Source organism: Triturus cristatus, chromosome 6 (assembly GCF_964204655.1).
Source record: "Triturus cristatus chromosome 6, aTriCri1.1, whole genome shotgun sequence".
In the NCBI taxonomy this organism is placed as follows: Eukaryota; Metazoa; Chordata; class Amphibia; order Caudata; family Salamandridae; genus Triturus; species Triturus cristatus.
The window spans coordinates 1,156,059,494-1,156,347,851 of record NC_140589.1 but is presented as its reverse complement, the minus strand read 5'-3'; positions in this window follow the sequence as shown (position 1 = coordinate 1,156,347,851).

The following is a 288,358-nucleotide window of genomic DNA, read 5'->3' as shown; positions in this document are numbered from 1 at the left end:
CTTTGTCAGCCCAAGCAGCAGAACTTATTGCTCTAACGCAAGCCTGTATTCAAGCCACAAATAAGAAAGTTAATGTATACACTGACTCACGTTATGCATTCGGAGTTGTACACGACTTCGGCGTGCTGTGGCGAGAGAGAGGTTATTTAACCTCCCATGGTGCCCACATTCAGCACGGACCCCTCATTCATGCCTTGTTAGACGCAATACATCTACCCACTGCTATATCGATTATGAAATGTAAAGCACACACGAAGGTTACTGATATCATTTCTCAAGGCAATGATTTAGCTGACAGAACAGCTAAACAGACTGCTCAGAATCGCACATTAGATATGACAAAGCCAATAGTTCAGGCACCAACACAATGTATGACAATTAAGGATCCCGCACTTGACGTAATTGACATACAGACACATGCTACTGCAGAAGAATTAAAGAAATGGACTGAACTAGGAGGGATCCAGACAGATCAGGGATGGATGACGAAGGAGAAATCTGTATGGTTTCTTCCTGACTCTATGGTCCAAGCCATTATAGCTACAATTCACAGCCCGGCGCATTTAGGAGAAAAAGCTATGCTAGATAGTATTCAACACATTTGGTTCAATAAACATTTACGAGCAGCAGCTAAACAAAAGGTCCGTACCTGTATAATATGTTGTCAGTTCAACCCGGGAAAAAGTGTTCCCGTAGAACAGGGTGCATTCCAGACTCCTGATCATCCTTTTGAAGTGCTCCAAATGGATTATATCCAGATGGAACGATGTCGAGGATTCAAATATGTTCTTGTAGTTGTCTGCGCCCTCTCCCGATGGACTGAGGCGTACCCCGTATCAGATTACACGGCCCCGACTACTGCCAAACAGTTAGTTCGAGAATTCTTCCCACGGTACGGGCTACCACGTGTTGTATATTCAGATAACGGCCAGCCTTTCTCATCCGAATTAATGAAACATGTCTCACTTTTGTTGGGATATCAGTGGAAATTCCACTGTGTCCGACACCCCGAGGCAGCAGGTCTCGTGGAACGACATAATCAAATTTTGAAAATCAGATTGTCTAAAATATGTAAGGAGAAAGGTGTTGACTGGATAGTAGCCTTACCAGTTGCACTATTTTACATGAGAATGGTAGCACACTCTCGAACAGGGCTATCCCCGTATGAGGTGATCTTCGGAAGGCCACCAAATATGTGGGGGACGCCTGTACCACGTAAAATAACTGATGTAAATTGTAATATGCTGACAGATTACCTGGCTTCCTTGATGTCTGCACTACAATCTTGTCGTTCACAGGTAGCTGCAGCTTTTCCTGACAACACTGAGGTGAAACCCCATGACGTTGCTCCGGGGGATCTGGTGTTTGTGAGGAATTTCGATCGGAAAACCCAATTGGAGCCCAGGTGGAAAGAACCGAAGCTAGTCCTGCTGACCACAAGAACAGCCGTGAAAGTTGAGGGGCGCAAGGGATGGGTACACTCCAGCCACGTTAAGAAATTTCATGGACTATCCTCGGATATACCCACTGTGTCCTGCACTCCCTCACAGACTGATTCAAAACTTCCCTTTGTTGAAATGAATGATTCTCAGAACTATAAATTAAAACTTAGGCCCAAACAGTCGAGCAATTTGATTGTTTAAGTCCTCTCCAAGGTGAAGCGGTTGAATTGTCTCTGACATGTATCCCTTGGACCTAAGTAGAGAAAATACCAGAGAAATGTTGAAACGACAGGCGTATTGTAAATCACTGCGTAGCTACTGTGTGAGGACATTATTAATTCTGTTTTTATTGAGTGTTTTAATAATCATTACGAGTGTGATTTTGCACATATATCATCCTATTTCTAGACATGTTTATAATATTACTGCTGAACATTCTTTTAGTGACCTACCGCCACATGAATTATCTTATAGACTTGCGCTGCGCAATAACACCTTCATTAGTATGTTACATCATTCCCATCAGACTAGTAATGCCACCAATTGTTGGGTGTGTGGCCGACTCCCTCCCTATCAGAATAACAAAGGAGTTCTGCCTTTCTTTCCACATCCATTCACACACAATGGCTCCTGTGGAGCATGGTTTAGTTTATTAAATTCCATAGACCCAGACACAGCCGTTTATCAACAACATTGGATATGGGGAAATCTGAATCTAGTTCTATTCAAAGTCTGTCACCCTAATGAGGAGGGTCACCCCAGTAGAACAGGAACTGATTTAGAAAATGAAGTGTATAAATTAGGTAATTTTACGCCTAATCTTATGATTTTGAATGTCAAATCCGAAGTTGAACTAATTCTGCCCACTATGTCTGTATTTCCAGTTAAGGGTGAATTATGTGTGAGAAAAGTTGGTTCCATACATATGGGCCATAGCCAATGCGTTACTACAGTAGAATATAGTGATCAAGGTAAATCTTCATTTAGAGCTTCTCGCCATTCTTACTTTATATGTGGTCAGACGGCATATATGCGTCTGCCTCTAGATTGGGATGGTACCTGTTACATAGCATTCCTTTTGCCACCTGTTTTCCTAGCTCCCCCTGATTATTATCGAAATGTTCATTTAGTACACAAAAGAGAGCGTAGAGATCTCCCAGTTGTCGATTATACTGAGACGGCATGGGACAAGTATGTAGATTTCAATAAAGGTATCTTTCCCTATATAGGTACCATATCAAATAGTAAGCTGATACGCAGACTCACCTGGGGGCATATGTATCAAACTCCCCTTTAGCGAATCTCAAATTGCGAGAATTTGCGATTCGCAAAATCAGATTCGCTAAACGGGATGTATAAAATAAATCGCTAATCATTTGCGATTCCTTAAAAATCGCAAATATTTCGCAGAATCCCGTATTGCGATTTCTTAATAGCGAAATTCGCTAAATAAGAAATCGCAAAAACGGGAATCTGCAAGCCTGGTGCAGGCTGATGACATCACAAACAGGAAACTGTACTGATTGCCTGCACCTGCTCACCTGAGCCACACCCAGAGGCTGCTTGTGGAGTGTGAGGAGGCTTTCCTGGAGACAGCAACCAGCAATGGATCCCAAACAAAACCAGCAGGGCAAAGATGCAGAAAAAAGAAAGAGAAAACACAAGTTTTCAGAAAAGGAGCAGGAGGTCCTCATTGAGGAGATGGTCTGCAGCCATGAGCTCCTGTTTGGGAAGAAGGCACTCAAAGTCCCAGAGGCCAGGAAGAGGAAAATCTGGCTGGAAATACAGAGCAAGGTGAATGCTGTTGGAGTCACCACACGCACCATCGAGGAGCTGCGCAAGCGGTGGTATGATATGCGCCAGAGGTCCAAGGAGAGGGTGGCAGCCAGACTCAAGGATGCCAGTCAGACTGGAGGAGGACCATCCACTGCAGAGCAGCCAACCCCCCATGAGGAGCTTGTGGAGTCAACCCTCCTGCCTGAGAGCGTTGGTGGTGTGGCTGCAATCGACAGCTCCGACCCCTCATCCAGCAGACAAGGTAAGATGCATGCCAAATCACCCTGCACTCCTCCCCATCCCTTGCACACTCCCCCAAATGCGCATAGTTAACTCCCAACATGCCAATCCAGCCCAGGTCTTACAGCACACCCAGCAATGCATCATGGTACTCGTAGTACTGTGTCTGACTGTGTGTCCATGACACCATCACAAGTAAATGCAACATATGTGTTTTGGGGATCATTGAATAGAAATGTGTCAGAGATTAGCCGTCAAAGATTTGTAACTTTATTGAGTGCCACATGCAGACAGTAACACAAACTCATATAGTCCCCTTTACATCCACAGCACACTCCATGCCACAAGAAGACAGCGCTGAGGGAGAGGAGCCTGCAGACCCTGCGGACTCCAGCGATGAGACAGAGCAGCAGCCAATTCAGCGCAGGAAGCGCGCACATGTGCCCCCACTGCCTCCATTTGAGGATGAAGTCCCAGCAACAGGAGATGACACCGACAGGAGAGAGGGGAGTCAGGGTGTGACAGACATGCCCCGTCATGACGCACCAACACCAAGGCAAAGGGAACAGGCCATTTCCAGGTCAAGGCCCAGGAGCAGCACTGCAACAGAAGGAGAAGGCACCGTGTTCTCCGGCCTGGAACAGAGCATGTTGCAGGAACAGCGCCTGCAAAGCAAGGCAATGCGGTCAATAAATCGCCAGCTAGGCCGCCTACATCAGGACAATCGCAGCATGGTAGCGGCAATACGAGAGCTCTGTGCCACTTTGAGGGACACCCAAGCTGCCAATGACAGGGCTGGACGACGTGCCAATGCACGGCTACACAATTACACCAAGGCAGTCAACCGCCTCTGCACCACCACCAGCGCACTCACACGCAGAAGCGTAACCATGCAGGTGGACATGGCACATTGCTGCCAGGACATAGCGCGAGGGCTGGCGCAGGTGACCACTGCTGTGGAACAGCTGCAGACAGCCAATGCAGGTGGCAGCGCACTAATGGCCTCTGCTGACAGTGAGGACACATCGAGTCGCAGCAGCATCACTCCAACCTTGCCAGGTGAAAGACGCCGCAGTGGCAGACAGGTAGCAGGCCAAGGGCGCACCATGGGGGTCAACCACCCTGGACGGCACCGACGGAGGTGATCATCTGCGGGGACACTGACTGCAACACGGGTGCATTAACCCGCAAAAGGCTGTTTGCCCTATTTCTTGTGCCTTCTCTGCACTGTGTGTACAACATGTGCTGGGGACAATTACAATTTCTTTCATGTTAAGTGTGATTAAACACTTGACACATCATCAGGCTTTGTAGTCTCATTTCCTCAACACTCACCTAAAAGTAGTTTTGTGTGATCTCAGTCCGTCTCTGGCGTCCAGCAGCTGCCCCAACTCCTGGTGCTGGTCTGGCAGGGGGAGCAGGGCGCTCGTCATCCGATGTGTCTGTATCGCTCACATCAATTGTGGTGCCTTTCCTCATTGCCATGTTGTGTAGCATTGCACAGCTTGCCACGATTTTACAGCAGGTCTCAGGGCTGTATTGCAGTGCGCCTCCACTCTTATGCAGGCACCGGAAGCGGCTCTTCAGGATTCCGAAGGTTCGCTCAATGACACAGCGTGTAGATCTGTGTGCCCTGTTGTAGCTCCTCTCACTTGCATTTGCAGGATCCAGGTATGGGGTCAGGATGAAGTCGCGCACTGCATATGCACTGTCACCTGCATGGAAAAAAACACAATAGGTGAGTCAATGTCCCCCCCCTCAAGTGATGTAGTGGATGTATTGATGTGTGCAATGTATTTACCGAGCAGGTACCCCTCCCCAAACTCTCCAGCACTCAGACGTCTGTGTATTCCACTGTGTCGGAAGATGAAGGAGTCATGTGTACTGCCGGGGTATTTGGCTACGATGTCGGTGATGTGATACTTAGCGTTGCACACAATCTGTATGTTGAGGGAATGGTAGCATTTCCGATTCCTGTAGACATATTCAGTTTCTGCTGGGGGTGTGATGGCCACATGGGTCCCGTCAATGCAGCCGATGACGTGGGGGAAACGTGCAATCTGGTAGAAGTCCAGTATCGTTTGTTGTAATGCCTGTTGGGTGGTGGGGAAGTAAATGTGATGTGGGAGCCTCAGTAGCATTGCATCTAGGAAGGCATGGAAGAAGCGCGAAAGTGCACTCTGTGACACACCACCAACCTCCGCTATGACCCGTTGAAAACTCCCTGACGCGAGGAGGTGCAGGGAGCACAGGACCTGCACATGTGTGGGAATTGTTTGTGTCCTGCGAGTAGGGTGCTCCAAGTGGGGTTTCAGCTCCTCAATCAGGTCCATTATGGTCTGTGGGTGCAGTCTGTACTTGTCATAGATCTCCTCTTCAGTGTTCTGGAACAGGGTGATGCGCAGCCTGAAGATACGTTCCTGTCTCATTCTCCTGTGTGCTAGGGCCCGAATACGCAGCCTCCTGGCTATCACGTACATTGCAGCCATTGTGGGTGTGTTTGTTGCATTGTGGGCTGGTTTTTGTACCTTGCACCAGTTTACCACCTGCAAGCAATTGGTGTTAATAGCGATTTCTTAATTAGCGAATTTCGTGAAATCGCAATTTGCGATTTTTTCATACATGTGTTTGCGATTTCTTAGCTAGCGATTTCTTGTTAGCGATATTCGCAACGCTAAGGAATCGCAAAATAGGTATTCGCTAGGAAATTCGCAGTTTTCTTGTTTCGCAGCCTAAGAAATCGCTAATTTAGCGATTTCTTATTTTTCAGTTTGGAAATGTGTCATACATATGAAATAGCGAAAAATCAGTCGCAAACGCTGTTTTTTGCGATTCGCAGCGTTTGCGACTAATTTTTGCTTTCATACATATGCCCCCAAGACTCTTGAAGCTGTAGTAAACGAGACTATAGCCGCCCTAGGCAATCTGACAGAGGAACAATCAGTGATGAGAATTGTTGTTCTCCAGAATCGTCTTGTCCTTGACGTCATCCTGGCCGATAGGGGCGGAGCTTGCAGGGTCATCGGATCCAGCTGCTGCATATTCATACCAGAAAATTCGCCATCTGTATATAAAGCTATAACACGCCTTCATAAGATTGTAAGCCAGATACACGAAAATCCAGGCACTTGGACGTGGTCCGGGTGGTTTTGGAGTGTGATATCAGCCTGGGGATGGAGAGTTCTATCCTTCCTAGGTATTGGCCTTCTTATGCTCTTCAGTTGTTGTTTATGCCTACAATGTGGACCAGCGATTTGTGGTCTGTGTGCCACATCATGCATTCCATATCACAGTTCTCGTTCAAAATGCCGGAAGAAGAAGGAAGAAGAAATGATGCTCCATGAGCAAATCGATGGAATGATGAAGATTGATATCTCTTGAAGGGCAAGTAGGGGACAAGGAGGGAATGTGGAAATGTGGATTTTCCTGATCAGTTATGTCCCCTATCTTGGACCCCAACGGTTCTATATGCATGTTACAAATGCATGTGTGTCCCCTCCAGTTCCAGTTTCTAAGACGCAAACATATGTGTGTCTACCGTTGATATGCTCTCTGTCAGATCCGCCATCAATGGGCTGGATATTCGATTTCTAAATATGAAAGACCACCGACTTTATATGGCTAAGTTACTCCATTTTTACAGTCCAGGCAAGTAGGCCCGATTCTGTCCTCAAAGCCTTTCCCTGCTCTCTGTCTCTGACAGTTTCAGCTTGAGCTCGCATCTGTATCCATGAACTTTGTCCTACTCTCTGTGCAGCTAACGGTGCCTGCCTCGGCCAGTTTTCGCCTGCCTGCCAAGAAGCTGTATTTCACCTTCGAATTATCTATTTTGCTCTCCAGCCGATGCATTCCTGTCTAGTGATTTAGGTAAACATTTCCTTTAGCTCACAAGCAAAGGACTCAGCCTTTCCGTCCTTCTGCAAGTGATTCATAGCCCTGTTGCCATGGAAAGTTTTCTGCCCCTCGCATCTCATATAGGCACTTAAGACGCTTGTACACGCACATACAGTTAGTATAGAATAGATTCTGTCCGAGAGTCCTTCCTTGTGGATAACATAGTTCTCTAAACATAGGATGTTAGATATGATTTGGGATTAGGTTGACTTGACCCCCCAGACTTCTCGTCTCCACATGTAGAGCTAAATGTCAAGTCCCCTTCACCCCCTAGTTGCACGTCAATCACACGTCATACTGCTGCGCGCGCATCTATGTTAAGTATTATCGTATAGATCCACCTATGTAAGATAACCAGAGCCAATCATGTTTCTTTTTGCTCCTTATTACGCCTAGTTTCAATTACGTATCACTATGTTAATTTATCTTATCAATTGTTACGCCTTTTTTTGCATTTGTTTCATTGTAAGTGTATGACCTATAAAAGTTACTTCTTGTCAATAAAGTATTGTACTTCACTTCCTGAACCCTCGTGGTGACGGAACCTGAAGGCCGCGACTCGAGTCGGCCATTTTTGATGGAATAAAGCCCATTTAGAAAACCTCTTATACCACGGATTCTGCCTCTTGTTATTCTGAGCTATTTTACTTTATTTTAAAGATTCCGTATGAAATTCAGTTTAGGTAAAAAAAGAATATTTACCACATGTCTATTCAATGAAGTGCCGCTTATGGAACGGAAAAAAGTCTGTTGATGCGGATGGCCATTCAGCCAGCCCAAATCTAAATTTGGTGGGCATATTACCATCAGCTTGGTGGAGTACTTCTATAGTCTGCTTCAGAGGGAGGAGAGACTCCTGCCAAGATCTAAATCAGGCCCTAAGTCTGAAAGTAGAAATCATCACCAGGGGAAGGCGTCCGAAGCATTTGCCCATGAGAGAGCTTACTTGGGTCCCAAATTTTGAATTTCTCACCAAAAGTCAATGTCTTCATTGGAACCTCATCCAATGACTATCCAACCTCATGGAGCCCTTCTCGGCCAAAGCCTGCTGCCTAGTCCCACTAAGGATTTTTTACTTCTATTTCAGAGGCTAGGTCAAAAGGTAAAACGTCTGACCTGGACGAACCTGATTTCTGTATCCAACCGATGCTCCATCAAAGCTGCCCTGAAATCATGTCTAGGTCCCAGTCAAGTGCAACCAGATAACCGTGATTGGCGCTTAACACTCTTTGGTGTTATTTTTAAATTTGAATTTTAAAAATTCAGGTTTCTGTTTCCCCCTAATGCATTTTTGTCATCTTGGTGCCATTTTGTTCATTAAATTATTCTCTATTTTTATATATTGGAGCAGGATTTGTATTGTGCTGTGTATTGACTTCTTAAACAGTTTTGGCACTTCTAAATGCTTTACACATTTTCTTAAATTAAGATTGTCTGCTCTCTGCCATAGCTACCAGGATTTGAGCTCACATTTACATTACTGAAGCCTTCACTGGTCCTAACAAGAATAGTGACATCATTACTTGTAGTAGGCTACCGTCCACCCCAACCAATAATCTACTTTCTCACATGTGCTAACATTGCACAGGAGCAAGGAAGAGCTTTGTACGTGGTGAATGTTCAGTTGCTACTTAGTTGTTGGTTGGTAGAAAAGAAGGACCAGATGAACAGGAGTCAAGTTCTGTCATCATCTACGTTGTTAACTGGGACTTAAAGCCTGTTTTTATACTGGTGCTTGTCTTTCCTTTGCATTTATTTTTCAGTTCACTTTGTTCAGGGTAATGGAATACACGTAATAGAATTTTTTTTCAATAATGCCCTTATTAAATATAAGTAGAGTTGTTCCGTGTTTTTGATTACCTTGTACATTTGAATGACTCATTCAATTTGGGATCCACTTAAATATAATTTGATAAATGAAGCAAATTAATTGCAATGTGTAATTTTCTGGAAATGCAAATGTTAAATACAATTAAACAATATAAAGCTAGGAAGTGGAATCTATTTCAGTGCTTGAAAAACAATCTAATTTGTGTTATGCTCTGTATGCTAAAACAAAGTGGTCCTTTTCAAATGTCATCTCATTTGGTGTTAGGAGCAAAGAGTTTGATGTAAAGAATGTGCATCACCATACATTGGCATTCACTACAGACAATAGGAAAATTGCTTCTAGGTGAAGTTGGAAGCACATTATTAGTAGAAATTGAAGCATACACAGAATAGTCCAGCAGTAATGACATTCTAGTGGACTATCATCTGGAACTGCAGGTGAACATTTTCAAACAATCTCCACCATGAAATAAAAATAACACAAAGGTATTTTGAACATAACTGATTTCCACACAATATATTGTACCACACAGCAAAGCACATACTTCAGGCTGGACCCGAGTTTTAGTTGCAGAGTTTAAGCAGCACAGATAAACAAAAAAAGACTAGCATATTAGCGGGATCTCTCTCTCTCATCCCCAGTTCAATCTCAAAAGCTTCAGCATGTCCTTTCATTTAAAGAATCATAATGTTACAGAAATCAGCACAAATATGTAATTGCTCGCAATAATTTGGAACAGCAAAGAGCTGACACATTCATACATTTTTAGAATGTTGAAAGAGTGATTGTGTGGGCTATATGTATCAAAATCGGAATTTGTGATTACCAAATAGCAAATTTTACCAAATCGCTATTTGGTAATTACCATTTCCAATGTAACATAGGAACAGGCAATGATTTGGTGATTTCTTAAAATTCGCAATCGCATTTTGTGATTAACAAATAGCGATTAACTGAACAAGTAATCACAATTAGGTAATCACAAAATTGTTACTGTCGCATTTCGTAGCAGCTTCATGACATCACAATCAGGAAGTGAGTCAATCCCTGCTGTCTGCAGGACCCAGAGCAGTAGGAAGACCATTGGAGCTGAGTACTAGGGAGCCAGTTTGGAGTGTCATTTATGACCCAAAATACATCATGGCCTCAGATAAGAAAGGCAAGGAGGCTGGAAGGCGCAAAAGAAAATTCGAATTTAGTGAGTATGAACTGGAGGTGCTCACTGAGGCAGTTGTGAAGAGCCATGATGAGCTCTTTGGAAAGAGCTCACTCCAGTTCCCAGAGACAGAAAAACGTAAACTCTGGATTGACGTCCAGGCGGAGGTGAGCGCAGTTGGTGTCACGTAGTGATGGGTCGGGGAGATCAGAAATCGCTGGTACAACCTACAAACACGGGCCACAAAGAAGATAGCAAGCAGTCTAGATGAGGCAAGGCAAACTGGTGGAGGAATACCCGCCCACCTAGCCACCATCCATATCTTGGAGGAAATGGTAGAGGCAACTTTGCAGCCCAAAGCCATTGTTGGTGTCACGGACATTGACAACTCAGCCACACTTACTACCAGAAAAGTTAAGATGTACACATTGCAAAAATATAAAAGTTTATTGTTAAAAGATTACTAATTAGGAAATCAGTTTTAAACTTCAATCAAAAACAATTCCAGGCCACATTTTATTTGCAACCCACCAATGCATTATGGGAGTATTAGTTAGCAATGCAACAGTGAACTTATGGCAAAGAATGCTGCACTGTGCAGCCCCATGCCAATTGACACACCAAATGACTAGTAGAGACACCATGTTAGGGATTGTTTTTCATTCCAAACAATGTAAACTGAGACACACAAGTACTTTCTTGAACTAAACTATGTCTTATTTATGTGACAGAAATACCTGCACCACATGCTGCCGAAACTGAAATTGTGGAAACTGAGGTGACTCTACCACTTTCAGATGGTAACAACATCAAGCCCACACCACCCACAACACCTGCACCAAGCATTTGCAGTACAACAGTGGCTCCACTCCCCGATTTTTATGTAGAGGCTGATGATAATCCAACAGACATGCCTACACCACCATCTGAGGATAGACCCTTCCACAGACATCAGTCTCTTGTCTAGCGCCAATTCAATGCCCTCCTGAGGAGTAGAGGGGCTGTAATATGGCCATCAGAGGAAGGTGATGACTCAGCTGTATTTGAAGGTCTGGCGGCATCAATGTTAAAGCTGCAGCGCCTATAATGTAAGCATTGTGTGATATCAAACATGGTATCAGGAAGCTGAATACAACAGTGGAAGAGGGGCAAAAAGCCACAGGAAATGACAAATGCCACCAAGGAACTTTGCACAGTACTGCAGCAGGACCATGTCACATACCGTAGGTGTCATCACCATCTAATGGGCAGATTGGATGGGTTTACCAGATCTGTCCATCACCCGAAAAATGCAACTGCATTGCTGCCATGAGGTGCTGTGACCATGCAAGTGGACATGGCACATTGTAGTGGAGACATTGCAAGAGTTTTGGTGCAAGTCACAAACGCAATTGGGAACCTGTGGACCACTAGGATTGCAGAAAACAGTGAGTTAGGTGTAGGGGACTGTGAGTAGATCTCCAGCCTCAGTAGCGCAACTGCCCCTGTGATGGAAAATAGGCCTCACAGTTCAAGACATATTGCAGCTTCAGGGCCTCACCAAGAGATAGTACAACGCCCACTGAAGGGCCTAGTGCGTAGAAGGAAAAAGTGATACAGACATGCATTTGTCTATGTATTTTTTGGACATTACCTTACATTTCTATTGACTGCAATCACACATTTGATTTTGCACAAATTGAGCATTATGGCAAAACATTTATCCTGGAGTTAAGGTAATAAATGTGAAAATTAGCAGAAAGATCATATAATCCATTTTCTCATCATTACTTACTTTAAATATATTTGCATGTTAGTTCAGCACGTTTTTGTCTGCCTTCTGCTACCCTTGATCCATCTAACGGGTTGACAGGGTGGACATGGCTTATCATCAGAATCTGAATCAGACAGGTCCAGGGGTATGCTTCTTGTTGTAGCTATGTTGTGTAACATGGCACGTGTAGCCACAATTTTACAGCTTGTTCCAGGACTCTACTGTAGTGCTCCGTCGCTCTTGAGTTGACATCTAAAGTGAATCTTAAGCAGGCCAAAGGTATCTCTATCACATTATGTGTGCTTCTGTGCGGTGCATTGTAACAGTGCTCACTTGTAGTGGATGGATTTCAATGGTTGGTTCCCCTTCTGGCTGCTGAATGAAATCACTTTGTTCTGAGTTGATTCTTGCTTCTTTTACTTTGTTACCATCCCTCGTTAACCTTTCCACCCAGGATAACTCTATTAGCTGGCCCTCAGTGGCAATTGATGTATTAAGCCGGCGTGGACCTGGGCAGATAGTAGATCCGTCCTTCTTGGTGTGGGCCTTAAAGGGGGGAATTCCCCTACCCTTGTCCTCAGGGGCTATCTCCCCACTGGTGATTACCTCCATTTTATCTTTTTTGAAGGTTTCTTGGGGGATTTGTCCTGGCAGTGTTCATCAGGTTCCTAATGTCACTCACCAGATTCCCCATTGCTGCAGGGAGTGGGGACAGTTTGTCCACTATGGTGTAGCAGGTACAGTGTGCTTGTGTTAATTGTGTTCCCTCCTGCACCCTGTGTATCATTTCAGCCATGTTTGTAAGTCTGTGGTGAATATTAGCAACATGATTAGCAACTGAATTAAGAATAGTTAATTGTATATCCTTTTTGTCCAAGTGAAATTGCATTGCCTTGATGGAAAAGTGCATAGTATCCAGTAGGGATGACCACAGCCTACCTGTTACTAGGCCGTCCGATACCTTGGGACGGATTTGGTGCCCACTTTGGGCCTCTGGGTGCCTAATACAAGAAGTTTTTAATGAGTCATGCCGCTCTTGTTCTGGCCACATATCAGGCCCACTGGTATCGGGCTCATAGTGTGGCAGTTCTTGGGTCAAGATGTTTCCAGTTGGATTTTCGGGAGATCTGTTAGACACAATGCCTGAAGATGAAATTATAGTGTTACTTTTAGCATCTGGCCCGTAGTACTGAGTTCCTCTTTATTCCTCACCTTGTCCTTCCCCCTTTCCTCCGAGACTGCTTGAGAACCACAGGGCAACCAAATCAGACTCCAATAAGGAGGAGGTTTGTTCTGAGGTTCCCTGAACACCTGGCGTGGAAGGAGGCTCTTCGGTCATTGATAATTGTTCATTTCGTGTCATAGTTCGCTGTACTGTAGTCTCTTGTGCAGTATCGATGACCTCCGTAGTTGAAATTAAAGAAGAAATGTCCGTAGCAATAGTCGTTAGCCCCTCCTTCAGATTTTGCGGATCCTTTGAATTTGAATCTTCTCTGTCATTACTGCGACCAAGGGTTCAAGTGGTTGGCCTGTTCTTGATTCAGGTGGTGCGCCAGGAGCTCTTTGCGGTGCCTGGATTAAACCGACCAGTGTTCCTCTCACGATGGAATTTGTAGGAGTCAAAACTAGGACTTTGTTGAGTGAGGCTGCCTTGAGTGTATTTAAAGTTGGCCCTTCTTCTTGGGGGCCCTCCAGGCGTGGGGCAGCCCATTCTCCTTTCTTACCCTCGCTCTCTCCCTCTTCATCTTCTCTTTTTACTGTATGCTGTTGATTCGAGTAAGGTACTGTCTCTGGGCAGAGGGGGGAAGGAAGGTTGCTCTGGCTTTCATTATTGAGAGTTAACATTTCCCCTGCGTCCTTCAGAAATGAAAACTTCGAATAGATCTTGGGCTGAAAGCCGCCCCTACGCATATCATGGTTCTGCGTCGATTGTCATCCAGGGCCACCAGACTGCAGTGTGATGTATTCTCCTCCATAGCCTCCTTCTCGTTGCAGGAGATCTCACTGAGGCCTTTGCTCTTCCTTTTTCTCTTGCTGAGTATAGATGTAACTGACCGTCTCTCTTTCCCTGACCTCATTGCTATTGTACTCCTTAAATCTTTTTAGGTCTCCCAAGGTCTCCCTGATTTTTAATTTCGGTAGCCTTGAGGTGGCCTTAAATGCTTAGTCCAGGTGGCGCCCTGACCTCCTGGGGGCTGGTGGCTACAGTGACTACAGTGGCCTGTTCTGTTAGTGTTACAAAGCCTTGTGATGGTCTTATAACGGTGATGGTAGATGGTAGAAGGTAGAAGGGGATGATAAGCAGTAAGCAGTGGATAGATTTAAATATGGGGTGAGGGTAATTGAGCGCACGGCATATGCCTTGTCTCCTACAATGACAAAACTACATATTGATTCACTGTGATGAGTTACTGATTCTATACTATGTGCTACATAGTGTAAAAGTGATTTACCTAGTAGATATCCTTTTCTAAATTCACCAACAATTAGCCGTGTGTAGATTCCACTATGGCAAAAAATAAAGGAATCATGTGTGCTGCTAGGGAGTCTGGCCACTATATTAGTTATGATATTTGAGGCATTGCATATAACTTGAATGTTTAATGATTGTCTACATTTCCTAATTCTGAAGACATACTCATTTACAGAGGGAGGACATATTGCAATGGGTCTCATCAATGCAGCCTGTGGCATGTGGAAATTGTGCTATCTGGAAATATTTCAATGCAAGTCCTGTGGTGTGTTATGGAATCTGATGTATTGATTGATTATCTTCAGCATTGCATCCAGAAATGCATTAAAAAGCATGACAGCGTACTTTGGGACACCCCTCCTGCTGCAGATTTTACCCCCTGGTAGCTTCCTTAGGCTAAGAGGTGCAAGGAACATAAAACCTGCACATGGGAGGAAATAGCATTGGTCCTGCGAGTGTGAGGTTACAGTTGTGGGTGCAGTTCAGCAATTAAGTCTAATATTATTGCAGAGTTTAATCTATACTCCTCATAGATTCCCTCCTCAGTCTGATCAAACAATGTAATACGCATTCTGAAATTGTGCTCTTGTCTCCACCTTCTCTGCAAACCTGTCAGGGTCCTCATCCTCCTTGTCATGACGTGGAGTGCAGCCATTGTGGAAAATGCATATGCACTCTTGGCCTGTTTATATAGGTTGCACCTGGTTACCACCTGATTTGAGTTGGTGGTAAACTGCATATGCAAAATCCCCCTTTTGCAACCATGCCCAATTTGCGAATGTTTCATACAAGGAATTTGCGATTACCTACTTGCTACTCGCTAATTTTTGAGTCGTAATTCGGTATCACAGTTTTAGGGAATTCTAAAATTTGCGATTACCTAATACTGGGCTGCAATTGCCTTCCATACCTATAGAAAGGCTATTTTGCATTTGCAAACTGTCTAATTTAGCGATTCACACCATGTGTGAATGCAAAATCAGTTGATAAGGTTGAAAAATAGGAATCGTGATTTCCTAATTGCGATTCTTACTGAATCGCAATTGGGAAATCACAATTCCTAATGTCCATAAGAATGAAATCTTAAAAAGCGAATCCTAATGGGTTCGCAAATTGACCTACCTCATGAATATTAATGAAATCTCCCTCTGGTAGGATAGCTAGAGAGTGGTTTCCAGAGCCAGCCATCACAGGGATGGTGGCTTGCTGAGGTCAGCAGACCACCATGTGAGTGATTGCTTTTTAATAAAGCAATGATTTTTTGAATTGCATGCCCTTGATTGTCATCCAGGGCCACCAGACTGCAGTGTGATGTATTCTCCTCCATAGCCTCCTTCTCGTTGCAGGAGATCTCACTGAGGCCTTTGCTCTTCCTTTTTCTCTTGCTGAGTATAGATGTAACTGACCGTCTCTCTTTCCCTGACCTCATTGCTATTGTACTCCTTAAATCTTTTTAGGTCTCCCAAGGTCTCCCTGATTTTTAATTTCGGTAGCCTTGAGGTGGCCTTAAATGCTTAGTCCAGGTGGCGCCCTGACCTCCTGGGGGCTGGTGGCTACAGTGACTACAGTGGCCTGTTCTGTTAGTGTTACAAAGCCTTGTGATGGTCTTATAACGGTGATGGTAGAAGGGGATGATAAGCAGTAAGCAGTGGATAGATTTAAATATGGGGTGAGGGTAATTGAGCGCACGGCATATGCCTTGTCTCCTACAATGACAAAACTAAATATTGATTCACTGTGATGAGTTACTGATTCTATACTATGTGCTACATAGTGTAAAAGTGATTTACCTAGTAGATATCCTTTTCTAAATTCACCAACAATTAGCCGTGTGTAGATTCCACTATGGCAAAAAATAAAGGAATCATGTGTGCTGCTAGGGAGTCTGGCCACTATATTAGTTATGATATTTGAGGCATTGCATATAACTTGAATGTTTAATGATTGTCTACATTTCCTAATTCTGAAGACATACTCATTTACAGAGGGAGGACATATTGCAATGGGTCTCATCAATGCAGCCTGTGGCATGTGGAAATTGTGCTATCTGGAAATATTTCAATGCAAGTCCTGTGGTGTGTTATGGAATCTGATGTATTGATTGATTATCTTCAGCATTGCATCCAGAAATGCATTAAAAAGCATGACAGCGTACTTTGGGACACCCCTCCTGCTGCAGATTTTACCCCCTGGTAGCTTCCTTAGGCTAAGAGGTGCAAGGAACATAAAACCTGCACATGGGAGGAAATAGCATTGGTCCTGCGAGTGTGAGGTTACAGTTGTGGGTGCAGTTCAGCAATTAAGTCTAATATTATTGCAGAGTTTAATCTATACTCCTCATAGATTCCCTCCTCAGTCTGATCAAACAATGTAATACGCATTCTGAAATTGTGCTCTTGTCTCCACCTTCTCTGCAAACCTGTCAGGGTCCTCATCCTCCTTGTCATGACGTGGAGTGCAGCCATTGTGGAAAATGCATATGCACTCTTGGCCTGTTTATATAGGTTGCACCTGGTTACCACCTGATTTGAGTTGGTGGTAAACTGCATATGCAAAATCCCCCTTTTGCAACCATGCCCAATTTGCGAATGTTTCATACAAGGAATTTGCGATTACCTACTTGCTACTCGCTAATTTTTGAGTCGTAATTCGGTATCACAGTTTTAGGGAATTCTAAAATTTGCGATTACCTAATACTGGGCTGCAATTGCCTTCCATACCTATAGAAAGGCTATTTTGCATTTGCAAACTGTCTAATTTAGCGATTCACACCATGTGTGAATGCAAAATCAGTTGATAAGGTTGAAAAATAGGAATCGTGATTTCCTAATTGCGATTCTTACTGAATCGCAATTGGGAAATCACAATTCCTAATGTCCATAAGAATGAAATCTTAAAAAGCGAATCCTAATGGGTTCGCAAATTGACCTACCTCATGAATATTAATGAAATCTCCCTCTGGTAGGATAGCTAGAGAGTGGTTTCCAGAGCCAGCCATCACAGGGATGGTGGCTTGCTGAGGTCAGCAGACCACCATGTGAGTGATTGCTTTTTAATAAAGCAATGATTTTTTGAATTGCATGCCCTTGTTTTATTTTAAAGAAAAATGGGATGCATTTAAATAGAAGAAAATTAAACTCTGAAGTTTCATTTTGTAAGAGTAGGCAGGGGTCCCACAATAGTTGGCAGTTGTCCCACAAGAGTTTTAAGTGGTCCATGCTACCACTGCTTACTCTTAAAACATATTGTTTTTTATTCTCAAAGGGGAAGGAGTCTCCTGGAGCTCCTTCCCATTTACAAATAGGTTACCACCTGCTCTAAGGAGTTGGTAAAGTATTAATATTTTGCAACCAGAGTTCGATCGCCATCAATTAATACAACTGCGATTTGGTATTTAAAAGGGACACCCTAAAAATGCTCCTTTCAAATACCGAATCGCAAACACAAATTTTAATTTGGTATTGTGTTACTGAATTTCAGTTTATGTTTTGTGCATATGAAAAAGCATTTTTTCTGTAGTTAATGGGCTGAAATGCTTTTTACATATGGGCCAATAATCCTAATATTAATACCTAACTAGTGGTCGCTTGAATGTTTTAACGCAGCCTGCTGTAGCCCTTAACATGTGTTCCATACTACAGTATTAACCAGTTTTGAAATGTCTCTGTTAGAAAGTAGTTTCCTGGGAAAACGAAGACCCATGACCTATTTGAGTGCTCTCGTTCTCTCTTGGTAGACTAATACATTAAGCAGAACTCTGAATCTAAAATATTGACAATTGACTGAATTGTTGAGAGCTGGACATATTGCGCATTATTATATTTGGAACAACTGCAATACCCTATCAGAACCTAGTGAATGAGTTTTAGCCACAATTAATAGTTGAGTAAAAATGTGTATATTGGACATGCGCAAGCATGAATGTAGCATCTTGACATATAATGATATCAAGTTTGAGAGTATTTTATTTGTTAGTATATTAACATTTATGTTGTAATAAATAGCACATCAGAAGCGAGGGGCAGGATGTGCAGATCAAATATTAAAAAATTGTATTCTTTCTACTGCCATTGGGATTTTAATTCCCATTCTTTACAGTGGGTCAAGGCTTCACGTTTAGCATAAATAGATGTGCCTGGTACTAGGAATTGAGGTCGACTCTAAATTATAAGATTATTTCTTTAGTTTTCTGCAGAAAAATTCCCTGCACAAGGAGCATGAGCTTGGCCTTTAAAGCTTAAACTCTTGGATTTTGTAGTTGGGTTTTCTCATGCTTTGTACACAACTTAGGGGCATATTTACAAACGAAGTGACGGAGCATGGCGTTAGTCCCAAGGAGGAAGGGTGAGTGTTTCTGCTCCGGTGGGGTGGGAGGGCCAGATCCACACACCTTGAGTCATCGGGGGAGAGGAAACAGCGTTTCCTCTCCCCTGATGTCTCAATGCAGGGCATTTCTGCTGCACGATCGCCCACAGCGTCGTGGTCGTGCAGCAGGAATGCCCCCACTAGACACCAGGGATGTCTTTTGTCATAGGGGAAGGGTCGCTTCCCTAGAGAAATATTTAATTTAAATATTTTTCTGCCCCCACTTTTTGGGCGTTTCTGGCCCCAGGGGGGGCAGAAAAGCCCACTAGAGCCAGGGATTGTTTTTTAATTGAATTGGAATCGACCCCTTGGTTAAGGGTCGCTCCCAGGGGCCTTATTTAAAAAAAAAGTATATTCTTCCCCCCCTGGGGGCCGATCGGTTTGTTTATGTGGCCTTTCTGCCCCCAGGGGGGGGGCAGAAAGGCCTGTTTGTTTGGCCTTTATCCCCCAAAGGGGGGGGGCAGAAAATCCACTAGGCGCCAGGGATTTTGTTTTGTGTGTAATGGAAGTGACATGGTTGCTTCCAAGGGGGTAAAATTTGGTTAATGTTTTTTCTGCCCCTCCTGGGGACAGATCTGCCCCTTTTTTGGCCTTTTTTGCCCTAGGCAGGAGGGGGGAGACAGAAAACCCTACTAGGCACCAGGGATTTATTTCTTTAGCAAGGGGGGCACATTTCTGTCTGCTGTTTTCTGCCCCACCTAGGGGACAGCTCAGCCTGGCAGACAACCTCACCCGATCCCATGGTAAAGATCACCCCCCATTTTTCTCTGCCCTATTTGAAGGCCTATCTGGCAGATTGACCATTTGGGTAGAGACATAGCGTGTTATAATGTTAATTGTTTTATTTCATGTGACTTGCAATTGTAATGCTTTATTTCTCCCTTTTTGTTTTAGTTCAAGGCTTTTGCTCTTTAGACTGTTCCAAGTTGCGGTTTCGTTACTGGTGGTTCTGCTGTTTGTGTAGTTGCATCTGGTAAGAGAATTTTTTTGTACAATGTAAATGTTTTTCATTTCTCTGCATGAATGTGTTTTTTGCAAATAGTGTAATAATAGCAGTATGTTTAGTATGAGTGTCAAAAACATTTTGCATTTGTGCTCGATGTGTATTTTGTTGTCTTGTGAGTAATTGGTTTTGGTTTTTTCTTTCTAGTGGGATATCGTTGGTTTTTGCTGTCTCTCTGCAGTGTCGGTGCTGGTGAGTGTAGCTGTCTCTTGCAAGTGAATCGTATAGTGTTTGAGCCTAGCCCGGGGCTAAAATCTCAAGGTGCCCCCCCCCTCAAAAACCATAGGTAGTCTCCACAGTACGATTTGGGCCCTTTCCTGTTGCAGCCATTATGCCTACCTGCACAAGTGAGGTACCATTATTATCGGGAGACCTGGGGGAACGCTGGGTGGGAGGAAATTTGTGGATCCACGCAGATTCCAGAACTTTCCCACACAGAAATTTGAGAAAAAAGTGATTTTTTCAGTGAAATTTGTGGTTTGCAGGGGATTCTGTGTAGGGGAATGTTGGGGGACCCACGCAAGCCATACCTCTCTGGACTCCCACGAGTGTCTAGTTTCCAGAAATGTGTGGGTTTGGTAGGTTTCCCTAGATGGCCGCCGAGCCCCGGGCCAAAAACTCATGGGACCCCCCATGTAAAACCAGATTGGTTTGTGATAGGTCATTTTGATGTCACCTTGATAGGTTTTGGGCCCTTCCCTGTCGCGGGTCCTTGACCCACCCACGCGAGTGAGGTACCATTTTTATCGGTAGACCTGGGGGAATTCTGGGTGGGAGGAAATTTGTTGATCCACGCAGATTCCAGAACTTTCCCACACAGAAATTTGAGAAAAAAGTGATTTTTCAGCGAAATTTGTGGTTTGCAGGGGATTCTGGGTAAGAGAATGTTGGGGGACCCACGCAAGCCATACCTCGTTGGACTCCCCTGGGTGTCTAGTTTCCAAAAATGTGTGGGTTTGGTTCGTTTCCCTAGATGGCCGCCGAGCCCTGGGCCATAGACTCTTGGGACCCCTCCTTGCAAAACCAGGTTGGTTTGTGATGGTCAATTTTGATGTCGCCTCAATAGGTGTTGGGCCCTTCCCTGTCACGGTTCCTTGACCCACCCACGTGAGTGAGGTACCATTTTTTTCGGAAGACTTTGGGGAATGTGGGGCAGGTGGAAATTTGTGGATCCACGCAGATTCTAGGACTTTCCACCACAGAAATGTAAGGAAAATGTGTTTTTTTGGACAATTTTTTAGGTTTGCAAGGGATTCTGGGTAGCAGAACCTGGTGCAAGCCAGTCTAGTCACTTCAAAATACAGAAAGTGAACCCCTATTAAGAGGATGATATCTCTAATACCGCAGAAGAAATCAAAACTTTTTATATAGCATTTTCTTCATTTTTATTATAAAAATATAACGTTTTTTCAATCAATTTTTCTGTTTTTAGATACATGAAAAATAATTTTTGGTTATTCAAAGATATTCCTTAATAGCCAGCTATTCGTCAGGCTACAGTCAACGAGGCAATACAATTTACAAACAGACAAACAGCAGGGCATATAAAAAATGACAATCAGTGCAATAAATCAAAACAACGTACCATACAAATGTGTAAACAATACAATGAATAAACAAAAAAAGAGAGAGAGACAAGCAAGCAAATTCGCCAATCAACAGGTACGCCGATGCGCGTTTCAGAGCCTTCCTTCCTCAGGGCGTTGATGGCATTTCAGAGAACAAAATGTTTTTTAGCTAATAATAAATAAACAATAATTCATAGGTAACAAGAAAGAATAAACTTTCTGTGCCTCGAAAGTATAATTTGTAAATATCAGAAAACAGATCGTGATCAAGATGACAAGGGAATGGAGTTGGCGATGAGTAAATCGTTATCACGGTAAACTCCAGAGCTAATAAATCCCAGAATAGTTTGCCAGTTCGACAGTATGTGTCCAGGGAATGGAACAATATAGTGGTTCAGGGGAAAGTGAAAGCCTCAGTTAATCAAGTCCAGATATAACTGACATGGTTTGAAGCCGTCTTGCTCTAGTAGGAATCGCGGGTCAACATTAGTTCAAGGTAATTTAGCATTTTTTTCGAAAAGCGGATCGTATGCGACGGATTACAGGGCGACGCCCTCTCGGCAGCCGAGATTTCTTCTGTGGTATTAGAGATATCATCCTCTTAATAGGGGTTCACTTTCTGTATTTTGAACTGTTTAATCCCTGCTTATTTACCCCTCTATAATGTAGTACAGGGACCCTCTGTAGTTTATATAGCCAGTAAAGTCGCCCCATCCTGGATTTTCCTGGGCTACTAGTTTTCAAAAATGTATAGGTTTGATAGGTTTCCATAGGTCCCGGAAGAGCTAGGGTTAAAAAACTACAGCTAGGCTCTTAGCAAAAAAAGGGTAATTTTTTACTGTGAAATTGTGGTGTGTCCACGTTGCGTTTTGTGCCGTTTCCTGTCGCGAGCACTTGGCCTACCCACACAATCGAGGTACAAATTTTCTCAGAAGACTTTGGGGAACGCAGGGTGGGTGGAAATTTGTGGATCCACGCAGATTCAAGAACTTTCCACCACAGAAATGTGAGGAAAATGTGTTTTTTTGCCATTTTTTTAGGTTTGCATGGGATTCTGGGTAACAGAACCTGGTGAAAGCCAGTCAAGTAACCCCACCCTGGATTCCCCTGGGTGTCTAGTTTTAAAAAATGTATAGGTTTTCTAGGTTCCCCTTGGTGCCGGCACAGCTAGGGTTCATAAAATACAGCGAGGCACTTTGCAAAAAAAGGGTAATTTTTCACTGTGAAATTGTGGTGTGTCCATGTTGCGTTTTGCGTCTTTTCCTGTCACGGGCACTAGGCCTAAACCCACAAGTGAGGTACCATTTTTCTTGGAAGTCTTTGGGGAACGCGGGGTGGGTGGAAAATGTGTTTTTTGGACAATTGTTTAGGCTTGCAAGGGATTCTGGGTAACAGAACCTGGTGAGAGCCAGTCAAGCCACCCCATTATGGATTCTCCTGGGTGACTAGTTTTTGAAAAATATATAGGTTTGTTAGGTTTCCCTTGGTGCCGGCTTAGCAAGGGATCAAAATCCATAGCTGGGCACTTTGCAAAAAAAGGGTCATTTTTCATTGTGAAATGTGTTCATGTTGCGTTTTGAGCCATTTCCTGCCGTGGGCACTAGGCCTACCCACACAAGTGAGGTACCATTTTTATTGGGAGACTTAGGGTAATTCAGATTTGTAGAGCAACTGTATTACCTATTGACTTTTGATGCATTTCTGTCTTCCAAATGAAAGACAATGTGTAAAAAAGAAGTCATTTTGAAAAATGACTGCTAATTCTCATGCTAGTATGAGTATTCCCAATTTCGGAAATGTGCAAATATCTTCTGTTTCTAAACTCTATATTTTGCTCCCATTTCACAAATACATAGGTGTCTTTCATATCGATTTTTCCATGTAGACATTTTCCCAGAATAATTGCTATATACCCGCTACATAATAAAAAACCATTGCAAGTCGCTGCTCAGTTTTTGGCTCTGGGTTCATCGGGTTCTTGGTGAACCTACAAGTTCTATATATCCCCATAACCAGCATGGTGCAGCGGATGTAACAGCATATTTCTTTCAAAGAGCTGTCATAATTAGAAGATTTTACAGGTGAAAACATTGACACAAATGGCTGTTTTTTTCAACTAATTTTCAATTTTTCCTACATTTAACTGTTAGTTTCTATAAAGAAACCTTGAAGGATCTACACAAGTGACCCCTTGCTAAATTCAGAATTTTGTCTACTTTTCTAAAAATATATAGCTTTCTAGGATCCATTATTGATTTCATACCCATTTCTACCATTAACTGGAAGGAGATTGAAAGCACTAAAAATAGCAAAAATAGGCTATGTCCCAGAAAAATGCCAAAACTGGGTAAAATATTTAGGTTTTCTGACAAAAGTCTGTCATTGCCTAAAAGATAGGAAAATGGTGATTTCAGCCCCACAAACCCTTTTTTGATACCATTTGCAGGGAAAAACCCAGACGCTTTCATTTGCATCACTTTTTTCCATTTTTCCCAAAAAAAACAAAATTTATCTGTATTTAGGCTAATTTCTGGGTCCCCTCTAGTGGGAGTTTACAAACCCTGGGTACCTTTAGAATTCCCATGATGTTGGAAGAAAAGGACGCAAATTTGGCATGGATACCTTATGTGGTCAAAAAGTTACAGGGGCCTAAACGCGAACTACCCCAAATAGCCAAAAAAAGGCTTAGCACAGGGTGGGAAAAGTCCAAGCAGCGAAGGGGTTAAGACCCATGGAGCAGGCGCTCAGAAACCACATCTGGGAATACCTTTCCCACTTGAGGAAACTCATTTGCACAGCACACAATGCATTGGGTTGGGTTTTTCATTAATCTCTGGCCCCCGATAATTAATCATAATAATAATCAAATTACTCAATGCATTAGAGTTTAGTTTTTCTTGGCCATTACAGACAACAACAAACCAAATGTAAATCAGATTTCACCCGGCCCAAAACGAATAGCTCAGGCTGAACTCCTTCCGTGGAATGCAGATAACATAGCATGGGGGAACGGTTATTACATGCTGAGATCTGCAGCCTTTCTATAATTCATCAGATGTTAATGAAAGAAAGCACACCTGGGTGAACATGGGTAGCAACAGCCAGTTTACATCATTATTGAAGTGTCTGACCCGCACGATTGTCAGTGTCTTACCTGAGTCCTCCCAGGTAGAGGTGAGGAACAGGGAATATAGCATCGGTATTCCAAAATTGAGGGACCATTATCTGGGACTCTGACACTGAAAAACTGGAGCATTTATTAAAAATGAAAGGATAACATTTAGTTACGAAATAATGCTTTATTAGAAAGTTGTTTTTCGGGACACAATGAATGTACTTCCATCGAATGGCTAGGATTTATTTAGGAGGTAGAAATGTAATTGACCTAAACTGAAGAGAGGTAATTTGGGAGCACAATGAGTGTACTTCGAGATGCAAACAACATTTTGGACTCAGGGTACTCTCACACCGGGCTGTCGAAGGCCCGCAATGCTCACCAGCCTGACTGTTGGTTTCTTTGTTTTCAGCCCTGCTGGGGTGGGACTTGCCCCCCCAGCGTTCACCGTGACAGAGGAGGAGGAGCAGCCAGGCACTGACACTTAAAAAGCACCAGGGGACTCTTGCAACACGGAACTCTCACACTGGGCCGTCTGAGGCCTGGAATGTTCACCTGCCTGACTGGTGGTTTCTTTGTTTGGGGACCTGCTGGGGTGAGACTCAGTCTCCCAGCGTTCACCCTGACAGCAGAGGAAGGGGCAGGCGCTGACGCTACCAAATTGGCAGGGTACTCCCGCAGTGTGAGACTCTCACACGGGCTGTCTAGGGCCCGCAAGGCTCACCTACCTGACTGGTGGTTACTTTGTTTGCAGCCCTGCTGGGGTGGGACTTGGTCCCCCAGCATTCACTCTGACAGCAGAGGAGGGGCCAGGCTCTGACACCACAAAATCACCAGGGGACTCCCGCAGCGCAGGACTCTCACACTGAGCCGTTTGAGGCCCGTAACACTCACCTGCCTGACTGGTGGTTTCTTTGTTTGTGACCCTGCTGGGGTGGGACTTGGTCCTCCTGCTTTCATCCTGACAGCAGAGGAGGGGCCAGGCGCTGATGCTACAAAAGCGCCAGGGGACTCCTGCAGCGTGGTACTCTCAGACTGGGCCGTCTGAGGCCCGCAATGCTCACCTGCCTGACTGCTGGTTTCTTTGTGTGCGACCCTGCAGGGGTGGGACTCGATCCCTCAGCGTTCACTCTGACAACAGGGGAGGGGCCAGGCGCTGATGCTACAAAAGCACCAGGGGACTCCTGCAGCACTGGACATGTGTGGGTGTGCCTGGGCTAAGGGTGTACCTGTCTGTGCCCATCTGAGCCTAAAAGAGGCTGGGTTGGGCCACTCCCCTTGATTTGTTAATCCACCACACCTGAGGCCTGCACTTTGACTGAACTTGTGCAAAAAGTGAGAAGATAGATAAGAGGAAATTGCGAAGGGGCTTAAATAAGGCGCAATCCCCTTCCGACCAATTTCATTGATAGACACTGACGTGCAAGTTTTGGGCAGGTTCCTGCTTAATTGATTGAAGGAATGGGCAAATAGCAAGAAAATCATTTTGGAAACTCAATATGGTTTTAGACCAGGAAGAGGAGCAGTAGAACAAAATGTGAACCTATACCTTTTAATTACCAAATACACAGTTGCTAGAAAGGAAAGCATTCATTTGGCCTTCATGGTACTCAGCACAGCGTTCAACATAGTGGTTAGATCAAACCTGTAGGCAGTTCTGAGGAACATGGGAGTGGATGATACCCTTTTGGCCTTTTTGCATGATTTGCATACAGGTTCCCATGCTTTTTATTCTGTACATCAAACTGCTATATCAGGGGGGGCATGGCTTAGCTGGCTGAAAGATGGCCGCACCTTGAGTGGGCTCTGCCGGCCAAGCCGATAATCCGTCTGCATCCTGCGGACTGGGGGCTACCCAGGCCCCATATTCTGAAGCTGGGTGATGCCTGCACCCTAGAGACTGCGACGTTTGCTCCATTTCCCTACTTTTCACGCTGCTACATAGGCACGCTCCACGAGGGCTACTGTCCAGGAGATTCAACATGGCAGACCCAGCATCGGAGACAGTGGCCTCTGCGGCACAAGAGTGATGTGTGGCAGCATTGATACCTGCATTGCTGGGAGGAGATCCGGTGGTATAGAATGTCACTGCGGCTGCTGTGACGCCTGAAAGCGGCATCAGTGGGAGCTGCAGGATGCGCTGGACCCCTGGACGCGCTGTGAGGCCCAAGTGAGTGGTGCTGCTGGTGGCAGCTGGGGACTGCGGGTGAGGTAGGGAAGTGGGCATTGCATCGCGGGTCCGCGCGGGTGGGACTTGGAGGGGAGAGGGAGCTTTCCCCCCGACTGCAGGTGTGTCTGCGCAGGCCCTGCGACGGGAGCACTGCACCTCTTTGGCCTTCTTGCTTGGGGTGCACCCGCCACGGGCGCTCATCACATAGAGCTCCTGGGGCTAACACGGCCCATGCATGGGCCTGAGTCATGCCTGAGTCACGAGGAGTGGGCGCCAGCTACAATTTACAGCTCTGCATCCCCCCTTGCTTGATAACACATTTGCCTTATTTTGACACTGGCTGGGTCATCGGCCCGGAGGACCTTACGTATCGGGCATTACACGAGAGGCACCTGATATCTGCTGCAGTGATCTGCCCGCACCGTGCCTTTTGGGAGCTGGCCATGACTGGTGGCAAAGCAGGCCTGCAACACTCGGTTGCCCCACCAAACGCAGCCTGCGTGTCCCCACGCTCAGGGCTGAGTTGAAGGCACCTTGGCAATCCAGGTGGAGCCTGCCGGAGCGGCGAGTTGACACTAAACCACGTTGAAAAGTGCCTGCCATCGTCTTCTGGGTGCTGGCACCAGGTCACTTCCCTTCTCCTCTCCATTATGTTAGACAACTCCTTGTTGGGTGCATGGCGGCACGTGTACCCTGATAGGCACGAGGGAACTTGTGTCACTGGTTCGCAGGGCTCATGGTCTCGCCTTGACCTTTGGATCACTACCCATGACATCTCCTCCTGGACCACATCAGTGGATCATATGGCTCACACCCTCTCTGATAACGCCCCTGCACGACTGCACATACGGCTCCCGCTCATGTTACATTGTATGTTCGTGTTACGATTGACCCCTAATGCTCTTTAAGACGCTGCTTTCTGTGATGAAATTTGCTGCGCCATACTCGCCTACTTTGAACACAATGTCGGCTCGGTGGAGTCACCTTCAACCCTCTGCGAGGGCTTTAAGGTTGTAATTTGGGGGGAGTGTATTCCCAAGCAATCTGGAGTGTTAAATCCATCCAGGGCACCCTCGTGCATCTGGAGAATGAAGATTAAAACTTTAGATCTCCAGCAGTCTTGAGACCCCAGCCCCGTCACCCTTGCGCTGATCAGAGACAAAATTACTGACTTCCACGAGGAGGCGGCTAGGGAGATCACATTTCTGGGTAGAGAGGCGTGCGCTTGTCGGTATAGCGAGGGCGATCGCCCCGGCAAAGATCTTCCTAATCTCTTCAGGCAAACGCATGCCTCCTCCTATATTGCAGCAATGCAGGATGAGTCCACTGGCAGAACAACTTCCCCTACGTAAATCATCGCTAGAATCTCGACCTTTTACTCCTAGTTATACACTGCAGGTGAGGCGGCTCCACGCGAGGCTATGGATCAATATTTTTACACTATCGAACTCCTATGACTTAATAATAGCCACCGGGAGTACTTGGATGAACCATTCACTCAGGAGGAGATCTCTACTGTCATAGCTAGGCTCCTGGGTGACAAGTCTCCTGGGTCAGATGACCTCACCCCTGCATTCTATAAACAATACGCACCTCTCCTAGTCCCGCACTTAGCCGTCATGTATAACGTTTCTCTCAAATGCAGAAGCTTCCCCCATTTCTTCGCAAGGCCTTGCTCACCCTTCTTTTGAAACCGGATAAATCCCCTGAGTGCTGTGATTCATATCACCCTCTGTCCCTCATAAACACTGAAAATAAAATCTACGCCAAATTGCTGGCTACCCGCCTCCTCCCACTTATGTCATTAATCGCTCGCCCGGATCAATCCAGTTTTATTCCGGGGCACGTGTCCTCCCACCATCTTCTCAGTCCTCCACCAGATTAATACCTCTCTCCCAGCTGTGGCTGCCCTGTAAGACGCTACTATAGTCTTTGACGCTCTGGAATGGCCCTTCTTCTTCTACCTCCTCCTGCGCCGGGGTTGAAGCCTAGATTTTGTCCGTAAGATACAATATTATACACGCTTCCCACAGCTCGCATCAGAATAAATGGGCAGGTCACTGACCCCATTGCTATCTTGAGGGGCACCATACAGTGGTCTCCCCTCTCCCCTATGCTTTTCGCCATCGCCATGGAACCCCTGGCAGCTCATCTATGCCAACATCACACCCATTGGTTTCTCGGCCCGTGCCCTTGTCACTTCCATGTACGCGGATGGTGTCTCGATGTACGTCCGAGATCCTCAGAAAAATCTTGCGCCCATGACAAGGGAGGTGGTGCGGTTTGGTTGTTTATCTGGAGTCCAAGTCAATTGGAGCAAGTTGGCCCTTTTTCCCCTCATGGGAGTGGGGATATGGAGTCCTTCACTTCTGATTAACCTTTTGTTTGGGTGTCGGGCCCCACTAGATACCTCGGCATCTGGCTGAGCAGGGACGTGGACGAACTTTGGAAGTCCAATTTCAGCCGGGCGATGGACTGGCAGGTGACCAAGACGGCATGTGGCAAAAACTCCCCCTATCATTTGCCGGGCGCATTGCCATTGCTAAAATGGTGGTGCTCCCAAAGTTCTTGTACCTCTTTTTAAACATTCCCATCCCTTTCACGTCGCATTTTCCCCGCAAATTACGTTCCAACATTATCACTCTGGTCTGGGCGGGACGCCACGCTAGAATTGCTTATGATATTCTTACACTACCCTGGTCCGGGCGGTATGGGAGTCCAAGACTTTAAACTCTATGCGTTGTGTGCCCAAGCCAGTTTCCTCAACTTTTGGCTACATTCCACGCCCTTCCAACCACATGTGGCAGTAGAGACGGACCTTGCTGTCCCCAGGCCGCCTCAGACCGCACTTTTACTTCCACCTAAACCCCACGAGGTGAGATTAAAACGGTTGAATGCCTGCGTTGGGCTTGGGATGGGCTGCGTAAATACACCGGCGCCGGTACACTGTCTGCTCCTTCCATGAAACTTGCCAGCAACCCAACATTCCCCCCATTGTAGACAGCAGGCATGACCCGCCGTGCAGCCCGCATAGGACTTAACATTATAGCGGACGTCCACCCTGACAATCCGTTTTTTACCCTTCACGACAATGCTGCTCCAATGGACAAGTGATTGTATTACCAGATTAGAGCAACCTGCAGAGAAGAGAAGCCCGCATTCCCTCAGGCCCCCAGACCAATGCTGCCCTTGAATTTGTCCATTCCTCCAGCTCCCCGCGTTAGCTGGTCACTAGACTGTATGCTCTCACACTGGCCGCCTCTTCAACTAACACTGAGTGCGCCCGCAATGCATGGAGTGTTGGTTTAGATAGGGACCTTCCTCCTGAGCACTGGCTTTACTGCTGCAACCAGATCAAGCAGTTATCTCCCAACTATCACCTGAGCAATGCATTCGGTCTCGCCTTTGGGACCTTATATGTATTTAGCTATTCAGCATATTAGCCTGGGAGCTGAAACTTCTACTGTTCTTTAACATGGAGGGAAAGTGAGCACCAAACTGTGTGACACGCCAGGTTTGGGAACACATGGAGAGAAATCTTGCCTTTCAGTGGGAAATGGTATAGTTCAAAGCTCTGTTTCTAATATAAAAGCAGGGCCTTCTGTGGCCATATCATTGAACATACATTTGAAAAAAATATTATTGTCTACGGGTTCTCATGGAAGACAATTTCTATGGACTGAAACCTAGAGAATGCTAAAGTGATCCTGGTATATTACTAATGTCTTCTGGTAGTTTTCTATCAAGAAAGTTAAATAAAGGCAGTTGCCAGAAAAAAAAAGAAAGTCTCTCAGCAGAAACAATTCTAGTATTTTACTGACCTCTGCTGGTCATTTTCTATCAGGACAGTTAAATAGAGGCAGTTGCAGAGAAAAAAAAGTTCCTAAGTGGAAGCAGACAAGTCCTAGGGCTGATCTCCAGAGCCCACAAAGTACATACAAATTTAAGTATATACTAAAGTATATACTAAAGTATATATACTAAAGTATATACAAGAGGTCGCGAATGCTCCACCTAAAAATGAGAAGGGAGGCATACGGATTTGGTGCTTTCCCTGGTTTACTTCACTATATAAATATGGGGCAGCATCAAATTCCATGGGTATTGCGTGGAAAAATCCACTGCAGCACCAATGGAACAGGCGACACATCGATTTTCACTGCGTCACCTTAATCATGATTTACGAGGCCATTCATAGCCACGCAGGGTGGCTTAGCGTGGCTTCATAAATATTTAGGAAAGCCCTCAAATACCACTTTACGTGGTGCAAACATTATGAAGGGCTCTCATAAATAAGCCCCCTAGTTTGTTCTCATATCATTGTGGCAGATGATCTTCCTATGAGATGTGATGTTACTGTGTTTTAAATAGGAATAACTTTTTAGCTTAATGTACACCGTAGGGCTTATTTACAAGCCCCTTGCGCCACTGGAGTGTCACTTTTTATGACGCTCCAGCGGCTCAGAGTGCATACCCATATCTAAGAGGCTATGCGAAGCCACTTTGCATGACTTTTCATGGCCTCGTAGATATGGTGTAAGGCAACACAGTCCAAGTCACTGCGTTGCCTTACACTGCATCGAGGGGACATTCAATGGGCATTGCGGTGTGTTTCCCCACATAACACCCATGAATTTTGATGCTGCCCCAGATTTAGTCAGGGCCGGACTGGCTACCGGGCGTTTGGGTGGGCTGCGAAGCTGGGGGTCGATTTCACTCCGGTAGGGGCTGATTTTGTGGATGGGGATGTGTATGTACTTCTAACTAAAGAAAGTAAAACAAATGGTTTTAAAGCATACTTTAAAACCATTTGGTTTTGCATTGTTTACTTAAAAATGCCCGGTAGCCATTTCGGCCCTGGATTTACTTACTCAATAAACCTGGGGCAGCGCCAAAACCTAACGCCTCCCCAGAGCAGGCGCAACGTGAAGAAATATTTTTATTTTCCCTTGTTTGTTTCTCTTTCCATGTGTGCTGCATACTGCAGCACACATAGAAACAGGAAAACTCCTCTCAGGATTGTTTTTGTGCAGGAAGGTGCCCATTCTTGCACAAACGCAATCCTGCCTCCAACTGATGCGATTGTGCAAAGTTGCCTGCATTGTACTTCATAAATGCAGTGCATTCCTGCCCTTTCACATTGGTGTATGACAGAGCAGCAAGAAGACTTGCGGTGCTTCCCCACGCCATTTCCTCATAAATGAGGCCCTTAAACTTGAACAGCCATCAGCTCACAACATGTGATCCAACCTCCAGCTGTTTTTAGCCTCTTATATGAGGAGACATTTTGGGGCTGATCTAGAGTTGGCTGGTACATGAGAATCCATTGATTTGTGGTGGAAATGGCAGGTTCTCTGCTCTGTGGGTATACTTCACTTGAGGAAATGTGCTTGCGGAATTGTGGTCCACATTAGGGGTGGGCGGACTTTGCGAAAGCGACTTTCGCAAATTATCGCGAAAATGTTACAAATCTCCGCAAACACGCGGAAATATCGCGAAGATGCGGAAGTTTTTTTCCCGCCCGTTCGCGGTATTTTCTGCGTGGTCGCGGCTCGCCAACTTACCCATGCGGTTGCTCGCGGGCGCGGCCATCTAGTTTTCACTCTTCTCGTGGTGCATGATCGCGAGAAGAAAGACGTGATCGCGAGACGCATGACGTTACTGCGGGCGCGAACTGTCGCGAGACAGCGCAAATGGCTACCAACAATCCAACATCTCGTGGAGAACGCGACCGGATCGGGAAAACTTGTCGGCGAACGCGGGGATTCAGGTAAGCCGATCGCACGCGCGCGAGAATGTATTATTTTACAGCGCGAGCAAGAAACAAATTATCGCTAAGCTGCGGAATGCAGAAATGTTGACATTTTCACGCTCTCCGCGGAACGCAAAAATGTCAAATTATCGCAATTTCCAAGAGCGGAACGGAAATTTAGCCCAGGCCTAGTCCACATAAAATATGTTGTGTTGCGGTACTTCCTCCACCGGCAGAAGCAAATTCCTCAGAGGGATTCATCTGAGGCAGAGAATCCTCAAACAGACGGTTTACCACCTCTCCGCAAATTAGCGGATTTACAGTTACCACCGCCCAATCAGCCTTTTCACATTTTAAAAATTTGCCTCAGCCCCGTCACTTTTTAGGAACGCACTTACATTCCTCAGCTCCTCCACAAAATGCACTTACATACCGAAAGAATCCTCTTCACATTTTAAGAACGCACTTACGTGCTTTCCATGCGTAATGCATTTCTCTATCGTCTTCGGAACCAATTGCTTGCTTTCTGAAGGCCGCACAGGGTTTCTTTCCCTAGGGCTAACAACACATTTCCATTTTGTAATTAAGGGCTCTCGCGGAAACACTGACTGCACAGCCACCCCATTGATAGCCTTCAGCAATGATTTACGATCTCCATAATTTCCAAAGAGCAGAGGTTAAAAGAGGCGCGGAGTTTCTAGTAAAGGAGCGATGATATATGGCAAATGTAAAATGACTTACTCCAGCACTTGCAGCCAGTGTTTCCTCTGGAAAGTCCCCATAAATTATTCAGTAATTCAACGCACAGCATTCGGAGCTAGTATCAATGAGAAACAAGCGTTCATGCGGAATCCCCTACAGCATGTTCAAGGTTACAGCACATCCTTAAACCAACTCATCAGACAGATGGCAGCTTCGTGTGCAGAGAAAGAAAAACACTGACTCAGCATGGAAGGGCGCAGGCAATGTTTCCTCTGAGTGTGCACATGTAACCCGAAGCATCCAGGCCAGTTAAGGTTGGAGGGAACATGGAATTATGCAAATAAACTGATACATGTCAAGTCTACCTCCACGGGCCTGTGAGACACAGTGATCGAAAAAAATACTTTGAAAAACTGGGGCGCTTTAATTTTGAACAAATTTGATTTTGACGTGTACATACTTAAAATGGAACTTTACGGTGGCATTAATAAAATAATATATTGCATCCCGTTATACGTCTACCTCGGTTTTGCAGAACAGGCTTGCACCTTTTCATGTTGTAATAACATTAATTTGGACCGATCTGAGGATATAAGGGGGCGAGTTTCTTAAGTGTGCAATTTTATATTGAAATTTTAACAAGTATGTTGCATGCTACACAGATGGCAATGGTACAAAAGAAAAGTACAATTAAATGGTGTGTATTTTTGTAGTAAAACAACATATCTGGTTATATTTGTCTACTAATCTGTACATCCTTTCTTGATATTTAGTATTCTCACGCTTTATCATATTCATATTCTGAGACCTCCTTCTCCAGTTTTAAACATATATTTGATATTTTACTGATACTGTAGTTCAGATCGTCATAGGTGTCCCCACTCCTTTTTTCTTAACTTTTGACAATTGTCAGGTTAAGGAATCTAATTGGAAAGATGTCTTTCATTGGCATTTAATTTTGTCGTTCTCGACAATTTCTTAGCTTGTTTGTCAAGACGCAGACAATAACTAAAGCACTTTATAATCTGTATCATAATTCCTACAACTGGATTGCAGTTTGGACAGCTATGAATTTAAAGAGATTATTTCTGAAGCTTGATCTAGCTATTGTGCACATTGAAAAGTCAAGGCGCACTATATGTAATAGCACCCCAGCCCGACAGCTTTGCATTATTGCTAGCAAATTCTTAAAATTACGTTTCTACAGACCAATTTTGATATATAATGTCATTTGTGTGTTCTAAATTGCAAATGGGCTGCACTGGTCGGCGTGGAAGTAGCAGTGACAAATTGCTGAACAATAAATGTAAATTGCAACATTCCTCCACGAGTGGCAGCGGTGATAGCCACCCACACACAAGACATGTATTAAAGAAACAACATTCAAAACTGAAGAAATTTAGGCCCTGATATACTCATATTTAGTTCGTGAAAAGCGCTCACAAATTTTGCATTGACTTGCAAATGGAATAGTATTTTGGGAACTGACGTTTGTACTAATAGGCAAGTTCACAGGCTGAATTGCATGATGTCTTAGAACGATCTGCCTCATTAATATTCATTACCCAGGGTGCAATTTGCAATGGCCTTTAATTAGCTGCAATCACAGGGATGATGGCCTCCAATGGACAACAGACCACCATCCTGAAGACTGGATTACTATAATGGAAAACATTTTTAAAGCAGCCATTGTTCCTTAAAGGAACCTGTGCAGCTTTTAAATAAAAACAAGATTCTGTTTTGAAAAACTTCAGAGGGAGCAGGCAGTGTTCTCCTGGAACCCTGCCTACTTCTCCCAAGGCTGCCTGAAGAGGAATGGGCCTTAAGAGGACCTCTTTACCAATAAGTTACCACCTAACTTAAGAGTCTGGTAACTCATCAATAGTTTACAAGCTCAATTACGATCACAAACCATTGATACATTCCTTTCTGAATCAGAAATGGGGAGTAGATGTCCCCTTCTGTTTTTGATTTGAAAAGTCATTTTATGAATCAGAAAGAATTTTATGACTCATAAAAGTAATTTTGTGCATAGAGAAGGCATAGTTTGCAATCTCAAAAGGACTTTGTAAATGAGGCCATAATTCTCTTACTAATGGGTTGGAAATGGTGCATGATGTTTCCATAGTGCCTAGTTTGCGCAGGTGGGTGCAGGTGTCGGCCTTCTCCTTCCTTTTTGGAAACTGGCCTTTACTTTTTATCTTTAGACTGTGGCCTCCAGAAGGAGAAAAAAAAGTGAGAAAAGTGAGAAGAGAAAGCTAGGAAATAGTCATAAAGGATGAAAAAGAGCCTAGAGGAGTGAGATAAAGAGATAGGAAGTGAAGGGCTCTGAAAGAAAGAGGGATGAGGTGGAATCTAGTCTAGGCAGCTAGGCACTTGCAGAGCCTGTATTAGGCACCTAAGAAACATTTTGGGCACATGTATTTATTTATTTTGTTATGCAAATTAAACACTGTCCCTCCGTTTGAACTATTAGAACGATTGGGCATTATTAGTGCATTTAGAATATATCCTACCTCTCCTTTGTTAGACTTCATGTCTATTAGTTCTTAAGAAATATACAATAACTACAGAGAGGGAGAGTGGGGTTTTGACAGCATTGTTCCCACACCATTCAGCCCTTGGTTTTCATGTATGCTTCAAGGTTTACCATTGCTTGGATGGATGGTCCATTCAGACAATTGCTATTTGCAGCCCATGTGTGTTGGCATTAGGTTTTGAAGATGGGACTCAAATTGTTCTTCAGTTGGACTAGAACCAATGTGTGCCCTCTGAAGTGTGTGCCCGCTTTGCTGCCACAATGTAATTCTCAATGCTGGCTACTGGTTTTATCTGACATTCTTGTCGTTTTGATGCCTCAAACTTTCATAGAGAAACAATAACCCTTGCACATTAATATGCTTTACTTTGATATTATGTTAGCATATTGGATTTTCCACTTTTTGTTCACAAAGTAAAGGTGTGAGCGCACATGGCCTTTTAAAAAAACACAATGAAAAGTCAATGTCAAAAGTTTGTATTGTGTAATATTTTTCTGCTTATGCCATTGACATTCACCACTCACATGACAAACTTCAATATTCTGGGTCCTTTTGATAACCCTCTTCATTAAGGGTACAGCTTATCTTTATTATTGCAGGCTGTTTCCATTTTGTTGTAGCTCAAGAGGCTTCTTTAATATACAGATTTTCTTGGTAGGACAACTTGTGGCACCACGCACAGTCGCCTAGCTATTGCCAAATACTTCCTCAACCAAACAGCCTGGCCTATTGGCTTTTCCAACACTTGTTGGCTCGGCTTTAACAGCATATTCATGTCAAACATTAAAAATCACTCATCATGCATGCTCTTAGAAATGCCAATTAAATATTTTTCTTAAGATTCTATTACCTGCAGGCTCTATTATTGGTGTGAGTGGAGGTGGCACTGCTGCTCTGTATTGACATACACCGCATAAAATAATGCCTATTCTAAATGTAATATGGCACAGGATTGCTATAATAATTACACCCATTAAGAAAGGCATGCGTGTTTGAGGGAGTCAGCCCTATTTAAGGTAAAAGCTTCTATTTAATCAAATTGCTCATTTATTCAAGCAGTACTGTTTTGTTAAAGAACTTCCAGAGTTTGTTCAAATTGTGTGCAGCATGGCACAGTTTTCTCAAAGTAGTGTGGCATTGTAAACCACTGTCACTGCTAGAAAATATAAAGCCATGCTAAATAAAGACAGTTTAACTCCTCATAATTAGTTTGCATCTGATCAATATATGTTTTTATTTGAGCAAGGGAGTACTCTATCAACTTCACATAGAGATCGAGTTCAAATAATCAGTCACATCTTATAATGCGGACACAGTGTATACAAACTAAACTATGTTTTGGCTAAAATGATTGTTGTATTTCTTAAGGAAAGATCATGCACTTTATGAAAATAGGTGTATCCTGCACCCTTAACTGCTTATCATATGTGATTATGTTAAAAATTAGGTTATTTGCATACCAGAATCCCTACTGTTTCCTGCTGTAGTGTAGATGCTGACACTCTTTTCCGGTACAAAATAGTTTATTGACATTTTTAAACAAAAAGACAGTACAAAAAAGAACACCAAAAAGATACATCGAAAATAGATTATTGAAATATATAATGTAATGAGGAAAGGACCTGTACAAGTTAACTATAGAACATACTAATGGTTGAAAGAACTTAAGCGTAAAGATGCAAACTAGAGCTACTAATCTGCACTGAAGAATATTAAATGTAACATACTAATTTAAATCTATGAATAGTAGATATGATAAACATAATGCAATATGATTATCAAATGGCTTCTAAAATAGTTGGGAAACAGTAACACCCTAAGAGTTAAATTACCTCCATTTATAGTTAAAATAATCCAAGACCACCAAGTGTGTACTGATAATAAAGAAGCATTTTTCCAGTTTGTTTGAATTGATTTGAGAGCAGAGGACAGCAAAAAAACAAATAAAAAGCAATTCCAACAATGTGGCGGATAATAAGACTGGTCTACAAATAAGCATTACAATAACAAAATGAGAACAGGTCTTTTATAAGTATCACTATTATACCTATAACCACATATAGGTGAGTATTAATGGTAAGTATACTGCTTAGGAACCCATAGAGTTTTTTAAAAGAACCCTCACTCACCTACCTAGTAGGTGACATGCTTCATGATAGCGTTCCCACCCTGGTCACCAAATGTTTTCAGGGTGTTCTACAAAGCCTGATCAGAGCGGAGCTGGTTTTATTTTCGAGGGTGAAGTTTCGATGGTGAGTTAACTGGTGATTGGTGAAACATGTCTACTGTTTTGAGGATAAGTTGGATCAAATTATTATCCTACATATATCTTCCACCATCAACTTTTTACTATAGACCAATACTCCTGTAATTAAAAGTTATGTCCAATTGACTGGGAGTATTGAGCCAATTTTAAACACTGCACTTAATCACCAATTAACTCACCATCACCACTTTACCTCAAAAATAAAACCAGCTCTGCTGTAATCAGGCTTTGTAGCACATTCTGTAAACATTCGGTGACCAGGGTGGAAACCCTATGATGAAGCATGTCACCTACTAGGTAGGTGAGTGAGGGTTCTTTTAAAAAACTCCATAGGTTCCTAGGCAGTATACTTACCAATCATAACCACCTATATGGGGTTATAGGTATAATAGTGATACTTATTAATGACCCGTTCTTATTTTGTTATTAGTACTGATTACTTGGGAAGAGGAACAGGCTTGTCTCCTGACTTCTCACTCTCATATTGTTATTGAGACTTACAAATAAGCATGTCATAAGAAAGGATTATCAGAACTATTTAGGATTTTCATAATAACATCCCAAACATCTCTCCAACATTTTGAAAGAATCGGACAATGCAACAAAACATATCTTAAAGAGCTAGTACTCAGTTTACAATGCTGGCAAATTGGATGTAAATAGTTTCAAAAAGACCCATAAACAATCAAATTGGATAAGAAAGTTAGTTTGATATAAAGTGACAGAAAGTCAACCAGAAATGTTCGTCAGCTATATGTTTCTCAAGGTATCCTAAGAAACAGGGTTGGTGAGTTCATCATTTCAAAAACTACTGAGAAAAATTATATTGTATTGCTTTTAATGATTTAATCAGTGGATGATAAAAGAAGATTTTTGCAATTCAGGAAAAGTTATTAAAATATTTTTGTGGTAAAGATCCCTCAAATAGAAATTACCTTCTTTAATCAACGATTACCAGAATTTGTGGCATGATTTAACTTTATCAATGAGTTATACCACAAAGAAAGTTTTATAGTAGGTAAAATAGTGATTTAAATAATGAATTGAAATCTTGCAAAACTAATTTGGTGGACTTGAGAGTGTTAAAGAATTTTACTACAGTAGCAGAATTAGACATGGTTAATAACACAGGTAAAGGACAGGGTGAAACCAATCTTTGTTCAATATGGAGCCCCATGGGTGAATTTGATGAATCCATTTGACTAAACCATAGAGAACCTTGTTTTAAAATAAAAGCCTTATGAAATTTGAAAAATTCTGGCAAACCAAGAACAACATTCACGTTTGCAATTTGTGTTTTTTTGTAGCTTAAACAAGGAGGTTTGATCTTCCAAATAAATTTAGATATATGTTTATTTACATTTTTATAAAACTAAAAAAGTATTTAAAGTGGCAGCACAGATACAAAGATAAAACATTTGAGTGGCAATAACCATTTTGATAGATTCAAATTTCTCCACCTAGAAAACTATAAGAAAGACCATTTCTGAAACGTGTCTTTGATTTTAGTGAGAATATGAAATTGATTGTTTAATGGAGTGAAACAATGAAATATCTAAAGATTTAATTTTTTCTGTTTGTCATATTTTATCATTATTTTTTAGCATAACCGGGGTGCAGTGGACATTTAAAAGGAACAACCCATTTCATTTACTGTTTAATGTGTATCATGAAACTAGGGAACAGTTATGTATGACAGTTGGTAAATGAAAAATGGAGGATTCTGGGTTACTAAAATATAAAAGAAAATCATCTGCTTAAGAAGATGCTTTAATGGTGACACTGTTAAGAGTAAGACCTTGTATTTAATTAGAAAGTTTGATGACTGAAAATAATGGTTCAGTAGCCAATAAATTAAAAAGGTGATAAAGGACAGCCTTGTCTAGTGCCTCTAAAAAGTTAAAAAGCATTGTAAAACTGGCCATTGATAAATAGTCTGGTAGAGGGGCAAGAGTAGAGCGTTAATATCATCCGTATAAATGAATTGCCACAATTAAGTGCATAACAAATTTGAAATAAGTATTGCCAATGGATGTATTCGAAAGCTTTCTCAGCATCAAGTGCAAAAAAACTGGAGGGGAGATATAAAGATGGATTAGCTTCAATTGCATGAAACAAAAGTCTAGTGTTACTAACAGAGTTTCTGTTTTTCAAAAAAACAGTTTGTTCTACATGAATATTACTAGAACAAATGCTAGTGAGTCTTGCAGCAAGAGTTTTTGCATATACGTCACAATTTCGATTAATTAAAGATATGGGCTGGTAGTTGGAAACTTTGGTGTGATGTTTATCTGGTTTTGGGAGAACAATGATCAATGCATCAGTGAAGAAGCCTGAAGCCAGTCGTACTAAAGTGAGTAAATAATTGGAAAAAATGAGGTAAAAGGTGAGGTGAACATTTCTTGCTAAATTCTGCTGGGATGCCATCCAGTCCTGTGCTTTAAGTGGTGTCAGGGATTTTCTGGCCAACATAAATTTAGTGCAGATTTAAGTAATTTATTAATTACAGATAAATGACAAGAATTCAAAACATTGCCAATATTATGATTGTCAATAGAAGTAAGTTTAATGTAAAGGAAGGAGTAAAATTTTAAACATTTATCAACATTTTCAGTATGGGTGAATGTAATTTTCTCATTAGGTCCAAGAATAGCATTTATTGATTTTGTCTCTTTAAATGCAAATGTAATTGCCAGAAGCCTCACAGATCCATAAGCATTGAAACTGAATTTAGCCTTATTATTTGAAACCTTTACGCCTACTCTTTTTTTAAAGTGAATTAAATTCATAGCAAAGTTTATGTAATAATATTATTAGAAGTAATAAATTGCGTTCAAATTGAGCTATTTGTTTTTCCAACTCTTTAAGGTTCAAAATTAGTGATTTATTTCCAGGTGTCATTAGATCTCTTATATATGCCTTAAATGCTTCCCGACTGTTGCCGTTAGAAGTAATGCCTTTAGGATTAAATGAAATATAATCATTAATAGCAGATAACATTTTAAACATATTTTCTTCACTGAGAGCAAAATCAACATTCATAAACTATTTAGGTTGAGAAGTCTGAGTTGTATCCAATTGTAAAACCAAACAAATGAGAGCATGGTCAGAAACATCAATATTGATAATATTAGGATCTGAAATTGAATTAACTAAGTTACTTGAGGTCAGTAAATAATAAATTCAGGAGTATGAATTATGAGGATTATAAAAAAGTAAAATCTTTAAGTTAGTTGGTGTAAGCACCAAATATCCACACATTTTTTAGTTTGAAAGAATGTTTTAAGTGCATGAAAAAGCTTGGGGAGGGCGATATGTGGTAGAAGAAACTCTGTTTAACACAGGATCAGGAGTGGCCCATGCAAGTAGGGGTGGTCGGCAGGGGTGGGGGGTGAATCGACAGACGACGATGAGGGAAAATACAATTAAAAAAAAGAAAACCACTTACCTTGCGCTCACCGCATCACCGACTCGGCAATGCGGCAAGCACAAGGTAAGTGTTTTTTTTTTATTTTCCCTCATCGTCGTCTGTCGGCTCACCCCCAGTCCACCCCACTGCTCTTACCTGTACGGGCCACTCCTGCACCGGATCACATTTCAGGGTAATGTCACCTCCAACAATAAGGGGGACATTACCTAATTTGAGAACATTAGAAGTGAAAAAGTTCCAAAATGTTGGATCATCTGCTGTTGACACATAAGTACTAATTAAATGTAAAATTGTATTTTCAATTTTGCTTTTGACTATTAGAAATCAACCCTCAGTATCAGAAGGTTTATCTATATTTGGAGCTGAAGTTTAGTTTTTTAGAGAAAAGAATAGCAAATCAATTTATTTTGTGTATACCAGGGGAGGAAAGTATTGGACCTACCCATTGCTCATTCATATAAGATAAAAGTTTATTGTCTATATGTGTTTTTGCAGCAAAGGGATATCAACTCTAGTCTACAATTTCCATGCATTTAACAGGGTGCTGTAAACCTTTAACATTAAGAAAAACAATTTGAATCCTGTTGAATTTATCCAAAACCGTGAATGATAGGAAAGAGAAGTATTTGAGAGATAATCATAAACAATGTAAAAATACAATAAAAATGATCATGAAAGAAATGAAGTGGCTCTCAGAGAAAATGAAAGAAGGAAGAGGAACAAGAACAACAAAGATGCACAGATGCACATATAAAAGACAACATGAAAACATTAATAAAGTAATGGAATCACACACAAGCATGCACCAGAGTAGCCAGAGGAAACGATGCCGTGAATACCAATATCATACTAATGGCTAGTCGAAAATAGAGAAGAAATAGAAAATACAATAATCTCAGGTGGAGGCCTCATTGGTATTCATAAGCAGAGGAGAATGATGCTCTGGGAAAGTGTGGAGGTCATACAGGCATTGGGAGGATTTAGAGATACCATCTTTCCATAGCAGAGGGATCAAAAAGACAATATTTAAATCCAGAGCTTCGCAGTCTTGGTCGTAGCGCTGTGAAGTTTTTCTTAATATGAATTGCTTCTTTGACACATTATTGATGAATGAATATTTTGGTGCCATTAACCAGAAGATAGGGAATATTTGTTGCAGCTTTCCTTATCATCTGTAAATGGTGATGTCACAGAACTTTGAAGATCACTTGACAAGTGAAGGAACTGGCACATTCTGGTCGGCAGAGGTGAGGCCTTAACCAGGCAGAACCTACCACACCCAACAGGGATGGTTGATTACATTCCCAGTATAACCTGTGGTCACCCTTGGGTAGCTTGGCACAGAGCAGTCAGGCTTATCACAGAGGTAATGTGTAAAGCATTGGCACAGCACTCTCACACAATAAATACACTGAGCCTCACAAAAGAGAGTTCACGCGTGGTGTATGTAAATAAAGTTTGTATTCGACAAACACATTGACTAATGCAACATGAACATCCTGTATTTCTGGGCATAAATCAGATTTGGAAATATCACTAGTGGCACTAGGCCCAATCACGTTAAAATGATATCAGTAATATGCACACTTAGGAAAGATCCTATTTTACCCCCAGCACCATTATGCGGTTCACAATTATGTCAGAACAAGGCCCACCCTGGTAATTATTATAATTCAATACCACACAGCTATATGGTGCACCCAAGATCACAACAATTTCAGAAATGTGCATACACAGATAATTACAATACTTTTAAGCAGCACAGTGGGCCGAGATCAAAAGTAGCATTCTTTTGACATGGAATCAACATGTAAAGCAACACCGCCATGTGGTGTAATCATCGGCAGAGACTCCCACACGCTCACTCAGCAACAATACAAAGCGTCACGGATATTAGGCAGGTCTGCATGGAGCACAATCACAAGTAAAGTAATGTGGTGCAACTGATACACGGCATGTCAGTTGATAATGTACATGCAGACCATGTGGCCCCAAACCTGTCACCACCCTCCAGCTAACCCCGACTACCCGTGGGCTGGAGATGAAGAAAACCTTCCCCAGATACTAGGCCGATTGCAGCTGGAGTCATACATAGTGAGGGTCCCAAGGAAGAAGTAAGGGGTAGGCAGTAGGAATAATTAGGTGCCAATCAACAAATGGGGTTTTGGCCACTACTCCCGAAGTTCACTCACGGTATGCAGAGCAGAAGCAGACTGAGGGAAATAGATGTTCAATCAAATGATTCCACACTGTGCCTTCTGGCACCAGCCCATTTCTGTGAAGCACAGGGGGGGTGACACAGTCTCTTGACCTCCTTCCGATGGGAAACATCCTGAACAATGGCTCCAGAACAACGAGTTCTGGAGTCACGAAAGCGGAACAATGACTTGCCCGAACAATGGCTTGGGCTTAACCAAGCATGTGCGTGGTTAAGACTGAGTCGGTCTAGTGTTCGGGCAGGGCGGAGTTCGGAGGAGCATCGCAGTCGCAGAGGAACAGGTAAGAGGAGTTGATTTTTATGGGGTGGGGGTTAGGGGTTAGTTATAGGGGTTGGGGTTTAGTATTTAGGGGGTATGGGTGATCGTAATTGTTTAGATGGTGTGAGAGGGATTAGTATGAAGGAGTAGAATAGGTAAATAGGAGGTGGGGTTTTACGTGATTAGTAAAAGGGAGAGGGGAATTCGTTTTATTGGGGTTGAGTTAGTATTTAGGAGGAGGGGGTTTCGTGAATATTTAAAGGAAGATTGGAATTAATTTTATGGGGGTTGAGTTCGAATTTAGGAGGAGGGGGGTTTCGTGATTATTTAAAGGAAGAGGGGAAATAGATTTAAAGGGGTTGAGTTCGTATTTAGGAGGAGGGGGTTTCGTAATTATTTAAAGGGAGAGGGGAATTTATGGGGGTTGCGTTCGTATTTTAGGGGGTGTGAGTGATGGAGTTTTTGTTTTTGGGTGGGGGGAATTCATATTTAAGGCGTGGGGGATCGGGGTACTATTTGGAAAGCATTTTTTTTAACACGCATTCCTTTAAAAAGAAAAATCGTGATAAAGGTATGTGTGGTAAAAAAATTTTGGTTTAGACGAGGTCGTGGTTGCGACCTCAGACTTAAGGAAGTCGTGGTTGGGGAACTTGTTGTTCCAACATACAACCGCTTCCGATCGGTCTCAGAAGGGTTTTCTGGCCAGTCAATTACTCTCACCACCCAGGCAATACTGCTTGGCAACACAAACTCATTGGGCCAGGTGAAGAGACAGCCGTTGGTCCACAGCAATGAGGGCACAAAAAGGAGCAATTGATGAATGAGGGATGAAGCATTAGAGCTTATCGGAAGAACAACGCACCCCGAAAGACACATGTCGATCAAAGTATCGCCCAGGTAATCTGGGCACCCCGGAGCACAAATCTGCTCTTCAGCGCCTCCCTGAAAATGTGGCACAATGTCTGGTGTGCATTCGTACTAGTCTCACCAGACAGCTCCTGTCATACACAATGCAGAGTCGCAAACTCAGCACCTCCCTAGAAATGAGAAACAACATCTGGTGAGTGTTGACTTGAGTTGCACCAGACAATTCTGGTCGCACACAACGTACAGTTGCAAATTCCATGTCACCCTGGAAATGAGGCACAGCATCTGGTGCATATTGATCTGAGTGGCACCAGACAATTCCCGTCACACACACAGGTGCAAGTTTGACAGTGCCACACTAGGTAGAATGAGGTATTACTATGGGTGCATCTTCACATCCGTTGGTGTTGTCCCATGAGAAGGTTGGAAAAACACACGTATGGGTTCTTCAGTACCTGGGCAGGGAACACCCATGTGTTCCTGCCCTGCCTTGTACCTACCATTTGCTCCACTCCTCAGGGCTTACCCTAGAATGGTAGTGCAAGGCCAACTCAGGTGTAGCTAATGAATTTGAAATGTCAACCTGAGCATAGGGGCAAGTGCGCACTCACAGGCCTCCAAGCATACTTTATACATGTTTGAAAGGCAATTCTGGTGGGTGGCACAATTAGTACTGCATCCCACCATGAGCCAGTGCTGTACCTGCCCTGGGCATGTGGTGTATATTGTTACAGTGCACACAAAGGTACAACACCTAAACCAATCAAGTAAGCACCACTTCCTATCATGGGTAGAAAGTGTGTGTGCACTTTCACATTGCATTACCCCCTTGCCCTGGGGACCGACTCCTCCCCAGGACAAATGTTATATAAATGGGGGCATCACTCTGCAAACGCAACTACTAGTAAAACACACACACACACACACACATATATATATATATATATATATATATATATATACAAATATATAATGTTGTATCCGCTGGAGGATTCCTTGCTTTCCCCAAGGTAACGGACACGGACCCAGATTGGTGCTTAGTTAATTTTTTATTCCACCGTCGCCATTATGCGTTTCAGCTCCGTAGAGCCTTGATCACATGACATGGTAGCCACCAATCATGTCTTATTTAACAACAGCACAACAATCTCTAAACGTTACATAGTCCTAGACATAGACATAGAAGATAGAAGGTAAAACGTCATTGCATATACTAAATCATTGTAAGACCTGATGTATAAAATTTCACATTTGACGTTAATAGAATGGAATGCCACAATGGGCAATAAATATATTTTACCTTAACTGTAGTGGTAAATACATGGTATAATACCTCGTGTTGTTTACCAAGTTGAAATGTGTCGGGTTAAATCCCTATAACTATACACAGTAAGGTAAAAATATTCTAGACCACCATGTAGTGCTAAGTGCAATGAGAGTTTGGGCATAATTACAATAACTGGTAACATCTAAAATCACTATAACTAAATCAAACATATTTCCAAATTTTTATCTCAGTATTTTTTGTCTAAATTTCCAATACATAACGTTGGATAAAAGTTATGGCTAAAAAATTGTAGTTATAAAATTATAGTTATAGAATTAGTGAGGAGTGGGTATTCCATTTAAGAGTATTAAAGTGCCCTATGCAGACTCCAACATAGTAAGTATACAAATATGAAATAAATATATCATCATTTATATAAATATATAAATATATATACATAACCATATAATTATATAAATAAATACTAAAATATATACATTCAAAAGCCTATACACCTATTTCTGAAGGAATCTTATGTGAGCACTAATTTACCTAGTTTCAAAATTTTATACGTTAACTGTGGTATTCCCCAGGAAGTGGCAGTGTAATTTCAACCATTTCCTGTTACAAATTAGTAGACATAGAAAACACATTGCATATATTACTAGCCTGCCTCGTAGTTTGAAAGACAGACTTGCCAAAACATTATCAATGTGAATTAAACAAAGTTTTTCAAAAAATTCATTGTGGCAATGAGTGACAATGCAAAAAACAAAATGTTTTGAAAAATGAATGAAAAACGCCAAGTGGCGGTGAACACTGCTATCGTTCTGTGCTCAGTTTTAATGCAAGCCCGATTTAGTCTCTACAACACGAAGTTTATATTAGGGGCACAGGAAATAAATTAATAAATGAAAGTTTATGCAGTGATTGGCCAGTGCCTACGGTTGCATGTCCTGTTGATGCCACAGTAGGTGCAAGTGGATGAAACACTGGGTTAAGTCCACTCCTGGTTCCATAAAAAGAATCAAAAGTTAACATCGGTTTCTGCTGAGGTGAATTGGCGTGAATTGGAGTGGCCGGGTGGCAGGGGAGCAATTAGGGGAGAAGGAGACAAGAATGGGTAATGCCAGTAAGTACATTGTGAGTAATTTCTGGTACATAGAAGGGGAAGGCCCACTAATGAGACAGAGGAAGGAGAGAGATGGAGGGGGGATCTGCCGTATTACTGTAGAGTAATATGAGGCACTGGTTATTCTCAGTTCAGCCTAAGTGGACGTGGAGGTCCTCCTCATGGTTGAGGCCTTCTTGGGTCTTACTTTGCAGCTTCACTATATATTCAGATTCCAGGCGTCGCAGATGACGTTCCCGATCTCCCCCTCTTGCTGATGCAGGAACCCTGTCAATGCCAAAGTAAGAGATTTTAGAGCTGATATCTTTGACATCTGGGTGTACCAAATCACAATGTTTAGTAATGGCGTAGGACATGTCGCTGTTTTTGATTGTGCGCAAATGCTCAAGTACACGTTTCTTCACCGGGAAGATGGTGCTCCCCACATAGCGAAGACCACAAATGCAAACCAAAACATGTACAACAAAATCAGTGTTACAGTTTATAAAAACATTGATCCTTCCCAATTTGCCATTAGGAAGGTTGAAAGTTTTCACATTTGTGCTGTTGTTGCATGCCTTGCACCGCCCACACTTGTGAAAACCTGGAAGTTCCCTCAACCAGGTCCCTCGTGTCCTGGTTTTTACGGAAAGGTGACTGTGTACCAGCATATCTTTTAAAAACTGACACTGGTCTTTGTATGACTTATTGACAAAGACCGTGCTGTCGAAACGCGTCGAGTCATTTAATAGAATCTCCTAAAACAAAAGAAAACCTGTGTGCAACTCCTTTTTCCTGCGACCTGAACAGCGTGAGAAATACTTTCTAATATTTCAGCGGGTCCAGCGCCCCCCGTCTGCACCAACCCCACCAGGTGGAAGTAATTGGATGTAAGGCTGGAGACTGTCTTTGATATATATATATATATATATATATATATATATATATATATATATATATATCTATCACCAACAAAATCCTTTCCAGGAAGATTAGAACGCACTCACAGATCCTTTGTTAATATTAAAAATCTTCTTTATTAAGCCATCAAATCCCAAACATTACCGGGAGATAACCAACGCGTTTCGCTATCAGCCGATAGCTTGTTCACGGTCAGTTTTTCACATTCAAAAACAACAAATAAAAACATCTTGATGCCATGACATGTGACTCGTGATGTCACTTACTTTGGCCATAAGGCTTATGGTCATTGTAGTTCTCATGTTGTACAGCCATTTCATCAACCCCAATATTAAGACTTTTTTGATAGGCCATTTGCGGCAAATAGATATAATACACAAGGAAGTGCATACAATATCCCTCGACTCATTTTATGTGTGTCCACCCTTTTATGTTAGCGGTATTCACAACTGTTCATTTACATATATATTTATGGCGGAAATTCGTTATTCCCTCATTTTAAATGTATATGTCTATCTGTATGTGAAGCAGATTTAGCCTTCTTATAAAGGTTTGTCGCCGGGAATTATGTATATCATGCCCCATTATGGTTGCAGCATTATTGGCCTCAGAGAACGCTCAATTAACGTTACTGTTAGTAATCGAATTTAAAACTGTGCTCTGATAGGTCCCCTCAAATTAGAAAAGGACTCCGGATTGTGTTAACTCAGTCCTGGTATCAAGGTTGACACAGGATGATAGGATATATATATATGTATATATATATATGAAAGTAAATTATTACTTAGTGCCCTCCAGTGGGCTTATAATTAACAGATATACAATGGTGTGTATCTGTGGGGATGTTGTTTTCCCAAAGCTGTGTCAATTTCCCAAACCTAACGTCACCAGGATGTAACTGTGTGGAGTGTCCTAGCTGCAGGGTGTTCCTACCTTAATGAATAGGTATCTTTGGGTCAGATGGCTGGCTTGTAAGTAATTATGTGTGTGTAGTTACTGTTTATCAATTCCCTCCTCAACTTCCTCTCTTGGGGTATCTCTCGCAGCTATTTTTCTTATGTCATCACGTGGTCCTATAAGTGTATATATAATTATTCGCTTTGATTAAGACCCCATGGTATGTAAGTCCTGAAGTTCAAAATTTGTCGCGATTCTCTGCGTCTCAGGTGTTTTTTCCCGGTCCCCTCCTCTTTCATGTGCTGGAATTGTCTCTAGAGCATAGAAGCTTAGAGATTTCCAATCTCCTCCATGGTGGCTTTCCATATGTTTGGCAACCGCGTTGCTCCGGTCTTTGTTGACCGTTGCTCGTACATGTTCGAGGATTCTCTTTTTCAGTTCACATTTGGTGCTGCCAATATCCAAAATCTTTGTTGGAGAACCAATCTCATGTCCCCTAAAAAATTCCTTGTGGATTGTTCTTCGCTGGATTCTCCATCTATATCACTTGCTCCCGTCGATGTTAGTGATGTTAGATGTGGGTGTCCTCTGTACCCATTTTCGCTCTCTGCCTCTTCCTCTTGATGCTTGAGATTGGTTTTGATTTTGTTCCCAAAATCTTTGTTGGAGAACCAATCTCATGTCCCATAAAAAATTCCTTGTGGATTGTTCTTCGTTGGATTCTCCATCTATATCACTTGCTCCCGTCGATGTTAGTGATGTTAGACTGGTAGAGCTTTGTGCTCCTCTCCCCATTTGTCCCTGTTCTTTGAAGATATCAAACTTTTTTGCATATGTGAATATGCGGCCCTGTGTATAGTCTTCTTTATCCCTCTGGAATTTCGAATGTTTTCTCATTTTGACCACTTCTTCATGTTTATCAACAAATTTCTCTAAGTCTTCTTTTAATTTAGTCATTTCAGGATTTAATTCCATTGCAGCTAATTCTTTTTCCAGATTTTGTAGTTCATCTTTTATTTTCATTAGCGCTATTTCTATACATGAGAAAATATTCGAAGAACAATCCACAAGGAATTTTTTAGGGGACATGAGATTGGTTCTCCAACAAAGATTTTGGGAACAAAATCAAAACCAATCTCAAACATCAAGAGGAAGAGGCAGAGGGCGAAAATGGGTACAGAGGACACCCACATCAACATCAAGAAACCAACAAGAAGAGGTAAAAGAAAAAAGTGGACCCGAGGAGACAGGTACCAAGACAAGGAGCATGTGTCAGAAAACCTCGAAATAAACTGGACTGACACTCCGGATGATAAGGAACAACTAGTAATAATGAACCTATCCAAGCATGTCCTGTCTAACAACGCCATATCCCTATTAAAACATGGGATTCATTTCTGCCCAACAGAATCAATGGATCTAGCACAAGCACGAATTGACATCTATAAATATATTAGGAAGATCAAACTTGCGAAAATCTACAAAGAAAATGAAGAAAAAACCAAATTGTTTAACATACAAAAAAATAAAGAGACAGTTGTAGAAGAACCTACCCTTAGAACGACTGATATGCCAGCCCTCCTGACCCTTATCAACTTGGATATAATGGAGGACCAAAATGCCATTGAGGAATCGATAGCATGCCCACAGATGGGAGCAGGTTTAAGTGGAAAAAAAACCCCTTCGCGCTTTTATCCTCAACTGCCTCCTGGCAATAAAATTGACATCTTCCAAGAGGCGGTGGTACAAGAGATCTACAAAATAAGGGGAAGCAAATACCAGGACAATTTAAAAAGAGAAGAAAGAACAGCCCTTAAGGAATTGATGGATGATAAAACATTAACAATCAAAATGGCGGATAAGGGTGGTAATATTGTTATCTTAGACACCCAAGATTATGTGGCAGAAGCACATCTCCAATTGAAAAATAAGGAATATTACAAAAAACTGGAGATGAATCCAACAAAATGCTTCAATGAAAATCTAGACAAAGAAATCCGGAGATGGCAACAATCCAACTTAATTGATGATGATGAAAGGAAATTCTTAACCACTGAACATCCCATCACAGCCACAATATATTTCCTACCCAAAATGCACAAAAATCCGTTAAAACCACCTTGCCGACCGATAGTATCCGCAAAAGGATCACTTTTGGAACCTATAGCCAGTTATATTGACTACTTTTTGATGCCTTTTGTACTCAACTTTTTCATACTTGAAAGACACAACGGACCTTTTAAGACACCTACAGGAACTACCTTGGCAAACATCATACATGTTAATCACAGTGGACGTGACATCGCTTTATACAAATATTGAAAACGATATTGGCTTATTGGCATGCAGCTATTTCCTCAAGGAAAGAGACATCAAATTTAAACATCATAACCAAATGCTGATGGATATGATCCACATGTGCCTCACCCAAAATTTGTTCCTTTTCGGAGATGAAATCTACATTCAAACCAAGGGATGTGCAATGGGTTTCTCTTTCAGTCCAGGATATGCATGCCTCACCATGGGTTGGTGGGAGCAACAAGTGGCATGGCATCCAAACAACGACAAATTTGTCAATAAGATCATGAAGTGGCTAAGATTCATTGACGACCTCCTAATAGTGTGGGATGGGTCGATGCAGGAATTTGAGGAATATTTCAAGATCCTGAATTCAACAGATGCAAACTTAAAATTCACGTACAATATCAGCAGTGAAAGGATAATTTTCCTTGATACAGTGATCTATGTTGCCAATAACAAACTGGAAACAACGTTACACAGAAAGGAAACCTCTAGAAATTCAACCTTACACGCAAACAGCTTCCACAAAACATCGGTGAAGGACAATATCCCTTACGGGGAATTCCTGAGACTGCAAAGAATTTGTTCAGAACAACAGGAATGGGTGGAACACAGCAAAAACACAGCAAAAAGATTCAAACATCGTAGATACAAAAAAGGTATCATTCAAAAATGCTGGAAACGTGCCAATGAGAAAAAAAGAGAAATCATTTTGGATGCAAATTACAAAGGTGATAAGAGCCGAACAACCAACCAACAGACCCCGACAGTAAGACTAATCTTGGATCATTCCAAAGAAGCCAAACAAATAGGGGACATCCTTCGTAAAAATTTGAAACTCCTACAACTGGACCCAATTGTAAGCAAAATTATGGGCAAACATCCCCAGATCACGTTCCGACGTGCCAAGAACCTACGAGACAAACTAGTCCATAGCCACCATCAAGATCACAATAGAAAAAAGGGAACACAATAGCTATCAACTAAGGGCTTCAAAAATTGCTATGCATGCAAAGTTTGTCAAATTTCAAAAAACATCACTGAGGTTAATTTGCCGGATGACAGAAAATGGCAAATCAAAGACTTTATCACATGTAAAAGCCAATATGTGGTATATGTAATTGAATGTCCCTGCCTGAAGAAATATATTGGCAGCACCAAATGTGAACTGAAAAAGAGAATCCTCGAACATGTACGAGCAACGGTCAACAAAGACAGGAGCAACGCGGTTGCCAAACATATGGAAAGCCACCATGGAGGAGATTGGAAATCTCTACGCTTCTATGCTCTAGAGACAATTCCAACACATGAAAGAGGAGGGGACTGGGAAAAAAATCTGAGACGCAGAGAATCGCGACAAATTTTGAACTTCAAGACTTACATACCATGGGGTCTTAATCAAAGCGAAGAATTATATATACACTTATAGGACCACGTGATGACATAAGAAAAATAGCTGCGAGAGATACCCCAAGAGAGGAAGTTGAGGAGGAAATTGATAAACAGTAACTACACACACATAATTACTTACAAGCCAGCCATCTTACCCAAAGATACCTATTTAATAACGTAGGAACACCCTGCAGCTAGGACACTCCACACAGTTACATCCTGGTGACGTTAGGTTTGGGAAATTGACACAGCTTTGGGAAAACAACATCCCCACAGATACACACCATTGTATATCTGTTAATTATAAGCCCACTGGAGGGCACTAAGTAATAATTTACTTTCATATATATATACATATATATATATCCTATCATCCTGTGTCAACCTTGATACCAGGACTGAGTTAACACAATCCGGAGTCCTTTTCTAATTTGAGGGGACCTATCAGAGCACAGTTTTAAATTCGATTACTAACAGTAACGTTAATTGAGCGTTCTCTGAGGCCAATAATGCTGCAACCATAATGGGGCATGATATACATAATTCCCGGCGACAAACCTTTATAAGAAGGCTAAATCTGCTTCACATACAGATAGACATATACATTTAAAATAAGGGAATAACGAATTTCTGCCATAAATATATATGTAAATGGACAGTTGTGAATACCGCTAACATAAAAGGGTGGACACACATAAAATGAGTCGAGGGATATTGTATGCACTTCCTTGTGTATTATATCTATTTGCCGCAAATGGCCTATCAAAAAAGTCTTAATATTGGGGTTGAGGAAATGGCTGTACAACATGAGAACTACAATGACCATAAGCCTTATGGCCAAAGTAAGTGACATCTCGAGTCACATGTCATGGCATCAAGATGTTTTTATTGGTTGTTTTTGAATGTGAAAAACTGACCGTGAACAAGCTATCGGCTGATAGCGAAACGCGTTGGTTATCTCCCGGTAATGTTTGGGATTTGATGGCTTAATAAAGAAGATTTTGAATATTAACAAAGGATCTGTGAGTGCATTCCAATCTTCCTGGAAAGGATTTTGTTGGTGATATTGTGATGGCTTTGGCTCTGCTGGGGATCGCACCGAAAACAGAAGCGCCAGGGGTCCACAGAACGGAGCTAATTTCGAGCGGATATATATATATATATATATATATATATATATATATATATATATATATATATATATATATATATATATATATATATATATATATATATATTCACAGAAAAACCATAGGTTTCAGAGACGTTATAGTTAGAAATTAGCATTCAAATTTAAAAAACCTTAGAAATTCACAGAAAAGACCGTAGGTTTGAGGGGTGTTATAGTTAGCTGGACATTTCACTCGTACAAAACAATAGAAATTCCACCGTTATAGTTAGTTCTGCTAACTATAACTTGCGCGCCCGCAATAATAATGACCGCAACGGCAACCATTCAGTGCCTACAATAATTGAGAGGATGAGACAATCTTTTGTCTTGAAAAAGATGGACAATTAGATTAAACCATCGAAACGCGTCGACGCAACACTACAACATAATCTGTGGGAACAGCTTTTCTGATAGACACTGTATCTACATATTGTGTATAGGAAAAGCTCTGTTGAGATTCATTAGCAGATGTGTTATTTAATGACAAATTGTACTGTCTATTTTTGTCTCTCCACTTCCGGTTTATGAGTTTGTTAATCGATGGGCACAGTCATTGTGTACTGCCGGGTCTGTAAAACTACACCCAAGTAAGACGTATTTGTTGTGCTCTTTGATTCAGCTGAACTTATCTGTTTATTGGCAATAGGCACAATTCTTGACAGGATCAAAAACTGTTTTTGTATTATGTGTTTTTAACTGGTTTTTATTAAAATATGATGTCTTTTTAAATTGCATAATGGTATGAATTATATCAATCAGACATATCCTAACACATGGGCTTATGTTTGTGCTTCTGTTTAGAACAACTCAGTTAATTTCTATACTATTTTGCACCACGGGAAATCTCTTTCTACCCTAAAGTAGCACCCTATTCCCCTGGTTGGTCAAAGGGGTCACTCTCACTTCTACTTTAAACAAAAGAGAAATCATCCTGCACTGGAAATCGAGAGTTGGTCCAAGCTTTGCGAGATTGAGAGCGACTTTCACCAAATGGACATGTAGTGAGGGCACGTCCAGGCTACAGTTAGCACTGCGGGGGAACGATGAAAAGGCGCTGGACATGGCACGTGCATGGGAGGCACTAGTGGTTGAGCTCCAAGGGTGGGTAACGGATGAAGTAGGGGACGATGATACAGTGGAGCAGCCTGCGGAAGCGCAGTAATAGAGATGTACCAGGTAGAACACAAGCGATGGAACGAGTACACCACTTTTACTTCCAGAACTGAGCCTGACTATTGAAGTGGGGAGTAGCCCACAACCAACAACACAGCACCTTAAAAAGAGAGAATCATCCTTATACCTTGTATTATGGCACACTGACATGGGGGGGAGGGTGAATATGCATATAGGAGTGCTGATGGGTACAGAACATCTGGATGACAGCGAATTAGATCATATAACACATTGATTTCCGGAAGTCGGATATGTCCATCAGCATGAGGGTAATTAATGAAAGGTAATTGTAACTGAAAATATGCAATAAAAATTGTTTTTGCAAAAAAAAAATGATGAATGACACTTTTACAAACTTTTCTTGAAAGACAAGCCAGAGAATGCCCATACTTCTCAGTATATTTTCTTACATTGCATGGATCTAGTCCCTGTAACAACTTAATCTTCTGTTTTATACTTTTCTGAGTATATTCTCGTAGCAAATTTCTCATTATATCAATGGATTCCTGTCGAATACTACAAATGCTACTACAACTCCACTTATACACAGGAGCTTGTGGACATTTCCCTTGCACTTCTTCAGCTATTAATTCTTATGCACTTTTACCAACCATTTCCTCCTTTGGAAGAGGAACACCATCCTGAACCTCGTAGCAACGACCTCCAGTATCAACTGCAAATGAAAAACTATTTTCCTGGAAGTAACTTTCCTCATTAAAAAAAGGCTCAGTACTAGAAGTATGTTTCCAATTTCCACTAAAGATTTTACAAAAGTTGGTTCTGTTCACAAGTCTTTTTTTCCTACTTTTGTCTTTCAATACTTTCACTATTTTATACAATACTTTCAATCTCTTTAAAATCAAAATGAACAACTTCTGTTTCAAATTGAAAGCAGTATCCACTATACTTTATATACGCTGCTTCTCTTTGAATTGGAACATTCTTCTTTTATATTTGCAGCATGTTTCCAATAAATTCTGAATCACTCTACATCAAAAAAGTCTCTGACGAATTTCTTGAAATAGTTTTTGTTGCCGAGACCCAGATACTATTTCTTTTTCATCTTTCCTTTTCCTCGTATTTGAAATTGAACTCTGCTTCACCTTACTTGAAAGATTCTTCTTTTTGCTTTGTGTGATGTTTTTCTCATTAAATGTTTGTAATATTTTTCTCAAAAATTGTTTCTTGCTTTTACTCAAACAGCTTCTCTACTACTCGCATTTTTTTCTACTTCAAGATCTTTCTTTTTTGTCACATATATATTTTTCTTCTCTTTTCGTTTTTTACACTTCTAGGCATTTCCAAATTTCAATCCAAACGAAATAATTTTCTGAAAAACAAAAAATAGATTCAATTATTTTTCACATTTCTTCACTATGTTAAAATAATAACATACAATTGCAAAACTTCCACTAACAACTTCCAGAACCAGTGCTGCAACGTGATGGGGCACAACAGATGAGCACTAGGATGACAAGTAGTGCCATAGAACATACAGCAAGTATTTATTTAATTATTTACATACTCCTTTACAATTTATATATAACTGCACTACCTCATTCTTTTCACCTCTCCGCCACACCACACCACCCCGCACCACTTTCGCTGCAACCCACCGCACACAACTTTATAAATAGTATTTTTTTTAATTTTAATCTATGTACTTAGAATGATATTATCAACCAAACAGCTCACATAAAAATTTCCATTATTACCTAACAATTTTATCAACAACTTCGCAAACATAACACTTCACCCAGGGCTTTAACTGGAGGGGGTGTCTATGGGGATGTGACCACCAGCACTTTATTTTTGGGAGCCTCGAAACGGGTCTATTTTCCGACCTCACAAACGTAATCCATTTTTTTTCCTTTATTGCACTGCAGTGACACTGTGAGAGCATGCACATTGCTCACTACTTAGAAGTGCAGACATCATTCCAAGCGACTCGCATTGTAGGAGAAGGGAAATCCTTTAAAGAGAGCCATTTTCTCTCAATATTTCCCTTCTCTTTTTGCAATGCACCAGCAACATCATCATGGGGTGATTAGCAGACAGACCACCAGGCACGCAACGCCCATTGCCCCGGACTCTCTGACACAGCTCCCGGGAGCACACACAGAGCCGCACCCTAGTACTTCACCGGTCTTCAAAACATCATTTTTTTGTAAAGGAGACTCTGTTCTTTTTCACCCCTTTTTACAACCCCTACATGCCCACTCTGCCTATTGTTGAAAGAATTAGGCTCCCCAAAATTGCCCTCTGATTGTGCCTCTGCAAATGACCACAACAAGGCAACTCCAGCACGAACCTGCTCTCACCTTACACATGGTCTTGTTTTAGTGCTACGAAAACACACACTTTGCCTGCCTCACTAAGTTCTCACGCCCCCTCTTTAATATGAACATAAAAGCTTCCCAATTACTTTTATATTCCTATACTGTACTTCACATGGAAATATAGAACTCAAGGTTCTCACCACCCCAAATTAGCTCTCTGGTATACTTTCTCAAATATAAGAAGTACAGGTATTCAGTATCTGTCAGTCACAGCCACTTTAAAACAGTGTACCTATAAACAACTCGACAAAACGTTATGTTTCTAAATTAACGTATTACACTTAAAAGCTCCTTTACATTTCTTTCGCTAGATGTACCTTTGTTTAAAACACCACCAGAGAAGGGTGTTGAAGTATGCTCCACAAAGAGTAACTCAAAGCTTTGTTATTCTTTATTAAAAAATCTGCCTGTCAATGCTTTTCGCAAGCCTTTTCAACGCCTTAAGAGGGTAGCTGGATGAGTATAATACGTCGTATTTAAGATCGGGGGTGGACTAATAAAGGGCGAGTGGATGCATGGCCAGATGCATCAATGGATAGATACAAAGATAAATGTATCAATGTGTGGATGGATGGAAGTATGAATGAATGCAAAGACCAGTACTTACGATAGACGGGTGGGCTGATAAATGCTTAGGATTGATTCTGGGACAGATATATCTATGCATATATAGGCGTATCGCTGCATGAATGGCACAGTGCTTACTACAGGTGAGTACGCTCATAGATGCTTAAGATAAGTGGATGAACAGATTTATGTATATATATAACTAGGAATATTTGCATTAATTAAAAGATGGTTGAATGGCACAGTGCTTAGGATGCATAGTTACTGTGCTTTAATTGGGCCGGGTCTGGGGACTGGCACTTATTTTCAGGCAGCCTCCAAACGACTCTCTACCAGGCTCTATTTACGGCCCTCTCAAAGACAGTCATTTTTTTATTTTTTATTACACTGCAGTGATAGCATGCGCATCGATGTACGCATGCTTATTTTGCTCACTACTGAGAACTGGAGACATCACGCTAGGTTACCCACGTTGTAGAAGAAAGAGAAACCCTTTTAGAGCACCATCACTTTTTTTACTCCCACTTAGAACCCTAACTACACCATAGTAACAAACAAACAGTGTAAGCTACCATTAAAATCTACAATGGCACCAAGTTTCATAATTTTCCATCAATGCTATCAGCCTTCTACCACAGTACAAGAGTGTCTATCAGCACGAAGATGTCTTATTCACAGAAATGTTGTGTAATTTCAGTACCTGTCTGCTGGAACAGTCATCACCAAAACGTATTAAAGCATGGGAATTTGCCAGAAAAACATATACCATACCATAGACCAATTCATAAATGGGCAGACTGCCACTGCACCACCCTCTTCCCCATCCTTCCTTAACTTCACAAAATTAAAGAAAGAGCCACACCAAACCTAGTAAACACACTATACCAATACAAGAACTTAATTTCAACAACCGTCTACCGGAACACTCATGAGCAAAGCGTATTAAAACATACAAGTTTGCGGGTAAAACATATACCATGCCATAGGGCACTTTATAAGTGCTCCCAGTGGTACTACATCACCTTCAGTAGCTCGACATCTGCATGTTACTAAATTCTGTGTTTTAATCAGAAACATACCCACCTCCCCCACACCCACCCCCGCCCTTGCTTAACCGTACGAAATCAAACAGAAACCCCCACCATTCCCAGTAGCGCCACTATACCCATATACGATGTTAATTTTAACAGGTGTCTGCCGGAACACTATCAGCAAAAAATATTCAAACACGCAAATTGGCAGGTAAAACATAAACCATCCCATAGCACAGTTTATAAATGGGCCCAGTCGAACTACACCACCTTTACTAGCTAGACATCGATATGTTACGAAAGTCGTTTAAACACTCTGTAGAGTGTATAGCAGGACATGGGGAGAGTAAACAAAGTTCTAATTCCCAAACTTTTGATACGCAGTCCCTTTACTGTATCTATATTAAAGATATTAAATGGAATGAATAAATTGACGAGTGTCTCAAAAGGGATAGTGAAGCTCACCATCAGTAAAACACGAACCACTTCAACACCTACATATATCCGCCACAGCGACACACCTTGACAAATAGTATCACTTATAATCACATGTAGTTCTCTAATGTCAACAAACTCATACAGAAAATATACCGCACATTTACATTTTTTTATCTCTCACACATTTATAAAGCATCTCTTCTAAAGAAGCAGTCTCCAACTACTTCTATTCCATAAGAACAGACAATAATTAATATGTGTACTACCATATCTTTTAGTATATCTACCTTTTTATTATTCACTAGACAGAAACTACAAAAACTATTCACTATACCCAAATGCAAACCAGAAACCATATTCATATTTCTCACAACTTAGGATCACATGATTCAAACTATGCGTACATATAAAAGGAATGTATCACTTTTCCTATCTCCATCTCCTCTCCATGGTAATCTCCAAACTCTGTACACGGCCCCACTGTACAACAACCTACTCTGACTTACATTCAAACCTACCTCTCAGTGTCAGAAAGAAGACCACAACCTGCCCACATAACATTTCTGCATTTTGTTTTATCGCTTTTAACTTAATAACACATACGTCTCCTACCTCCACCCCACCCCACTATTTCCACAAAAAGTATCAGTTGCAAATGCGCGACAATTTCTTTATCTCCCCAAATACATTACAAACTCAAATTACCGCTGTACCTCATTTTCAAAACAATACAGTCCTATAAAGATGACAAACTACACTTCTTCTCTGTAAAAAATTCTTAAACATATATAAAATACTTATATAACAACAGCTCAAATGTTATGCATATTTCATAACCAATATCAAACACCACACTTTACTAACACTATATTACTTTGAAATAAAAAAATACTTTCAAAATTAAAAACATCACCTCAAATACTTAATCAAAACTATAAAACACATAACATACCTTGTTCATTTCTAACTCACCTTTGTAGTTGTTATCCATATTTCAAATGACACACGCATACAATTCTCTCTTTCTCACATAGTACATGTAAAGCTCCGGATCATCAAGAATGAAACCAGGAATGACACAGTCTCTCTGTCGCTCCACACATAAATACATGTAAAGAACAAATCAGAATACTTCATTCCTTCAACGACATTCCAAAACTTACCTCCATTGGTTAATTTTGAATTTTCCTTCCGAAAAGCTACTTATTATTCCAAGCCACATACAGGTTACAAGTGCAACCTATTTTATCACCACACTTTCTGGAACGTTCTACGACACCTGCAGGTTAAAAGTTCATCATTTTTTTTTTAACCTAACGATATACTTTTGCAACATTTTATCGAACATTCAACGGCACGTGCACGTTAAAAGTTTACAGTAGGGGTCAGTAGTTCATCAGCTTTATTCCCAACTCCAGCAGCACCTCACCTTATGCCCCCAGCGCAATCAGACCCGTAGGAGTCAGTGCTTTCCACTTTCCAAATACCAAATTCATTTCATACACATGAACTTACCTCCGCACTCCCTATATAACACCCCCTAAGCACCATACACAAGTTACAATGTTCGAAACAAAAGTTCCTCCAAGTAGCTATAAGTACATGCTGACACTACTTGCACAGATGTGGCACAACGGCCAGAGAACATGACTTCACAGCATATGACACACAGTTTGGGCTCACGCTTTCATCCCAGAGTCCAGCAGCAGCTCAGTTTAGCAGCATAAGACTCTACACACTACCTTACATATTTTCTGTACCCCAGAACTTTCACACCAGTACGGGTCAGTAGTTTGTCCTAGTGGTTATAGACACATGCTGACACTACTTCCACAGCTGTACTGCAGCGGCCACGGCACATGAATTCACAGCATAAGACACATAATTTAGACTCACGCTCTAATCCCGAGTCCCCCACCACCTCACCTTAGCAGCATCACACTCTAGGCACTACCTCACTTCAAATCAAATCAAAAAGTTCTTTATTCGACCTTCCGAAGAGAGGTCATAAAAGATGCAGAGGCAAATACAATGTTAAAAAAAAAAAACATCTCATTAAAATATACCAACAATATAAAATTCATCATCACTGATCATAACGTTAAAATAGTTTTAACAACCAATAAATAATAAAAAGATCAAACATAACATTAGTACGGAAAAACACTCATATCCCATCGTCAGCCCAACCTCGGCATTAATGGCTCAACAGAATCAATCTAAGTTCGCTCTATGGCGCATGATGTATTGTAACAAATTAGAGACGATGTAAACCAAGGCCGCTCCATCCAATTGCTGTTAGAAGAGAAAGGCTGGGTGACATTTTCGAAAGCCCAGTCGTTTTGGGATGAGTAGTTTTTTCCGGTGATCCGTATAAAATTTACAGAAAAAAATAGTGTGCATTGTGGACTGAGTAGAAGTCTCATCGCAAGGGCAGGGGGAAAGTATTTTCACCCAATTATTTCTTAGTGGGAATGCAACTAGCCGGTGAAAAAAGTTCAGCCTAAACCTAACCAGAAGAAATAATTCATAGGGAGTAAGGTTACAGGTTAGGTACGGCTGCATCCCGAATACCGTCTGCACGGTCAAACTATGTCTAACAGATTGTTTCATGACTTTGGAGGTAAGTCTTAACTCTTCGAGGTGATTTAAACAAAGTTTCTTAAAAACCTTCCTCGGTACCTCCCGAATTAAAAAGGGATCATGGTAGTATTTTACTAACCCTAGGACAATCAAAAATCTTTTGACATAGGATAACCAGCTAGATTTAAGTGCATTATCTAGGACTTTGCAGTCTTGAATAATTGATTGTGAAAAGACTGTTTTGTACGATGACCAGATTCGATGCCACAATAAAAGTGGCTGAATTCTTGCGAGATCTGCCACATAGGGGAGACCCAGTTCCAGGTGACAGGAAAAATTTGCGGAGCTCCTTGGCAATGCAAGAAGAAGCTTCAGAAAGATATTTTCTATCCCCTTGATAGAATCCAAAGCAACATAGCCCCACACACCTGCTCCGTACAAGGCCACTGTGGTACATTTGGCCTTATATATTTTGACCATTTTCGGGGGTACTTTTTTCCTAGTTTCCTGGAGAAATTTACAAGGGCCGTGGTGGTTCTCATAAATTGGAGTTTCCTCACTTCAACTGCCGCCTTCCAGTTTAATTTCTGGTCTATCATCACGCCTAGGTAAGGATATTTATCAGTAGTTGCCAATTTTTCCTTGTTCAGATAAATATCCCTGGTTTTATTATTTTTTGTTTTACCAACCCCAGCCTTCATGACAAAAGTTTTACTAATGTTGACCTTAAGGTCCAGGTTAGCCATGAAGGATGAGTACCTGTTTAGCGCCCTTTGTAATTCATTTGGGGTGCGGGCCAGTATCACGGCGTCGTCCGCGTAGAGAAGGGCCGGAATAAAGCGATTGCCTACGATGGGGAGGTCGCGGGCCCCCCTCAGCATATCTGTCTCCAAACCGTTGGTATAAAGGGTGAAGAGAAAGGGGGCCAGAACACAACCTTGCCTGACGCCCCTCTCCACTCCGAACGGCGCAGTGAGTTCTCCACTGGTCCCAAACCTCACCCTGGCAGTCGCATCTGAGTATAGTTCTCTCAAAAAGGTGACGACTCTCTGCTCCACCCCCATGTCTAGCAAAACAGACCAGAGTTTCGTGTGACTGACGCAATCAAATGCGGCAGAGAGGTCAACCTCACTTAATATTTGTAGCCTAGCACTTTCACACCGGTAGGTATGATTAGTTCACTTCGCACCCCCTCTATAGCACACCCTAAACACCCCACAGAGGTTACAGTGCTCCTACCCTCCTATTTCCCACTTTTTTCGCCCTTTTTTCCCCTTACTCGCTTCAACGGAATAACAAAATGGCAGCCAACACTTCCTCCTTTCACGATACTCTAGACAATACCTCACATATTTCCCGTACCCAGGAATTTCACACCACTACAGGTCAGTAGTTCATCCTAGTAGGTATAAACACATGCTGACACTACTTCCACAACTGTACTGCAGCGGCCAGGGCACATGACTTCACAGCATAAGACACACAGTGTGGGCTCACGCTTTAATCCTCGAGTCGCGCACAAGCTCACCTTAGAAACATCACACACTAGCCAATACATCACTTAATTTTCATAGCCTAGAACTTTCACACCGGTAGGTATGATTAGTTCACTTTGCACCCCCTCTATAGCACACCCTAAACACCCCACAAAGGTTACAGTGCTCCTACCCTCCTCTTTCCCACATTTTTGCCCTGTTTCCCCCTTACTTGCTTCAACGGAATCTCAAAATGGTGGCCAACACTTCCTAGTTGCAAGCGCTCGCAGTGGTCGCAGCCAATCAGCAGCAAGCTTGTGCTTGTAACGTCCCAGCCAATCAGATGGCAGAATTCCCAAATATAGATATCTGTAAATTTCGATATCTCTCAAAAACTACTGAACGGATTTGCACCTAATAAACGAATGCGTGCTTTCTAGACCAAGGCCCTTTTCCCTGCCAAATTTGGGGTCATTCCATTCACTCGTTCGACCTGTAGCCTTGTCTAAAGTTTCCTATGGAAATCAACATTGAAAAAACACGTTTTGGGACCCCCCTTTTTTATTGGCCCCCCCTTGATGAATCACCCCCAAACTTTCAACATAGGAGCTGATCTCAACAAAGAATTAGCTTTGAAAATGTCAGGAAGATTCATCAATCGGCGCCAAAGTTATTGTGAATAGAATGTTGCAATTTTCCTATAGTAACTAGGTCCTAACTAACCCTGGGCGTTGTTCGCGAAGTAGCACTTCGCGAAGCTACGCAAAGTGCAGTTCGCACTACGCGAGCTACGCGTAGCACTTCGCGAACTGCGTAGTACCTTGTTCGCACTGTGCCAGATGTCGTTTTCAATGATTGCACAGTGCGGACAAGCAACCGGCACTGTGCAATCATTGAAAATGGCATCTTGCACAGTGCGAGCTGTAGTTTTCTGCTGCTCGAGTAGATTTTTACTCGAGCGGCAGCTTTCTCAATGCGAACTGGCAGTTTCTCATTGCGAGCGGTCGCGAGCATACGCGACCACTCGCAATGAGAAACCTGACCTCCTCGCATTGGGAATCTCGCCAGGAGGTTTATTTTCCATGCTCGCGATCGCCAACTTGATGTTGCTGATCGCAAACAAGGAAAAAGTCTCGCCGGGATGTCATTTTGCTTGCTCGCGGTCGCCAACTTGACGTTGAGGACCGCGAGCAAGCAAAAAATGACCGCAGCACTACACAACACTACGCTACGCGTGTTCGCACTGTGCTACATGCAGTTCGCGTAGTGCGAAGTAGCGCGAACTTCGCAATCTACTCGAGCGTAGCGTAGCGTAGTGCTTTGCCCAGGCTTAGTCCTAACTATAACTACCTACTGGTGACTGCCAGTAGGTAATAATATATATATGATGTGATCAAGCCCACTAGTTGGGTGAAATGCATCATCTGCCATGTTGATCAGTGCCAGCAATTAAAAAGAAGATATAGATATATATTCAGCTCCATATGGCGGCATTCTCTGCAAGAAAATAAATTACAATAGCACTAATTGGTGTCCGTTTCCTGCTTTAGAAGTTCTGATGTATTGGAATACTTCTGCAAAGTTTGGATTTTGGTGCATATATATATTTATATATATATATATATTCAGCTCCAAAGGTTGTCCACCTGGTGAGTATCACTCGATCAGCAGCTTCATTTATGATAGGCAGGGACGAGGATCCGCTTGTAGAAGCCGCTCCGTAATGGAATTGCCTGACGCGTTTCGAAGCTCCACATGCTTCTTTTCAGAGGCTTGAATGCAGACGGTGTGCGCAAGCGCTTAACCCACTTCGCCATTTTCATATTGCACACCCACCAATGGGAAGATCGAATGAGACTGTGCATTGTGGGAAATGTGGTCCAGAGAGCACACAAATCTTGTCTTGTATGGACCCTGCAAGTGGACTCGTCCTCAATCCTGTTAGCCGCTGCTGGCCCACATTGTCGACATGATAGTTACCATGTCGGGGGGCCCCCATAACATTACGGGGTGGTGCACACTCCATAGCAGGACGGCCGCGTATTACATTCTGGTCCAAAGGTTGTCCACCTGGTGAGTAGCACTCGATCAGCAGCTTTATTTATGATAGGCAGGGACGAGGATGCGCTTGTAGAAGCCGCTCCGTAATGGAATTGCCTTACGCGTTTCGAAGCTCCATATGCTTCTCTTCAGAGGCTTGAATGGAGACGGTATGTGCAAACGCTGAATCCACTTCGCCGTTTTCATATTGCACACCCACCAATGGGAAGCTCGAATGAGACTGTGCATTGTGGGAAATGTGGTCCGGATAGCACACAAATCTTGTCCTGCAAGTAGCACTCGATCAGCAGCTTTATTCACACATTCAAAGATTTCCTGCATTTCTGTGGCTTTAAAGGCTTGACAGTATGTACAAAATCGTTCAGGAAAATATCAACCATTACTGCTGCCACCACAGATACAACTCACTCAAGTGTTCAAAACAGGCATTATATGAAACACTTAGTCTATAACATACACTTTACAGTTAGACCACACACATATGTGAAACCCTTTTTCACTACAATCTTTAATCCCTATACAATTGTTGAGAGAAACCCAAAATAGTGAATGACAGCTCAAACAAAAGTTGCCTACTACATACAGCTTTAATCTGCATTACACCTGTGACAATCACTAAACCTATATTAGGAAATAAACTAATAAGTTGATATCAGTAGAGAAGTGGGTACTGTAAACATTGTTTTATTAATGGAAAGACTTTACTCAGTATCAAACTGTTTGCAGACAGTGAAACTCTCATATTAAATACACCAAAGAGTATTAAAACAAATATACTGTGAACAATGTAAACGCTATTCAACAGCACTCAAAAAGTCCTTTATTTGCTAACAAAATACCACAATGCAAAGGTGCTAAAGAACATACTAAATGCACCCTTCACACTGTAGTGAAAACTTTACAGATAGCACATCTTTTCTAGCACAACTAGTACACATAAATATCTTAGTATCTGTTGCACACAGTCTTCTATATTAAGTATAAATTATCAAGCAACAAGATTCTCTCTAATAACTCAAGGCTCCTTACAATAGTTAGCATCTACTACGTAGAATATTTATCCTGTTGGAAACTTCTACAGAGCCAACAAGTTGTGTAGAGCATAACGAATACAAGTCAACTGTCAGTTGCACACAGAGTTAATCTTGAATGCAAACATTTATAATGTCTTCAATATATCTTCACAGCTATAGTGCATTAGGAGCACATGCATTTCGTAAACATACCCATTAGATGAACCCAAGCTGTACAAAATCACATTGTAAACAGTAGAAGAAACGCGCATATTTACTGGATGATGTCATCAGTGATGTCATCAATTATGTCATTTGCGATGGCAGGAGTGATGTTACAAATGATGTCATAGAACATGTAATAACTGATGACATGAGGGGTCATAAGCAGGATATGGCGGGTGCAAGTCATAATTGTAACAAGCGAATGTGGGTGTTTTTTTCCGTTCAGAATGTTAATGTCATCACTCACCTAACTAATAGGTGACTTGAACCTTTTTCAGTGAACATATTTATATTTAAGATGTTTGCCCGGCTGTGCATCAGCAGCTGCTGGGTGCAAGTAATCACAGTGCAGCAGCACACACACCACTGCATTCACCCTTAGAGCACCTGATGCTCCCAATGGGCTTAGACCTTGCCGGGTCTGCCGCCTGCTGCCAGCATGCGGGGAAGGTGGTGCTGCACTCAGAAAATGAGTGCGGCCTCTTCTGCCACGCCGAAGATTGGAGGCAAAGTTTGAGAAACAGGAGAAAGGACAGACAGAGGACCGGCCAGGAAAGGAAAGCAAAAAACAAAGTACAAAAATGTGAACAAAACCTAACCTCTTCTGTGCCCATGACGAGATAGTCTCGTCATGGAGCACAGTCGCGCTGTGCCCATGACGAGACTCGTCATGAAACCCACCCGCTAAGGAAGCGCCAGGCACAGGAGGGGGAAAAGGCCTGGCACCCAAGGGGTTAAAGTAAGCACAAAAATAAACACAGGGAAAATGAGACACTAACAATATAAGTAAAAAAAAGTTGACCTTGGGAATAGGGAACAGCAAATGGGGTTGGATTGGATTGGATGGAGGGAAAATGCAGCCTGCAAGGAGAGAGGTACAGAAACAGGCAAAACAAAATTGCTGTGCCCTTGCTCACCTCGTGGTGCCCTGTGCTCTGATTTTTCTCAGTGGAACGTGCTACTGGCCTGAAAAAGCAGTACGAACGGCCGAACAAGCATTTTACCACACATTCACGGAATTCTGCGGAATGTCACAGAGATGTTTTATAACTTGGTGGAATTCCACAGGATAAAACTCTGCAATTTCTGCCCAGGCCTATTTTATACAAATTTACAATATGCAAGGGCAATACCATAACTCAAATGTCCCATTGATATATGCTCTACTGTCAATAAAGCAAAGTTTGCTCCATAATAACCAATCCTACATTATTATTATAAAACAAAACATTTAACAGGTAAAATTTTAATAATTATGAAAAATAAAGATGGAATTATTTATAAAAGTAAAGAAATTAAAGACAATACAATTGTTAGCAACTAAAAAAGATTGCAGAAAATTACATTTTCAAAATATTTTCAAAGAAACAGGAAAATATTTTAGTCATTAATATACATTTACATTCTAAATAAAAATGTGAAAAAATAGTATACATTTTTTTTTAATATAACAATTTTTATTTTAACCAATTACCAAAAACATTTACGACACTTTAGATCCAATTGCCTTGCAAGCCCTACTCCCACTCCTTGCAAATTGACTGACAAAATTAATCAAGTATTTGCAGTGCAATCTGTCCCGCTTTTGAACATTATATGTATTTAGCTATGCAGCACATTAACCTGGGTGCTGAAACATCTACTGCTCTTTAACATGGAGGGAAAGTAAGAACCAAACTGCTTGACATGCCAGGTGTGGGAACAAATGGAGAGAAATATTGCCTTTCAAGGGGAAATGGTACAGTCCAAAGCTCTGTTTTAATATAAAATCAGGGCCTTCGGTGGTCATATAACTGAAAATACAAGATTTGAAAAAAAAGTTATTGTCTTTGGGTGCTCGTGGAAGACAATTTCTATGGACTGTAATCTAGAGAATGCTAAAGTGATTCTGGTATTTTACTGACCCCTACTGGTAGTTTTCTATCAAGACAGGTAAATAGAGGCAGTTAAACAGAAAAAAAAATCCCTAAGCGGAATCAGACAAGCCCTAGGGCTGATGTCCAGAGACCACAAAGTACATACACATATAAGTATATACTAAAGTATATACAAGAGGTCTCGAATGCTTGACCTAAAAACTGATGACATCTACTGAATTAACTCCAGAAACAAGGAGATTCATCTCGGATTTTAATAGCTCAAATAAAATCATTAAACAAGCAATCTCCAATCAATGGAATGTTTTAAAGAAAGACCAGGAACTGAAACATCATATTCCTGAACATGTAAACATTACATACAGAAAGGTACCCTCCTTGGGGAATTTGCTAACTCAGAGCTATTTCACCAAACAAAATCCACAAAAAAGCAATTGGCTGACAAATAAGGGTTTTGTGAAATGCCCTAAATGTAAAGCATGCAACTATGGCCGCAACAGGGTGGATGTAACAACTATACAAGGTACCAAGAAATCCATCAAAGAAAGGATTACCTGTGAGACCACCCATGTTGTCTACCTTCTAGAATGTGGTTGTGGCAAACAATAAGTGGGCAGTACTGTGAATAAATTCAAACTACCAATCCTAAACATCTGCGGGCTGTGACCAATAAGGATTTCACATATGTGCTGGCCAAACATATTTGGAAAAAACATGAGGGCATTCTAGAAAACAACTTCTCGTACTCTGATATCGAGCATATCCCAATTAAAATACCTATACCTTTCTGTATGTTCTATTTATCTATGTTGTTTTATGATTTCTATGATTGGTATCTGTGATGGCCTCTGAGTTTTTGCATCTGAGTTTTTGCACCTGAGTTTTTGTATTTGAGTTTTTGCTCCTGAGTTTTTTGCAACCGAATTTTGATGATATCACGGTAGCAAGATGCTTGAACTATATGAATTCGTTCATCGGACTCTCAAAGTCATGTGCCTATGAATGTGATATGCCAATCAATTTTGTGTCATCAAAATTAAATGAAGTGTGTTCTCTGTGATTTCTCATATGCACACCTGCCACTTTTGTAAACATGGGACAAAAATTGCACTTGACACTTTCATAACACATGTGCAATCTTTTTGAGTTGACGAGGTCAGGATAATTAATTGTTCAATTCTGTACTTTACAGAAAATCTTAAATTGCATTTCATCTTTATATAATGAGGAGCAATCATATATGTGTCATGAACCTGAAAGGAGATTACATTATGCACTTTTATATATATTTGGGAGAATTATGGAATTTCATTTGTTGCACTTCTGCAATATGGGAAGTTGTCTGTATAAGGCTTTTTCACAATGATATGACTTTGCACCTTGCCGAATACGGGTTTTTAAAAACAGTACCCTATTTGTACTTGCATATGCAGTTCCCTATATGGGAGATGGGCATGGCCAAGGGACAGAGGAGTGGTTCGTAACTCCATCATATCTACATTGAGGATTAATCAAGCACTTGTCTCTTTACATTCTTGAAATCAGTACTGTAGCATATGCTTTGGCATGTGGTATATTTGGCATCTTATAGGTATATTGTGCATCTTGCATTAGCACTTTACATTTTTTCTTGACCTTGGCAACTTTGTTGGATAATATGATATATATATTGTGATAGCGCTTTGCACTTTATGTATATATTTATCTATATATATTTATCTATATATATTTGTCACGATTGGTAGGCAGGATCTTAGAGATACTGTTGGTCCAATTACGCAATTGATAAGCTGTGAATAGACTTGAATCTCCCATTTCTGTTAATATTTGTTAATTGGGGTCTCAAACTCTTCGGCAGCATGGCCAATTGTGAATCCTAACTGCTGAAATCATAGTGCATAATATGACTTTGTGCACTTCACATAAATTGGTTTTTAACTATTGTGAACTACAGTACATTCATGGTTCTCGCTATTGCTCCTTTCACCATCGGCTAGAGAAATTTGAAAATCTTGACTTCGTTGAATCATGTTTTTAAGACTTTATGTACTTCACAATGATTAGTCTTAATTCATTTTACATATGTATAACTCGATGCAATGATTTACCTTAATTTACTTTCACTATAATAGAAATGTAACATACTTTGGTTGTTTCCCCTTTAAGTATAGTGGCAGTTTTTAATTGGTGGTGGGAAAGGGCAGTGCTTCCCCTTTAAAATTAAACTCTATGTACCACACTCTATGACCCAGTAGAAGGCTTTTTAAGGGATGTTATGCACCTTGCACTTTGCTGATTATTTGCTCCATGATGCATGGTAGCTTTTGAAGCCTAAATAAAGCACCTTGTTAAAGGAACTCCATGTTCCGTTCTTCTATCTGTCCTGAGAAAAACTGTACGGATAACAGGGTTTTGCACAGAAGCTTTAAAGTAATATATATATATATATATATATATATATATATATATATATATATATATATATATATATATATATATTACCTACTGGCGGTCGCCAGTAGGTAGTTATAGTTAGGACCGTGTTTCCATAGGAAATCTCAAAATTCTATTTTGAATAACTTTGGCGCCGGTTGACGAATCCTTGCGAAATTTTCAAAACGAATGGGGCGCTCCGCTCAGCTCCTACCCTGAAATTTTCGGGGGGATTTGTCAAGCGGGGGCTGAGAAAAAAGGGGGGTCCCAAAACGCGTTTTCCCCATGCATTTTTCCATAGGGACTTTAGTCGCAGCTACAGCCCGAACGGCTGAACAGAATTATGTGAAATTTGGCAGAGAGGTAGCCATAAGGTCCATGAAGTGCCTTTTGCAGGTTTGGTGTAAATCTGTTCAGTATTTCCTGAGAAATTAGCATTTAAATCAATATATATATCTGTACACGCGTACCGTGCGCGCACTGAGCAAGTCCTGTGCCCGCACCTTGCCGATCGCGAGCGCACTTCTGATTGGTTCTTAGATGTCAGTAAACATTCGAATCGGTGGAAATCAGGAAGCGGCGGCCGCCATTTTGTCTCTCGCATAAAGAGGGGGTGATAAACAAAGGGGGAGAACTTGAAAAGGGGGCAGAGTGGGGAGATATTGACCCACTAAGCATTGTAAGGGGGTCACAGTAGGACCTTGTAGGGCAAAAAAAAAGATTTATATTTTGAAAAAAAATATCGCCGAGTGCGCGCACCCAGCGCGCACCCAAAAAAAAACTTTAAAAAATAAAATAATAAAAAATCGCATTTAAGTGTTTAGATATAAGGTGGCTCAAAAAAGAGCCCTTGTGTTTATTGTTTGTTTTTTGGTACCTACAAGTAAGTACCGATGCAGAGTCTAAAGTTCAAGAGGAAGACTCTGTTGCCTTCATCAGTGAAGTGTACACCATCTCCTCTATAAATGTCTTGCATGTTGTAACGCAAGTTATTGTGGTATATATATATGGACCTCATTGCTTGCTCCTGATGACCGCTAGGTTGCATGTGTGCATAGCGGAGTACCTTTGTTTTAAAACGCTTCTCACGCTTCTCGCGCTAAGCGCTATTCGCGCGTGTTTGTTTTTAATGCTACCCGTTTGATTTATTATTTCATTTTTGTGCTTTTCGCCCTGGTTTTTAGAACTGTCCCTTACCTGCACCATAAATGTTAATTTCACCGCACTTGGCGGGTCCCTGTTGTGTCATCTAGTTTCGCGGCGGCCATCTTGGGTTGGGCGGACGCCGGACGGCGCCATTGGGGTATGATGGTCTAGACGTCATAAGGACGCTAGACCTCTACTTAAGGTGGCCCTCCCTCCGCGCAGCGGACGCGTGCAGCGGACCGCCGTACTTCCGCCGGAGTTACGCCAGAGTTCAGCCCATCTGTGCCCGTCCGTGCCAGACCGGGCCTCGGGGCCATGACTCTATCTGCGAACTCCCACGGTCGTATTACTTATTCAGGTGAGGATCTAATATCTCATCGCCCTATTCAGCTCACACAATGCACTGTCTGTTGCTCTCCGGACACTCGGTTCATGTGCGCCAGCTGCGGCTATTCTCTTGGCAAGGGGTCCCGGGTCAAAGGTTTACATCAGTCTTATTTTCGGGGTAGGAGAAGGCGTAGAAGGTCCCAACATCCTTCTAATCCCCCACTCCAGTTTTGGAGTATTAATTGCCGATCCCTTCCGAAACATAGTCAGCACATATATGACTTTATCATTGAAGAGCAGCCTGACGCCCTGTTCCTTACCGAAACATGGCTTCATGACTGTTCCGGTCCTGATGTCGCTGTAGCTGTCCCTAACAACTATGCCATGGTAAGGCTCGATAGGAAGTCCGGACAGGGGGGAGGGATTGCTATCATCTTCAAGGCAATCTACACATGCAAGTTTGAAGCCCTTCCTATGTCTGGAAGTGAAACTGCATTCTTCAAATTAGTGATTAACCCGCAATTCACCTTGTCGGGCCTGCTGATTTACCGCCCTCCAGGGAATGCTTCCTCCTGGATTTCCTCTTTCACTGACACTATAACGCCTTTGCTTCTCAGGGCAGCTAATTTCACCATTCTTGGTGATCTTAATTTACACCTGGAGGACCCTCAGTGTATAAATAGTAAATGTTTTCTGTCTGACCTGGTGGCCTTCAACTTGCCCCTGTTGAATACTGGTCCAACCCATTCTGCTGGACATCTATTGGATCCTGTTTTTTCAAATGTCTCTTTTAACTGTTCTCAGAATGCTCGCCCCTTGGAGTGGTCAGATCATTTTGCGGTTCATTTCTCGTTAGTGTACCCTAAACATCAGATAAATAGAATCACTGATAAGGGTGTTCCTATTTATCGTTGGGGGAAACTCAATATTAATGGATTTAATCTTCATCTTTCCAATACTTGCCCCAAGGAATGCATGGCTTCAGTTGGTGAGATGAACACAGCCGTCTCTAATTGGCTTACAAACGCTGTGACTACTCTTCTTCCGCCTTCTGCTATTCATGTCAGGTCACACCGCCCTCCGGCGCCATGGTTTTCTACTGACTTGAAAGCCCTGCGCACTAAATGTAAGGCCCTGGAGCGGAAATGGCGACTATCTTATTCAGTCTCTTCGAAGACTGCCTATAAAGAAGCTCTAAGAGATTACCATCAAAAATGTAAAACCGCCAAAGCGGTTTACATTGCCGACACTGTTACTCAAGCCCAGAACTGTCCTCGTACTCTTTTTTCTGTCGTTAAAAAACTGACAGGAGCTGATACTATTCCAACACCTCCAGCACTAGACGAGGCTCAGTGTAACTCTATCGCTCAATTCTTTATAGCCAAGGTTGAACGGATTTACGACTCTATGAGCCCCCCTCTGAATTCAGAAGTATTGCGTCCTGAACTGACTGGAGATATTGATTTGTCCTCTCCCAGGGTAAAATTGACACACTGGGAATTGTTTGACGACACTTCATTCTCCGTCTGTTTAAATAGTATACGCTCGGGTTCACCTCGTGATCCTGTTCCTGCAAAAGTCCTGAAATCATTAGATCTCACACCTCGTAGGGTTCTTATGAGACTTTTAAACGCCTCACTATGCGAATCCCATGTATTGCGGGATTGGAAACACGCAATGGTTGTCCCACTTCTGAAAAAGGCTGGAGCAGATGCGTCTAATCTCGCCAATTTCAGGCCGATATCGTTGCTACCCGTACTTTCTAAAGTGCTGGAGAGGCATGTTAACACCCAATTATACAGTCTAGTGGAATCATCAGATTTTTTGCACCCATCTCAGTCTGGTTTTCGTGCTAATTATTCCACTGAGACCGCTCTTCTTGGGGTAACAGAGAGCTTAAGACACAGTGTCGACCGCGGTGAAACATCGGCGCTTATCCTTCTGGATTTAAGTGCGGCGTTCGACACTGTGTCTCATTCCATTCTTCTTAGCTCTCTCTGTTCCCTGGGATTGGACGGTCCAGCTTTAGCATGGATTGCCTCCTTTTTAAGTGAGCGCACCTTCCAGGTTTTTTCTGCGAAAGCCTCCTCTTCCACTTATACATCAGCATATGGCGTTCCTCAGGGGTCTATACTCAGCCCTTTGCTGTTTAATATCTATATAAGACCCCTTGCCTCCATAGCAGAAGACGCTGGGCTGACCATCTTTTCATATGCTGATGATACCCAGATTGTTTTTTCCCTCTCCAGCTGTGAAAGCAACGACATATCGGTTCTGAAATTAGGGTTGTCCCGTATAGCTGGGTGGATGCAAAGGCATCTCCTTAAGCTAAACGGTGACAAAACCGAAATTCTTATTTTCGGGAAAAAGAAAGATCTATGGGGCCCTCAACACTGGCCTACTGAGATGGGACCTCTCCCTCAGCCTTCTTCAGTGGCCCGCAATCTTGGCTTCCTTGTAGACGATAAACTCTCCATGCGACAGCAGGCCACCCAGGTGGCCGCCATCTGTTTTACTACTCTACGATGGCTCCAGAAAATTCTATGGATGCTGCCTCCATCTACTAGGAGAACCGTCGTTCAGGCGCTGGTAACTTCCCGTCTGGACTACGGAAATGTCCTCTACCTTGGTGCCGATGCGGCCACTGTCAATAAACTCCAGGTTGTCCAGAACTCTGCTGCCCGTCTTCTCTGTAACATCCCGAGAAGACAATCAGCTAGGCAGGCTCTACGCGATTTACATTGGCTGAGGATCCCCAGCCGCATTAACTTTAAAGCCTTATGCTATCTTTTTAAAATCAAGCAAGGCTCGGCTCCAATGTATCTGCGCAACCTCGTTCAACCTTACACACCTATTCGAACACTAAGATCGTCTGCTAATTGTGATTTTGTCATTCCTCGATAAAAACTTGTTAAAATGGGAGGGCGGGCTTTTGCCCATCGCGCCCCCAAATACTGGAATACGCTACCTTCCTCCTTGAAAAATGAGACTAATTTTCTTGCATTCAGGAAACGTCTAAAAACGCTTTTATTCTGCTGATTTGCATGGGTATTTAATTGTCTCAGGGAGCTGCTAACAATGGTCCGTTTTCTTCTCTAGTCTATCCCTCTGCGCCGGGAAACCCACTGTGGGTAGCTGTTGCGCGTTACAAGTTTAAATAAATAAAAATAAATAAATAAATATAGAACCCATACCATAGTCTCTGAGGAAAGCAGAAATAGATTTGTTGACGTGCTTCCTTGCTTTGTCAATCTGCGGACAAAATTGGTTGGACCAGTTCCACTTTTGCCTTTGGCATATGTTAGAATATACGAAGGCAGATTGAGGAAAAAGCGACATCAATTGCACAAAGGTGTCCTTAATAAGCATTTCCAGACCTATCCCAGTTAAAGTGCCTAGGTCATTTCCACCACAGTGCACAATAATAAGGTTAGGCTGTGGGAGATGTAGAAAGGTTTTCACCAAAGGCATTAATTGGTGCCACTTTAACCCTCTCTGACCAATCCATTTAATGTCTACATTTGGCAAAGCAAGGTCTCTCACCATACCTCTTTTTTCTGCAAAATTTTCACTCCAGAAGACATAGCTGTGACCTACAATCCACACTGTGAACATCTTCAAAGGAGATCTGGATGCACTCAGGAGGTGTCTTTCAGTAGAAAGGCAAAAAGAAATGAAAGACAGTTGAAAAATGGGGGCACACATACTTTTTTTATAAAAATAACTCATTGGCTGTTTCAAACCATTCTACACTAAAAACTAGGCTGTATGTTTAAATTTTAAAAAGCATGTTTTGTATTGGTTCAGAAAAATGTGTGCACAAAGAACATTAGTTTGGATTTGCTGTTAGGTTTGAAAAGTCAAGCACTCTTGCTCTTTGGAAATAAAACATTGTCTGCTGAACTTCTGACCTCTCTGCTCACACCTGTGTTCCATGACCTGTTGCTATGGTAGCAGGCAGAAGTCAAGTTGGGGGAAGGGTACATTTGGAAAGGGGTTGAAGTTTTCAACCCATAGAAATGTGTGATTTCATTTGAAAAAATGTGGGAAGCACTGAGATTTGAAATTAACATGTATATGTGTGAAAAAAAGAGAGGGAAACTGTGCCATTAACTGGTTCTGCTGAGAGGAGAGAGGTGTTCAGCTCAGAGATTCTGGTCTGATAAACTGCTGTGTGACAGCCACATTTCTTTCACAACTAACTAATTTTAAAGGTGAGTTATGAGTTTGAGAGGGGGTGTTTGTGGTTAATTTAGATATAAAAAAAGAATTGTGAAATCACTCACCCTGTAACACATGGTCATGGTGTTAAGGAGCTGTTAGGACATGTGCTGTTTTCTGCTTCTGTAAATGATATGGGAAATGTGTCAGGCAGTAACAGTAATTTGGTACTATTCAGGGACACTGTTTTGTTCCAAAAAACATAGCATGAGTCTGTGTGCGCACGGGAATTGTGGGCAGAGATTTAATTTGTGAAGATGTTGTTCAGTAAGAGATGCAGTCCCAGGAAAGGGGCAGCCTGTGTTATGTGCGTAAAATGATGGCATGAGTCTGTGTGCACACAGGAATTGTGGGCAGAGATTTAATTTATGAATTTGTTGTTCAGTAAGAAATACAGTCCCAGGAAAGTGGCAGCCTGTGTTATGTGCGTAAAATGATGGCATGAGTCTGTGTGCACACAGGAATTGTGGGCAGAGATTTAATTTATGAATTTGTTGTTCAGTAAGAAATACAGTCCCAGGAAAGGGGCAGCCTGTTGTGTTTACACAAATTATCCCTTAGCACACATGCACTGTTACGTACATCCCTGCAGTCTTCATGCAGTTCTGGAAATCTCCTTGCTCATGTCTCTTGCAGCTGACAATACATACTCTGCAGAAACACACTCTTGGGACACACGCAGCAGCTTCTCCAACACTCCCCTGCGTACTACTCAGGACTGTGTGTAATGCAAACACATTCAACGTCACCAAGGCCTCATTTTCTTTGCTCTACTCTAAACACTCACCCAGGTTGCAGATACTTATGGTATGAAGTAGCTGTTAGGAAATGTGCACTTTTCTGCCTCTGTGATCTACAAGGAAAATGTGTAAGGCTGTAACAGCAATTATCACTTGATCTACCAGAGTAGTAAATGTGCTTTGAATTTGCAAATCAAATTCTGTTTTCTGCTTAGAAGCACACCATGAGGCTGTGTGCGCACAGGAATTGTGGGCACAGATATAATTTGTGTTGCAGTTGTTCTGTTAAAAAATGCACTTGCAGGAAAGGGGCAGCTTGTTTTTTTTCAACTGTGGTGGTTAGCACTGTGCACAAATTAGTAAATCACAAATGAGAGACAAATGGAAAAACATTTGAAATAAATGAAAAGTAAAAAAAAATATGTTAATGAATTATAATTACAAAAAGGATTTTTTTTTAGTTCCTTGCAGGTATTGCTGAGCAAGAGTGAAAAAAAAATTGCCTTTAAGGACAAGAAAGAGGAAAGAAAAGCAACAACAAGTATATCTGGAAAAAACTGGGGGAAAAAAAATAGCAGGAGAAGCTGGTGATGGCAAAAAGAAAAAGTCTACTGGTAAGCAGAGCAGAGATTTCTTAAAAAAGATTTTCAAAAAACAAAAAAATGGCAAAAATAACTGTAAAACAAAGAGAGTTTTATGTACAAAGCAACAACACAGTCAACAGCAAAAAAAAGCTAATGTACAATCAGAAGTATGTCAAACTGATTTAACACGAAAATTAGATTTTAAAAACATTCGTCGAAAAATGTTTCATAGAAGAGTGATGTTAAATTTGCTAAAGGATGTAAAAAAATATAAGAAAAAAACTAAATTTATTAAGAAATTTTTTTTTATAGAAAATATTGTAAGCAAGGCTTTGGAAATAAAAAGAAAACTTTTTATTCTAATTTTGAATAGGATGCGTAGATTAGATAAATTAGTCAATGCAATGAAGTCACAAAGCAAAAGGAAAAGAGAAGTGAAAAAAAGTAACTTTTGTAAAGTGTTCTTGGGAGAATGGAAACACAGTTCAAGTACTGAACGATTTTTTAATGAAGAGAGTTATCTTCAAAGTAATAGTTTGTTGCATGCAGTTGACACCAATGGTAGAGCATATGAAGTTAAGGATGGTTGTGTGATGCAAAAAGAGAAAATGGTCCCAAGAAATGAGGAAGAAGTAATGGCTGCTGAGGCAATGGGGAGACGTCCAAAAGCCCCAGTGTACACTTGGAACTGTAGTAGTATTTGTACTGTGCGTCAGGAATCTATTGATAAATTACGTGACTTTCTAAGAGAATATAGTAAAAAGAGTGTAAAACAGAAGATGAAGGTGCTTCAAACACTAGATCCATGCAGAGTGAGAGAAAATACTGGTTTGCAGGGACATTCTCTGGCTTGTCTATCTAGAAAAGTGTGTAAAAGTGTTTTTCATCATTTTAGGATGCTGGCTGTTCATCATACTGAAATGAGAAAGTTTGTGAGAACATTGTATTTTGCTAAAAGTCCAGCAGTAAAGTTGAATGAGTTGAATAATGCTCTGTTCCGTGGATCTGTATCAGATGTAGTGAAGGTTACTGATGAGATTCAGTTTTGTTACTTTGGTCCAGAACAAGAAAGTGCAGAAAAGGACACAGTAAATGAGGAAAATGAGGAACAGAATGTAGAACTCATTATTACTAAAAATTTTGAGGATGAAATGACAAAATTTACTATCACCTCTAATGAAAGACCAAATATTACTTGTATTTGTTGCCGCAGAAGTCATTATAAAATTCAAACAAGGAATGTTGATCTGTATAAAAAAAGTGAAAATGAAGATAATTATAAGTGGAAGGATTTTGCAACATATATATTTCTTGAAAATTGTTTTGAATTGGGTGAAGATCAGCGTATTTGTAAATACTGTTATAATAAGTTAGAAGAAAATAGAATGCCGACCAGAGCTGTACATAATAATTTAGAATTGGATGCTATTCCTGCCGAACTTTCTGAATTAAATACATATGAGTCTATACTCATTCAATGTGTTCATCCGTTCCAGACCATAGTACGTATGGAGCCCAAAACTGGTAAATTACCTCCTTCTGATTTACTGAGAGGTTTAAAAGGAAGAGTGGTGTATTTGCCCTTGGATTTGAAAAAAAATATGGAAACTATTGATGCAGATACTTTGGAAACTGAACCATTAGTAATTCTGGTTAATGGTGTACCTACAAAGAATGAGAAGATTTGGCAGGAGCTGGTGGATGTACGAAAAGTACAAAGAGCAAATTTGTATTTGAAAAAAAAAAAATGGTATGAATCAATTTATATAGAAGAAGAAGATTTACAAGAAGACACAGAAACACCAACTGGTCAAATTGAAAAAGTGGACAAGTCAAAGGAAGAAGAAATTTATGAACATTTTAGCATACATCCTCTTCATTCAAAAGAAGTTATGGGAGACACTATTGATCTGTTTCAGATGAAGAAAGCAAAAGGAACTCCCGTGAGTGTATGGGAGGAGAGCTTGGAAGCTCGATGTTTTCCCCAGCTGTTTCCTACAGGAAAAGGAGGACGATACGATGAACGTCCAGAACAGATTCCAGCTTCTGAGTATCGGACTACAAGACTATATGCAGAAGATCCAAGATTTCGTCAAAGTATTCCTTATTTGTTCCATCTTTTATTTGAAAGCAACTTGTCTGCATTATCTTATGCAGTAAATCACATTTTAAAAAGTGGAGTACATTTACAAAATGCGTCTGCTAAGGATTTTATGGAGAAAGTGCAGCACCGAGATGATCATTTGGAAACACAACTGATCAATCTGATGGCTTGTCAGCGTGGGACAAATGAATATTGGTACCGACGCCATGGTGAATTAAAATGCATGTTACGGAATTTAGGAACTCCTACATGGTTTCTAACCCTAAGCTGTGCCGAGTACGCTTGGGATGATTTACTGGATTTTCTAAGAGAGGCAAATTCAAACATTAAAAACATTGAATACAAGACAGCTGGAGAACTGTGCTCATTGGATCCAGTTAATGTTTGCAGATATTTCAATCATAGATTTGAGGCTATGATGTCCTTCATCTGCAATAAAAAAAATCCACCTCTTGGAGAAGTAGTGGATTTCTTTTGGAGAAAAGAGTACCAGGCAAGAGGTGCTCCTCATATTCATATGCTGTTGTGGATCAAGGATGCCCCAAAGTTTGGAACAGATACTGATGAAGCAGTGTTATCTTTCATTGAAGAATATGCAACATGTGCTATACCTAAAAGCACAGAAGAGAAAAAGTTAAAAGAGCAAGTTTTACGTTTCCAAAGTCATCGGTGTGGAAAATACTGTCGACGGAAGTACAAGACGAAAGATAAATTCTACACAAAGTATCAATTTGGATTTCCTAGACCTGTTCTTTCAAAAGGAAGAGTCAACAGTTTTATGTCAGCTGTGCGACATACTATAACCAGAAAATCTCCCAAAAATACCTACAACCTAAAAAGAAATGAAGAGTCAAAATGTATAAATGACTTCAACCCAGTCATTTTATCCATGTGGAATGCTAACATGGATATTCAGTATGTGGCAGACAATTCTATTGCTGTTGCTCGGTATGTGACATCTTACATCACTAAATCTGAGAAAACAGAATTGAAGGAAATGTGGGAAGATATTTCTCACGAGAAGACTGTCAGTAAGAAGCTGTACAGTTTCAGTTTAAAGATGTTATCGCATCGAGAAATTGGATCCTACGAATGCTCAGATAGGTTATCATCTGCAAGTCTTTACTCGAAATCCAGAAGAATAATTTGGGTAAGCTTAGGCCTTGCAGGAATGAGAAATCGGGTACTGAAATCTGTTGGAGAAATTGAATATTTGGCCGAGAATGACCCAGAAAGTACAGATATTTTGAAATCAAACATGTTGGACACATATTACCCAAAGAGAAGTCATCATCTTGAGAAAATGTGTCTCTATGAAGTGCTGCAGAACTACATTTATTCACGGAAAGCCACAGAAGACATCAACAATGGAAAATATAAAGTCATTGGTGAGGAAGGATGTTTGGTGAAGCAAACAAAAGGAAGTTTGATAAATCACAGGAAGCTCAGTTGCGAAACTACTGACAAAAAGGAATTTTACTACTTGGCTCTTTTACAGCTGTTTAAACCATGGCGTTCAGAGGACGAACTACTGGGAGAATTTCAAAGCTATGAAGATTCTTTTAATGCTAGCAAAGACAGTATAGAATGCAGTACTTTCACAACTTATGTCCAAATGTTAAATGAAGAAAATGAACAGGAAGCAAAAATTGCAGCTGAAGTAGCTAGAGACAGTTCTCTAGACAGCCAAAGTTCAGGAACACTTAGTCAAGATCCCCTAGGACAACCAATCATAGAAAATGAAGCTGCAGTAGCCATGACTGAAGTAGAAACGGTTATGAATCAAGCACAGGAAGATTCAATCGACTTACTAAATCTGGAACAACAACTGAATGAAGAACAAAAAGAAATTTATGAAGAAGTCATCAAAAAAATTGATCATGGATTACTACATGAAAAGAAAGAGTGCTCATGCACATCAGTTGAACCAATCAGGATGTATGTGAGTGGACAAGCTGGAACTGGTAAAAGTTTCTTAATAAAAGTCATCAGAAGCTATCTACAGCAAAAAACAGCTTCAAATTTGTCTTGTGTGGTAACTGCTCCAACTGGGTTAGCAGCCTATAACATAAAAGGAATTACCTTACATCGCTTGCTAATGTTACCAGTGGAGCATGAGAACAAAATAGAATACCACAAGCTAACTGGAGAAGCATGCCTCGAAGTTTCAAGAGTGTTGAAGAAGATGCAAGTTCTCATTATTGATGAGGTGAGCATGGTTTCAAATTTAATGCTTGCCTTTGTGCATTTAAGAATGCAACAAATTCTTAAGAGAGACTATGACGTGTTATTTGGAGGAAAACACGTCATAGTTTTTGGGGATCTTCTGCAGCTCACTCCAGTTAAAGGACAACCAGTGTTTAATACTGTGACACATGAAGACACGAAGAAGTCATTAGGAAGCATTGGTAATGCGAATATTTGGTCGTTCTTTGAGTACAAAGAACTCACTACCCATATGAGACAAGCAAACGACGAAGATTATGCAAGTATTCTGAAAGATATCAGAATTGGACTACTCACAGAAGTTGGCAAAAAAGCATTACAGAGTCGGTTGCTACATAACTTATTTCCAAATGAAGAAATAGTTGCAGAGAAAATATACCAGAACATTGCAGAAAAAAATACTGTAATCTACTTAATGCCAACACTACGTGAGTGCTCAATATTCAATGAGGAACTTTTGAAATTGGAAAAGGAAGAGATTAAGAAAATGGAAGCAGAGGACAAAATTCAGCATGAAAGAATTACTTTTACATTAACAGGCAAACTGAAAAATAAATTGGATTCACTAGAGAAGAATATTTCCAAAACAGCTGGATTAGAAAAAAATCTATGTTTGCATGAATTGTCGAGTGATTTTAAGGAGAAATTTGGATGTAGAAAAAGGTTTAGTGAATGGAGCTATGGGAAGAGTTGTGGGTTTTATTAATTACCAGAAAAAAGATGGAATTGAATGTTTAAAAATAAAATTTGATCAGATAGAAGAAGTTAAAGACATTTGTCGTTGTTCAGTTCGTTTCATGCTTGTGAAAGACTTATATGTACGTAGGAAGCAGTTTCCGTTTTCTCTAGCATATGCTGTAACTATTCACAAGTCTCAAGGATTGACTGTAGATAGTGCTTTTGTAAACATTGGTTCTACTGTGTTCAAAGAAGTTATGGCATATGTTGCTTTGTCACGAGTGAAAACATTATCTGGTTTATTTATGATAGACTTTGATGACTCAAAAGTTAGTGCTGATACAAACTGTGTAAAGGAGTATAACAGATTAAGAAGAACCTATGCTCCTCATTTAGGTCAGTATCCTGTGATTGAAAAACATGTTGTTTGTCGGAAAAGGAGATTTGAGAATATCTGTAATGTGGATGAACAGAACAAAAAAAAAAGGACAGTGATGTGATAGCAAGGAAAAAGAAAAAGGACAGTGTTGAAGAGGTTGTTGGTTGCCATTTTGAAAATAGCTCTGGTGTCAACTGCTATGCAAATGTAGTGCTGAATGTTGTATTTTATCTTGAAAAGTTGCTAGAACAGATAATAGTAAATCATGGAAAAAGATTGTGTTCTCTGCTGAGTCTCCTTTATGAGAAGCTGAGTAATGATAAAACTGAAATAGAAAGTGCTACTGATGTTAGAAATCTTTTAGATGTATGTTGTGGTTCTACACAGTTTAAAGAAAATGTCCAGCAAGATGCTCAGGAATTCTTAATATATATTTTGAGTGTACTAGAAGATGAAGGAGTAGAAGTAGAAAACTTATTTGGTGTCTCTTACAAATGGGAACATTGCTGTGAAAACTGTATGAACACATGTAGTAGTAATGTTGATTCAGAAAGGTTCATATTTTTACCATTACCACAAAGTAAATCAGTGACTTTTAGTAAATTAGTTAAAGATGCCAATCACAACATGGAATGTTCTGAATGTAAATCAGACATGTTTTCTACATTATTTTTACAGAAATATGGTCAGTATGTAATTTTAATGATCCAACGTTGTAGAGCTGATGGTTCAAAATTGGACACTTTAATAAAGAAGTTTACAGGACAGCAATTATCAATTTCTGGAAAAACTTTTGTTACAGTTGCAATAATTTTTCATGAAGGACCTACTGTAACTTCTGGGCATTACACAGTTTATCTTAAATGTGAAAAAGGCTGGACACTGTGTAATGATTCCCAATTGATTTTCAAGCAACATTTGCCTTATGATTTACCCAATTCTTACTTAATTTTTCTGAAACCTAAATTTTGAAAACTAAAAACTGCATCTGAAGAAAGCATTTTTTGTAATTTAAAAGGATTATAATTGAAGATATCACTTAAAAAGGATTTTGAAATTACTATTTGGCCTAAAGGAAAAGTAATAAAAACAATTGTGTACTCCTTTGACAGAAATTATTTTGGCATGTGTGCTTTTGCGACAAGGTTTAAAGACGGTTTGTCTAGAAAATTTTTATTCATCTAGAGAAGTACTTGTAATATATATGTAATATTTCTAACAAGGTATATTTTAGTGAGGAAAGTTTTAGGGCTTTTTTTAAGCAATCTATCAGATTGTTTTTTTTTGCCCGCTGTTAAATGATGAATACAATTGTTTTCACTATTTTAAGTGAAAAATAAAAAATTCTGAAAACAGCAAAAAAAGGGCAAAAAATTGCTTAGTAAAATATGTAAAAACATGTAATGCTTTTTGTAATGTATGATTGAATATTTTTTTTTTTTTTTTTTTTTTTTTTTTGAAAAAGTATTTATTGAGCAATAATTCGGTTACAAGTACGGGCCTACAACCACCCGGGCCGGCCGCTAGGTACAGAAGGAAATCTACATATATCAAGGCTACAATCAGTTCCCAGGGCACTGCCCCGCAGTGGCTCCAGATAGTTCTCGAGGAACAGGAAGCATAAGTCCAACAATCACAAAAACAAAAAGACAAACAATAAAAAACAACAGGCGAGTTATGAGGGAAACCAGTGCTGGTCAGGCTCCCCCCGGGAGACTCCAGTCAGGACAATTGAGCAAACCGCTAAAGAGAGGAGTACCGGGAGGCCGGGGACGGAGGGGGGGGGGAGGGGGTTAAGGGAGATGAATGTCCATATGTAGTTGTTCCGAAAGGCGCCAGGAGCCATCAAGGGTCAGGGGGACATGGCGATATCAGTGTCTACCAGGGGGGGCGTACAGATGCCTCCGCGATACGCGTTCCATTGCCCCCAAATTCTACCCCATGCCCCCGGCTTGCCACGGGCCACATACACAGTCTTCTCCCTAAACATACACCAGTCCATATTCTCCTTCCATACTGACACGGTGGGCGGCCGTTGAGCGCCCCAAAGTTGCGCTATGTCCCTCTTGGCAATCATGTTCCCTAGGGCCGCCCACCGAGTCTGAGCCGCGCTGTAGTCATTGGGCTCCCACACATTCAGGACACAGCGACGCACCTCCGGCAGCAGCACAACCCCAGTAATCTGTCCCATAACCGTGTGGACCCGGCGCCAGTAGTCCGCCACCTCGCGGCACTCCCAAAGGATATGAAGAAAGGTGGCGCTGAGCCCACACCCTCGCCTACAGAGCCCGTCGCCGGAAAATCCCATCGAGACCAAGCGCGGACCCGTCACATACACCCGGTGGAGAATCTTGAGCTGTACCAACCGGAGACGAGCCGGAATGGCAACCTCCTTGGGGGACGACAGTGCAGACTGCCAATCTTCGTCGTCCAATTCCACCCCATCCCCAGTCCAAGCCTCCCGAAGGCGCACAAAAAGGTCCGCCCGGTGATTAATTAATTTTTTATAAATTAAAGAAATAGTACTATCAGGGACATGTCCGTCAAGTATGCGGTCCTCGAGGGGCGAGGAAACAGGGATCTTGGTCCCCTCCCCGAAGACCGAGAGCAGGGCGTGTCGAACCTGGGCGTAGCGGAAGAACTCCCTGTCGGTCAGCTCGTATTCGGCCTGGAGCACCGCGAAAGTCTTTACCGCGCCCTTATGCCACAGGTCTCCCACTTTGCTGATACCAATCGTGTCCCACTGGTCAAACCCCTTCGTGGTCCACAAGCTGCCCAGGCGGTCGGAGGCAAACAAGGGAGTAGCACATGTTAATCGCTCACTCCAGCCCATGGCCGCAGTGGCAGCCCTCCAGGTCCGCACCGCAATCTTAGTAGGACCCGTAAGGGTCCGACCAGCCAGGCGGGAATAAAGTGCCCTGTTGTAGTTCCCGCCGGGAAGCAGGAACTTGTCCATCTCATACGCCGGATTCAAGCCGGGCGCATACGTGGCGTGGTTAATGGCAGATAGCTGCGAGGCCCAATAGTACCTGCGAATGTCAGGAAGCGCGATGCCCCCGTCATACCAGGGGAGAGTGAGCTTGGCAAGAGCAATACGCGCCCGTCCGTCCCACACCAGTCTCCTCTGCAGGCTCTCCACTTCCCGAAAGTAGGCCACTGGGATAACGTCGAAGGAGTTCTGGAGTGCATAGAGGAACCTGGGAAGGGACATCATTTTAAACAGCGCGGCCCGACCCAGCGGGGACAGGGGGAGCCTGCACCACCGGGCCGTGTCCTCCCGCAGTCGCCGAAGTGGACGCAGAAGATTCTGCTCATAACGAGCCACCGGGTCCAGCGAAACGTATATCCCCAGGTACTTAAAGCCGCTCAGAGATATTTGAATCGGGAGCCGAGGCGGCAGGAGAGGAGGACCACCAGAGATGGGATAAACGCAGGATTTAGACCAGTTGATCGTGAGACCCGAATTGTTCCCAAAGGAGGTCAGAACGTCAAAGAGGACGTTGAGTGACTGCCGCGGTGAGGTGAGATACAGGAGAATGTCGTCCGCATACAGCGAGACCCGATCTTCGAAGCCCGGGCCCCACCGGATCCCTCTAAGCGAGGGCTCCCAACGGAGCCAGGCAGCGAGTGGCTCCAGGGCGAGAGCAAAAAGCAACGGGGACAACGGGCACCCCTGCCTCGTGCCCCTGCCGAGGGCAAAGGGCCGAGAGACCCGCCCATTCACCACCACTTGAGCCATGGGTCCCGTGTAAAGGAGCCTCACCCAGCCAATAAATCCCTCTCCAAATCCGAATTTATCCAAGACGGCCCAGAGGAATGGCCACTCAATAGTGTCAAAGGCCATCGTGGCATCCAAAGAAACCAGCACGGCCGGTTCGGAGAGGAACTCCGCCCTGGCAAGGGCACCATGAAGACGCCGCAAGTTAAGAGCGGTGTTGCGGTGCGGGATAAAGCCGCATTGGTCCGGATGAATAAGGTCGCACACGACACTCAACAATCGATTGGCCAGGACTTTCGCCAGGATTTTAGGCTCCGCATTGAGCAGTGAAATAGGCCGGTAAGAAGTACAGCGGTCTCGCGGCCTGCCCTCCTTGGGGATAACGACTATAGTGGCCAAGCGCTGGTCGGCCGGAAGGGAACCCGCCGCAAGAGAGTCGCGGAACATGCGGCTGAGGAAGGGCGCAAGCTTATCAGGACGCAATTTGTATAGTTCAATGGGCAGACCGTTAGGACCCATAGCCTTGCCCGAGCGAAGGGAACGGATCGCGGTCGCTATTTCATCCGACGACAAGGGGGCGTCCAGCCGCTCCCGGTCCTCAACGGACAGGCCGGGCAGAGCAATATCTCTCAGTAGGAGGCGAGAGTCATCCTCATCCCTGTCAGTCACCGGGGAGTACACCGCCCGGAGGTGGTCAGCGAAACATTCCACAATCTCATCCGGCTCAGTCACACACACACCATCCGCAGCACGCAACTCGGGGACCACACGATTCACTCTCTCCTTTTTGTCCAGCCACGCAATCAACTTTCCCGCCTTGTCCCCCGCGTCATACAATCGGCCCTGCTGCTCCCTATACATAGTTTTGGCCGCGTCAGTGACCAGGGACCTATATTCGAACTGTTTCAGGCTAAGGGCATGTAGCCCGTCCGGAGTAACATTCGCCTCCAAGGCCGACTCCAACCCCGAGATGTCAGTCTCCAGCTTCACCACCGCCTCGCTCCTAACCTTCTTGGCCACCACTATCTGGGCGAGGGCGTGTCCGCGTATCACAGTTTTAAAGGCTTCCCAAAGGGACAATGCAGACGACACCGACCCCTCGTTTTCACTGAAGTATTGGTCCATGGCCTTAACCAGGCTGTCACGAGTCGCAGGGTCCCGCAGGTACCAGGGGTTAATAGGAGCTATCCGCCCTGCGGACCGCGACCCGGTGTCAAAGAGAAGCCACAGCGGAGAATGGTCGGAGATACCACGCGCAAGGTGTCTGACCTCTCGAATCCGACCAGTCTGCGCCGCGGGCATAAGGAAGTAGTCTAACCTGGAGAGACTCCCATGCGCCCCCGAATGAAAGGTGAACTGACACTGGGTCGGATGCATTAGTCTCCAACTATCCACCAAGCCGAAGGTCTCCAACATCCCACCCAGCCATGACTGGGCAGCGGGGAGGGTCCTTGGCGGGTGACGATCCAGTTCACCCGAAACCACAGAATTAAAGTCCCCGCCCATGAGCAGGAGGCCGTCCGGAAGGTCAAGCAGCATTCGACCCAAGTCAGTAAAGGTGGAGTTCTGGAGGCCCGGGGGGACGTAGACTGAAACCAGGGTAAGGGGCTGCCCCTCCCACCTCCCAATCAAACACACATAGCGCCCTCTGTCATCCGAGACTATCCTCGTGATCTCCACCGGAAGGGAGGTTCGCAGGAGAATGCCCACCCCCCTGGAGCCAGTTGTGAAACCAGAATGGGCTACGAGGCGGTATCCCCCCCTGTTCATCGCATGGCAGACATTGCCGACCAAGTGCGTCTCCTGGAGAAACACCACATCGGGAGTCACACGACGCAAATATTGCAGTACAACACCCCGCTTAATACGGTCCCCCAACCCATTGACGTTCCATGACATAAGCCTCAACCCGTCTCCCCCCATCCCCTCCAATAGATCAAGAGGCCCCCAGCCCGCAGCACGGTTCCCAAATATGGACAAAAATCAATACCTCGCCCTGTAAACAAAAAACACACAACAAAACAACCCCTCTTCCCCCCCAACCCCACCCCAAGTCCAACTCCCCCCACCCTGCACCCCTGCGGGCCAATGACCCCCCCCAACTTGCAGTGTGCCTGTCGCCCCCCTAACCCCATTCTACAAAAAGACCCCGGAGGAGGAAAGGGACCCGAACCCGCCCGCACCCCTCACGGGTCCTAGTAAGACACAGTATGCAAAAGAAGTAAGACCCAACTGCACAGTGCAAAACCGCAAAAGCAAGGACCAAATGTCAGTCTAAGGGGACCCGTCACCTGCGGTGCCCCCAGAGGGCCCGGGCCGGCCACCCCCGTCCGGCAGCGAGTCCAGCCAGTCACTTGCGGCCACAGGAGAGTCAAAAAAGGCTGTCCGCTCTCCATGCTCCACTCGGAGTTTCGCCGGGTAGATCATCGAATACTTCCGGCCTAGCTCGCGGAGACGGCGCTTCACCCCTTGGAATCCCATCCGCTGTTTCTGGACCAGTTGCGTGAAGTCCGGATAAAAATTGATGGTCGAGTTCTCATAGCGGACCGGGCCACGGGTCCGTGAAGCCTGCAGAATAGCGTCGCGGTCCCTGTAGTGGAACAGTTTAGCCACGATAGGCCTCGGGGGGGCCCCCGGCCGCGGCCGGCCGCCCGGAACTCGATGGGCCCGCTCCACGGCGAAGAATTTGCTTAGGCCAACCGGGGACAGCTGTTGCAGGATAAGTTCCTCGACCACGAGGTCCACCGGGCGGCCGTCGGAGGACTCCGGTACACCAATGATGCGGATGTTGTTGCGTCGGGCCCGTCCCTCGAAGTCCTCAAGCCGCCGGGCCATATGGTCGTTGACCACTCTAATGTCCCCAAGCGCGGCCCGCAGATCCGACACCTCCGCACCCAGAGTGGAGGTCCGTGTATCAAGGGCCTGGACCTTCTCGTTGGTTTTGGAGAGGTCGGCCCGAATCAGGGTGACATCGATCGCGACAGTGTCGATCTTACGGGCCAGGGCCTCATATTGCGTCGCGATGGTTTCCCTGATGCCCTCGATGGCGCCCATAATGTCCTGCAGGGAAAGTTCCGCTGAGACGGTCGTGCCTCCCCCTGCAGCATACGGGGAGAGGCCAGCAGCGCCAGGGGACCCCCTGCCCTGGGTGTAGCGGTCCATGTTGTTGCTCTGGACCGCTCCCCCGCGCAGAGAAGCCTTGGTCTTGCGCCCCTCCGGACCCCCTTTGCCCGCCATGCGAGCGCAGTCTCTCAATGGGACCTCCGATCAAGAGGTGTGCGGGCGCCAGCAAAAGGACCACAAACTGTCGATGTAGGGGTCGGAGGCGTTAAGCCCACCAGTAGCAGCTGGAAGCAAGCCTCGGGCAGGGGCCCAGGAGGCACCTCGCCACCTTGAGCACGCACGCCAGGCGATCTCCTGAAGGCCAAAACCGAAACCGAAAGTGCTGAATCGGCAACTGGCACCGCGCTGAGGCCGCTGTTGTTCAATTGCAGCCCGGCCCCACGGGTCACCTTCACCCCGGCCACCTCCGTCGGGTGGGTCCCAAAAGTTCCGACGACGACAACTCAGGATTCCCAGGTCCGATTAGAGTTTTAAAAAGAGATATATGATCAGCTGGTCTTCATCTCCCAGATTCCATAAACCAAATCAGGATAGTCTCAGGATATATTCCGAGGAGCAGAAAGGGTCCGGGGAGCCCTGTGCTCACGCGACCATCTTGGATGCGCGCTAGGCTCCTCCCTATGATTGAATATTAATACTTTTTTTCTTTTTTTGCAGAACTGGAAAGAAAAAATAAAAAAAAATTCTGTTCCTTTGCAAAATACTTTAAAAAAAAATTTTTTCGAAAAAATTTATTTTTTTGAAAAAAATAAGTGAAAAATATTAGTATTACTCAATCCTCCCTTTTCATGCTTCCATTTCTTCACCTCTTTTTGTACATTAAATTAAAAAAAAAAAAAACATTTTAAAAAAAAAATAAAAAAAAATCCCTCAAAAATTTTTTGGGGGGGTTTAGTTTATAAGTGGCTCTTAAAAGAGCCCTTGAGTTAATGGAGGGAAACAGGAAGAGAAAAACGAAAAAAAAGAAAAAACATCTATGGCCTACTTGCACTCATGGGCATCAAATTTTCTCTGAATGAGATCAAGACTGGTCTCACACACAGAAATAAGTTTACCGCAATCAGTGCAGCGTGTGGACAACCTAGCAAAACAAGGTGGTCCAAAACGAGGTGTGGAAGAAGGCAAAGGCACCACTGCAGAAGAAGTGCTCGGCTGAGCTGCCGAAGATGTGCTCGGCTGAGCTGCTGCAGATGTCGTCGGTAGAGCAGGTGGAGGGTTTGCTCCAGAAGCTCGACGAAAAGTCACTGGATGCATTTTGTCAACATGCCTCAACATAGTGTGAATGCTAAAAGAATATTTCTTCTTAGGATTCCCACGTGACAAGACTTTTTGACAAAGTACACATGTAACTTTAGGTGCATTTACCTTTTTTTGTCCCTCTGGAAAAGTGAAAAACTGCCATATAAAGCTGTCTTTCTGCTTCCTGTTCCTCTGCCTCTCAAGAGTGTCCTGGTCACTGTCTGAAGATGGTTGCTGTTCAGCCATTGTCTCTCAACAACAGAATAGCTCCTTCTCCAAAGGAATCAGAACTAATAATGAGGGGAGTAGGTGTGGTTTGGGAAGAATCTGGAACTGAAAGTACTTCAAACCAATCAAAAGTGATGATTCTTGATCACATGACTTGCCATGAGGGGATTGGGTGTGGTGTTGAAACAATCAGAAACTGAAAGTAATGATAACCAATAAGAAGTGCTGTTTTATTATGCATATACCCGAGGTGCGCGCACTGCGCAAGCTCCGAGCGCGCACCTCGTGATTACGTATGCGCGAACTCGTAGGAGCGCATGTGCATACGTCATGCGAGTACGTAGTGCGCATACGTTGAACACGCGTATACGCAACCGTTATTGCGTGTAATTTTAGCGTATGCGGAAGTAAACCGCGTGGAGCGCGTAGGACGCACGCATGCGTACGTACGTACGCATACGTACTGGGTGCGCGCTCCCATCGCGCACTATAACGTATATTTGCGTACGTAAATAACGTACGGCGGTATTCATAAAAAACTTACGAAATTGTACTAGGAGCGCGCACTCCAAGAATTTATATATAAAAAAAAAAGTGGAGAAAAATTAATTGCAAAAAATAAAAAATCTGTTCAACTTTATCCTAATTGAAATTTTTTTTAAAAAGCAAAAACAAATAAAAAGATACAGATAATATATAAATGAATACATAGGAATTTATTTTTAATATAACATTTTTTTTTTTAATTAAATAATACAAAAATTAGCATTTAAAAAACCGTACAAATTCACTGAAAAAACCAAAGGTTTCACACACGTTATAGTTAGGAATTAGCATTTAAAAAACCTTGCAAATTCACTGAAAAAATCATAGGTTTCACACATGTTATAGTTAGCTGGACATTTCACTCGTGAAAAACCAATGAAATTCCCCCGTTATAGTTAGTTCAGCTAACTATAACTCGCGCCCCCGCAATGCACTGCTGATGATGTCACATATTACATCACTCATGACATGGTCAGTGACATCACTCATGACATCACTGATGACATCTCAAATGACATCACTGATGACATCATCCTTGTGACAGAGTGGCAGACCTCCTCTCACCCTAATATAACCTTTGATACACACATTCAAAAATAGAGACTAAAATTTTCAAAAAAATGGACATACCAATACCAATACCAGTTACAACAACCTCTTGAGTAATTCTAAGATCCACATACACATCCACTCATTCACCAACAGTCCTGTACAGTCACTCATACATGTACTCACTCATCATATGTACTCATACACCTATACATCCTGTTACACAATGCCACTCATCCACAGAGTTACTGACACACATAGTCACTCATGAAAATAAAGAAAGAAACATACATCTACTTGCATATACATTTATACACACACCACCACACTTACTTCTACGGGAACTTACACATACTTAGTCTTTTAAACAATCACTTATAGAAACACATACTTATTCATACAGGAACTATTTCAATCTCTCACTCTCACATATACTCAGTTATATACACCAATAGTCACATATACTAGTTTAAAACATATGTAGTTACTCATAGAGACACTATTGAGACAGTCATTCACTCACTAACACACCCATGCACACACTCATCCACCCATACAGTCCTGCAGACATGCTGTCTTCAACACATACAAACAGTGAGTCACTCATTCATGTACCTATGCAGTACGTAATACCCCCCACCGAACCATACACACACTCACACTGATACTAAAAAAAACAACTAATAACCTATATAAACACCCATGTAGCTACTCACCAACCCATGCAGCCACTTATACACAAAGTGAGAGACTGATACAGATATTTACATATTTAAACATTACTCAGTAAGCCATGTATTCACTAAGATACACTTAATCAGTCAGTTATACAATCAATTTTTCAAAAACAAATCATCCATTTAGACACTTATATACCCATTTATTCTTCCATCGTCCGTGAGATATACATATATAAAACATATTTAATTTTCAGAAAAATACACATTCACTGGATGATGTCATCAGTGATGTCATTTGAGATGTCATCAGTGATGTCATGAGTGATGTCACTGACCATGTCATGAGTGATGTAATATGTGACGTCATCAGCAGTGCATTGCGGGGGCGCGAGTTATAGTTAGCTGAACTAACTATAACGGAGGAATTTCATTGGTTTTTCACGAGTGAAATGTCCAGCTAACTATAACATGTGTGAAACCTATGTTTTTTTCAGTGAATTTGCAAGGTTTTTTAAATGCTAATTCCTAACTATAACGTGTGTGAAACCTTTGTTTTTTTCAGTGAATATATATATATATATATATATATATATATATATATATATATATATATATATATGTGTGTGTGTGTGTGTGTGTGTGTATAATATCATACAATGCTATGCTAAAAACTCAGTATAAATAACATGACTAAAAAAAAAGAAAAAAAAATATTACCTGTAATGTTACTGGCACAATATTATAGCAGAAATATTAAAGACTGGCCTGATTTATTTACATGATATGTAAGTAGAATACATGCATGGTGCACTTTAATCTTGCACCTTTGGTCTCTTTGCCCATGAAAGTTCATTTCCATGCTTGTGATCGACATCAGCAGAGTGGTGAAGAAGGCAAGGTCAAAGTTCGCAGCTTTTGGGGCAAAGGACACCATTAAGCACTATAGAAGCCTAAAAATATAAAAGACAAATAGAATGCACCTTTCAAAGAAATACTTTTATAAAATGTAGCCGTGTTGAGACAGCCTCAGTCTGTTACTAGCAGAATGATTTATATATGATTTTATATATTTTAATGCATGTTTCCTTATTAACATAGCCGATTGGTCATCACCTGACTTTGGGGATACCCAAGGTTTCGTCCAAACATTAATCGATAAAAGATATTTAACTATATTTGAATTTTGACTTATGATTTGTTCTGCAACCAAAGCAAAGTGCCTGGTTGAAATGTAGATTCATTGGGCCTGATTTAGATCTTGGCAGATCTGGTCCCGCTGTCACTTTTTTGATGCCTGCCTACTTGGCGGTCCACCCACTCTATTTAGATGTTAACAGATCCATGGTAAAAGACTGTCCGAGTGCTGCCAACTCAGCCAGGAATTTTCACGTGCATCGACGGCAACATAGGCAGAATCAGCTGTTGACGGGAGTCCAGCTAAGATTACCACCGGGACAATCATGGTGTGCCTATCCATCAAGGAAACTGTGGCAGGGATACCTCTTACTTTGAGTTGGTAGAATCTAAGGAAATGTAATAGAAAAGGCCCTTTTTTCTGTTTCCCAGTTCCATTTCTTTCTTCAGCCCTATTGTCCTGGTTCTCCCTTTGTTGATACTGCATGACCATGATGTTAATCAACCCCGTTGTCGCCAGTATGTAAGATAAGCTTCTTTTACACTTGTTTTACTATGAATAGAGTGTTGATAGTTGCTTTTGTCTCATGTATTTTTACATTGCTCTTACATGCATTGTTTTATGTGCATGCATTAGTGTACATTTTACAACTTTTCAAGGTAAAATGAACACACCTGTATTGACACTTAAAAAAAAAGTATGGTGTTGTGGTGGTTGTGGGTGTTGTGTTTGTACTTGTGGTGCCTGTGGGTGTGTGTTCAATAGTGTATGTGTTGTTCATGTGCTATACAATCAGTAAGAAAAGGAGAATAACACATTACATACATACATTTTAGAAGCAAACACAACATGTATGTGTATTGACACATAAATCAGTAGTACTTACCAGGCTCCTCTCCACCAGGGACTCACTTCATCAGCAAACCACTGCTAGGATACTGCCAGCACAACAAGGACATCTAAATACGCTTGACACAAACCCGCCAACCTGATTGCGATGGAGTACTGTTAGCCATCAGAGCCTTGATGATGGTGCACCGCTTGTGCAATGGGAAACAGTCTGTCAATGCGGACAGTGGTTTAGCGAGCACACATCAAATACGGTGGGAGGGATACTATCAGCTTGGCTGAGTACTTATATACTCTGCTGCAGATGGACAAAGGGAGTTCCACCAAGATCTAAATCAGCCCCATAATCAGGCACTAATAAAGTTGAGTACAGGCCATAAGGCCGTTGGGGGTTCTGCAAGCTATTATTAATTCTCACATAATGGAACCGGAAATAATATAGAAATCCTTATTCCTGCCTCAAAACATTTCATAATGTCATTCATGCATTTTCAATGGCCATAATTGTCTTTTCTTCCTGCTCAATATGTTCTAATAAATTACATTAATTTAAAATATTGTTCAACTATCTGTGGGGCTTACTCAGCCGGGCTATTGATAAAAAAAGATTGGTGTAGAAAATGTTAACAAAATGCAGTAAGGGTCACTGGGCATCCCAATAATTCACGAGTTTGTATATCCAGTGTTACTAACAGCAAAGGTTCCAGGAAATCTCTAATTGCTTCTCCAAGACCAGGGGCGGGCCGTGTAGACTTCCTCATAGTATTCACAGAGCAGGGCAGGGTGTTTATCGCTCCCGGTTGGTGCACAGGTATGCCCTCTTTCGTGCCAACATTTTGTAATTTGGGTACCTCGCAGCTCCGGCTTAATCAACCACATGAGTAGACGGACATCTTTTGACCCTATTGAGATAGTTTGTATATTCGTATCTTTGTAGGCGTTCCAGTGCTTCAGTATGTTTGGTCCTAGCATCCATTAGATTTGCCGGCTCTGCTGTATCTGTGCCCTTTGCATTCTCCATTTTCCGCAGCCTTTTCTCCATTGTTTCTAGCTCCATGTGAAATGTCCTTTTGACTCCTACCAATTGACCTAAACAGTGCCCCCGGAACACCACCTTAAAGGCCTCCCATTCCACCAGTCTCCAGGAGGCAGAGTGTGCATTGGCAGCAAAGAAGGTCTCGACACAGGCGCCTAGGGATTCCCTGAAGGGAGCATCTTCCAGCAGCCCAGGATTGAACCTCCATAGGGGAATCAGAGGTGTCCGCTCTAGGGGTCGGTGATCCATCAATAAGGGCTATGGTCAGAGAAAGTAGTCCCATGTACTCAGTGTATATAATGGACTCAGTACAATCTGAGGTGCAAAGAAAGGCATCTAGCCTTGTGTGTAATTGATGTAGAGGGGGAAAAAGGAATATTCTTTCTTCATTGCATACTGTGCCATCCAAGTGTCTACTAATCCACAATGCCCCTTCCATTCCTGGTAGCCTATTGTCGTGCAATGTGTTTGGGTCCCAGTCAGTGGGGGCATGCAACCTGTCTAACACTATGTCTGCAACACAATTATAGTCTCCTCCCAGTATCAAGCCCCCCTGCACCAGTTCAGACATTCGGGATGAGAGTTCCCATAGGAAAGCCAATTGGTCATGGTTTGGAGAGTTTATGCTGCCAATTTTAATGTCTCACTCACTCAGTTTTCCTGTAAACAGTACGTACCTCCCTTCTTTATCAATCTGGGTAGCTATGGCCTCAAAGGGGACCGCTGGTTGTACCCAAATCAAAGCTCCTCTAGCATAAGCTGAGTAACTAGTCGCATAAATCTGATCGATTGCTACATACTCCTGAGGCGGAAGCCGGGAGGTTTTACTGCTAGATAAACAGAATAATTGTTATCTCTATCTTTTAAACGCACTGCACTTTATACCAGCACTAGCGCTTTTAAATTGTTATTATTACCGCTTTTACTGTGTACTTTTGTGAGCTGTGTTACCTTGTGGAATTCACCTGTCAAAAATCTCCCAAACGACCGCTTGTAAGCCGCTTTTACTGTACCTAAGAATTAAAAGGCACAAAGCTATCTCGAGGCACCCGGTCTAACTGTGGTAAATAATTTAATTACCGGGACTTAATTTGGTACAGAAACATAATAAAATAGCTCAGTAAATAAGAGGCAGAATCCGTGGTATTAGAGGTTCGGAATGGGCTTTATTCCAATGATCGATTATAATCGGTTGCTCCAAGTTCCGTCACCACGAAGGTTCAGGAAGTGAAGTACATACTTTATTGACAAAGAATGACTTTTATAGAACATACATTACAATGAAGCGAATGTGGTAGGCGTAACAATTGATAAGGAAAATGACGATTCATATGCGTAACCGAAAATGGGCGTAATGAGGAGAAAAAAAAGAACATAATTGGTTATGATGTCATATATAGGTGGATCTATACGATTATACTTGGCATAGATGCGTGCGCAGCAGCATGACGTATGATTGACGTGCAACTAGGGGGTGAAGGGGACTTGACATTTAGCTCTACATGTGGAGACAAGAAGTCTGGAGGGTCAAGTCAACCTAATCCCAAATCATATCTAACATCCTATGTTTAAAGAACTATGTTATCCAAAAAAGAAGGACTCTCGGACAGAATCTATTCTATACTGACTGTGAGTGTGTGTACAAGCGTCTAAGTGTCTACACTAGATGCGAGGGCAGGAATCTTCCATAGTAACAGGGCTATGAATTACTTGCATAAAGACAGAGAAGCCGGGCCCTTTGCTCGGTAGCTGGAAGCATGTTTACTTGAACTACTAGACAGGAATGCATCGGCTGGGGAGCGAAGCAGATAACTCGAAGGTGAAATACAGTTCTTGGCAGAGAATAGGCTGATGTCAGGCTTCGTGAGCCGCGCAGAGAATGAGACAAAGTTCATGGTCACAGATGCAGGCTCAGACTGGAGTTTTTCAGAGGCAGAAGGCAAGAAGAGTTTGATGACAGAATCAGGGCCTACTTGCCTGGACTGTAAAAATGGCATAAGTGAACCATATGAAGCCGGTGGCCTTTCATACTTAGGAATGGAATATCCGACCTATTCATGGCGGATCTGACAGAGGACATGTTGACGGTGGACGCACATGTATTTGCGTCTTCATAACTGGAACTGGAGGGAACATACATGTACTTGTGATTCATACATGAAACCGTTGGGGTCCAAGATAGGGGACATAACTGATCAGAAAAATCCATATTTCCACATTCCCTCCTTGTCCCCTACTTGCCCGTTAAGAGATATCAATCTTCATCAATCCATTGATCTGTTCATATAACATCATTTGTTCTTCTTTCTTCTTCCGTGATGAATGAAATCTTGGTGGTGGAATACACGATGTGGCACACAGACCACAGATCGCTGGTCCACATTGTAGACATAGACAGCAACTGAATAGTATGAGAAGGCCAATACCTAGGAAAGATAGGACCTTCCATCCAAAGGTAGATAATACACTCCAAAACCAACCGGACCAAGTCCAGGTGCCTGGGTTCTGGTGTATCTGGCTTACAATCTTATGAAGGCGAGTTATGGCTTTATATACAGATGGCGAATTTTCTGGTATGAATACGCAGCAGCTTGATCCGATGACCCTACAAGCTCCGCCCCTATCAGCCAGGATGACGTCAAGGACAAGACGATTTTGAAGCACAACAATCCGCATAGCAGACTGTTCTTCTGTTAAATTGCCTAAAGCGGAAATAGTTTCATTCACTACTGCTTCAAGGGTTCTAGTTAATCTACGTATCAGCTTACTATTAGTAACAGTACCTATATAGGGAAAGATGCCTTTATTAAAATCTACATACTTGTCCCATGCCGTCTCAGTATAATCGACAATTGGGAGATCTCTCCGCTTTCTGTTGTGTACTAAATGAATATTTCTATAATAATCAGGAGGAGCTAGGAAAACAGGTGGCAAAAGAAATGCAATGTAGCAGGTACCATCCCAATCTAGGGGTAGACGCATATATGCAGTCTGACCACATATAAAGTAGGAGTGGCGATAAGCTCTAAATGAGGATTTGCCTTGATCACTGAATTCTACTATAGTAGTGCATTTACTATGGCCCATATGTATGGAACCAACTTTTCTTACACACAATTCACCCTTTGCTGGGAATACTGACATGGTGGGTAAAACTAGTTCAACTTCGGATTCGACATTTAGAATCATGAGATTAGGTGTAAAATTACCTAATCCATATACTTCATTTTCTAGATCATTTCCTGTTCCTTTGGGGCGACCCTCCTTGTCAGGGTAACAGACTTTGAATAAAACTAGGTTCAGATTTCCCCATACCCAATGGTCTTGATAAACTGCTGTGTCTGAGTCTATGGAATTGATTAAGCTGAACCATGCTCCACAGGAGCCATTATGTGTAAACGGATGTGGAAAGAAAGGCAGGACTCCTTCATAATTCTGATAGGGAGGGAGCCGGCCACACACCCAACAATTAGTAGCATTACTAGTCTGATGGGAATGATGTAACATACTAATGAAAGTGTTATTGCGCAGCGCAAGTCTATAGGACAATTCATGCGGGGGTAGGTCACTAAAAGAATGTTCAGCAGTAACATTGTAAATATGTCTAGAAATAGGATAATATATGTGCAACAATATACTTGCAATAATTATTAAAAAACTTAAGAAAAACAAAATTAATAACGTCATTATGCAATGGCTACGCAGTGATTTACAGTACGCCTGTCGTTTCAACATTTTTCGCAATTTTTCATGATTCAGGTCTAAGGGATACATGTCGGAGACAGATTCAACCGCTTCACCTTGGAGAGGACTTAAACAATCAAATCGTCCGACGGTTTAGGCCTGAGTTTTATTTTATAAAGTTCCTGACTGTTGGCCTCAGCCAAAGGTAGTTTGGAGTCAATGGGTGAAGGCACACGAGGTGGGCTATTCACATCCGAAGGAAGTCCATGAAATTTCTTGATATGACTTGAATGAATCCATCCTTTTCTGCCTTCAATCTTCACGGCTGTTCTTGTGGTCAGCAGGACCAACTTGGGTGACTTCCATCTGGGCTCCAGCTGAGTCTTTCGGTCGAAATTCCTCACAAGAACGAGGTCCCCCGGGACTACGTCAAGGGGTTTCACCTCAGTGTTGTCGGGAAAGGCTGCAGCTACCTGTGAACGACAAGATTGTAGTGCAGACATCAAGGAAGCCAAGTAATCTGTCAGCATATTACAGTCAATATCAGTTATTTTTCGTGGCATAGGCGTCCCCCACATATTTGGTGGTCTGCCGAAGATCACTTCATACGGGGATAGCCCTGTTCGAGAGTGTGCTACCATTCTTGTGTAAAAGAGTGCAACTGGTAGTGCTACTACCCAGTCGACACCTTTCTCCCTGCATATTTTGGACAATCTAATTTTCAGGGTCTGATTATGTCTTTCTACGAGACCTGCTGCCTCAGGGTGTCGGACACAGTGGAATTTCCACTGATATCCTAACAAAAGTGAAACATGTTTCATTAGTTCGGATGAGAACGGCTGGCCGTTATCTGAGTGAACAACACGTGGTAAACCGTATCGTGGGAAGAATTCTCGAACCAACTGTTTGGCAGTAGTCGGGGCAGTGTAATCTGAAACCGGGTATGCCTCCGTCCAACGGGAAAGAGCACAAACAACTACGAGAACGTATTTGAATCCTCGACATCGTTCCATCTGGATATAATCCATCTGGAGGACTTCAAAAGGGTGATCAGGAGGATGAAATCCACCCTGTTCTACGGGAACGCTTTTTCCTGGTTTGAACTGGCAACAGATCATACAGGTACGGACCTTTTGTTTGGCTGCTGCTCGTAAATGTTTATTGAACCAAATGTGTTGAATGCTATCTAGCATAGCTTTTTCTCCTAGATGTGCTGGACTATGTATAGTGTTAATTATAACTTGGACCATTGAATCAGGAAGGAACCACACAGACTTTTCCTTCATCATCCATCCTTGGTCCGTTTGGATCCCTCCTAATTCGGTCCATTTCTTTATTTCATCTGGTGTAGCGTGTGTCTGGATGTCAATTACGTCAAAAGTAGGATCTTTAACTGTCATACAATGTGTCGGCATCGGGACTATTATCTTTGTCATGTCGGAGGTTTGAGTTTGAGCAGTCTGTTTAGCTGTTCTGTCGGCTAGATCATTGCCTTGAGAAATGGTATCAGTGACTTTCGTATGAGCTTTACATTTCATAGTTGATATAGCAGTCGGTAGATGTATCGCATCTAATAAGGCATGAATGAGGGGTCCGTGCTGAATGTGGGCACCGTGGGAAGTTAAATAACCTCTCTCTCGCCACAGCACGCCGAAGTCATGTACAACTCCGAATGCATAACGTGAATCAGTGTATATGTTGACTTTTTTATTCGTGGCTTGAATACAGGCTTGTGTCAGAGCGATGAGCTCTGCGGCTTGAGCTGACAAAGTATTTATACGATGTGTTTCAATGACTTCAGTATCTGTTGTGACTGCGTAAGCAGCCACTAACTCTCCTGTGCTTGTTCTCTTACATGAACCATCTACATACAATGTCAGGTCTGGATCTGACAATGGGACATCGGTTAAGTCTTGTCTGGGCTTCGTCGTTATAGTAATAACTTCAATACAGTCATGGGTTAGTGGGTCTGTTCCGGTTACTGGCAAAAGTGTGGCAGGATTCAATGTGTTACAGCGTCTGATTTCTATATGTGGCTGGAACAATGTAAGTTCGTATCCTGTAAGTCGCGCTATAGTCAAGTGTTGTGTTTGCGTTCTATTTACAAGAACCTCTACTGCGTGTGGTACTTGAACTGTCAATGGATGTCCTAACACTGTGGCATCGCTTTGTCTGATTGCTAAAGCTGTCGCTGCCACTGATTTCAGGCACGCAGGCAAAGCCTGAGCTACGGGATCTAATGTACTAGAAAAATAGGCACATGGTTTGTGTGCTCCTGCTTGTTCCTGTGTGAGTACTGACAAGGCAGTACCTTCGCGTTCTGTAACAAAGAGTGTAAACTGTTTTCTGTAACATGGCGTTGCTAAAACAGGTGCTTGGCATAAGGCTTTCTTTAGGCTTTCAAAAGCTTGCGTATGTTCCTGAGTCCAAGGGAGAACAGTCGTTGTGGCTGCCTCCTGTGTTGTCAACTGAATGAGTGGTTTTGCTAGAAATGCATACTGAGGGATCCACTGCCTGCAATATGAAGTGAGGCCTATGAAAGCTCGTACTTCCTTTTGTGTCTTGGGTATTGGCATGTTAGCAATTAACTGAATGCGGTCTGGTGTAAGCTGCCTTCCCTCCTTGGACAGCGAGTGTCCAAGATAAACAACTCGCTGGACACAGAATTGCAGCTTAGAAGGGGACACCTTGTGACCCTTTTCAGCTAGAAATTGTAAAACTGTCAGTGATGCTTTTTCACATTCCGGTTCGCTTCTCGCGGTGATCAGCAGATCATTGACATATTGAAGCAGAGCAGTGTTAACTGGCATGTGGATGCTGTCAAGTTCTCGTTTCAGTGCTTGGCTATAGATGCTGGGGCTTTCTGTAAATCCATGAGGTGCGCGTGAGAATTTAAAGCTACGTCCATTTAAACTAAATCCGAACAAATATTGACTTTCCGGATCTATTGGGACGCTGAAAAAGGCATTCTTGAGATCAATTACAGTAAAGAATGTTGCTTCGGAATCAATGGCTGTCAATAATGACGAGATATCAGGGACCACAGGGAATTGTGGCACAATACACTTGTTTAATTCGCGCAGATCAATAACCAATCGATATACTGGCGGGGCCTTTGGATCTGTTCGTTTAAGAATCGGAATTATTGGTGAATTACATATATTGGAGTCTGTTTCCACAACTACTCCTTGGGCAATAAGCTCGTCAATGATTTGCAGCAAAGCCACTACAGCATCTGGTGGTAACTTGTATTGTCGCATTCGTGGTAGTACCACTCCTGCCTTTAATGTGACTCGATATGGTGTAATATTCATGCAACCAACATCAGTAGGGCCTTGTGCCCATAGATGTGTAGGTAAAGTCTGCAGTCGGGGATCCATGTCCCTAGATACATAGTGACCTTTAAAATCACGTAAAAACAATCTTACTCCTTCCGGAGAACAACATATTATAGCTCCTAGAGCTTTCAGTGTTTTTATTCCTAACAGATTTTCTGGACATGATTTAGTAAGCAATAAATCGGTAGTTCGGGTCAAAGGTCCTATCGTAAGTGGAAGAGGTTGTGACACTTCATTAACAATAGGTTTTCCTGAAAAACCAAGGGAAATATTCTGAGAGCCTGAGAGGGGTGCCCCTGGAACTTCACTACGTTTTATTGTTGTTCGACTTGCCCCTGTATCGAGTAAAAATTTTCTATCTTGGCCTAATAATTCACTATGTACATAAGGTCCTTCTTGATCTACAGGGATCTCGATAAGGGGTAAGTCAACTTCCCTCTCTAGGCTGGTTCATGCGTATCGTTGGTACTCAGGATAGTCGTACTGTGCGGTCTGGTACAGCTGTCGTGTCGTGGTTTGTGTGGCAGCAACAGGCAGCGCTGGTGCAGCTGGCACAAACTGTACAGACTGTGGTGGAGCTGGCATGGACTGTGCATGCTGCGGGGCTCCTTGTTCATTCTGATCCTGTCTAGGTGGCCGTGGTCTTTCTTTTGTATTACCTATGGCGATATTATGTTTCAAAACTGGGCAATCGTGTACGTAATGACCTGGCTTTTTACAATAATTGCAGGTCCTGCTGAATCACCGGAATGTGTCATACCCTTTTTATGTCCTTCAGCTGGAACTGTCTGAGAAACTAGCATTTTCATTTTCGTGTCTTTCATGCGTCTGTGTTCATGTTCTTGTTCCTCTCTAATTCTATTGTGATGGTACTGTAACATTTGTAACATTTGTGATGGAGTGTTACCTTGCCAGGTACTCTCGAATTTTAATACTCTATTCTTTACTTGGGGCAGGGCATTTTCTACTAATTTTGTTACAAACAGATGCGGGTATGATTCGCTACTTGCTTTTATGCCACTATTTATACCAAACATTTTTCAAATCGGGCATAGTAATCACTAGTGTCTTCATCTTGCTTCTGCTTACAGGCTGAAATTGTACCCCAATCTTCCTTTTTCGTAGTTAATAAACGTGGCAGTACCTGTACTAATAAACCTGGTAGCGCTTTAGTTTTATCCCCAAGTCCTGCTCCTGCAGTTCGGGCCTTTTCTTCCGCTTCTAATACTGACCATTCTATCTTTTGGTCTCCTACCTCCCACTCTTTTTCCCTGAGTTTTTCATAAATGCCAGCAGGCATCAATACCTTTAATATTGTCATAATGTCGGGATAGGTATACTCTCCCATGAGTAACATGTCTTTAATTTCTCGGTGAAAACCCGCTGGATCTTTGTCATGACTGGGTACCACTTTCTTCATTTCTAACAATTCTATTTTCGATATAGGCGTATATACAAATACGCGTTTAAACTCATTGTCCTCGCCTTTTATTGGGTGCACTTCTCGTAAAGGATTCTGTCTATCCATGTAATACGTGGTTCTTTCCTTGATGGGCAATGAGACACGTTCTGAACATACAAAAAGAATATACTGCTTTCTTGATTCTAGAATTTCTTTAATTAATTTAGTACCTGAACCTCTCCATCTATTCATGAGTAATTCAGTCAATATATCAGGCAAGGGACCAGGGTCCGAATGCTGACTCTGATATAGTATGAGGAGTTGTTGAATCATATAAATCCCAGCTAACCGCTGTTCATCTGGGGTTAGATTCAAAAATGTGCGTGCTACTGTATCATCACTATATTTTCCGGGACTGTCCACCCAATGGACAGCTGACCTAGCTAAATCTTGTTCATCCATAGAATCGAGAAAATGATAACCCCTTCGTTCTCGGAGTAATTTGTCGGCGGCTTGGAACGAATGCTCGTTAGACCTTATATTAATTATAGGTATTTGGAAATTCCTGTTATTATCTGGACATATCGGACGTATCGGGTCAATAAGACATCTATTACTATTACAAGATCTTCCTCTACCTACATAGGCTATGGTGTCTGACTGTCCTGCGGGCAGTCCTGACCCTTCGTCCTCGCTTTGTTCGAACTGGTCTACCGCTAATCTTTCTTCGTGTAGGCGTTCTATTTCTTTACGGATCTTTCGGCACATGGCTATTATACAATTTTGCTTATCATGTCTACCTTCTGATATATTCTGGCTCCATCTGGTAAGAATTTGCATTGCTTCCGGGTCTACCCCCGGTCGGTCTTGATTTCTGATCACACAATTTATGAGGAAACGTAACAGTTCCCCCTGTATCTCCACTTTCTGGTATTCCATAGCTCTGTTAATACATTCAGAGTCTTGCCCTGTTTGGACAAAATGATATATTTTATCTAGATGCGCAGTCATTCCTGGTAACTTCCCTAAATACACTGCGGCTCGTCTGATACGCAATGATGCCAGGGTCATTTCGTCCTCTTTGCCGGGCACAGGGTCATATCTACAATCTACAAGAAGTTCCTTAAGCGTACGGGCATTTATGAGTTTGGGTGTACGTGAATGTGCTGACTCTTGAAAAATAAGTTTATTTATTCTGGGTGGCGTAGAAAAAATATTGGTAGCACCTCCCGTAGCCCCATCTGGGGTGTCGGGTGTGAAAGGATTCGTTGAACGCGATACAGCAACTATAGGTGTGGACACAGCTATAGAAGTAGCTGTAGGAACAGATGCAGAAACAGATGCGCTTGCCGGAACTTGTGACACGATCTGTTGCTGTAGGGATACGGGTACTGGATCTTGGCGTTGAACATCCCTGGTATGCGGTCTATGTGGGGCAGAATTAGCATATTCGGGAGCTGCGTCATCTAAATATGAGGAAAGAAAAACATCTTCTGCGGTTCTAGGATGCCCCTTAGGATGTACCTTTATTGGAAATAATGGAGTTGGCAAGTCTTTCGGTATTTCTGGAGTAGCCTTAGGTAATCCTTCGGCCAGAAGGGGATACATACCATTCATAAGGGCATTTCTTTGTCTGTCTACTTGTTCTGATTTCACTCGGATACCTTCCTCAATTAATAGATTTTCTCGAACTTTATTTGAACTCTCTTTATTCTTCTCTTCCTGTCGGAGTGCTTTTTCTGTACGTCTATGAGATTCTTTACGCCATAACTCAACGGCATCTTTCTGTGACTGTCTGACTTTCCTTTTCCATAACTCTTCCTCGACTTTCATGATGCACTCTGCATCCCAGGTCCCCGCTGCGGGCCACCTCTGACTTTCTGGTAATTCCTTGGTATAGTCTACCCATAAATCAAGAAATAATATAGCGTCTAAGCCATGTTTATGATACATGAAGTACCCTGGAGTGTCCCTAGGAGGAATAGGAACGGCTTCTTCGAGTACCCCTTTTCTTGTAGTGATCTGTCTTAGTTTCGAAAAGAGCGGCATATTGAGAACTGATCTGATACTTGATTTTGAACAAACTTAATACAGTAAACACGATAATGAACAGTCATTCACACCACAATATGCAGGACGTACTTAAAACATTTAACATTTAACATTTACCTGAGCAATCAATAATGATGACGGTCTAAGGAAAACTTAAACACAAAAACATAATACTCGACTTTAACTGATTTATATACTTGATATACTAGATATACTGCTAAACAGTACAGATACACTGCTGAAACAGTGCAGACCGGATTTGTGTACCCAAACCCGTCTTGACCGGCACAACCTATGTGCACGTCAGAAATGCCTCCCCGGTAATGGTACTCACCGGGTAGCTTCGGAAACGGAAGGCCTCGAAAACTGAACTGAACTTGAACCGGACTGGACTCGACTCGAACACTGCGGAGACTGGACTCGACTTGGGACTTCGGGAACTGGTGGGCCTCTGTATACCTCGGATCTTGCTCTCTCAGCTAGGCTCTGGTCGGGATACTTCGCACTTCTCACCGCCTCGTCTGGGTGTTGATCGCAGCCTCAGTCGCCCCCGCTTGACCGGAGGGAGATACAGGAAATCCTGCTGGTACGCGTTATTGTCCGTCCAGCTGTGGCAGGAGACCGGGCCTGCAACTCACCGCCGGCGCGTGAGATGAGAAAGTGTCCCTATTCGGGCGCCATTCATGTGGTAAATAATTTAATTACCGGGACTTAATTTGGTACAGAAACATAATAAAATAGCTCAGTAAATAAGAGGCAGAATCCGTGGTATTAGAGGTTCGGAATGGGCTTTATTCCAATGATCGATTATAATCGGTTGCTCCAAGTTCCGTCACCACGAAGGTTCAGGAAGTGAAGTACATACTTTATTGACAAAGAATGACTTTTATAGAACATACATTACAATGAAGCGAATGTGGTAGGCGTAACAATTGATAAGGAAAATGACGATTCATATGCGTAACCGAAAATGGGCGTAATGAGGAGAAAAAAAAGAACATAATTGGTTATGATGTCATATATAGGTGGATCTATACGATTATACTTGGCATAGATGCGTGCGCAGCAGCATGACGTATGATTGACGTGCAACTAGGGGGTGAAGGGGACTTGACATTTAGCTCTACATGTGGAGACAAGAAGTCTGGAGGGTCAAGTCAACCTAATCCCAAATCATATCTAACATCCTATGTTTAAAGAACTATGTTATCCAAAAAAGAAGGACTCTCGGACAGAATCTATTCTATACTGACTGTGAGTGTGTGTACAAGCGTCTAAGTGTCTACACTAGATGCGAGGGCAGGAATCTTCCATAGTAACAGGGCTATGAATTACTTGCATAAAGACAGAGAAGCCGGGCCCTTTGCTCGGTAGCTGGAAGCATGTTTACTTGAACTACTAGACAGGAATGCATCGGCTGGGGAGCGAAGCAGATAACTCGAAGGTGAAATACAGTTCTTGGCAGAGAATAGGCTGATGTCAGGCTTCGTGAGCCGCGCAGAGAATGAGACAAAGTTCATGGTCACAGATGCAGGCTCAGACTGGAGTTTTTCAGAGGCAGAAGGCAAGAAGAGTTTGATGACAGAATCAGGGCCTACTTGCCTGGACTGTAAAAATGGCATAAGTGAACCATATGAAGCCGGTGGCCTTTCATACTTAGGAATGGAATATCCGACCTATTCATGGCGGATCTGACAGAGGACATGTTGACGGTGGACGCACATGTATTTGCGTCTTCATAACTGGAACTGGAGGGAACATACATGTACTTGTGATTCATACATGAAACCGTTGGGGTCCAAGATAGGGGACATAACTGATCAGAAAAATCCATATTTCCACATAACTAACAATCCCTTCGAGGCAAGGAATCCACGGCGCCATCTTGAATTGGAGCCCGGACAGCGCTCTAGTGGCTGGGCGATTTGGGCCCAATCCACTATAAAATGTAGCCTCCTCCCCCTCCGCGCAGCAGGCGGGCGCAGCGGGCGTGCCGATGGCGCGCCGGTCTGGGCCCGTCCGGGCCAGGCCGGGCACAGGGCCATCCACTATGCCCGTTTCACATAATCCCCGGGTCAGACACTCACGTGACTACCTCCTGCAATTCTGTACGACAGCTCCTTCCCCAGGATCCCAACTTGCTCCCAAGCCCCAAGAGGAGCCTTCAGGGAAATCCATCAACAAGTCCTCCAATGGTATTAGCCTAGCCCTGCTGAACTGCAGATCAGCCCCTAAACACGCCATAGAGATCAAAATACTGATCCAAGACTTAAAATTGGATATTCTTTTTCTCACGGAAACCTGGCTAACGTCCCACTCCGAAGCGGACATTGTCAACATGCTACCCCAGGACCACCTTATACAATAGCAGAACAGAAGGGAGGGAAAAGGAGGTGGACTAGCGATTGTCTACAAAAATTCCTTTGTATGCAGGCTACAAGAAGGAGTTATCGAGGACTGCGAAAGCACCCACTTTTCCATTCAGATAACTCCTAATAAATCCCTTACGGGCACTCTAATATACCGTCCACCCGGCAGCCTAGGAATTTTTTTTTAGCTCACTACTAGAGTCCACCATTTCCTCCTGCACCTCGACCCCTAACTTCATCGTACTCGGTGACTTAAACTTACATTTTGAGGACAAAACAGACAAAACTGCTGGGGACCTCACCTCAGAACTAAAAGCACTTGATCTTCATTTAATTAATTCAGAAGCCACTCACACAAAAGGCCATCTTTTGGACCCTCTCTTCACTAACCTGCCAAAAACTGAGGTTCAACCTGTGATCCCTCTCCCTTGGACTGATCACTTTCTCATCCCATTCACCTGGCAAACTCCAGTAAAAATGGCCCAAACACCAATCCCCAGAGTACACAATAGAATATGGTCTAGACTATCATTTGAGCGCTGGACACAGGAGCTAATCCGCTCCGCTCCTCAGCCACTCCCCGACCCGGTAAAAGCAGACGAGAACTTCACTAGTTGGGTCACTTCCACTCTGGATATAATCGCCCCTAAACAAGATCTAAAAAAGAAAAATAACTCCTTTAAATCTCCATGGTACTCACAAGAACTCAGGAACCTTCGAAAAATCTGCAAAATCCATGAGAGAAAGTGGAGGAAAAAGTGGGACCCCCTTATCAAGGAAGAGTATAAAACAGCAATGAGGACCTACAAAGCAGCGCGAAAATCAGCCCAAATCTCCTTCTTTGACAAAAAAATTAAAACTGCATCCAGCTCATCCCGAGAGACTTACAAAATAGTCAAAGAACTTCTCAAAATACCCAACCCCCCCTCTTTTCAACGACCTTCAGTTGCCAGATGCAACCAAATAGCGGGCTTTTTCCAGAACACCGCTTGTTGCTAGCGCCGGGACACCCCATCGCTGGGGTAGCTGTTGCGCTTTACCAAATCTAGAAAATAGAAAATAGAACAAGATCACTAACATTCTGCAATCACTTCCGCCCAAAGCAGACAACAACCCCCCTATTGCCCCCCCTCCCCCCACCCTGAGACCAACCCTGGACAGCTTCAATCAACTGTCCAATGAGGACTTCTTGAAAGCCCTCTCAGACCTGAAAAGTGGTTCCCCCAACGACCCTGCTCCCATTCGAATCCTAAAACAAGTTGGACCCACCATCTCTCACCTGGCCTCCAACCTTATTAACACATCGCTGCGCCAAGGAGTGGTCCCCCCCAGCTGGAAGCATGCCATGGTCAAGGCATTACAGAAAAAACCAGGCCACGACCCCTCAGATCTATCCAACCTCCGACCGATCTCCCTCTTGCCTGGCATGAGTAAGATCGCAGAGAAGGCAGTCAACCAGCAATTGTCAGCCTTCCTCGAATCCAATAATCTCCTTCGACCCTCACAAACAGGCTTCCGTCCAGGCCAGGGGACCGAGACAGCCCTCCTGAAAGTGGTAGAGGAGGCCAGATGCATCTTGGATTCAGGGGGATCGGTTTTACTGCTCCTCCAGGATCTAAGCGCTGCATTTGATACGGTGGACCACAAGATCCTTATCCAACGACTATCTGAGCTAGGAGTGAGAGGCACTGCACTCTGTTGGCTCTCATCTTTCCTAGAAAACCGTACCTTCCAGGTTTGTGAAGGGAACGTTCGATCAGATATTCTTTCCCTCCAGTGCGGGGTTCCACAGGGCTCTTCACTGAGCCCTACACTCTTTAACACATATATGGCCCCCCTGGAGGATGTGGTCACCCCATTTGGGATAAAAGCCATCACCTACGCTGACGACACCCAAATGATCGTATCATTCTCACTTGAAGAAGAAAAAATCAAAAACCTCCATGACTGCCTAGAAGGCATATACGTTTGGATGTCCAATTCAAGGCTTAAGCTCAACGGCTCAAAGACCGAGCTTATGCTCCTGGGACAACAACTACCATCTCTCCCCATTGCGATGTGGCCTTCATGCCTAGGACCCCTCCCCCAGCCCAAGACTGAAATTAAAAGTCTAGGGTTCTGGCTGGAACAGAATCTCTCCATGACAACACCGGCAAAAAAAACAGCCGGCACCTGTGTTGGTCTATTTCGATCAACTAGGAAGATTCTTCCACTACTCCCCACAACCTCACAAAAAATGCTCATGCAAGGTCTAATACTGTCAAGATTAGACTACTGCAATGCCCTTTTTTTGGCCGCCCCTGAAGCTACGCTCAATGTCCTGCAGCGAACACAAAATGCCGCTGCAAGGATACTCACGGGAACATCCCGCAGAGTTTCAGCCAAACCTGCCCTAAAGGCATTGCACTGGCTGCCGATCCGAGAAAGGGTCAAATTTAAAACCTTATGTACCACCCACAGAGCCATGCAAAATCAAGGACCCCCAATGTTGAAATCTATGATCTGCCCATACTTACCTAATAGACCCTTACGATCAGCGCAGGGCAACTTGGCAAAGGTCCAACGAATTAAAAGAGCTCGAACCGGTGGACGCCATTTTTCGGTGATCGCCGCAACCCTCTGGAATTCTCTTCCAATCCAACTCCGGTCTGAGCCTAATCACATGAGATTCCGAAAACTTCTCAAAACCCACATCTTTCCGCAATAACCTCTCCCCTCTCCCCGTCTGCTTCTACCCTCAGGTGTCTGTCTGCAATCTCAGCGCTGGGACGCTTCCGGGCAGCCATGCGCTATAGAAGTCCCAAAATTCATTCATTCATTCATTCCCCTCTATCACCTACGTAGTTTTCCTATGTAGCCTTGCAGAAGGTGGGTTTCTTGGAGTAGGGCAACCTGGACCCCCTCTGCTTTAAATAGCTGTGTATATTTTGCCTCTTGATCATCGTGCCCATACCCCTAATAATCCATGTTATTAATTTAATAGTGTGTGGCATGTATGTCATATGTAGTGGTTGGGCTAATCTTTTCATAACCCTCCTCCATCCGGCCAAGTCCACTCCCAATCACTGGAATACACCCCATCCTGCAGAGAGAACAACTGTGAACAACATCTCACAACAATCAACTCCAAGATCCCAGGGCAGTTCGTCAATGGCCAACCACCCAAACCTCAGCCCAATCAACAAGTTCCAATGCAGACCATAGTCTGGTATAGGACCGGCCCATTGCAGGAGTGGAGTAATGGATAGAAAGTGATGTTTCGTCCTGTGAGCATTAGCCCATCTCTACTATCGGCCCAGGTAGGCCTCCCGGCAGCCAATGGGGTACAACTCTCCACACTTAGTCTCTAGTGCCCATGTCTTCTCCTATTCTATATCAAATTATCTCATCAGCAGTTCTTATGTGACCTTCGGCAGAGCCACACTGCTTTCTCAAGAGACATCTGAATCTGAAGCCTCCGTTCCCTTTATCAATTGTTAGTCCACCTCTGATGGGGTACTGGTACCTTGCATTATCTCCGTTACTGCCCGGTGTGCCACGGCTCTTTACTCCTTAGTCTGGGAAGGTGTTTGTTTTTTTCGATTGGTTGCGTATGAGCCGTGTCCTGGGTCTCTTTCTAGTTCCTCCATCACTTTGTTCCTGGGGGCTTCCTCCTTTCGGTACCGGCCTCCCAGTCACGTATGCCTCGAGCCAGTTCCATGCCATTTGAGGATCTTCGCAGAAGTGGGTCTTTCCATCTAATAGGATACGGAGGCGTGCAGGGAACATCAGGGAGTACTGCAGTCCCTCACTCTTCACTTCAAAATATGAGGTCTACCTTCTTTGGACCTCCAGAGTGTAGTCTGGAAAGATGGAGACTTTGCAATTATTTACTGTGTATGGGCCATCTGTTCGAGCTTTCTGTAATAGCAGGTCTCTAACTTTGAAGTGTAAAAGCTTTGCCACTACAGGACGTGAAGGGTGGCCAGGGGCCGGCTGTCTGGCTGGGACTCGATGTCCCCTCTCTAGTGTGTAAAAGGAAGACAGGCCTTCTGGCGCAACCACTGTGCAGAGCCATTGTTCTAGGTAGGCAATCGTGTCTCTGCCTTTCACTTTCTCTGGCAGTCCCACAGCTCAAATATTATTCCTTCTGTTGCACCCTTCCACATTTTTCACTCTGCGTTCAAGTGTTCCTACCCTACTGACTATGTCCTTCATTTGTAGTATCATTGCCACTTGTGCTGGCGCGAAGTCTGCTATGGAAGATTCTACTTTCTTCACTCTATCGGATAACTTGTGGTGTTCTGCTCTCAGGAGAACCAGCCCTACCAAAATCGAACTTATAACCTGGAGCAACATTGCCTTGATGTCTGCTATGGCCTCCAGGATTTTGATTAGTTGCTGTTGCACTGGGTCTACTGGTTGCAGAGATTGCAGATTTGATTGCTGGGGTTCCAGAGGGATGACCTCGTTCTCCTGGGATATTCCCATCGATTTAATTCGGGGCTTGCCACATTCTGTCTGTGCCTCCTCACCGAGTAAGTTTGCACAGCTCATCAGCCCAGGTGCGCCTGCACGTGAGAGGGACCTCACAGCAGGGTCTTAGGGGCATTCATTCGCCTCTGCAATGTGTCTTGCATGGCCAGCATGGTCAGAACTTGCCCCTCTCTCCACCCTTAAAACAGGTTTCTTCTGTCTGCACCACAAGGTTCACGGGCTTCCTAAATTCAGTTCACCTTTTTCTCAACTCTACCTGTTTCCTAAAAATGAGGGGGGAGCAGGGATATTCGGGGTGCGTGGGAGTCCACTCTGGGCCATCAATCTGTCTCATGAAGCCCCACGGGCCCAGGCCCTGGTACGATCACATGTGCCAAAGTTCAGGGCAGGGGCAAGGGACAGACCACATTTGGGCCTTAAGGTTGAAGGGTCTTCAGCACCTCCCAATGGGACACCCTGCCTCATCTCAAGTTGAAGCTCAGGCCAGGCTCAGTCACTCCCTTCTTGTTGGGGTCCCCCCTCTCTTGTTATGCAGCCCAGCATGGACCTTTCCTACTAACATGGGTCATGAGATTTACAGCACTCCTCATATGTGGAGACCGCCGATAGCATGTCTTCCCCAGCAGTGATCCTGGGGGCTTATAATATTCAGTCAGTGTTCACAGTGCTCTCATGGCTTTTCAGCCTCTTACCGCTCTCCTCCGCTGACCACATCCGCTACAGCTCTCCACAGCATCCGCTCCCTACTCCTGGCAATTTTGCCTTCCTAGGCTGCTCCGGTCTCCAGTGCTGCTCACCATCCATTTCCCTTCTGGGCCCGCCTATGCTTCGCCAGGCCACAGCCTCAGTTGTACCCCTCCAGCATCATTGGAGGGAACCACCCATAAGCCAGCGCTATGCCAGTTCTGCCCCGGCTTCACTCCCAGCGGCACTGTGGCTTCCAGACTGGCCAGCCCAGCACTCCACTACTCAGGTCTTCTACGGGCTCTGCCCTCCCCCTGGGTGACGTGCTGTCTCTGGGCATCCAGACCAATTTTTAAAGCCTCAGGAGTTTCTGCTCCCACAAGCGACTCTACCGGGTCCGCAGTGCTTACACTACTGCCGGCCACCCGCGGTGTACGCTCCGGGCCTTCAGGACACTAATGTCGACAGGATATCTAACCAGCCAATGCAGAGCTTCGAGCTCACCCATCCACCATGTTCCACTGTCAAGCCACGCCCTCAACTTTCAAACATGCTTGTAGCAGGTGCTGCCCTGATTCAGTAGGGTGATCAAATGGGCCACTGATTGAAGCAAGGCATTGGTTAACATAGTTGCACATTTCATTTGTAAACTATTTGCATACTTTGAGCCTTCCAATATCCTACTCCTCTGATTGCACACATCGACCTTGAGATCATGACTGTAATTCATATTCGGTAATTTGCGATTTCACATGAAATGTCTCCAAATATTTATTAAGCATTCCATGTTAATTTGACTGTGGTATTGTCACAATTATGTTAAAATGCAACCTGTAGTTGTAGGCACTTAGATGGTAACAAAAGAACTTGTCGGAAGAATTAATTTAATTAAAATGAAGGTTCTGCCTAAATTTGTATACTTATTTCGTTCTATTCCACTAATCCTAAACAACGCCTTCTTTAAAAGACTCGATGGGGTACTCAGCAGTTTTATCTGGGGCTACAAAAAACCTAGAAGGTCGTTGAATCTTTTAAAAAATAGCACGAACACCGGTGGACTTAATTTTCCTGATTTCAAGTTATATTTTTGGTCCACATTTGTTTTTCGCATACGTTCTCTACTAAACAGAGGAGGCGCTCTTTTTTTTCATTCCTTTATGCTAAAACAAGACTCAAATATGTTTCTACTACGAGCTAATGACCCCAACTATTTTAAAAGAGTCAAATTTAAGAACGCAAGAGACGACTTAAAAAAAATTTGGGACAATATACTAACCTACTGTAAAACCAGTTTATTCCACTCAAAATTACCTCTATGGGGTAACCCTGGGCTTCCAGCAATTTTCTACGAACAAATCGACAACGGCTGGGCAAGGCTGGGAATCAGAGTATTAGGGGACCTATATGGCACGCAAGGGTTTCTAGATTTTAATGCCTTAAAACGGCTTTATGATCTCCCTGAAACTATGCGATATAAACATCGACAGATGCATGACTATCTGATCAATAAAAAACATCTCGTGGAAAACTCTGATAGCGATATATGGAACCACTTATATTCCACAGAAACTAAATCTGTAATAAGTAACACCTACAGCCTTTTAGTTAGTTTTAAATCAAACGACTGCTCCAAACTAGCTGACAAATGGAGCAGGCTACTAGGCTCTAATATTACACCAAAGGACATAGAACGATCTTTTTCAAATATTAATGAAAATGTACGATCCTCAAGTTTAAGGTTACAACAACTCAGAACGAGCTGTATGTTATATTACACTCCAAAACTAATTTCCAGGTGGTCCTCTAATAATTCTTTAAATGATCGTACAAAATGCCCTAAATGTTCCGCTCACGCAGTAGACTTGGATCATATGTTGTTTTCTTGCCCCACTTTTGTAGATTACTGGAGGGATATTCAGAAGGTTCTTGAAATTAAACATATTCAGTTGCCTCCATTTTCTGCTGCATCGGTCCTATTAGATATATATCCTATTTCTTTCCCACAGCCTGCTCTGGCCTCAATTCTTATGTCCTGTGCTAAATTAACTCTGGCCAGAGCCTGGATTCGCCCTGACCCACCAACTGTGTGGGACTGGTGGGTGCTGGTAACCGAGATTCACTCGATGGAGTTAGCATTAGCTAATCTTAGGGGGACACGCTCTCTGATGAAATATAAAAAGAATTGGGGTACGTTTATCGAATAGTGTGATCTTTCCCCTCTGTTCTGGATTGTTTTTTATTCTCTCTTCTCCTTTTGTCTTGTTTGCTTTTTCTTTTTCTTTTTTTTTCCCCCACTTATCAAAATAATGTATTGTTTGTTAAAATAAATACATGTATTAATGTATGCTATATCCTTCAGCCTCTACTCAAATAAAAAAAAAAATAAAAAAAATAAAAAAGGTAACAACAGAACTTGTTAAGTGGTGTAAAAATATATACATACAATACTTGGCAATAATCCAAACTCACCAGTCATTAGTCAAATGTACATTCACAAACAAGATGTTCCCAAACATGTTTTAGCCCATGAAAACATCAAAATTTGTATTTTTTCAAAAGCATTTTACAACTGTCTCCACCCTGAGGCAAACAATAAACAGAATTTCTGGCATCTGTATCAAATTGACATTATACTTTAGTATAAATTATATTTATGGTTTGCACATGATGCCATGAGGGCCAACCTGGTAGATGCAAACAAAATATATCTCTTCTGACATCCGGAAAAGCAGCACACCTGTCCACAGTCAACACAGATGGCAAATTAATGGTGGTGAGCAGGTGGGCTACGCATCTCACATTTTGTTTCCAATATACATGCTGGCTGCTATGAAATAATTTCTGTAAGCCGAAAATTACCCAAAGTCAAGAACAACTTCAAAGATATACCTATTATTTGTGTGAATAGTTCTTACACTTTCTGTACCCAAAACACATAATATTTAAGGCAAATAATTCAGCAACTTGTTTAGAATAAATTATTTTCAGAATAGTTGCTTCCACATAGAACATACTGTTTAAACAACATAAGGTGCAATCAGATATTACTGATCATGTTGCAGACAAAATCTTATGGTAGTAAAAAAATTGAAAGAGACAAAAATGTTATGAATTTCAAAACATGTCATGTTTAGGGGACAATGTTATCATTACTTTTTCACTTGCCTTGTGTCGCACCCATAGAACTCTTATACCTTCAACACTGTTGCAACCCTCTTCCCATGCTGTTGACATGCATTGTCTGTAGCTGAATCCTTCATGTATCTTGCCATCTTCTTGTTCACAGCAAGTGTTCATGAATCTTGGTAATAAGCATTTGCCATCCACACTTATGATTAAGGTGTAGCAGGCCTGCACGAACCTGTGATCTACTTTTGGAATTTGTGTGCATCAACAGAATTTTTAATGATGTTGATGCCATGATGATCCTTGCTTGTTTCATCTCCTCAATGAGAAACATGCAGATCCCATATAATATTTTAGTGAATATTCTCTAGCACCCCAATAGTCAGGGACAGCCACAGTGGTGGTTTATCGCTGTACACTGCTACACACCCTAGCCTGAAAATTACTTGTCTTGAGATTAGTGGAAGCTTTGTAATAGATTTGCTGATAGGGGAATCCTTCTGATGACTATACTGAGCCAATTCTGGATAGTCTTCATATCAATCCTAATCATAAGAGTGAATCTCATCAGTTTTTTAAAATCACACATCTTGTTATTCGTCACTATTAATGACTTCTTTCTGGGAACTTCAACTTCTTCCAGTGTTTAGAATCTTTCAATGATGAACTTTTTCCTACTCAAGGAATAGAATGAAATATTCCAGTGGGCTCTGGGCAAAGGTAATGATAGATAAGCTAGCAGCACCATTGGCAGAAGAGCTGTATTTCATCTAAATGAGTAATGATAATGGCAGGACCTTTTCTAATTCACTGTTTTCCTTCACTCATTTGTTCTCACATGGGAGTGTTATGAGATATTACACAGCTCTCACCCGAGGTTTAGGTCTTTTAGTTGATGGCGTTTATATTTCGAAATGTTCCAAAAGTGATCAAGTTTCACAGGTATAAATCTTAGGAAGTAGTCATAAACAACCTGTTCACTATGTCACTTCAATTATGATGGAAGGAGTGGAGCAGTTTATGCCTGTTAGATGCCAGATTTGGAAATTATCCTTGGTAAATGGCAGGGATCAAATGAATTACTGAGAGATAGTATTTCCCTTTTCAGCGACTTATGTCTGGCACACATTGGCAATTGGTAGTCAGCAATTGAGGTCATAAGTGGATGGCAATCCAGACCATCAGAAGTAGTAAGAAATAAATATTTATATCATAAAAACCAGTGATGGTTTACAAAAGATTTAAATCCTGAAAAAAGTTAAAACTGGTATTCAAAGTGACATATATACTAGTGTAGAGCGCGATTATCTTTTAAGATGCTTAAGTATTAGACTGAAGGAATGCTAAAAAGCTATGTTTTGGCCAGATATTTCTAGACAAAGGAAGACTTCAGATATTTACAGTTTTTAAACTTTATGATTCCAGAACATTCTCAAAATATCTGAATGCTATAAATAGAAAGAAAGACTGTTATCCACAATTAAGTCCAACTCACAGTTCAGATTCAGCATGGTAAATCTTTGTACATTTTTAAGGATAAATTAATCCTTAGCTTACCCTCTCATTAAACTTTTGGTGATATGTCACCTCATACTACTGTATCTGAAATGGAGAAATTTAACTCATCTAGTGAACAAGATGCAACACCCCACCTGAATGGTACCCTGTTGTAGATGGTTTGGGGAGATTTGAGTTGGGAACTGTGTGCATGTAAAAGTAAATCACACATTTTTGCACAATGATTGCATACTTTTCTGATGAGGTTAGACCTTTCATGTGATATACAGGCCCTTTTAATGCATCTGAAAATGGCTCTTTTATCATTTTATATCGAAGGAAAAGGTTCCTCAGTGACCATAGACAAATGGTGCCTCTTTAACCAAATATGGCTGCCTATTTAACACATCCAAAGCATATATTATTTGGCAATTGTTAACATGTCTTTAAGAACAAAAGGACAGCAAATGCACAGTTGGTTACCAGAAAACAGTATAAGTCTCTGTATTGATCACAATTCAGAAGAACATTCTTGCAATTATTCAGCAGGATTTGAATGCACAGATATTCAATAATTGATTAAGCATCAAAAACATTGAATTGAATTGTAGTAGTAGGGGGGCTAAACCCCAAATGTGATATCTGGGTATCTTAATCACACAGAAACTTGATGAAATTCCTAGAGCGAATTGGAAAAAAGTGAGCCATGAGGTAGGGAGGTTGCTTGTGAGATGGGCTAATTTACCGCTTAATATATATGCTCGAGTGAATCTTATCAAGATGATTGTCCTCCCCAAAATTACATTCCTCTTTAACTCTATACCTTTAACATTCAGGAGGTAAGGCATAGCAAAGCTCCAGGGGAGAATGGGTAGCTTTATACGGGCTTCAAAAGGACCCAGGTTAGCATGGAAAAAGCTGAGGAGGAGGTTGGAGGCAGGGGGACTGGTTTTGCCGGATCTGCTTGTATACTGCCATGCATTTCATTTTAAGAACTTTTGTATGTTAGCAAACAGGCCAGACAATCCACCAATTGGGCTACTTTATGAGGCAATGCTGGGTGATGTATGTCAAAGTCAGCTTCACTTCCTGTTTAAATATTGGGACCCAAAATACTCTAAGAAGGTGAGGCTGAAGATCTTGAAATCCGCTTTAAGAACATGGATGTACTTTCAGAAAAAGTTGGGAGTACCATACTATTCGTCTTGGGCACCGATTTGGGATTCCCCGGGTACCCCTGATTGTTTGATTGATCAGCTTAGTCAGCCCTAAAAATCTGGGGGGTATGCTATTGGGCTGATCTACGAATGGGATCAGGTTTAGTGAGCTGGAAAGTTATAAGTATTTTCACTAAAGGACAACTGACGAGATTGAAATATTATCAATTTCTTTCCTGGTGGGCCACACAAGAGTGGAAAGAAGATGAGGAGGAATCCTGATGATATCAGGTGATGAGAGTGGGCCCATTAAAAAAGGAAGTCTCACTTTGATACTGGGCCTTTGTGGAGACAGATAATAAGATCGAGTCAAACATATCTAACCTGTAGGTAGAAGAGCTCAGAGAAGGGAATCTAAAGCAAGCTTGGCATGCTTCCTTCTCCATTTTACGAGCAGTGGTGAAAGCAGCCTCACTTAAACAAAATCATCTATTTACTACCCATAGAGTATATTGGTCGCCTGCCAATCTTTCCACGGGGAATGTATATGCTTGCCCAAAGTGTATGCTTTCTTTGGCAGATGACCTGCATATGTTTATGCTGTGCCCAAAGATTGCCCCTACTGGATGTTTGTATGTAACTTCTTAAGAGAAGTGACTGGCTAACAGATCAAGGTAAGCACTCATCTTATTTTTTTGGTGCTATTTCAAGAAGGACATATACAAGCAAACACAGTAACAACAACATTTATTTTTTATGTGATCCTGTGGGCAAGGCGGAAGATATGTAGGCCCTGGAAATCTGAAAGTCCCCCCTGCTTTGCTGACTCCCTCAAAAGTATTAACTATACGTGTAAGTTTGATGTTGCATGTGAAGCTAAAAGTTTGGAGAGGGTCTGGGCTCTCTTTATGGATTGGAGACAGCAGTCAAGAGGGTCCGATGATTAAGCCACATATGCTGGAGGTCCCTGCTCCGCTTTGCCTCGGTCTTTACACGTGGGAGATGAATGTGGAAACAGCAGTGATCTTTGCATGGATATGCTTGTTTCCTGTTCTTTCATTAACGGGATAAGAGCAACACCAGCAAGAGAATTGGCAAAATGAGCACACAGAAAAATAAAAACATTGAATTGTAATTGAATATCACTGCATGCACTGCAAAATATGAGGAAAAGACTCATCTTCACGTACACACTTACACACATCATAACAGATGGCAAAAGAATTGCAAACTTGGAAACCGAAAAAGATTTTTTCTAAAGACATCTAATAAATTACTTTTCAAAGGAACTTTCATTATCATTATGGGCTCATCATATTTCAAAAGATCTTCTCGTCCCATAGTCTATTTTGGTGAATAAACCCCTTAAGGAGTGTCCTGTAGTGACCCTTAATGATCAATTGTGCCCAGTTCATTCCCTAGTGGGATGCCATAGCCATTAAAAAGCCCCCAGTTTCATGTATATCTCCCTGAGAGTTCTAGGCACGTTTTGACCTCTGGTGGGGTTTTCGCAAGGTGAGGAGATCTTCATTTTGAGGGTTACAAAAAGCTGCATATAGGAATAATGATAGTAGATTTCAATCACAATATAAGCATTTTATTGGTGATGTCATACTAATTTTATGGATTATGTTTAGTTATAATGTGATTTTACCATGAAACAAAGCTCAGCCTTTGGGATTTGATGAACCATCGATGAGAGAAAAAAATGTTTCCCATACTAATTATAAGAGCTTCAGAAGCAGTTCAAATGAACAGCTACAGCCCTAACATTTAATATTCCTGACAAAAAGGAGACACACCTGAATACCATTTTGCTGGAGAAGGAGATGTCCTATAGAGGAGACGATAGTAAGTTAACAAAATGATGTTTCATTATCTTTAAACGTTACAGGTAGTAATCCTATATTAAACACATTACACATGGTCTAAAAATTATCAAATATCTTCCTCGTCCACATCAGAAAAAGTCTGACATGCTGAGTAAAACACATACTTTCAACAGCAGCAGTGTGTTAGGACATTCAACATTGTTCCACTGCAGCTTCATGACAGACTGCTGGATAATGAGAGTGCCAACATTCTATATTTATGACAAAATGGAGGCCATATTCCTGGAAAGGAGCTGCTGAAGATATAGACTTTCCTATGCAGCAAACTGAAGTACTTGAGCCTTGAGGTTTTAATACATGTATAAAACTTACTGGTTAAAAAATATAAAAAATATTCACCACCATGCTGATTTTTAGTCCTTTATGGGATAGTATTTTAAAGAGCAAAAAAATTATTAATGAGAGAGATCTTTACCTGAGTTCAGCATTTCTATATCAACTTCATTCCCATCAGACTATCTACCTTCTCTGTGTCTTAATACTTCCTTAATGTTGAAATAGTAGCATTTTGATATGCCTAGTTTTTTATTTATTTTACATTTAAATGTATGGCAGTAGATATTTAAAAGTGCAGGAAACTATTTGCAGACTGATCACACACTTAAATGTGAATGGATGTACGTGATATGGGAAGTGACTCTGTTTGGAAGAGATGTTGTTTGGATATGTAATTTTACCTTATACCTTTTTCCACTTCCTTTTGACATTAGATTCATCTGCCAGCATGAATGTGCACTTCAAAGCCATTAATATGGTAAATTGAATAGAAAACAATGATAAAATAAATTTCAAAATCTATATTCATTATCTTTAAAAAAGTTGCACTGCATTCTTTATAAATGACTACATTTAAACGTAATTAAATAAACACATTTTACACCATGTAACATTTCAAATCAGGTAGAACAATGAGACTTGTTTTTAAAAATCATTCAAAACTCTCATGGATTACATAAGGTATGTGTAAGACTGGTGTCAGTAAAGGAATGATGAATCTAAGAGGCTGATTTAAAGTTGAAATGTCTTTATTAACGCAGAGATAATGAAGACCCCATCCAGCACATAAGGAAGCAACTGGCAACTCAACATACAAGATCCATGTTCTAGAGTGAGCACCTAGCAACTAGGGGCAGCACTGCACATTGGAACACCGAACCAAGACACTACACCACCTCCCCCCTAATACTTAACTAAAGAAGGAGAACAAAGGCAACTAAAAGCTATACAATACAAGACTAAACAGAGAGTGTAAAAGAAAACATAATACAAAGAAAGACATATCATTTTAGCAAAATCTTTCAGTGTAAATGGACGTCTGATGACCCTGCGAGGCCTTGAGACTTCTCCTCGCGAAGTGACATTAGAATTAACATTTGATGATACAACAGAATCAGTGGACTGACATCTGACCACTCTATTTAAATTCCACACCCTGTGATCACTGGTCTTAATGGCATTCTTAAAAAGCTTAATAACCTGGCCCTCAAGTTTAGTTACGTCACTGAGTGCAAGCACATTCTGTGAGCGAGGTGCACACTTAACTTGGTAATTGGAACTCTGTGATCTTCACTGCCAACTGTCGGAGGATGACGTCTTAGTGACATGAGAGCTGTATGAGTCTAATGAGGCTCATCTCAGGTACAAGCTATGAATCTCCTGGGTAAATATTGACCAGCTATGAGTCAATCAATATCCAACATTTTGGTAGTGTGCACAGTGCAGCTGCCTGACTTACAATGGTTAGTAACCAATTTGCAAAGCTGTAAATTCTGGATTTAGAATGCACCTTTTCTTTTTTTTAGAGATCCAACAAGAATTTACAAATTCATTCAAATAACACAATACAAATATCCAATAATAAAATCATTCACGATAGCCCTATTAATCATAAAATGTCATTTGAAAAACAGGTTACATAACCTTGAGACATTAGAGATCAAATAGAGTAATCTTACACCAATACCCAAGTTATCACCATGATTCCCATAACGCAGTAAAATATAAGTTCAGGTAAAGCTGAAAGTATTGTCAAAATTAAGGCAGCTAATGGTGTTTTGACATACTAAAGATCAAATGCAACAACGCCTGCCAGATCTAAAATGAGCTAAAGTGTCTATAGTGTATTAGGTCTAATCAATTATACGAAAATATTAACCTATAAGTTATAATTGATGTCTTTATCTTATTGATTTAAGCCATGTTTGAAAGAAAAAAGGAAGCTAAAGTGTCTATAGTGCAATAAAGTGCTGTAAACTGCGTGTCTAAAGTGCAATCAAAGCGCAAACAAGTATACAAATATGTCAACACATACAACATTCGTGAACCTTTCTGTATATTAGGACACATTTGAAGCTCTTATGTAAATTACGAACTTTTTCAGTCGTAATGGGCCGCCCAGGTTTTTTCAAACTTCTGAATCCCTCCAATCTGTAATGCATACAAGCGCACGCTGTTCCTACCCTGTTTCATTTTCTGAACCCAATCGCATTTTGTTGGAACCAGGTCTGATCGCCATCTCTGAAGCAGGAGTGACCTGGCGACCGCCATTGCAATATAAAGTAACTTAACTAAGTTATCAGGATAATGTAAAAAAGGGTCATAGCCAAGGACTTTCAGGCAATTATTGGAGTCTAGTATGATAAAACATTCAGCCTCCAGATGGCGATTAATCCCATTCCAGAACAACTGAATTAAGGGACACTGAGATATAATATGCGTATAGTTAGCTATCGGATGATTTAAGCAGCGAAAACACTGACCAGATTGGCTGGGGTAACCTTGGATACAAAAATATGTAGTTCCATATAGAAGCCACTTATTGAAAAATAGCATCCGGCGCCAATTCACTCCCCTTAGTGTTGTGAAGTTAAGTTCATTTAATTCAGACCACATACTCGCAGTGACCTCCAAACCTTCGTGTTTTTTCCATTTTGTTATTGCTTTCTCGGAGAGATCAGAACCTCTGATAAGGGCTAAAAAAATTTTCCACTCCCCAGGTTTCATGACTGTGATTTCTTCGAAAAGAGCATATGACAGCTTTTTACGTTCATCATTAGTCTGTATCAAATCCAGATTGTTAAGAAACCTGATCAGAATATTAAATGATCCAACAAGAAGGAAATAATTCGGAATTGGCTCGTATTTTTCTGAAATATTCAGCCACCTATCAAATCTGATCAAATCTGAAATTTTCCGAAAGGCGGCCTTAGCCCATTTTTGGCTAATTTCCCTCGATTCTCTAGCTCCAAATACTGAGGTGAGTTTGTTTAGTGGAGTTGAAGAGTTAACAACTGGAATTGTAAATCTCCTATAAAAATCTTTACGTTTATAAAAGAACCACTGCATGCACTTATAACGCACTAATTTAGGGGATTTCAACATTTGTAATGGACAACTTATCTGATGCTCTTTACAGATTAAATTCATAAAATAATTTACAAATAAACCTGTATCCAAATGAGACTTAAATATGGACAAATATTATGAAAAATTTGCAGAATATTAATCCCTGAAATTCGGGAGAGCTAACCCACCCTTCTCCACCTCCTCATATAAAGTGCTTAGTGCAATTCGGGGAGTTTTCTTTCTCCAAAAAAAGAATGTAAACATGGACTCTAATTTGGCAAAAAAAGAAGCTGTTAAAACACATGGATTTGCCGAGAATAAAAAATTAAAAAGCGGGAGAACAGACATCTTAATCAGTGAAACCCATCCCATGATAGTTAACGGGAGCTAGTTCCACAGAAGCAATAGCTCCTGAACTTTCAACAGAAGCGGAGCACAATTTAAATCATACAAGTCAATAATATGAGACAAAAAGAAAATCCCAAGATATCTTTTTGGCTTAGAATTTAGACAGGACAAAATATCTGGATGTAACACATCGGGTTTGTATCTGCACTGAATTATTTCTGTTTTATTTTTTTTAATTTTATATCCCCCCAAGCAATTCATACCGCTCAAAAACCTCAAAAACTTTTGCTTGGACCCCCCTGTCACCTTCGATTATAAGCATGATATCATCCGCATATCATTTTAGTTTCCCCATAATAGGTAAAGGAGGGCGAATATCTGTATTATTTTGAATAGCGATAGCTAAAGGTTCAATATAAAAAGTGAATAAAACGGGGGACAATGGACAGCCTTGTCCAGTCCCTCTTTCTACAATAATATATCCTGCCTCAGCAGCATTAACGATGATATTGGCCTCTGCAATAAGATATATTCTCTGAATCAACTCCGTGATCTTAGGAGGTATACCAAAACTGGAGAGAATATGGAATAGAGTCTCCCAGACCACGAGGTCAAACGTCTTCTCAGCATCTAACAGAAGGACTAAGGCTGGAATTTTCTTGGTCTAAAAAAAATCTAAAGCTTCTGGAAGATAATGCGTGGTAGTCGCAAGCTGTCTGTCTGCTATAAACCCATTTTCGTCGGGATGTATCAAAATTGGGGCTATGGCATTAAATCTGTTGGCTAAAAGTTTGGTGATGATCTTGTATTCAGAGTTTAAAAGTGTGACTGGGCAGTTTGAAATTGGGGTCTTCGCAGTCTTTTCCCTTTTTTTAAAAACTAACTACTTTCCTTTTTGAAATGAAGATGGAATCAGGCCTCCCTCTAAGATTTAATTAGCAACCCAAAAAAAATATTCTAAAACAAAATCTAAAAAAGTTTTTTTAACTCGGCTGGGAGACCATCCGGGCCACAGGTTTTGCCATTCGGGAGGTTTTTTATGATATCCTCCAGCTCCTCTCTGGAGAAAGAGTGCATCATGCTACTTTTATCAGCATCAGAAAGTACTGGAATTTCCTGTTCCAAGAGAAACTTGTCCAGGAATGCCTTGACAATGGATTGTTGTTGACCATAGATATTCTTGTAATGTTGAAACATTATGTCCCTTATAGCCGCTGAATCTTCACTTCGAGAGCCAGATACAGGACACCTCAAGGTACTAATCTGGTTACTTGTGGCCTGCTCTCTGGCCTGCCATGCAAGGAACTTCCCGGTAAAATTGCTCTCTTCATATACCTTTTGCCTATGGTTGCTATTAAATGTTTCACATTCTACATAATAAGCTTCAATCCCGTTTGGCTAAATCAAGTTTTCTTTGACTAGAGGCCAAGGGATTGCTGAGAAAAATATCATGTACTAAAGAGAAACAAGGGTAACCCGATACGTGAACCTGGGGTGCTATAATGTTTAGGGGAAAACATGGTTATGTTGTGGCCAAAAGGTTCAATATAAAGTGACCTTGTGGGGGACACTATGTTAGGATTGGAGTCAATTAGTTAAAAAAATTCAAGGGAGCGGTATATATACAGAGGGACATGTAGGTCAATTTATGACTTTTATTTATTTTCAAAACAATAGTATTCAGGTGCTCACACAGGTAAGTGACAAAACCGTGATGTGAGAAGTGAGGGTGATTTTAAAACAAAAACATCACATTGACAACAATATTGGAGACTCCTCAAAAGTTTACAGAATGTAAGGAGTTCCTGTTGTAGGGGGTCTAAGGCGTTTCGATCTCAATTATTCGAGATCATCTTCAGGACATACAATAGGTGAGCAAGCTGAATTGGGTAAGGTCAGGGTGCAGTATGTGAGAAATGAAGAGAAAGCGGTGGTGTGATTAATACTTCTTAATTACGCCCAGGAATATTAGCAGGAAAGGAGATAAGCACGAATAGTGGAGAGCCAAGTCATCGAACAGCTGGGGTTATTTATGATGGTTGCTTGTGTCCAATTGTACCGATTATGGTGTAACAGGAAGGGTAGCCTGCTACTTGACCGCACTCAATGCGTCCATGGAAGCAGCAGGACTTGCTAAACATTCTACTCGGTGCGGTGCCGAAGGAACAGACTCTGCTGTTCAGCCCTTCAAGTAGCAGGCTTTAAGCTTTCTAATCTCATCCAGAATTAAGTTCAGGAGGCTCTTAGCATCCCATTGCAGAAAGAAAGATCTGTCATCCTGAGAAGAATGATCCTGTATGGATTCAGTTCCAGCCTTAGATTGCGATAGAGATGTTATGGCAGAAGCAGCAGAAGACACAAAGTTATCAGAGACAGCCTGCCCCCCGTCCTCAAGAGCGGGTAAATCCAAAAAGCTCTGCCCAGGGGAGTATTGTACTTGAGGTTTAGTGAGAACAGCACTGTCACTGCAGCGAGACGCCCCCTTTAAAGGGTTTGCAGGTGGTTGAGCAAATGATAGTACACTCTCAGCCCCTTCCTTCTATGCCAGAAATTAAGCCTGGTTTAGCTTTAGAAAATAGAGGGTATCTTTTAAGTTCCTTGAATTTTCCAGCAACCGTGTCGACCCCAGGAGCCTTCCCATCTGGGTCCTCCAAGCTTTCCAAGCATTGCACAGTTGAGAGACCTGCCCCAGGAGAGCCAGCAGGAGCAGAGCTGATACTCAAATCCAAATCAACGGAGGTTCCGCCCGAGTGATGTGTCTGGGGGAGCTCTGCAATAGCCATCTCAGAATTTTCTACGGATGGACCCAAATCTTTCCTCAGAGTTGCTGCACAATTAGTGCAGGCTGCTACTTGTCCTGCATGCTTTTTGACCTTCTGCGCCAGAACTGGGGAGTCTAGATGGGAGGTGGCAGTATTTCTAGAGTAATTTTGCATATTGAGAGTCCCAAAAGATTTGTAATACTTTACTTTCTCAAAGATGGATTGCCGGATGAAACCAGGAAAAGAGAAAGAAGGCTCTAGCACCTAGGACTCCTCCAGCGACCCTCTACCAAGTAGCACAAAAGCCCCATAGGCATACAGACAGCAGAGCACGTGCACTTACCCCTTGGAAAGAAATCTGGAGGTCCCCGATGTCACAGTAGAAGATGGCAAGCCTGCATGAATACTGGGAAGTAAAGCTACGCAATCCAACCCCTTTGTTTTTTTTCCTTATTCAAGGATACATCCTTAATAAACTTTTATATCCTCTGTGTATTGTCCCAGAACAAAATAGCTTAGCAGGGGTCGAAAAAGAAAAAAAGAAAAGAGCGAACAAAGAAGTCAGCAGCTTGATTTGATGTTAAGGCTCCTATCAGCCGGATTTTAAATTCCCTTTTAAGACTCCAAGTGGCTTTTTCCAGCCGGTGGAAGTTTGCCATTTATTTTTTACTTTTATGCCTCTCTCCTCTTTCCTTTCTCTCCACGCAGCCTCTGCCTGCTGCCTCTGCCGCTCAAGGGAAAAAACTATTTAGCCTAAGGCATTTTACTCAGTTTCCTCGTTTTCTTTTAAATGGCATTGGAGCCTCGATAGCTCCCGCTCTTGCTCAGGGAATCAACCGCAACCGTTTCGCCGTGATACAGCATCTCCTGCCTCTCAACTCTTTGCCGGTGATCCGAAAGTGGAGGGGGGATTGGCTACTGTGCAATCTACTGGTCAGCATTGCCCTGCCATGGATCACTATCGCGTGTAAGCTGGAATGCAGCTTTTGATGGCTAAATTGGAATATCACTGGGTTTCTTGAATTCTCCAAAAATTGTATTTTTCATCAAATATTTTTCAGGACTGGTACTATACTATGATGTTTTTAAAGGGTCATGTAATTGTGGTCAGAATGCCAAATTGAAAATTAGATGTCAATGATCCTAATTGGTTAATAGTTTGTATAGATGTATTATTGTACACTGCACATAGCTAAAGGTGATTTATGGAGCCACACTTCAGAGCTGGGTGAGAATCTGATTAAAATATGCAGATGTTCCGTCTTGGGCCATTTGCTTGTTCCCAGATTTTGAAGGCTTTAGACACAAATTTTCTGGGAATCTACCTATGGCTAATAGGGACTTATTACTATTTGTTCCCTTCTTCATTTGTCTTCTACAAGCCATGTTGGGCTCTCATTTGGGAAATTCCTATCATTTGATTGCTGAAGGAGGTAAGCAATGTCTTATAGTTCAAGGGGGCTGGGTTGATAAGCACAAAATGGGGTTTCCTAGTCCAAAAACGTCATTTGCTTTCTTGGAGTTTACAGGTAGCACTCTTTCACATTTCTGCAGCTGGAAGCTAAATTCACTGAGCAATGATTACAATACAGTCTATCAAAGTGATAATTACAGACCTAGGTGATTGAATTAGGGGGTACTGACTAACATCCCACTAGCGAATCCACATCACTATAAGGTGTCAGGCCAACTGCTCTTTATCTCAAGGATGAACAGAAGAAGGAAGAGTATAGTGTTTTACTCGAAGAAGGAGAATGCATGCTTTGTTAGATGAAGAAAATACCAGGAGACGTTTTGTAAACTTGGAATCACCACCTCAAATTATGGCCAAGTGGAGAGCAATTTCCTCAGCAGAATCTCATGGATATGAAAGGCTGAGTCCACTGTGAAAGGTGGCAAAATGCTCTAGGGCCTGCCTCCTGAGATGGCACATATCAGCTTCTGAAATGCATGGAACAGTGGGAGTAATCTGTTGCATAGAAGTCATTCTAGTTAACTGGTAAAGCACTTAAAGGACTTCATGGCCAGGTGCCAATAAAAGTGACCCCCCCACAACTATCCTGAAGTTGTTGAGACTTACAAGGACCCATCTTCATGAAGAAACTTTCTACTTGTGTGTATTATGATAAATAGTAATCAAGAACAAGTAGATTCTCACTGGACAGAAGAAAATACATTTCCTAAGTGGAGGATTTTATATCCACAAACTCAGCCCTAGATCTCACACACCGGAGACAGACTTTGCCCGCTGTTGAACCTGGCCCTCTCGCAGAGTCACACCCAAACATCTGCCTTTTACCTGCAATTTTTGCTGAATTAATTTTTGTTAACCGTAGGACTATGTGCACCTTCCCACTGGTAAACAGTTCTAAATTCCTTCTGCTCTCTCCTTGAAACATGTTGAGTTGGCTTATTTAATTTATTTATAAGCTCCTAGTAAAGTTGCACTGCAAGTCGCTAGGATTTGTTAATTAAATACTGCTAGTGGACCTACAGCACTGCTTGTGTCACCCACTTAAGTAGTACTTTAAACATGTCTCTGGCCTGAAATTGTAGACCCTGTGTGTGCAGTTTTAAACTGCAATGTCGATCTGTTAAGATAAACCTTTTGTCAGGCCCAAATCTTTCTTTTTAAAACATATAAGTCATCCATCTTGAAGGCCCTGGACAGCCCAGTCGGAAGACTGGAGTGTATTTAAAAGTTGGACATGTATGTTCAAGTTTTACATGTCCTAGAAGGAAAAAACTCAGATTTCTTTTCACTACAGCAAGGCCTATCTGTCCCATAGGATAACATTGATTACATAAGTGAAATTTCCAAATGGGAAGAGTAATGAGTTCATGTTCGGTGTCAATGCAATTGGGGACAAAAGCCCTATTGAGTGGTAATGTTTTTTTATCACACAGTTTTCAAAATGCAACTTTTAGAAAGTTGGTGTTTTTCCTGCCCTTAGCCCTTATGTACCAATAAAACCAGGCCTGACTCACATGACTGGGTGTAACTGACAATTAGAATTCCTCCCAGACAGCCACACAATAGAAGAATTAGGTGTGCTTGAGAGAGCCATCTGCTGGTAGGATGTGGGCAGACCTGAGCACAACACCACTTACACCTAAGTAGCCTGTGCTCTGCCTTCACACAAAGGGCCTAACATCCCTGAATTGTCAATTTAGGAAGCTTGGAGCCAGGGCAGGTGAGGCAGGAAATTTCAAGCACTTCTAAGCCACTGTCTAGAAGCTTCTCCCACCTTCCAGAACCAGGACACCTGTGTATAAAGGAAGGAACTCAGGCACCAACTCTTTCATGCACTTCTGGGACTGTGGACATTCTGCCAGAAAGAAGGACTTCTGAATAGCCACAAGGATTACCACTGTGCTGGACTGCTTCTCTAAAGGAACTGCAGTCCTGTTGTGCTGACCTACTGCCTGCTGCTCTCTTGTCTAGGGAAGAATAACTGGACCTGCAATTTAGTCTTGAATCTAGGACCCCAGGATGACTCAGAGGGCTTGTCAGATGACCTCCTGATGTGAGCCTCATGGACATAAAAAACTCCCCAGCCAGCTCCTAGACCCAGGTGCAGTTCATGGCCTCTAAATGGCACTTCTCAGGTCTTGGACTCTTTATGTAGGTCAATGGTGCTTGAAATTTTGTTGTTGGGCTTTGCGAGACCCCAAATGACCCCGTTCACGCTGGGAATGTGCTGCTCATACCGGGATTCAACGTGAGCTGCTGCCAGCCCGTCTCTTCACACAGCAAGCATTGATCACCCTTGGAAGATTGCCTCCATGAAGCTCCAGTCCCCTTTCCACAATGCCCAGTCTTCTCTTTGCGCCACCTCTCCCCCCACCCACGATGCTCTTCATGCTTCCTGTGATCTTCTCCATTGTGAACGGGACTCTGGACATAAAACTTGAGAATGTAAAACTTCAATGGGACTAATCTGGAACTGTATCCAACCCGAGCTCCATCACGGTTGGCCTAAACTCTTGACTTTGACCCAGTCCATTGCTATTAGATAGCCACAGTTGGCTCTTCCTGCTTTTAGGTGCTATTTTACACTTTATTGTTTCAAAATTCATATCTCTCATTCTACTGAGTGGTGATTTGTTGTCTTGGTCTTATTTTATTTATTATATTTCGCTCCATATTTCTAATCTGGTGTGGGATGTTTTTTGTGTGGTGTTTTACTGCTTTACTGTTTGAAGTGTTGCACAAATACTTTACAGATTGCCTCTAAGTTAAGCCAGACTGCTCTTTGCCAAGCTACCAGCAGGTTGACACAGGTTAATTTGGGGTTTGCTTGTGCCTTATCCTGACTAGGATTGTGGTTGCTGCTTGACCAGGGCTCGCACCCCAGTCAACCATTAATTCAATTTATAAATAACCACAAGATGTGGTCGTGTCTTGGGCTGGCAAATTACAGTGGAGATATTGCAGAAATTTGTTCACAGAGGTTGGAAACTTATTGACCGTTTAAGTGCACCCATTGGGAGCCTTTCTGTGACCAAAGTCTGATAAAGCTGTAGCACATTTCTTAGACCTTGCCCTCTTGTTAGTTAGAAGAAACATAGCAATAGCATGGAATCATGCTGCTCTCCCTTTCATCTCAAAATAGCATAAGACCTCCATTTTCTGGGGCTCAGACGAAAGCCCGATAGAGAAGTTCTTAAAGTACTGTGGAAATAGAAAGTCCACATAGTGGAGGAATTAACCAAACAAACGCATGTGCAGATTAAAAAGATAATAAACCTCGCTGAACATCTTTTCACTCCATTTCAGTTGTCTCTCAGTTTGTAATTCCTGTCGAATGTCTCCTTACTTTCCACACAGTTTACTTCACTATTATGAGATGCACTGTTTTTTCAACAAAATGTTTCATAAATATGCCATCTGCTCAGGGAATGTCTTGCAGCTGACCTGTTTTTTGTTCAAGTTATTATGGGGCTTGACCCGGTTATAGAATTTGGATCTAGTTCATGTATGATTGCCTCCCCTCTCCCTTGGCCGTGGATTGATGATGCAAGTTCCACTTATAGTAAGGCTTTGTTCGTTGCCCAGTGACATAGGTTTTTATTTACTGCGAGGGGGATTCTTACAGGCTTCAGTTGAGAGGAATGTGCAGGGTAGAAGAAATTAAAAATGAAAAGGTTGTAAAATTTGACAAAGGTAATGAAATATGTATCAATACTCTGCCAAATATGACGTTGTATGATGTTTATATAACCAGTAATTCACAACGTCACTAAAGTGGGACTGCAAACCTAGATCTGTGATGTTCCACAAGCTCATGTACTTCCAGGATTGTCTGGAACTCATCAAAGACAATAATTTCAAGTAGTCTGACAGTTGACCAGAAATGATTGAGAACATTAGCATCTAATAGAGGCTATATGTTTGGTAATGGGGGATGACAGGCTTTTGCAGAACCCCCGGATCTATGATACTGCCAAATTCTGTGGTGTGTTAGAAAGCAAAGTGGGTTTATGTTTACTCAGGCAGGCCGTAAAGCACTAAGTAAATGCCAGACATCAGAGATTTTGCCATTTTTGAGGCAGAACAGCATTTTCTCCACCTTGAGCTCCTGTGCTGATCAGCTGTTTTTGATTCCAAAATAACAAGTCCTATGCTTTTGAACTTATTAATAAAGAACTGATAGATTTGAATATAGAGCTGGACTGCTAGAGCAACCATGAAAGGAATGGAGGCTGGCGGGAGTAAGCCACACACTGAAACAGATCTATTGAATTATTGGTGGCTGATACTATGCTCCTGGTCTCATTTTTCAAAAGGTATTGATTTTTCATAGACGACCTAACAAATTTTAAGCGGCCCTATTCACAAAAGTAATCTAAGACAAAATCCTAACTTTTATAACTTTCAGTATTCACAAAGGGCATTCAGGAGTAGTAAAGTTAGGATTTTGTCTCAGTTAAACTTAAGTTTTACTTAAGTTAAACTTAAGACCAAAACTTAGGTTTAACTGAGACAAAATCCTAACTTTACGACTTGCCCTTGGTGAATACCGAAAGTCATAAAGTTAGGATTTTTTCTCAGATTACTTTTATGAATCAGGCCATAGCCTCTAAATCTTCCATCCGTCCTTCACAGTAATTGAAACATTGTGGTATGATGAATGAATGGACTCTCTTCCACAATTTCATTGGGTTTTCATCCTGGTTAGTCTGGGGTTCACTAGAGAGCTCCACTTTTTCATTGTCATTTTGAAGCCCACCTTGAAACTCTTTTGCAGTCACTTTTATGTGTACAAGAGTAATGCTCATATCTTCTTGGACTTTCAAAGGTATCTGGGAGTTTCCTAGGAACATTTCCAGTAGTGTAATATGACCAAGCTGGAAGGAATTAGATGAAATTGGTTCAGATGCAATACCAAGAAGACTGTTATTATGGACATTGAGATGAGAGGTTAAGTACTAGAACCCTTCTACTTAGCTCTCCAAATTGTGAAACTGCCTAGTTATCCTGTGAAGGAAACAACCTAGGCCTTAGGGTTAGCAATTTCTTTAATCTTCTGGTACAATGTCATATCCTCCCTTGTTTCATGGATGAAGGGTACATAATGGTAGCCATAGCTATAACATACTCTAGACTTATATACAGTAGCTCTTCACCTGGACCACATAGAGGATTTGATCAAATCTAGAACAGTAATCAAGGAGCTGCACTGACCATGCATTACTTTAAAAGTCTCTCTCTAAAGCACTTCCATAGCAGTGATAATCATCGCAAAAGTAAATTAACGCAACCTACAACATCGCAGTCTATCGCGGGAAATTTACGCCTTGTTAACCAAGTATTCACAACACGGCAGTACCATGCGACAGTCACCAGATAACATGTCAAATGGCCACGTTAAAATCAATGCCACGCCGCAAAAATGCAAAACACGAACGCAAAAAAAGCTATGATGAGGCCAAGCGTGATACAAAAAGCTGCAAAATCTAGCCACAGGCCTGCAAATCCCACGCGTCTGGCAGGAAAATGCACTATAAAAGCAGAACAAGAAAAACACACCAGAAACAATCCAAAGTGTGCAGCACCATGGATGCACCCTTACCCAGCGCAGAGGCCAACACAAAGCCCACAAGTCCCACAGACCACCAGCAAGATACAATGGGGTCGGGGAAGGCCAGGGAGAAGAGGGAGAAGAAGACGGGGTGCAGTCTGCAGCAACACAAGACCAGCGTCACGGAGGTGACAGAACACTACCAGCAACTGTCCCACAATCAGACTACCTGGGATGCAACTGGAGTGTCGAGGAGGACAATGGAGGAGACCAAGAGGTGCTGGCGTGACCTGAAAACCTAAACCAGGCACAAACCCGCTGCCAACAGGAAGGCAGCAACGGCGACAGGAGGTGGCAGTCCTGTGCCACAGGAGGAGCAGGAGGAAATGGAGGCCAGTCATCAGTGTGGTGCAAGGAGGTGGGAGTACGGACACAGCTTGAGAGGACCTGACCCAACAACAACAGGGTGAGTAACGACCAGGGACTGGGGCGACGGGGGGACATGGGCACAATGGCACACATGCACAATCAAGTATAGCACACTGCACACTCACAATGACCCAGGCTCATGTCCCTCATCCCTGTGGCACACTGCAGCACACACACATAGCAATCACAGCACATCCCATGACAATGTGGCACAAAGTGCAACATCGACACTGCAGAACAGGGAACACAACTGGGTCCGCTCATGCGCAGAAACAGGCCAATCACATTGGACAGAGCAGGGAACTGTGAGATGCATATGCACGGGTACAACCTCACATCCCTCATGTAGTCCTAATGTCCACTCTCCCCCCCAAATTGCCAGCACCGCCCAAACAGTCACAATGTCCATTGTCACACAGTCTGCATGTAAACAAGAACAATGCGCCAACATATGTGTCAACACAATGTCAACATGCATCTCCCCTTCACATTGCAGAGGGACAAAAAACACCCCCAGCAGGTCAGATCAGACAACCCATCAGTAATGCGGAGACAACCACCACACCTCCAACACTGATGCCCTACAACAGCTCTTGGACTTCTCAGGCAACCCACCCCCACGAGCAGGCCAGCCAAGCTACATAGAGAAGACCCCAGTCCCTGCACAGACCACACAGCAGGAAGCACCCGCCACCACGGCTGGCTCCCAACACTTCATCGAGGCACACATCGCATTTCAACGCCAGGTGTCAGAATGCCTAAAGGAGGTGGCCAAACAGGTGCGGGTGGGCTCAGAGCTCATGGAAGTCAAAGTAGATCACATACGTGGGTCAAGTCCCATTAGGGACCACCTACACCCCACAAAGGAGACCCACACCGCGACAGGCACACATGCATGCGCACATGTCCTGCAATGAATCACACCCAGAGCCATGGAATCATCATTCACACCCTGACGCTGGTCCTCCGTACGACGGCCCAGTCCCCTCCTCATACACATTGAGTGGCTGACGACAAAGCTACATGTCCAAGGTCTTACCCGCTATCTGCGGTGACATGTCTGCATCTGCTGTACACAGCACAATGTAATGTCGTAGGGCCCAGGGCCCTCATGCATACGACAAGACCACAGGGACACACGCATATATCAGGTTGAACTGGCTACGGGCATGTATGCCAGGCCCCTTTATTGGTGGCCCACATGTACAGTGACGACTGTGCTGGATGTGTGTCGGGTGAGTATAAGCCAGCCCGCACAGAGTGCTTAGTGCTGGCAACAACTTAAACACTGGACACCAGTGCAATGGAAACAGAAAACACTTGCATTACAGAGATAACTGCTGAGCAACATGGAAGGAGCCGGAGCAAGGACAGCGGTCACCCAACATTCAAACAGATGTGTCTGTGAGTTGCAGTGGACTGGGGTTGGGGCACTAGAGATGAGCCTGCTCATGTGAAGAAATTGCTAGGATTATGTCCCTTCAGGTTAGTCCTGATGCAGATGCAGTGGGGTGTATTACACCTACATCAACTTCCTCATCAAAGTCCAAGGTCTCCCACTCTGCCTGAGGTGACATTGCTGCGCAACCTCTCCACAGCACAAAACTCAACAGTAACGGTCCATGGGTTGCGGTCCACTGAGTCAGTGGCACCTGGAGTTCTGAGCAGGGGATCAGACAGATGATGGCATCCACGACAGGTCTGAGCAACTCTATTAGTCTGCCAGTATCACTGTTTCGACTCTGGCAGATGGTGGATGGAGTTGGCCCTTGCGATGGTGGCATGTGCCTCCTGCCGTGATGCGACATCCGGCCCGGTCAGGACTTGATTTGATGTGTGAGCCCTGGTGGTCCGCAGTTGAGGCCAGAGGCAGCGGACAGCGCAGGGCCACATGCACATGACGTCGATGACCCCAAGACCACCGTCACATAGGTCATCCAATATTCATTCAGACAGGGTCCCTGACATGAGCTGCACAAGGTTAGTGGCCCCAGATGCACAGTGGTCGGCACAGGCACACCGCCACGGAATGGTGACTTGTGGTGCACTGAGTTAGTGCCACGCGGACTGGGCGGGTCCTCATCGATGTCCGAGGTGAATGTGGTGGAGGGTTGCGGGAGACAGTGGAAGGTGTACTCCAGGGCATGATGCAGAGGTCTGATGTTATCCGGAAGCAGCAAATGGAGGAGTGGAACGCGACAGCCTTGTTGCCACCACGAATTAGGTGACAGTCACATGAAAATGAAAACTACCCCCTAGTCCATAGACTCAGACTGCATCAATGTACGACCAGAGAGTGTCCATGAATGTCGGGGAACAGACTTAATGGCACCGGGCTGGTAGGGGGTGCAGTCTGCAAAGATGCCAGTACACTGATATGAACTCTGCCATCGCTAAATCAAGACTCTGTGACCTACTGGACCGCAGTGTAGGCCGGAGGCAGCGGTCAGCAGTGGCCCACAGCCACGTGTCGTTGGCTCGTGATGCACAGAGTTAGTGTCACCAGGGCAGTTGTTGGCAGTGTTCGATCACCTCCGTAATGATGATCCTATTCCCTCTGGACTGCAAAGCGTCATCCTCTTACGCCTCTCCTTGCATGCAATGATATGTATTCTGCCTTTGAATAATCGATGTTCAGTTCCAATTCTGTGACCTTCTCATGCGAAGCGTAGGCCGAGAGCAGTAGTCCGCATAGGCCCACAGACACATGTGGTTGTAATGCTATGCACAGACTTGGTGGCACCACATCGAAGTGAGTATAGTGACTTAAACTCTGCCTTAAATGATGTTCACTGCCATGGTGTAATCTAGACTCAGTTCCAAATGTGTGACCTACTTGACCGTAGTGTAGACCAAAGGCAGTAGTCAGCAGGGGACAACAGACATGTGTCGTAAGAATGCCATGCACAGAGTTGGTGGCACCACATCGAAGGGAGTACACTGATATAAAATCTGCCATGAACATATGTACACTGCCATTGTGTAATCAATACTCAGTTCCAAATGTGTGACCTACTTGACCATAGTGTAGGTCGGATGCAGCAGTAGAGTACGTCAACGAGAAAGGAGTAAAGTGGGCCTGTGTCATGGAGGCCGTGATCTTCTGAGGAGGCTGCCAAGGTTACAGGCCTCGGGCTTGGAGCTTGCGCTGGCACGTGGAGGGCCCACCATGACACATGCCGGTGTCGGCAGGTGATCAGTTGGGCCGAGCTACGCAGGGGAGGGCCTGACGGGTTCGGGGTCCAACGGGCCAGTGTGCGGCAGGCGCACAGGATCTCAGGTAACTCCGAGGACGGTGTCGGCCTCGTGGCGGGGTGAGAGGCGCAGCACTGGCAGAGACGTTGGACATTCTGGAAGAGGACCACGCCCAGGACTAAGTGCTTTTTTGTCAGTCAGTCAAGTATGCTTTATTCGAATATCATTCATAAAAGCAGAAATACAATTACAATAAACAAACTCATACAATATTTAAAAATAAGATTAAATTATGATCAAATGCTCAAATATAAAGCATACATGTACAATTTTTGTCTTAATCATGACCCTATAAAAACGTACTGTTCTTTTGGCGGTAAATAATTTAAATTTAAAAGGCAGAAGAAAGATAGTTGAATAAAAATACTTTTAAAACCATAATATAGAAATCAAAGTGCAGAAAAAATGCTATAGGAGAGAATAATCAAAAGACTAGCCGTCTCTCCCTAATCATGAGAATAGTCAAACGACTAGCAGTCTCTGTCTAATCGACCACGCCCAGCCTAAATATTTTGCAGTGGCTACTGAAATCCATGGCAGAGTACTGGTACATATAATACGCAGGGCCAGGTTACCACTGGTTGTTCCTAGATTTTTACACATCGGGGACATCCAGTTACGCCTTGGAACCGCGTAAAACTTACAGGCAAATAGAAAATGACTAAGTGCTTTTTATTCACACCCCTACGCTGGCCTGGCATACGCCGGGCCATCCCACTCTGCTCACACTTACAGGGGGACGTAACAGGCAACATTTCTGCGAACTACCCCACTGGCTGGGGTGACACGGTTGTGTCCACTGTCCACTACACTCCATACACCAGTGGTGTATGTCGCCATGGATATGGGTGTGTTCTACATACTGCAGTCTGTCCAGCACATCGCCGCCACTCTTGGCATTGTGTACGTTCCCATTCATGGTTCTCCTGCCTCCTTTTACACATGCCTGGTTCCCACCTCTCCCCACATTCCGCTATTGTGTGGCTGAGGTGCCATGCTGTTGATGGCTCATGTTCACGGCTTGCCCAGGTTACCATTGTAAGTTTTTATGTCATGTCTGGTGGGTGGGAATGTTGTTTTGCATGTTGTATGTGATTTTGTGACGTGTACATTGCCAGAGTTGTGAGTTGCATGGTTGTGAAGTTGAGGTGTGTGGGGTGTTGATTTGGTACTTGCAAACGGGCAGTGCTTTCCCCTTGGTGCCATCCTGGAAGCGCTGGTTGATGATGGACTGTCGGAGGATGAAGGAATCATGCACACTGGCTGGGTATTTGGCGACGACGTTGGTGGAGATTCCACGGTGTTCGGATGTTGCCTGCACATTGATGTGAGACATGTGCTTTCTGTTGCGGTGATTGTGTGCTGTGTCACCAGGGGGCACAAGTAGGACATGTGTGCTGTGGATTGCCCCCAATACGTCCGTGCATCCAGCTATGGCGTATGGTCCTTGCTTGGTCTCCAGCAGATCCTGCTCATTGTGGTGGATGTATTGACACTGGGGTACCAGGCTGATGATGGCATCCAGGACAGGTGTGAGGGACTTGGATGCGGCTGGCTGTGAGACTCCTCCAACTCTTGCGGGTGTTGGTTGGGGGTACCAGAGGCCAACAGGTGCAGCACAGCCAGCAGCTTTGTGTGGGGTGGGATGTTGGTTGTCCACTGTGTTGGTGCCATCGGCCTGTTGGGCGATGATGGTCAGGATGCATAGGATGGTTGTTCTTTTGAGCCTGTAGTGGGCAATGACATCCTCTGGTGTTAAGTCTGTGAGGCTGGTGTGTTTCCTGTGGGTCCGCTGTCTTTGTCCGTGCTGCCTCTGTGGTGGTCTGGGGGCGGGGGATCCTGAGGGGGTTGTGGTCCTGGGTGTGGTGGCGGTGGGTGTTGTTGCCCTATTGGGGCTCTGGGCTGCATGTTCAGTTGCTCGGGGTCATCTGTTGTTCTTCATGTTTGGCTTTGGGCTGTGCTCCCATGGCTGCTGCCGGTTTTCGTCCCATTTTACACCAGGTCAGAGCAGGTGTTAATTTCCTGCTGCTAACGCGCATTATCGCATGTTTCGTGGTCTTTTCGCTGATGTGGCTGGTCGTTGAGAATGTTGAGGCATGGCGTTGTCGCAGCTTTTTGCACGGGAACGCCTACTCTACATCTCATTAGCGATAGTTGCCTGGGCCATCTGTGGCGATGTTTCGGCGGCTGCTTTCGCAGATAAACCGGTGTTATGGGCTGTTGACACCAGCTTGTGAATGGGGTGATAAATTTATCGCAACTTTGGCTGAGATAAAGTGCCGTTAACTCGGCGATAGCTCCTCGAGAATATGGCCCTCGGAGTTAGCCGTTCACCATTCTGTTGTGTCATCTGCTGCTTTAGGGAACAGAGAGAGTGTGTCCAAAATTGCCCCACAATTGCTCCTACTATTTGAAAGATGTGGCAGATCTCTTTGGGATAGACGTATGTCGATTCTATTAGACCTGTCATCGGCATCCTTTTCGTGGTTTTCCCCCTAATGCTTTGCCTTCAGACCTCCTGATTGCTGACTTTGTTTTGGCTGGTTTTAGGAATATGCACACTTTACCACTGCTAACCAGGGCTAACGTGCTTGTGTTCTCTCCTTAAAACATGGTAAAATTGGCTTATGCACTTGGCATATTTAATTTACTTTTAAGCCCCTAGTAAAGTGGCACTGAATGTGTCCAGGGCATGTAAATTACATGCTGCTAGTGGGGTTGCAGCACTGATTGTGCCATTCTCAACAACAATGGCAGACTCTTGCAGCTCCTCGGAACTGACACATCTTCCGACTGCGCGATGCATCCTCAATGCAGGACTTCATATCGCAAGCTCTTGATGTGATTCTTGATGATGATGCAGGACCTCCTAGGGCAGCCTCTTTACACCAGGGAACCACAGCATTGCTTTGGCTACGCCACATATTTTCGACAAGGATCCTCATAATGGTCTGCAAACCAGGATTTAAGGTACTTTGTTCAGCTGCCCAAACTGTGTCCCTGTAGCTTGCCCCTGCTCCATCATGGTCGGCTGGAATTCGTGACTTTGGCCCAGTCCGAGATGAGTAGATATCCACAATTGGCGCTTTGTGCTTTTGGTGCTATTTTCCCCAAACTGTTAAATTTGCATACCTCTTATTCTACTAAATGGATTTTTGTAGTTTTGATCTTGCTTTATTTATCAAAAATTGCTTTATTTTTATAACTTGGTGTGGGATCCTTTTACATGATGTTTTTTGCTTTATTACTGTTTGAACTGTTGCACAAATACTTTTACACATTGTCTCTAAGATAGCCTGACTTCTCTGTGCCAAGCTACCAGACAGTTGAGCACACATTAATTTAGGAGGGTTGGTTTGTGCCCCCTCTGACAAGGATTTTGCCACTTCAGCAGTGCTCACACCCCAATGAACCAACAACCTAATTTCTTACAGACTCCATTATAACAAATTAGAAACTGCTTGCTTTAATATTCCTAGTGTTTTTTCTCTCTGTAATTGTGCTCCTCAGTGGATCCAGCATATTGGTAGCACAAGTTAACCTCTAAATGGTAAACTCTCTCCAAATATTATAACGTACCATACCACAACTTTACATGACATAGCATAACGTAACATAAAAGTGGATATTATTGTCTTTCATTTAAACATTTAAATTTACTTAAACTCTTTTCATTGTTATATCTTGTAGGCTTTTGGGCTCTATTCATGAAAAAAGTATATGGCAGAGTTCTCAGCCTGTCTGTACCTTTCCTACTTTTTTCTTTTCCCAAAATATTCCAAGAAGTAATTCTGGATAACTGTTGCCTACTTCAAGTTTCCAGGCATTGTTCTGGAAAGGTCAAGGACTATACATATGGGCTTCTATTCTTGTGGTAAGGAATTCTTAATAGCGGTGAACTACAAACAATGGGAATAGAATACACTATCAAAATGTACTTTTTTTTCTCTACAGGATTTTTTTCACCTCATTTAGAAAATTAATTTGTTAACCTGCTTGTGGCTGTGGAATTGACGCAGCGCCTGCTTCACTGCTGTTGCATCGATGCAGCGTGTCTGGATTTCAAAGCATCGCCCCAGGGCACTGGGGGCTTCATCAACACTCCACCACAGTAAGGAACCGAGCCCGTGCGTCCAGAAACCATTGCATAGCCTACCCTGCCAGTAAGAAACTGATCCATCACCTCCTTTGCCACGAAGGAACCGATGTATCACCTTATCTGCCTAGCAGTAAGGAACCGAAGCATCCCCTCATCTACCAGTAGGGAACTGATGCATCACCCCCCCATGTAACAGGAAACGGATGCATCGCTTTGCTATTCCAGCACCTCACCTCCCCTGTGCCTCACATTGTCTTTGATTTTTGATATATCTACGGTAATTTGTGCTAAAACGAATGCATCCATTGATTTATATGGACTAAACTTGCTTAAAAGTGTTATTTTGACTTGTGTATTTTTTATGCTTGTCATTTTGGTCTTGTTTTATTCAGATAAATATTGGCTAATTTTCTAAACTGGTGTGGATTCCTTTGTAGTCTTTTTCACTGTGATACCCAGGGTGGGATTAAGGTGAATTGGCACATTGTTATATGCCGATGACGCGGTCCTGCTGGCCGGCACCCCGATTGGCTTACAAAGAATTGTGACTAGTTTTGCTTCTTATATGCTAAGTCTTGATCTTAATGTTAACGTTTCCAAAACCTTCATTATGAGATGTAGCAAGCCCATTGTCAAGTGTCGCGATATTTTAATAAGTAACGTGAAACTTGAATTTGTTAACCATTTTTCATACCTGGGAATGGTCTTTCACAAGAATGGTTCCTGGGCTAAAGCCATCAATTGTAGGAAATTGCTCTTCGCCCAAGCTATTGGTGCCTTGATTAATTTTGCCAAGAAGTTGAGAAAGCGCCCTATAAACAACCTGCTGACAATATACAAAGCTAAATGTATCTCAGTTGCTCTTTACGGAGCCGGCATTTGGGGCTAAGTTAATGTGGAGCCTCTTTAGCAAATAGAGAACGGGTTTCTTAGGAATCTTGTAGCTCTCCCAAATAGAACAGCTACGTACATTTGTCATGCTCAACTGGGGCTGTCGTACATGTCCGACCTCATTAAAATCCAACCAATTTTGTTGTGGCACAAGGTATGGACCGGTGCGACCACTGGTTTTAATCGGGACGTAATTAGGGATTGCCTGAACCTGCAACAGGTAAAATGCATCCACTGGCTTGCTTATATTAAAAACTTTATGTATGACTCAGATCACCCTGCGTTTTTTGACAATCTTGACAGCCTGTCTCTCATTACGAGGAGGGATCTAAAGGCACTAATCATAAACCATTTGGAGCAGATTTGGTTTTCCACCAATATTATGAAAACATCAGTCAGAGCTAACCAACTGATTCTGATCTAGACGGGGATATAACTCTATCTATCATTCAACCTTGGTTATTATGACAGACTTTTGTTGGTGTGCTTACGTTTAGGTAACTTTCACAATCTGGTCACCTTTCCCCAGTTAAATGACTGGTCACGTTCTCTCTGTCCCAGACCTTGCGATGATATTTCAGCACAGTCAACAATCCACATTATATTCTTTTGTAAGTTTTATATTTTACTTAGGAAAAGGTGGATATTACCCTAGCTGAAATTGCAAGGCCTGAGACTTTGTCGACCTGCCTTTATTAAGTTGCAATTCCTAGATGATGGAATTGTTACTGACCACATTGTGAAATATCCGAAAGGCATGGTCAGAAAAAGGAAAACGATGCAAGGTCCCACATGTGTCTAAATTAAAATGCTTTCTCTTGGTACTTGGGTCGTGTTATGCTGTGAGACTATGGCACTGAATACAATTTTTTAACACATGCTCCTTTTAAGACTTGTTTGTAATTTTTAATCTATCGTTAATGAATTTTAAAACGTAAGTTTATTTTCATGTTCGTCCACGTTGCTTTTGTTATGTATTGTGCTTTTATGATTTAACATTTTAATCAAATAAAGCGTATCTTGACTTGACTTGAGACTGTGATACTCTATGTGTGTGTGTACAAATACTTAACACATTGCCTCTGAGGTAGGCCTGATTGCTTGTGTTAAGCTACCAAGGGGGTGAGCAGTGGTTATGTTATCTGTGTGACTCCGTTACCCTCACTAGAGTGAGGGTCCCTACTTGGACAGGGCGCAAACTACTGTGAACTATAGACCCCATTTCTAATGCCTCCCCAACAAATCTTGGTATATTCTTTTCCTGTTCCTACCCTGAAAGGGGATAAAGCCAGTCCTTTTACTGTAGTAAATTTATCACCTTTCAAGATGGAAAGAAGGTTTATCAGAGTTTGAGAATGCTTACAAGCATACGTTTGTGGGCATTCTCAAACTTCATAGGCAAACCACACCCAGAATGCTCACTTTCGATCAGCACCTTGAGTGGAATTTACAGATGCATACAGCAGCATAGATCTCCACCCTTGTGGGTGGGATCTTTGGCCCACTAAATGGGTTTTTGCCTTCCAGGAATCCATTTGTGAATTCCTGGAAGGCATAAAAGAGGTACATTTGGTTTTAAACATATGTTTACATCCAAATAACCAAATTTCCCTTTGTGAATAAGGCCCTTACTTATGAAGGAGGTCATTCAGTTTGACAGAACTAGAGCTCTGCCATGAATGGGCGGGATTCCTATCCGCTAAACTCAAAGTTCACCCGCCCCATTTTATGCTGGAAAGCAACTGGGTTTCCGAGGAAAGAACATATCTGTCTTCTTTGGAAAGCCTTTACCTAGAAGCCTGTTAGCTGTAGGACTTCAGAGTTGAAGTGGCAGTGTCCCTGCTCCTGTTAGAACATTGTACCACCACTGATGTTTCTTTCCTGCATTTGCCATGCAAGGCAGGAATGTTGTGGGCAGCGGAAAAAAACTAATGGGATGACGAAATGTCACTGTGCATCAGACACTCATTAATTTGCTTTTCAGAAACAGCCACCCAGTTTGCATTACTACTAAGAATAGCATCTGACTTCACACAACCGCATTTGATGCATGACATCTACTATCTTACAGAATTAAATGTTATGCTTTTCCTGGTAGTACAAAGGTACTTACCTCATGATCCCCAAGTTGCTATCAATTTGCGGGCAGTGGCTCGGAAAACACGGCAGATCTTGCCAATGGATGGGGCCTTATAAGGTTCTGACTCTCAGAAAATTAGGATGTGAGCTCACATTTACAAAAGGGCAATTTCTTTAATCTTCTGGTACAATGTCATATCCTCCCTTGTTTCATGGATGAAGGGTACATAATGGTAGCCATAGCTAGAACATACTCTAGACTTATATACAGTAGCTCTTCACCTGGACCTCATAGAGGATTTGATCAAATCTAGAACAGTAATCAAGGAGCTGCACTGACCATGCATTACTTTAAAAGTCTCTCTCTAAAGCACTTCCATAGCACCTTGCGGCATATAGGGGCATATTCTCAAGAATGTGTGATAATCATCGCAAAAGTAAATTAACGCAACCTACAACATCGCAGTCTATCGCGGGAAATATACGCCTTGTTAACCAAGTATTCACAACATGGCAGTACCATGCGATAGTCACCAGGAGGAGCAGGAGGAAATGGAGGCCAGTCATCAGTGTGGAGACGGTGCAAGGAGGTGGGAGTACGGACACAGCTTGAGAGGACCTGACCCAACAACAACAGGGTGAGTAACGACCAGGGACTGGGGCGACGGGGGGACATGGGCACAATGGCACACATGCACAATCAAGTATAGCACACTGCACACTCACAATGACCCAGGCTCATGTCCCTCATCCCTGTGGCACACTGCAGCACACACACATAGCAATCACAGCACATCCCATGACAATGTGGCACAAAGTGCAACACCGACACTGCAGAACAGGGAACACAACTGGGTCCGCTCATGTGCAGAAACAGGCCAATCACATTGGACAGAGCAGGGAACTGTGAGATGCATATGCACGGGTACAACCTCACATCCCTCATGTAGTCCTAATGTCCACTCTCCCCCCCAAATTGCCAGCACCGCCCAAACAGTCACAATGTACATTGTCACACAGTCTGCATGTAAACAAAAACAATGCGCCAACATATGTGTCAACACAATGTCAACATGCATCTCCCCTTCACATTGCAGAGGGACAAAAAACACCTCCAGCAGGTCAGACCAGACAACCCATCAGTAATGCGGAGACAACCACCACACCTCCAACACTGATGCCCTACAACAGCTCTTGGACTTCTCAGGCAACCCACCCCCACGAGCAGGCCAGCCAAGCTACATAGAGAAGACCCCAGCCCCTGCACAGACCACACAGGAGGAAGCACCCGCCACCACGGCTGGCTCCCAACACTTCATTGAGGCAAACATCGCATTTCAATGCCAGGTGTCAGAATGCCAAAAGGAGGTGGCCGAACAGGTGCTGGTGGGCTTAGAGCTCATGGAAGTCAAAGTAGATCACATACGTGGGTCAAGTCCCATTAGGGACCACCTACACCCCACAAAGGAGACCCACACCGCGACAGACACACATGCATGCGCACATGTCCTGCAATGAACCACACCCAGAGCCACGGAATCATCATTCACACCCTGACGCTGGTCCTCCGTACGACGGCCCAGTCCCCTCCTCATACACATTGAGTGGCTGACGACAAAGCTACATGTCCAAGGTCTTACCCGCTATCTGCGGTGACATGTCTGCATCTGCTGTACACAGCACAATGTAATGTCGTAGGGCCCAGGGCCCTCATGCATACAACAAGACCACAGGGACACACGCATATATCAGGTTGAACTGGCTACGGGCACGAACGCCAGGACCCTTTATTTGGTGGGCCACATGTACAGTGACGACTGTGCTGGATGTGTGTGGGGTGAGTATAAGCCAGCCCGCACGGAGTGCTTAGTGCTGGCAACAACTTAAACACTGGACACCAGTGCAATGGAAACAGAAAACACCTGCATTACAGAGATAACTGCTGAGAAACATGGAAGGAGCCGGAGCAAGGACAGCGGTCACCCAACATTCAAACAGACCTGTATGTGAGTTGCAGTGCACTGGGGTTGGGGCACTAGAGATGAGCCTGCTCATGTGAAGAAATTGCTAGGATTATGTCCCTTCAGGTTAGTCCTGATGCAGTGGGGTGTATTACACCTACATCAACTTCCTCATCAAAGTCCAAGGTCTCCCACTCTGCCTGAGGTGACATTGCTGCGCAACCTCTCCACAGCACAAAACTCAACAGTAACGGTCCATGGGTTGTGGTCCACTGAGTCAGTGGCACCTGGAGTTCTGAGCAGGGGATCAGACAGATGATGGCATCCACGACAGGTCTGAGCAACTCTATTAGTCTGCCAGTACCACTGTTTCAACTCTGGCAGATGGTGGATGGAGTTGGCCCTTGCGATGGTGGCATGTGCCTCCTGCCGTGATGCGACATCCGGCCCGGTCAGGACTTAATTTGATGTGTGAGCCCTGGTGGTCCGCAGTTGAGGCCAGAGGCAGCGGACAGCGCAGGGCCACATGCACATGACGTCGATGACCCCAAGACCACCATCACATAGGTCATCCAATATTCATTCAGACAGGGTCCCTGACATGAGCTGCATAAGGTTAGTGGCCCCAGATGCACAGTGGTCGGCACAGGCACACCGCCATGGAATGGTGACTTGTGGTGCACTGAGTTAGTGCCACGCGGACTGGGCGGGTCCTCATCGATGTCCGTGGTGAATGTGGTGGAGGGTTGCGGGAGACAGTGGAAGGTGTACTCCAGGGCATGATGCAGAGGTCTGATGTTATCCGGAAGCAGCAAATGGAGGAGTGGAAAGCGACAGCCTTGTTGCCACCACCAATTCGGTGACAGCCACATGAGGATGAAAACTACCCCCTAGTCCATAGACTCAGACTGCATCAATGTACGACCAGAGAGTGTCCATGAATGTCGGGGAACAGACTTAATGGCACCGGGGCTGGTAGGGGGTGCAGTCTGCAATGATGCCGGTACACTGATATGAACTCTGCCATCGCTAAATCAAGACTCTGTGACCTACTGGACCGCAGTGTAGGCCGGAGGCAGCGGTCAGCAGTGGCCCACAGCCACGTGTCGTTGGCTCGTGATGCACAGAGTTAGTGTCACCAGGGCAGTTGTTGGCAGTGTTCGATCACCTCCGTAATGATGATCCTATTCCCTCCGGACTGCAAAGCGTCATCCTCTTACGCCTCTCCTTGCATGCAATGATATGTATTCTGCCTTTGAATAATCGATGTTCAGTTCCAATTCTGTGACCTTCTCATGCGAAGCGTAGGCCAAGAGCAGTAGTCCGCATAGGCCCACAGACACGTGTGGTTGTAATGCTGTGCACAGACTTGGTGGCACCACATTGAAGTGAGTATAGTGACTTAAACTCTGCCTTAAATGATGTTCACTGCCATGGTGTAATCTAGACTCAGTTCCAAATGTGTGACCTACTTGTCCGTAGTGTAGGCCAAAGGCAGTAGTCAGCAGGGGACAACAGACATGTGTCGTAAGAATGCCATGCACAGAGTTGGTGGCACCACATCGAAGGGAGTACACTGATATAAAATCTGCCATGATCATATGTACTCTGCCATTGTGTAATCAATACTCAGTTCCAAATGTGTGACCTACTTGACCATAGTGTAGGTCGGATGCAGCAGTAGAGTACGTCAACGAGAAAGGAGTAAAGTGGGCCTGTGTCATGGAGGCCATGATCTTCTGAGGAGGCTGCCAAGGTCACAGGCCTCGGGCTTGGAGCTTGCGCTGGCATGTGGAGGGCCCACCATGACACATGCCGGTGTCGGCAGGTGATCAGTTTGGCCTAGCTACGCAGGGGCGGGCCTGACAGGTTCGGGGTCCAGTGGCCCATTGTGCGGCAGGCGCACAGGATCTCAGGTAACTCCGCTAATGAGGACAGTGTCGGCCTCGTGGCGGGGTGAGAGGCGCAGCACTGGCAGAGACGTTGGACATTCTGGAAGAGGAACACGCCCAGGACTACGTGCTTTTTATTCACACCCCTACGCTGGCCTGGCATACGGCAGGCCATCCCACTCTGCTCACACTTACAGGGGGACGTAACAGGCAACATTTCTGCGAACTACCTCACTGGCTGGGGTGACATGGTTGCGTCCACTGTCCACTACACTCCATACACCAGTGGTGTATGTCGCCATGGATATGGGTGTGTTCTGCATACTGCAGTCTGTCCAGCACATCGCCGCCACTCTTGGCATTGTGTATGTTGCCATTCATGGTTCTCCTGCCTCCTTTCACACATGCCTGGTTCCCACCTCTCCCCACATTCCGCTATTGTGTGGCTGATGTGCCATGCTGTTGATGGCTCATGTTCACGGCTTGCCCAGGTTACCATTGTAAGTTTTTATGTCATGTCTGGTGGGTGGGCATGTTGTTTTGCATGTTGTATGTGATTTTGTGACGTGTACATTGCCAGAGTTGTGAGTTGCATGGTTGTGAAGTTGAGGTGTGTGGGGTGTTGATTTGGTACTTGCCAACGAGCAGTGCTTTCCCCTTGGTGCCATCCTGGAAGCGCTGGTTGATGATGGCTTGTCGGAGGATGAAGGAATCATGCACACTGGCTGGGTATTTGGCGACGAAGTTGGTGGAGATTCCACGGTGTTCGGATGTTGCCTGCACATTGATGTGAGACTTGTGCTTTCTGTTGTGGTGATTGTGTGCTGTGTCACCAGGGGCACAAGTAGGACATGTGTGCTGTGGATTGCCCCCAATACGTGCGTGCATCCAGCTATGGCGTATGGTCCTTGCTTGGTCTCCAGCAGATCCTGCGCATTGTGGTGGATGTATTGACACTGGGGTACCAGGCTGAATAGGGCATCCAGGACAGGTGTGAGGGACTTGGATGCGGCTGGCTGTGAAACTCCTCAGACTCTTGCGGGTGTTGGTTGGGGGTACCAGAGGCCAACAGGTGCAGCACAGCCAGCAGCTTTGTGTGGGGTGGGATGTTGGTTGTCCACTGTGTTGGTGCCATCGGCCTGTTGGGCGATGATGGTCAGGATGCATAGGATGGTTGTTCTTTTGAGCCTGTAGTGGGCAATGACATCCTCTGGTGTTAAGTCTGTGAGGCTGGTGTGTTTCTTGTGGGTCCGCTGTCTTTGTCCGTGCTGCCTCTGTGGTGGTCTGGGGGCAGGGGATCCTGGGGGGGTTGTCATCCTGGGTGTTGTGGCTGTGGGTGTTGTTGCCCTATTGGGGCTCCGAGCTGCATGTTCAGTTGCTCGGGGGCATGTGTTGTTCTTCATGTTTGGCTTTGGGCTGTGCTCCCATGGCTGCTGCCGGTTTTCGTCCCATTTTACACCAGGTCAGAGCAGGTGTTAATTTCCTGCTGCTAACGCACATTATCGCATGTTTCGTGGTCTTTTCGCTGATGTGGCTGGTCGTTGAGAATGTTGAGGCATGGCGTTGTCGCAGCTTTTTGCATGGGAACGCCTACTCTACATCTCATTAGCGATAGTTGCCGGGGCCATCTGTGGCGATGTTTTTGGCGGCTGCTTTAGCAGATAAACCGGTGTTATGGGCTGTTGACACCAGCTTGTGAATGGGGTGATACATTTATCGCAACTTTGGCTGATAAAGTGCCATTAACTCGGCGATAGCTCCTTGAGAATATGGCCCTCGGAGTTAGCCGTTCACCATTCTGTTGTGTCATCTGCTGCTTTAGGGAACAGAGAGAGTGTGTCCAAAATTGCCCCACAATTGCTCCTACTATTTGAAAGATGTGACAGATCTCTTTGGGATAGACGTATATCGACTCTATTAGACCTGTCATCGGCATCCTTGGCGTGGTTTTCCCCCTAATGTTTTGCCTTCAGACCTCCTGATTGCTGACTTTGTTTTTGCTGGTTTTAGGAATCTGCACACTTTACCACTGCTAACCAGGGCTAACGTGCTCGTGCTCTCTCCTTAAAACATGGTAAAATTGGCTTATGCACTTGGCATATTTAATTTACTTGTAAGCCCCTAGTAAAGTGGCACTGAATGTGTCCAGGGCATGTAAATTACATGCTGCTAGTGGGGTTGCAGCACTGATTGTGCCAGTCTCAACAACAAGCTCTCAATGTGATCCTTGATGATGATGCAGGACCTCCTAGGGCAGCCTCTTTACACCAGGGAACCAAAGCATTGCTTTGGCTACGCGACATATTTTCGACAAGGATCCTCATAATGGTCTGCAAACCAGGATTTAAGGTACTTTGTTCAGCAGCCCAAACTGTGTCCATGTCGCTTGCCCCTGCTTCATCATGGTCGGCTTGAATTTGTGACTTTGGCCCTGTCCGAGATGAGTAGATATCCACAATTGGCCCTTTGTGCTGTTTGGTGCTATTTTCCCCAAACTGTTAAATTTGCATACCTCTTATTCTACTAAATGGATTTTTGTAGTTTTGATCTTGTTTTATTTATCAAAAATTGCTTTATTTTTATAACTTGGTGTGGGATCCTTTTACATGATGTTTTTTGCTTTATTACTGTTTGAACTGTTGCGCAAATACTTTACACATTGTCTCTAAGATAGCCTGACTTCTCTGTGCCAAGCTACCAGACAGTTGAGCACAAATTAATTTAGGAGGGTTGGATTGTGCCACCTCTGACAAGGATTTTGCCACTTCAGCAGTGCTCACACCCCAATGAACCAACAACCTAATTTCTTACAGACTCCATTATAACAAATTAGAAACTGCTTGCTTTAATACTCCTAGTGTTTTTTCTCTCTGTAATTGTGCTCCTCAGTGGATCCAGCATATTGGTAGCACAAGTTAACCTCTAAATGGTAAACTCTCTCCAAATATTATAACGTACCATACCACAACTTTACATGACATAGCATAACGTAACATAAAAGTGGATATTATTGTCTTTCATTTAAACATTTAAATTTACTTAAACTCTTTTCATTGTTATTTCTTGTAGGCTTTTGGGCTCTATTCATGAAAAAAGTATATGGCAGAGTTCTCAGCCTGTCTGTACCTTTCCTACTTTTTTCTTTTCCCAAAATATTCCAAGAAGTAATTCTGGATAACTGTTGCCTACTTCAAGTTTCCAGGCATTGTTCTGGAAAGGTCAAGGACTATACATATGGGCTTCTATTCTTGTGGTAAGGAATTCTTAATAGCGGTGAACTACAAACAATGGGAATAGAATACACTATCAAAATGTACTTTTTTTTCTCTACAGGATTTTTTTTACCTCATTTAGAAAGTTAATTTGTTAACCTGCTTGTGGCTGTGGAATTGACGCAGCACCTGCTTCACTGCTGTTGCATCGATGCAGCGTGTCTGGATTTCAAAGCATCGCCCCAGGGCACTGATGCTTCATCAACACTCCACCACAGTAAGGAACCGAGCCCGTGCGTCCAGAAACCATTGCATATCCTACCCTGCCAGTAAGAAACTGATCCATCACCTCCTTTGCCACGAAGGAACCGATGTATCACCTTACCTGCCTAGCAGTAAGGAACCGAAGCATCCCCTCCTCTACCAGTAGGGAACTGATGCATCACCCCCCATGTAATAAGAAACGGATGCATTGCTTTGCTATTCCAGCACCTCACCTCCCCTGTGCCTCACATTGTCTTTGATTTTTGATATATCTACGGTAATTTGTGCTAAAACGAATGCATCCATTGATTTATATGGACTAAACTTGCTTAAAAGTGTTATTTTGACTTGTGTATTTTTGATGTTTGTCATTTTGGTCTTAATTTATTCAGATAAATATTGGCTAATTTTCTAAACTGGTGTGGATTCCTTTGTAGTCTTTTTCACTGTGATACCCAGGGTGTGATTAAGGTGAATTGGCACATTGTTATATGCCGATGACGCGGTCCTGCTGGCCGGCACCCCGATTGGCTTACAAAGAAGTGTGACTAGTTTTGCTTCTTATATGCTAAGTCTTGATCTTAATGTTAACGTTTCCAAAACCTTCATTATGAGATGTAGCAAGCCCAGTGTCAAGTGTCGCGATATTTTAATAAGTAATGTGAAACTTGAATTTGTTAACCATTTTTCATACCTGGGAATTGTCTTTCACAAGAATGGTTCCTGGGCTAAAGCCATCAATTGTAGGAAATTGCTCTTCGCCCAAGCTATTGGTGCCTTGATTAATTTTGCCAAGAAGTTGAGAAAGCGCCCTATAAACAACCTGCTGACAATATACAAAGCTAAATGTATCTCAGTTGCTCTGTACGGAGCCGGCATTTGGGGCTAAGTAAATGTGGAGCCTCTTTAGCAAATAGAGAACGGGTTTCTTAGGAATCTTCTAGCTCTCCCAAATAGAACAGCTACGTACATTTGTCATGCTGAACTGGGGCTGTCGTACATGTCCGACCTCATTAAAATCCAACCAATTTTGTTGTGGTACAAGGTATGGACCGGTGCGACCACTGGTTTTAATCGGGACGTAATTAGGGATTGCCTGAACCTGCAACAGGTAAAATGCATCCACTGGCTTGCTTATATTAAAAACTTTATGTATGACTTAGATCACCCTATGTTTTTTGACAATCTTGACAGCCTGTCTCTCATTACGAGGAGGGATCTAAAGGCACTAATGATAAACCATTTGGAGCAGATTAGGTTTTCCACCAATATTATGAAAACATCAGTCAGAGCTAACCAACTGATTCTGATCTAGACGGGGATATAACTCTATCTATCATTCAACCTTGGTAATTATGACAGACTTTTGTTGGTGCGCTTACGTTTAGGTAACTTTCACAATCTGGTCACCTTTCCCCAGTTAAATGACTGGTCACGTTCTCTCTGTCCCAGACCTTGCGATGATATTTCAGCACAGTCAACAATCCACATTATATTCTTTTGTAAGTTTTATATTTTACTTAGGAAAAGGTGGCTATTACCCTAGCTGAAATTGCAAGGCCTGAGACTTTGTCGACCTGCCTTTATTAAGTTGCAATTCCTTGATGATGGAATTGTTACTGACCACATTGTGAAATATCCGAAAGGCATGGTCAGAAAAAGGAAAACGATGCAAGGTCTGACCCGTGTCTAAATTAAAATGCTTTCTCTTGGTGCTTGGGTCGTGTTATGCTGTGAGACTATGGTACTGAATACAATTTTTTAACACATGCTCCTTTTAAGACTTGTTTGTAATTTTTAATCTATTGTTAATGAATTTTAAAACGTAAGTTTATTTTCATGTTTGTCCACATTGCTTTTGTTATGTATTGTGCTTTTATGATTTAAAATTTTTAATCAAATAAAGCGGATCTTGACTTGACTTGAGACTGTGATACTCTATGTGTGTGTGTACAAATACTTAACACATTGCCTCTGAGGTAGGCCTGATTGCTTGTGTTAAGCTACCAAGGGGGTGAGCAGTGGTTATGTTATCTGTGTGACTCAGTTACCCTCACTAGAGTGAGGGTCCCTACTTGGACAGGGCACAAACTACTGTGAACTATAGACCCCATTTCTAATACCTCCCCAACAAATCTTGGTATATTCTTTTCCTGTTCCTACCCTGAAAGGGGATAAAGCCAGTCATTTTACTGAAGTAAATTTATCACCTTTCAAGATTGAAAGAAGGTTTATCAGAGTTTGAGAATGCTTACAAGCATACGTTTGTGGGCATTCTCAAACTTCATAGGCAAACCACACCCAGAATGCTCACTTTCGATCAGCACCTTGAGTGGAATTTACAGATGCATACAGCAGCATAGACCCTTGTGGGTGGGATCTTTGGCCCACTATATGGGTTTTTGCCTTCCAGGAATCCATTTGTGAATTCCTGGAAGGCATAAAAGAGGTACATTTGGTTTTAAACATATGTTTACATCCAAATAACCAAATTTCCCTTTGTGAATAAGGCCCTTACTTATGAAGGAGGTCATTCAGTTTGACAGAACTAGAGCTCTGCCATGAATGGCCGGGATTCCTATTCGCTAAACTCAAAGTTCACCCGCCCCATTTTATGCTGGAAAGCAACTGGGTTTCCGAGGAAAGAACATATCTGTCTTCTTTGGAAAGCCTTTACCTAGAAGCCTGTTAGCTGTAGGACTTCAGAGTTGAAGTGGCAGTGTCCCTGCTCCTGTTAGAACATTGTACCACCACTGATGTTTCCTTCCTGCATTTGCCATGCAAGGCAGGAATGTTGTGGGCAGCGGAAAAAAACTAATGGGATGACGAAATGTCACTGTGCATCAGACACTCATTAATTTGCTTTTCAGAAACAGCCACCCAGCTTGCATTACTACTAAGAATAGCAGCTGACTTCACACAACAGCATTTGATGCATGAGATCTACTATTTTACAGAATTAAATGTTATGTTTTTCCTGGTAGTCCAAAGGTACTTCCCTCATGTTTCCCAAGTTGCTATCAATTTGCGGGCAGTGGCTCGGAAAACACGGCAGATCTTGCCAATCGATGGGGCCATATAAGGTTCTGACTCAGAAAATTAGGATGTGAGCTCTCATTTACAAAATGGCACGCAAAGAACCATGCATGGCCTTTTTTGAACTCTAGATCTGTCTTTCAAGCACGCCACCTAGGAGCTAAACCTCTGGACAGACCAGTGTGACTCAGGACCACTTCCAATACCTCAGGCACTAAGACTGGTGTGTGCATGTGGATGCATCACATTGTATGGAGGCATTCTGGTTTGGGAATGAGATAAGATTATAATAAAGCAGATATTGGCAAGCAGGAAGTGTCCTAGGTGATTCATCACATAGCTCACCTGCAGGTAATGTTTGGTTGTTCAACAGTACAGCACCAATGTTTGGTGAAGGTTTGGAGGATTCATTGGTGCTCCGAGGCAGTGCTCTGGAGACATTGAAATGGCTGGGAAATTCCACACAGGGCAACAGGGCAAGACAGCAGTAGGAAGGCAGGCTGCTCTTCGCCGGACTGGGGTGGCAGAGTGGACTAAAGAACGGTGATGGATTAAACCCAGATCAGTTGACTGGGGGTGAGTGCTTACAATGTTCAACACTCCGTCCATCATTTCCTTTGGTTTTTGCTTTGCTCTTCATTGGACATCATATTTGCAGAAAGAAATGAGGACTTTTATTTTATTTGCAGAAGCGTTCCCACGTGCATGTCTCTGTGTGCTTCTTCAGTTCAGAAAATCAGTGAAATAGAAGCCTAAGCAATTTTCTCTGTATTATCAAATTGCATTAATGAGTCATCCTTGTGAGTTAGCCTTGCTCAGAATGTTCCTGTCTTTGTACTTTCAAAGTCTTTTGCTTGAGTCTTTTTTAGGTATACAATTCATTAGCTGAGCTCACTATTGTTTTTGTGTATTATTTAAATGTCATTTGTTTCATTTCCTATGCACACATAGTTCATTCACATGCATTTATGTACGTTTCCACATGTATTGCATTGAATGCATTTTATTTAATTGAATGTTTATTGGTTTGCTAGAGTACTACATTGATAGTTCTATTGTATAACATCACATCTCACCATAGAACATTTGCCACTTTTCTTTCTACAACCCTTTAAAAGGTGATGTTTTTGTGGCATGTTCCAGAGATTGTATCACTTTTATCCCCTTGCATTATTTTGATATACTACTAGGATATGTATTGCTAATTCACTAACTAATTACTTTTTACCTTTTGTAATAATCTACAGTTTTAATAAACCTATAAGGTCTGACCTGTAATCCTCTTTCGCGTAAGTTATTATATTTGGCTTTGGGCCCAGTCCTACGAGAACTCAAACAATCTTAAAAAGACTTAGATATTCCCCATCCTATGTCTTGACCATTATAAAAAATCTATTGGAGCGTCAACACATGCAATGGTTAAAATGTGATTGGAAAGTAAGTGCACTTTGCTACTAAAAGCCTACTCTGATAAGATCTCTACAAGCTCCAAACTCACTATTTAAAGTAGGGGTATTGCTAAAGGTTGTAAATGACCAGGATTAGCTGCAATCAAAAATGGAATTTGACCCTATATGTGTAGTCCATGATCAGGTCTTGGGCATATTGAGGACCATGCACAGACATACTGATCAGTGTTCTCATTCAGTGTCTTAAGGACTTCCAGTTGTAGAGTTTTTTTGAAGTATGACAAAGCTTAATTTTTTTAAGGCTGACGGAAAGATAGGTGATGGGTGCAAATCAGCACCCAAGTGACCATTGCTCATTATGATACCCATCCAGTCTCTAGAATTTCTCTGATTTTACACATGAATATTGCATTTCTTCTAATAGGCCATTATAAAATATTGGGGTATTAGTAGAGGGGGTGAATAAGTACCTCAAGTAACAACCAAAACACTTTTAACCCCTTCAGCGCTGTGCTGAAGGGTTCTTGCGCGGGCGGGGCCGTGACGGAGTGTTTCCATCATCCACTCCATCACGTGCATCGAAGGGGTTAAGGGTGAACCACTGAAGCCACTAAATAAACATGAGCACAAACCCCTGGAAGATGTGGCAACAAGCAGACAGGATTAAGGAATAGACAATGTGTAAAGTACTCATGCAGTCCCAAATCAGTAATACAACTAAAACACAACCTAATGAAAATCACAAACGAATTTAGACACAGAGTAAATGCTAACTAAAATATGACACCAAAATGACAAAAATCCAATAAAGGAAACTAGAGCTATGAATTTTCATAATTTAATGTTCAAACTATTATCAAAAAGCACTATTCAGCAACTGCAGCCATCTGTTTGCACTTGGCTGGTACCTAGGCGCAAGTGAAGGCCGACTGCACTGGAGAGCAGGTCAGGAACAGAAACCAAATTCGACCCGGCCGAAAGTTACACCATTGGACTTAATCTCTGAAATGGAAGCCGAGTATCCCCAGTGAGGGAAGGCAGCAGGCTGGAGCCAAAGAGGGTTCAATGTAATCAGATAGCCACTTGATGAGGTCTCAGTGAAGTCATTAACTTTTGGAGGGAAATTTCCAAGTGGGAGAAATTTGCATTCCATGCCCTCACCAGCCAAAAACATTTGTGCCAGTGCCTGGTGAAGATCTCTAAATTCGGACCTAGTCACTTTTTTGGAGCTTGGATTCTTCCAGCAACACAATGCTACATTCTGTAGCCTAAGAGGGTTCACCATGCTGAATATCATCTCTGCGAGGACCTGCTGAATTGAATTTGTTGCTTCAGAAAAGCTCTGAGCATGCGCAACCATGCTCTTGGGCCCAGTGGTAATGCACCTTCATTGGATCGACTTGCCAGGTTGGTACCAGACCTCTAGAAGTTCTTTAAAGCCAAAAAGCTTTGAAGTACCACGTTGCAGGGTGTGTTAGGAGGAGTACTTTGGCATGAGCCAAGGGTCCAGGACCTTAAAGATAGCCCTTGGAGGTCAAGACTTACTCTGGCAGAGGCCAGCAGCAGGGTTCAAGACATGTCCAGTCGGAAATGGTCAGCTGGGCATTTGCAGAAAATGTTTCTTGTAGCTTGGTGTGTGCCTCCACAGGAGTTGAGCCATTTGACACTTGGAGTCCACATCTTTGTCCTCGGAATAAGAGGAAGAGCAGGTCCAGTCTTCTAGGCGCATCTCAGGTTACAGACAGCATGCCTAGTCCTCTTCTGTTATTCCGGATGTCCAGAAAGTGTTTGGAGAAAGGTACTGTGGGTGCCAAATTTATTCCTGGCATCAGCTTGTGGGTGGGCTGACTTGTGGCCTCCCCTAACCTATAGAGTAGAAATTAAGAAGGGCAACACTACCCATTCTGGAAAAATTCCTGTGAGCCCTACAGCAAACAATTCCACAGTGCTATTTCTGTCAAAATCAAGACAGTGAAACCTTTCTCCCCTTGTGCAAAGCCTTTGTGACCACCTCAGAGGTGAGGAAAGGGATACAAAAAACCCTACTCCATGGCCACTGTAAAGCCTTTCCTGGGGGCAGCATATCCTTCTCTGGGTTTAGTGGCAATAAGCGTAGGGTCGGGGGTCATTGTCTCAAATCTTTAAGGTTCTAGATCATGTAACCATAGTGGGGTTTAGTATCACTTATTTGTATTTAAATGAACATTGTGGTTGGTATCTGTCTTCCTGGATCAGAGTTCTGGTATGTTTTATTGGAATTCCTCCTCACCATTTGGGATACGTTCAAGTCAGATGGTTCTGGGAGATTTGCTGAGTTCTGGGACACTGAGACAGAGAGCCAACAGTAGCTTCCTGTGGATCAAGGGTTAAATTAGATGTATACATGCCTTCTAGTTTAAGTAAGTCCTTGAAATGCTCTAATTCTAATAACTTGTTTTGCCATCCATGGTGATGAAAATGATTGCATGATCAGGTAGGCCATATTTGGTGTCCTAATATTTAAAATGACACCAGAGTCCAAAAAGCTTCTTATATTTAAGATTGGTTTCTGAATGGAAGTCGACAGAGAATTGCAGAACCCTAACGATCTATCAGGGCATGCTTGTTTTGTCACTGGGATGACTTTCCTCACTGTTAGTGATGCAGGAAAAAAGCTATTTACAGTCTTGATGAAGCAATATTAATGGCTATATGGAGCAGTACCACGTGGGAGTGCTTAAATTCTAGGCACACAAAGAAAACAAGGACCTAAAAGTCAGGGAGCTACATAGTTAGAAAGTCAATCTTATACTTTTTAGAGAATTGTTAGTTTTCTGTGTGAATGCATCATTGTTCACCTGTTCTTGTCTTCCAAATCCTGGCCACAGACAAGAGTGGAGGAGATATGACGGCTGAGCTCACCCAGTCCCTTCCATCAGAGACTATATATATTTTGAGTGATAAAATTTCTTTGCAAATGTCAATCCACAAGTGCTTTCAGTTTTAGCTGCAGTGGAAGGTTTGATTGATATGAGTTCAATTAGTGTGTGTAAAGATGGTTAGATGGCTGAGGTGGTCAATTGCCTCCTATTTCCAGAAATGGCATCTGAAAAGAACAGGTGTATAAATGGCAACTCAACAATATCAAATGCCCACAGTGATGATTACCGCATGGGAAGTAGTGCCAAAAAGTCAGCACTTACCTTCGGACTTAGAAGAAATGATCTGAGAAGGTAAAGTTCTATGGTGCAAGGCTGCAGGTGGTGTCTGAAGAGTGAGAGTCATCGTCGGATAGCGTTGGGTCGAAGCACTGGTAAAGTTTTCTGTGTTTGGACTTAGTTTCTTTTTTGGAAGTTGAAAATCTTCAGCGCTGCACGACAGAAGGTTACAGCTGAAGGCAGTTCCAGGGACCCCAACACACCTTTGGAGAAGGACCAATGAGCAGGATTTTGCTGCTGTGGAGAAGAATGGAGTGGTAGCAGACATGAAGTCAGGCTAACCGGCAATGCACCTTGGGCGAATAGTCCTCAGTATTGGATTTTGGCCATCTGGGCACCTTTATCATGGCAACCAAGGGTCCAGAACTGTTGGGACACCACTTGGGGGTTTAGGACTCACTCAGGTGGGGTCCAGGTGCGGTTGGGAGATGGCAGGAGTCTTTTGTGTCCCTATGTCTCTGAACAGCAGGAAAGTAATCTAACCCATGGAGTCATTGTGACCGTCCTGGTTTGTGGTGGAAATGCAGGTTTCACAAGTAGGGCTTGTCTTTGAGGGTTCAAGGGAGGCTCCAGGCAGTGAAGCAGTCCTTCCAGGTGCAGTGAAGCAGTCCTTCCAGGTACAGCAAAGCAGTCTTACAGAGTGCAGGTCACAGCATCATGCAGTCCTCTGACATCTCTTTCTGGGTCCCGAAAGTAAACTGTATAGTGGGCCTGAGGGTCCCTATTTTAATACCAGGTGGTGGGAGAAGCTTTTAAAAGGTCTCTATGAAGTGCATGGAATTTCCTGGCCCCCCTCCCCTGGCTCCAATCTGACAGCAGTGACAATGTGAAGGTTATAAGTCCTTTCTGTGAAGGCAGAGCACAGCCTATTGAGTAGCAAGTGGGTTGTTATCAGAACATAGAGGGATTAGGTGTGCCTGAATGGGCCATTGGCTGGCAGTATGGGGAGACAGAGCTGAGCACACTCCCACTTGCAACTTAATGGCCATTGTGGTTTCCAGTGACCACCACAATCCTCCTGCTGTGTCCATTGTGTTAGTTCCTTTCCATCACTGCTTTACTGCCACTTTGACTTGGCATTGAGCACCCTTTGCCAAGCCTTACGCTCCCCAATTATTACACATAAGTCACCCCTAAGGTATGCCCTAGGGAGCCATTTACGTTTTGCATGTTCTGGTAGTGAAAAACACCTACTTTTGTTTCCTACTCCTCTCATAGGTTAACATTGGAAAATCATGAATACACTTTTAAGCTGTCATTATTGATTAGAAACTTGTGTCATGTTTTATATCTTTTGAATGGTAATGACAAATTCTCTTTACTGGTAAAGTTGGATTTGACATTACTATTTTAGAAATGCTACATTTAAACAGTGGACATTTCTCTGCTCTTACAGCTCGATGTGCATGCAGCCTATCTCCAATGCACATCGGGGGTGGGTAAAAGCTACACTTTGTACATTCCCTCTCGACAGTCACAAAAACAAGAATGTTAGGTGTGTCTGAGCACTCATCTGCATTCTGATGGGTGGGAGGACCTGACCGTTATACCTGAATAGGTAGGTTACTATCCCTACATAAAGTGCTGATTACCCTCCAGAGCTAGTTAGGAACCAGGGGTGGGAATAAAGGGCTTTTGTGCACTTCAAAGACCCTTCTCTGAAGTCACCCCATGCAAAGGCAAACTTGGGTGTAAATACTAGGGCTCTGACCCCACCAAATTAGACAGGGCTGGACTTGTAACTGAACTCTGTCAGAAGAACTGATGTGATGCATCAAGGACTGACACTCTGCTGGACTGCTGATCTGGAAGACTGACTTTTCTGCTGTGCTGTTTTGCTTCCTGCTGCTCTCTGACCCTGCTGAGGGAGAGCTGTGCTCTGCCATGCAACCAAAGTGATCTCCAAGGGCATGTTGGCATGCCTCCTGTTGTTTGACACTCAAAGCTGCCTGGTTCACTGGAAGTGGAACCAGATACTTGCGCTAGAGAAATCAACGTATTTCCAGTCTACCAGTAACAGAATTGTTACATCAACCCTGTTGTGGGAGTAGAATCGGTGCATTACTCTTGGAACAATTGTATCGTCTTGACAGCCTGATGCATCATAATCACGCAGCAGCAGTGTGGAGAGACTGACATATCGCCATGACTGCGGCACCAATGCATCTCTGCTTGGTGCTTCATCTTTGGAACTGACTCATCACCACCACTGTGTAGAGAAAATTGATGCATCACCTCGACTGCATGCCGTACATCAACACGCCGCTCGTCTCTAACCGATGTTTGCCGTTTTGGTCTTGATTTATTTATAAAATTATTGTCTATTTTTCTAAACCAGTGTGCAGTCTTTTTGTGGTGTTTTCATTGTGTTACTGTGTGTGCATGTGTGTGTGTTGCACAAACATTTCCTCTTTAGATAAACCTGACTTCTCTATGCAAAGCTAACAGAGGGTGTGCACAGGTTATCTTTTAGTGTGTCTCTGACTTACCTGACAAAGGATTGTGGTTACTGATTGGGCAGGGTGCATACCTCTGCCAACCAGAAACCCAATTTCTAACAAAGAGCTATTCAAAGTTGAGAAAATTCTCACAAACATCTCTACTCTTTCGTGCTAGTGCCGTTTTTCAGCAAAATATGTATCACCTGCAAAATACACAAGCATTAACTCAGCCACTGTTTTTTGTGTGGGTTTCCTTGCGTTCGATTCAGAGGGGATCGCCTAGCATTTTGTGTTGAACCATTCCTATTGAACAGGAACAAGGCTAAATTGCATATGACTGGTTCCTGTCTGAAGTGGCATGGTGGACAACAATTGATGAATTAAAATGCAGCCTTAGTAATTGCCAACAACAGAGATTAATTCAATCATTCCACACATCATTTCTTTATATTCTTCAATGGGACACCCTAAGTGCAATGGGTATGCCCATATGTGGGTCCAGAGCTCATTGAGCCACTAGACAAAAACTACACACTACTGAAGAGGCCCAAATATGCCAAAACCGCTCTGGCTGTTTGTGTTCCAGTTCAGAGAGGAACTGACCTGCGAGTTCAGGCCAGAGTGTTCACATTGAAGGAGGAGTGAGACTGATTTGCATATAGCTGGTTCCTGACTGAGTTGTCATAGTGAGCAAAAAACAATAGACTGGAATGCGGCCAGTGTCTGGGATAATTTTCAATGCCATATAAAATGATAAATGACCAAAATGATATGTTTTGCTGTTCAAACAAACACTCAGCACAGTGAAAGCGAACTTGCTTTCAATAACGTTTCCAACTGCTTTCAGGGTTCTATTTATCCGTAAAAGTTGGTTGTATGATTAACATATCCCCAGCTACTATATCAGGAACACCTTACAAATATTAGTAACGCAGACTAAAATGTAAAAAAAAAAATACGAAGGGCATGAGGGCTGGCGATGGATAAAGATAAATCAAAGTATCTTCTTGGAGAACTCCTCTTTAGCAAAATGATGAGACTCTGGGGCATTTAAAGAAGCCACAAAGGTTGTAACCTTCACCTTCAAGGAGAGAAAACAGGGGAAGATTAGCGCAGCCTCGAAGGCACACTCAGCTTGCAGATAATTGATAAAATGTGAGGGGTAGATGGAAGAATGGTGTGTGTTGTAGGTGATAACTCCATAGACTAAAGTCGAAGTCCTTGTCTAGTATAGGAAGACAGCACCCCTCTTGCTCTCTCTGACTCTATTGCACTCCATGGCAGTGGACGTGGGTTGGAAGTTCTTGTGCTTTCTGTGACGACAATAAAGGGCTTTTTGGGTCTGATGCTCATCCGGCGAATTACGTCTAGTCAGTAACATTAAAAAGAGAGGTTAGGAAAAAAACATTCTGCCTTTAGTTGCTTTTGGTCAGCTCATTTCATCCATTGCTTTTATTGGCACAGCTTCACATTTTGCTTTGCAACAGTGACTAGAAATATTACCTTGGGTGTCACAGCTGCATTTGCAGTTGCACATTGTGCGGATCTATGACATAATATCTAAACCACAAATATTGACCTAGCGAAATATTGAGTCCTAAACATATGTTGTAAATATCATCCGCCTATACTTATAAAGGTTAGTACAATAATATTTAAACAAATATCGTTTTACACTAATACCAAATAAATATATACAAAAATATCAGTTTTAAAATATATATAAATATATATATATATATATATATTTATATATATAGTTTAAAATAGAAAATATCAAATATATGTTACATTAACAAAATCAATAAAATACCCTTCCTGAGCACACCAATCACAAAATTATATTTAAATGTCCATAATTTTATTCATCTTCTTTTCAAATCAAGTTTCCTTCAACCGGTACAGCACTCTTGTCCATGCGTCCAAAACCTTCAATGTGGTGTATTCATCCAACATAAATCATATCATTAGCAGCCAACACATGGTTCGTCATGCTACATCAAGCATCTTTGACTTCTTCAGGGCTGCAAACCCAAATAAAACAATTCGTAAAATATGTATATTCTATTTTATACACTAACAGGACAATTCTTAAAGCCTTTTTACTCAGAAAAGTATCAAAAACCGTGTGTTCAACAATACATAAAGATAACCATCACCCAGTGATAGAAAGTATAAAGTCCTTAAATCCATACTAAAAAACCAAAACACCAAGCGTGTTCAAACACCGTAAAATCATGTCAGCCCAAGAGCAAAAATCATGTTAGTTAATGTATAATTGCCAAAATGTATAAAGTAAATTATTTGTTAGTCGTTATTATATAATTATAAACATAAATTCACCTGAAATTTAGTTGACAAGTTCACAACTTGTACCTTGATCCGTAATATTAAAACAACGCACAACTCTCTGTAAAGTCAAAAGTAAACATCAAATGTAACCCCCCATATAAAATAAGTTCTAATCAAAACAAACGATACCCCATCTCAATGGTCACATATTTTGAGACTAATAAACCACTTCAAAAAATGTTTTCTTTACTTCTGACATAATATTCTGTATTCAATCGATATGTGCGGCTAGCAGTTTTCAATCTCATCAAATTTATCCAAACGATGGAAGGTTTCAATTTCTGAAAGTGACACCAAACACAAACCAAGTATAATAAATAAAATAAATAATGTTTGCTACGCGAGTACTATTAGATTATTTCATCCACAGTATAAAGCATATTACCCTTGTATCTTTCTGATATATCCCCATCCTCCTAGCACACTACTTGTACGGTCAAACAGTATAATCATCAGGCATCGCGTCCGTATAATTGAGAATTTCGGTTTCTATAAATAACAAAGAACACAAACCAGTGTAATATACAACTAAGGCACACGTTCTAAACACACGTAATATATAGCGCGTATATATAATTATATAATGTACACAGACTGAAAAGCCAATATCTCCTACTAAGGAACCGCTCAATCAGTTATAAAGTTATCTCACCCTGTTTCCTCCGAGTTCAAGTCCACGTATTCTTATATCTCAGAGCAATATTCCAATCCCAGAGTTAATAATCTAAAACGGAGACCCACAGTTAGTAAGTAAGGCTCCTCAAATAGTATAAAAGACGTACTAATCAAACAAAAAGTAAGAACCAAAAGAGAACCCTCCCAGACTCACCAAGTATCCATAATCCGTATCCTAATCCAAACGGGAAAACCGGCGTTCTACTCAGGCGCCATGTTATCCATGCCTTATATAGTGAATTAACACGGGTCATTTAGCACTGCTCATATATATCAAAATATTAATTATAAATAGCGTTTAATTTCAAAATTAACATGAGCGTCACCTCTTTTAATGCGCTTCCATGCCTTATATAGTGAATTAACATGGGCGCCATCTTAAACTGTGCAATTTGTACGTAGCAACCATCATTTCTACTAAAATTGCGTATTATAAAAAAATAACGTTTAATTTAGCACTGCTCATATATATCAAAATATTAATTGTCAATAGCGTTTAATTTCAAAATTAACATGAGCGTCACCTCGTTTAGTGCGCTTTGTAAAGCACATTGCTCCGCCATCTTAATATATCAGTCAGACGCAATAACTATCGAGTGTATTAAGTGTATCAGGGGCTCAGGGTTGAGTGGTGGCGTTGTTTGCTGCTCCTAGGCTGCTTCTGACGTTTTTAAATTTCGTTTTGCATTTTAATAAGACTGCTGCTAATTCTACAGAAAGATTGCTGAGACTCTTGATTGCTGCTGCAATATAACTATATTTGTACCTACGGGAAAATTTTAAAAGTGCGCTTACCTCCACAACTCCAGCACACACACATCGACCTCTGGGGGGACATTCTAGACTGCCATCTTGTGTTCTGGCGCGGTCTAGACGTCAGGCTCTGACTATATACCATGCGCGAGGGGCGGACGTGCAGCGGGCGAGCGCAGCAGGCGCGCCGAAGGCGCGCTAAAGGCAAGCCCGTCTGCGCCCGTCCACACCTGTACATCGCCTCTCGCCACAAACGCTGGTTCGGGGATACCTCAGCTGTATAGCTATTCAAGGGAAGAGCTGTTGGCGGTTAATCCCTCGGTTAAGGTGTGTGGTATATCTCCATTAAATTGTTTGGAAGGACCATTTAGCTGTAGATCTTGTAGATACGTCTCTGTAATTCCACCCACTGTTCAGCCTCAGCAAAAGCTGAAAATTCTTCAATTGAATGTTCGTTCATTGGTTAAACACCATTTAGCAATTTTTGACTTGGTCTCAGAGGAAGCCCCAGATATTTTTTTCCTGACTGAGACCTGGTTTAATGAGGACTCAGTGGTTGAACAGAATCTTGCATTACCTACCGGATATTCTATCCGTATGTGTAATAGAGGCTTTAGGGGTGGGGGTATTGCGGTGATTTTTAAATCTTGTTACAACTGTCTTTTCTTGAAAGAAGCTATTGAGGGCTGTGAGTGTGCTCGCTTTGGCATCACCGTGAGTTCGCATTTGACCCTATCTGGCCTGTTGATCTACTGGCCACCTGGCCCTGCTACTAAGTTTAAATCTGCTCTGCTGGGGGCTGTATGCACGCTCGCTACGGGCACTGCTAATTTTAGTACTCTGGGTGATTTTAATCTGCATTCTGACCTCTTGCAAGATAGTGAGATTTGTTGCTTGCTTGCGGACCTGGCTGCTTACCAACTTAACCAACTAGTCCCCGGGCCTACCCATTCGGCTGGGCATCTGCTGGATCCTATTTTTTCCAACATTTTGACTGCAATGGAGGAGACTCCCAAACCCATGGGCTGGACTGACCATTCGTTGGTAACAATGTTCCTTTTAACTTCAGAACCCATTAAAAACTCCATTTGACCGCTTGCTTTTAAACGCCCATGGCGTAAATTGAGGCTGGAGGATCTTCATGCTTTTCTTGACATGCATCCTCTGGGACCTTTTAATCACGCCGAAACAGGATATACCTTGCTTTGCGATTGGATCACCCATGGCCTAGACTCTCTTATTCCGGCCAAGTGGTCTAGGGACCGTTCTTCGAACATGAGTCCCTGGTATAATGAGTCACTGACTGTTTTAAGGAAGGCTTGTAAAAAATCAGAACGTGAATGGAGAAAGGATTATGACCCCAGTAAAAAAGCATGTTACTTGGCTATGGTTAAACAATACCACAGATCTATCTGTAGGGTTCGAGCGACATATTTTGCCAATGAAATCAAGCTCAGTCCCAATCCAGCCAAATGCATTTTTAAGATTCTTAAAGATCTTAGGGCCAATAACAACTCAGCGGCCATTATTTCATCTGATCGGCAATGTGAAGACCTGGCCACTTTCTTTATTGAGAAAGTCCGTACCATCTACCGGTCTTTTCCACAAGGGAACTCTCTATCTACTACCACTTTTTTTAGATCCTTGTCTTGGCCTTCCTTAACAGTCATACCTAGTATCTCGCCAGATGAACTCACTCAGTTGAGCCTGAAAGTTAAATCTGGCTCTCCGGCTGATCCTTTAATGCCAGCTCAGTTTAGGGAATCTTTCCCTTTTTTCTTGACACCGTTATGTCAGATTATCAACCTCTCCCTCTCCTCTGCCACTGTCCCTGTTTTATGGAAGCCGCCTTTGACACGGTCTCGCACGGTATTTTGCTTCAGCAGTTGGAGGAGGTGGGTGTGGTTGGCTTGGCTCTGGATTGGTTCAGATCATATCTAACTGACAGATCTTTCCGTGTATCAGCCCCCCCCTTTCTTTCTCGGACCCATTCCATCGATCAGGGGGTGCCTCAGTGCTCGGCACTTAGTCCGTCATTATTCAATCTGTATGTTCAGCCTCTTGCGGCGGTCGCCAGGCAGTGGGACCTCACCATGGTCTCCTATGTGGATGATACGCAGCTGGTAGTGACCCTGGTTGAAGGTTCCACATTAAGCACCTCTAGATTCAGAGACGGCCTGGTGGCCGTCGTGGACAGGATGACTTCCAACTGCTTATAGCTAAATGCTAACAAAACCGAGGTTTTGTTAGTAGGGAAGAACGCTAGCCTCTGGAGTGAGAGTTGGTGGCCGAATGTCTTGGGCAGTGCTCCTAATGCTAAACCGGTGGTAAAGAATTTGGGGGTTTGGATGGATTCCTCCCTCACTTTTCAAGACCACACTAAGAAAGTGGCCGGCACTTGTTTTGGTCTTCTACGGGGTCTTAAGCCTCTTCTTAAGTTCTTTGACCCCCCAACACGCCAGCTGATTGTCCAGTCAGCTATTCTATCTCGTCTGGACTATGCTAGTTCTCTACTTTTAGCGGCTAACCAGGCAGAAATAAGACGGCTGCAGCGCGTTCAAAATGCTGCCGCTAGAGCCTTATTTGGGCTCCCGCGCTTTTGCTCTCCTGTCAGTGCTATTCGTAAACTTCACTGGCTCCCCATAATGGAGCGCATTCAATTTAAGGCGCTCTGTCTTTCATTTAAGATTTTGAAGCTACTCCTAGTCTGCTAAGCAATCTACTTGTTCCATATATTCCTGTGCGTCAGTTGCGCTCCTTGGGGCAACACTTGGTCACTGTCCCCCGTATTAAACGCCTTCGTGCGGGGGGCGGTCTTTTCGCTGCTTAGCAGCAAAGCTGTAGAACTCTCTGCCTGTCCAGATCCGTAGCATGACCTGTTTATCCGGCTTTAGAAAGGCGATTAAAACTTTTCTTTTTCCCCCTACTTAACGCTCTTCCTTCTTATGCTACTCCTCGTGCCGTTCTCCATTTTAGTTATTTGGTTCGCTCTCTAATGCTGCAGCGCCGGGACGCCCCTTTGTTGGGACAGCTGTGCGCTTTATAAATCAGTTTAACATAACATAACGTAACATATTTGCCCGCAAATGAACCAGTATGTTAGCTATCAATAAAAAAAACATTTTTTTGATACTATTCTAGCTTTATAATGTTTACGTGTATAATATAAATAAAATAACATTATATCTCCACTCTCACAATTATTGGGGTGAGATCTATGATAAGATCACATATCCCAATTAAATCTCACATATTACAAAAAATCCTTAAAGATATTTGATAGAGCATGCATGCATCACCATGTCTGTGGGGCAATGAAACCTCCACCATGTTAAACAAGAGAGAAAAAAAATTGTTTGATATGGTAAGTTATTCAAAAGAAGAAAGATAAAGTAAAAAGGAAGTAGAACAAAAATATCCACATTCAATAGTATTACCATATTACTAAATCATTTTCCCAGGAGTAAAGAAAATAAGGCACCATTAATTAACAGAGATAATAAGAACATTATCATGTGTACACTAGTGTTGAATATCATCTTCGTTAATATTACTCAAACTTGAATCATACATAAATTGATAATGAAAAGTATACATCCAATATTGATATGTACAAGACAAAATCAATATCTCTTCTCTGTAACTGTGGCTAAAATTACAATCACTTGTATCAATAATAAATGGAGTACCTTTTATTGTAAACATACTGATATGCATTATCTCGGGCACAACCGAGTTCAAAGGTAAATATGATATGCATTATAATACAAAAGAAGAAAAAAGGAAAGAGGAAAAACTTCCCAGAAATAGAAGCACAGATAAACATCTTCAATAGTTACAAACAACAATATGTCAATTTATGCATTAAGTACATATTCATCAAAAAATCCTCAGTTTATACAGATAGTAATAACCTAAATAACTTCCAGTATATCTCACAATAATTTACTGCCCCAAAAAATCATGAAATTCGTTATCTATATTGATCCCCATTTCTACCGCTTTCAAATTAATTATCCAAATCACTTCTCTGCGTCTAAGTAATAACTGTCTATTGCCACCTCTCTTATCCTGTTTCACATGATCTATGCCATGGAAGGTGAAAGTATGTTTCTCCTTATTTTCATAGTTTTGTACTGCATGAGCTGTAATAGGATAACGTGTATCTCCATTTTTCCAGGCCCTAAAATGCTCAGTCATTCTATCACGTAGTCTTCTGATGGTGCTACCCACATAGCTCATCTTACAAGAACACACTATCACATATATAACATAATTAGTATCACAATTTATAAACATGTTGATCTTGTGTGTCCCCATGCCATTGTAATTAAAAGATGTTACCTTCTTCTTAGCCCACCTACACGAGCTACATCTTCCACATTTGTAAAAACCTTTTAGTTTATTACCAAGCCAATTCACATTGTCTCGTTTTCTCGGGTAACTTGGGCTAACAATATTTGCTAACGTCAACCCTTTCCTAAAAGTCAAACTGGGTTTATCATTCAAAAATGGCAAAATGTCCTTATATGCTTTAAGCAAATGCCAATATTTATTCAGTATGAAATACAGTTTGTGACTATCACTATTAAAATTAGTGATTAGTCTTACCTTTTCTGTAACTTCCCTTTTTTGTCTATATTCTTCGTCACAAGAGTACATTCTCTGCTCAGTTTTTGTGCCCTTTTTCTAGCATCATTAATCACTTGACGCTTATATCCTCTAGCTGTGAATCTCTGAGTCATATCCTCCAAATTCTTCCCAAAATCCTTCTGGACAGAACAGTTCCTCCTAGCCCTCAACATTTCGCCATACGGTATGGCGTTAATTTGGCTCCTAGGATGGCAGCTCTCCGCATGTAATAGTGCATTACAGCTTGTCTCTTTATGGTACATTTTACTACACAATTTACCCTCTTCAACAAACAACTCCACATCTAAGAAAATAATACGAATCCTATCATAATGTGTAGTAAAACTCAGATTCCGATCATTATCATTCAAAAAACCAAAGAAATCCTCGAATTCACTAGTAGTCTCTGTCCAAATAAGGAGACAGTCGTCAAAAAACCGTCCCCAAAAATAGATGTTATCAATCCATTTACTGCCTCTAGGGCCCTAGATCCACTCTGCCTCAAACCAACCCATAAATAGGTTGGCAATGGACGGAGCAAATCTGGAACCCATCGCAGTACCAAATCGTTGCCTGTACCATTTGTTATCAAATAAAAAAACATTATTTTGAAGTGCAATCGTTGTCATTTCCAAAAGCATCATGGTATGATCATGATATTCAGCTGGTCGTTTGTTGAGAAAAGTCTCTAGTGCCTTCAATCCCAAATGATGGTGAATATTAGTACACAGTGATACTACATCTAATGTTGCCATAATCATTCCTGTATCCCATGAGATGTCGCTCATGATATTTAAAACATGCTTCGTATCCTGTATATAAGAAGGTAAGTTCTGAACAAAAGGTCTCAGAAAAGTATCTATGAACTGTGAGATTCTTTCCGTGGGTCCCCCTATACCCGAAATAATAGGTCTCCCTGGTGGCTTTTCCCTATTCTTATGGATTTTAGGTAAACTGTACATACAAGGTGATCTAGGACAGTCAACTAATAGGTAAATATATTCATCATTGTTGATTAGAGTTTGGTCATACCATTCCTTCAATTTCTTATTAATCATACTTTTCAATTCCTCAAGTGGATTATATGTCAAACATTCATAATACTTATCATTATTGAGTTGTGTGAGGATTCCATCATTGTAATCCTTAGTATTCATGACAACGATGTTCCCAGCCTTGTCTGCCATGCGTATTGTCAAATTCTGATTATTTGTCAATTCCTTTAAAGCCAATCTCTCTCTCCTCGTCATATTGTCACATCTCGCACCAATGTTCTTATTTCTCCCCCTATCTATATCTTGATCTAAATCATAATTAACAGCTTTGTAAAAGGCATCAATAGTATTACCTGCTGCTAGTTGGGGAGTCCGCTTAGATTTGATTTTGAGTCCACTACTAGTACCTAAATTGCGACTAACCTCCATGTCTTCCAATAGCTTAGATACAGTTACTGGATCTTCCTCGTTCTCAGTTGATGACAACAATAATCTGGTATCGTACACATCTTGTATTGTCAAACTATTAACATCAGATCTTGTAGAATCATGCTTTAACTTCATGGGATTATTTGCAAAGAACTTCTTTAATTTTAACAATCTGACAAATTTATACAAATCTATCTTGGTCATGTACCAATCTGCATTTGTTGTTGGACAAAATCCCAATCCTTTCATAAGTAATGAAACCATATCCTTGGACAACTCAAACAAGGACAAATTAATAATTTCAATCTCATTGTTAAACAAAAAATGTTCTGTATTTAGTTCTTCCATGATCGTGTTTTCATTCCCAATCTTGTTTTTTGCTCTTCCTTTCCCTCTTGACCCTCTCCTTGTTTTAGTAGGCCGATTTCTGGCTCCTATTTCTTGGTTCCCAATCCTCATACGGCGAACCTCCTGTAAAAAACTATTCTCTATATTTGTATTTATCTGTATATCTCCCGTTTCCTCATTCTCATTGCTAGAAATGATACTAGATGAAGTATTAATGTCACTCGTAGATGGGGCATCATCTTTCCTTCTAGTACCCAGATCTTCACTCACTAAATGATCGAAACGTTTAGCAAATGTAAATATACGTCCTGTTCTGTAATCATTCTCATCACGCTTTAATTTCCTTGCTTCCCTTCTCTTTATCTCAACCTGTAAGTAATTCAAGATTTCATCCAAAATAGTATAATTTTTTACTGTCGCGTCTGGTAAATTTTACTGTTTAATCTCCGCTTCAATAATCTGAATCTCTACTACGAGTTTAGTAATCTTCCTCTCAGCATTTTCAATTAGGATATTCATTAGATTCCTATCGTTTGGATAAATTTGATGAGATTGATAACTGCTAGCCGCACATATCGATTGAATACAGAATATTATGTCAGGAGTAAAGAAAACAATTTTTTAAGTGGTTTATTAGTCTCAAAATATGTGACTATTGAGATGGGGTATCGTTTGTTTTGATTAGAACTTATTTTATATGGGGGTTACATTTGATGTTTGATTTTGACTTTACAGAGAGAGAGTTGTGCGTTGTTTTAATATTACGGATCAAGGTACAAGTTGTGAACTTGGCAACTACATTTCAGGTGACTTTATGTTTATAATTATATAATAACGACTAACAAATAATTTACTTTATAAATTTTGGCAATTATACATTAACTAACATAATTTTTGCTTTTGGGCTGACATGATTTAACGGTGTTTGAACACGCTTGGTGTTTTGATTTTTTAGAATGGATTTAAGGACTTTATACTTTCTATCACTGGGTGATGGTTATCTTTATGTATTGTTGAACACATGGTTTTTGATACTTTTCTGAGTAAAAAGGCTTTAAGAATTGTTTTGTTAGTGTATAAGATAGAATATACATATTTTGCAAACTGTTTTATTTGGGTTTGCAGCCCTGAAGAAGTCACAGATGCTTGATGTAGCATGACGAACCACGTGTTGGCTGCTAATGATATGATTTATGTTAGTTGAATACACCACATTGAATGTTTTGGACGCACGGACAAGAGTGCTGTACCAGTTGAAGGAAACTTGGTTTGAAAAGAAGATGAATAAACGTAAGGACATGTAAATATAATTTTGTGATTGGTGTGCTCGGGGAGGGTGTTTTATTGAATTTGTTATCTGCATTTGCAGGTTTAGGTAGGGTTGTTAGGTAACCAACTCTTCTTCCCCTTAGAGCACCGGTATATATTAATTATTATTTTGACACTGTGACCCAGATATCCAGCAGAGCTCCCTTCTGTTCACCTGGTTACCTAACAGTTAGATTATATGTTACATTGATATAATATATATATATATGTTTTAAAAAAAAATATATATATAGCGAGAGAGAGATGCAAAAAACTGTTTAAGAAACTGAAAAAATTACATTGGCAAACTAATTATACATCAAAGAGTAAACAATAGAAATAAATAGCTTTTACTACAAATATCTTAAAAATTACAAACATCTCAAAATATAAGAAGTATTATATTAAATACACATAGTAACAATATATATTTAAACAATATTAACAAAACTATTGAAGTCTAGAAATAATAAATATAATATTCCCACTCGAGTCTCTGCAACAGTAGGGAAAGCGTTGCACTGTGCAACAGGTGGGAAAGCATTGGACTGAGGAGGGGTAAAAATGACCATTCCCACCCCAGTCTGTGCAGCAGTAGGGAAAGCATTGGACTATGAAGGGGTAAAATTAGCTATTCCCACTCTAGTCAGTGCAACAGAAAAGAAAGTGTTGGACTCAGGAGGGGTGCAATTTACTATTGCCACTTCAGACTCTGCAACGGTATGGAAAGCATTGGTCTGCAGAGGGTTAAAATCTACTATTCCAACTCCAGTCGGTGCAACAGTAAGGAAAGAGTAGGACTAAGGAGGTGTAAACATCACAATTCCCACCCCAGTCCTTGCAACAGTAGGGAAAGGTTTGGACTCAGGAGGGGTAATATTTACTATTCCTACTCCAGTCTGTGCAGCAGTAGGTAGAACCCTTTCTTTTCAAGCACACATCATATTTTAATAAGTGTATTACTTGAATAAAAATATAAAACTCTCAAAATAAAAATTATATATATTTATATTCATTAAAAAAACTATTAAACAATATACATTATAAAAACATGTATTAATTAATATAAGAAAATGCTATTCATCTATTATTTAACTAAAATCCCACATTATACTCCCGCATGCCTAGCAGATCACAATTAAGATATAATTAAAATAAAAAAGTATAACACAATTAAAATATTATGCAATAAATAAACTAATTGATAGTAAATGACTAATTAATTGTAAATTAATTATGACTTAACTTCCCACGTATCCCGCTAAAAACACAACAACCCACACCTAATATATAACATAGAAAATATATTTTTTAAAGGATTTTAATAATTTTAAATCAATTGCATATATAAATTAAAATTGATAATTAATTGGTATTTAATATTTACTTAATTAACTTCTCACCCTGTACCACAATAGGCACAATGACTTACACTTAAAATATAACTTACAAAATATAATATTTATACAATTTACATAATTAGTTATCAATTAAATAATTAATAATACATGAAATTTAAATTATTAATTACTTATTACTTAATTAACTTCCCACCATATACCCCTACAAACTGAACAACCCACATCTAAAATATAACTTAATAAATATATTTTTAAACATTTTAAACAATTTATATAAATAATTGTCAATTAAATCAATCAAAATACATTACAAAATAATTATAAAATGAATATTTACTTAATTAACTTCCCACCCTATACCTCTACAAACCCAACAATCTGCACCTAAAATATACCTCAACAAATATATTTTTAAACAATTTAAACAATTTATATAAATAATTGTCAATTAAATCAATTAATAATTAAACAATTTACATAATTATCAATCACATAAACAAAATACATGAACAATTAATTATTAGTCAAATGCGACTTAAATAACTTTCCTCTCTGTACCCCTGCAAACCTCACAACCCGCTCTGACACTATAAATTACAATTAACAATGTAATTTAAATTATGAATAACATAAAATTGCAAACTATATTTAAAAACATTAACAACAATTATACAAACAATTTATAACATATACAATAAAATATGAATTAAAACACATAGAGATAATCAAAAATCGATATTTTTTACAACTATATTGCTAAAAATTGATATTAACAACACAACTATTTTAGAAAACAATATTATTTACCTTAAAATTCGATATTTTTTAACGATATTTCTACATCAAGATATTTATGTGTCACGATATTAAAAACTCAATATTAATGTAGCTCGATATTTCTGACTCAATATTTTGTCCAAATCATCTTTGTGCACATCAATTGATTGAAATATGTAACTACCAGAGAAGAAGACTTAACACTCAACTTTTTCTGAGATACCTAACTCCCTTCACTGCATGGACCGTAGCCCCAGTCCACCATTACCTTCCCCTCTGTTTGGTAGCTATCGCCCCTCCACCCTTGGAACTCAACCCCCAGAGCATCACCAGTCAGAATGTATGTTTACTTTGACATTTCGGGGCTGATTATAATGCGGCCTGTTAAGGCTCCAACCTGCGGTAGGAGCCTTCAGAGCTGCATTGTAATGGGCCGCTCGGTTTCCTTTCTGACCACCTCATAATGATGGAGGCAGTCGGAAAGCAAACCGGACTTTTATTCCAGCTGGCTTCCGACGGGCTCAGAGAGCCCATCCACCAGTCGGAAGCCGGCTAATAATCACAAGGGCGGGCCTTTCTGCCTTCGAGATTACAATGCACGGTTTCCGTCATGGTTTGTATGCCGGCCTGTCCGATATGGAAACCATGTTGGCGAGCATGTTTTGGGACCCACAACAGGGTCCCCTTTGGTGCACGGCCTGCGGTTGAAGGCGTGCCCCCCTGTTGATCCCTGCACCTTGTTGCAGGCACCTTGAGGTGGTGCAGGGATGAACAACACCTCCCATTTCACTATGGGAGCATCCCATAGTGAAATATAGGAATGCAACCGAACAGTGTTCGGTCGCATCCTAACGAGGCAGTCAGGACCGCCAACCGGGTGTTGGTTGGTCCCAAGACAGAGTCGTATAGAACGGAAGGAATTCCGCCCAAAATCGAAATCATGACGTATGTGCTCTTCCACCCATTCTGGGTAAGTATAGCATGAGTTTTTCAACGTGTTGACCCTTGCTCCCACTCTTCTGTCTCAGTTTCAACAACTGCATAAGTGGAAAGCTTGGCACAAAGCCATCTGTTCTCACCTACTGCCAGCTACTTGCCTCACTCTGTCCTCTGAGCTTCAAGTCGGTGTCCGACAACCAAATAGCTCAATTTGCCAATACCTGTTGTTTATGAGCTACAGTTAAGTCTAAGGAAAACTCTTTGTTTTTGCCTAATTCCTTTATAGGGAAATTTGAGTTATACATGTATAGTATAAAACAGGCAAACTCAGACTGAAACAAAATACATAAATTAGAAATACAAGAAAAAAAGCACCAGGTGGGATCAGATCAATGCATCAAGCAAAATACATGGCTAGGGGTGGATAAGGTGGACATTACAGATTCTCCTACAAATAGCAGAATATGTAATTAGGAACAAATGACATCAAAAGGAAGTCTTTAGTGCAACTGCTAAGTGGGACCATGTGATGATAGATGCCCAAGCAAAGTGAAAGTACATGGCCAGAGTAATTAAATGTAAGTGAAGGCCTCAGAAAAGATTCCATCTAATATGTCAGACAGCCACAAGCGGGTACACTTGCCAGTTCAGTCAGCCATTCATCATGAGTGGGAACTATAGGTTTCCTCCTTGCCATATAATATAGATCTTTAAAAGAGCAAGTGAAAATACTGTCCGATGTAGCCTTGCACAAAAGGCGTTGCTTCTTCAGCATTCTAGTAGTTGTCACCCCTGCAGAAACCAGGACACCATCAGACTGCAGACTAAGAAGTGTAGAAAAGAAAGAAGCAAGACATCTGGCTTTTTCCATCTATGAACCCAGGATCTAGAACAATATCCCAATATCTATCAGGATGACCCCAATGCTGCTCCACTTTAGAAAAGAGTGAAAGACTGACCTCAATGTAAATGTAGGCCAGTTATGCTCCTAGTATGTAAATGATGGCTGCCAGTATACCACAACTAGTCCAAAAATACCGAAAATAGTCAAGGATGACGATTATTATGCCATTGGCAATATTATGCCAGGAACGAGCACAATTATGTCGGATATAACACCCTTATGATGGGGGCTCGCATACACATTTGGTGGTCCTTGACACCAGGCGCAGCTTTCAGGAAGCAATCGTGTTTATTATGGACGCACATAAATGCTGATGAGTCTCCTAATTTTCTCTGGTCTGGACCATGCCCTGTTCTCACCAGGTCTTGAGCTCATCATGCACCCAACTGACACATTGTCACACTGACTCCTGCAGTCCCACGCTTTGGTGGGTCAGCACTGAATACTGCTCAGGCTACTGCTGCTGTGCTTCTTTTATGGTCTACAGTTCACACACATTTATGGTCTACTGTTCACACACATGTTGTATCTGATACAGCAGGGACTACAACATGGTCAATCGCCTTGTGGCTTAGTTATTTTGAGATTGGATGCAGACCCTATAGGCTGGCCCTATAGGCTGATAAAGTATGTGTCTGAGTGTTAGTATGAGTTACTGCCAACGGGAAGGCTGTCTGTCACTCTAATGGTCTTAAAATGAGCAGTGCTGCCTTCTGTAATAGGCATCTACTCTTTGAATTGGATACTGGTCTTCACTTCACCTCTGAGAGCTACTGTGAAGGTACCGGAGAGCTACCAGTAGCTCCTGAGCTACTCGTTGGAGAACCCTGATATAACACAAGCCCTTTATAACCCATCTCACGGAATAGCCTGAGATGCAGGCCTTGTCAGTGAACTGGACATTGGTATCACCATGTGTGTCTGCCAGTGTAAAAAAAAAAGGAATATATTAGTGGCATCGGACCATTCATGAGAATGCCACCTTGGAGGGGCATGAACTTTATGGGTATGTGTCTGGTGGATGTGCCCCTGACCAGGGAAGAGAACATAATGAAAAACAATAGTAGCTCAAGAGCACGGAGAAATAGAAGAGAGGACAATGGCAGCCCTTTCTCGCACTAAGCTCTATCGGACTGGTGAAATACTGCCATGACCTTTTAAGGAAGTTCCTATCCAGGCCGAATCTGTCCATTAACTGAAATAGATACCCCCCATTCTATGTAATAAAATACTTTTTCATTGTCACGAGACAGCGAGTACATCTTCCTCCAGGTTCATGGATTGCCTCAATAAGTGAGTAAGTGTCCTCAAATATTTCCGGCAGGAATGAACCGGGACAAAGCCCACTTGCAAGTGATGAATAAGTGAAAGAATAACTTCACCAAAATTGTGTTAAGAATTTTAATATTCACATTTATGAGGGCAATGGGTCTATAACTCCCACATTCCAGAGGGTCCTATATTTTATGGGAATAGGCATTACTTTTTGCCCTCCTAATCATGGAGCCTCGTGATACAGAGGCAAGTGCATCCTTAAAGACTGCGCACAACTAAGGTGCCAGACAATCCCTGCATGCCTTGAAAAGTTCACTAGAGATCGCACTTCTGCCAGGGGACCTGCAGGTTAGCAATGCTGAAATGGCCAATCTAATCTCTTCAAAAGTAATCTCACCACACAGGAAAGTATGCCTTCCCATCAACCAGTGAAGACAAACAAGAGAGTATAGGAATGTCTCTTCTACCAGACAAAGTGTGTTTTGTGGGGAATCAGACAGATCTTGGTAGAAGGAAGAAAAAGCTTCTAAAATGTCTTCTGAATTGGTGGTCCATCTACCTGTGGAATTTCGAGTCAAAGGTATAGCAATCGAGTTTAGTTTTGCAACAGTTGCAATGCCAGAATAGTGTCTGACTTCTCTTGTTTATATTACATCTGCTTGAGTCTTATCTGACAGAGTGTTTTCAACTGTGTTCACATAAAAACGAAAAGGGTGGTGTTCATTTTTTGTGAAAAGACAGATAGGCAGAAGACAGAGAAGTAATCTTATATTTTAGTCTAAGTTTTTCTGCTAACAATTTCTTCCTTGCCAATGCCAAATCTGCCTGCTGGCCAGAGCATCTGGGCAGGGGGAACTGAATGTTTGGATTCTGCTTTATACGTGATATGAGCATTCAAAAGTTGCTTCTCCTCAAGCACATTTGGACACTTGCATTCTCCAGTATTGTGCAAGAGGTGCTACATGCCTCTCGTCAACATCCAACTGGCCCAGAGAATAAGTTGATATGCTCTCAGTTAGTATCTTTTTTTGTGATTCCATACAGCTAAGGTGTCATGGACAGTAGAAAGGAAGGTGAAGATTGTCTGAAGGACATGTATCTCACCATACATCCACATCCACTATATTTAGGTTAGTAAAAACACGTGTAGCAGTATCCATCAGTCATTTCACATTTGTCAAATTCCCCGGTCCTGTCCACTATCTGGTTAGTGGCTAAGTTCCCTCCCTCAGTATGGTACGCCTCATTCCAAATTTGATAGAAGTCTGAACATTTGTGCAAAGTAAAACGTCCTTACTGGAATAGAGACTATAAACACTGTCCAATGCAAGTGTCTGTCTGTCCATTTCACAAAGATTTATCTCATCCCACAGTAGCTCCACATTTTAAGAATTGAATGGTGAAGGGTTTACCTATCTGTTAGAAATTGGGTTTCTGGTAGGCAAAGATATGCACCCTTTCCAAGCAGAAACCACAATCCTAGTCAGGGTAGGTCACAATATAAAATATCACAAAAAGAGAGACTAGGGAAAAAAGCCTTCTCTGACTCCCCTACCGTAAATGCAAACTCACTACACAGAGAAATGCTACAATCAAAAGAAACACTAATTCTAAAGATAGAAACATAATAGTGTGGGATTAGAGACTGGCCTCAACACTCTATGACAATTAAAAGAGTGTGATATACAACAAGAGAGACAACAGATGTCTTAGTACTGCCCTCACACACTTTGCTGTGTCATGCTTCATCATAGGGCTGCATCTGACGTCCAGGCGCAGACCAACTGTAGTGAAGACTGGAAGCAGGATGATGGTTGATATATTTATTGTAGTAACACAATACAGGAACACGCAAGTGCCAGGGAACACGACTTCACTCCACCACACCGTATCCTCGACTCACGCACTCTGGAACCTTGGAACCATGACACTTCTAGTAATGACATACCAGTATTCTATGAGGTAAGCATACCCACATAGAATACATAGGTATACACAACACATCCCCCTTCCTTAACAACACATAAGACAACACTATGCAAATAATAAAGCATACAAAACAACAACATCTAAAATGATAAAAGAGAAAGGAAAATAAGCAAATACATCTAGATAATTTTACAATACATCACTTTAGATAATCTTTTAACCAAACTGACGGAACCCTATTTCTTTTGGAAACAACTACACCTTGAGTATTAATAACTGAAGAATCTTGAACTACCTCAGGAACAACAGGAGAGTCTAGCACAACTTCAGGGACAACAGAAGACCCTTCCCCTCCTGTTGCAACAGAAGCAAAATCATGCTGAGAATCCTGACTATTCAAAAGTGTAGTACTGAGGTCACCCCTAAGTTTAGAATTTTCCAACAACCCATCATCTGAAAATATCTGGGACTGTATACTACTATTGTGAAAGAAATCCTCCACCCAATCATTATCCGAAGCAGCAACGTCCTGTTCATCATCTCGTACCTCATGGTTACTACAGTCTAATGCCACACTCTTAAGATTCCATACTTTTCCATCAGATAATCTAACAGAATTGCATAGCACTTCAACAATTTGCTTTGGTGTATCAAATTTACTCTCCCCCTTTGGGACCCTGATAGGTTTCTTAACTCTAACCCAGTCCCCCACCTTCACAGATATAGGTTCCACACCATGACGAACATCATAAAATATTTTACTCTTTGTGTGAGTAAAATCCAAATCATTTTTGACTTGTACAGGAGACCAATTCTGTACTTCACCTTGGAAAGACCAAAACGAATTAAACTTACACCTAGGAATTCTACCCCTCATCATAATAAAAGGAGACAAATTTGTAGATGTTTGAATGGTGACCCTATATGCCCAGACCGCCTTTTGTACCTGTAGCTTCCAATCCAGTTTTTTATTCATAGCAGCTAGAATAACACCTTTTAACACTCTATTAAATCGCTCCACAGTACCATTACCACTCGGGTTGTACAACGAGGTGGTTTTGTGTCTAACACCACACCTTTCAAAATATTCCTTTGTTAAATTAGATGTGAACTGCACCCCATTGTCACTAAGTACACACTTCGGAAGTCCTTCTGTAATAAAAATGTTATCCAAAAACTCTAAAACTACCTGGGTGTCTACTTTATCCACTATTTTGACCACTGGCCACTTAGAAAAGAGATCAAGTAAGACCAATCCATATTCTTTTGATTCACCAACCGGTCCAAAAATGTCCATGGCTACCGTCTCCCAAGGAAGATCAGGAATTAAACCATCAGACATCGGAGGTCTTAAGGTCTTTAAGGATTTATCAGCAGCAGAACAAACGGAACATGACTTGACAAATTTTTCAATTTCACTATCGACCCTAGGCCACCAAAAATCCTTCTTAACCACTAATTTTGTCCTGACAATTCCAGGATGACCCTCATGACACAACTGTAACACTCTCTTCCGTAATGATTTAGGAGGAATAATACGATCACCTCTCATCAATACATCCTTGTCACTGGATAATTCGGTACGTACCTCCCAGAAAGGTCTCAACTCTGCTTTAACTCTATCTTTCCTAGGCCAACCCTTACATATAAAATCAGAAACCAAACGCAAATCACCATCTTTGTGCAACTCTTGTGACCATTCCGTTTTGGTAATAGCTGGAACACCTGAGTCAAGAACCAACGCAATACTGTAACTACTCCATGGATCATCAACACATTCCTCCAAAGGAACAGGTAATCTGGACAAACAGTCTGCAACCAAATTGTCTCTACCAGGTACATAACAAATCTTATAAATAAATTCTTTCATGCGCATGGAAATCCTTGCTAACCTAGCCGAAGCTCCCACACTACCCTCAGTAGTTAAGATACACACTAAAGGTCGATGGTCAGTGCGAATAATAACAGGTTTCCCCCAGAGAAATGCTCGAAAATGCTCTAAACCCCATGCACAAGCTAAAGCCTCTCTTTCGATTATTGGATATTTGCTCTCTGCAGGAGATAAGGCCCTAGAAGCAAATAAAATAATTCTCTCCTTACCACATTTATTCTCTTTTTGTGAAAGAACAGCTCCAAGCCCTTTATCGCTCGCATCTGTAGTCAGTAAACAATCTAAATTCGGATCAAAACTACTTAGGGCACTAACATTTTGTAAGTCGCACTTAATCAGTGAAAACTCCTTCTCACAATCTGGCGACCATTCAAATTTAACCTGTTTCTTCAAGAGAGAACGAATATTGAACACTTTTGATGCAAAGTTAGGTATGTATTTCGCACAATATTCAGCCATACCTAGAAATGACTTAACTTCGTCTTTAGATTCGGGAGCAGGTGTCATGACAATAGTGTTGATAAGCGAAGGTTTCGGTTTCACCCCTTCTTCACTTATAACATGTCCAAGATACGAAACACTTCTTTCACCAAATTTGCACTTAGACAACTCCACAGATAACCCAGCTTCCTGTAAAATGTGCAAAACTTTATGCACAGTAGCATCATGCTCCTCCCTATTTTTTGTGGCAATAAGAATGTCATCTTGAAAAAAAGAAACTCCATCTAATTTCCCTAGAAGTTTATGCATTAATCGTTGAAAAACCGCTGCCGCTGATGCCAGCCCAAAAGGCATGCGTCTAAATTGGTAACAACCAAAAGGAGTGACAAAAGCAGTTAACTTCCTTGATTGTGGTTCTAACACACCCTGATGATACGCTTTAGAAAGATCTATAGTGGAAAACCATGTAGCCCCTTTTAGTGAGGATACCATCTCATTGATTTTTGGGAGTGGAAACTTTTCTACTACAATATAATTTTTGCTGAAAGCTAAATGTTCATTGCTGTCACAACGATAACATTTCCTCGCATCGCCCTTCCTGTCACTCGTAGACACTCTTTGTGGCTGGCTAGACCACCTTCCTGCAGCTTGTTGACCTTGGTTCTTGGGCAAAGTCTGTAACTTGAAGACACCAGAAGAGTCTTTCATAGGATCTTTATCCGACTCTTTAAGAACTGTAGCACATCTGCCCGACAATTCTGACTTCCTCATTATGGCCAGAACGTCTTCCAAAGGTGAATCCCCATTCACCCATAATCGATCTTGAATAGGTGAATTGTTGTTGTGTACAATTAACTGGTCTCTAATCAAGTCATCATGGAGATCACCGAATTTGCAATCAATAGCTAATTTTTTTAAATCATCTAGCCATTCGTCCACCATTTCCTCCTTGTTCTGTTTCCTTTGAAAGAATTTATGTCTTGTTGCTCCTATACAGACTTTTGGCGCAAAATACCTGTCCATATCTTTAAGCGCACATTCAAAAACATCCAATTCAGCCACAGCTACCTTTGTCATTCGAGAATAAGTCTTTATTCCCATTGGTCCTAAAGAGTGCAGGAGAATTCTTTTCTTTTGATCAGGTTTCATTTTACCTGCTTCATCAACTGCGCAAATATAATTTATGAAATATTCTTTCCACTCCAGCCATTTCATGTCAGGCTGTGGACCATTAACCCAAAAAGAATGAGGTGAGCTGATGCTAAAACTCTGCTGTGCCATCGTGCCTTCAGTTAAGCACTCACTCCCCGTTGAAGACTCCGTTTGATCACCTCGATCCATGCACTTATGATCCAAGTTGTTATGTTAAAACTATGTTTCAACACCTTATGCAAAAATATATGTATTTTTTTTTTAAGTGCAACGAAAACAAAAATGTTAATATTTACGTGCCCCGACAGTCTCACCTGTTCCTGTACTTGTCCGTTACTTGTATCCCTTGTTTGCGCTTGTAAATTATACTTTTTACTCACAGCGCTCGTCTTCACAGATCGTTTGTCCTCCACTTATCGTAAACTCGCACCCCTTCACCCAAAATGGCCGCCACGTAAGGTCATGAGGGTGAAATAACGTGCTGATGTCACGCGTAGAAGTTGTCAGCGCACCGTCTCAGCTCGAGACTAGTTCAGCGCGCGTCCACATCAGAACTCCATCGTCATCCGAAAGAAAACTTTCAACGGCAGTTGACAACGGCTCTCACACCAGGCTTTCTGCCCCAAGGTGATCTTACCGTATACTGTTTCTTGCCTGACTTCAACCGTGACTTGCTTTCTTCTCGGTTTTTCTTCCGATATATGATGAATACACACGCGATGAGTACACGCCTCAATCTTGACTTTTTTTTTTCACTTGTTCCGCAAAAATGCAATCCTCACGATTTTGCACTGTGGCCACCTTTCGAATCCCAATCGTCGCCAGTTTGTAGTGAAGACTGGAAGCAGGATGATGGTTGATATATTTATTGTAGTAACACAATACAGGAACACGCAAGTGCCAGGGAACACGACTTCACTCCACCACACCGTATCCTCGACTCACACACTCTGGAACCTTGGAACCATGACACTTCTAGTAATGACATACCAGTATTCTATGAGGTAAGCATACCCACATAGAATACATAGGTATACACAACACCAACACACTGGACGGAGCGCAATTGTTTGTATATAAGAAGATTATTGGTGAGGATACTGAAAGTGTGAAGAATTAAGCAGACATTCACAACATATATAAAGAAAATATAACAATAGAAAGAGAAGAATGTTCTAATCAAACGGGATCAAGAAAGTGCAGACGTAAACAGATAAAACTACCTAAGAGGAATGCCATCAATCTTCTTAATTCCTGAGGCTCCTTGGTAGGATTAAAAGCTCAAAGGTCGGGAGATTCAGGGGAGGTAAAGAACCCCCATCTCCCTGCTGCAAATACCAACATGTTTCTGCCAATTATTCACGCCCAAAAAGGTCGTTCTGGCTTTCGTCAGGGTGTTGGTCCCTCGTTATCTGGTCTTAAACCCCTATATGGAGTATGTTACCTTATTTCATCAGTTCAAAAGGAAAAGAGAGTACCTGCCACGAATAGATCACATTAAGGCCCTAAAAAAGGTCCAGATACTTAGAGACCACCACCAAAAGGCAAACCGAATCAGGGTAAAGAAAACAGATAAATAAGGTCTAAATAAATTGGAATATTTTTAGAAAAAAGTCTTTTTTATTTTATTTCATCATTATTATTCACGTATATGTGAAACTCATTTATTTGATACATATAGTAGAAAATTGGACAGAATGAATCAGGAAGAATAATGAAACAAAACATCAAAGTAATGCAGTGTCTATACAGGGAGTTGCTAACAGTCCCAAAAGTGCTCCTTCAAACAAACAAACATTCATACAATCACGTATCCAACAACCACATCAAAAAACATATAACATTAGTACATCTTCATAAAAACATACAGCAGATTGGAATAATTATTTAACAGCTGAAATTTAACAGGGATGGACTTAAAACAGTCCAAGCGGCTAAAAAGGCACACAAAAAGCACGTTTGTAGTAGCCTGAGGTGCGATAACAAAATGCCAACGCGCGTTTCAGTGAACAAGCCCCAACGGGGGCTGCACCTTCATCAGGGCAAAGGAGGACAAAGATGGTGGGACAGGCACACCTGTAAACAAGCAAAATATAAACAATAGGCAAAAAAGAGCAACTCAAAATAACATAATATCATAGCATGATCATTTGGCTGCAATTACAAAAGTAATAAAGGCTCCAATAATGCACGAGGGATGCGATTAATAAATTAAATTAGGGTCAATCAAGGATGAAACCCCAACATGCTAGGAACGATCTAAATGCGATAGATAAGTTTTCATGAAAACGGTTTGCCAGTGGTAGAAGCAACGACATATAGGTTTGCAGAAATAAGATTAAAAAATTTTGGAATAGAGTGCAACATGGAAGACAAACATCAAATAAACGATGTAGGTTTTAAAAGTGAGAAAGGGTAGACAAAGTGTATAGATGACTCAGCATATATTGTATGAATGGAAATATGAGGAGTGACTTTCTTAATAAACACAAAAAAAAGATATAAGCTCAACCAACAAAGCATAAAGGATAAATAAGATGTGGACCATGGACGGTATAATCCTATATTTCTTCATAACGATCAGAATGGCCAGTGAATATGAAACAGAAGAAACATAAATGTGCTCCGAATAGAAAGATAGCCAATACCTCATGATAAGAAAGTATGAAAATATGTGCACCAACACCAGACCTATTATGAATGCAGAACAAGGATAGGGGAACATAAGTCGAACATCCGAAATGGAAAATTGTCGGCCCCCCTGGTCCAACATTGGCGGGACCTTAACCACTCTGTACAGGACCTCAAGTGGTCGATTCTAGAGAGAATCTTGACCCCTCCTGGAAAAGACCCCACTCAGATCCGTAAGAAAAGAGAGGTATTTTGGATCTACCTTCTGAATTCGGTTAACAAAGGACTTAATGAGCACTGTCCCTGGGAGAATGCTATCACCTAATTCACCTGCAGTAGACCTCTTTAAATAACTCCTTCGGTCCATTTATCCAGACCCCTCCTGATTTTTAAAATTATTATTATCTCCTTTTTTCGTTCGCCCCCCATATTCCTTCCCTAAAGGTTCTCGTTTGCATTTCTATCGCGATTCTTCTAAAATTATTTGTATTTTCTTAGGTACTTCTTGACCGGTCCAAGATGGCCACCGTATTCATTATCCCCATTGTCCCTCCTCTATATCTAGTGTATTCGCCACACACCCCATCCTCAGCTTGTCATTGGCCACTAGATCGTCCATATTGACATAAAAGAAGGCGTCCCCCCTAGCAACCTTTCCTTCCCCGGAAGCCGCCGATTCCCCGTGCCCCCGTAGAGATCTGTGCTCCGAACCCGCTTGGTCGCCTGCCAGTCGAGTGAAATTCGGTAAGTGTTCCCCTCTATGTGGTGACCTCCACAGTCCTATTTGCTTTCTGATAGAGACGCTAACTTCGTTTTATCTACATCCCTTTAGGTGCACCCACCCTCGTCACCTATCTACCTAAAACTCGTATCAGTTCTCTTGATCGAGGGACTCTTGGTACGCCCATCCTATACCCCGTCATAGGGAAAACCCTCCCTTTTACTTTTGGACGACCTCACTACGGGTAGGTGATATCAAACATTCCCTTCTCACCAGCTCTGCGGGTTCAGTGCAAATATGTTTATGGAAACTCCTTCTCTAACTGTTGCCCCTATAACCTTTCAGGTTCTGGATCACGTGAGGCACCCATCCGCCTGCAGATACTTGCTATCTCTCTGAAAAATGACCGCTACCGGGGGCGGTTACGTATAACGCTTGACCACTCGTGTGTGGCTCAGTTCTCGATACGGAGAACGCGTGACCTTTAAGCAGTGTCTGGTCCGTCTCGCCCTTAATGGTATTGATATTACTTACCTCCCCCTTTCCCACTATTCCGACCCTCTCTGTCTCTGCTCTGAGGGGATATAAGGTCGTCATCCTCATCTAGATATGTAATAGGTCTGGTGTTGGTGCACATATTTTCATACTTTCTTATCATGAGGTATTGGCTATCTTTCTATTCGGAGCACATTTATGTTTCTTCTGTTTCATATTCACTGGCCATTCTGATCGTTATGAAGAAATATAGGATTATACCGTCCATGGTCCACATCTTATTTATCCTTTATGCTTTGTTGGTTGAGCTTATATCTTTTTTTTGTGTTTATTAAGAAAGTCACTCCTCATATTTCCATTCATACAATATATGCTGAGTCATCTATACACTTTGTCTACCCTTTCTCACTTTTAAAACCTACATCGTTTATTTGATGTTTGTCTTCCATGTTGCAATCTATTCCAAATTTTTTTAATCTTATTTCTGCAAACCTATATGTCGTTGCTTCTACCACTGGCAAACCGTTTTCATGAAAACGTATCTATCGCATTTAGATCGTTCCTAGCATGTTGGGGTTTCATCCTTGATTGACCCTAATTTAATTTATTAATCGCATCCCTCGTGCATTATTGGAGCCTTTATTACTTTTGTAATTGCAGCCAAATGATCATGCTATGATATTATGTTATTTTGAGTTGCTCTTTTTTGCCTATTGTTTATATTTTGCTTGTTTACAGGTGTGCCTGTCCCACCATCTTTGTCCTCCTTTGCCCTGATGAAGGTGCAGCCCCCGTTGGGGCTTGTTCACCGAAACGCGCGTTGGCATTTTGTTATCGCACCTCTGGCTACTACAAACGTGCTTTTTGTGTGCCTTTTTAGCCGCTTGGACTGTTTTAAGTCCATCCCTGTTAAATTTCAGCTGTTAAATAATTATTCCAATCTGCTGTATGTTTTTATGAAGATGTACTAATGTTATATATTTTTTGATGTGGTTGTTGGATACGTGATTGTATGAATGAAACTTTTGGGACTGTTAGCAACTCCCTGTATAGACACTGCATTACTTTGATGTTTTGTTTCATTATTCTTCCTGATTCATTCTGTCCAATTTTCTACTATATGTATCAAATAAATGAGTTTCACATATACGTAAATAATAATGATGAAATAAAATAAAAAAGACTTTTTTCTAAAAATATTCCAATTTATTTAGACCTTATTTGTCTGTTTTCTTTACCCTGATTCGGTTTGCCTTTTGGTGGTGGTCTCTAAGTATCTGGACCTTTTTTAGGGCCTTAATGTGATCTATTCGTGGCAAGTACTCTCTTTTCCTTTTGAACTTTGATGATTCCCCTGGTAGTCCTGCCTGTATCAGTTTTCAGGGGTCCCCCTTCTTAGTGGACCTTATTTCATCAGGCCAAACAGTACCTGGATATCATCTACTCTGGATTAATTTCCGAGAGGGAACAATTTTCTGTAAATAAAAGTAGAACATTCAGTCATTGTTCTATATGATCGTTTCCAATATCTCTTTACAATTTCTTGTTCTTGCCACCTCGAATTTACTCTATCAATAAACATGCTCTATTTAAAGGCAAAGAATGGCCGGAAATCGAGTTTATCATGGTGTTATCTACATCACAAGTGTCCACACTGAACACAACACACCTCAGTGGAAAGAGGGATTAGGACTCTCCAAGACCAATGATTTGCAAAGAGAGTTAGTGCCACACTAGAAATTCATATATATATAGTGTTATATCCGTGCTCCCATTCCTCCAAGGCAAATATTAATAGAATCTCACACCCTAAAAGCTAATAATCACAAACTTACACAGGTTTACTAGTACTTCTTTAAACCCGGGACCTTAGTGGGACCGTGGTCTTGTAGTCACACTCTGAAAATGACAAATAGACAACGAAAATACACCTTAGGTTTGTGTATATTCAGTTATGACAAGAAAACAATTGTTTATATCTCGCAATATTTCATCTTGCCATTCCTTCCGTCCTCCATGTCTCCGTATCAATTATGTTAACAAGGTAAAAACAAGTGTAGGAGGGATTGTCTATACACCTCATATACAAACGCTCAAGTGTTATCAGCGCTTTAGCCACCAACTCGCACCCCATTCGTAGTCTACTCCCTACTCCAAAGAACCACCGAGTCTCTGGTTCCTCACACCGGTCCTCCGCCAATGGAGTTCGGAGGCGTTAAAACTCTCTATTTAACAGAAAGCGGATATCAATCACCCGTCCCTGCAGTACACTGTCACTCTTTCCTGGATGTGTAATTCATCACGTCCCGATCACTTCCGCCTGTGCTAACAACATCGACAACGGCAGTGTATCTGCCTCTATTCGAAACATGGTGGCCATCTTACTAGGATATATCACGCCATAGAGTCGTATCACCCTGAAACGTTTTAGTGTGGATTCCAACGATATAGAGGTCAAACTTCTGCCCTATTTCTCCGTGCTGACTTTATCCTCACTCAACGCTTATTACAACCATGGGCACAATCTGTCTTTTAGGCAATTTCATAAAGTAACAACGACGTTATCATCAATGCTAAAGGAGCTAGCGTCCAAATGCAAAGTGTAACAACATAATAGTATTGCTAGATGGTATCTTAAAGAGTGTCATGCAAGCGTGGAACTGCAGGTAACCACTAAATTAAATTTAGATTTTGATTTTACGCTCAATCCCTCTAAAAAAATTATCAGATATACTATTAAACAGTCAAATAATCATTGTTATGTCTTGTTTGAGATAAAGCAGTCTTATATCTGAGATGGCAATCTACATCATCCGTACCAAACTTAGTTTTACGTCCCTACCATCTCGCTCGAAGTATTAAAGGAAGTATCCTAAACATCATAGCACCCAGATACATATTAAATTTAAATCAATATGACTATCGCAACATTGATAGTATTCTGCGTGCAGTCTCTCTCAATAGCATCAGAAGTCTTATTGATAAACGTGAAGGCAGAGTTCCACCTAGGCTAGATGAATGTCTCCTATTATGCAGAACATCATCCCCTTTATAATCATTTAGTGTTTAATCCATAGAGTTGGAACCAGGGTATATCATCATTTAAACCCTGGGTACTGCTTTTCAGCCTATTCACCCACCGTTGTTCATGGACCAGCAGGAAACTCGCGACATCAATGGAATTAGGTGGAATAAAAGGTTTATCTAGTACTGTCCACCTAAGTTCTCGTTCGCTATGTCTTTTTTCAAAAAAATGTTTTGTGAGCTTGGTATTCGTTTTCCCGCACCTTATTGTGCTCAAAATTCTGGTTTTTACCCGACGGGTGGTCATCCCGACATAGAACAACATACATGGACATTTTATCAAATAGATAACATTCTCCGTGTTGCATGTTGTGTGTTTTCTCTGTTCCCAGGAGCGATTGGTCCCAATATCCCCATTTTTCCCATTTAAGGAGAGGGGACAAGCCCTACAGTATCCACACGCGTAATGTCCCATTACTGGGGAAAGAAAATGTTCATGAATTTGTACATTAGGATCATTCACCATCATCATCATGTCTTTAATACTCGCACTTTTCTTAAAAGAAGAGAGGGGAGTAGGTTGATCTAGCCCATTTGAATAAAGAATTTTCCAATTTTTTTAAATTATCTTCTTAAGGAGGTTAGATGCCGTGTTAAAAGTCGTCACGCAAATACTACTCTCAACTGTTTCTTTTACATTAGTTTCCAATAGAATCTCTCTATTACAATTTCGTGCTTGTTTCTGAGCCTTGCTGATAACTTGTCCAGGATAGTCTCTATGTCTGAGTTTGTCACTCAAGAGATTCGCCTTCCTTTTATAATCCACTACTGCGGAAAAGATCCTACATAATCGTAGGAACTGTCCCTAGGGAAGATTTTCCCTAAGGGAGCGAGGATGGAAACTTTGGAAGGACAAGAGGTTATTCCTATCTGTGGGTTTGTGATAGACACTGCTGACTAATACACCATTATCTGCTTTGATACTCAGATCCAAGAAAGGGAGAGTCTCATTAGTCATAGTACTGGTAAAGAACAAGAAGGGATTTCTCCGATTAAGCCAGATTAAAAAGGTCTCAGCCGAGTTCCTACTCCCTCTCCAGATGATGAAAACATCATCAATATACCTGCGCCAAACCCTAATCTGGTCCAGATACGGGTTGGCAGGTGAGAAAACCTTTTCTTCCTCAAATTTGGAGACATAAAGGCAAGCCAGGCTGGGGGCACAGGAACTCCCCATGGACGTACCATGGGTCTGAAGATAGAACTGATATTCAAATTTGAAGAAATTCTTAGTTACTGCCAGTTCTAAAAGACTCAGAATAAAAGTACGTGGAGTCTGATGCTACCATTCCTCCGCAAATAGTATATTTTCAATAATTCTCAGGGTTTCTTGTTGCGGGCTGTTCGTATAAAGTGACTGTATGTCGAGCCCGATCATAAGGTCACTACTAGAATCAAAATCTAAATCTTTAATGAGGTTCAAGACTTTTCAAGTATCTATTAGATACGCCAGCATCTTCTGAACAAGTGGGTGTAAAAAGACGTCACAAAATTTGGAAAAAGGCTCTAAGATCGAATTGGTCCCTGAAACTATAGGGCGGCCTGGAGGAGGGCGAGTAGGTTTATGCACTTTAGGCAAAATGTAGAAGTAAGGAACCATCGGATGCTGTTTGCATAGGAAGGATCCTCTTTCTGACTAATCCAGTTATTACCAGTAGCTTCTTCCACACAAGTGCCAATTGCAATCCTTAACTCTTCAGTGGGATCACTACTCAGGATTTTATAGTTCCTTCTACATCCAATAGACGAAGACATTCCATGTTATAGGTGACTTTGTCCTGAATCAAAATGGCTCCGCCCTTATCGGCGGGCTTTATGATTAGCATGGGATCGTCCCTTAATTCATTCAGGGCCTTCCTCTCAATTTTAGATAAATTACAAAACGTCTTATCACTCCTTGTAGTTTCCATCCACTCCACATCCCTCATTACAGCCTGCTCAAAAACACCCACTTCTGGAGGAAGCTGTCCCACACATGGGACGAACGTGGATTTATTCCTTAAGCCAGTATCGTCCACTCTGACTCTCATTTTCTGCCCATCAAAGAAAACCTTCAGACGTACACTCCGAAAAAACCCGACCAGTTCACATTTCAATTTAAAAGACTCTAGTTGGTTTGTGGGCACAAATCCCAGACCCTTGGCCAAGGCCCTTTCTTGGGTCTCTGTTAAAATCCTACTGCTAAGATTCATCACTAGGTTTGTTCCCTGCTGGTACTCGGTTCCACCTCTCTGGCCATGCTGTGTGTTATTCTCTGGTTCATGTCCTCCCATTGTACTCTCTGTGATTTCTGTGTTCTCGGTCTCCCCCTCCCCCGGCCTCTCTCTAAAAAAGGTGAGTATTCCTTAGGGAAAAACTGAGGAGGACCCATAGGTGGATACATGGGAGGCCATCCAAATCCCATCTGTGGCCCTGGATGATATGGGCGTGAGGATCCCCTGGACCAGCCTCTACCTCTATATCTAGGTCTATAGTCTGCATCACTGCTGTCACTCCCTGAACTTGATGTGTCTGTGTATGTTCTAGTAGGCTTCTTTTGGGTGTTCTAATTTTCCTTCATCTTAGCATAGTCGTCGTTTACATACGGATACACCTTTTCCCTAGCAATTTAAAAAAAAATGTTTTGTAATTTATTCACTTTAGAGTTCACTAGGTACTCCTTGTACTCATTGACTGTTTTGTTTGTCTCTTCAAGTTTCTTCTTAAACACAGAAATCTGTATCTGTGTTTTCCTCACTTAGCTGGATTTTAATCAATAAATCATCTGAGATTTTTTTAGCTGTGTCAATAATTAAAATTAGCCAATCCATGGAGCATCTCCAGGCGATCAACGACCAGTTCTTCCGAAAGGAGGCATCCTCTAGGAAAATTAGAGGTTCGTTGACCACCAGGAGTCCCCCCGGGGTGGCATTAGTTAGGATTGCTCCGTGTAGAATAGTTTTTACTTGTGTCCTTTTTAACTCTGTTAGAGAATCCCAACCTTCCGTCTGTGTGAGTGCTTGTGTGAGTGTGATGTCCCCTAATAAAGAGGGATATGATAAAATTCTAGCAGCTGCCTCGTCCCCATAGGCAAGGCCTTGTTCCTCCATGAGGGATATCAAATTTGATTCCTCCCGTTCCACCAACTGAAGGATCCTGGGTACTAGCCACAACCGTCTCTACGGCTCAGCGGCCGTGCTAATACTAAATATCACAAAAAAGAGAGACTAGGGAAAAAAGCCTTCTATGACTCCCCTGCTGTAAATGCAAACTCACTACACAGAGAAGTGCTACAATCAAAAGAAACACTATTTCTAAAGATAGAAACATAAGAGTGTGGGTCACAATATACCCTAAATTATCCTGTGCTCATCCTCTGGTAGCTTGGCACAGAGTAGTCAGGCTTAACTTAAGAGGCAATGTGTAAAGTATTTGTGCAACACTTCAAACAACAGCACAGTGAAAACACCCTGAGAAACCTCCATACCAAGTTAGAGAAATAGAGCTTAGTGTGTATAAATGAAATAAGACCAAAACAACAAAAATCCAGCAAGTAGAACTCAAGGTATGAATTTTTTATGAATGAATGTAAAAAAGTGCTTGGAAGCGATAAGTGCTTAAATGGGTTATCTGGTCGTTTTGGACCAGAGCAAAGTAAAATATTCAGGCCGACAGCAATAGAGCGTGGGCCGGATACAGGGACTCTCTTGGGTCAGCTGAAACAAAGTACCTTGATCTGGGATGCGTCGCTATTGATGAAGACGCGAGGTGCAGTTGAAGCGATGAGTCTGTGTGGAGTTACACAGTGGACGAGATGTGTCGATTTTCTTCCATAACTGCAGCGATGCTTCAGTTTTGAGTGCGATGTGCTGGTTCCGAATGTGATGCACAGCTGCTGCTCCCGCAGTAGGGGATGCGTCTATTCCGACGGGCGATGTGCTGCTTCGGAAGGCGATGCCCCGGGTCCTTCTCAACTTCAATGACAAGGATGAGCTGGTTTTGATGAGGATACATAGGTTCAGGTTGTAACAGCACTTTATACCCACTTGCAAGGGCCCAAGGCTGGATTGGCACCACTTGACAGGGTAAGACGTATAGCAAGCAAAGTCCAGGTTCTGTAACAGGAGGAGTGGAAGTAGTTTATGTCCCTGAGACTCAGAGCAGGAAGCAAATCAGCAAGCCTTTGCGGTCACGTTGGGTTCAAGTGATGCAGATCCAGTCCTTCTCCCCCAGGCAGGGGAACAGCAGGCAGCAGGGCAGCTCAGTAAGGCAACAGTACAGCAAAGCAGTAGGTCAGCAGAGTGGCAGTCTTTACAGCAGCACAGCAGTTCTTCTTTCTGGCAGAGTTGCCACAGGTCCAGAAGGGTACCAAAATCATGGTGTCAGAGGTCCAATACTTATACCCAGTTGTGGCTTTGAAGTGGGTGAAACTTCAAAGAAAGGATTGAATTGTTTAGAGGTTTGCCCTTCCTGCCCTGGCTCCGGACTTTCTACAGCCCTTTGTGTGTTGACAGGACACAGCCTATTCAGGTGTAAGTGTATGTCTGTGCCCAGCTCTTCCCTCCCATCTCTCAGGAATGCCCATCAAGACTAACGTAAGCTCCTTTTGTGTGGGACTGTCTTGAGGGAATACACAAAGCCCAGCTGTCACCCAACACAGACTGAAAAGAGACAGGCAGCAGGCACAAACTGGCTAAAGTAAGTGCAAGCTTTCTAAAAGTGGCATTTGACAAACTGTAATTTAAAATACAACTTCACCATAAGTTGTGATATTAAATTGTGAGTCCACTGACACCACACTTGAGAAGTCTATCCCTTTATAATTGGGATTTACGCTTAAAAGATGTGATAAGCTAATACCAATGTTATCTTATGAAAGAGATAGGCCTTGCAGTCGTTTTTCACTACCAAGACATGTAAAACTTAAAAATACATGTCCTACCTTTTAAATACATTGCACCGTGCCTACCGGGCCTACTTTAGGGTTGATATATGTATAAAAGGGAGGGCCTAGGCCTGGTAAGAAGATTACTTTAACAGGTCAAAGTGGCAGTGTATAACTGCAAAAACAGGCTCTGCAGTGGCAGGGCTGAGCCATTGCTAGGGGACTACTTAAGTGGATGGCACTATGAATGCTGCAGGCCTACTAGTAGCTTTAAATGTACAGGCCCTGGGCACATTTAGTACACTTTACTAGAGACTTATAAGTCAATTAAATTTGCCAATTGGGGTCAGGCCAATGTTACCATGTTAAGGGAAGAGAGCACAAGCACTTTAGCACTAGTCAGCAGTGGTAGTGTGTGCAGAGTCCTAAAACCAGTAAAAACAAGGTCGGAAAATGAAGGGAGGTAGGCACAACGTTGGGGGACGACCACCCTAAGGCTGTGAGGTCTAATACTATCAGTATTGTCACTCAGCATTTCCAAGAGCAGCTGAGTCACATGCCAACTCTGAACAGCATGTAATCATTCAAACCCACTTATTTCTCTACCAACCATACCTGCTTCAGTTTATCCACTTCCTTAGTAGGCAGATGTGTCTCCACTAATAGCCACTTCATTATTAAGAGAGTGCAGTACCTTTCCTTTAATATTTTTCGACATACAATTGACATTCTTAGTAATAATGCACATTGGTTTAGCAGCAGGTGGGTCTGGGGCTGTTGTGTAGTGAGCATAGCCATCATAGAAGGGTTGTTTTCTTCTGGTCTGGGGTGCCAAGTCAAATCTAGCAGAATTATTCAAGCACTATGCACAAGATTCAATGGATAAAATGTAGGAAATGGTGTACAGTATTGGAAAACTAATGGGATATAAGAACATATATAACGTGAGTCTGTTCGCTAGAATAAAGAGTGATGTGTGAATATGTCACTGGGAAACTACACATATGGCTATATCTGGTCAAGACTATAGAGACAACTAATCTGTGTGTGAGCCAAACTCCTTTCATAACTAGCCAGGGTTATGTACTGGTGTTCATAAGTGGCTGTATGTGTTCAGTGAGGGGGTCTACGAATAAATATGCATGTGTATAGGAGGAGACTAACAGCCCAAGGAGGGAGCATCTATAGCATGGGACAGTGCTGAGTGAACTTTTAGCATGTAGAAGGGAACCGTCCTATGAAGTCAGGGCCACACCCAGCAAAAGGTCGAACCAGGGATAGTATCCTACACCGATAAATAGGATGGTAAATGGATAGAGGAGCATTAGGGAAAAGACAGAGGAACTTAAATCGAGAAGTAAACATCCTACTGGCATATTTAATCAAACAACTATATATTCCATAACATTGAGTGATAGAAATGCATGTTCAAAACCCAGTAACAGAGTAATACACAAAACAATCACATAGGTACACTAGTATAGAATATACAGAGTATTAGTTTTGGTGCCCTACGTAGTCCCATCTCTCAGAAGAATGTAAGAATTGTCCCTTTCTTGCATAAGGCACTCCACCGCTTTCTTTAATCGCTCCCAGTCTGATAATCTGTGAAGTGTCCAGCAGTGACGGCCACCTGAGAGAAGTAGGTAGGATGATACGGCTCATCATCAATTGCTCCATCTGTCGAAACCTTATTGTGATGTGAGACTGATGCATTCCTTGAAATAGTACCAATCGTGCTCAAACAGCTCTCTAATTGACTCTAATTCACCAATTTATCATGCAGACCAATATTGCCTATCTTAGGCTCAGCGCTGTTGAACGCTAATAAAAGTGAAGCCGGTCTTGGATTGCTGTGTTCCGTTTCCAGTAGGACCTGGCTTGGCAGTTCAGTCCAGACCATTCTTGCTGGGGCTGGGGCAGGGTCAAGACTAATTTGAATTGTATTTGACTGGGTTCAAACTGAGATGGCATTATGGGTGAAAAATGATGGACCGGAGTGTGGCCCCAAATGATTGCCAGTGGCTGAAACAAATTCACGCATTCCAGCCATCTCTTTTTTGTATACTTCACTGCCACAACCAGACACAGGTTCCATTCACACTGTACTACTGGAACCATGCTCTTCCTGAAAGATGAGCCCTAAAAAGGGCAAAAGAGTTCTTAGGTTGTGTGTGTTCCTGTTAAGGGAGGACCTTGCCTGGAAGTTTGATGTGTACTGTTCCTGTTGGAGAAGAGATAAAACTGATTTCTGGGTGAAAACTGAGGTGGCATGGTGTGCATAATAGCAATGGATTGGGATAAAGTCTGAGTAATTACCAGTGGCTGTGAATAATTCAAGCATTCCATCTCTTTTTTTATATACTTCATTCTTGGAAGCAGCACAAGAAATGCATTCCTATTAACATAGGAGGCATCTGAATAATCATAAGAGATGTGTTTAGATTTGAGATCTGAACAGAAAATGACTCTCATTCTTTTTGATAGACTACAACATTTTGATCATGTACCAGACAAGTAATGATAGACCTTTGGTTTTTTTGACCTGCAGTGCCCTGGGCTTTATCTGGAGAGCCCTCTGGAAAGCAAGAAGATCCAGAAATGTTAGACTCAGTAGATGAGAGAGAAAGTCTTTCAGAAAGGAGATCCTATCATCTTACTTGATCTTCTTCGGGAGGAATGTTGAGACAGATGTTGTTTCTCAATGAATAGTCTTCCAAGTCTATTACTTTACTTCTCAGGTGCTATATTTAAGCACCCAAGATTGGTTGCATATTTAGTTGGCGCTGAACCTCCTTCAGTCCCTTGTCAGTGAAGTCCTGGTTCCTAGGAAGAGAGCTGAAGTTAGATTTCATTGACCTAATTTCATGATACGTCTGCCATTGAAAAGTCAAAAATGCCCTTCTTGGTGCCTATTTTAGATCTAAAATTAATTATGACCTCCAAAATAGCCTCAAGTATCTTGGTGTGTTGTGCATGTAAGTTCTGCTTACCACCAGAGTGGGCCCACGAAAACAATAGTTGCCTGGATAGTTTTCAAGAGGACAGAATTGCCTTAGATGGCCAAGACTAAGAGAAAAAAAGTAATCACATGTGGTAAGAAATATCAAAAGCAATATATTGAAGTCTCCCAATATCGTGACCAGAATATTAATGGACAAAATATTGAAGAGGTAAGTGCATAGAGAGAGGTATGGATTTACTATTCTTAACTCCACATCTATGTACCTTGAAGATCTATATATCACCAAAGTATGCATACATGGAGTTAGGTATGGACAATCTATAAAACTTTCTTTAAATATTGGGTTATATTCTCAAGAACGTGTGATAACCATTGCAAAAGTTACTTAACGCAACCCTCAACATCGCAGTCCATCGCGGGAAATTTACGCCGTGTTAAACAGGTATTCACAACATGGTGGTACCATGCGATATTTCCCAGATAACGCGCCAACTGACCGCGATCAAATCAACGCCACGCCGCAAAAATACGAAATGCGAACGCAAAAAAAGCTGCAATGAGGCCAATCGCGATACAAAAATCAGCGAAAACCAGCTACAGGCCTGCAATTCACACGCGTCTGGTGGGAAAAATCACCATAAAAGTAGAAAGAAAACTGACAAACAAATGCCAAACAACAGCCAAGCACAATGGATGTTGCCGGAGCAAGTACGGAGGAGAACCAGAACCCCACAAGCCCACCGGAGGACCTACCTGGGACATTGGGGTCAGGAAAGGCAAGGACATGAAGAGTAGGAGGAAGCGCTCCAGTCCGCAGATAAACAGGATCCTGATAACAGAGGTGGTCGAACACCATCAACTACTGTTCATCACCTTCACTGTGTCATTGGCAACCAAAAATGGACTATGGCAGTCCATCGTGGACAAGGTGAATGCAGTTAGAGTGCTGAAGAGTACGATGGAAGAGGTCAAGAGGCGCTGGAATTACGTCAAGCGCAAAACAAAGCTGAAACTCGCCAACAACTGGAAGGGAGCAATGCAGACTGGAGGTGGGAGTACTGTGCCACAGGACTCGGGGGATCGGACACTGCTCAACAGGACAGGACACAACAGCACCAGGGTGAGTAATGACCAGAGACTGGGGGGACGGGGGCACAATGGCACACATGCACAATTGAGCTGAGCACATCTGCAGACGAACCATGCCCCAGACCCCAACTCCCACCAAGATACCAATGCACCCACGAATGGCACATCCCAGCACTGTATAATCACAGAAGTCAAAGGCAAACTGCATGAAAGGGATAAGGGGCAGCAACACAGAGCAGCAGGGCCACCTCCCATGCAGCACACACACATAACATGCAGAGCACATCAACACTGACAACAAAGTGGCACAAACCCAAACATGTCCACAACAAAAAACAGGACACAACTGGCGCACACTGGGTGTAGACACTGGCCAATCACAAGTGGCATTGCAGGGAAAAGTGAGTAGACAATGCACATGTTCAAACACACATCCATGATGTTGTCAAAATGTCAACTGTCCCGCAGCAAATAGGCAGCCCCTCCAAAACAGTCACGATGTACATAGTCATGCAGTCTCTATGTGAACATGTACAAGCTGACAACACACATTTGAACACATTGTCAAACTGCATCTCCTCTTCACATTGCAGAGGGACAGTCAACACCTACTGCAGAGCAGCCCGAACCTCTCTTCTCTGATGATGAACAGGACCACCATAGCTTCAACTTTGATGCCCTCTGAGAGTTAATTGAGTCTCCGCAGCCCACCTCCAGGAGCAGGGCAGCCCAGCTGCACAGAACACACAGCAGGCAGCACCCACCACCACAGCTGCCTCCCAGGACCCCCACAAAGAACACATGGCCTTCCAACGTCATGTTTTGGGATGCCAGGAGCAGCAGGCTGAACAGGTGCGGGTGGGCTTCGACCACATGGCAGACAAACTAGACGCCATACTTGGATGTCTAAGTCCCATCAGGGACCACTAACAGTCCCTAACGGACACCCACAGTCCGCTCCATGCACTCCAATGAACCATGGCTGACATCGCCAGTGTCCTGACTCTGAGACAAGAATGACTGTCTAGTCAGAGTGGCTCCAGCGAGCTCGCCCGGGAGTTGGGACTCATGTAGAGGCTCATTGAGAACATGGAGCGGGCCAATGCGGAAAAAACGGCTGCACAGCAGCGAGAGGTAGCTGGGTTCAACAATGACCTCAAAACCATCCTCATGGCATTGCTGCCACAAGGCCTGGCGCCAATGCATGATGCTGCTACCACTACATCCACATCTCCACCCCCTGAAGTGTCAGTGCCATACATTGTGGCAGACGCTCCACCTCCAGCTCCTGAGGTGTCACTGCCACACAGTGCTGGAGAAAGGCGAGCACCACCCACACGTGAGGTACATGACACAGCAGAGGACGAAGATGTGGATGAAACCGCCATACTGGTACGGAGAAAACTGTAGCATTTATCTCTGCCACATGGCCGGTTTCAGCTTGATTCTGCCCTCTGCATCATCACCTTCCACTGTCTCCCGATACACTATGCGACATTCACCTTGGACCTCGCAATGGACTGCCATTTTCTGTATGATCGCCAATGACACAGCTCTCAGACTGCGGACTGAACTCTTCCTCTTCCTTTGGACTTGTCATTCCCTGAAGGACTCTGGCTGGCCCTTCACAGGCCAACATTTGAAGGTGGGGTTTCCATGGCCCTGTACTGCTCCAGATACAACACTCCACCGAATGTGCATTAAACATTCCGAATCACACAGATGTGTTGTTTCTATGGTCTTTCAAGTGTGGTAGTATGGATGAATGTAGGGTCAGTGAACTCCTTTTACGTCCATGTGGCTCATGTCGTTGGACTTGGGTCACAGGGTGACACATTACCGAATGTTGTCCGGGTGGCGCTGTCGCAACCACAGCGACACATGCATTTGTTACTTCCTTGTCCAACCCCGTACGGAACAACGCCCAGAGCCCCGGGCTCATTGTTCAAACCCTTACGGTGGACTGGCATATGCTAGGCCAGCCCACTCCACCTACACTCATAGGGGGACAACAACGCTACATGTCCCAGGTCTTCCCTGTAGGGATCTTCTGGTCACAGGTCTAGTTGTCAGCATGCCACAGCCACTCCCTCACGGCTGATGTACACCACACCCATCCAGCACACAAGTCACAGCACATGTGACCCTGCCAATAAAAAGGGCCGGGCGCAAGTGCTCAGTGCCATTTCCAACCTCTCTCGGGGTGCATCCATGTGGTGTGCATGTAGGCATGGGGGCCCAGGGACCTGCAACATCACATTCCGCAGGCCCTGAGGTGACATGATGGCGTCCACACCACGTGACCCAATTATAGAGGGTCCATGGCTTGCGGGGCACAATCTTGTTGGCATCAGATACACTGCAGCCGGCACAGGTCCACTGCCACGGGACGGTGACTTTCGGTGCACTAAGGTAGGGACACCTTAAGTGCTGAGCGGGTGTGCAGCCTGTGATGATGCCCCGTCCCGACGGTCCGGACTGCTCAGGTTTTGTGTGTCCTGCTGGACCGCAATGTAGGCCTGAGCCTGTGGACAGTGGGGGAATACCGCCACGTGGCGTGGTCTCACAGGTCACGGAGTTAGTGGCACCTCAAAGGCTGAGCGAGTGTGCAGCCTGCGATGAGGCAGGGTGCACTGGTATGTCCTCTGCCATGGCGAAATCAAGACCCAGCACCAAAAGTGAGACCTGGTGGCCTGCGGAGCGGGGCTACATGACGTGGAGGGTGCCATGTCCGTGGGCCCTGGGCTTGTGGCTTTCAGCGGCACATGGTGGGCCCTCATTGCTACACGCCAAGGGCAGAAGGTGAGCAGTGAGCCTGGGTGCACAGGGGCGGGCATGCACCGCTGGGCAGCGGGATGGGCTGGGGTGCAGCTGCCTGGGTGCGCAGGGGCGGGCATGCACCGCCTGGCAAAGGGAGGGGCTGGGGTGCAGCTGCCTGGTGTGCAGGGGAGGGCATGCACCGCTGGGCTGCAGGAGGGGCTGGGGTGCAGCTGCCTGGGTGCGCAGGGGCGGACAGGCGATTATGTTGTGTGCACTTGTATGTACAGTGCCATTCATGTATCTGGACTCTGTTACAGATGACGGGTCTGTCTCAGATGTGGGACCTGGTGAACTGCACTACATACCAGCGTGTGGTTGGAGACACACCGGTGGCAGCAGGTGAGCAGTGTGGCCTGGGTGCGCAGTGTCGGCACTCTCTCTCCCTGTCCCTCTCTTCTTTTCTCTATCTTTCTCTTCTCCTCAATAGCTGCACAGACCAAAGGTATCAGGAAGTCAAGTCACAAGAAGGTAAAGGGAACCAAAGACTCAGGTCCCTGAAAACCCCATGAGCACCTCTTGTATCTGCTACTCAGGTGCCAACAATGTGTTACTAGATATAACGTGTTTGAAGGAATTTGTTACTAGATGTAACATGTGTGCAGGGACTCATCTCCTGACCATGACTCACCCAGGCACAGCATACTCTGCAGTCACTACTAAGTGGCTTCTTCTACACCTCTGCTCAACTGCAGACCTATTAAGATCTAGATGGCTCCAGTCATGTGGTTCCTAGTGTTTCAGCACTGATTGCGTCCAGGGGTTATGCAGCTCAGAATGGCACTGTAACCAGGAAAGTGAGTGAGGTCCATCTTTGCTCCTGCTGGGTGGCTGCTGTGCATCATTTCTTTAAGCTAGATACTACACTAGAACAGATGTCACCACTCCACTTCTCCACACTGTGGAGCAGTACTCTTAGGTCCACAGAGGAGCAGGAAAGACCCAGAGGTTTCTCCCTAGTCAATAGATAAAATGACACAAAAGCCAACAAAGTCTATCCTAATATCAGCCTCCCATTCACAACTACTTAAAAATCGCCTGACTTTAGTATTTATCTGTACTGAGAATATTATATTCCTCAGGCCTCAATTCACAAAGATATTTTTGGAGCAGGTGTTCCTTATTAGTGTAGTACTCCTGGCATACTACTGAATTGCATAAGTATGTCAGGCTTACTCTTTGCTACTATTGAAATTCAGGAGTAAGCCTGAAGTACTACAAGAGTAATTCAAGGATATTTTTTTCTGAATCAAGCTTCCAGTGTTGTCTGTAGATAACAAAGTAGAATATATAAAAAAAACGGTTGCTGTCACAGATTGTTTTGTTTGGGTTCCATAGCAAAGTAAATATTTCAGATGAAAATTTGCATTATAAGACAATTCACAAGGTTAATTTGTATTGCAAAATCGTGGATCAATTCCTAAAGTGCGTGTTTAAGAGTGGTATTATATCAACATATATTGCACACAAACAAAGTTTTCACTACTTTTCAGACATTTGAAAGCATCCCACAAACTCTCACTAATATCATTACATTATTGTTTTAAGGTTTTAAATTTTCACATCTGAGGATCATTCTTGTTTTATTCATTCACATAGAAAACACTAGTGGGTGATATAATTTGCATACCCCAGTGAAAAACAAACAAGCTACCAACGTAAGTTTGCCAAGTGTAAAACAGTCCTCATGAAAATTGCTGCTTTTCATGGAGGTCAGAGTTGTAGGAATGATCGTCTGGTTTAAACAGCCCTTAAGTAAACACAAGTAGCTTTTTAGGCAGGATCAAACCATATGTACCTAATCCTCTGCACTATCATTACGTCACTTGGAGCACACAATTGGAATAATTGCATTAATTCCTTGGAGCAGTAGTGGTCAATAATGTACCATTTAAGAGGCATATATCTGGATGCTGAGAGTGGGGATTGGGTCCACAAAACAAGGTTATGATAAATTCACAAACATTTTATTAGATTCACACTAATACCTCTAACCTCATCACATTTACCAATTGTCAAAAATGTAATGCTCTTGTATATGTATCATTGAGGCAATGGAGCTAAAAATAATAATGAGTGTCACTAATCTATCTGCGGTAGAGCATGTTTCTGGTGAAATAATCTAACCCAGTTCAGAATAGCCCTCGATATTGCTAGAAACTGGGTTTGAAATGAACCTATAAATGGGCATAGGGAAATGAGTAGAAGCTCTCTTGCTTGATGATTTGTTTCCTTTCTAATATTCCAGGATTTAAGCCACCTATGGATGGGAAAATCTCCCACAGAGATAAATCCTTCCCTATTCCATTTAGAAATAGCCTGTAGTCCAAAACCTAAAAAATGTGCAGCCAGAAAGATAGATTTCAGCATTCTCCTGTGGGACTTTTATCACCCAGTAAGATACCTTATGGCTTCAAAAAAGGCAAATGAAAGACTATAATGTATATGCGGTAGGTGTCTTGGTCTCCACACAAAGAAAGACTTTGGATCCCAATTTCTTTGATCCCTATTTCTTTGATCATCAATTAACAAAATATATATATTTCGCTAATGTTTCTGAGTAAAGCCAGAAAATCAAATCTCTGTAAAAGGATGTATGTGGCTGCATAATACAGATGCAGGTTGGACAAAGCAACTTCTGCAGTAGATATTCAAAGACTCTATGAGGTAATTCTTGCATGCCTGAAGCTCCATAAGAAACCTGGATAAGGATATCAATTTTTCAAAAGCATTTTAGTGTAGTATACATGGAAGAGTAAAGAAGAGCAAAGATAAAGAATGGCAGCACAAACTTACCAATAACTGATAGTGGCATAGTTCTTCAACCACTCAAGTAAATGCCCTAACTTTAGTGATTAGGGTGCGAAGTTAAGTATTGTTATATCCCCCCTAGTGATGAATATTGTTGGTTATGTTAGAAAAAGTAATTCACATTTGTCAACTCAACTTCTAAAACTGAAATCCTATTCTAAATACAGCTTTAGCTAATGGTAAAGGATCTTATCAGGGGTTTTGACCAAATTGTGGAGACACTCATTTCTGTTAAAGGGTGCAGATAAAATAGGGGACACGTTGCACCCTGTTGGAAGGTTGTTTATTAGTAGGTACAGATGGGTACCTACAGCTAGTAATAACACCACAATCACAAACATGGTCCAGCCGAGTCTCAATAAATTAGTCCTAGCTCAACGCTTGCCAGCTTTTCTCACAAGCAGACAGGCTTAACTTAGGAGACAGGTGTGTAAAGCATATAAAAACACCAATAACAATAAATAAGTAAGACATAAAACCCAATCAAAATCCAACACCAATTTATAAACATATCAAACATTTTTATGAATAAAATGACACCAAAACTACAAGAATCCAATATAGAGGACCAAAGAAATGAATTTAAAACATCTGCTTGATAGGACAATGTCAAAGCTTCAGGCTGATTGTGATGGAGCGCGGTCAAGATTTTACCTTCTGACGCAGTCATTTTTCTGGAGCTTTTTCTCTCAACGTTCAGCGAGGCTCCTTGTCAGGCCACCTTGCGAGTCAAAGATGGCAGCTTGCTTCAGAGCGAGGCCCCAGTGAATTCCTGGAGACAAACCTGAATTTCAGGTCGCGGCTCGAAATTGGTGGCTTGAATCTCAACGCAAGTTCAGTCAACTTATGGAGCTTTCACAAAAGTTCTCCAAATGATTCCAAACTTCTGGATCTTATTCCAGAAGGTCGTTTTGGGGTGTTGAAGTGCCCACAGCACCAATCCATTCCAGAAGCTCTGAGTTGCTCCGTGGAAAGTTGGGACTACAAGACCCACAATGCACCTGGCCAAATCCTTCAAAGTCCAGATGAAGCTGGTCAGCTTGATTCTTTTTGGTGGAGATGATGCAGTTGGAGCTCTTTTAATCTTTGCTTTCAGGAAGACCACTCCTTAAGCTTTCAAATCAAAGACAAATCATTCTTTTGGTGAAGCCCTAGATGTGCAGCAGGTGCAATCCATCAGGGTACAGTCCTCTTGGTGCAGGCAAGGGGTTCAGCAGGGCAGTCCTTCTTCTTCTTGTGTCCTTAAGGCAGTGGTCTATGTTGCTAGGCAGCTCTCCCATATTTATCCAGGTTTCTTGGCTGGCAAGCAAGCGGCCACCCTTGACCAATGGGGTGTGGGGTGCCACCCTAAAGATGACCACCTTCCCCATATTCTAGCCCCCAGAAAGCACTGGCCTTCAAAAACCAAAATGGAAAAAATCTATCCTGGCGCTTCAGGTCTGGTTAACCCAAACCACAGATGTGTCTAAGTTTCACTAACACTCCCCTTTTAGCCCCTCTGCTAATTAAATTACAGGGGCTTCCATCTGGTTGGGGGTGCAGGAAGTGGGGGTGGGCCTGGGGCCTATCCTTAGTGTCTTTCCCTCTTTGAAGACCAATTTGTCTACCCAGCTCCCATTCCTGCCTTTTTCTTTGCAACTTGCAGATCCCCTCCCACTAGATGTCTCTTTGTTTCCTTTCAAACCACTTCACACCTCATCAGAGAAGTTTGGCTCAGCCTGTCTAAGGCTGGCCAAGCAGGAGAGGCTGTTCTAGAGCTGGATTCAGGCACATCAGAAAAGCAAGTTCTATAACTTTTTTCTGTCATAGTTATAAAAATTGTAACATTTGTAAATTGTTAGACTTATTCTAACTATTATTAACACACTTTGAATTATTGTTTTTGCTCCCTCCTGTCAATAGTCAGACTTTAAAACATTTTAATAAAGCATTCCCATGTTAGCCTATGGGCTAATGCACTACAATAGGGAAAAACAAAAAAGCAGTTTTGTCCCTAACCAGTGCTTACAAAAAAATAGTTTTAGAATGTTCCTGCCTATTTTGCCATGGCCCTCCAAACTTGGGGCACCTAGGGTAGACCTTAGAGGTGATGTGTATGTAAAGATAAGGTAGTTTAAGACTTTAGAAGTACCTTTATTTACAAAGTCAAATTAGGACATAGTTTTATTCAAAAAGCAGCCTGCAAGGCACGACTGGCTTTTAAAGTGAAAGCAGGCAACACAGTAGTGCTCACTTACATGCATAAAATCTGCTGGGCCTCTAAATGTACATGCCTGGCCATACACAAGGGGCTTCCAGGTATGCTGTCATACCAATCGTAATTACACCTAATTAACTTATACCTTTTAAACAGAGCACTGGCCTTGGTTCTGGTTAGCAGGGCCCAAGGCACAGATTTAGTAACCACCAGTATCAGTCAGAAAATGGTGGTGATCAGTGCAAAAAGGATGACTTTCCCAAACACCACCTTCTGATTCTCCATATAATAGGTATGGACCCCACATTGCGTGGGTTGACTAGAAAAATGGCTTATGAGTCCTGATAGAGTTACATTTTATTCCTTGAGCTGGCACTCATTTTTACCAGAACTATAAATAAAAATCCCCTGTTTGCAAGCCTCAACAGAGTGTGAATTAGTAGCAAGTTGTCAAGTAGGAATAAAGCTACATTGAACTTGGTGAACTAAACAAAGATCATAAGTTGTCATCAACTGCCTATGACTGTTTTGATAGCATCTTATATTCAGATTTTTTAGGCTTGACCACTCTGTAAGCACTTTGGTCATTTGCTAATTTCTCTTTAAAAAGCTCCCAGAGTCCCCAGAGTATACTTAAAGAACAAGTTACTTACCTTCGGTAACGCTTTTTCTTGTGGATACAGTATCTGCCTGTGGATTCCTCACCTTGAAAATCCCCTGCACCGGCAACATTCGGAAACTTTTGTAGCTCTCCACGCCGACGAGGACGACGTCACAGAAGCACGGCTCCGCTCGTGGCACCGCTGACGTCACTGGAACCGTAAGAGGACCTCGTCGGAGTGATGACGTCAGTCCCGCCCCTTTTTCCGTGCCTTCGAGGCACACAGACGGACTGACAGCAATATATACATATACACAGTATACACAGTACATAATATACAAACCAACACACACAGTGTGAAGATAATACAGGAAGGCAAAAGAATTAACCCCCTCCCCCTTGACAGAAATAAATGAATCTTAAAGCATCACTAATGCAGGTATACAAGGATGGACAACGAGGAGGTGGGTGGGTCAGTTAGGAATCCAGAGGTAGATACTGTATCCACCGGAAAAAGCGTTACCGAAGGTAAGTAACTTGTTTGTCTGATGGATACATCTGCCAGTGGATTCCTCACCCTGTGAAAAGATTCCCACAGCAGTCCCACTCCCGGAGGAGGGTGTCCACCCTTCTATACCAGAAAGTCCTAAAGGACGGAACGAGCAAAATGTCCCTCCCTCCTCACCTCGGAATCCAAGCAGTGATGCTTCGTGAAAGTGTGGAGGGAGGCCCAAGTTGCCGCCCTACAAATGTCCTCCACAGGAACACCTCTAGACAAGGCAGATGTAGAAGACTTTGCGCTGGTAGAATGATCCCTTATACCTTCTGGAGGTTCCTTACCGGCCAAAGAGTAACAGATCTTGATGCACAAGATAATCCATCTGGAAAGGGTGCACTTGTGCACCGCTCTGCCTTTCCCGCAGCCAACAAAGCCCACGAAGAGCTGGACATCCACTCAAAAGTCTTTAGTCCTATCGAAGTAAAAGCTCACCGCCCTCTTAGGGTCCAAGCGGTGAAGTCGCTCCTCCTCCTTGGAAGGGTGAGGGGAAGGATAGAAGGTAGGAAGGGTAATGGACTGCCCCAGATGGAAAGGAGTTACCACCTTAGGCAGAAAAGCAGCCCTGGTCCTGAGTACCATTCTTTCAGCATGAATGGTCAAGAACGGGGGTTTTGAACTCAGAGCTTGAAGCTCACTTACCCTCCTTGCCGAGGTAATAGCAATGAGAAAGACCGTTTTGAAAGATAACAGCCTTAAGGGACATTTGTGCAAAGGCTCGAAAGGAGAACCCATTAGGTAAGTTAAGGCAAGATTTAAGTCCCATTGAGGCACAATAAAGGGAGTGGGCGGAAACTTATTAGTAAGGCCTTTAAGGAATCGTAAAACAATAGGGGTCTTAAACCAAGAAGGTTGGTCCAGCAAGCAAAGGAAAGCTGATAAAGCCAATAAATATCCCTTCACAGTAGCTACAGCAAAGCCTTGCTGAGCCAGAGAGAGAGCAAACTGAAGGGTGTTGGATAAACGAGCCCTCAAAGGGTCAATAGACTTCTCTCCGCACCAAAGAACAAACTTAGACCACCTATAAGATAGATAGATTTAGTGGAATGACGTCTGGCAGACAATATTACATCTATCACATCAGGCGGGAGAGAAAAAGAATTCAGGTTGCTCCGTTCAATCTCCAGGCATGAAGGGGTAAGCTCTGGAGGTGGGGATGTAGAACCTGCCCCACCGACTGCGAGAGGAGGTCTGCCCTCAGAGGGAGACGGAGCAGAGGGCACGAGGAGAGGTGGAGTAGATCTGTATACCACACCCTCCTTGACCAATCCGGGGTGATCATTATGACTTGGGCCCGGTCTTGGCGAATCTTCCTCAGAACCCGAGGAATCAAGGGTATGGGAGGAAACGCGTAAAGGAGATGTGAGTCCCATCTCAACTGAAACACGTCCCCCAATGCTCCCTGCATCGGATACTGGAGACTGCAGAATGACGGGCAGTGAGCGTTCTCGTGAGTGGCAAACAGGTCCACCTGAGGAGTTCCTCACGTCCAAAAGACGTGACGAACCACCTCCGGATGGAGCCTCCACTCGTGGTCGGCAGAGAATTGCTGACTGAGACTGTCTGCACGCACGGTCAGAACTGCGGCCAGATGATTTGCCATCAGACAAATCTGATGATCCTGAGCCCAGGACCAGAGACAATGCGACCCCACTCCTCCCTGCTTGTTGACATACCAAATTGTGGTAGTGTTGTCCGTCAGGACTTGAACAGACTGACCGCGAAGGGAAGGAAGGAAGGCCTTGAGTGCCAAATGTATAGCCCGCAATTCCAAAAGGTTGATGTGAAGCTACCTTTCCTCAGGAGACCAAAGACCCTTGATCTTCAGATCCCCCAGATGCGCACCCCACCCTAAAGTGGATGCATCTGTTATCACTGTGGCCACCGATGGAGGTAGATGGAAGGGCTTTCCTTGAGACAGATTGCCCTCCACGCTCCACCAAGACAGATCCGTCGCAGCTTCTCTGGAGATCCTCACAGACTCCCTGAGATCTCCTTTGTGCTGATACCACTGCCTGTGGAGGCACCACTGGAGCGCCCTCATGTGCCAGCGTGCATGGTTGACCAACAGAATGCAGGAAGCAAACAGACCGAGCAGACGAAGGACCTTCAGGACTGGAACGACCGCTCCATTGTAAAACAAGGGAATAATTTCCTGAATGTCGAAAATCCTTTGTGGAGGTTGGAATGCTCGACACACAGTAGTGTCCAGTACTGCCCCTATGAACAGGTTGCGCTGAGAAGGTACCAGGTGAGATTTGGGCACGTTTATCGAGAAACCCAATTTGTACAACAGCTGAGTTGTAACCTGCAGATGATGAAGCACCTTCTCCTGCGACTCCGCTTTGATCAGCCAGTCGTCCATATAGGGGAAAACCGGAATCCCCGACCTTCTGAGATGGGCTGCCATCACTGCCATCACCTTGGTGAAGACTCGAGGTGCAGCAGTAAGACCAAACGGAGGGACCGCAAACTGATAATGTTGCGACCCTACCGTAAACCGAAGATACTTCCTGTGCGACTTCAGGAAGGGGATGTGGAAATACGTATCCTGCAAGTCGATTGACACCATCCAGTCCTCCTGTTGCAGCACTTGAAGAACCTGCGCAAGGGTGAGCATCTTGAACTTCTCTTGCTTCAAAAAAAGGTTCAAGATCCTGAGGTCCAGAATTGGACATAGCCTGCCGTCCTTTTTCGGAATCAGGAAATACCGGGAGTAGCATCCCTGACCCCTCTCCTGCTCTGGAACCACCTCTATCGCACCTTTTTATAATAATGTTAGGACTTCCTCCTGCAGGAGAAGAAGGAGGTCCTCCGAGCAAGTACCTTGACAAGAAGGGTAATTCGGAGTGAATTCCCGAAAGGGAAGGGCATACCCATTTTCTACAAGATCTAGAACCCAGAGGTCTGAAGTGACCGATTCCCAATCTTGTAGAAAATGGGTAAGCTGGCCCCCCACAGGACCAACATGATCCAGAATGGTGGATCTAGGGCTGCTTTGCAGTGGTGAGAGGGACGGAGGAAGAGGAGGAGGAGGAGAGCTGCCGACCTCGAGCACGACCTCTGATTCTGCCCCTGTAGATTTTATACAGAGTGTTCTGTTGCTGCTGCTCAGGGGCTGGCTGTAGGTCCAAAACGACGACCTTCCAAAGCCTCTGTACCTTCTAAAGGAGCCCCTAGGTTGTGTTAGAGATTTGGCAGTGGCTTTACATTCTTTAAATCTCTCTAGTGCAGCATCAGCCTTTTTACCACAAAGCCCAGAACAGTCGAAAGGCAAGTCCAGAAGCGTTGCCTGCACATCAGGGGAGAACTCAGATGACTTCAGCCATGCACTCCTCCTTGTGGCAACAGAAGAGCCCATAATTCTGGCGACAGAGTCCGCGGTATCCAGGCCACTCTGAATAACCTGACGCGCTGCCGCCTGAGTGTCCAAAAGCACCTCATTAAAGTTCTTTCTGTCCTCCTCAGACAACTTAGGGGCCAGTTGTTTACCGGAATCCATGAGAGCATGGATATAACGGCCCAAAAGACAGGTGGCATTTGTCGATTTTAAAGCCATACTGGCAGAGGAGAAGACTTTCTTGGCTGATTGGTCACGTTTTTTAGCATCCCTGTCACTAGGGACCTGAGGAAAGGCACCTGCAGACCTCTTAGAACAAGCAGCCTGAACCACCAGACTCTTCGTAGAAGGATGGGAAGTAAAAAATTCTGGGTCCCCTGGAGCCGCCCTGTATCTTCTAGCCACAGTTTTAGAGACCGCAGGAGCTGAAAAGGGCTTTCGCCATACCTCAATGACTGGGTCAATGATGGCGTCATTAAATGGAAGTAAGGGTTCTGACACAGTGGAGGGAGAATGTAAAACCTCTGTGAGGATGTTTGGCTTGAACTCAGCAGATGGTAGCTGCAGATCCAAAAGCTCAGCTGGTTTTTTAATAACCGTGTGGTAGGGAGCTACATCTTTAGAAGGAGTATCAGCTGGAGGAGTAATCTCCCACTCTGGTGACAAATCCAGGCCACTAGCTTCTTTCAACTCCTCAAATAAATCATCAGACTCCATGAGCTTACCCTCTTCCATCTCCTCAACCTGGTACCTTTGTTCTTCCAGGACTCTTTGAGCTTCTCTCCTGGATCTAATCCTCACAACCGGCATCGGCGGCACCGTAACCGACTCTGGTGCCAGAGCCGGCGTCGAACCCGGATCCAGAGGAGCAGCCGGATTCAAACGAGGTCGAGCCGGAGCCGGTGAAGATGGAAGCGGCGTCGATGTCCTCGGCACCGGGAAATGCCAAGACGGCGTCACCGGGAAAAAAGGCATAAATGGAGCCTGAGCGTAGGCTTGAGGAACCCCCAAGTTGAAAGCCATTGGACCCATGGACCCGAAGGCGCTCCAGAGGGGTACATCGCTCTAGTGAAGACTGCATACATCGTATTTAAATAATGTGTTGGATCTTGACCCGGGCCTGGAAAGGGAGGATATGGCTCAGCCTGAGGCATAACCGGACACGGGCCGATCGGCGCCGACGGTGGAGCCAGCGGAGTCGAAGACTCATCAGGAACCGGATCTTCCTCAACTGGAGCCGGAGAATGAGCCGGCATCGGAGATGGAGCCTGAGAATGCTCCGGTGAAGCCACAGGCGAGGTCAGACCAACAGGAGAGGCAGGAACAGATACAGGAGAAGGAGACACAAAGTCCTTACGTCATCGAGAAGGTGAGGTCGATCTCGGAGCTGCTTCTCTATCCGAACGATGTCGAGAACCATGCCTCTTCTTCTTTTTGTGCTTCTTGGACTTCGAAGCATGCCCCGACGTCGACTTTGACGCCCACCTCGACCTCGATCTGGATCGTCTTCGACCTCTCTTCCCCTTTTTCATTCTAGCAATAAACAACTTGGCCTCTCTTTCCTTTAAAGCTTTTGTACTCATCTTGCGGCAGCAAGAGCATCCCTCGACGTCGTGATCCGACGACAGGCACCAGACACAGTCCTCGTGCGGATCAGTGATGGACATGTGCTTACCGCACTCCCTGCACGGCTTGAATCCGGACTTTTTTGTCGACATTTTCTAACAGGAAGCGAGAAGAAAGACAGAGACACCAGCAGAAAAACAAAGTAACTAGCCAAAGCTACGGAGAGTCCCAGAAAACTGTTAGCGTCGACGGCGCGGAAAAAAAGGGAACTGACGTCATCACGCCGACGAGGTCCTCTTATGGTTCCAGTGACGTCAGTGGTGCCGCGAGTGGAGCCGTGCTTCTGTGACGTCGTTCTCGTCGGTGTGGAGAGCTACAAAGGTTTCTGCATGTTGCTGGCGCAGGGGATATTCACAAGGTGAGGAATCCACTGGCAGGTGTATTCATCAGAAGTGGAGCTTTACCTTCTGTGACTAGGTAATTATTAGGTTTTACAAATGCAGCTTTCATGGCATCTGAAAATTCTTTATGCTATTCTCACAGACAACTATAATCTACCAGGATGTTTCAAGTAGGAAGGGATGTAATAACTTAATTTCTTCTTGCATAATGGATCTGTCAAATTATCAACAACTTTTAAAGAAACGCAATGGAGATCTATGCCCCTAAAGCAGATAGATACCAATACATAGATAGATAGATACCAAAATAGTGCGGAAGCACACTTGCTGGACTTCACAGCACCCAGGTCTCTCAGATGCATTATTTAACTGAAGTGTTACCAAGAACTGCATTTAGTTCATGGTAACACTTACTTCTGTTAAACACTTTTTCATTTTCACCATAGTTGGGGCAGCCAGTGCTGTATATCTCTAGAAACGGGCTCGTGATTCAGGATAATTGTCCTTCATCAGTAGAAAGTAGCAGATGCATTTAAAAGTGCTTAAAATGCTGCTCACATTCTTCTCAGACCACAGTACCACTCAGTGAGTTCAGGTGCATCAGGTAGTGCTCGTTAGCAGGCCTGGCCGTAGTTTGCAGAGTGACAAAAAAACTCCATAGAGTTCCACAAGAGTCGGAGTACAGTGCGAACTGCATTTCCGGCTGATCTACTTGCCGCATGGCAGCTCACTCTCGCCAACTTACCATTCTTGAGCGGGTAAAAACTCCGCTGCACTAGGCAGAGCAGATTTATCTGCACTCTGCGACCTCTGGGGTGCATGCGTGCAGAAAACTCTGCAAACTCTGCGAATGGAGCGGAGTTCACCGCCCAGACCTACTCGTCAGCTCGACCTACTCAGGGGAGCCTTATCAAACAAAAGAGGTCAGAAAGAGCACATTGCCTGCATATTCCAGAGCCCAGTGCACTAATAATGGTAACTGTAGTGCATGGTAACACTTACTTTAGTGAAACAGTATTTTGTTTACACCATGGCTGGGGTAGCCAGTACTGTGTAACATGAGACACGTATTGGTGTTTCAGTATAACTGTCCTTCATCAAAACGGAGGACTGTTTCTTCCAACATGTGTAGCATATAGCCACTATAACATCCTAATAAATAAATCAAAATTACCCATATCAAGAGCCATTGAATAGAATATTTATTAATTGACTGGATAAGCATAATTTTATGCTTTATGTTTTGCTTAAGTCTCCTGTTTAATAGTTTCTAGATGAGTGCATTATAATCATGAGTAGTCCGCACTCGCGTATATTCTGTGTGACTAATTTAGGAAAAAAGGAGATTGGACTAAAGGAGCCTCATTACAGCCTACACTTACTGCTGCACAAGGGGGGAGTGGAGACTGCAGCCCCCAGCTGCCCTGGCCCGGAGGAGAGCTGCAACGACAGCTGCAGGTGCCGGGATGCCATTTTACCACACGAGGCATCCAGCAGTGTGGGAGCCTCGCTACAGTCCACAAATACCGCTGCACAAGGGGGGAGTCCAGACCCCAACCCCCAGCTGCCCTGGTGGAGGGCTGCAATGACCACAGCAGGGACCATAGCGCCATTTAATCACCTGAGGCATCCTGCAGTGCGGGAGCCTCACTACAGCCTACACTTACCGTTGCACAAGGGGGGAGTGGAGACTCAAGCCCAGTGGACTTCAGACTCCAGCTGCCCCAGCCCTGAGGAGGGTTGCAATGACTGCAGCAGGCTCTGAAGCAGCATTTAATCACCCAAGGAGTCCACCAATTCAGGAGCATTGCTACAGCCTACACTTACTGCTGCACAACAGGGGAGTGGAGACTCCAAACCCATGTTGCCACTGCTAGGACGAGGGCCACAATGACCGCTGCAGTGCCATTTAATCACTTGGGGTGTCCAACAGCACAGGACCAGCGAGGGTTATGCACAGGCGTGGCACGGCTAGGACTGGGCCAAGAGTGGGCCTATCTGCACCCATCTGCGGCCATGTGAGGCTGGGCTGGATCCCCCTCTTGGTTCCTGGCAGTTGACATCCTGATCTTGTTGGCACCAATCTGAGAAAGCTGCAGCTTGTGTGGACAGGTGAGAAGATACATTTATTATTATAGGAAAGCAGAAGAATGAAGGGAGTTGTGTTGTCTCACACTGTGCTGTTGACTCCCTGCTGGAAAGAGTAGTAGGGATTGTCACCAATGAGATCGAATTAACTGAGTGACGTCTGTCACTAGATTACCGGGCATTATCAACGCCATTGATTACCGGGGAAAACGCAGCTACTCATGCTTTATGCGAGGAGGAGAAGCCAACAAATAAGAATTCCTTCCTGCATAAACATGGATCCCTCTTTACATAAAGGCACAGCTATAAAAAAAAGCACCTATCAAACAACCAGTTAAGAATAGGAAACAACCATCCCAGGCCACAAGTAACAATAATCAATTGCTTTTATGGGTACATCCTCATTAGTCTGTAAATATCCCTCAGCCCCAACCACAACCACAGACCCTATCTAATACTAATATGGTGAGTAGTGTCTCCATCAATGTATTACCAGCTGACTGTTTTTCACTGTAGTCCTTTGTAGTAGATTCTGCACTATTCTCTATGACAAACTTAGGCTATTGTTTGAAAGACTGAAGACCTTGGAGAAGCATCCTGGCTCCATTTGCTTTATTCCTTCACTAACAAATGCCAATACAGACACTGGCCATACAATTCACGTTATCCCCCCAACTCCATCTCATAGGCTATCCCTACCCCAGGCGTCAGCACCACAAAGATCCTCTGGTGCCGACTCGACTGATCTCACTCAGCATAAGCAACAGAGACTGGCCCGACCTGACGATCAAAACCCTAAGGGGAATGGTACAACAATTGATTCCAAATCTTTACAGAAGGAATCTGGTAATAGCATTAACTATAGAGCCAGACCTAGAAATTATCTGAATTGTCACTTCGCAGGTCACTCTATCGAAGTAAGAGAGCCCATGCTTAGCACAGATATCCTGTATTTTCCACCAGCAACCTGCCCTTACATTCTGGTTGTAGCTGGTGTACCACTGTTGAGAGACTCCTAAAGAGAACCCTTGGAGGAACTACGAAATAAATGTGTTGACTGGCTCAGTAAACACAAACGTTGTAACCACACCCACAGTAAAGATGTGCTGATGGCACAGAGGGTGCAGTGGGTTGGTAGCTCTGGAAAGAACATTGAGGGCAACTGCATTGTTAACTGTCGAAGGCCATTCACTGTACGTAATTTATGTAAACAGTAAGACGATACCAGCTCCTTATTCAGCTCCTTATTCTGTAAATTGTCTAAATTGGCCAGATCCATCCACAGTAGACTTTTAGAGAGTTTTGTGGTAGTGGGACTCTTAGGAACCTGCCTTTTTAATTAGATTTGGAATGCCCCGGCAAGTGTGAGCAATGTTTCGTGGCACAGCTATCAGATAACTGCTTATATTTCCATGGGACTTATGCAGAATGAAGGTGTTTATTTAATGAAATGTTGGAGCAGAGTAATTATGGCTCCAACCTTTCATGTTTAACTAGGCCACTAATTTGTTACACATGACCTTATGTACTCATGTGATGTAACATTATTAATGTAATGTAGTGTGTCTGATCAGATACTGAAGGTGCATTCACTGTGTAATCTCGACATTCATGAGTGTGCATATTAACGTTTTCCCTTATAGTAACAACAAATTGCAGTTCTGAAATATATCTACGTTTGTGTGGTTTGTATAACGTTGTCAATTCTTATATATCTGCATATTAATTCAAATAATACATTTGTTTAATAACTGAAAATGTATCCATTTGAATAGTGCTCTACATCTATATTGTTACTGTAAAAGTATCTGCAATCATGCATTTAAAACGTCGACTGAAGTGCTTGCCGCACTAAGTTGACCAAAGGCCTTAAGCATTGAGATTTCCTAATGTTTAACTTTAATGTGAATGTTTGCTTTGGATACAATGTTTTTCTCTCCTCTACAGGTTCAGGTGCTGTTGCAGATGCATTATGCTTAGCTAAAGAAAGGCACATTGTGTCAAAGAGATAGTGAGGCTCGCAAGAAAGTATCTTTTGGCAAAGACAAGAAGTTTTAGCGAAGGAAAGAAGGACTTCTGTTCTTGCGAAATAGGGAGATAGAGGAATCCAAGGACATTCAAATGAGTGGACCAAAGGAAAGATATTGCCAGTGTAGTTGCCAACTTTTAGTGTTTGAAGATGGAAAAATAATGAGACATGTGACTTGGGATTCTCGAAGGTTCTGTTGTAGGTAGAATTGAGGATCACACTTTAGCTTTACTCAGATTCCATTTAGACTCTAAGAGGTATAGACCTCTTTGCGACATCTCTGTTGTGTGGCTTCATGGTATACAATACTCTTTTACCTTTAGAGAACTTCTACAGAGGTTCTGCTATGTTGACACCTTTCTCTGCTCTCTGACTTGAATAGGGTTTTCCCGATTCCTAGTTTACAATAAGGCTTAGTAGGTTTCTTAGACAAACTCATGTATAGCCAGGAGGATTGATTCTTTCAATTTACTCAGCAGACTTTGTTTCTCATTCTCTGTATAGCAGCTACACAATACCTTATTTACTTTCTGTTACTGAGGATAAATTGTGTATGCTATTTCGTATATCCCTTAGGGATTCTGTATTTTTATACTATGCTTCTGTGATTCATTTATATCAGCTTGGCTTTGAATTTGTAATAAATCCATGCTTAATTCTATCAATCAACACTGAGCTTTACTATGTGACCAAATGGGTTACACTGTAATTGTTAAATTGCAGTTGATCCTAGCTCCTTTTATTTCTCAGGCACCTCTTACCTTCCATCGTAGGGGGCAAGGAAGAAGGAGCCCCAAATTGTATGCATTGTCAATACCGCACCCACTGAGTAGTGAAGTCTCTCAGACAGAGAGTAACTTGCAGGGAAGCTATTGTATTGCAAACTGTCAACCATATAGTTTTAACCTGACAAGCTGCACACAGGGATAGGTTTCCCCAAGATCGGGTGGAAGCACTCATCATACTAGATGCTGATGGAGGGTTTGTAGCCACCCTTCTGAGACACTTACATCTAGTTTTTTGGAGCTCATTTGAAGCTTAATCAATCCATAGTTTTGTTAATGTTTTTCTTTTTTTAAATATATGTTTATTTTACAAACAAAGCAATAAAAGACAATAATGAGTTGATACAACCATCTGGAGGTGAAAGTCACAGATTACATTGTGTAATCGAAATCAACAAACCTCTTTCCCCCTACCCTCTCCCCAGACATCATATAAACAGCATCCATTGCTTAGTAGGCTCAGCACCACAATATAGACCTCCAAACAGTACTTAGTAGCATTTCCTTTCTCTCTCAAGGAGTGTCTTGCCTTCATCTCCCACTGTTGTCTAACATCTCCAGCAAGTAGTACTGCAGCCATTTACCCCACAATTTGCTAAATCCTATAGTAGGTATTTTGTAGGACGTAGAACAATTTGGGGAGAGATATCCTCTTGAACAAAGCTGCCCTCCCCACAGTGTGAGGGGCAACCCTCTCCATCTCTTCCCAACAGGATCAAATCTACTTCCCGTGGTTACGTGTATAGCAGGTTTCCATTCCTAGTGTCAGAAACATTCCTAGGTATCTGAACCCCTGGGTGTTGTTTATCAGATGACGGGGAAATGGGGCACCTCGAGCCTGCGAAGTGGGAGGAAAAGCACCAATTTATCCCAATTATTACAGCAGACAGAGTAACTCCCAAACCCCTCAAATAGTAGATAGGTCCCAGGGAGAGATGAAGATGGGTCATTCAAGTAAAGTAAAGAAGAATATCATCCATGTAGATTGACATTTTCTCTTCTGTGGTGGCCTCACAAATGAGCTTGAAGCTGTGAATTCCAGGATGGTCACAGACTGCACAGGCTAAGGACTCTATAGTCAGGGCAAAGAGAAGAGGGGACAAGGGGCAGCTCTGTCTTGTACTTCTACCAATTGGAAACTCAGCAGACACCACTCCATTGGCATGGACCACCACCACTGGGGCCTGATATAATAATTTATACCACCTCCTATAACGGGGACCAAACCTGAATTTAACCAGGGTACATCCTAAGAAGGGCCAATGCACCCTATCAAACGCCTTTTCGGCATCAAGTATGAGGAAGACACTCCCTTATTTCGTTTAGCCAAATGTGGGTTCTATGGCGATTGAAAAGAGTGGATCTACCAGGCATAAACCCTGATTGATCTCTGTGGATCATGGTTGTTATGACCTGTAGCAGTCTGGATGCCAATATTGTGGCCAGGATTTTTACCTCAACATTAAGTGGGGGAATCAGGCTGTATGAACCACATAATTTTTTGGGCCTGCCACCTTTAGGGGTAACCACCATGATTGCCCGCCTCAGGTCTAGAGGAAGAATGTCCTGTTTGCCTGCTTTGAGAAGCATTTTTAGGAGATGAGGTCCCAGTAGGCCAGAAAATTGTTTATGGAATTTGGCGGAAATCCCATTGGGTCCCTGGGTCTTGTTCACTTTAAGATTGAGTATAGGAGCCTGGACATCAGCCAGAGTAATCTTAAAGTCAAGCGATGCTCTCGCCTCGGCATCTAGTACTGGCATGGGTATAAACTCCAGGTAATGGTCAATGGGGAGCTGACTCTGTAGCGGTCGGGCCCTGTAAAAGTCCTCATAAATGCATGCAAATGCTTCTGCTATAACTTCATCAAACTCTGCTCGACCACCCCCACGGCACCTTATCCAGTGCACCCATCTGGCTTCTGCTTCCGTCCGACCCAACTAAGGGCCTAATTACGAAATCAGTTGGACTGTCACAGAATGGCCATCGGTGACGGTCCCATCGACATACAGGCCATTGGTCCGGCCGCTGCATTTGGATGCTTGGGGGGAAAGACCGCCACCTCCGACAGGATTCATGATCCAGTTGTGGCTACTGTCGGAATCCTTACCCTTCAATGGAGGCGATGGCTGCACAGGCACATCCGTAGGGATTAGGATGTCCCATTATGACTGCTTTTCTTGGTGGTCTGACTGCAATGAAAAGGCAGATGGAACCGGTCTATGGGTCCATTAAGCAGGGCCCCAATCCCCCATGGGCCACTGCTAAGTGGCCCTGTGGCATATGTAGTGCCCACCACAAATCCATGCACGATGTACCAGGCACCACATGGTGCCTGGCATAAGGTTCATCGATGTGCACAAAGTGCTTTTTTTCTACTGTAACTTGTGCTGCATCCATTATCCTGGGCTGCAGCACAAGGCGCAACAGAAAAAACACTTTCCGACGGCCTGCATGGCGACTTCATCAACTCATCGTCAGGCAGTCTCCTGCCCGCTGCGATGGTGGTCGATCAAAATCGTAATTAGGACCTAGGTGAGGAGTTTTCCTGCTTTGTCTCTGGCTTCATGCAGGGGGTGTAGGGAGGCCAACATTTGAGTCTTGGCACCCTCTTGTGCCAAGAACTTGTATTCCTCTAGCAGGAGGCTTAACTGTCTATGGGTGGAGGGGTTTGGATCTGGGCCAAAGTTCCCTTCAGTCTTTAACAGCTTGCACTCTATCTCTTCCTGGTATCCCACTATTCTCACTTCCTTGCAGGCTATGAGGTTTTGAGTGTTATCTTGAAGGACCATTTTTTATGCCTCCCACAATATTATTTTGGAGGTGACTGAGTTCTTGTTTTACTGGAAATACAATGCAGAGTCCACCCTCAGATCGACTGCTACCGCCAGGTCCCTCAAACCCCACGCATTCAGTATCCAGCCCATCCCTCCCATGCAGTTCCGGCCCTGTTTTGCCAGCAGAAGGGAGTGATCTGAGAGGGCACTGGTTAAGTATTTCACCTGTTGTATTGAGCCAACCTCTCCTGCTGGGGCAAAGATATTTTCTAAATGGGAACACACTTTGGGGACCCCTGAGAAAAAGGAGTATTTTTGCTTCATGGATGAGCGTGCCTTCAGAGGTCTGAGAGGCCCAGGGAGGCCGCAAAAAGGAAGAGAGGGGTGCTGCATGTACTATTCCCCTGAGAGCATGACCTATCTATCTCGGTAGTAATACATCCATAAAGTCTCCCCCATGATATGGAGTGGTCAATCCACCTCCAACATAAATCCAATTGGTCGCACACTGGTCGGCCTACCAGCGTGTTACCCCAAAGCATTGTGGTCCATGAAGTTAGCATCAGCGAGTGCGCCTCTGCCAGGGTATTAAGCAAGAATCAAAGTCGCGTTGGCCATCCCTGGACACGTGTTTCGAGGTCATTACCTCTCGTCAGCTGGGAATAGGCATGTATTTAGGGTTGCTGCGTAGGCTGCCAAAAATTGTTCTCAGGTCCGGTACCGCTCGTGGCACGCAGGTGCGTAACCATGAGCTCGTCAGCCCCACCGGCTCAAGGGAGCCTGAATATAAACATAAATCCAATTGGTCGCACACTGCTCGTCCTACCAGCGTGTTACCCCAAAGCATTGTGGTCCATGAAGTTAGCATCAGCGAGTGCGCCTCTGCCAGGGTATTAAGCAAGAATCAAAGTCGCGTTGGCCATCCCTGGACACGTGTTCGAGGTCATTACCTCTCGTCAGCAGGGAATAGGCATGTATGTAGGGTTGCTGCGTAGGCTGCCAAAAATTGTTCTCAGGTCCGGTACCGCTCGTGGCACACTGGTGCGTAACCATGAGCTCGTCAGCCCCACCGACTCAAGGGAGCCTGAATATAAACATAAATCCAATTGGTCGCACACTGCTCGTCCTACCAGCGTGTTACCCCAAAGCATTGTGGTCCATGAAGTTAGCATCAGCGAGTGCGCCTCTGCCAGGGTATTAAGCAAGAATCAAAGTTATGTTGGCCATCCCTGGACACGTGTTTCGAGGTCATTACCTCTCGTCAGCAGGGAATAGGCATGTATGTAGGGTTGCTGCGTAGGCTGCCAATAATTGTTCTCAGGTCCGGTACCGCTCGTGGCACGCAGGTGCGTAACCATGAGCTCGTCAGCCCCACCGGCTCAAGGGAGCCTGAATATAAACATAAATCCAATTGGTCGCACACTGCTCGTCCTACCAGCGTGTTACCCCAAAGCATTGTGGTCCATGAAGTTAGCATCAGCGAGTGCGCCTCTACCAGGGTATTAAGCAAGAATCAAAGTCGCGTTGCCCATCCCTGGACATGTCTTTCGAGGTCATTACCTCTCGTCAGCAGGGAATAGGCATGTATGTAGGGTTGCTGCGTAGGCTGCCAAAAATTGTTCTCAGGTCCGGTACCGCTCGTGGCACGCAGGTGCGTAACCATGAGCTCGTCAGCCCCACTGGCTCAAGGGAGCCTGAATATAAACATAAATCCAATTGGTCGCACACTGCTCGTCCTACCAGCGTGTTACCCCAAAGCATTGTGGTCCATGAAGTTAGCATCAGCGAGTGCGCCTCTGCCAGGGTATTAAGCAAGAATCAAATTCGCGTTGGCCATCCCTGGACACGTGTTTCGAGGTCATTACCTCTCAACAGCAGGGAATAGGCATGTATGTAGGGTTGCTACGTAGGCTGCCAAAAATTGTTCTCAGGTCCGGTACCGCTCGTGGCACGCAGGTGTGTAACCAGGAGCTCGCCAGCCCCACCGGCTCAAGGGAGCCTGAATATAAACATAAATCCAATTGGTCGCCCACTGCTCGTCCTACCAGCGTGTTACCCCAAAGCATTGTGGTCCATGAAGTTAGCATCAGCGAGTGCGCCTCTGCCAGGGTTATTAAGCAAGAATCAAAGTCGCGTTGGCCATCCCTGGACATGTGTTTCGAGGTCATTACCTCTCGTCAGCAGGGAATAGGCATGTATGTAGGGTTGCTGCGTAGGCTGCCAAAAATTGTTCTCAGGTCCGGTACCGCTCGTGGCACGCAGGTGCGTAACCATGAGCTTGTCAGCCCCACCGGCTCAAGGGAGCCTGAATATAAACATAAATCCAATTGGTCGCACACTGCTCGTCCTACCAGCGTGTTACCCCAAAGCATTGTGGTCCATGAAGTTAGCATCAGCGAGTGCGCCTCTGCCAGGGTATTAAGCAAGAATCAAAGTCGCGTTGGCCATCCCTGGACACGTGTTTCGAGGTCATTACCTCTCGTCAGCGGGGAATAGGCATGTATGTAGGGTTGCTGCGTAGGCTGACAAAAATTGTTCTCAGGTCCGCTCGTGGCACACAGGTGCGTAACCATGAACTCGTCAGCCCCACCGGCTCAAGGGAGCCTGAATATAAACATAAATCCAATTGGTCGCACACTGCTCGTCCTACCAGCGTGTTACCCCAAAGCATTGTGGTCCATGAAGTTAGCATCAGCGAGTGCGCCTCTGCCAGGGTATTAAGGAAGAATCAAAGTCGCGTTGGCCATCCCTGGACACGTGTTTCGAGGTCATTACCTCTCGTCAGCAGGGAAGAGGCATGTATGTAGGGTTGCTGCGTAGGCTGCCAAAAATTGTTCTCAGGTCCGGTACCGCTCGTGGCACGCAGGTCCGTAACCATGAGCTCGTCAGCCCCACCGGCTCAAGGGAGCCTGAATATAAACATAAATCCAATTGGTCGCACACTGCTCGTCCTACCAGCGTGTTACCCCAAAGCATTGTGGTCCATGAAGTTAGCATCAGCGAGTGCGCCTCTACCAGGGTATTAAGCAAGAATCAAAGTCGCGTTGGCCATCCCTGGACATGTGTTTCGAGGTCATTACCTCTCGTCAGCAGGGAATAGGCATGTATGTAGGGTTGCTGCGTAGGCTGCCAAAAATTGTTCTCAGGTCCGGTACCGCTCGTGGCACGCAGGTGCGTAACCATGAGCTCGTCAGCCCCACTGGCTCAAGGGAGCCTGAATATAAACATAAATCCAATTGGTCGCACACTGCTCGTCCTACCAGCGTGTTACCCCAAAGCATTGTGGTCCATGAAGTTAGCATCAGCGAGTGCGCCTCTGCCAGGGTATTAAGCAAGAATCAAATTCGCGTTGGCCATCCCTGGACACGTGTTTCGAGGTCATTACCTCTCAACAGCAGGGAATAGGCATGTATGTAGAGTTGCTACGTAGGCTGCCAAAAATTGTTCTCAGGTCCGGTACCGCTCGTGGCACGCAGGTGTGTAACCAGGAGCTCGTCAGCCCCACCGGCTCAAGGGAGCCTGAATATAAACATAAATCCAATTGGTCGCCCACTGCTCGTCCTACCAGCGTGTTACCCCAAAGCATTGTGGTCCATGAAGTTAGCATCAGCGAGTGCGCCTCTGCCAGGGTTATTAAGCAAGAATCAAAGTCGCGTTGGCAATCCCTGGACATGTGTTTCGAGGTCATTACCTCTCGTCAGCAGGGAATAGGCATGTATGTAGGGTTGCTGCGTAGGCTGCCAAAAATTGTTCTCAGGTCCGGTACCGCTCGTGGGACGCAGGTGCGTAACCATGAGCTCGTCAGCCCCACCGGCTCAAGGGAGCCTGAATATAAACATAAATCCAATTGGTCGCACACTGCTCGTCCTACCAGCGTGTTACCCCAAAGCATTGTGGTCCATGAAGTTAGCATCAGCGAGTGCGCCTCTGCCAGGGTATTAAGCAAGAATCAAAGTCGCGTTGGCCATCCCTGGACACGTGTTTCGAGGTCATTACCTCTCGTCAGCGGGGAATAGGCATGTATGTAGGGTTGCTGCGTAGGCTGCCAAAAATTGTTCTCAGGTCCGCTCGTGGCACGCAGGTGCGTAACCATGAGCTCGTCAGCCCCACCGGCTCAAGGGAGCCTGAATATAAACATAAATCCAATTGGTCGCACACTGCTCGTCCTACCAGCGTGTTACCCCAAAGCATTGTGGTCCATGAAGTTAGCATCAGCGAGTGCGCCTCTGCCAGTGTATTAAGGAAGAATCAAAGTCGCGTTGGCCATCCCTGGACACGTGTTTCGAGGTCATTACCTCTCGTCAGCAGGGAATAGGCATGTATGTAGGGTTGCTGCGTAGGCTGCCAAAAATTGTTCTCAGGTCCGGTACCGCTCGTGGCACGCAGGTCCGTAACCATGAGCTCGTCAGCCCCACCGGCTCAAGGCAGCCTGAATATAAACATAAATCCAATTGGTCGCACACTGCTCGTCCTACCAGCGTGTTACCCCAAAGCATTGTGGTCCATGAAGTTAGCATCAGCGAGTGCGCCTCTGCCAGGGTATTAAGGAAGAATCAAAGTCACGTTGGCCATCCCTGGACACGTGTTTCGAGGTCATTACCTCTCGTCAGCAGGGAATAGGCATGTATGTAGGGTTGCTGCGTAGGCTGCCAAAAATTGTTCTCAGGTCCGGTACCGCTCGTGGCACGCAGGTCCGTAACCATGAGCTCGTCAGCCCCACCGGCTCAAGGGAGCCTGAATATAAACATAAATCCAATTGGTCGCACACTGCTTGTCCTACCAGCGTGTTACCCCAAAGCATTGTGGTCCATGAAGTTAGCATCAGCGAGTGCGCCTCTGCCAGGGTTATTAAGCAAGAATCAAAGTTGCGTTGGCCATCCCTGGACACGTGTTTCGAGGTCATTACCTCTCGTCAGCTGGGAATAGGCATGTATGTAGGGTTGCTGCGTAGGCTGCCAAAAATTGTTCTCAGGTCCGGTCGTGGCACGCAGGTGCGTAACCATGAGCTTGTCAGTCCCACCGGCTCAAGGGAGCCTGAATATAAACATAAATCCAATTGGTCGCACACTGCTCGTCCTACCAGCGTGTTACCCCAAAGCATTGTGGTCCATGAAGTTAGCATCAGTGAGTGCGCCTCTGCCAGGGTATTAAGCAAGAATCAAAGTCGCGTTGGCCATCCCTGGACACGTGTTTCGAGGTCATTACCTCTCGTCAGCAGGGAATAGGCATGTATGTAGGGTTGCTGTGTAGGCTGCCAAAAATTGTTCTCAGGTCCGGTACTGCTCGTGGCACGCAGGTGCGTAACCATGAGCTCATCAGCCCCACCGGCTCAAGGGAGCCTGAATATAAACATAAATCCAATTGGTCGCACACTGCTCATACTACCAGCGTGTTACCCCAAAGCATTGTGGTCCATGAAGTTAGCGTCAGCGAGTGCGCCTCTGCCAGGGTATTAAGCAAGAATCAAAGTCGCGTTGGCCATCCCTGGACACGTGTTTTCGAGGTCATTACCTCTCGTCAGCAGGGAATAGGCATGTATGTAGGGTTGCTGTGTAGGCTGCCAAAAATTGTTCTCAGGTCCGGTACCGCTCGTGGCACACAGGTGCGTAACCATGAGCTCGTCAGCCCCACCGGCTCAAGGGAGCCTGAATATAAACATAAATCCAATTGGTCGCACACTGCTCATACTACCAGCGTGTTACCCCAAAGCATTGTGGTCCATGAAGTTAGCGTCAGCGAGTGCGCCTCTGCCAGGGTATTAAGCAAGAATCAAAGTCGCGTTGGCCATCCCTGGACACGTGTTTCGAGGTCATTACCTCTCGTCAGCAGGGAATAGGCATGTATGTAGGTTTGCTGCGTAGGCTGCCAAAAATTTTTCTCAGGTCCGGTACCGCTCGTGGCATGCAGGTGCATAACCATGAGCTCGTCAGCCCCACCGGCTCAAGGGAGCCTGAATAAATAAATCCAATTGGTCGCACACTGCTCATACTACCAGCGTGTTACCCCAAAGCATTGTGGTCCATGAAGTTAGCATCAGCGAGTGCGCCTCTGCCAGGGTATTAAGCAAGAATCAAAGTCGCGTTGGCCATCCCTGGACACGTGTTTCGAGGTCATTACCTCTCGTCAGCAGGGAATAGGCATGTATGTAGGGTTGCTGCGTAGGCTGCCAAAAATTGTTCTCAGGTCCGGTACCGCTTGTGGCACGCAGGTGCGTAACCATGAGCTCGTCAGCCCCACCGGCTCAAGGGAGCCTGAATATAAACATAAATCCAATTGGTCGCACACTGCTCGTCCTATCAGCGTTGTACCCCAAAGCATTGTGGTCCATGAAGTTAGCATCAGCGAGTGCGCCTCTGCCAGGGTATTAAGCAAGAATCAAAGTCACGTTGGCCATCCCTGTACACGTGTTTCGAGGTCATTACCTCTCGTCCGTCTACGACACTCATTTTCACTTTAAACTTTGGCATAGGCGTACTCGCCGACGCTACTTCATGGATCACAATGCTTTGGGGTAACACGCTGGTAGGACGAGCAGAGTGCGGCCAATCGGACTTTTGTTTATATTCAGGCTCCCTTGAGCCGGTGGGGCTGACGAGCCTATGGCTACGCACCTGCGCGCCTTGAGTGGTACTTTACCTGAGAATACTTTTTATGGCAGCCTACGCAGCAACCCCACACACATACCTACTCCCTGCTGATGAGAGGCAACTACCTCAAAAGACCCGTCCAGGGATGGCTAACGCGACACTCATTTTCACTTTACACTTTGGCATAGGCGTAAGACGGGCAGAGTGCGGCCAATCGGACTTTTGTTTATATTCAGGCTCCCTTGAGCCGGTGGGGCTGACGAGCCCATGGCTACGCACCTGCGCGCCTTGAGTGGTACTTTACCTGAGAATACTTTTTATGGCAGCCTACGCAGCAACCCCACACACATACCTACTCCCTGCTGACGAAAGGCAACTACCTCGAAACACGTGTCCAGGGATGGCTAACGCGACACTCATTTTCACTTTAAACTTTGGCATAGCCGTACTCGCCGACGCTACTTCATGGACCAAAATGCTATGGGTTAACACGCTGGTAGGACGAGCAGAGTGCGGCCATTCGGACTTTTGTTTATATTCAGGCTCCCTTGAGCCGGTGGGGCTGACGAGCCCATGGCTACGCACCTGCGCGCCTTGAGTGGTACTTTACCTGAGAATACTTTTTATGGCAGCCTACGCAGCAACCCCACACACATACCTACTCCCTGCTGACGAAAGGCAACTACCTCGAAACACGTGTCCAGGGATGGCTAACGCGACACTCATTTTCACTTTAAACTTTGGCATAGGCGTACTCGCCGACGCTACTTCATGGACCACAATGCTTTGGGGTAACACGCTGGTAGGACGAGCAGAGTGCGGCCAATCGGACTTTTGTTTATATTCAGGCTCCCTTGAGCCGGTGGGGCTGACGAGCCCATGGCTACACACCTGCGCGCCTTGAGTGGTACTTTACCTGAGAATACTTTTTATGGCAGCCTACGCAACAACCCCACACACATACCTACTCCCTGCTGATGAGAGGCAACTACCTCGAAACACGTGTCCAGGGATGGCTAACGCAACACTCATTTTCACTTTAAACTTTGGCCTAGGCGTACTTGCCGACGCTACTTCATGGACCACAATGCTTTGGGGTAACACGCTGGTAGGACGAGCAGAGTGCGGCCAATCGGACTTTTGTTTATATTCAGGCTCCCTTGAGCCGGTGGGGCTGACGAGCCCATGGCTACGCACCTGCGCGCCTTGAGTGGTACTTTACCTGAGAATACTTTTTATGGCAGCCTACGCAGCAACCCCACACACATACCTACTCCTTGCTGACGAGAGGCAACTACCTCGAAACACGTGTCCAGGGATGGCTAACGCGACACTCATTTTCACTTTAAAATTTGGCATAGGTGTACTCGCGGACGCTACTTCATGGACCACAATGCTTTGGGGTAACACGCTGGTAGGACGAGCAGAGTGCAGCCACTCGGACTTTAATCCACCTCCAACAGCCACTCAGTCAGCTTTTACAGTGGGGGGTGAATGAATATGATGTCTGTTCTGCCCCCAAACCCCCATACCCCCACATATCTCCCTAATGAGTCTATCCTCTGTTTCATTATTCAGAAAGGTGGGTCTTTCCTAATCAGGAGAGTTTTGCCCCTGGACCCTGAGGTGTATCCTACATGGGCAAGTATGGTGTAGGCACCTCTCCTTAGGAATGAACACTATCTGCCTGTAAGATGGGTCTCTTGTATGAGAACCACATCTGGGTGAAGATGTTTAATATATTGAGGTACCAGACCCCTCTTAATCTTATCTCCAAGACCCTTTACACTCCATGATAGGACTGAGAGGGTCTTAGTATCCAACCGTGATGTACCCAATGTGACTCAGAAAATAAAAGAGGCTAATGTCCACAAGCACTAACTGACAGGCATTATGGTGCATTTTGCCCTTGCTGGGGCTGGTCATAACATAAACCGGTCTGCCAATGATGTGCCTCAAACTAAAACTTCTAGAACCCTCTGAGCATGTGAACCCCCTCCCCTCCCCCCACGGACCGTTGTGAGTGTATAACCCTATAAAACAACAACAACTACTCAACATGGAATCTGAGAGGACTGTAGCCCCCATCCCCCACCCACAAATTTGAACCCCTATCACATGGTCACTCAATCAAAGCCAACCACCCTTGGAGCTGGTGGCTTCAGATACACAGTCGAACAGCGACGGTCAAACTATCTGTCTCAGCAGAGCGTGTTGTAGTTGTCTACCAGGGGCAAAGTGTTGATGGCCCACCCATGACTAATCCACCACTGTCAGCCCAGAGGCAGTGGCATCCAAAGGGGGAACATCAGGCTTCCATTCTAGGTGTGCTATGGTGACCGCAAGAGGATGAGGGGGCTCTGATTAAGTCTCATGCTAATCCCCACGTATCCATGTGTAGGGCCCTCATCCGAATCTGCGATCTTGTTATTTTTAAAGGGCCACCGCACCACCATTTTCCAAGTCTGAGAAGACCTGCGGATTATGCTATGGGTCTCTCTGTCTTCATGGTGTAGTCTTGCTGCTTCTCGGCAGGCAGCACGTTCTCCCCCATATCTGAGGTGTGTCTCTTGGTCGAGTATTTTCCCCACCGACAGGGGTCTGAGCTGAGCTCCATGCCTCCTTTCGCCAGAGCTCCTCCTCCAACCACTACCAAGCTTTTTCAGGACTTTGGAAGAAGAGCGATTTTCCCTGATAAATGACATTCAGCTTGGCTGTGAATATTAACATATATTGCAGTTGGAGGCTCCACACTTAGCCTTCACTGAATTGAATGTGCGCCGCTGTCACAGGACCTCCCTAGTGTAAACCGGGAATAACATAATCTTGGAATTTTCATGAATCAACTCCCCCTGTTTGTGCACCTCAGTAGGGATTATATCCCTTTCGTGGAAATCGAAGATATGGACTGTTATTAGCCTCAGAGGTGCCCCCAACAGCGGCCTACCACCCAGCACCCGGTGGGCCCTTTCAATTTCAAAAAGCAGGGAAAGATTTTGTCTTGCAGCAGGTTGCTTCTCAGCCATACATTCAGCAATTGTTGCGCGTTTGAGCCCTAGACCCCTTTCGGAAAGCCAACAAACCTAAGGTTATTTCTTCTGGCCTGGTTTTCAGCATCTTCAGGCCGCCACACCACACCACCTCTTTATTTGTGGCTTGGGCCTCCGCAACACCCTTTCTGAGACTGTATCTTCCAGTTCAGATATTCTAGTATCTGCTGTGGTGACTCATTCAACCACATTTCTTGGCACAAAAGAGAGACTTACAAGTGCACCTTATCCACCCCTGCTCCAGTGCTTCTCTAGAAGACTGAATGGCTAGAAGAAGGGCCACATTATTAGCTACTGTTGGTGAGCCCTCCTCCACTGCAGGTGTCACTGCATTAGCATAGTGATCCATCTTTCCCTCCTGGGGAGGCTTTGGTTCTTTGTCACGGCCCATGTTCGTAATGGTGGGAAGGTGTCCCCTTTCAAAGGCTGGTACGGGTCCACATGGAGTCAGAGGACTGGCGTCAGTCAGATCCTACCCAGGGGAGGGGAGGGGTCATCCCCCTACTTGAATCTTCATGAGTGTGCAACTGGATCTGATAGAGAGGAGTTCTAGCAGCCACAAACAAGCCAATCACCAAATGCCAAGATGTCAGGGCGTGCGTGGATCTGCAGGTCGGTCCCCTGATGGCCTAGGATATGATCTTAGTATGGGAGTGGGTGGGGAGAGGGGCCCACAGAGGCAATGGGTGAGGTCCCAGCCCATTACCCCCAAACCCCATCTATGCTTACACAGGACAAAGGCACTAGTTCACCTGGAAACCACCTGGTGAGCAGAGGCCTCCAGGTACCTTAATTCAGCCTCAGCCCAAAAACATCACCCAAACAGCATGTTGTGATTTTGCTGGTGATCTGGGGGGGGATAACTGCCTCCACAATGTCACCACAGCTTGCCCTCCTCTCGATCTCTCACAGCAGGCATTGCCTTTCCTTGTAGGGCAGTTACATGTTGCCACACTGGCCTTTTCTCTCTCTCTACAGGATTGGGGCCCAGTCATCCTGCATGATTTTCCACCTGCGAAGTCATCCCTAGGCCCAGCAGAGGTATCCAAATTTCCCAAGCTATCCATCTGTACCCTTGCCAGCTTCAGCAATGAGGGGGATAGGGGTGCGGAGAGGCCCAAACTGCAGCACTGTGCTCAACCCATTGCACCCGAGCCTAACACATGGCTCACTGATCTTCTCAGGAGGGGCCAACAACCATGGTTTGCCAATGTCTCCCTCTCACACCTTGGGCGTCAGAGGCCCCCTCAGGAGCACTCACTGCATCCCATGGGGGTAGGGCTTATGTTGTGGGAAATGCACCGGAGTGATTCCATAGTGGAAAGCCCCTGGCAGGTGACCCCAGTCCTTGGTTCTGGCACATCTCACTGGCTGCCGGTAATGGTGGGCACCAATTGGCCAGGGAAACCCACAGAGCCTCTGCTACCCAGATGCCATCTATGAGGGGGGCCTCCACAAGGCCTGCTGCCCACCAGGAATGGAGGGTGACTCCCGCTCTGAGGTCCGCTCCCCTACTTCTCTGTGCAAAGCCGCAGGCTGCAAGGTCCACTGCAGCATGTCTCAGCCATGATCACAGGATGATCTCCTGCTCCTCTGCTTTCAGTGGTCGTGGGAGAGAATACTTCAGGAAAAAGCGACAGTCATGAGTTTTATTAGGATTTCAGGAGGATTAGTAGTGGACCCGGTGTGGAACGGGCTTTTGGCACGTCCGACACCACCGCCATTTTGACCACATGCCCCAGTTTTGCTATTGCTGTTATGAAATAGTAATACCAGCCGTTAGCTATAAGTAGATGAGGGCTTAGCCCTGAAAATCACTTGAGAGATCTGCTGTAATTAACATATGTTCTCCTCTTGCCCCAGAGCTTTGCACCACATTTTACACTCCCATCGCAGGCATTCAACCTCTTCTTTCCCCATGCAGGCAAAAAATTGAATTCCCTGTACTTTGTTGTCACCCTCTACCATGTTTCCTTGTTGGCCATCATAAATAGCCCACAATTTTGTTTTGCGGTATCCTTACTGTGCTAGCAACTCCACTCCCATGCCAAGTTCTTGTCTAAATAGGAAAATAGGAACTATGTCTCTTTTGAGGGATTGCTCACCCCTCACCTCGCTCATCATGCTGCCATTATAGCTCCTTCCTCCTTCTCCTCCTCCTCCTCCATGCTCAGCTTTCAGATGTAGGCTAAGACCCTCACAAGTGCCGCCTCGCCCACCATTGACAAAATTAGTCAGAGTTGCTATAAATGCCCCACGGACACTTTGGTGGGCTGCCACACCTTCATTTCCACATTTTTTCTTTGGTCTCATTTACCAGACTATTTTTAATTAAACATCTTAATATTTTTGTAGATGATAATTATATCCTTGACTAAGGCCCCAGCTTGTTACTCACAATTCTGTTTCTGTAACTTTATATTGTCAACCTTCTATTCTACATAAACAAATCACATGCATGCATCATAAAAGAATTTCCTAATTTTAGAAGAGCTAATTTCAATGAGAAAACATTTTTTATTTAATGTTTTCCGAAACATGAAACGAAGTATGTTCAGATACAGTGGTTGCTCACAGGTTTATATTACAGGTTAGGCACACTGTCCAGCTCTGTGGCGTGGTGCACCTTTAAGTGGATGAGCCTTGTACGGACTGGCCACCACCATATCTGAGTAAAGACACTATTCCAAGCATAGTCTCGAACTTGCGCCTGCCTCGATGGCAGCACATCAGTAAATGAGAAACCAGATATTTGAAGCTGCTGTTCTGGCTTTCACTGTTCAGGCAGCAGCCCAGCCTGCATATTAAATACTGAACCTGCCTGCAGGAGGATGCCTGCGGTGTCCATAAGACCACTTTTCCCATTTCCGAGGAGCACCCAAAGGAGTGCACTGACTGTACACCACCTCTATGTTCCACATAGGTTGCAAAAATCCTGATCGCCTATGATTAAGGATCTGTAATACAGTACAGCCTCACAGGGTATATCCCCTTGACAGTGAGCCGGCACTAGGCGTGGACCAGCAAAACCTGCATTATGGAGGGGGCTGCACAAGCTTATTCTCCCCCATCTGTAATATCAAATGCCCCAGAGGATCATAAAGAGACTGCATATGCCTATGGTGCCCCTGGGGAAATTTTATAACCTGGCCTCTAAGATTCAGTCCTGTCATTTCCTGACATTGTCTGCTCTCCTTGAACATAGCTCTTGTGTGTGAGCACTGTGGAGGAACAATACAAATAAAGTGTGGTGTAATCTTGTGGATTCAATGCCAGAGTCTTCTTACTTTCTTATTGCAAAAGTGTGGAAAAGAACAAGCACAGGTTGGCCACCCAAGCTAGGCCTCGTTTAGAAAAGCCCAGCCAGCCTTTATAGAATTGTAAGAGCAACCACTGAGAGAACACCGAGGAAATAATTGGCAAAGTCCATGCATCTTGATCCGTCTTGAAGCCAGTCAAGAAAAACAATGTTTGTGTTTATGTGCTTATCACATTTTTCCAAGAGGTTTAACTTCTTCAGCTTAAATGGTAACACTTTGCAAGAGGTTCAACTTATTTAGCCCCTTCTGCAACACAATAATATTCTTCTCTCACAGACTGACTATTACAACCATCAGGCTGCTATAGTGAATTTGTACTTTGCCAGCTCTTCCGTGATAATTCTTTGCAGGGCAGGTTGGTTGCTGAAACATTTATGTGAAACATGTCCATCGTGATGGCGGTTTTCCACACTCTACATGTGGGTGATCACCTCATAGTGGACTTCATGATTCACTTATTAGAATATTAGTAGCTATAATTGCAGCTTCAACCACTCTGTCAACAGATGACACAACGAGTATGCTTGTTACTGGTTTACCCAAACTTCAGATACTGTTGTCAACTAATGAAAATTTGAATTATAAACAGTACCATCAGATTAGTGGATAGTTGAATCATTTATATCCCTTTTGCCTTGATTGTTTATTTATTTGGGTTGTTTCAGTAATCCATAGATCTATATGAAGTTGTTGTGATGGGATTAAAAGAAATCCCTGCTCCTCTTCTAACTTTAAAACATGTATCACTTCCTAAGTTTTGTTTCTCAGCAGCTCTAGGAAGTATTATAGACTGGACAATGCATATTCAGAGGACCTTTAGTCCTGCTAATAATAATCAATATTGCTGTCTGCTACTGTTGATGGCATATGCTTATGTGTATGAAAATACATCATTTTGTAGTGCAGCGTATTACTTTATTCCTGGTTCATTTTGTTTGCATTAGAACTTTGTGCACAGTGACACCGCCAATCAGTGTTAAAGCATATTTGCTTTGCCCCTAAAAATGTACTGTAATATTTCTATATTTCTTACGTACAATTGCTTAATTTCCAGTAAGGCCATGTTAAGATGGCGTAAGAGGGGCACCAATGTCATGGGAAATAAATGTCATATTTTGAATGCAGTTTTTATTTGCACCATCGACATATAACTAATGTGTATCGCTCCAGAGAACACCTTGGTACTTTGGCAATGCTGTGGTTTTACCATTGCAGTGACACATGACAAGAAAAAAGTGCTTGTCATGCAGGAAATCTTTATACATTGGTTAGGTCCTAAATAAGCCTTGTAAGCCTATAGAGCTGAGTGCTTAATGTACAGGAGTGGGACAATCAAAAAAGTATATCCCTGCAGTGAAAAGATGTCGAAAGCTATTTTTTACTTTGTAGACCAAATACAATTTATTTTGTGGTTGCAGGTGTGAATATAGAATGTTCTCTTTGAATGCATATTTGTCTGCATTTTTTGGGCTTTGTGCAAGCACTACAGGAAAAGCAGACCTGTTAGCTTTGCCAACGCATGCTATCTCCAAAATTTCCATTGGCTCAAAGTCAGCTCCACACACTACTCATCCAATGTTTTCAAACAGAAGCACCTGTAACATGTCTCATTACAGAAGCAAAACGCGAACCCAGCACTTAATACTTACAAATTAATTTACTTTGCACTTTTCTATTCCCACACGAGAGCACTGAGCTGAAGAATAAATATTCTTTTTCATTTTCCAGTACTACCTAATTACTTTTCATTCCAGTCTTGCATTTGCTTTCTTGAATTTATAAGTAACTAATGTCTTCTAATTGAGATTCTTACATTTTGAATTTAAAATCCCTATAGTCTTGTGAATCAAAGAGAGCATTACAACGTACATTAGGGCTTCACATTCGCCATAACATTTTATTTTTACACATGAACATTGATGTGAAGCTATTCATTGTTATTGAAACTGTGCATAGTAGCTTTGCATTTTTATCAATTTTTGCTAATATGTTTCTTCATTGCAAGTTTTGGTGCATGGAGCAGTCAAACAGAAAATGGGTTTAACACAAACAACACCCAATGGCATAAAGTTACACCAATACAGAAATCGAGAAGGAGGAAGATGACACAATTATTGGATGTTCACCTAAAAATCAAGGGCTTATTTATGAGAGGGTTGCATCACGTTTTCACCACGCAATGTGGAACATGCGTGCCGCAAACCTCTAAGCCAGATTTTTGAAGGCACGTAAAGCCACTTTGAGTGGCTTTTAAAATCTGGCGTAGCGCAATGCAGCACAAATCGCTGCATTGAGTTATGCTGCCCTTAGTAAGCATTGCATGGGCAGTTCGTGGGTGTTCCTATGCAACTCCCAAGGATTTTGATGCATCCAAGGTTTTGAAGAACTTGTACACCTGGAAATGCACAGACATGTTACACTTTCCCAGGGGAGGCATAACGAAGAGAACTATCTCTATTTCTCCTTGTTTATACCTCTTTCTATGTGAGCTTCATTCTGTAGCACACATTGAAAGAGGAATAATGCCTCCCAGGATTGATTTTGTGCAGGAAGAATCCCCTTTCTGCACAAAAACAATCCTGCATGCAACACAGAAACCTTGGCACCATGGTGCCAGGGTGCCTGCGTGGACACTAGGCTGTCAAAAGCACACCAGCGCAAGGGAAAGGACAGGAATGCAGCATATTGACTAATACGGCACATTCCTGCTCTTTCCCTGTCACACAGTGCAGCACAGCAAGGTGACTTGCTGCACTGTGTCACTTACTCATAAATTGTCCCCTCAGTCTATTTAAAGGTGCAGCTGATGTGGAAATTACATCCACAAGGTGGGGGATGCTTTTCTTTCTATTTTCTGATAATGCCTGCCAGTATTGTAATCATGTATTGTGTTTGTTTTATAAACAAATGTATTCGTCATTTAAAACAGTCTCCAATTCAAAATTAGTATTGGTAAAAAAAAAAAGATCAGTAGCTTTGATGCATATACACACTCAAACCCAAATGAAAAATAGAAACCGAACAAAATAGAAAACTAGATGTATTGGCTACTTTTCAAGACCATTATTTATCCATTTCAGTATTTAACCAAATTGATGTTTTATACACATGCATTATATTCAGACAATACATGACAAAGCATTTTTTAACAACCTGACCCCGCATAAAGAGCATCCTTCAAGCCATGTCACTTCATGAATCTTCATTTTGTAAATAATTTTTTGCGCAATTTTTTGCATTGGAGTATTTAAGATATGATTTTAAAGGATGCAGACTTATTTTCTAAATCCAAGAAAATATACATATGTGTTGCAAATATGGTAATATCTCTATTTGAGCACATTTTTAAAGCACTAGCTTTGTGAACAAAGCATCGATTTACAACCGCTCTGGAATATTCAATCAGCACTCATGTTCATAAAGGGTGTACCCCTCCATACCATAGCTTCAGCAGACAGTATAATTAATTCTGTGAGAATTTTATTTTCTGCTAAAATTCATTTAATGTGTTATTAACTGGCACAGGAACAATGATCGCCATCCTATATTTCATCACAGTACTCAATAGATACTTTATTTAAGGTCAGTTACCTATATCGTTTCTTGACAAATAACTATTAAGGTGATGTTTTGTTTACAATGGTTTAACTGACTCAATAAGTACTCCCAACCAAGAACTAACTATCTCGATTAGGAATGGAGAAAAAAAAATCTGGAATAAGTCCATACCTAAGGAGAAGATAACAACAGATGCAAAGCACTGGTCCTGCATTGTGGAGAACTTAAATGGTAATAAACAGGGAATGGCGAACATACTCCCTCTTTAGCCAAGGTTTGAGCATTGTCTTCTGGAATATAGCGGGAAAAAGTCAGGAGAAATTCGCAATGATACTGGAAGACGACCCGGGGATCGTGGCACTCCAGGAAACTTGGTCAACCACAACTTTTTATCTACACAAATAAATTGTGCATGACATCCCAGCAGAACCAGTTAGCCGGGGTCACGCCAAAGGCGGACTTGCAGTACTTCTCAGTGAAGACTTTCTATGAGGCCAGGAGATCACACCTATGTAGTCATTGAATAGTCAATGTATTAAGATCAAGTGCCAGAAGGAGCAAAGGGGCATACCAAATGATTTACTTATCTTTAATCTATATATTCCGCCTGGCCCCATATTCGATCCTCTTATGTGCAAAATACTCGACGAAATGGAAGAGGTGGTAGAAAATCAAGGATTCCCGTCAATATTCCTAACAGGTGATTTTAGCGGGAAAATCTCCAATGACCTATTGGAGAAATGGGAATATGGACAACAAGAGGAGGCCCCGCCAATATCTACCCCTACCTTTCCTGCAGGAATTAAAGCTGATAAACGAGGGAAAGTAATACTTTCCTTGCTCCCAGCTATTAATGGAGTCATCTTAAATGGTAACATCGAAGGTGACATACCGGCAGCCCGTACAAGAAAAGGTATTTTTAATTCCTCAATATTAGATTACATGATATGTAGCCAGGATCTGTTCAGGAGAATAACACACTTAAGCATCAACTTCAATCAGGGCAGTGATCACGCAAGCTTAAAACTTATCACTGGTTTAATAGTGAAATCTAGCTCTACAGGTTACAATATGTTCTCACAAAGTCGAGCACAGGTGAACCAGGGGCAAGGACGTCTCATCTGGAATATTCGAGTACTCGATAACGACATAATAGGGAAAACACTAGTGCAAATACTTGAGAATTCAGACCTCACAGATCCAATAGCAAAGTTTGAAGTTACTCTAAAGAAATTGGTGGAATGTCTGCAAGGATTTTTTAACCAGCGTAACTCTCATTCAAGAAAACACAAAAAGAAAAATCTGGATATATACGCAATACAACTCAATAAATTAATTAGGGCGCAATTTTTACAGTATTCCGAAAGTAGACAAAAGGAAATTAAAACGCTTACAAATTGTCATCGAAGGGCAAAAGATAAGCAAAGAAAAGCCCAACAGGATAAGAAATGGATGGACATCCAGATCGCGGTTAAGCAAAAAAACATGGGTGAATACTGGGCCCTCATTGCAAAAGAAACGGGCACAAAAAATCTTTACAATCTGCACCAGTTCCTCCAAGAGAATGGGAAGGGTACCTAACAAGTTTATACAAGGAGAAAGAGAGGGCAGAAATCATGAAACCCCAAGTAGATAAGACCGGAGCAACCACTCTTGACAATCTTGCTCCTTCACCCTCCCAAATCAAACCTATTATAAGAAAAGCAAGATCATCTGCAGCAATGAGCCCAGATTTGATACCGATAAAGGTGCTTCAAAAGAATTCAAAGGAGTGGAGCTTGTTTCTAGCTCCTCTCTTTTCTTATTGCTTCGTCAGTGGCGAAATTCCTAGTTCCTGGAAAGGAAGTATAATCATTCCAATTCATAAGAAGGGCTCTCGGCTGTCGCCCGACAATTACCGACAGATCGCCCTCCTGGATGCCCCAGGAAAGGTTTTCGCTGTCAGTGTACTGGAACATCTCAAAGAGTGGGCTTTTTCAACTGGATCTATACCGATAAATCAAGCTGGGTTCCGGAAAAATCATTCTGTAAATGATAATATAGCTATGCTCCAAGCAATAATTGATAAATACGTGGTCTCAAAATCACAGGTCGTCTACTCTGCCTTCATCAACTACTCAACAGCATTTGACAGGGTGGACAGACCAATACTCTGGCGAAAGCTACAAAAATTGGGAATCCCAGAAAATCTACTTCGTATAATTGTTGCACTACATTCAGAAACCTGGTGTCAAGTGTTACTTGGGCAATAAAAGGGACTTACATCCCCAATTAAAACATTGAATGGACTAAAGCAAGGGTGTCTTTTAGCTCCTCCACTATTTTCCCTGTACCTCAGTGATCTTCCGGGTTGCTTTGCACAGGTAAACAACTTTCCTCCGAAACTAGCATTGTCTAAAATGCACACCCTGCTGTAAACAGACGATGTGATTATTCTCGACCTTACTCCATTCGGTCTTCAAAGGAATCTGGATGCACTTTCAACATATACTGATCCCAAACATAGAAAAAACTAAAATAGTCCCTTTCCGAGGCAAACAAAAACATACAATCTACAACTGGACCTTAGGAGGGAAATTGCTGGAAATAGTGGAGGAATACACCTACTTGGGGCGTATTTTTACTCAAACTTTAAAAAATCTTTCCCACCTCCAGCACTTGGCCCACACACAGATGTTCACACTGGGGCGCTCCAAAGACTGCACTCCTCTACCGGGCGCAGGCATTTCTTATCCCTTCTGCAGGTGTTCAGTACAAAGATTCCATCCGTTCTTTCAAATGCTCTCGAACACATCCCAATAAGTCAATGGCATCCAATACAACTTAAAGAAAGCCAGAGCCTCCGGAAACTAACTAAAGTGTCTCAAGCTGTGCCCGCGCAAGCCCTGCGCCTTGAGTTTTCTCTAACCAGTACATATGCCAGGGGAATTACCAACATAATACGATGGGCATATAACATCTTGCATGCAGAACCAGGAACCCTAAGAGCACTGCTAAGATCGGAAATCTTTGATCAAGGATCTACAAAATATGTTTTTATCAAAATCTAATGTTTGCACTGAAGTTAACAGAATGTACAGTGGATCTGCTGAAATCCTGGACCCCGGCACACTTGAAACTTTTTTTAAAACACTCAGCTCTAACAATAAGTTACGATCTTGACATTTTACACTGTTCAAAACTGCTACTGTACAAGGCATATGCTGACTCAATGGAATTTAAGCAAAGACAACACTATCTTACTTTGTACTTTAAGTCACGGCGCCCGGCGATGCATAATTTTACTTCGACTTGGGATTCTCCCTTTTAAATCCCTAACTTGCAATTGGACACAAAACAAAAATGCCGGAAGCCTATGTGACCTCTGTCAAGGAGGAGCTCAAGACTTGATACATGCACTGTTCGTATGCCCTAATCCCACAGTCGTTGCTGCTAGAAAGAGGTTCTTAAAGCCAATCCAAACAAAGTGCAACTGTGCAAATGAACAGAGTTTGATTTCTCTTTTAAAATCATCTCCCAATGAATTTACCTATTATAACCTGTTCACATTTTTTAAACTTTTTATATATTTGTATTAGGATGAATGGTACAAAGTCTTTTTAGTCACAGATGTAGTTTTGTTGTTTTTAAACTCCTTATTTGTTGTTCTCAGTAGAGAATGAAATCAAATAAAAAAAATGTGAATTGAATTGAATTGTTTACAAAACAGCTCCTACAAATTAATGGAACTCCAGCAGTTGTGGTAAGCTGCATAAACCGTAACTCACATCCCATCCATGGGCATTGCATGACCTCACACATAACATCATTGCTAACACGTTTCCACAGAATGCCATAGCTAGTGAATTTCAGTGGATTTTAGGTTTTGATTTTAACTAAAGCTTAATGTTAACTCTTCTTTCATAAGGGAGATTATGAGGTTCTTATAAATATATGTTCATTTTCTGTGAGCAGAATTAACCATAATTTACCTCTAAAAAGTTTCTTATCCACTAGATTATTATTTTAATCAAATAGCTCATGTACAGATAGAAGCCAATGCACACTTTCTTTTACTAGAGAAGTTAGCCACAGGTCATGTCCCACCTAGTCCCCATTAGGACATGGCCCAGTCTACAGGGACTTCAGACATGCACATGAATACTTATGTGGGTGTAGGGTCTTTTGTTTGGCCTGACACTGCACTGGACCCCTCTGTCTATTGAGGCACAGTGCATGGTCTTCGGCTTTACAGATGTGGTTGATATACACATAACATGCACACTTACAATCCTATTTGAATTACTTACTTATTAGTCAACGTTTTAAATGTAATAAGCCCATGGACAATTGTTAGAAATGTAGGAAGAAAAAATTAAAGACATGTATGTATATAATTTTAATCAAAATAGGTGACTCTGCAAAGAGCATTTTTGGGGTAAAGGGGAGTGTGTGATTTTTAATTTTTTTTAAGACAAGCTATTATTGGAAAACAAAAAGTAGAATTTAGTAATCCAGCTGAAAGCCAAATAAAAAAGAAATATAGAAATGTAATTTAATAAAGTTAACGGTTCATTGGAAACACATACTTGGCAACTAGGGATATGTGATTTTCACAAGATTTTTTTTCCACATAATTATGAGAAATGTTGGCAAAATTCTTTGGGGCATATTATCAAGAAACAGCGTTAAAATTATCGCCGCTTTAGCGGCAGGAAACTGCCGCTAAAGCGGCAATAACGGGCTTGGTGTGAACATGGGCTACTATGGGAATTCTCAAGCCCATTATCGCTGCTTTAGCGGCAGTTTTCTGCCGCTTAAGCGGCGATACTTTTAATGCCGTTTCTTGATAATATGCCCCTTGGTTAGCACAGGAGTAGTTCTGTTAGCAATAAACACCATTCTCACCAAGGATCATGACGTACCAGTGAATGAGCACAATCTGTTGACAATGGAGAAAGAAAAATGCCCCTTTTGTCATATGCCCATGTATCACTAATACAGTGAACTCAGGCCAGCCGAAGCACATCCCCACAAAGCATGAACAAGCTTAACAGAGAGAGGTAAAATGAAGAAAACAAGATGAGGAGCTACTGTCCAAAAAACAACCACAGCTACACCATTAAGTCAATGAATTAGTGATAGTGTGCTATACTATATTTATACCATATTCAAGAGAGAAAATCATCACATATGGCAAAACACTGCATGGAAATTCTATGATGGATGCGACAATAAACTGTGTTCCCAGCATCTAGATGCACACATCAAAGTATATAAACACTAATCTTTTCATCCTATCTTTTCGTTCATACTAACATCTTTCCATGACATTTGAGGGCATATGTCCTCTCAGAACATCAAGTTTGTACCTCCTGTCAAGTAGAAAACAGAGCGGCCATCACAGAGCTGCCTTCCAAAATGTTTTAATGGCCTACACGGACAGTTCACATCCAATGTGTTTCACTCTGACACAGGCCTTGATCGTGAAGTTTTGGCATTGTCTTAAAATGCATAACCTTGAATCATGTGACTTGTAGCTACTAGCTCTCCTTGAAAAGAAACTATCTTAATTAAAAGATTTTAACAATGATGCTTTAATTGGCATTTGTGAAGAAATAATAGCATTTTCTTTTAAAAAAACAATACAACACAGAATGTTCAGATCACTTTTATCGTTCTGACTGGTTGCAGCATAGACATAAATGAGATACTTCAATATCTGACCGCTGCATGTGATGCAGCGCGGAATGCAAAATCCCTCCCTTCATCACAGATCATAGATCACACTCAATCACTACATTCGCTGGTGGGGCCTATAACACCAACATACACTCATCTAATAACCTGTTTCAAAGAGGTAGTTGTTCCACTCGCTGTAATGGAAGAGAGTACTCACATAACCATATTCATAAGCTTCACTTCTTGTACTCCTCCCATGTATAGGCCATGGATCTAGTAGCTGCTGGTTTGAAATGATAACAAAATCTATAACATTATTTACATAAACACATTTGCTCAATAATAATGACCCAACACAATTCTTGTAATGAATAATACATTTTATCTAAATAATTGACATTTGAGTCTCTGGGTTTTAATCAAGCAAAATAGAACATCATATTTACCTATTCTGTCTAAAAGTCGCCCTCTAAGTCAGAATCTTGGTCATCAGTTCATACTGTCAGTGTCTTTGGAAACAGCTGTCCTGCAGTGTCACCGTCCTCTCCGTCAGCATAACGTCAGGAAATCGCAAATCTTCTGAAGGGTCTCGACCGAATCGTCATCTGATCTATCCTCTCTAGTCTACCATTTTTATAGTAAATTTACATTCCAAAGTGTAACAATTTATATTTTGAACAAATCCGATTGGTCCGTTGGGGAAAGTTCGACTTCTTTCCCATACATATAATGTGTCTTTAGATATAGTTCCAATCCACGCAATAGTATCTTCTTCATTGTTTCTTTCAGAGCAGCTGGCCGAAAGCCCAGAGCGACCTTGGTTGGCACAGTTGAGTCGGGGTCGTGGAAAGGCTGCGGCAGCTGATTTATCGACGCATGCGCACTTCACCCAGAGATGCTTACAATGGAGTTGTTCTCGTCTAACAGGGACGTCAGCCATTTTGTGGCCACCAAATGGTCAACTTAAGCAAAGAAACACAAAAATGTAATTAATACATAAAAATGACTATTATTCTGTTATCCCCTTACTAATACCCATATCTGTATGTATTTATCTAGCAGAGGCAACACTTAATGCAGGTTATATTCACATTAATAAAGCACATATCACAAATACATCACGTAAGCAACATATAATCATGCAATTTATGATTGTCTATTATTAATATGCATACGAAAATTAGTTTACAACATTAATTAGGCCATGCAGATGCAATTCCCACGTGTATTTCTTATATTAGTAATGGTGATCAGTACACACACCAAACAATTAATATAATTACTATTAATTAATTAATCTTATTAATCAAAACATGCAAAATGGAGAGGGCATATCATTTTTAAAGAAAACCCCACTCCAGCAATCCCCCCTTTGGTGATTTTATCACCACCACAACACTACATTTTCACCCTTTTGCGGAAACTCAAAACGTATTCTTGCTCTTAATTATAGTTCAGTTTCTTCTTCATCTCTTTTTGCCTTTTCATACATACTTTCCTTCCACTTTTAAGTTTTTCTCTTTTTATTTTATTCTTAGTTTTCTTGTTTTTACAACACCTACAACCTAATCTCAATATTAATAACACAAAAATCACACATGCTAATGGAAATAATATTTTGCCTATAAATGTACTACCTATTTTCACTATGAAATTTTTAATGGCAGCTATTTTCTTCCCAATCTTTTCCCAAACACCTTCAACCTCCAGTGATACAATTTCGTCATGCAATTCAGTAATATTTTTAATATAAACTTTCAAATCTTTGCTTTCGTCTGGAATGTAAGTGCAACAATGTTGAACCTTCAGCATTCCACAGACACCACCCTCTTTTGCCAATAAGATATCAAGGGCAAGTCGATTTTGCATCACCATAGCACGCATGGCAACCATTTCAGTATTAACCAATAAAAATCCTCCAGCGGTGCTTGTTCACAAGCAATCCACTACTGTTGATAATCTTCTAATATTTTTCGCATTCAGAGATATTCCCACTGCTGGTATCAATGCTCCAAAAATGTCACCTACAATTTCTGCCCAAGATTCTCTTCTACTTCGTACTAAATGATTACCTAAACTATGTACACCATCTTGACCTCTGTCCATGTGAAAGATTTTTGGAAAAACCAGGCCTACGTAACATGTGCCATTCCAACGGTCTGGCAAACGATAATATGCCCTGTTCCCACAGATAAAATAAAGTCCAGGGAAAACTGGATCTCTTCCACCTTTAAATCCCCATCCACCCATGATTCGGTATGTATCATGGCACTCACTATTCCCTAGAAAATGATTGTTATACGCCGTTTGATTCCTTCTAATACACAGTTTCCCTTTCTGAGGCCAATCTAGAGCCAATGTTGGATTAGACTCTCCTTTCATATGTTTTTCCATTTCTGCATCCCAGACTGTTTTCTTTCCTTTTTCTCCAGTTGCCTTCTCTCGCATTTTCAATCTCCTTTCCTCGACCATGTCTAGGAATGTCTTTTCCTCTTTCTTCAAACTGCAAGTTAAATTATTTTTAAATATATATTCTAATGTTAGTTCTTTAGTTTCTAAGAAAAATTCACCTAATACTTTAGCAGGTCTCACCTTATTTAGTTTGTTATTAGCGGGTACTTGTGCAAAAATGTTATCTACATCTGAAAAATAATATTCTAATTTACCTGCCTCATAAAATAAACTAGCAATCATACTACATGCTATTCCATATGTTACTGGAAGATGATGATAAGTCACTCCCTCTGAAACAGATGCAGGTAACTGCATGCATACGTAGCAGTCCCTTACGTCCATGGTCTTTACATATTCATACAATAACTTTGAAAACACATTATTTGAAAAATCATTAATAGACCTATCCTTATGTAAATAATTATTATCTATTCTAGTCGGAACTACCTTTGGAATCTTCTTTATGTTAGTAATGTTTTCAGTGTGTCCTTCTAATGTATCTATAGTGACTTTAAAAGAAATCAGCAGAGCAAGTATACTCCATAGGAGCATTAATAATCCTGTACAACAACAACACATTTTACACCATCTTTTCATGAATGTACATCTACTTTTGCTACTGTCTTTGTTAGCCATCTTGTTAATCTAGACTGTGTCTTTTGACTTAGCCTCTTTTATTTCCCAATTAGTTCTCTACTCTTAGGCCTCTAAAGCCCTACTTAGTTCTACCAATATCTATCGTTTAATTCAATTGTTACTTCTTCATCAGTAGTTTTCTAGTTTTTCTCAGTTTGGCATTTCATCATTTTTCACTACTTTCTGTTCATCCAAATACAGAATTTCCTGATCTTCCGTTTCCTCTTCTCCGATGTCGGACAAGATAACTCTCAGGATTCCTGCTTCTTCCTCTTCTTCGACCACTTTCAGTAGTCTCCTCTGGATTTCCTTGACTATCTACCTTTTCTTCCGTTTCAGGCAGTGCCACATATGCCCATTCCGATGACTTATACTTCTGGTTAGGTTTCCTTGTTCTCTTTCCTTCTTCCTTATCTTGAGTTGTTTCTTCTTCTTTTGATTTTTCCCGACTTGTCTCTTCATTCACCTGATCTGCGCTTGGTAATTTTACTCGTGTCAGCCGATATCTCAATCTTTTAATTTTGTTTGGCCACACTTCGTCCTTTTTGACTCTTTTCTGTTTGCTTTCTTTGTTATTCTTTTTAGGCCTGGGCGAAAATTTCATTCCGTTCGCGGAAATTGCGATAATTTGACATTTTTGCGTTCCGCGGAGAGCGCGAAAATGTCAAAATTTTCGCTTTCCGCAGCTTGGCGATAATTTGTTTCTTGCTCGCGCTGTAAAATAATAAATTCTCGCGCGCGCACGATCGCCTTACCTGAATCCCTGCGTTCGCCGACAAGTTTTCTTGATCCAGTCGCGTTCTCCATGAGATGTTGGATTGTTTTTAGCCATTTGCGCTGTCTCGCGACAGTTTGCGCCCGCAGTGACGTCATGCGTCGCGCGATCACGTCTTTCTTCTCGCGATCATGCACCGCGAGACAACTCAAAACAAGATGGCCGTGCCCGCGAGCAACCACATGGGTAAGTTGGCGACCCGCAACCATGCAGAAAATCTCACGAACATGCAGGAAAAAAAATTCCGCATCTTCGCGATATTTCCGCTTGTTTGCGATAATTTTAAACATTTTCGCGATAATTTGCGAAAGTGGATTTCGCAAATTCCGCCCACCCCTAATTCTTTTCCTCTCTCCAAGCTCTTTTTCTTAGAACTCGTCCCTCTGGTATCTCATTTTCACTCTCTTCAGATTCTGTCTCAACTTGCTTTTCCTTTTCGACAACTTCTTTTTCCACCACTGTTTTCCCTACTTCTGTCCCTCCTCGGGTCTCCGACACGCAATCTTCCTGCTGGCTACTTGTCCCTTCACCTAGCTGGATGTTGCAGTTCCCTACACCTCCTCGGGGGTCTTCCGCAATCTGTCCCCCTCTCTCTGTACCTGTCCCTGTTTCACTTCGATCTATTATTTCGGGTGGAATTTCTCTTGGTCTTTCATCTGAAACCTCTTTCTCTTGAATTTCTCTTACTGCTTTTTCATTGCCTTCTTTTTTCTTTTTGATTTGTTTTCTGGGACCTTGTCCTCCTTGTTCGTCTTCAGAACCTGAACTTATATCAGAAATCTGCAATCGTCTTCTCAGAGAGATACTTCTGGGGACCAATATTTGATCAGGTTCTTTTTCACCCCTTTCAGGATTTTCTTGTGTTTTTGGCTCTTTGTTATCAGATTCAGTACTTGACTCTGATTCGTCATAGTACTCTTTTCCTTTACCATCAACTGGATTTGGTATCCTCAAAATATGGCTGGCATGGATCCAATTTTTCACTCCAGCACACTTCACAGCTGTTGTTGTGGTCAGAATGACTTGTCTTGGTTTTCCCCACCTTGGAACCAAACAATTCCTTCTTCTGTGGACTTTTATCCTTACCCAGTCTCCTGGGCTCAGATCATGGGCTGGCTTCCTTTCAAGGGTGGTGGCATCCGCTCCAACCTGATGAAACAAAGAATGAACTGCGTCAGCCAGGCCTTTACACTACTCCAACACCATGTCATCAGTTATTGTCATCAGCTTGTTGACTGGAATGTAAACATATCTCATCGCTCGTCCCATGACTATTTCATGAGGACTTAACCCTGTGGTTCTGTCTGGTGTTGCTCTAATGGTCATTAAAACGAGAGGCAAAACATCAGGCCATTTCATACCAGTGGCTAAACACATTTTCCCAATTCTGTTTTTGATTGTACCATTCATCTGTTCAACCACACCAGAAGCCTCTGGTCGGTAGGCACAATGTAGTTTCTGTTGTACATTCAATGCTTCACTAATCAATTTTACAATCTCATTATGAAAATGTCCTCCTCTGTCTGATTCAAGAGTCACAGGGAACCCAAACCTAGATATGAATTCTCTTAGAAGTACCTTTGCCACTGTCATCCCATCATTTCTTCTTGTTGGGAATGCTTCCACCCACCTGGAGAATAGGCAAACCACAACCAGAACATACCTCAGTCTGTTACATAGAGGCATTTCAATGAAATCAACCTGCATTCTTGTAAAAGGTCCACCTTCTCGGCCTATGGTTCCTAGACTTACCACTGTCTTTCTTCCAGGATTGTATTGCTGACATATTAAGCATCTTTGACATAGGCTTTCTGCTATCAGTCTGAATTTTGGATTGTACCAGGTCTGCTTAAAAGACCTTCTCATGGCGTCTCTCCCTATGTGTCCCTGGCCATGATAAATCCGTGCCATGGTAGACATCATGCTATCAGGCATCACTGGTCTTCCATCTCGATAGACCCACACACGGTCCTTTTCTCTTGGTGCACACCCTGCTTTAATCCACTGTTTCATTTCCTCATCTCCTGACTCTTCCTGTAATTGTCTCACTTCTTCCCAAGTTCCCACAACATTAGTAAACATTACTGAGCAAGAAGACATTTCTCTTTCCTTGGCCCGATTGACCGAATTCTGGTTCCGTGCACAATACTGTGCCAAGTCATTCGCATGCCTATTTCCAGTAGTGATGTAATCACTACCTTGACTATGGGCAGCACGTTTTACCACAGCCAATTGTTTAGGCAGCTGTATCGCCTCAATCATCTTTCCAACCACTTCAGCATTCTTTATAGGGGTTCCACTTGAGATCAGGATACCTCTTTGTAGCCAAAGCTGGCCAAAATCATGGACGACCCCGAAGCCATACTGGCTGTCAGTTATCACAGTCACTCTCACGCTTTTCCCAATCTTACATGCTTTAGTCAGAGCAACGAGTTCAGCTACTTGGGCTGACCTCACTCCTTTCAGATCAGATGCTTCCATCACTGCGGCAACCGTGCATACTGCATATGCTGCGCTTAGCACTCCTTCATCTGTTCTCAAACATGACCCATCAACAAACAACACAAAATCACTCTCGGGCAAAGGTACATCTTTTATGTCTGGTCTTGGCTTTGTGCAATACTCAAGCACATCCAAACAATCATGATCTACTTCATCTCTCACTTCCACATTCTCAGCATCAGGTAACAACGTTGCAGGATTCACATTCACACATCTCGCAAGGCTCACATTCGTTGCACCTAATATGACCTTCTCATACTTAGTCAGCCGACTATGTGTCATATACTGAGTACGACTCCTTGTCAAAAGAATCACCACTTCATGAGGTACAAACACTTTCAATGGATACCCCATCACAATACCTTCACTCTGCTCCAAACTTCGACATGTTGCAGCCATTGCTTTCAGACATCCAGGTAAAGCTGCAGCCACTGGGTCAAGCATTGAGGAATAATATGCAATTGGTCTCCTCAATCTTCCATGCTTCTGAATCAACACAGAGAGTGCACATCCATTTCTCTCACTGCAATACAACTCAAACTCTTTCTCATAGTCAGGCATGCCCAGTGCTGGTGCTTCACACAGGCCCTCTTTCAATTGTTTGAATGCTGCCAATTCTTCTTTGTTTAATTCAAGGGGATCTTTTACATCACTCCTTGTTAGTCATACCAAGGGTTTTGCAATCAGGGAAAAGTTACTAATCCACTGACGGCAGTACCCCACCATTCCCAGAAACATTCTCACCTCTCTTTGGGTCATGGGGGCTCTCATTCCTTTTATAATTCTGATTCTGTCTATTGTTATTTTTCTCAGTCCTTTCTCGATTTTATGTCCCAAATACTGTACTTCTTTCTTGCAATATTGTAATTTTGCTGGTGACACTTTCAATCCTCCGTCTGCCAAATGATTCAGTAGTGCTATTGTGTCTACCTCACAAGCTTCACGTGTTTTCGACGCCACCAATAGGTCGTCAATATATTGCACTAATACTGAACTTTCAGGCATTTGCAGACTTTCCAAAGATTTCTTCAACAATTGATTGAATATTGAGGGGCTCTCTGTATACCCCTGTGGGATTCGGCACCATGCCAAAATCCGCTCTCCAAAACGAAATGCAAAAATTGGCTGACTGTCGTGATGCAAAGGGATAGAAAAGAATGCATGACATAAATCAATCACTGTATACCATTCCGCATCATGGGGAATCTGGTACAAAATTACTGATGGGTTTGGCACAATGGGACAGCATGATACCACAATTTTGTTTACCTTTCTCAAATCTTGCACTATCCTGAATTTCCCATTAGGCTTTTTCAGTCCCATTATTGGTGAATTACATGGACTACTCATAATCTCTCTCAAAATTCCTTGCTTGATAATTTTCTCAATTATTGGAGTAACCCCTTCAATTATCTCCGGTGTCAATCTGTACTGAGGAACATTTGGATAACTTATTCCCTCCTTCACAGTTATTCTGACTGGATCTACATTTCTCATTAACCCTACATTCTCTCCGGTAAATTCCCACACTTCCGCCTTCACTGACTGTTTTAATTCTTTAGGTAATTCATCAGGGTTGAATATTGCATAAGTCTCAGTCACCTCATTTTCTCTGTTAGCTATAGTCATTTTATAGAGTACATCCTCATCTGGTGTTTCAAATGCTATTCCATCTGGAGTACAGAATATAGTGCAATTCATCTTACACAACAGGTCCCTGCCTAATAGATTCACTGGACTGGTATCACACACAACAAAGCGGTGCATCTCGGAAAATTTTCCTATACTAACTTTCACTGGTTCTGTCAAAAACGGCTTTATCTGTCTGTTGGACACACCAACTACTTGGATTGTTTCATCCGAAAGAGGAAGATTCTTAACATCAGCTGATCTAACAGTTGATCGAGTAGCACCAGTGTCCACTAGTAAAGTGATATCTTCATCATTTACCCTCCCATCTACAAATGGTCCTGTCTGGTCTACTTCTAGAGTTGCGCCAAGTACGCACTCTTCTTCCTCCCTTCGGCACCGTCAATAGCCTCCTTCTGAGTCACTCTCATCGCGTTGCTGCCAATACTGTGAAACAGCGCGAGGCCTTTTATTTACCTGTTCTTCATTGTAGAATCCCGATTCATTACTATACTTCTGAGTGTTTCTGCTCTGCGGGAAAGGGGGTTTTGGCACCTGATTCTGTGAAGTAACCACCTGCTGCTGTTGCTGCAGTTGACCACTCACCTCATTCGGCACCTGCGGATTCAATGATGCATTTTCATTATTAGTATTTGGAAGGTATTTACACGCGGATTTCCAATGCCCTAATCTACCGCAATTATGGCATGGGAACTTCTTTTTAGCTTCTTCTATATTACCTTTCCCTTTTCCTGGGCCAAATATTGGTTTAGTTCCTGGGTTATTTGCTTGTTCAACCAACTGAGCTTCCTGTCTTTCAGCTACCTTTACTTGTGCCCACATTGCCTTTTCTTTTAATTTTCGCTGTTTAGCCTCAATTTTGTCACTAAATATTTAGCATGTCTCAATACTTCATCTATTTTCTTATTCTGCCAATCAACTGTATGCTATTTTATCATGTCACCAATTTCTGGGCGTAAACCATATACAAATCTGTATACGAAATGACTCAAATCCTTATCACTCAGGTTCTCGTCCCCACTGAACTGCTTAAAAGCTTGAATTAGTCTCTCATAGTATGCGTGTACTGATTCCTTTGCTTCCTGATGCGTCCGATCGATCTTTACCCAATCTGTCTCTTTAGGGGGCACTTTATTTTTCAAAAATACCATAACCTGTTCATACTTTTTCATTACTTCAGGATCTGGGGCTCCTGTCTTAGGATCTCTAGGGTACTCCTGAGTGGGCCAGTTGATCATCAACTTGCACTCAGACCATAAATCTGCCGGTACTATTATATAGAACAGACTATTCAAATCTATCCACAGTACCTTTGACAATTTTACAAATCTGTCTACCTGCCTGTACCACTCGACGGGCTTTTCGCGTAGTCGAGGGAAATCATTCGTAAATGACAAAATGTCCCGTCTTGTCCATGGGACATGTACATATCCTCCTCCTGGAATCTCCCTCATTGGGTATTCAGCCACTACCTTTTCTCTTTCTCTAACAGGAAATGCTTTGACCTATCTGTCCTGCAGTGTTCAGATTTTCAATGTCCCTTTCAGTAAAATCCACTCGATACAGTTTCTGCAACGCTTTTACTTTATCAATATCTATTCCCATTTCATTCGCCACTTCTCCTAACCTTTCATGCAAATTCCTTGCTCTCCACGTCACACTCTTGCATTGGAATAACAGCTCCTCATCCTGATAAAACTTTAACTTTCTACAGGTATAGTCCCCACAATCAACTCTTCCAATACCATCCGTAACTTAGCCACATCTATTGACTGGGAATCTTTATCTGGTCTCTGCAATCCTTTTAACCATTCACTCAATTCTTCCACAGAAGGTCCTACCGGATTTTCTACATTACTCTGCTCTGGATTTCTCTGGGGTTCCAACAGAGTTTCCACTGTCATTCTACTCCTTTCAGCATTATTCTGATCTATAAAGGGATTATTTGAAACATGTGGTTCAAACATATTTACTGTTGGTCCCCATGGATTCTCAATTTGGCTCCGTTCTGGTCTCTCAACCACATTATTGTTCCGGTATGTTCGCTATCTTTTTGCTTCTCAAAAATGGGCATTACTGCACCTAAAGTCACAGGAACTGTTACAGCTTCTAAATTCTTAGTTAATTCTCTTATTTTCTCTGTCAATTCTAGAGTTGTTTTGGCCAATTCTGCTGAATTTTCGCTATCTAATCTATTCTCCGATTTCTTTTCTACTTCTCTGATAGAGTTTTTTTTTTCTAAATCTGGTGTCATAGTCTCAGTTTTAATAATTCGTAATGTTTCTCTCATTGGGGCCCTTGGCGTCAACATTTCTGGGTCTGGTCGGTACGGTGGTGGATTTTTATAAAACACATCATCCAGCACGTCATCATCTGATTCATTCGCTCCATAACCTCTTGATTCCACATTATTCTTTTTTTCCACACATTTTCTTCCTTCATCCTCTCCTACCGTTCTTACAGGAAACACACCCTCAGTCATCCTCGCATTCCACCATCTTTTCATTCGATCCTCATGCGTTTCATGTCCATATGGTCTACCAAATAGATGTCTATACCCCCTACAACTCCTTTGTCTCTCTCGTTCATGCATTTCGTCTTCCCATTCCGTCAATGCCTCAAACTGTATCGGTCTAGGTCTTGGTTCTAAATCTGTCATTTTCTCACGCAGATTCCTTAAAACCGCTAAATTAAAGGAACCATGTTCTGGAAATGCCAAGACTCCACCGTCCTTGGTATATTTTACCCAATTGTCTAACCAGATACAAGTATGGTACCCATATTTCGCAATCATCAAAGATGCGGGGGTTTTTGGTGGAGGAAGTAACTGTCCTTCCCTAGTCTTGACCTGTTTGTCTTTCTTAAACCACTTTTTCATTTTGCCAAACCACAACTTTTTCTTCTCTGGCGGTTGGTAATACATGTTCTTGGTTTCTGTGTATCGCTAGTCTCTCTACAAATGTACCGCTACTCTGTCCACTCACAGCGCGACTCACCCTAACAGACCAATCAGGAGCGTCTACGTCACTGTTCCTGTCCTCTAATCCCAGCGCGACTCACACCAACGCATCAATGGGAAGCGTTTTCGTCACCCTGTATTTCTCCACTCCTAGCGCGGTTTTACACTAACGCACCAATCCGGAGCGTTCTATACTTCTGATCCACTGTCCAATCCCAGCGCGATCGTTCTGACGTCAGCAGCCGCTGCGGCAGCTGAGCTCCTGTCTACCCTTCCTTTACAAGTCCGCTTAGTGAACTCTTTTTGCAACTTTACAATTTATTAGTAACAACACTAAAACATCTCCATTGTCTGCTCCGCTAACCAAAGAATAGCAATAGACCTTTCTCACAAGAATTCCGTCTTTCCCGAGAGCAGCGCTTACCTCTGCCCTACTACGGAATCGTTACTTCCGTTGATAAAGTAACACATCATTCTACTTCACCCTTCTAGCAAGCATTAGCTAATTGTTTCTCTGGTATTTAAGAAAATAAACCTAGAGTTTCGCAATCAACCCGAATGCCTTTACATTCACACTCGTTCATACAAGAAAATGTAATACATACACACAGAATCCTGTCTTTCCCGAGAACAGCGAACAGTCTGTCCTGCTACAGAATTATGACACACGTTAACAAAGCAGCGCTTCCCTCTACTTTGTCCTTCTAACAAGCTCAGAGAATACCTGCTACCTTTTCAGTGATAAGCGTTATCGGTATGCCAATTGGTTTCCTGGTACTTAAAGACCAAAATTTCACAGGTAACCTTCGCTATCATACACACTTCTCTCACACCGAGAATTTTCTAATGGCAACACACGACGATGCCACCGAATCGAACCCAGACAATGCGCCGTGCAACTTCACTTGTCACACGTTTCCCCTGTGTACCAACAGGGCAACAACAATTCCGTCTTTCCCGAGAGCAGCGCTTACCTCTGCTCTGCTACGGAACTGTTACAAACTTCCGACTTCCTACATCCCAGAAGCCGTGCAAACAACATAAAACTCGACGTAACTCAACATAGAAAGTTAGTACATAAACCAATACCAATCAATAAAAATCAATAAGCTATTTACAAGCAATGTTCACCAAACCAAAACAGTAGTAAACCATATCTCTGCTACCAAGAAAACTGATGCAGCGCGGAATGCAAAATCCCTCCCTTCGTCACAGATCATAGATCACACTCAATCACTACATTCGCTGGTGGGGCCCATAAAACCGACATACACTCATCTAATAACCTGTTTCAAAGAGGTAGTTGTTCCACTCGCTGTAATGGAAAAGAGTACTCACATAACCCTATTCATAAGCTTCACTTCTTGTACTCCTCCCATGTATAGGCCATGGATCTACTAGCTGCTGGTTTGAAATGATAACGAAATCTATAACATTATTTACATAAATACATTTGCTCAATAATAATGATCCAACACAATTCTTGTAATGATTAATACATTTTATCTAAATAATTGAAATGTGAGTCTCTGGGTTTTAATCAAGCAAAATAGAACATCATATTTACCTATTCTGTCTAAAAGTCGCCCTCTAAGTCAGAATCTTGGTCATCAGTTCATACTGTCAGAGTCTTTGGAAACAGCTGTCCTGCAGTGTCACCGTCCTCTCCGTCAGCATAACGTCAGGAAATCGCAAATCTTCTGAAGGGTGTCGACCGAATCGTCATCTGACAAGTATGGTACCCATATTTCGCAATCATCAAAGATGCGGGGGGTTTTGGTGGAGGAAGTAACTGTCCTTGTTTGTCTTTCTTAAACCACTTTTTCATTTTACCAAACCACGACTTTTTCTTCTCTGGCGGTTGGTAATACATGTTCTTGGTTTCTGTGTATCGCTAGTCTCTCTACAACTGTACCGCTACTCTGTCCACTCACAGCGCGACTCACACTAATGCACCAATCAGGAGTGTCTACGTCACTGTTTCTGTCCTCTAATCCCAGCGCGACTCACACCAACGCATCAATGGGAAGCGTTTACGTCACCCTGTATTTCTCCACTCCTAGCGCGGTTTTACACTAACGCACCAATCCGGAGCGTTCTATACTTCTGATCAACTGTCCAATCCCAGCGTGATCGTTCTGACATCAGAAGCCGCTGCGGCAGCTCTGCTCCTGTCTACCCCTCCTTTACAAGTCCGCTTAGTGAACTCTTTTTGCAACTTTGCAATTTATTAGTAACAACACTAAAACATCTCCATTGTCTGCTCTGCTAACCAAAGAATAGCAATAGACCTTTCCCACGAGAATTCCGTCTTTCCCGAGAGCAGCGTTTACCTCTGCCCTACTACGGAATCGTTACTTCCGTTGATAAAGTAGCACATCCCTCTACTTCACCCTTCTAGCAAGCATTAGCTAATTGTTTCTCTGGAATTTAAGAAAATAAATCTAGAGTTTCGCAATCAACCCGAATGCCTGTACATTCACACTCGTTCATACAAGAAAATGTAATACATACACACAGAAACCTGTCTTTCCCGAGAACAGCGAACAGTCTGTCCTGCTACAGAATTATGACACACGTTAACAAAGCAGCGCTTCCCTCTACTTTGTCCTTCTAACAAGCTCAGAGAATACCTGCTACCTTTTCAGTGATAAGCGTTATCGGTATGCCAATTGGTTTCCTGGTACTTAAAGACCAAAATTTCACAGGTAACCTTCGCTATCATACACACTTCTCTCACACCGAGAATTTTTTAATGGCAACACACGACGATGCCACCGAATCGAACCCAGACAATGCGCCGTGCAACTTCACTTGTCACACATTTCCCCTGTGTACCTACAGGGCAACAACAATTCCGTCTTTCCCGAGAGCAGCGCTTACCTCTGCTCTGCTACGGAACTGTTACAAACTTCCAACTTCCTACATCCCAGAAGCCGTGCAAACAACATAAAACTCGACGTAACTCAACATAGAAAGTTAGTACATAAACCAATACCAATCAATAAAAATCAATAAGCTATTTACAAGCAATGTTCACCAAACCAAAACAGTAGTAAACCATATATCTGCTACCAAGAAAACTGATGCAGCGCGGAATGCAAAATCCCTCCCTTCGTCACAGATCATAGATCACACTCAATCACTACATTCGCTGGTGGGGCCCATAACACCAACATACACTCATCTAATAACCTGTTTCAAAGAGGTAGTTGTTCCACTCGCTGTGATGGAAGAGAGTACTCACATAACCCTATTCATAAGCTTCACTTCTTGTACTCCTCCCATGTATAGGCCATGGATCTACTAGCTGCTGGTTTGAAATGATAACAAAATCTATAACATTATTTACATAAACACATTTGCTCAATAATAATGATCCAGCTCAATTCTTGTAATGATTAATACATTTTATCTAAATAATTGAAATTTGAGTCTCTGGGTTTTAATCAAGCAAAATAGAACATCATATTTACCTATTCTGTCTAAAAGTCGCCCTCTAAGTCAGAATCTTGGTAATCAGTTCATACTGTCAGAGTCTTTGGAAACAGCTGTCCTGCAGTGTCACCGTCCTCTCCGTCAGCATAACGTCAGGAAATCGCAAATCTTCTGAAGGGTCTCGACCGAATCGTCATCTGATCTATCCTCTCTAGTCTACCATTTTTATAGTAAATTTACATTCCAAAGAGTAACAATTTATATTTTGAACAAATCCGATTGGTCCGTTGGAGAAAGTTCGACTTCTTTCCCATACATATAATGTGTCTTTAGATATAGTTCCAATCCACGCAATAGTATCTTTTTCATTGTTTCTTTCAGAGCAGCTGGCCGAAAGCCCAGAGCGACCTTGGTTGGCACAGTTGAGTCGGGGTCGTGGAAAGGCTGCGGCAGCTGATTGGCGACGCATGCGCACTTCACCCAGAGATGCTTACAATGGAGATTTTCTCGTCTAACAGGGACGTCAGCCATTTTGTGGCCACCAAATGGTCAACTTAAGCAAATAAACACAAAAATGTAATTAATAAATAAAAATGACTATTATTCTGTTATCCCCTTACTAATACCCATATGTGTATGTATTTATCTAGCAGAGGCAACACTTAATGCAGGTTATATTCACATTAATAAAGCCCAAATCACAAATACATCACGTAAGCAACATATAATCATGCAATTTCTGATTGTCTATTATTAATATGCATACGAAAATTAGTTTACGACATTAATTAGGCCATGCAGATGCAATTCCCACGTGTATTTCTTATATTAGTAATGTTGATCAGTACACACAGCAAACAATTAATATAATTACTATTAATTAATTAATCTTATTAATCAAAACATGCAAAATGGAGAGGGTATATAATTTTTCAAGAAAACCCCACTCCAGCACATGCATTCTAAATGTATTCTTCTTCTGCCTTAGATTGTCCTTAAAATCTTTTTTAAAAATCCAGCATGCATGATATAGGTTAGAAAAATTTCCAGCATATGCAACAAGAATTTTAGATTCTATTAAGGACACACAGGCGAGGTTTATATTTCTAAATCTTTACTACTCATTTACACAGCAGCCAATCAATAAACAGTAAAACATTTCCATACTACAAATCCCATAAGGCTTTGAACCACGCCTCCATAAAACACAAAATTGGAACAGTCCAATGGCGCCAACCTCTTTTTTTGCAATGAGCAGTCTCTTTGTAGTGCAATCTAAAAACAGGATACAGATACAGCTCTCATCGGAGAGCAAACTCCACGTAACAGGGTCCCAGCAGAAACAACTTTCCAATTAAGTGGCAGAGAGATCGCCAACCAGATAAGAATCCCCAGAATTCAGTTTTGTCTCCAATCAGTCTCTGAAATTAGTAACACGTTTGAATACTATGGAATGTATGAACCTAAACTTATCAAGGGAGGGAAAAAACAGTCATGTCAAATTCAATCATATAACATCATGACAGTTGAGATACAACTCTTACCTGTCCCAGCGAGTAGGATTATCCTTGCCTCCGTGTCCTTAATAGAATCTAAAAATCTTGTTGCATATGCTGGAAAAGTTTCTATTCTATGTCAGGACCGGAAGCTCCGATTATGCTGGTTCAAAGCTCACCAACAACACTTGATGAAGCATGCACAATAGGTTTGTATTAGAATATCTTAAACATAGAGTCAGATGACCAATCAGCAGTCTTAGGATATCTTCTAACATGGATCCCATGATAAAGGCTTTAGACACCTTCGCGCCTCTAGTGTAATGTGCACCATACACAGATATATCTATACCAGCTTCAGACATGACCCAACAAACCCAGCGAGCTAACGAAGCTGCCAACACAGGTCTGAAAAAGTTCTGGATTGACAGTAGAGGACCCAAGGGTTTGGTTCTGTCAGACAAGGTACTTTCTTTATAAAACTTCAGACATTTAACCACAGTTTACCATTGTGAAGAAAAGCAGGGTAATCAATGGAGCGTGACATAGTCTTAGTTCTCCTGGATATAATAAATGATACACCATGTGGAGAAAATAACCTATCTGATAGGTCCAATGCGTGCACATCTGATACTCATCAGCAAAAAATAAGACACAAAAGCATGGTAAGCTTAGCTGAAAGTTGTTTTAAGGATAAATAATTATTCTCCGGGCAAAATTCCAAACACAACAATACATTAGTAACATCCCGTAAGCTATTATATCTGGGTCTCAGAGGTCGAGCTACCCTTATTTCTTTTAGTAGTTTGCATGAACACCTACCTATTTTCCATCTATGTGATTATGTCCAGTTGACAATGCAGATCTAAAGTTGTTCACTGATCTGTAACATAATCCAGATTCTGCACACTCTGATAGAAAATTCAGGACATCTTTCAAATCTGATCCCACAGGACCCACGTACTGTTGAAGGCACCAACCCACTCAACCTTTCCATGCAGCAGAATATCGTTCATGGGTGGAAGGAGCCCAAGCCTGTTGTATAAATTCAGCAGCTGCCAATGAAAGCTCTTCAATTTGTTTGTGTCTCCTAAGAACTTCCAAACCATGAGTGTTAATTGGCATTGCAGAACCAATGGATGAGGAGACCCAACTGAGTCTAGGAGCATCTGAGGAAAAACTGGGAGTTGAAAGGGCAGGTCTATCAACAATTCCAAGAGAGTGGGAAATCACAATTGTGTCTACCATAGTGGTGTGACTAACACCAGCGACGCTGACTGTCGGCAGATTTGGGCCGCTACTCTCGGGATCATTGGAAATCGGGGAAAGGTGTAATTTGTCAGTGATCCCCAAGGATGAAGGAATGTGTCCGTCCCCAACGCCATTGAGTCCAGTCTCCAGCTGTAGAACCGGGGAGGCTGAGCATTCAGTCAAGAGGCAAACAGATCCACCTGCCATGGGCCTCGAATAGTCATGATCTCTTGAAATAGAGAAGGATGGAGTTTCCATTTGCTGTAGTCCTTCAGGAATATGTAATTCCAGTCTGCCACTAGGTCGTCTTTGCCGGGGCTGTATTCTGCCAGAACCGTGATCTTCTGAGAGGCAGAAATGCCAAAACTCTCAAGCTAAGTTGGCCAAAAGACGCAATCTGGTACCTCCTAGTCAATTTATATATCCAACCCCTTACACATTGTCCATCCGTAGCAGGATGCAACAATTGCTCTTTAATTGGAGATATCGACTTGATGGCAAAGGACCCTGCCAACAGCTCCGGGCAGTTGATATCCAGCTTCAGTTTCTGCTTACCAACGACCGCCGATAGCAGAATCCCTGCATCTGGCCCCATAGCGGCTGGTGTCGGATTCGATGACTACATCTGGAGACACACCAAAAATGGCCTTGCCATTCCATGCTTCCATGTGTGTCAGCCACTATTGAAGCTCCTCTTGTGCTTTGGTTGTCAATGGAATCGTATGATTGTAGCTGAAACTCTGCTGTAGATAATGAATTTTCAGTCGTTGTAACTCTCTGTATTGGAGAGGTCCATGGAAAAGCGCCTGGATGGAGGACGCTAGCAGGCCACCAATCCTTGCTATGGACCTCAAAGAAATCACCTGTTTCAACATCGTCGTTCTGAGTTCTCTTTTGTTGGATTTTATTTTGGCTCGAGGGAGGAGTAATTGAGCCGTCTTGGAGTTGATCTGAAATCCCAAGAAGTGCACCTGTTGCGAAGGAGTCATCATGGATTTCTTGGGATTTATGACAAAACCCAGGCTCTGGAGGAGAGACACTGTCCACTGCAGGTGTAGTATCAACAAAACATGGTCCTGTGCAAGAAGAAGCAGCTAGACGATCATACGAACTTCCATTTTTCTTAGGCAAGAAACCACAGATTTCAATAATTTGGTGAATACCCAGGGAGCTGACGAAAGGCCGAACGGTAGGGATTGATACTGAAACCATTGACCCTTTGAATGAAATTGGAGGTAACGTTGATGAGGAGGATAGATCGGGACTGTCAGATATGCATGTCTTAGATCTAGCCAGACCATCCAGTCCTTTTCTAGCAGAAGGTCTCTCAAAAGATGGATGCCTTCCATCTTGAAATGGCAGTAAATCACAAAGGGATTGAATGATCTGAGATTTGGTACTAATCTCTGACCACCTCCTCTCTTTTGAACCAAGAAGACAAACCCTCTGGAAGAAAAGTTTCTGTTGCAATGGCCTGCTTTGCCAAAACATCTAGCAGCTCGGAGTCAATAAAAGACTCTTCTTGTCGGGAAAAATGGAGAGGGGTAGGAAGAGATTTCTGGGTTGGTGGTTGTGACCGCTCTAGCTAATACCCCTGAACGGTGTTCAGGACAAATATGGCTGATGTAATCTTTGCCCAATTGCTTACAAAATGCATCAACCTGCCCCCCAAGGGGATTAAAGAAAGAAACGGATGAATCAATACCTAATGACTGTGTGTCATTGTTTCAGAAGCCTCTATTGATACCTCTGTTGAAGCGGCCTCTGAAGTCCCTTGACATAGTGGGGTAGAAGCCAGATTGGGCTGGATCCTGTGCGTAGCCTCTGGGATTGTATCCATGGTGAGGACCTTTCGGGTTGAAGCGACCAGTCGAGCTTCCTCTACCACGACCAGCCCTACCAGAGAGGGAATTGAAAACTCTTTTCAATGATGACTGTGATTTATCCAGGGAAGTGAAAGTGTTTACACATTTAGCAATGTCCTTGACAAAGCGGTCTCTAAAAAGTTGCCCTTCCGCTAAAGGGCACCGTTCTGCTGAGGCAAGTTCAGCCAGTTGTGGATCGATTCTCAAAAGAACAGACTTACGCCTTTCTGAGAAGAGCACACAATTTGCTTTGCCAAGGAGGCAATCGCTCTTTGAGTCCAACCAGCTAGGACTTCAGGGTGGATTGCTACACCCGTTTCTTGGGTCTGAATGGCCAGTCCCAGGTATTTTGCCAACGGGCCGCAAACATCCAGTAGCTTGTCCTGACACGCTTTCAGTGCTCTATCGATGCCTTTCTTGGGATCTTTGCTGTATTTCTTTAGAAAGGTTTGCATCGAAGTATCTATGTCGGGAGTGAGGGCAGTTTTGTTAGGAAGGTCTGGCCGGGGAAACTCTGACCTAAGGCGGGATCTGACCTCTTTGCATATGTTCGGCCACTGTTGGGTCTGGGGACCAATCAGAGGATCTGGGGTGAACTATGCTAGAAGGATCAAAGGTGAACGGGGATAGAGTCGTAGGGGAAGAGGGGCGTTTGCACTTCTTGGATTGCTTGCGTGGGCGGGACTATTGTGAGGATGGAGTATCAGTGTCAGTGTGGGGGGAGGTTTGGCATGAGAGGCAGTGGTGAAAGGGCCAGTGGAGCATTACTGTAATCATGATCCTTGACCTTCTGGGTAACTTTGGTATAACATTTACATGAGGCCAAACAGGGGCAGAGGGGTCTGAGGGAGGGGGATTGGAGGGGGGTTGAGAAAGGGAAATAGATGGGCCACTACCTACCAACTGATCAAGGAATTGTGAAATATGTAGGAGGGCTGACAACAAGGCTTTATCTAATTTCTTATCTAAGGTTTTATCTATGATGGTTTCCATATTCTCGTCATAATATTAATCCTCATCTACTGCTGGACCATATGTAAAGAGGTCCTTCTCATAGACTTCATAGCCAGACATATTATGGAATAGAGTATCTGTATCCCTATCAAAATTCCTCAGAGGGAAGCCAGTTTATACAACCCTGATCTGCTTTGGAACAGGGCATCGGAAGGGAGCAAAAGCTGGAGCAGAGAGGCCAAGGTACCACAAGACTGTACCTATAGGACCTACAGGGAGCTCAGGGACCTGACCGCCTAAGAGAGCAGCTAGGAGTTCCAAAAATTATGTTAAATTTATTGGCAAAGATGTACAAGTCTTTAAATGCAATTAAAACATGCCCAGAATGGAATTATTATGAGGGTTAAAATTCTTCTGTTTTCCTAGCCCGGGGAGAGGCGTTTCATAACGGGAGGCTGCCTCGCATGCATTGATGCATGCAGGCTCCCAAGAGGTTATGCATGGGCAGCCCAATTGGGCTGCTTATGCAATCTCACTCCCAGGAGGGGCCACTGCCAGGGTGGTAGCGTGAGGAGCGCGCAGACAGCAGCGGCACGGCTGTACCGGGCAAAAGTTCAGGAAATGAGTTGAGAAAAGAGGGGAACGGTGGAATACGCCTCAAAGGATCGGGGAAAGGAAAAGTCACCGCTACGGAGACGCGGGTTAGAATCAAGCGTGTTTCATGCAAATAAGCAAGTAATCAGCACATATCAATAAGCACAATTAAAAAAGTAAGCAAAAATTCACTATAAATCAAGCATGTCACCCGATCTAGCAGTGTTACAAAATAAAAAGGCTCTTATCTTGACTGCGGAGCAGCAAAGAAAGAGGGAGTAAGATGGTGCCTCGCTATTTTGTAGACATTGGACTATTCTGATTGGTGTTTTATGGAGGCGTGGTTCAAAGCCTCATGGGAATTGTAGTATGGAAATGTTTTACTGTTTTTAGATTGGCTGCTGTTTTAATGAGTAGTAAAGATTGAGGAGCATAATCTGAGCCTCCGGTCCTAAAACAGAATAAAAAATTCATTGAGGGCAAAAATAATAACTCAAAGGGGTCTCCAACTAGTAGCTCATGAGCTACTGTAGCTCTCCAGCTACCTCCGAGTAGCTCACCTGTGTACAGCCAACTTATTAAATTAGAAATGTTTAGCTAGGTTGAAGTATGATACATAATTTTATTTTTTAATTATACAGCAGTAATAATATTAGTAGCTGTCAATGCGCTTCATTGAACATGAGTAGCTCTCAATTCAGAAAAGGTTGGTTGCCCTTTCTAATTCGAAAGGGGCAAAAACATCAAAACAATCAATATATCCATTGCATGCAGGCATTGTTGGAAATTCTGAGTGCTGGTGGTGAATCATTCATCCTTAGTTTTTTATATCGAGTTGGGTTACTATTACAGCTCTATTTCTTCATGATAACCCATGCTTATTATACACCCTTGTTCCATCAATAAGCATTGGTCTTTGTAATGACTGACCCTTACTTTCCACAAGTCCTGCTCGAGTTGTCTAATTCTTGCCAAGCTAAACATATAGAATCCAAACAAAGCAGTTTTCAAATTTCTATTTCTGTCTTGAAAAAAATCACGTATGGCATGAAGGATATACATTATTACAAAATGTTGCTTGTGCCCATATATAAAAGCACATATATGGACTAGTTGCATCATCCTACGGATACAAGAAAGAAAAGACACATTTTAAAAATGTATTTCTTCTGGAAAAGAGAATATCAGCCAAAACTTAATGGCTCACAAACATCATATTCTAAAAGGATATACCAGAGACGAGGTAGTAAGGAGAGAAATTGATACTTATAAATAGACATATATTTCCATGTCTATTTTATGGAAGGAGGGCTTGATGGAGTCAGATAACAGTATACACTTTGATTCTAGTCTGTGCTAGCCAGTTAACGGATTTGAAAAAATACAACATCTCAAGATAAATATTTAGGTTGTCTGTTGAAGGCATATGGCATCATTTCAAGGTAATTGGTTAGGGTCCTACAGATGCCTAAACACTAGTTTATGTTTTTTTTTGCTTCTGTCACACGTGGTTTACCATTGGCAAAAGGAAGACGAGAACAGGCGTCTTGGGGAGGAGATACAATCACCACTATTGGCTCCTTTTTGGAGATGGCGGCAAAATTGCTTTGAATGAGAGGAGACTTTCACTGGAGACCTCAACTAGTGTCCTAGACTTGCTTCCCTAAAATGATGCTGAGATGGTGGTTAGCAAATCGATAGGGGCAACAACTCTGCCCACTGTCAGTCATCTAGCGGGTGCAGAGGACTTATTTGATGGAGACATTACGCCCCCTGTAGAACCCTGTACAAAAAGAGAAGGGGGGAGAGAGCGTCCTCTGGCAAAAATGAGTTGAGGCTTCTCTCTAAATGGGCACTGATTTGATAATGGATTTTGCTGTAGAAAAGTTGCTCTTGGAGGCTCTCCTAAAAGGCTTGTTGGCACCCATTCTGTCACGCTTAGAGGAGACTGAAGTCAAGCTATGTCAATACTCTTGCCCAAGCATTGGTGGTGTCAGAGACAAGGTTGCAGTTATCGCTAGTAAAGGCACTGGTAGTTCCATAGACAATGTTTGTGATGGCTCTGGGGAGGCATTAGAAGGGCCCAGCCACAGTGTGTCAGAGGGTAAGAATGAGTTGTTTTTCCTATGTGGGGGTGTGAGTGTGGGATGGGATTCATCCAGCTGCCCAGGTTACAAGTACCATTGTACAGGAGGGCACCCACCAAGGTATACCCCAGTGTACAAGTTGCAATCATAATACATCTGCCATGATTGGGTCCTATAGGTCTCAAAGGTCACGGTGGAGTGGAAACAGGCAAAGATCCTCCCACTGCTGAAAATACCATCGCTGGACCCTGGGGATCCAGGGAATTATCGCCCCATTTCTCTGCTCCCCTGTGTGGCAAAAATCTGTGAGAAGGCAGTTAACAAACAGCTCACTGATTTTGGGGGAGGTGCTAGCCTACTCCATTCGGCGCAATCTGGTTTTAGAGCTGCCTATAGTACTGAGTAGGCTTTAGTCGAAGTCTCTGAAGCTATTCGAGACTGCCTGGACTCTGGTGGAAGTGCGGCCCTCATAATGCTGGACCAGTAAGCAGCATTTGATACTGTTCCCCATTCGCTGCTCCTGGCCCGGATGGCGGACATAGGTATCTCTGGGTTGGCTTGGAGCTGGCTGAAATCCTTCCTGGAGGACGTTCGCAACAGGTCTGGCTCCCGCCTTTCTCGTCCCCACCTAAATCTGTGACTACTAGAGTGTCGCAGGGATCGTCTCTGAGCTCCCTGCTCTTTAATATCTATGTCACCCCTCTGGTCCAGCTAGCGGAAGAGCAGAGTGCCAAGATCATGGCTTACGCCAACGATACCCAACTTCTGTTCACATGGGGTAAATCGGAGTTCGCTACTATGAAGGCAAAAGAGTGTCTGACAGCTGTTTTTCAATGGCTCTTTCCTATGCCATCCTCCTCTGGCCTATCAGTAAAAAATATGGGTGTTTGGTTTAACGAGCAGCTCTCCTTCTCGACCCAAATAAAAAAAATGTCTGGGAGCTGTTTTGGGATATTAACATCCCTTAAGAAATTCCTGCTGCTGCTTCCTAGGACAGCGAAGTAAACAGTGACCTGGGCACTGATTCTTTCTCACGTTGACTACGCCAACGCATTGTATATGGGCCTCCCTGATTACACCCTCAGAAAACTGCAGGTGGTCCAGAACGTGGCAGCTAGGCTTGTGTTCAACATTCCTATTAGAAAGAGCGTTAAGACACATCTGCGTATGTTGCACTGGCTACCTGTCATGAAACGTGTAAACTTCAAGGCCCTGGTCATTGCGCATCGTGCCCTGCACGCTGGAGGGCCTGAATATCTTAGGAAGCGCTTTGCTTTTTACACGCCTGTCAGACACTTGAGGTCGGCATCTCAGCTTTTGGCACAGATACCTCTTGTGAATCTAGAAAGAATGGGGGGCAGGTCCCTCGCCGTTAGGGCAGCCACGGCTTGGAATTCGTTGCCCTTCTCTCTATGTAGCATCCAGGATCTGTCTGGGGCAGTTTAAGAAACAGCTCAAAACCTTTCTGTTTTAATCGCTTCCTTTACCAGCACCCAGGAGTAGCTGTGCGCGTTACAAAATTCAATAGTATAACATAACATATGGCTCAGGTAAACAATGCATCTTCCCCCCGAATCAGCACCCCTAGCTGGTATTTGTTAGAAATTGTGGGCCCGATTCACAGAACTAACTTAAGACAAAATCCTAAACTTACTACCATTTTGGTATTCACAGAAGGCACTTACTCATTTTGGTATTCACAGAAGGCACTTACTCATTTCGGTATTCACAGAAGTTAGGAGTCCTAACTTTAGGACTCCTAAATGCCTTCTGTGAATACCGAAAGTCTTAAAATTAGGATTTTTCTCAGTTTAGTAGTAGTATAGTTAGGACTCCTAACTTTAGGACTCCTAAATGCCTTCTGTGAATACCGAAAGTCTTAAAATTAGGATTTTTCTCAATTTAGTAGTCCTAAATTTAGACTTAGACTTATATTTACAGGGGATTACATACACATGCCAGGGCCATGTGGACCACTGTCAGAATCATCACTTAGTAAAGATAATAAATGTAGACATATAATAAACATAGAACACAACCAGTACTTACAGGCGAAAACTGTACTCAGTATTATCCTGTAACATAAATCATATTATGCACTGTATCACATTAGGCGTGAAATATATTCTGCGCCAACCTCATAAGCCTAAATTTATTAGACCATAACCTCCTAAGTATAACTCATATTATGATATACTCTTACTAACATAAACCGCAGTAGGGAATAACTCATACCTAAACCACAGTAGAGAATAACTCAAACATAAACACAGTATGAAAAACCTCATAATCATAAAAACACATTTAGAGGCATAAATCCGGGTGCATAAATCATACTATGTAAATTAGATTTCCTAGCACCACATAATCACATTAGGGCCTGGTGCCCTATTAACCTAACAGTCCCCCTGGCCAACTGACCATCTCAAAAGGGGCTCAAATGCCATATGTCCAAGAGCCAGGGCGCGCTGCCAATGCAGCATAAGTCAAGAGTGCGCAATTGCGCTGACCTAAACGTTGCAGCTGGCACTAAGTGCTGCGCAGCTGTGAAGATATGGGGCAAAGGAGTGAATCACACTCCTAACTCAAAAGACATGCCCCCATGGAAGGAATGGCCTAAACGGCGCAGCTGCCCACTACTTGCTGGGCAGTTGGGAAGGTCAACTGCAGACCTGGGCTCTAAATGTGCCCTTGGACGAAACATGCACAAAACGTTACAGCTGCCCGTGCTAGTGCGGTGCAGCTGAGAATCAAGAAATCAGAACTGGCACCATGGTGCCACCGGAGTCCCTCTCTGGGACTCTGTACCAAAAATGCTGCCCAATCGTTGCAGTTGGCCACTGGCAAGCGGGGTAACTGTAAACACCTCTGCAAAGGGTCCCGGCATCACGGTGCACTCAGGACTCCTACGGAGGCTTTTAAACAAACCTGCCCCCATGCTGGAGCCTCACGGTGCTCTCAAAGTAATCCAGCCCAACGGTGGAGCGGCCCAAAACGGCGGGACCGCTTTGGGCCCCACACTGTGCCCAAAGCGAGCCCCCACTCACCGGGACTCAAGGATTGGCTCTGGGCTCCTCTCTCGCTGCGGGGACTTCGTCTGGTCTGTTCTCAGGCCTCAGGACCGGCACTCCACTCTCCTCCCTCGCTGGGGAAGTTGCATCCGGATCGCTTGCCTCACTTCGCCCGGGCCCCATCCTGGGACCCGGGACTTTTCTGTGGAGCCGACGAGGCTCCCGACAGCTTTTCTGGCGGTGGCTTCTGCCTTGCGCCCCGCCCACAAGCAGGCACAGCCGCCTGGCTTCCGGGTCGCTCCCGGAAGTGGCAGTTTCTTCATGTTCTCCGGCCGCACCATGCGGGGTAGGCACCCGCTTTAGTAGGCATAAAGCTGGGTGGGCACCCACCATAATTTGAATATATATAAGAAAATAAGCGGGTGGGCACCCGTAAAATAAAGAAAAATGCGGGGTTGGCACCCGCCGCTTTTAGGCATCACGGGGGGAATCCCTATGACGGGGATCCCCTCTATCACAGACGGCAGCTGACCGCTGCGGAGCATAAACGCTCCTCTTCTTGGCAAAATAAAGCACTCACAGGGCACTAGAGGCACCAAAAGTCATGAAGGTCCTGGGGGATTGTGGAAATGTGGATTTTCCTGATCAGTTATGTCCCCTATCTTGGACCCCAACGATTCTATATGCATGTTACAAGCACATGTATGTTCCCACAGTTCCAGTTTCGAAGACGCAAACAAATGTGCGTCCATCATCAACATGTCCTCTGTCAGATCCGCCATTAATGGGCTGGATAGTCGATTCCTAAGTATGAAAGGCCACCGACTTTATATGGCTAAGTTATTCCATTTTTACAGTTCAGGCGAAGTAGGCCCGATTCTGCCATTGAATTCTTTCCCTGCTCTCTGCCTCTGACAAGTGTCAGCTTGAGCTCGCATCTGTATCCATGAACTTTGTCCTATTTCCTGTGCAGCTAACGGTGCCTGCCTCGGCCAGTTTCGCCTGCCTGCCAAGAAGCTGTATTTCACCTTCGAATTATCTACTTTGCTCTTCAGCCGATGCATTCCTGTCTAGTGATTTAGGTAAACATTTCCTTTAGCTCTTGAGCAAAGGGCTTTGCCTCTCTGTCCCCATGCAAGTAATTCATAGCCCAGTTGCCATGGAAAGTTTTCTGCCTCTCGCATCTCATATAGACACTTAGACGTTTGTGCACGCACACACAGTCAGTATAGAATAGATTCTGTCCGAGAGTCCTTCCTTGTGGATAACATAGTTCTCTAAACATAGGATGTTAGATATGATTTGGGATTAGGTTGACTTGACCCCCCAGACTTTTCGTCTCCACATGTAGAGCTAAATGTCAAGTCCCCTTCACCCCCTAGTTGCACGTCAATTACACGTCATGCTGCTGCGCGCGCATCTATGCCAAGTATTATCTTATAGATCCACCTATGTATGATAATCATAGCCAATCATGTTTCTTTTTACTCCTTATTACGCCTAGTTTCGATTACGTATTTACTGTGTCATTTCTCTTATCAATTGTTACGCCTTCTACATTCGTTTCATTGTAATGTATGTTCTATAAAAGCAATTTCCTGTCAATAAAGTATCGTACTTCACTTCCTGAACCTTTTTGGTGACGGAACCTGAAGGCCGCCACTCGAGTCGGCCATTTTGGAATAAAGCCCATTCAGAAACCTCTTATACCACGGATTCTGCCTCTTATTATTCTGAGCTATTTTTATTTAAGATACAGTATGAAATTCAGTCCGGTAAAGAATTTATTTACCACATAATGGCGCCCGAACAGGGACACTTTCTCATCTCACGCGCCGGCGGTGCGTTGCAGGCCCGGTCTCCTGCCACAGCTGGACGGACCATAACGCGTACCAGCAGGATTTCCTGTAGCTCCCTCCGGTCAAGCGGGGGCGACTGAGGCTGCGATCAACCCAGACGAGGCGGTGAGAAGCGCGAAGTATCCCGACCAGAGCCTAGCTGAGAGAGCAAGATCCGAGGTATACAGAGGCCCACCAGGTTTTCGAAGTCCCGATGTCCAGAGGGTCCGATGTCCACAGTCGAGTCCAGTCCATTCTCCGAGGCCTTTCGTTTTGAGCTACTCGGTGAGTACCATCGCCGGGGAGGCGTGTTGACGCGCACATAGGTTGTGCCGGTCAAGACGGATTTGGGTACACAAATCCGGTCTGCACTGTTTAGCAGTGTATATGTACTGTTTAGCAGTATATCAAGTATTCCGAAGTATTTAGTTATGGTCAAGAATTCAGCTTGGTGATTAGTTATGCAGACTGTCATCATTGTTGGTCATTTTTTTAAAAATGTTTAATGTTTAATGTTTAATGTGTTCAAATGTCCTGCATATTGTGGTATGAATGATTGTTCATTGTTCACTGTTCATTATTGTGTTTTTTCCATATTAAGTGTGTTCAAGATTAAGTATCAGATCAGTTGTCAATATGCCGCTCTTTTCAAAGTTAAGACAGATCACTACTAGAAAAGGGGTGCTTGAAGAGGCAGTTCCTATTCCTCCTAGGGACACTCCAGGGCATTTTATGTATCACAAGCATGGCTTAGACGCCATATTATTCCTTGATCTATGGGTGGACTACACCAAAGAATTACCAGAAAGTCAGAGATGGCCCGTCGCTGGGACCTGGGATGCAGAATGTATCATGAAAGTAGAAGAAGAGTTGTGGAAGAGGAAAGCTAGACAATCACAGAAAGACGCTGTTGAGTTATGGCGTAAAGAATCGCATAGGCGCACCGAAAAAGCACTAAGACAGGAAGAGAGAAGTAAAGAAAGTGCAAATAAGGTTTGAGAGAATCTGTTGATTGAAGAAGGTACACGAGTACAAGCAGAACAAACAGAGAGACAAAGAAATGCCCTTATAAAAGGAATGTATCCCCTTCTGGCCGAAGGATTGCCTAAAGCTACTGCGGCCATACCTAAAGACTTGCCACCTCCATTGTTTCCAATAAAGGTACATCCTAAAGGACATCCCAGAACCGCAGAAGATATTTTTCTTTCTTCATATCTAGATGACGCAGTTCCCGAATATGCTAACCCCACACCACATAGACCGTCTGCTGGGGGGGTTCAACGTCAAGATCAGGTATCTGTCACTGTGCCACAGCAAGCTCCGACACAAGTCACGACACAAGCTTCGGCAAGCACATCTGCTTCTGCATCTGTCCCCGCAACCGATTCTGCAGCTGTGTCCACACCTGTAGTGGCTGTAGCACGTTCAACGAACCCTTTCACGTCGGATACCTTAGGGGGGGCTACTGGAGGTGCTACTAGCCTTCATTTCACGCCACCCCGAGTGAGTAAATTCTCTTTCCAAGAATCAGTACATGCACGTACGCCCAAACTTATAAATACCCGTATGCTTAAGGATCTTATGATAGATTGTAGATATGATCCGGTGCCCGGTAAGGAGGACGAAATGGTTCTAGCATCATTACGCGTTAGACGAGCTGCATTGTTTCTAGGAAAGTTGCCAGGAATGGCTATGCATTTGGATAGCATATATCAATTTGTCCAAACAGGGAAAGATCCTGAATGCATTAACAGAGCTATGGAATATCAGAAAGTGGAGATACAGGGAGAATTATTACGTTTTCTTGTAAATTGTGTGATCAGAAATCAAGACCGACCGGGGGTAGACCCAGAAGTAATGCAAACTCTTATTAAGTGGAGTCAGAATATATCAGAAGGAAAACATGATAAACAAGGAAGTATAGTAGCCATGTGCCGAAAAATTAGGAAAGAAGTAGAACGTATACATGAAGAAAGATTGGAAACAGACGAGTTCGAACAAGATGAAGCGTCCGAATCAGGAGATTCAGTGAGACAGTCAGACACCATAGCCTATGTAGGCAGAGGAAGGTCCTGTAATAATACCAGATGTTTTCCTGATCCGATACATTCTGTATGTCCAAACAATAGCAGAACCTATCCGACACCTATAATAAATATGAAGTCTCCCGAACGTTTGTTTCAAGCCGCAGATAAAATACTCCGGGAACGAAGGGGTTACCACCTCCTCGATTCTATGGACGAACAAGAATTAGCTAGGTCAGCTGTTCATTGGATGGACAGTCCTGGAAAATATGGTGATGTGACAGTCGCACACACGTTTTTAAACCTCAGTCCAGATGAACAACGTTTAGCTGGGATCTATATGATTCAGCAACTTCTTATATTATATAAGAGCCAACATGCTGATCCTGGTCCCTTACCTGATATATTAACTGAACTACTTGCGGATAGATGGAGAGGTTCTAGTAACAAGTTAATTAAAGAAATACTAATGTCACGTAAACAGTACGTTCTTTTTGTAAGTCCAGATCCTTTCTCGATCCCCAACAAAGAAGGAACACCGTACTACATGGATAGACAGAATCCCTTGCGAGAAGTGCACCCAATAAAGGGTGAAGACAATAATTTTCACCGTGTATTTGTATACACACCCATAACAAAAATCGAATTGTTAGAAATGAAGAAAGTAGTACCAAGTCATGACAAAGACCCAGCGGGTTTCCACCGAGAAATTAAAGACATGTTACTGATGGGAGAGTACACCTATCCTGATATTATGACGATATTAAAGGTGCTCTTGCCTGCTGGCATTTATGAAAAGCTGAAAGAAAAAGAGTGGGAAGTGGGAGACCAAAAGATAGATTGGACAGCATTAGAAGCAGAAGAAAGGGCCCGAACTGCAGGTTCAGGGCTCGGGGATAAAGTTAAACTGTTACCAGGTTTATTAGTACAGGTACTGCCACGTTTGTTGACTACGAAAAAGGAAGATTGGGGTGCAATCTCAGCCTGTAAACAAAAGCATGATGAAGACACAAGTGATTATTATGCCCGATTTGAAAAATGTTTTGGTATAAACAGTGGTATAAAAGCAGGTAGTGACTCATATCCACATTTATTTGTGACAAAATTAGTAGAAAATGCATTGCCTCCAGTGAAGAATAGAATATTGAAATTCGAGAGTACCTGGCAAAGTAACACACCGTCACAGATGCTACAAATGCTACAGTATCATCACAACAGAATTAGAGATGAACAAGAACACGAGCAAAGACGTATGAAGGATACTAAAATGAAGATGCTAGTTTCCCAGACAGTACCAGCGGATGGTCACAAAAAGGGTGTGACACATTCCGGAGATTCAGCAGTTCCTGTAAAAGGAACCTGCAATTACTGTAAGCAACTAGGCCATTACGTACACGATTGTCAAGTTCTGGAGCGTAATATAGCCATAGGTATTGCAAAAGAAAGACCAAGAATAGTCAGACAGGATCAGAATGAACAAGGAGCTACGCAGCATGGACAGGCCATGCCAGCTCAGCAACAGTCTATGCCAGCCTCTCAACAGCCCATACAGTTTGTGCCAGCTGCACCGCCGTTGCCTGTTGCTGCCACACAAACAACAACACGACAAATGTATCAGACCGCACAGTATGAATATCCTGAGTACCAACGTTACGCATGAACCAGCCTAGGGAGGGAAGTCGACTTACCCCTTATTGAGATTCCAGTAGATCAAGAAGGACCTTATGTACATAGTGAATTATTAGGTCAAGACAGAAAATTTTTACTTGATACAGGGGCAAGTCGAACAACAATAAAACGTAGTGAAGTTCCAGGGGCACCCCTCTCAGGCTCTCAAAATGTTTCCCTTGGTTTTTCAGGAAAGCCTATTGTTAATGAAGTATCACAGCCACTTCCGCTTACGATTGGTCCCTTGACACGAACTACTGATTTATTGCTTACCAAATCATGCCCAGAAAACTTGTTAGGTATAAAAACATTGAAAGCCCTAGGGGATATTATCTGTTGTTCTCCGGAAGGAGTAAGATTGTTTTTACGTGATTTCAAAGGTCACTATGTGTCCAGAGACATGGATCATCGATTGCAGACTTTACCCGCACATCTATGGGCACAAGGCCCTACTGATGTTGGTTGCATGAACATTACACCATATCGAGTGACATTAAAGACAGGAGTGGTATTACCACGAATGCGACAATACAAGTTACCACAAGATGCTGTAGCGGCTTTACTGAAAATCATTGATGAGCTTGTTGCCCAAGGAGTGGTTGTGGAAACAGACTCCAATGTATGTAATTCACCGATAATTCCGATTCTTAAACGAACTGATCTAATGGCTCCGCCAGTATACCGATTAGTTATTGATCTGCGCGAATTAAACAAATGCATTGTGCCACAATTTCCTGTGGTCCCCGATATCTCATCATTGCTGACAGCTATTGATTCTCAAGCTACATTCTTTACTGTAATTGATCTCAAGAATGCTTTTTTCAGCGTCCCAATAGATCCGGAAAGCCAATACCTATTCGGATTTAGTTTGAATGGACGAAGCTTTAAATTCACACGCGCTCCTCAAGGATTTACAGAAAGTCCCAGCATCTATAGCCAAGCACTGAAACGAGAACTTGACAGTATACACATGCCAGTTAACACTGCACTGCTTCAATACGTCGATGATCTGCTGATCACCGCCCGAAGCGAACCAGAATGTGAGAAAGCATCACTGACAGTTTTACATTTTCTAGCTGACAAGGGGCACAAGGTGTCTCCTTCTAAGCTGCAATTCTGTGTCCAGCGAGTTGTGTATCTTGGTCACTCGCTGTCCAAGGAGGGAAGGCAGCTTACACCTGACCGCATTCAGTTAATTGCAAACATGCCAATACCCAAGACACAAAAGGAAGTGCGGGCTTTCATAGGCCTCACTTCGTACTGTAGGCAGTGGATCCCTCAATATGCATTTCTAGCGAAACCACTCATTCAGTTGACAACACAGGAGGCAGCCACGTCGACTGTCCTCCCTTGGACTCAGGAACACACACTAGCTTTTGAGAGCTTAAAGAAAGCTCTATGTCAAGCACCTGTTTTAGCGACACCATGTTACAGCAAACATTTTACACTCTTTGTTACAGAACGTGCAGGTACTGCCTTGTCAGTACTCACTCAGGAACAAGCAGGATCATGTAAGCCATGTGCTTATTTCTCCAGTACATTAGATCCCGTAGCTCAGGCTCTGCCTGCGTGCCTGAAATCAGTAGCAGCAACAGCTTTAGCAATCAGACAAAGCGATGCCATAGTGTTAGGACATCCATTGACTGTACAAGTACCACATGCAGTAGAGGTTCTTGTGAATCGAACGCAAACACAACACTTGACCGTAGCTAGACTTACAGGATATGAACTTACATTGTTTCAGCCACACATAGAAATCAGACGTTGTAATACATTGAATCCTGCTACACTTTGACCCGTAATTGGAACAGACCCACTAGCTCATGATTGTGTTGAAGTTATTGAGATAAAGACGAAACCCAGACAAGACTTAACAGACGTTCCATTGTTAGATCCAGACCTGACGTTGTATGTAGATGGTTCGTGCATGAGAACAAGTACCGGAAATTTAGTGGCCGCGTACGCAGTCACAACAGACACCGAAGTTATTGAGACAAACTGTATAGATACTTTGTCAGCCCAAGCAGCAGAGCTTATTGCTCTAACACAAGCCTGTATTCAGGCCACAGACAAGAAAGTCAACATATATACTGATTCACGTTATGCATTCGGAGTCGTACATGACTTCGGGGTGCTTTGGCGAGAGAGGGGTTATTTAACTTCTCATGGTACCCACATACAGCATGGGTCCCTCATTCATGCTTTGTTAGACGCAATTCATCTGCCCACTGCTATATCGATTATGAAATGTAAGGCACACACGAAGGTTAATGATATCATTTCTCAAGGCAATGATTTAGCTGACAGAACAGCTAAACAGACTGCTCAGACTCGCACACCCGACATGACAAAGCCAATAGTTCAGATACCAACACAGTGTATGACGATTAAGGATCCCGCACTAGACGTAATTGACATACAGACACATGCCACAGCAGAGGAAATAAAGAAATGGACTGAACTAGGAGGGATCCAGACAGATCAGGGATGGATGACGAAGGAGAAAGCTGTATGGTTTCTTCCTGATTCTATGGTCCAAGCAGTTATAGCTACAATTCACAGTCCAGCACATTTAGGAGAGAAAGCTATGCTAGACAGCATTCAGCACATTTGGTTCAACAAACATTTACGAGCAGCAGCTAAACAAAAAGTTCGTACCTGTATGATATGTTGTCAGTTTAATCCAGGAAAGAGTGTTCCCGTAGAGCAGGGTGGATTTCAGCCTCCTGACCATCCTTTTGAAGTCCTCCAGATGGATTATATCCAGATGGAACGATGTCGAGGATTCAAATATGTTCTCGTAGTTGTCTGTGCTCTTTCCCGATGGACTGAAGCATACCCAGTATCAGATTACACTGCCCCGACTACTGCCAAGCAGCTAGTTCGAGAATTCTTCCCACGGTACGGTTTACCACGTGTTGTATATTCAGATAACGGCCAGCCTTTCTCATCCGAATTAATGAAACATGTTTCACTCTTGCTAGGATATCAGTGGAAATTCCATTGTGTCCGACACCCCGAGGCAGCAGGTCTCGTGGAACGACATAATCAACTTTTGAAAATCAGATTGTCTAAAATATGTCAGGAAAAAGGTGTGGACTGGATAGTAGCCTTACCAGTTGCACTCTTTTACATGAGAATGGTAGCACACTCTCGAACAGGGCTATCCCCTTATGAGGTGATCTTTGGCAGACCACCGAATATGTGGGGGACGCCTATACCCCGTAAAATAACTGATGTTGACTGTAATATGCTGACAGATTACCTGGCTTCCTTGATGTCTGCACTACAATCTTGTCGTTCACAGGTAGTCGCAGCTTTTCCTGACAACACTGAGGTGAAACCCCATGACGTAATTCCCGGCGATTTCGTCCTTGTCAGGAATTTCGACCGAAAGACTCAGCTGGAGCCCAGGTGGAAGACTCCTAAGTTGGTCCTGCTGACGACAAGGACAGCTGTGAAGATCGAGGGGAGGAAGGGCTGGGTCCATTCCAGCCACATCAAGAAATTTCATGGACTTCCTTCTGACATAAACAGTCCTCCCCGTGTGTCTTCCCCCATTGACTCAAAGCTACCTTTGGCTGAGGCCAGTAGCACCGAACTCTATAAACTGAAACTCAGGTCCAGACCCAAACCGTCGGACGATTTGATTGTTTAAGTCCTCTCCAAGGTGAAGCGGTTGAATCTGTCCCGACATGTATCCCTTAGGTCTGAATCATGTACAGTCCAGAACCATATTGAAACGACATACATACTGTAAAATACTGCGTAGCCACTGTATTGTGACTTTATTAATTTTGTTTTTCTTGAGTTTTATAATAGTTACTGCAAGTATATTATTGCATATGTATTATCCTGTTTCTAAACGTGCTTTCAATATAACTGATGAACATTCTTTTAGTGACCTACCCCCACATGAGTTGTCCTATAGACTTGCGCTGCGTAATAACACTTTCATTAGTATGTTACATCATTCCCATCAGACTAGTAATGCCACTAATTGTTGGGTGTGTGGCCGACTCCCTCCCTATCAGAACAACAAAGGAGTTCTGCCTTTCTTTCCACATCCGTTCACACATAATGGCACCTGTGGAGCATGGTTTAGTTTATTGAATTCCATAGATTCAGACACAGCAGTTTATCAACACCATTGGATATGGGGGAATCTGAACATAGTGTTATACAAAGTCTGTCACCCTGATAAGGAGGGTCACCCCAGTAGAACAGGAACTGATCTAGAAAATGAAGTGTATAGATTAGGTAATTTTACACCTAATCTCATGATTCTGAATGTCGAATCCGAAGTTGAGCTAATTTTGCCCACCATGTCAGTATTTCCAGTTAAGGGTGAATTATGTGTAAGAAAAATTGGTTCCATACATATGGGCCATAGCAAATGCGTTACTACAGTAGAATATAGTGATCAAGGTAAATCTTCATTTAGAGCTTCTCGCCATTCCTACTTTATATGTGGTCAGACGGCATATATGCGTCTACCTCTAGATTGGGATGGTACCTGTTATATTGCATTCCTTCTGCCACCTGTTTTCTTAGCTCCTCCTGATTATTATAGAAATATTCATTTAGTACACAATAGAGAGCGAAGAGATCTCCCAGTTGTCGATTATACTGAGACGGCATGGGACAAGTATGTAGATTTCAATAAAGGTATTTTTCCATATATAGGTACAATTTCAAATAGTAAGCTGATACGTAGACTAACCAAGACTCTTGAAGCCGTAGTGAATGAGACTATAGCCGCCCTAGGCAATCTGACAGAGGAACAATCGGTGATGAGGATTGTTGTCCTTCAAAATCGTCTTGTCCTTGACGTCATCCTGGCCGATAGGGGCGGAGCTTGTAGGGTCATCGGATCCAGCTGCTGCGTATTCATACCAGAAAATTCGCCATCTGTATATAAAGCTATAACCCGCCTTCATAAGATTGTGAGCCAGATACACGAGAATCCAGGCACTTGGACTTGGTCCGGGTGGTTTTGGAGTGTGATATCAGCCTGGGGATGGAGATTTCTATCCTTCCTAGGTATTGTCCTTCTTATACTCTTCAGTTGCTGCTTATGCCTGCAATGTGGACCAGCGATTTGTGGTTTGTGTGCCACATCGTGTATTCCACATCAAGGTTTCCGTTCAAAATCCCGGAAGAAGAAAGAAGAAGAAATGATGCTCCATGAGCAAATCGATGGATTAATGAAGATTGATGTTTCTTGACGGGCAAGTAGGGGACAAGGAGGGAATGTGGAAATGTGGATTTTCCTGATCAGTTATGTCCCCTATCTTGGACCCCAACGATTCTATATGCATGTTACAAGCACATGTATGTTCCCACAGTTCCAGTTTCGAAGACGCAAACAAATGTGCGTCCATCATCAACATGTCCTCTGTCAGATCCGCCATTAATGGGCTGGATAGTCGATTCCTAAGTATGAAAGGCCACCGACTTTATATGGCTAAGTTATTCCATTTTTACAGTTCAGGCGAAGTAGGCCCGATTCTGCCATTGAATTCTTTCCCTGCTCTCTGCCTCTGACAAGCGTCAGCTTGAGCTCGCATCTGTATCCATGAACTTTGTCCTATTTCCTGTGCAGCTAACGGTGCCTGCCTCGGCCAGTTTCGCCTGCCTGCCAAGAAGCTGTATTTCACCTTCGAATTATCTACTTTGCTCTTCAGCCGATGCATTCCTGTCTAGTGATTTAGGTAAACATTTCCTTTAGCTCTTGAGCAAAGGGCTTTGCCTCTCTGTCCCCATGCAAGTAATTCATAGCCCAGTTGCCATGGAAAGTTTTCTGCCTCTCGCATCTCATATAGACACTTAGACGTTTGTGCACGCACACACAGTCAGTATAGAATAGATTCTGTCCGAGAGTCCTTCCTTGTGGATAACATAGTTCTCTAAACATAGGATGTTAGATATGATTTGGGATTAGGTTGACTTGACCCCCCAGACTTTTCGTCTCCACATGTAGAGCTAAATGTCAAGTCCCCTTCACCCCCTAGTTGCACGTCAATTACACGTCATGCTGCTGCGCGCGCATCTATGCCAAGTATTATCTTATAGATCCACCTATGTATGATAATCATAGCCAATCATGTTTCTTTTTACTCCTTATTACGCCTAGTTTCGATTACGTATTTACTGTGTCATTTCTCTTATCAATTGTTACGCCTTCTACATTCGTTTCATTGTAATGTATGTTCTATAAAAGCAATTTCCTGTCAATAAAGTATCGTACTTCACTTCCTGAACCTTTTTGGTGACGGAACCTGAAGGCCGCCACTCGAGTCGGCCATTTTGGAATAAAGCCCATTCAGAAACCTCTTATACCACGGATTCTGCCTCTTATTATTCTGAGCTATTTTTATTTAAGATACAGTATGAAATTCAGTCCGGTAAAGAATTTATTTACCCCAGAGTCCAAACAAAAATAGGTCTTCCAGGTCCAGGTGGGCAAGGCAGAGCCCAGGGAGGCAAGCCCTCATGGCAGCCCCCAGTGGGCCTCAGCAGCAGCACGCCCCCAGCAGAAACAGCACTACAAGTACTGAACATTTTCATGGGGTCACAGACCCTATATTTATACTACATTTCCCTTTGTGTAAAAGTGCAGGGCATGGGGGAACCAGATGCAACTGGTTCAGGGGAGATTTGAAGCACTTTGTTTTGCCCAGCTCCTCTCCCCTTTGTCAGGTGGGGGCTCAGTGATCAGACACACCACAGGGGGCGGAGCCAGCATTGTACTAGGGAAGCACCATCCTATTCAGAGTCAGGGGATTTCTCCTCCCACCACTCTCAGCTCAGGTGTCCCATTCAGCTCAGTGCTGACTCATCCTGCCCCTCCTGAAGCCCCACACACACCTCCCAGCTCCTGTCAATCACAAGCCAGACATGCAATCAACATCAGGCAGGCAGGCACAAAGCACACAGAAATACCAACTTCTAAAAGTGGCATTTCTCCACAAGTCACCATAAATCTGCGCATACCATTGCACAGCATTTGTCCTCACAAGTTTATACATACTAAACTTGACCCTGCATGCCTTTTATACCAGGAATTACCATTGACACACTTATCCTATGGGAGAGCAGGCCAATCTCACCACACACACTCAGAGAGCGCACGCACTTTACACTGGGCCACAGTGCTAAAGTGCCCAGAGGCCTAAAACCACTACCACCATGTCAGAGTTTAAGGCAAAAAGTTCAGGGGTGAACCTGCCAAAAAGGGCCAAGTCCAACAGTATTCAAATAAGCTACCTCTTATTGAGCAGGGTGGGAGGGAGACTACAGCAGACCCAGTGGCATGGTGTGCGGTTGGCAGGGTGTGTGGGGGTATGGAGGGGTCAAGAGAGGGATGGGGGAAAGGTAAAAAAAAAAGAAACACTTACCTTGCCGTGCCTGTCCAGCGTCTCTGCTCCTGCTCTCCTCATCACACCAAGGCAAAGTAAGCACAAAAAAAGGCTCCCCTGACCAATCATAAAACTGCAACGTAGCCTTGTCATTGGTAAGCACCCAGGCTCCCCTGACCTATCACAATGCTGCAATGCAGTGTTGTGATTGGTTTTGAGCATCCTGGTGTGACACTCAACCAGGGAAGGGGGTCCTGGGCTTGTTCTTCACGCAGGCCGTAATGCAACCTGCATGGAGAACAGGAAAAGTGCGCGTGACTGATTTGAGCAGCCCAAGAGGGCCGACCAAACAGTCATTGCGCACTTAAATGCGGGCAAACCACTCCTCCCCTGCCCTGCTCCAAGAGCAGAGCTGCCCACCAGCTCGCCCGTAAAGCAACAGGAAACATAAAATGACATTATCTTAAAGTTATTAGCATTTTATATTTCCTTTGCTTTGCAGTGCACTTCTTAAAAGCAGTGGGTCGACGCTCCTCCCCCATAGTGGAGGCTCGGCCCCTCGGCAGACCTCAAGCTTAAGCTAAAGCATTGGTGTGACAATGCATTAGTGATTGGGCATCTTCTGTTTTATGGATTATTTTACCTATTTTGTAAAAAGGTGCAAGGGAGGATCCATGTTGTTATTGTCTGATTTCACTTTGAGAGTAGGCCTAAAAAAGAATGGGGAAGGTTGGAGCATTTACCTCCTGGCTTGATAACACCAACATAATATCTGAGCTACCATATGGCTTTAGGCAGGGCTGAGGGTGTCTGGACAAGTGTGTTAATTTACATCTGATTTTGGTCAAATATACTATAGCCATGGGAGGTTGACTGCAGGTTGACTGCAGATTAATTTTATGGATCTCACCTTGGTATTCAATTGAGTTAATAAATCCAAGCTGTGGTATCTTCTTCTGGATCTGGCTATGGAAGCTGAGTTAATGGCCTTTTTACAGGGCTAACACAAGGAGATGATGGACGGAGCGCTGAAGCTTTTCAGACATTCACCCCAGTCACAGATCTGTGTGGAATCCTTAATCATTCTTTAGCTCACTTTGCCACCCCAGTTCATACCCAGCCATAAGCAAATCAGTCTTGACCCTGTTCCTTATGAGAACAGTCCAGCCCAAACTATCAAGCCAGGTCTTCCCTGGACCAGAATCCTGGGACAGGTTTTGGGGTAACATCCCTCATCAGCCAGGCTAGCTTGAATCCAGTGGTATCCTTGTGTATGCTGTAACAGGCGGTTCAAGGACCAGTGTGTTGTCAATTTTGTATATTATGTCACAGCTCATTTTTATGTACAGGTGTAAAGCATGAGTATCACATTTTATTTGTGTTTTATATGTGTTTTATGGTCTATATTGGCCGAATAAAGAGTTACTGATATGAACTGGTTTGAATTATGATTGAACTAATTAGCTTTAAGTCGTTCATTTCTTTGTACATGGCAAATAAACACACTAACTCAAAAGTAGATTACCACTTGTCGTAAATCTGTCTTAGTGAGATGAAATGTGTTTTCAGTGTTTTTCCCCAGTTTGTTGTGGGTTTGATTTCCTGTTCTTTATCTTGATAGGTATGTAAATTATTGCTTTATATTTTGTTTGAATTGTAAGTATGGTTGTTTGTGTTGTTAATCCACATACTCATCCTCACTGCTAAGTGAACATACGTTCTTCTTTGAAGAAGTCTAAAACGTAGACTTTGTTATAGAAGGAGCTAAGCTTCTACCTGACGTTTTCCCTGCCTATTAAATGCTATTATATTCCTTAGCTCATACTTGTTTTTGGATTAATGATTGGAATGACATTACAGCTGATGATAAAAACATGCAGTTTCCTTTGATTGGTACTTTCAATATGAGAAAGATCAAGTACTTAATGAGTGGCATTTATGAGGCAAAGCCACAACCTAGACTTGCACAGCTTGAGGCATCAAATGGATAGGATAAAAGTTGAGGTTAGCAATGCAGTGGGTTCTCTAAATTTGAAAACATTGTTTAAGATTATTGTTCCTAAAAATGTATGGATTGAGTGGAAAGGAATGGTAGGTTGACCAGATGCAGAGCCTCCATCTCCTATTTTGTGGAGAAACATAAATTTGAGTTCGAACATTTGAAGACTAAGATTCAACAGACAGAAATAAATTGGTAAAAAAGTATGAGAACAAACAGGAGCCTAAAGAAGCAGTGCATGCATATTATGAGAGATTAATGCAGATTTAAAGATAGAATAGAGGTGTTGAAGATCCTGCAAAAGATGATGTAAGTGTGTGTGCCATACATCAGTTCTCATATTCAGCAAAGTGTAATGTGTTGGCAGACAAAATTCCCTTTTGATTAAATATTGACGTTCTGGAAGTATTGCAGTGATTGCTTGGATGCAAATTGGCTTATGCAAAAGAAGGTGTGGAGAGAAGACATGGTAGAGCGAGTGTTTGCTATGATTGTTGAAGAAACAGACAACATGAAAATAAATGATGACAATGATGAATCCAAAATTGAAAAAGAGATAGATCATTTTCTAGCAATTCTGATGAAGAAGGTGGATTTTTAAATGATTTGCTCAATTCAAGATCATCTTTGTATAATGATAAATTAAGACCGCAGCAACAGGAGAGAGGAGTCCTTCTTCTTTAGGACCTAGTACAACAGTTCTAGCACCAAGTATTCCATGACAAAAGAAATTGACATTTATAGGCTTACAGATGAATATGGAAAAATTGTCAATTGTACTATTAATGTAAAAAGAATAACATCACATAATGAGGAAGATTTGAGATACCTGAGAAAAGAAAAGCAGACTGGCCCTGATGGCCACATGTGACCCTTATTCTACTGCTTTAACCAATAATTCTTCACATTCTCATAGCAAAAGCACCCACGTAAACAAGGCAGCAGGTAGAAAACGTATTAAAAAAGCCCACGGAGGAAACGGTTTCAATAGATTTTGCTAAAGCCTGTGCAGACTGAACTGTTCACCTCGAAAGTTATGTTTAGGATATGACACAATTATGATTCACAACGCTCTCCAAGATAGGAATTTTGGGGGAGAAATTAGCATTTTCTTCAATGGCCCATGCAAAATTAGTGAACAAAATAACTCTACTTGGTAGTGTGCCCTTTACGAGGCCAGAAATGCAGGACCCTACCCTCCCTACTTCACTCATTATGTAACAAGAGTACGAGAGGGCTGTGAGCTTGGATACAATCCTTAGCTCTACCATACCACCTCCAAATTTGTGACCCAACAGGGAAACAATGGTGCATGCATTTGGGGGAAATGTTAAGAAGGGCAGACAGCAGACTCAAAATAATATTAATAATCTGGCCTAGAATAAGCCCATAGCGCCCTGTCCACATATCCCCCCAGAGTGTTCACCGTATGTAGTTATATTGAAGAATGTGCCAAAATTAGAGTCCTTGAATCAAAAAACTCATTTATAACTGTTAAACAAAGTCTCGTTTTGGTTAAGAAAATACTCAGGATGCACAACGACCTGCTCAGAGAAATTGTCACTGTAAGAAGGGTTGCGCGGTCGTCCCATTACCCAAACTGTCGGATTGTGTCTGTGTAATATTAAATTTTAGAAAACTCAACCTAGTTAGATCTTTACTATATCGACTCTCAAGGCTAGTACCGCCAATAGGGGTTATCAGAGCATGATCCCTAGC